A 247,196-nucleotide genomic window follows, 5' to 3' on the forward strand; every position below is an offset into this window, starting at 1 on the left:
TTTTGAAAATCAGTTTCCCAAAGTTTAGTTGTCTGTCCTTAGTAGGCTACAAGTCATCTGGGATTCCTGTCATTTACATCAGAATGTGTACAGTGAACTTAACAGCAATATTTGAAATCCTTGGATAAAAGACTGCGTAAAGTGCTTGAGATAGGTATATGTCCTCTCCTTTGCACATTTGCACCTCCCCAAGAGAACATGCATACACAATCCAGCCCCTGGAGACTAGAGAAAGGGAAACTATATCTTTGTGTATAGTGTATAATTTTATGAGATGTACTGATTCCATGGGGATGGACACATTGTAATAGAAATTAACCTTCCAATATTGTGGTCTGGATTTCTCCATGAGCTGTCCCCTGCATGCTTGTAAAGAGTCTCCTGAAATCACAATGTGAATCAGTTCGTTGAATATATTGATTCTGAAGTATGGTCATATTCATTTCCTGGCCTGGACAGGACATTAATCTCCATCTAGTGTTATCACATTGGAGTTGTGAAAGAGGTACTAATTGCATGGAAAAGAAAAATGTCCTTTTTCATTCCCTGACAGCCATGGTAGTTCTGGTTGTCTGGAATGGCCAACGTGCGGAATTCCTTCTTTTGTATGATTTTTTTTTTTTTTACCTTTTGTATCGTCCGCTCCTGTGTTGCATGTCTCCTGGGCCAGTTAACACTGTCAGCAGTGGAGTCTGCCTTTTGAAAATGTACGAACCTAAATAGCTGAGTTTTATAGATGGGGAATCTGAGGCAGAGAGAGACTAATGGTGGGCCAAAAAAAGCTGGCAACAGAATCCAGTCTCCTTAGTCCGATGCTCTAACAACAAGACAGTATTTCCTCTCTTCTCACTCTTTGGTCAAATATAGACTTTTAGGCTAGGATTGTGAAGAGTTTAAGGGAATTTAAGTTTAAGGTGCCCAAGTCCCATTACAATTCAAATGGAATTGGGTGCCTAGCTCCCTTCAATTATACTTCATAAAACAGTGCAGTTCACCCACATCACCTGCAGTAAAGTGAATTTGTTGGCTCGCTGGCTGATTAGGGACAATGACATGGATCTTTAGGAGGCTATTGTTACAAGCTGAAGATTGATTTCTTTTCATGGTTCTGTGTAGATTCTAGTATTAAATATAAAAAAAGGATTTTAGAATCCTACAAATGAGAATTCAGCTACATGAATATCTGATAAATTTTTATTCTTCATACTTGACAAAATTGTAAAGTCTCAATTCATTTTGTATGCACTGTCACAATACTATGTGAGAACAGCAGCATTTAATAAGACAGGAAGGCATTTGAAAGTGAACAAGTTGTTTTCAAATAGATACATATTCTATGCTGCAATCAGATGGTATTTATGACTTTTTTTCTCAGTGACTATATATTCAAAATAAACATAGTGAGAAGGAGGAAGATGGCAGGTTAGGCCCTAGAGGGAGGTGAGGGCCATCTTAATTAGCAAACTATGGGCCTGATTCTTCTTCATACTGATGTAACTTCATTGGTTTGTGTGAATCACTCCCAATTCACATCAGTGGAAGTCACAGGTGAATCAGGCCCATTGTTTCATTGTACTTATGCATTCATAAAGCTGTAGCAATGCACCTTCATGTGCTCAATATTTCTGTGCATGATTTTCTAATGTTAACAGGTCACTAATCTGTGCTAGACCAGCCTTGTGATGAGCCAGCTGAGGATCCTAAAACTAGCTTTGTCCCCATTCAGTCTTGTGCTGAGCACAGTTTGGCCAGACCAGAGAGTCTGACTTATGTAGATTTACTTACTGTAGCTTTTAATATAGAGCACTGATTTAAAAAATCAAAATAAAAATATCATTGCCACTGTTAACATGTGACACTTATCTTTTGAAAGGCATTAAGTATAACATTCACTATTAGAATGAATCCGCAAAAAGAACAGGAGTAGTTGTGGCACCTTAGAGACTAACAAATGTATTAGTCTCTAAGATGCCACAAGTACTTCTGTTCTGGTGCCACAAGTGTGCCTGTTCTTTTTATTAGAATGAAGTTAAATGTCCCATTCTAATGACCAGTGTAGTAACTCTAGTGCTATTTGTAATAGAAACTAACGTCCCAGTATCATCATCTGGATTTCTCAATGAGCTGTTCCCTACATGCTTGTAAAGAGTCTCCTGAAATCACAATGTGAATCAGCTTGTTGAATATATTGACTCTAAAGTATGGTGATATTCATTTCCTGGACTAGGCAGGACATTAATCTCCATCTAGTGTTATCACACCGGAGTTGTGAAAGAGGTACTGATTACATGGAAAAGAAAAATGCCCCTTTTCACTCCTTGACAACCACGGCTGTTCTGTTTGTCCGGAATGGCCAAACATGGGGGATTTCCTCTTTTGTATGATTTTTCTACCTTTTTATAGTCCACTCCTGTGTTGCATGCCTACTAGGCCAGTAAACATTTTAAACAGTAGATTCTACCTTATGAAAATGTAAACATTAGTCGAACTAGTTACTGTACTATCTTAACTGACTTATAAATGTTGATGATGAGCTGGTGTGTAATGGGGGACATATGTGGATATCTATTTTATTCTGAAGGTCAGAGTATGTCTCTTTTTACCTTCTATATTCCTAATGCTTACATATTCTGCGATAGAAGGAATGCTTCAGTTATGTAGATTCTAATACAGGGTTGGGCAACATTGGGGTTGCAAAACTATATGGAGGGCCGGGTAGGCACAGCCTTCCCAAACAGCCTACCCCCTATCTGACCTCTCCCACTTCCTGCCCCCTGACTGCCCCTTTCAGAACTCCCAACCCATCAAACCCCACTTGCTCCTTGTCCCCTGACTGCCCCCTCCCGTGACCCCTGCTCCTATCCAACCCCCCCCCCCCCGCTCCCTGTCCCCAGACTGCCCCAACCCCTATCCACGCCACCGCCTCTTACATTGCCGCTCAGAGCAGCATGTCTGGCAGCCATGCCGCCCGGCCAGAACCAGACACGCTGCCATGCTGTCCTGCAGGAGCGTGCAGCCCTGCCTCCCAGAGCACTGCCCGCATGGCGGCATGGCTGCGGGGGAGGAGGGCCAGCGGGGGAGGGTCCAGGGTCTAGCTTTCTGGGCCAGGAGCTCGGGCTGGGCAGGATGGTCCCTCGGGCCGGATGTGTCCCGTGGGTCGTAGTTTGCCCACCTCTGTTTGTTTGTAACAACTAAAAGTTCATGTCCCTTACGTTACTAAAACACTCTCCTTGATCCCTAATAAAACCTAACTTATTAAAAGACCTCAGTTAGTGATTTTGTTTTTACTGATCACATAGGGTAGTTTAAAGGCTAATCACAATGGTTTGAGCCAGTCACTCTGTTCATGCTTTCTACAGCTCTGCCAAAACTCCTCCAGCCTAACATACAAAATATCTTATGCGTGTTCTCGTCCTGTACTGGCCAGATTTCAGTACTTATGCCAATCCATGGCCTTGTTGCTTATATATCTTCTTTACTGTTTGCACTACAGAAACATCTTTCCTTTTTTGGAACCTTGTCATGTTCCTTAAAAAAAGGTACGTTTTCATGAATAATTCATACATAGAAGCTGGACTCATTTGAAAATCGCTTACAAGTGTGTATTCTTGATTTATTTATGTGTGTGGATTTATGTATTCAATAAACATAAAACTTTGTAAAGATTATGGTCCAGCAAGCTTTAAATTCTATTAATCTTGCAAGACAGGAAATCTCCTGTAGGATAAATAGCACATTCTAAACTTGTTTTTTACAAAGCCAACTTTAAATTAGAAGTCTTCCTACTTGAAATATATTATAACAAGCTATAATACTTGAAATGCACCCACTTTCTTCCTAGTTCCAAACATCCAAATGAAAACTTTTGGGGATACTTGTCAGATTTGATTACCAGTGGTTAATTTAAGGGCCTGATCCAAAGGGAGACTTCCATTGACTTTAGTGGACTTTGGATCAGTCCCTAATGTACTTGCTAATCTATAATAATTTCACCCTTTACACCTCCTGGAAACTTTTGAAATTTTGAGTAACCTTCCTAGCATTTCAAATATCTTGAAAACATTGGGCTAGATTCATGAAAGGACTTTGGCACCTACTTCGGCTAGATTCATAAAAGGACTTTGGCACATACCTGTCACTTTAGGCACCTAAATCCCAGAATGAAGCCCAACTAGGATTCACAAAGCCCCCCACTCAACTGCCACAAATCCTGTAGGTGCTTAAACTCATTTAGTGCCTAATATTTTGTAGCAGAAGTTCCCTGTGTACCTATGTTTCTGCTTCTAAGCATATGCACTCTAGCCCAATGCCGGGACGCCTTGGCCCCAAAGTGATAAGGGAAAAGATAGGCGTTTCTCTGTCCAAATTGTCTGCAGGGCCCAATCTGATTAAACAAGCTCTGAGCCTGCTTAATGGGGTTTGGGGCCCAGTAGGTGAGCTTACACAAAACAGCTGGCTGGGTGGGGAAGAACCTCCCAGCCCAGTCATTAGGGTAATTACCTGGGATGTGGGAGTCCTCCCACTTCAAGTCCCCTTCTGTCTAAGAGGGTGAGTGTTTGGACAAGGATCTGCCAACTCTCAAATGAGCACCCTAACTACTAGGCTTTGGAATGTTCTGATATAGGAGTTGCTCTGGGTGAAGTTCTTTCACTGTGGATAAATAATGACTGACTCATTAGGCCAGAGAGAAACAGAGTACATAAGAAAGAGAATGACTCTAGCCTGGTGGGTATGGCTGTACCAGGGAGTTGGGAGACCCAGGATCCAGTCCCCTGCTTCAATGACTTTTTAAAAATTATTTAGCCACAGCAGAACAGCTTCAACAGGAGAGTGTGAGGGAGCCCTGCATCAACTATCCTACAGCGCTGTGGCTAGGGCACTGATTTGAGAGGTGTCAGCTCCTTGTTCAATTCTTTCTCCCCCTTAAGAGGAGAGAGGGGACTTAAACTGGGGGTCTTCCACATCATCAGTGCCAAAATAGGTGAAAAGTGGCCAGGCCTGTCCACTTGCCCCTACAGGCCCCCCGCCTCTCTTCTTCCCCCAGGGAGCTCAGGCAGCAGATGGAAGCAGATGGCTCCCCCACCCTGGGCAAGTGGAGGATCCTTGAGAGCAGTCCCCAGCCCGTGTCCCCACCCCAGGCCCCCAGGGCAGGTGGACGGTCCATGGCTCCTCACAGCTGCCTGGCTGCCCAGCTCTTACCAGGGCCGGGTTGCAGCTCCGAGGCCCTGGCCGGAGCCAGGTTAGGGTAAGAGCTGCACAGGCAGCGGTTGGAAGCCATGAACCCTCCACCTGCCCTGTGCAGGGGGTCCATGGGGTGGGGACACAAGCCTGGGGCTGCTCTCAACCCCCCCATCCCGGGCAGGTGGAATGTCCATGACTCTTGGCCCTCTCCAGCTTCTTTCTTGGCCAGAAGCGGGGCCTTGAGTGGAAACGGTGAGTCAGGGCCACAAAGGGGGTGGGGGCCCCTGCTCCCTCCCCACCCACAGACTTTTGGGAAGGCTCCGCCAGGGCTGTTCCACATCCCAGATGAGTACCCTCATCATTGGACTAAAAGTTATGAGGGAGCTCCTCCTCAGCCCTCTCCCAAAAACGGTGTCAGTTCCCCTCTCCAAAAGAGGGTTTACAGCTGAAAACCCCAACAGAGGGAGGCGCTCCCTGCAGCCTGAATTTAGGCACTGAACTTCCTGAGAGAAGTGAACTTGGGACCCTTCCCTCACCTTGGCACCTCTTATTGTCTAACTTAGGTGGAGAGCTATCTAGGGTCCTGGCTTTTGTGAATCCCATTCTTAGGCACCTTCAGTCACTACATAGGGACCCTGAGCACCTAACTCAAGTTTTGTGAATTCTGGTGATTTTTTAGGTGCCTAAATTTCTTTGTGAAGTTAGCCCTCAATTTCTATTCGTGATCATAGAATCATAAGAATATCAGGGTTGGAAGAGACCTCACGAGGTCATCTAGTCCAACCCCCTACTCAAAGCAGGACCAATCCCCAATTAAATCATCCCAGCCAGGGCTTTGTCAAGCCTGACCTTAAACTTCTAAGGAAGTAGATTCCACCACCTCCCTAGGTAACCCCTTCCAGTGTTTCACCACCCTCCTAGTGAAAAAGTTTTTCCTAATATACAACCTAAACCTCCCCCATTGCAACTTGAGACCATTACTCCTCATTCTGTCATCCGCTACCACTGAGAACAGTCTAGATCCATCCTCTTCATCAAGTTGCAATGGGGGAGGTTTAGATTGGATATTAGGAAAAACTTTTTCACTAAGAGGGTGGTGAAACACTGGAATGCGTTACCTAGGGAGGTGGTAGAATCTCCTTCCTTAGAGGTTTTTAAGGTCAGGCTTGACAAAGCCCTGGCTGGGATGATTTAACTGGGACTTGGTCCTGCTTTGAGCAGGGGGTTGGACTAGATGACCTTCTGGGGTCCCTTCCAACCCTGATATTCTATGATTCTATGATTCTTTGGAACCCTCCTTCAGGTAGCTGAAAGCAGCTATCAAATCCCCCGTCATTCTTCTCTTCCGCAGACTAAACAATCCCAGTTCCCTCAGCCTCTCCTCATAAGTCATGTCTTCCAGTCCCCTAATCATTTTTGTTGCCTTCCACTGGACGTTTTCTAATTTTTCCACATCCTTCTTGTAGTGTGAGGCCCAAAACTGGACACAGTACTCCAGATGAGGCCTCACCAATGTCGAATAGAGGGGAACGATCACATCCCTCGATCTGCTGGCAATGCCCCTACTTATACATCCCAAAATGCCATTGGCCTTCTTGACAACAAGGGCACACTGTTGACTCATATCCAGCTTTTTGTCCACTGTAACCCCTAGGTCCTTTTCTGCAGAACTGCTGCCTAGCCATTCGGTCCCTAGTCTGTAGTGGTGCATGGGATTCTTCAGTCCTAAGTGCAGGACTCTGCACTTGTCCTTGTTGAATCTCATCAGATTTCTTTTGGCCCAATCCTCTAATTTGTCTAGGGCCCTCTGTATCCTATCCATACCCTCCAGTGTATCTACCTCTCCTCCCAGTTTAGTGTCATCTGCAAACTTGCTGAGGGTGCAATCCACACCATCCTCCAGATCATTAATGAATATATTGAATAAAACCGGCCCAAGGACCAACCCTTGGGGCACTCCACTTGATACCGGCTGCCAACTAGACATGGAGCCATTGATCACTACCGGTTGAGCCTGACAATCTAGCCAGCTTTCTATCCACCTTATCGTCCATTCATCCAGCCCATACTTTTTTAACTTACTGGCAAGAATACTGTGGGAGACCATGTCAAAAGCTTTGCTAAAGTCAAAGAACAACATGTCCACTGCTTTCCCCTCATCCACAGAGCCAGTTATCTCATCATAGAAGGCAATTAGATTAGTCAGGCATGACTTTCCCTTCGTGAATCCATGCTGACTGTTCCTGATCACTTTCCTCTCATCTAAGTGCTTCAGAATTGATTCCTTGAGGACCTGCTCCATGATTTTTCCAGGGACTGAGGTGATGCTGACTGGCCTATAGTTCCCAGGATCATCCTCCTTCCCTTTTTTAAAGATGGGCACTACATTCGCCTTTTTCCAGTCATCTGGGACCTCCCTCGATCACCATGAGTTTTCAAAGATAATGGCCAATGGCTCTGCAATCACATCCACCAACTCCTTTAGCACTCTCGGATGCAGCGCATCTGGCCCCATGGACTTATGCTTGTCCAGCTTTTCTAAATAGTCTTGAACCACTTCTTTCTTCACCTCCTCCCCATGCTGTGCTGCCCAGTGCAATAGTCTGGGAGCTGACCATGTTCATGAAGACAGAGGCAAAAAAAGCATTGAGTATTAATAGATGTATGTCTCAATCCTGTCATCTAATATATGACTTTACACAATGCCTGGCCCTATAAAACATGTGCTCACCTTTTCCCAGGGCACTACACCCATGTGTAAAATTCAGCACATTGATGTTTGCAATATCAGGGCCATAGTTTGGTACAAACAGCTACTTGTTTATGAATGGATGTCAAAGTAACTGGTTTTGCAAGGTACTGTACACAGTTAAGCACAGCCCAACATCAGATGGCATGATATGAGCCCTTATGGTTAAAATTTCTACTTGGAGCACAGAAGACCAGTTTGGAATCGATTTAATGACCATAGGTTTTCTCCATTTAAATAACCTCCAAATTTTGTGAAACAAAACTTCATAGAATCCAACCATACTAGTTCATCTGTATGAATCCATTACATTTATTTTTTTCCTGCTTATGCATGTATGCTGCTCTCTGGGGAGTTTGCTAACAAAAATGTTCACAATGCAGATTCATTTTCTTAGCAGCCATAATATGCAAAGCGACCAGCTGGTAGTAGTGGTCATGCCTTCATGCACAAAATCAATCTTTATGGAATTAACTATCCAACCTAAAGCTTTGAGAATACACTTAAACCTTTGAAATTAAAACTAAGCCCACGTCTTGTGTGGAGAATAGGGTGTACTGGACCAAACCTGCAGCATGTAAAAATCAATCTTAATTCAAAACACCATATACTACCAAAAGCAGTGGAAATCACTCATAATCAATGTACTCCAAACACAGCATCTTATTGATCAAGTATTTGCACAGTTACATTGGATTTCTGCCACTTTGTAATAGACACATTTTTTGCAAGGTGAGGGCTATATGCTATTAATTTTTTTTAAACATATATTGGATGAGAAACAAAATCCAGCTCAGTTGGGCTTAAACAGTTTATTTTTTGCCTTCGCTATGTACATTTTAAGACAATTCTATTATCTGTGAATTAACTATACATTCAAAAAACAGACAAGGCAAGAAAAGAAAATGGCCAAATTTACTCTTCCTGGGGACATGGCAACGCTTTTCAAATCTCTGGTTTCTGTTTTGTTTGGCTGTGTTTTTTCCCCCTATTTCTTCTCCACTTTCTTCTTATTATCTATCTTTTATTCCCTATTCCGTAACTTTGTGCAGACTCAGTTTACCAAATTATCTCATCTGTGTACTTATCCATCCATATGTATTCCATTCTAAACCCCTAATTAAAACATTCTCGTGCATCAATCACAAGAACGAACATAAATTAATACACTTCTGACTTTTATCTGTCCAGTTCCCAGCATATCTTTTCCTTGCTGTTTCTTTTTCATCCAGCTGTTCTAGTCTTACAACAGTTGTTGTTCTTCTTACTCACCTGTTTTTGTGGCCTTGCATTTTAACCTGTTAGCTAGCTCTTTGGCTAATTAATATATCTTTTCTTTATTTAGATTACACCTGGCCATTACTTACTGGAGAAAAAGCTCCCTCTTGACTCTCTGTCTCCCAGGTATCTGCACAGACCAAGAATTTTACAGCTAAGAAACAGAAATCAGTTTTCAAATGTACACAACCTTAAAACTATCTCAGCAAAGTCTGGAAAGCTGTGTCAGCAGAAACACATACAGCAAGCTAAAGTTCCTTTATGTTTTCTTATAGTATATGTAATATTCATTTCTCTAACATTATTTACTATGTATTTGACTAACACAATTCATTACACATTCTTTAATTCATATAACTATACGTATGAATTATGCATAATAGTTGAAAAACATGCTCATATTACTGCCACCCCATCCCCATTTTCCTTCCTTCTTCACATCTGTTTCTTTCATCACCTGTTATGTCTTGTTATAATCTAAGACTGTAAACTCTTTGGGGCAGAGGTCTGACATTTTTCTGTATGTCTGTAAAGCGCCTAGCACCATGGGGTCCGTACATAGTTTGGGCCTGTAGGTGCTATTGTAAGTAAATAATACTAACAATTAAATATTAGAGAGAGATTGATTGATTGTGACAGAAAGTGAAGTCCTCTTTTTCCTGTAGATAACAAATAGGTCTTGACTATGATCTCGAGGAAAAGCCTTTAGAAATCAGAAGCTAGTTCAATCTGCTCTTCCAGTTAATCTTCAGCTTCTATGCTAAGGGAGCCAATTCTGATGGTTTTAGGGTAGTGGGTACTGGTCCACGAAGAGCTAGACTGAGACAGCCAACTCAGATCAGCAGGTCAGAAATGCATGGTAGCACAAAAGGTTATTTATCAAGATGGGGTTCAGTCGATCAAAGGAAAATGGTATCTTTGAGAAACAATGTAATGAAACAGGGACTATTAGGATCCAGAGCATGAACAAGTATAATTATTGCTATGGGCCAAGATTTCCAAACCTAAAGTCAGGCTCCTAACTCCATATTTAAGAACATCAATAAAAGTTAGGCTGATCTTCACAGTTGCTGAGCACCAGCAGTTCCCATGGCATTGAGTGGGATTTGAGAGTGTTCACTGCCTCTGACAATCAGGTCACTTTTATTTAAGTGCCTAAATGTGCGCTTAGGAGCTTAACTTGGGGCACCAAGGCTTGGAGGCTTTGACCATTGTTCTCATAGTGTGGGCTATGAACTCTACCAAATGACAGGCTCTTATAACCAGGAAGTGGTGAACAGGGAGCTGGACTTTACTGTTATGAAAGGCCACAGAATTAAATTGAAAGCCCATACTACTGGGCTTTATGTCAATGAAATCGCCAAAAGGAAGGCTGAATTGGTGATAGTTCGGACATTTCAGGGCCAAATCATGGCTTTCCTGTATGGCATGCCTGAGGAGGAGTGGGTGTTTCCTCTTAGTACATACATACACAGCATAGCCGTAAATTCTCTGGAGAATGCTGGACGGCACCAGGAAGAAGAGGAGACTCTGACTAGCACATGAGACATGTCTCGGTTGGTCTATGACCGTTGCCTGTGGGTACAGAGTGACATTGAACAGCAAGTAAGCTCTCTCGTCTTTCAACCCCACCTGGAATTAAAATACCTCCTGGGAAGCCCTTGTGTGAGTTGGTTTGTTCTTCCCAGTGCCGCTCACACAGGCAGAGCCCTAATAGCACCCTTCTGCCTGTAAAACCTTTCCAGTACACTTAAGGGTATGTCTACACTACAAAATTAGGTTGATTTTATAGAAGTCGATCTTTAGAAAGCAATTTTATACATTCAATTGTGTATGTCCCCACTAAGCGCAGTAGGTCAGCAGAGTGCATGCTCAATACCATGGCTAGCATCGACTCACAGAGTGGTGCACTGTGGGTAGCTATCCCACAGTCCCCACTGTCCATTGGAATTCTGGGTTAAGCTCCTAATGCCTGATGGGAGAAAAAAGTTGTTGCAGGTAGTTTTGGGTACATGTCGTCAGTCTCCTCTCCCATCCTCCCTTCCTCCTTGAAAGCAATAGCAAACAATCATTTCGCGCCTTTTTTCCTGGGTTACCCATGCAGATGCCATAGCATGGCAAGCATGGAGCCCGCTCAGCTCCGTGCTGCTGTTGTGAGCATTGTAAACATCTTGCACATTATCCTGCAGTATGTGCAGAACCTGGCTAGGAGACACCAGCACAAGGACGATTGCAAGGAGGACATAGACACAGACGTTCCTGAAAGCATGGGATTTGGCAATTGGGATATCATGGTGGCAGTGGTGCAGGTTGATACAGTGGAACGCCAATTCTGGGCCCGGCAAACAAGCACAGACTGGTGGGTCCGCATAGTGTTGCAGGTCTGGGATGATTCCCAGTGGCTGCGAAACTTTCGCATGTGTAAGGCCACATTCATGGAACTTTGTGAGTTGCTTTCCCCTGCCCTGAAGCACAGGAATACCAAGATGAGACCTGCTCTGACAGTTGAGATGTGAGTGGCGACAGTCCTGTGGAAGCTTGCAACGCCTGACTGCTACGGGTCAGTCGGGAATCAATTCAGAGTGGGCAAATCTACTGTGGGGGCTGCTGTGATCCAAGTAGCCAAGGCAATCAGTGACCTGCTAACAATGGTAGTGACTCTGGGAAATGTGCAGGTCATAGTGGATGGCTTTGCTGCAATGGGGTTCCCTAGCTGTGGTGGGGTGATAGACGGAACGCATCCCTATCTTGGCACCGGATCACCTTGCCAACCAGTACATAAACTGCAAGGGGTACTTCTCAATGGTGCTGCAAGCACTGGTGGATCACAAGGGACATTTCACCAACATCAACGAGGGATGGCCGGGAAGGTGCATGACACTCACATCTTTAGGAACTCCAAGCTGTTCGAACAGCTGCAAGAAGGGACTTACTTCCCAGATCAGAAAATTACTGTTGGGGATGTTGAAATGCCAATAGTTATCCTTGGGGACCCAGCCTACCCCTTTCTCCCATGGCTCACAAAGCCATACACAGGCAGCCTGGACAGTAGTCAGGAGCTGTTCAACTATAGACTGAGCAAGGGAAGCATGGTGGTAGAATGTGCCTTTGGACATTTAAAAGCTCACTGGCGCTGTTTGCTGACTAGGTCAGACCTCAGTGCAACCAATATTCCCATTGTTATTGCTGGTTGCTATGTGCTCCATAATATCTTTGAGAGTAAGGGGGAGACGTTTATGGTGGGGTGGCCAATTTTGAACAGCCAGATACCAGGGCAATTAGAAGAGCACAGTTAGGTGCACTGCGCATCAGAGAGGCTTTGGATAACAGTTACATGACTGGCCAGGCTACAGTGTGACAGTTGTGTGTGTTTCTCCTTGATGCAAAACCACCCCCTTTGTTGAATTTACTTCCCTGTAAGCCAATCCCCCTCTGCACTTTGACCACAGCTGGCAAAGGAAATAACGTCACTATTGTTTTGAATCCATGCATTCTTTATTTATTTTAAAAAAAAAAAGGGGGAGATCACTGATAAGGTAGCCTGGGTGGAGGAGGGAAGGACAAGGCCACATTGCATATTGTATCCACGCTACAAATCAAAGCTGTTTGAAGACAGCCTTCTGTTGGTTGGGCTGGGAGCAGAGTGTGTGTGTGTGGGGGGGGGGGTGGAGTGGGCATCTGGAGTGGAGTGGTTGGGTGCCCAGAGCCTCTCCCTGCGTTCTTGGGTGTCTGGGTGAGGAGAATATGGAACTTGGCAAGGAGGGCAGGCGATATACAATGGATGCAGCAGTGGTGTGTGCTCTTGTTGCCTTTCCTGCAGCTCCACCAGATGCCTGATCATGGCTGTTTGCTCCCCTATTAGCCTCAGCATCTCCTCGTGCGTGTTCTGATCGCACTCACTGAATGCTTTCCTGGCCTCTGCCACTGAATGCCTCCATGCATTAAGCTGCGCCCTATCAGTGTGGGAGGACTGCATGAGCTTGGAAAACATGTCATCGCGAGTGCAGGGGTTTTGTGTTTTTGATTTGCCTTCTAATCTGCAATAACCTCAGGGATGGAGTTGATACGGGGAGCATAGAAACATTTGCACCTGCAGGGGGGATAAAAAGGGAGAGTAAAATTTAAGAAGATATATTTCTGAGAATAAAAGGGAGACTCTTTCACAGTTAATCAAGCAATTCACAGCAGACAGCACACGTGCTTTAGGTGCAAGGTCGCATTTTGCCTTTTATATTGAGCACCTGACTGTATGGTGATACATCACACACAGCTGGGCAACAGAATTCGGTTTCCAGGCAGCCATGGTAAGCCAAAGGATATGCGGAGTTGGCTTCTTCCGCCTTCATAACATGTGGGAATGGTTTCAAACTGCAGCACCCTCCTTTCCCATAGCAATCAATGCCGGTTGGGTTTGTCATTTAAAAGTAGGGGCTGCAGTTTTGGATTGGATGTGCAGCACACCCCTCCCCCCACCGTGTGGCTATTCTCCGGGATGATCCCTTTTACCAAGTGCAAATAGCCCAGGATGAATGGGGTCCTTTTACTGTTCCCTTACAAAAATTCCCCTATTTCAACCAGGTGACCATGAATGATATCACTCTCCTGAGGCTGACACAGGAAGATAAAGACCGAATGTTGCAAGAATGCGACCAAAACCCTGGACCATTTGCTGCCATGCTTTGTGCTGCAATGATTCCAGACTACTTGGTATTGGCTTGGCAAGGCAAAGTGTCCTACCGAGGAGGACGAAATAAGGCAGCCCACGTCCCCAGAAACCTTCTGCAAAGGCTTTCAGAGTACCTCCAGGGGAGCTTCATGGAGATGTTCCTGGAGGATTCCTTCTCCATCCCCAGATACGTTAACAGACTTTTATCCAATAGCTGTAATGGCCGCAAATGCATCCCAATTCTTCAGGGCAATTGCTTTTAATCCTGTAGTGTAGTTACAAATGTTCACTCACCAGAGGTGCCGTCTCCGCCTTCAAGGTCCGGGAGCCCACCTTGGGAGGGTATTGGCTCCAGGGTGATGAAAAGGTCCTGGCTGTCAGAAAGAACGGATTCTCCACTTGCCTGCTGCACATTCTCCTCCTCATCATCATCAACCACAAAATCCTCCTCCATGTTGCATGAGACTCCCCCCTTGCACATATCCATGGACAGTGGTGGGGTAGAGGTAGGGTCCCCCCTTAGAATGGCATGCAGCTTATCATAGAAACGTTATATATGGGGCTGTGACCGGGAGCGACCGTTTGCCTCCTTTGTCTTGTAGTAGGCTTACCTGAGCTCCTTAACTTTCACGCAGCACTGCTGTGTGTCCCTGTTGTAGCCTCTCTCCACCATGCCCTGTGCGATTTTGGCATATATAGTCGCATTTCTTCTTTTTGATCGGAGTTCTGCCTGCACAGATTCTTCTCCCCATACAACAATCAGATCCAATGTCTCCCATTCACTCCATGCTGGAGTTTGCGATTCTGGGACTGCATGGTCACCTGTGTTGCTGAGCTCACCACGCTGACCAAACAGGAAATGAAATTCAAAATTTCCTGGGGCTTTTCTTGTGGACCAGGAAGTGCATTGAAGTTGAAAGTGCTGTCCAGAGCAGTCACATTGGAGCACTCTGGGATAGCTCCCGGAGGCCAATACCATCAAATTGCACAATGCTGCATCTGTGCTACCCCAAATTCGACCCAAGAAGGTCAATTTTAGCACTAGATTCATAGATACTAAGGTCAGAAGGGACCATTTTGATCATCTAGTCCGACCTCCTGCACAGCGCAGGCCACAGAATCTCACCCACCCACTCCTACAAAAAACCTCACCTATGTCTGAGCTATTGAAGTCCTTAAATCATGGTTTAAAGACTTCAAGGAGCAGAGAAGCCTCCCTCAAGTCACTCATGCCCCATGCTACAGAGGAAGGTGAAAAACCTACAGGGCCTCTCCAATCTTCCCTGGAGGAAAATTCCTTCCCGACCCCAAATATGGCAATCAGCTAAACCCTGAGCATATGGGCAAGATTCACCAGCCAGATACTACAGAAAATTCTTTCCTGGGTAACTCAGATCCCATCCATCTAATATCCCATCTCGGGATTAGTCCTATTTACCCTGAATATTTAAAGATCAATTACTTACCAAAATCACATTATACCATCTCCTCCATAAACTTATCGAGTAGAATCTTAAAACCAGATAGATCTTTTGCCCCCACTGCTTCCCTTGGAAGGCTATTCCAAAACTTCACTCCTCTGATGGTTAGAAACCTTCATCTGATTTCAAGTCTAAACTTCCTGGTGGCCAGTTTATACCCATTTGTTCTTGTGTCCACATTGGTGCTGAGCTGAAATAATTCCTCTCCCTCTCCTGTATTTATCCCTCTGATATATTTATAGAGAGCAATCATACCTCCCCTCAACCTTCTTTTAGTTAGGCTAAACAAGACAAGCTCCTTAAGTCTCCTTTCATAAGACAAGTTTTCCATTCCTCGGATCATCCTAGTAGCCCTTCTCTGTACCTGCTCCAGTTTGAATTCATCCTTTTTAAACATGGGAGACCAGAACTGCACACAGTAGTCTAGGTGAGGTCTCACCAGTGCCTTGTATAATGGTACTAAAACCTCCTTATCCCTACTGGAAATGCCTCTCCTGATGCATCCCAAAACCGCATTAGCTTTTTTCACAGCCATATCACATTGGCAGCTCATAGTCATCCTATGATCAACAATACTCCAATACTTCTTCTCCTCTTCTGTTACTTCTAATTGATTCGTCCCCAATTTATAACTAAAATTCTTGTTATTAATCCCTAAATGCATAACCTTACACTTCTCACTATTAAATTTCATCCTATTGCTATTACTCCAGTTTACAAGGTCATCCAGATCCTCCTGTATAATATCCCGATCCTTCTCTGAATTGGCAATACCTCCCAGCTTTGTATCATCTGCAAACTTTATTAGCACACTCCCACTTTTTGTGCCAAGGTCAGTAATAAAAAGATTAAATAAGATTGGTCCCAAAACCGATCCCTGAGGAACTCCACTGGTAACCTCCCTCCAACCTGACAGTTCGCCTTTCAGTAGGACCCGTTGCAGTCTCCCCTTTAACCAATTCCTTATCCACCTTTTGATGTTCATATTGATCCCCATCTTCTCCAATTTAACCAATAATTCCCCATGTGGCACGGTATCAAATGCCTTACTGAAATCTAGGTAAATTAGATCCACTGCATTTCCTTTATCTAAAAAATCTGTTACTTTTTCAAAAAAGGAGATTAGGTTGGTTTGGCACGATCTACCTTTTGTAAAACCATGTTGTATTTTGTCCCATTTACCATTGACTTCAATGTCCTTAACGAATTTCTCCTTCAAAATTTTTTCCAGGACCTTGCATACTACAGATGTCAAACTAACTGGCCTGTAGTTACCCGGATCACTTTTTTTTCCCTTTCTTAAAAATAGGAACTATATTAGCAATTCTCCAATCATTCGGTACTACTCCTGAGTTTACAGATTCATTAAAAATTCTTGCTAATGGGCTTGCAATTTCAGATGCCAATTCCTTTAATATTCTTGGATGAAGATTATCTGGGCCCCCCGATTTAGTCCCATTAAGCTGTTTGAGTTTCGCTTCTACCTCTGATATGGTAATATCTACCTCCATATCCTCATTCCCATTTGTCATGCTACCATTATCCCTAAGATCCTCTTTAGCCTTATTAAAGACTGAGGCAAAGTACTCATCGGGGAGGAGTACTGTAGTCAATTTTAAGAGCCCTTTAGGTTAACGGAACGGGGTTGGTTGTGTAGCCACATTGCTTATAAAATCAACCTAATGCAGCTAAATTCAACCTAACCTCGTAGTCTAGACCAGGGCTTAGTAAATCAGACATAAGCTTAGAGCCAGCTCTAGCTTCCTGGATTGCAATAATACTTAGGCAACACAAAGTCACATTGCATACTTCGTAGGATAGGGAAGGAGCTGTAGAATCCAGATATCTATTACATGCCCTGATTAAGAGTATGACCCCAGATAAACTCCATTCATTTTCTTAGCAACTCATATGTCAATCTTTAAAATCAATATGTAACACTGAATTCAGAGTAAGTTTGGGAAATATTGATATCACTGCCAGACTTTTGGTGCCACAGTATTAATGTGAGCTCTGAATCTAATTAAAGACATACACAGCAGAAAAGACAAGGTTAAAGTATTACCTGATGCCTCTACAGAGGAATTGGGTGATGTGCTTTGGATTCCTGATCTAATACTCTCTGGGTAATTTAAAGAATGCAATTATGAAATAAATTAGTAAAATTTGATCTTTATTTGAAGAAAATGGGAACTAGCATATTCTGAAGCGTCTACCATATTATCAGAACAAAAATGTACATTACAAGGTAATAGCACCCTCTTGTCTAGAAGTAAAAATTATTTGTACTTATTAAATTTGTCTTCTTTTTTCCCTATTAAGTTATCCAGTTCATTCTATCAGTTGAAGCTTTCATTTGCTGTCACCTTATTCATCCCTTCTTCAATCCTCCCCAGTATCTGCTTTCCTTTTTTTCAACGCCATCCTTACTCCTCCTGTTTGTATACTCTCCTTTACTTTCATACCCACTATACTTACTGCATATATTTTAAATTCTTCTTTTAAAATTTACTTAGTTACCCCAGATATCCGCCACTTTAAATTCATGGGAGCAGAATTTGGCTCAATGTCCCTTCACTTTAAATAATTCTTAACATAAGTAAATAACAAGCTATTATTTTACTTGGTAATTTTAATTGCAGATTCAAAGTGGTTTTTCTCTGGGGGTAGAATTACTGGTACAACATAGTACCAAATCCTACCAGCTGGGTAGGGCTCTGGTGCCCTGAAGGAAACAAAGCTGTAAGGAGATACTGTATATTATCTAGAGCATGAATACCTTATGCTGTTACAGTAAGTGGGGTATGAGGAAATTCAGTTATAAATGGACACTTGTTTTTTTTCATTGACCATAATAAAGACATTTGTGATAAAACCAGTGGTATAACCAAACATGTATGTCCAAAAAAACCTGTTAGTGCCTAACACGTGGCAGACAATGGGGCAAATTCATCCCTGCAGTAAGCAGCCTTCAGTCAAAGGAGTTACTTCAACAAAGGCTCTGAGCTATTATTCAAGCATAGGCATCTTTACATTAAGTAACGATCACTCTTGTAATGTTTCCCAAGGTCAATGTGCCTTTGCCTTATCAGCCATATTGATATGAGTCACATAAGCTACTGCAGCTTGGGGAGAGCTTTGACTACCTTTTCTGCTCTGCTATTTTAAGGATTTGCACACCTCTTCCTTCTGCTGCTGCAAAAATTCAAATAGAAATGTTGATAAAAGAGCAGTCATGATAGAATTAGAACCCAAGAGGCCAAATTTCTTCTTCAGTTACATATGCACAACCCCCATGACTTCAGTGGGTTTGCATTTATGTATCTGAGGTTCAGTTTTTCCCACTAGGAAACATAGGTTGCTTCTACATTGCAATTAGACACCCATGCCAGCTGACTCAGGCTCACAGAGGGTCTGTTTAATTGTTGTGTAGACATTTGGGCTCAGGCTTCAGCCCAAGGTCTGAGGCCCTCCCACCTCACAGAGTCCTAGATCCTGGCCTCCACTCCGAGCCTGAACATCTACACCTCAATTAAACAGCGCCACAAGCCCGAGTCGGCTGGCATGGGCCAGCTGTGGGTTTTTAATTGCAGTGTAGACCTACCCACAACCTTCCCCCCTTCCCCCCGCACACAACCACTCAGTGGTATATGCAAGGTTGAATTAGCCACAACTGAGTTTTTCTTATTCCCTGAATGGAATAAAAATAAAACACCATATTCTGGACCTACTGGCCACTGTATTAAGGTGCCTGGGAGAGCTACACAGCTCGGTAGTTGCAGAGGCTTCTGCATATCCTGAAGGGAGTCAGTAGCCCTCAAAGCAGCCATGTAGCTATTACAGACCTGCTTAATGCTGGCCTGTTCCAAAAAGCAGATTTCATGATGCTTCTCCATGATAACCGCTTCATCACTGGAGCAGATCTTTTTGGGTTGCTAGATCTATGGATCACCCTCTACCTTGCAACAGGAATACCCTGTTTTCTTCAATAGCCATATGTAGATTTGCACATTTCCATATAAATGTCTTAAATTCCATAATACAACAGCCCCCACTATTCATCTGGCAGACAATTCTCCAGGCTAGTTACCCCTTCTGTACTTATGCTCATTTATATATGGTAATAAAATCCTCTCAAGTGCCCTTTTCTAGATCATCTTTTGACACTTATATTAACCCCTTTAGGTTCAGGAAATATTACTGTACATTTTGGGTGAAATTGTACTCACCCCACCTTTGCAATGCCCATTGATTTCAGTGGACCATGCATTCATGCAGCCAAAAGCAGAATTTGGCACTGTATGTTTTGCTGCACCACTGAAAACTACAGGGTCTTATTGTGTAAGGCAATATAGTATGCTGTCCTCCTAAAGAACTGTGGGCCTTGCCTTTTAAAGGGGGCTTTGAGCTCATCTTTTTTTTTTTTTGCAGCTGTAATTAATTGTGGCCACACCCTTCTAGGTAGCCATTCAACTACCGGATTTAACAATATTATCTGATACTTGGACATCTGTATGGTAGGGTTTGTGTTCTCAGGTAATTAGAGGTCCAATTATGCATCTGAAGAAAAAGGTTAGTCCTACAAACATGGCCTTGTATAGACAAAGTTCTTGCTATGGGATGATACTAATATGAAAACAGAGTTAGGATGTATTTTATTCATCACAAAGGCTGCTGTGCTACAATAGTGCCAGACTATAGTAGATGGGCTGTCACCAATGAAAGAGGAAAAGAGCAGCAGGCCTGACAAAAAAACATTTTGTAGTTTGTCAGGATTTAATAAAAGAACAAGGGAAAACAATTCCCTACACCCACATGGGTCACATTTCCCATGTTAAAACACAAGTATTAAGCCAGATTCCCTCTCTGTGGCTGAAATCCTAGTCTGATTGACATTAATGGCAACCCCCCTGTTACCTTCAATAGGACCAGGATTTCTCCCTAGATGTTTAACTTGACACCGTTTCTCTAGTTTCAGACATTTTAGATTAGAATTTGCCACCATTCCCACTAAAATTCTTTCTCTTTGTTTTATTTCATACCATTGCCATAGACTATGATCATGACTCACTATAGCAATACCTTACTTGAACAGGGCCTCAACTCTGTTAAAGGAAATTATATAGTCTCCATGTTAAACATCAGCCTCTACAGTAATAGAGATGGTAGATTTCTAGTGTGTTCCATTTCTTTTCTCTGCTACAGAATACGATGAATGACAAGCTACATGACAGTCACTTTCATGGCCATGGAATCATTAAAAAGCCATACTCCTTGGTTTTATGGACAGTGCTTTTGGTATTTTATAGCTGGCAGTATATTAAGAGACTGGAGAATGGCAGATGGTTACCTTACTGCTCATTGCAGATACAGAATTTTCTTTATGTTGTAGAAATAGGCTCTTTAAATCCAGAAATCCATATCATTCGTGAAAGGATCAGAGGAAATGATTTGACAGTCATGGTGGGTGTACAATTGTTACATAGCATGTATATTCTCTGTCTGTGTGTGTTCACATTGTATATTTATCTGAAATTTGATCAAATAGTTTGAAAAATTGCCTCTGAAATGTATCCAAACTCCATGGCAAAGGGCTATGAAATTATCTTCATTGCTCAAGCAGGCAACTCTGGTGTGGTTATTACTGAGTTCACACCACAGATGGGCAGGCTTGTTACATAGGACAAATAGGAATTGTCTTCATTCCAATCATTTAATTGGCCATCCACAGGTAGTACCAGTTAGGGCAAGACATATTTCTACATAATAAATATTGAGTCAGGAGAATGATTAACAGGCTTTCTACATGTTTTTCTTTCCTCTAAAAATTGACTGGTCTCATTGGAATGTGTTCCTTTCCCCTTATCCTCTATCTCTTCAAAGAGAAAAATTTTCCCCTTCTTCCCCTCTTGCAGTGAGTAGTAATGCACCTTGATCAGGGTTTGGAAGATAACCATGTGGGGTAAATACATTTTGATGCTATTGACAGGGGATTCTGCAGAATGTCTGAGTGCAGAATAAGTCCAAGAGGTCAGAATCAGAGTTCTGCAATCTAATCAAAGGTAGGATTTCTCCCCAGCCCTTTATAAGAGGAGTGCCCATTCCCTTTTATCTTCTTTTATTTATTAAAATGGTTTCCTTAAATGTAATAGAATGATTATTCCCTTCTCCTTCTATGTGAGCCAGGTTCTTGACTATAGTTGAGAGGATGGGCGGAAGCATGTAATGACTGGGAGATTGAAAAGCCATGTTTTGAAATGCAGTGTTTTGAAATGCAGCAAGCCAAATTCTGCTCTGTTACACAATTGCAAGATTCATTGTTTTCAATGAAAGCAGATTCTTCTCATTGACTTTTGATCTTCGATGGTCTCAATGTCTGAAAAGGAACAAACAGCAGGGGAGGGGGAGACAGGAACACAAACTATAGTTCTTCTCTCTGATACTTGAGTTCAAGACCCACTGAACTCCACAGGAATTACATCCATGTGACGGAGCAGAAATAAGCCCTCAGTCATTAATTTCCTTTGGAAAAGCAGAGGAAATAATGGATTATCACTGCCCGCACACACTGTACCATAAAGCTTGTTCTCTTACCCCGCTGATCTCTGCTGTCCCTCTCATCTGTGTCAGGTGTATGATAATCAGGACTCACCCTTTCAAGCACAGACTCATTTTTTCATTTTGATTTCATTTCATTTCTTTTGGAATGAATGTGTAATTAACAATGGGTGTTCCTGGGCAGGCGCATGCTACCATCCCCATTACTTGTTATTGCTGAACACTGGAGTGCAGCGGAGGTAGAATTAACCTACAACATTACAAATTATCCACATTGCAACTAAGAGTAAAATTACACTACTCTTATGCACCCTGGCAGCAGACGGTGCAGTAGAGCTGCAAACCATCATCATCGAACAACCGAACGACCGCTTCCGCTGCCACTCTGCTCTCCTGCTCTCCTGCCAGTACATAAACTGAAAGGGGTACTTTTCAATGGTGCTGCAAGCACTGGTGGATCACAAGGGACATTTCACCAACATCAACGTGGGATGGCCGGGAAAGGTACATGATGCTCGCATCTTCAGGAACTCTGGTCTGTTTGAATGGCTGCAGCAAGGGACTTACTTCCCAGACCAGAAAATAATCGCTGGGGATGTTGAAATGCCTATAGTTATCCTTGGGGACCCAGCCTACCCCTTAATGCCCTGGCTCATGAAGCCATACACAGGAACCCTGGACAGTAGTCAGGAGCTGTTCAGCTATAGGCTGGGCAAGTGCAGAATGGTGGTAGAATGTGCATTTGGATGTTTAAAAGCGTGCTGGCGTAGTTTAATGACTCGGTTAGACCTCAGCGAAACCAATATTCCCATTGTTATTACTGCTTGCCGTGTGCTCCACAATATCTGTGAGAGTAAGGGGAAGACGTTTATGGCAAGGTGGGAGGTTGAGGAAAATCGCCTGGCCACTGATTATGCACAGCCCAATACCAGGGGGGTTAAAAAAGCACAGCAGGGCATGCTACGCATCAGAGAAGCTTTGAAAAACAGTTTCATGACTGGCCAGGCTACAGTGTGAAAGTTGTTTTTCTCCTTGATGAAAACTTGCAACCTTGGTTCACTCTACTTCCCTGTAAGCCAGCCACCCCGCCTCCCCTCCCCACTTCGATCACCACTTGCAGAGGCAATAAAGTCATTTTTGTTTCATATTCATGCATTCTTTATTAATTCGTCACACAAATAGGGGGATAACTGCCAAGGTAGACTGGGTAGGGTGGTGGGGAGGAGGGAAGGACAATGCTATACTGCACTTCAAAACTTATTGATTGCCAGCCTTCTGTTGCTTGTGAAGTCCTCTGGGGTGGAGTGGTTGGGTCCCTGGAGTGACCCCCTCCCCCCATTTTTGGGCATCTGGGTGAGGAGGCTATGGAACTTGGGGAGGAGGGCGGTTGGTTACACAGGGGCTGCAGTGTCAGTCTGTGCTCCTGCTTCCTTTCCTGCACCTCAACCATACACTGGAGCATATCAGTTTGATCCTCCAGTAGCCTCAGCATTGCATCCTACCTCCTATCATCACACTGCCGCCACCGCTTCTCTTGCTCCAGCCATCTATCCTCTCGAACGTCCCTCCTGTCCTTGCATTCATTTTGTACTTTCCTGGACTCTGACATTGTCTGCCTCCACACATTCTGCTGGGCTCTTTCAGTGCAGGAGGACTGCATGAGCTCAGAGAACATTTCATCGTGAGTGCATTTTTTTGCCTTCTTATCTGTGCTAGCCTCTGGGATGGAGATGATGGGGGAGCGTTGAAACATTTGCAGCTGCAGGAGGAAAAAAGGAAGAGTAGTGGAAATGGTTTCAAACAGCAGTGCTCTCATTTCACATACCAAGCACCCATTGGGTTGGCCATTTAAAATGGGTTGGCCATTTAAAAGGAGGGGCTGTGGTTTTCAGGTTAACATGCAGCACAAACCCAACTAACCCCCCCCACACACAGCCAATTCTCTGGGATAATCGCTTGACCCCTCCCCCCACCACGTGGCTAACAGTGGGGATGATTTCTTTTCAGCCACAGGCACACAGCCCAGCAGGATCGGCCATCTCTGAATGTTCCCTTAAGAAAAGCACCCTATTTCAACCAGGTGACCATGAATGATATCACTCTCCTGAGGATAACACAGAGAGATAAAGAACGGATGTTGCTTGAATGCCAGCAAACACTGGGAAAGCTGCCATGCTTTCTTATGCAATGATTCCAGACTACCACACCAGGCCAGTAGCACGTAAAGTGTCCTACCATGGAGGAGGCAATAAGGCTGCCCTCCCCAGGAACCTTTTGCAAAGGCTTTGGGAGTATCTCCAGGAGAGCTTCATGGAGATGTCCCTGGAGGATTTCCGCTCCATCCCCAGACACGTTAACAGACTTTTCCAGTAGCTGTAATGGCCATGACTGCATCCCAAGTCTTCAGGGCAAATTAATCATTAAACACGCTTGCTTTTAAACCGTGTATTATATTTACAAAGGTACACTCACCAGAGGTGCCTACTCTGCCTTCAAGGTCTGGGAGCCCGGGTTGGGAGGGTATTGTTTCCAGGGTGATAAACAGTTCCTGGCTGTCGGGCAGAACGGTTTCTCCACCTGCCTGCTGTGTGCCATCTTCAACCTCCTCCTCATCATTATCTTCTTCATCCCCAAAATCCTCATCCCTGTTGTGTGAGACTCCTTTGCAGGAGTCCACATACAGGGGTGGGTAGTTGTAGGGGCACCCCCTAGAATTGCATGCAGCTCATCATAGTAGTAGCATGTCTGGGGTTCTGACCCGGAGCAGCCATTTGCCTCTTTGGTTTTTGGTTTTTTGGTAGGCTTGTCTGAGTCTTAAGGCTTGTCTTAAGTTTCACGTGGCACTGCTGTTGTTCCCTGTTACAGCCTCTGTCCTTCATGCCCTTGGAGATTTTTTCAAATATTTTGGCATTTCATCTTTTGGAACGGAGTTCTGATAGCATGGATTCTTCTCCCCATACAGCAATCAGATCCAGTACCTCCTGTTCGGTCCATGCTGGAGCTCCTTTGTGATTCTGGGACTCCGTGGTCACCTTGCTGATGAGCTCTGCATGGTCACCTGTGCTTATCAGCTTGCCACGCTGGCCAAACAAGAAATGAAATTCAAAAGTTTGCGGGCCTTTTTTCCTGTCTACCTGGCCAGTGAATCTGAGTTAAGAGTGCTGTCCAGAACGGTCATGATGGAGCACTCTGAGATAGCTCCTGGAGGCCAATACCGTTGAATTGCATCCACACCACCCCCAAATTCGACCCAGCGATGTCGATTTTAGCACTAATCCCCTTGTTGGGGAGGAGTACAGAAATCAATTTTAAGAGCCCTCTTAGTCAACAAAAATGGCTTCATCTTGTGGACGGGTGCAGGGTTAAATCAATCTAACGCTGCTAAATTTGACCTAAACTCATAGTGTAGACCAGGGCTAAGGAGCAAGGGACAAGGAGGAACCCTAAACAGCAAGTCTCTTGATAAACTGTCGTCCTAAATTCAGTCCTTAATTACATCCGTGCAAGCAATCTGGCCCTGGCTTACTACACAGGTAGGAAGAGCCTCAGCTGCTAAAGTATTTTGTGTATAAGAGCTCCAAGGTTACTTCTGCTGGTTCATTTTATCAGAAGCAATCATTTCTGTAGCAGTGACCTTCATTATTACTAGCTAGCCTAAACAATAGAGCTATCATTTTGGTGGGATGGGGGCATGTTTCTTCCCTTCTATGTTGATTTCAGTGTTGTTGGTTATTCCTCCCTAGATTTGTTTCTTAAATACATCTATGGCCACAAACATAAGGGAATAGTGTCTGCAGAAAGTAGCACGAGTTTAAGATAATACCTGCTGATACTTCCATTGGTATTCCCCAAATTGCACAATATTACATGTATGAGCAGAGATATTCCCCAGAGAGAAACATACCAATACCCTAATCCTTAAAAACACTACAAAGTTCAAACAGTGAAAGGCAAATTTTGGCAACCTCTAGAATTTTTTTTTTTTTTTGCAATAGCAGCTGGAACAGCAGGAAGATAATCTTTATACTGAAATAAAACGATAGGCAATTAGGAACATAGAAAAGGAAATATTACTGTTTCTTTCTCAATGTTCTTCTCAGTTTAACTATACATACCAGAAATTTAGTACGGGTATGTCTGTGTACAGTGCGTATAAGTATATATATGTGATAATTGTTGCTGGTAAATTCTCTCCTTGTTTCAGCTATTAATATGTTGAGCATGATGGAGATTCCCTCTAGTGTTAATAGACTGTCACTGTTTTTGAAAACGAAACTCCAGTATGCTTCGGTCTTTTCTTCGGTCATACTGAAGATCCACATGCAGAGCTTTTTTGTGAGCCTTAAGTCCATATTAGTTATTATTTATTATGATTATTGTTTATATACATTTAAAAAGCCCTCACCGCTGTAGTGCCTGGGAACAAATTATATAAATCAGGGCAAAGATCCATTTGCCTTACCTTTCATTTTTACTTTCTTGAATATCTTAGAAATCTATCATCTGTTTAGTGAAATAAAGTCTTATAAAGAAGCAGGCTGAAATCCTGGCTCCACTGAAGTATCGGACAAAATTTCCATTGAAGTCAGTGGAACCATGGTTTCACGCCTAGACCTTTTCTGCTATTGAAAAATGCAAGATAGGGAGTTACATGGTGCTGTTTTCAAAAACATTCCTTATGCCAGGGGTTCTTAAACTGGCGGTCATAACCCTTCAGAGGGTCGCAAGGTTATTACATGGGGGGTCGCGAGCTGTCAGCTTCCTCCCCAAACTCCACTTCACCACCATCACTTATGATAGTGTTAAATTAAAATCACTTTTTTATACTTATAAGGGGGTCACAATCAGAGGCTTGCTATGTGAAAGGGGGTCACCAATACAAAAGTTTAAGAACCACTGCCTTTTGCTCTTTATTTTGCTGTGTTTTCTGTCTATCTACTTATGCGGTTTCCATCACAGTAGAATATTGGCTTTCAATCTCAGGGGAATAGATGTCTCATAGACTTTAAGGCCAGAAAGGACCATCATGGTCATCTAGTGTGACCTGCTGCACATCGCAGGCCACAGAACCTCACACACCCATTCCTGTAATTGACCCCTAACCTCTGGCTAAGTTACTGAAGTCCCCAAATCATGATTTAAAAACTTCAAGTTACAGAGAATCCATCATTTACACTCATTTAAACCTGCAAGTGACCTGTGCCCCATGCTGCAGAGGAAGGTGAAATACCTCCAGGGTCTCTGCCAGTCTGACCAGTGGGAAAATACTTCCTGACCCCAAATAAGGCCATCAGTTGAACGTTGAGAGTGTTGGCAAGACCCACCAGCCAGACACCTGGGAAAGAATTCTTTGTAGTAACTCAGAGCCATCCCCATCTAATGCCCTATCTGTGGCTGTGGGGGATTTTAGTCACAGATTGCCTACAATGGCATGTGGCCTATCTCATCATACAATCCCCTCCATAAATTTATCAAGATCAGTCTTGAAACCAGTTAGATTTTTTGCTCCCACTAGTCTCATTGGAAGACTGTTCCAGAATTTCACTTCTCTGATGATTAGAAACCTTTGCCTAATTTCAAGCCTAAACTTGTTGATGGCCAATTTATATCCATTTGTTCTTGTTTCACCATAGGCTCTTAACTTAAATAACTCCTCTTCTTCCTGGTATTTATCCCTCTGATGTATTTATAGAGAGTAACCATATCTCCCCTCATCCTTCATTTGGTTAGGCTAAACAAGCTAAGCTCCTTGAGTCTCCTCTCATAAGGTAGGTTTTCCATTCCTCTGATCATCCTAGTAGCCCTTCTCTGCATATGTTCCAGTTAGAATTAAACTTTCTTAAACATGGGAGACCAGAATTGCACACAGTATTCCAAATGAGGTCTCACCAGTGCCATACTTCCCTATCTGTGCTGGAAATACCTCACCTGATGTATCCTAGAATTGAGTTAACCATTTTCATGGCCACATCACATTAGTCATCCTATGATCAACCAATACGCCCAGGTCTCTCTCCTCCTCTGTTGCTTCCAACTGATTCGTCTCCAGCTTATAGTAAAATTCCTTGTTGTTAGTCACTAAGTGCATGATCTTGCACTTTGCACTATTAAATTTCATCCCAGTTCTATTACTCCAGTTTTCAAGGTCTCCAGATCTTGTATAATATTCTGGTCCTCCTTCATATTGGCAATTCCTGTCAACTTTATGTCATCCGCAAATTTTATTTGCACACTCCCACTTTTTGTGCTAAGGTCATGAAAGAAAATGATAAGTAAGATTGGTCCCAAGACTGATAACAAAGGAACTCCACTAGTAACCTCCTTCTAGCTTGACAGTTCACCTTTCAGAATGATCCATTGTAGTGTCCCCTTTAACCAGTTCCTTATCCATCTTTCAATTCTCATATTAATCCCCATCTTCTCCAATTTACAGATAAATTCTTATGTGGAACTACATCAGATGTCTTGCTGAAATCCAGGTAGATTAGATCTACTGCATTTCCTTTGTCTAAAAAATCAGTTATCTTCTCAAAGACAGAAATCAGGTTGGTCTGGCACAATCTACCTATTGTAAAAACATTGTATTTTATCCCACTTACTACTTCTATGTCCTTAACTACTTTCTCTTTCAAAATTTTGTTCCAAGACATTGCATACAATTGAGGTCAAACTAACAGGCCTGTAGTTTCCTGGATCACGTTTTTTCCTTTCTTTCTTACAAATAGGTACTATCTTAGCAATTCTCCAGTTATAGGGTACAACCCCTGAGTTTATAGATTCATTAAAAGTGATTCATCATTTCTCTGATGTTCCCAATTAATTAAATGGGAGGAAGGTTCCATCTAGCGCTGGGCAGAATTTTTCAGATAAATAATTTATTTGCTCAAAATTGCAGTTTCTGTCAACTCAAAACTATTAACAAATTTGACCCAATTATGTTCAGCTGGAAAAATCATTTTTTCTGGGGAAGCTTCAGGAAACATGTTGGGGTCTGTCCCTTTAGTCCAGTGGTTGGGTATCGGCCTGGGATGTGAGAGCCCCAACTTTGAAGCCCTATTTTGGAACAGAGACTTGGACTCCAGTCTCTCCCCTCACAGTTGAGCATCTTAACTACCCAGCTATAGGCTATTCTGTGGGAGGCTGCTCTTACTTTTTTCTGTTGAAGAGGTTTCATTTTGTGTAAATACTTAAATACTCATTGGGGCAGGGAGGGACAGAGAATGACGCTCTAGCCTGATGTTGGAGGCACTCCCCTGGGAATGGGAGATATAGTTTGAGATGGCGAGCAGAATAGCTCATAGCGTGGTGGTTAGGGTACTCCCCTGGTGAGGGGAGACCTGAGTTCAAGTCTCTGGCACACTGACTACTTAAATAATTTGTACAAGGAGGAACAGCTTCAACAGGTGCGTCTGAGAGCAATCTACCTCAGAATAGCCTATTGCACAGTGGCTAGTATGCTCCCTGAAGAGAGGGGAGAGCTGAGTTCAAGGGAGCATCCTGCATTACCGTGATTTTTGCTTACATAATGTCCATTGTCAGTATGCAAGATTTGTGTATTCAATTCCTATGCAAAAATGTACTCTTGAGAGTGTTCAGTGAAAATAAAACTTGTTGAGCTGCTTTACTCTGACCCAGTTTTAAGCTTTATGATCAGTGCAGATGATGAATGACTTTCCAAATGTCAGCAGCTGAGATGCTGCAGCTGCAATGAGCCGTTAAAAAAGACAAACCAACTTTTCTTCTCTAAAGATGCCCTATTGATTGCATTCCTTACACTTGGGTCTCAGTCCTCCATGGTGAGACAGGACAGAACTTCCCTAGCGCTCGAAGTCTGGGGTCCTTTGAGAAACAGAGAATTAAGCCCGGTCACGAGGTAGTCATACCTCCAAATATTTCAGGCAAGGAAAGGGTTAATTCTTTTGAAAGGTAACCAGGCAGAGGGCCTTTCCCACAATAGAGAAGCTACTTAGGCTGCTGGCTGGGAATGATTCACACCTGGGTTCATCAAGGTAGCTGTGTAAGCAGGAAGGAGAAGTAGCCTAGGAAGGAAGGAAGGTATCCTTCCCCCGTCCCCAAATCCAAGTAGAGAAAGCTGGACAGCATGAAGATCCTGGGAAACTGAGTCCTCAGCCACAGCCCAAGTCTGTACCTTTTCTTTTCCTCCCACACTTCAAAGGAATATTTGACCCAGACATAGAAACACAGTGGTTATGGGAAACGGGATGTTTTATTCCCCTCCAAAGGCCTGTGCATCTTGCCAGAGACTCTTAAGGTAAGACTGTTTATGTTCGCTTTCTAATTTGGTTTCCCCTGGGTGATGTGAAACTGCGGGGTTTGGCAGTGGACTTTTCCCTTAACCAAGCTGAGGAGAGCCCTGCTCCTGACTGACCTAGCCACATCTGAGAGAGACTCACTGCTTTCAGAAGAGCATTGAAGAGACAATGTTTGGTTACGGTTTTCCCCCACTGGGGCTGCTGGTTTCCTACACTGCAGTCCCAAGCTATCCTCAAACAAACCCCATTCTGACAATGATGTCAGTACCTCAATCCCTCCTGCCCTGAACGTTCCAGGCCAATTCCTTTCAGACCTTGCTCTGGTAAAGAGATCTTCTAGATTCTTTTGCAAGAATCTGCTCTGGGACCTGACTATATGCAAACCTAACTGTCCTCCAGTACAGCCCTTATATTGTCTCAGTGAGAGCACCTTGTAGCCCTGCCTCTGGCTCGTAACAGCCTGTAAAGTATTTTCCCCAAACCTCCCAGAACCTGTGTGTATATAGATTTGAAAAGTCTCGAGTACATTACCATGCCTCTTTTGTTACTCCATGATCAAAAAATTTGAGCTTGTGAAGACTCCGCTCCAATTCTTCAGTCTAAGTAGGAAATCAGTCCTTCTGGTACACTAGAAGAAAAGAAGAATATTTACCTTCAACTACTATTTTGAGGACACTGTTAGACTGGATTTCTGCACATCTGCTCCCCTTCCTGGAGAGCTAGGAAGAGGAGTAATATTTTTTCAATGATTTTTTTCCCCCCCTGGTGATCTCATCCTCCAATATTCTTTGGGTGTCTGTTGCATTGCGAATTTGCTGAGCTCTGTTTCTTGCTCATCCAGGAAACCAAATAGGAGGCACTAACAGTTGGTCTCTGAATGAGGTTGAATTACCAGTGTCTCAGAGTGTTAAAAATCAGAGGACCCCTAGCACGGGGAAGAGCCCAGCTGACGCTTCCCATTTCCCATCATGTAATATAACACACAAGCAGGAAATGCAGGAAGCAGCATGTTACAGTGCTTTACAAGTGAGGTAGGATAAACAGTTTAATCTACTTGAATGAAATGAGCTGCGATTTCAGTTTGTCTGTACTTAGGTATAGATAATGCCAAATCATTATAAGATATGTTGATTGGAGAATACTATATATAGCAGAGGTGGCCAAACTTACTGATCCTCTGAGCTGCATACACAATCTTCAGAAGTTCGAGAGCCTGGGGGCCCCTGCCGGGGCTCGGAGCTTCAGCCACACAGGTGGCTTCAGCCCCTGCACCCCCATCCCCACTGGGCAAGCAGAAGCGATGTGTGTAGGGGCACATGGACACGCCCCCCCCACCCCAGATTTTTCTCAGAGTTTGCGGCCCTGCTCAGTCACATGATGCGCGGCCAGGCCTCCTCCCTGCACGGCAGCTGCTGGAGCCAGCAAGCTTGGAGCTGCGACCCTGGGAAAAGGCAGTGGCTAACAGTTGGGACCTGCAGGGGAAACCACTGCTTTTGATGCTGCCTCTCCCCATGGAGCTAAAGCAGCAGCCCCTCCTTGCAGCTCCCAGCTGTTTGCCATTGGCTCTCCAAGCAGAGCTAACACCTGGGAGCTGCAGTGAGGGGCCGCTGAGGGTAAGAAGGGGAGCATGCCTGGGAGGGCATGACTCAAGCTGTTTGGGGGGCACACCTTTAAATTGTGCACCCCACTCAATAGGCACCAGTTGTCTCTGGCAGAAGCCTCTAGCCCTACCACCCTGCCGCAGGGCAGAAGCCCCAGCTCCCTCCCCCCCCAGTCTGCTAGGCAGAGAATGGGGAGGTGGGGGGGGGCTCTGCGGGCCTCACTTTAACTGTATAAGAGCCACATGTGGCTTGCGAGCTGTGGTTTTGCCACCCCTGATATACAGTGTCTGTTACTGCCGAATGTTTTTAAATAGCTGAACAGACAGAAAAGCCTAGGCAACAAAAGGGCATATACATTTAAACATATGTCCCTTGATGGTTTCAGAATGCATATTTGTCATTATTTCAAATATTCAAAAATACATGGGGCAGAAGGGAGGAAAAACAAGTATGGACAGAATGCAAATTAAAGCTCATGCTGTGGATATAGAAAACTACTGATATTGTGTCGTCTGAAAGCTTAGCAATGAAATATAGATGTATCTGAGAAATGTGGGGTTTATTTCTCCTTCCTAGCCCATGAATACTATTGTGACTATATCAGTAAGTTGTCTGTGTTCCCTTCTTTCTAAACCTGTGTTTGAGTAAAGGAAATAAGAACATAAGTATATCACTCTTCAAGAAGGTTCCATGTTTGTTTGGAATCTGGTACAATCATGTATAATCTGTCTATTTAGCTGCATTTTGTCTGGAACTCTAGAAACAATTCTCTTGGGAGATGGTAATACATAGACTTTCTGTCCTCAAAATCCCATCCAGTTTCCCAGCCTGTATGAGAAACAATATCAAATGTAGAACTCTATACTGTGTCATCATACATAGGAGACTTGTCTAAAGTCATCACTCAAGGAGGGATGGTCAGGGAATGAATATTTCCTAGGGTTGTAATAATTACTTGTTTCCAGAGTACCTTGAACTGTGTCTTTGCTAATTTTTTGGCTTGTACTGGTATAGCTGATACCCTGATTTGAAACTGGGGATCACTGATGTGCCGCTTTACATCAGTGCAGCACTTCTACATGTCTATTGTCTGCATTCATTTACACTAGTGGAAGAATTTTATACCCGCTTTTCTCCAATGCAAGCTACTATGCAAGGTGTAGGACAATGGAGCATCAGGTCTAGCATTTGTGTAGGGGATGTGTATGGAAAATGGCTGCTATTGAACAGCACAGGAATATATCTGCCCTAACCTTTCCCCCTGCAAAAAGCAACACAGAAAAATAAAACAATTACTTACCTGAAAATGAAGCTGCAGATCCAAAGAACTCTTTTCTTGCTTGTTTGCATTTGTCAGCCATGACAAAGCGATTGTTTCAAATGAACTCTTGGAATATCAAGTTTCTTTCAGGAAACTTCCATTGAATTTGCTGTGTTCATGGGTGAGGGGAAGGGAAAGAGGATGGAGAAAGTAGCTTTTCTTTTTAAAACAGTAAGATCTTAGCATGGTTCCTTGGTTTAAAACCATAAACTAATTAGTAGGTAGGACTTTGGGCTTCACTTCTGCGTTAGGAGGGGTTGGAGTGGGTGGTCGGGGCAGGGAGTTAAGCAGATACACATACAGTATTTTTATGCAAGATGAATTTAGGCTATACCTCAAAGAATCACTACATTGACTCCCGCTAAAATCTTAATCACTGTGGACAAGAATCTCTTCCATTTAGAGAAAGACAATAAACAAGGAAAACAAAAAAATAAGAGCCCAAAACCAAAGCAAAACAAAATTAGAAGGAAAACTTAAATAGTAACAAACAAAAGTAAGGGAAAATGCACAGAAAAGGAGGAACTAATAACTATGTATCCTTGCTCGTTGTAGTAATACAGAACAAAAGAATAAAATGACTCATTGTTCTATGTTACTATCACCAACAAGTGGTATACAGTTACTAAAGTTTCCTATCTCACAGTATTTAATTCATACCAATTTTCAGAACAGTATAGAATAAATCTTAAATTAGACAAATATGTTTATATACGTTTAAATATGTTTTTAAAAAATCCTACACACCTGTCTTCCTTCCTTTTCCTTGCACATGAGACAGGGATAATTGCTTACTAAGTACAAGTTTCAGAGTAGCAGCCGTGTTAGTCTGTATTCGCAAAAAGAAAAGGAGTATTTGTGGCACCGTAGAGACTATTGTTAGTCTCTAAGGTGCCACAAGTACTCCTTTTCTTTTTACTAAGTACAGTTCCCAGCACAAAGAGCATGGCCTTTAGACACTGCCATAGTCTAAGTTAATGCCAGTACAAACATAGCTAAGGAGAAACATACAGATAAACCTCCTATTTTATTTGAGGACATTTAATATTTTAGAACAAGAAAACAAACAAACATACGTTACCTCTTCAAGCTACTGAAGTTGAGTGTCAATGCTGGTATAGTGTCTAAAGCAATGAAAATGTGTCATCTTCAAAATATTTTCTCTAAACCTAGTCCATAAAAATATACAAAAAAGTATGTATTTTATATCAGTTTGAATGAACTAAAGATGTGCCCCAGTGCTAGATTAGTTTGTGGTATGTTTTATTTTGATTTTTGGAAATGTATTGTTTTCTAAATCCACATATAAAATACCAGCATTGTTGGGATCTTCATGACTTCTCTGGTATTTGGTTTATAATGTTTCCTTGTATAGTCATTCATTGGTTTGGCTGGAGTGCTAATGTTTGTTTTTTCCTGTTCTTAAAGTCAATTTACTCATTTTTGGTTCTCCATTTTCTCGTAACTCAAGGCTTTATGGCAAACAAAGGCAGACAGAGGTTATGGGCCTATTACAGGAAGGGTGGGTGAGGTTCTCTGGCCTGCAATGTGCGGGAGGTCAGACTAGATGATCTTGATGGTCCCTTCAGGCCTTAAAGTCTATGAATCTATATATAAGGAGAGTGAGAAAAACCTCAGGTCTTCATTTGATTATGTTCTGCCTTTTCATAAGAGAATATTTTTGTTACTCGAGGCCACTGTTTTTCCAATGCCAGTTCTGTGCTGGTCACATGAACAACCCTTTCTGTTTCCAAGGAGACAGGCAGGCCTTGAAGGAAAACAAAGGCAAGTTGTCCTTTTCCATCTGTTCAGTCCATCTACGCTTGTACTGGCTAAAGCTTCTGCAGGCCCTTTCAGCTTTCTCTGAGAAAATAGAGCAGTCTGGGCTCTCCTCAAGCTATAAACATGTAAATATGTTTTCATTTGGAACCCCCTTGTTGGCTTAATTCAGAATTCATGGCAGACCAACTCCATGAAAAAGAAAGTAAGAAAATGACATGCCTTGCTCTGCTCACCTGCTCAGCAAGAATTGAACTGATTACAGTTTGCGTTACCCAAGGGTACTATAGGTCAGAGCCATTGCTTCCATTTATCTTAAAACAGTGCTTTGGAACAGTCAACAGAATAATCACCTTGTTTTATTCGTGTAAGCTATGATTTTTCTATTAACTCACTTGAGTCATCCGCAATGATAACATCTTATTTGCATTATAAGAGTGCCTAGAAGTTCCACCTGATATTGGGGCCCCAGGGTGCTAGATATTGTACACTTAGACGAGAGAAACAGGAGGTAGTAGTAGACACTTTTCCCAGATGGGGAAATGAGACATAAATAAAATGTCTTGCCTAAGGTCAAAGACAGGAGACCTAGGTTCCGACCACAGATTAAGTCCCAGTCTGATGTCTTAAACACACAACTATCCTTTTTCTCTAAATCGCTGCTGGAATCTAGCTCTCTCACACAATGGAGGGTATTTCTCAGTAGCCTATTAGATGACTTCAAAGATCATCTTCCTTCATAGTTACTTTAAACTATGAGCAGAAGACAAAACAGAGCTGCTGAAACAAAATTCAAAAGATCTGCACGTTGGGAAAGTATGAACTAATTGGGCTGTTTAAGGACAAGGACTGCAAAGACCTTGTTGACTTTGCAAAATAGATTCTATCAACTCTTTATAAGCAATTATTTCAAAGGATGACTTCAGAGAGGCTATATTCAGTCACAGGGCTTTGATCCTAGAATGCAGCAGGAAAGATAAAATAATCTCAAAGATCTTTTAAATACAGGAATAGTGTTTGTATATAGCTATCTTGTGCAGAATGTCTCTGGAGTCTTAAGAAATACCCTTATTTGACTATAGCGCTCAACTGCTAGTGCTGCTTACATATGCTGCAGGTGTCTGTTGTAGACATAAAAGGCAGCATACAACAAAATGTGTCCATCAGTGGATGAGTAATAAACTGATAGATTAAACTTGCTGCTATCACCCTAGTGATTTTTTTTTTTGAAGCAACCTACAGGCTCAAAAAGTCATAATGGAAATGCAGTTCTTTGTCACTCCAAGTAAATCATTTATATCTTCCTCTCACAACCTGTTCTGTGTCCTAAATACAATCCACTCAACATGTGGCTGCACTTTGTAGGTCAGACAAAAAAATCTGAGAATGGAGTTTCACCCAAAACACTCGTAATTTAAGTCATGTTGGAACTTCTAGACCAAGACGAGGGAGTATACAAAATCCTAATTTGGCCCAAAATAGATCCCACTACATGTCTTGTCTCTTATGTGGGCCACTTGAGAAGATGGTACATTTGCTATTAGCTGACCTTTGTTGGAGTCTCTCATATTGTCAGTGACTGACTGAGCAGACAGTGTCTTGTCTTAAAAGACTGTGAACAGCCCATGATGCTGGCAGACCAGTTGCCTGATCATGCCACAATTGAACACTGACATATGTAGCAGGAATCAGATAAAAATAGGTATTAGGGTTCTAAGAATGTGTTTAGACGTTAGCATAGGCGTGCGCAGCACATTTCATTAGTGCATCCAGGGAGCCCTGCCCTAGCCCCGCCCCCACCCTGCCCCCATCCACTCCCTCCCACTTCCCGCCCCCTGACTGCCCCCCTCAGAACCCCCAATCCTCCCCCTGCTTCTTGTCTCCTGATTGCCACCTCCTGGGACCCTGCCCCTAACTGCTCCCCAGGACCCCACCCCCTATCTAAGCCTCCCTGCTCCTTGTCCCCTGACTGCCCCCTCCTGAAACTCTCCTCCCCACTGTAACTGCCTCCCTAGGACCCTACCTGTCCCCTGACTGCCCCTACCCTTATCTACACCCCCGCCCCCAGACAGACCCCCCGGGACTCCCACACCTAATTAACCGCTCCCCACCCCCTGACAGGACCCCCAGAACTCCCAACCTATCCAACTCCCCCTGCTCCCTGCCTGCCCCGACCCCTCTCTACTCCCCCGACCCATCCAACCCTCCCCTGCTCCTTGTCCCCTGACCACCCCTCCAGAGACCACCCCACCCCCTAATCACCTCCCAGGACTCCACCAACTATCCAACCCCACTGTCCCGACTGCCCTGCCCCCTAGCCACACTCCTGCCCCTTGACAGGCCCCCTGGGACTCCCATGCCCTATCCAACACCCCCATTCCCCATCCCCTGACTGCCCCTGAGACCCTCTGGCCCATATCCAACCCTCCCGGCCCAGCCCCCTTACCACACTGCCACTCAGAACAGAGTCCCCACCAAATCCCACCTTGTCAGGGTTCCCTCCCCACTCTGATCTCTAGGGTACAGATGTGGGGACCCCCTAAACTTATTTTACCAGCTTAGGTTAAAAACTCCTCAGGCACAGATTCTCCCTTGTACCTTGGGTTTAAGTAATGCTGCCACTACCAAGTGATTTTAACAAAGAACCAGGGAAAAGAACCACTTGGAGTTCCTCTTCCCCCAGCAATCCCTCGAAGCCCTTACATCCCCTTTCCTGGGGAGGCTTGAGAATAATATCCTAACCAATTGGTTACAAAATGATCGAAGACCCAAACCCCTGGGTCTTGGAACAATGGAAAAATCAGTCAGGTTCTTAAAAGAACAATTTTATTTAAAGAAAAGGTAAAAGAATCACCTCTATAAAATCAGAATGGTAAATACTTTACATGATAATCAGATTCAAAACGCAGAGGATTCCCCTCTAGGCAAAACTTTAAAGTTACAAAAAACCGTGATAAACCTCCCTCTAGCAAAGGAAAAATTCACAAGTTGAAAACAAAAGGTAATCTAACGCCTCTTGCCTTGTTTACTTACTCTTCTTGTAATATCAGAGACTTGTACAGGATGGTTTATAGGAGAAGGAGTTTTTTTGACCTGATGCTCCTCTGCTTTCCCCAGAGAATACCCCACAAAGCCTTCCCCCTCCCCCCAAGATTTGAAAGTATCTTCTTTCCCCATTAGTCCCTTTGGTCAGGTGCCAACCAGGTTATTTGAGCTTCTTAACCCCTTACAGGTAAGGAGGAATTCTAGGCTACCCTTAGCTGTATGGTTATGACACACCCCCCTAGACATCCCCTTGACCAATGATAGGATGGCACTTACGGGGCGGGTACAAAGAGCGCCAATCAAGCTGGAGACCAGGGGTGGAAGAGCGCTATGACTGATGTAAGTCAACAAAGGTCACATGTAGCGCAGGGGAGGCGAGGGGTGGCAGGTTTGTAGTAATTTTGGTGGTGCCCAGAACCTGCCCCCACCCAAACTCCGTCCCCCACCTGCCCAAGGCTCTGAGAGGGAGTTTGGGTGGGGGAGGTCTGGAATGCAGGTCCTAGGCTGGGTCAGGGGATTGGGGTGCAGGCCCTGGGAGGGAGTTTGGGGATGGGAGGGGGTGCAGAGATGTGGGATGTGGCTGCAGATGAGGGGTTTGGGTGTGGGAGGGGCTCAGGGTGAGAGTAGGGGTGTGGGGGTGAGGGGTGTTAGAGGTTCAGGGCTGGGGCAGAGGGTTGGAGTGTGGGGGATGAGGGCTCTGGTTGGGATTGGGGATGAGGGGTTTGTGGCATTGGAGGGGCTGAGGATTGGGGTGTGGGAGGATGAGGGCTCTGCTGAAGATGAGGGGGTTGTGGTGTTGGAGGGGGCTCAGGGCTGGGGCAGAAGGTTAGGGTGTGGGGGGCTGAGGGCTCTGGCTGAGACTGGAGATGAGAGGTTTAGAGTGTTGGAGGGGCTCAGGGCTAGGGTAGAGGGTTGAGGGTGCGGTGGTGGGGTGAAAGTTCTGGCTGGGGGTGTGGGCTCTGGGGTGGGGCAGAGCTGGGGATGAGTTTGGGGTGCAGGCAGGCTGCTTCAGGACAGGGGCCAGAGAGGAGGACTCCTCCCAGCTCTTTCCCTGCTGGCAGCAGCAAGCTCTGGGGGAGGAGGCCCCCTTTCTCGCCCCCCCAGCAGCCCACTCACCCCCACCACTATCACTGCATGTGCTCCTAGGGCCCCTCTCAGGTCCAGGAATCTCCCTCACCTCCCCTGTGGTGGGTGGCAGCGGGTGCTGCATGCGCCTTCTCCCCTGCTGTTGCCCCTGATGGTAGCCTCACTGGGGGTGAGGGATGGGGCTGCCTCCTTGTCCAGAGTGGGGCAGGAGCGGTGACTGCAGGTGGGGGGGCCACCTCTGCTGGTGGTGGGTCCTGCCGGAAAAGGGAAGGGTCTGAGGTGGAAGGGCAGGCTCAGAGTCAGTGAGCCCTGGCAGTTGAGCTGCGGCAGCAGTTGCTGCAGGGAGGCAGCATGGAGCTGCTCGGAAGAGGCAGAGACGCTCTGCTCCAGGGCCCGGGGAGGTGTGTGGGGGCAGCAAGAGGGGGCGGGGGGCGGCAGGGGGGGTTCGGCGGGGGGACACCCGGCCCCAAATATTGGTGGAGCTGGGCCCCTGGGCCAACTCCACTCACCCCACGCCACTGGGGGCAGCAGCGATGTAAACATGGCTCCGCCGCCATCGCTGCCTGCAACTGCTGCAGCCTCCTCCTCTTCCTTCTCCCCACCCCCCAAGCCTCCAGTGCAGGAGGGGGAGAAGCATCATTAGGAGCTCAGGGCATTAGGGTGTGCCTGGGCACACCCGGCACACCCTGTGTGCACGCCTGTGGACATTACTGAATGCTTGTGAGTTGCTGCATGCATCTCCCTTGCTTCCAACATCTTAATCCCATATTGTAAGGTAATATTTAAGCATCTGTATTGTGACTGTGAAAATTACCAGACAGGAGAGAGACATTAACTAGTGTAAAGTGTGGGTCTCCAACAGAAGGTGTTATATCCCATCCAACAAGGAATGCCCATAGGCACTAGATGGACTATTTTGGCACACTGAAGAGAACCAACAGACTTTGTTCCACTCCTCCTCCTCTCCTTCTCCTCCCCTCCCCCGCAATGAAAAGGAGTCATGCCAGTGAATTCCTCCCATCAGCTGAGTTCACAGTTCAGAGCATATGGGGCAGGGGGGGAAAAATCCCTAACAAGAAATAACTATATCTCTATGCTGTTGGACTTTGGGAGAAGGCAAAATTTTCTCGACATAAGCAAGAGAACCCCAGCTGCTTAGCCTGGGTTAGTGCTAAAAGACATCTAGAACTAACTTATTATAAAAGCTTCTACCACCTTTTGAAACCTAAGATTGTAACTTATTTGGGTTTGTATATTTTCTGGCTTTAGCCTTGTAAATAACTCTCATTTCCTTTTCCTATTAATAAATCTGTAACAGTTTATCATAGGATTGGCTACAAGCATTGTCTTTGAGATTTTAAAGTGCAATTGATTTGGGGTAAGTGACTGGTCCCTTGGGACTGGGAGCAACCTGAATATCGCTGTCATATCTCATGTAAGGGACCACCTATCACAAAGGTAGGTTTACCTGGGTGATGAGACAGACTGGATTACCCAAGGGGACTGTCTGTGACTCCATGTTAAGGCTGTTATAGTGCCAGAGAAGTTTGCACTTGATAGTTGGGTGGTGAAAACTAAGTATAGAACTCACAACCAATTAGGGGTTTGTGCCCTGCTTCCTAACAGTTGGCTCTGAGGTTGCTACTCATACTCTTGAGCTATGGCAGGACTGCTTGACAACAACCTAAACTTATTTAGGACAAATTCATGCTCCTACATACACAATCTTTATGAATGTTTAGCACTTAGGGAAGGGTTAGTTTTACACTCTTAGCTCAAAAACATACCGGGGTGTTTAAAGAGCTCGAAGTGAGGGATCTCTTGAGTTGGTTCCATGCTGGAGGATATGTTAGGGTTACTGGTTCTAAGACAGAGTGGCTGATTAACTGCTTTGCTTAATCTAAAGCAGTTAAGGCACTCACTTCCCCTTATGTGTATTCAATTATAACATCCCCCACCACTTCCTGTATTACGGCATATTGAATGTAAGCAAAGAGAGTAGAGTTTCTGGTTCATCGCTGAGCTTTATATACAGAGTACTAATTCCCATGCTCATAATAATGAGAACAAAATGGGGATTCTGTCTGGAATTCACACTTTCTTCTAAGGGGGCTCTTCCTAAAAATGTAGTACAAATTCCCTCAACGCAGGTGCCAGTTATCAGAAATGTAAAACATGGCAGCTTTGTAATCAACAGATGTGATTACCATAGTGAGTTCTTAATTTTTACTCCTGTTAGCAATTCAGAGCCAACAAAATGGTGAGAGATTGAGCTGGATTCTATTCTACCTAGTTCAAGAACATTGTATTCATTCACAGTTGCACCTATGGAACCACAGTCAAAGGTGGAGAGGAACCAGATTTTGCCTTCACACCTATACAACTCTACAGATTTAATTGAAGGCAGAATTTGGCTCTCAATCTTTTTATTACTGGCAGTAATATACAAGCAGAAAAAAACCCAGCTTTGCCATCAGATGCCAAGTCGAAAAATGAATACAACCAAATAACTTCTGATCTACAGTCACTGAGAGACAAATACTGAATCCAACAGTGGCATTTCTACATTCACTTTTCAGTGGAACCACATTTTAAAATCAGCATTGTGAGGGCATAAATGTGTCTCTGCTATTTGGCCTGTGAAACAGGAATTGTGGTCCTTGATGGAATATGAGAAAAGTGATGGGAAAGATTATAATTATATCAAGTATTTTGTTCAGTAGGAATTGCAAATTCTGCCACTGTGCGTGGGACTTAGGGGATTCCAGACCTATTTAGCTATTTGACTCTTTTGAACAGCAGGATGAACTGCACGTGGTAATTTTAAAAGCAAAAACTGCACATTGTCTTAGAACTTCTGGGGGTTTTTTATTTTTAAATAAAATAAAATCTCAATGAAAAGTCATTTTGAATGGAAAAATCGAAACGTTTCATTTAAAAAGTCAAACATTTTGCGATTTGTTTGTTTTTTTTCCAAAAAATATTAAGGCTTTTGGCAAAGTCTACATGAATTCAGGAAACGTTTTGGTGTTGCCCAGTCTGCATGTTTTGCTGAATGAAGTCTTGGGCAAAAAATTTCACTTAGCTCTATTCCTGTGTGACCTTAGACAAGTGACTTAATCTGTCTATGTCTCAGTTCCCCATCTATAAAATAGTGATGCTACTTGTGACGGGTTCAGTCACAGAGACCCCCTTGGGACTGTCACCTGATGTGCTGAAGTTACATCTGAGCCCATTTTCCCTGCCAGCTTGGGACTTCCAGAACCCTGCCTTGTTGAGCCAGACATGCTAGCCTGCTGCACACAAACCCAGATCTGGTCCATGCCCCCAAAGTTGCAGACTTTAATGAAAAACTGCTCATCAGGTCACCTATCTCCAGCACCCAGACACCCAGTTCTCAATGGGATCCAAACCCATTAAATCCAGTTTACTCTATATAAAGCTTATACAGGGTAAACTCATAAATTGTTTACCCTCTATAACTGATAGAGAGATATGCACAGCTGTTTGCTCCCCCAGGTATTAATCACTTACTCTGGGTTAATTAATAAACAAATGTGACTTTATTAAGTATAAAAAAGGATTTAAGTGGTTTCAAATAATAACAGACAGAACAAAGTAAGTTACCAAGCAAAAACATGCAAGTCTAAGCCTAAAAATTAAGAAACTGATTACACATAATATCTCACCCTGAGATGTTCCAATAAGCTTCTTTCACAGACTAGGCTCCTTCCTAGTCTGGGCCCAATCCTTTCCCCGGTATAGTCCTTGTTAGTTCCAGCAGACATCTTAGGTGGAAAACAGGGGTTTTCTCATGACTGGCCCCTTTTGTTCTGTTCCATCCCCTTTTATAGCTTTGGCACAAGGTTGGATTCTTTTGTCTCTCTAGGTCCCCACCCCTCCTTCTAAATGGAAAAGTACCAGATTTAAGATGGATTCCGGTATCTTGTGACATGGTCATATGTCCTGTGAGACCTCATTCTTCCTAGCCCACACATACACAGGAAGGCTTACAGGTAAATAAACCCATTCACAACCAATTCCTAGTCAATGGGAGCCATCAAGATTCTAAGCCAATATTAATGGCCCACACTTTGCATAATTACAATTGGACCTCAGAGTTATACTTCATATTTCTAGCTTCAGATACAAAAATGATACATGCATACAAATAGGATGAACACACTCAGTGGATTATAAACTTTGTAATGACACCTTACAAGAGACCTTTTGCATAAAGCATATTCCGGTTACATCATATTCACATTTAGAAGCATATTTTCATAAAGCATATGGAGTGCAATGTCACAATACTTTTCCATTTAGACTGTAAACTCTTCAGGGCAAGAACTGTCTCTTACTATGTATTTGTACAGCACCTAGTGCAATGAGTTCTGATTTTAAAAACTGGGAACTCCATAGGTGCTACTGTAACACAAATAGCAAATTAAAACTGTGCTCTAACCCTTTATTCTGGCTTCCTTGGTTGACCTGAGCCTGTTTGGATTTGGCTGTGGACTCCCCTCTTTGGACTGAGTTGAGGAAGGCTCCATTCTGAAAGAAACGTGCGTTAAAGAGAAAGGGATTGATCCAACAATATTGAAGGCAATGGAGTTATGACAATTTACACAGCTGAGAAACTGCTCCAAAGATTTTTCTCTTGTGTTTTACCATCTCTTTTTGGTGATACAGCCCAGATCACTTTTGTGAATCATTGAAATAACTGACTGCCTCACAGTCCACTCTATATGCATAGGAGAGAGAATCATCTTGAATTCTTACCACCAAAAAAGCACAATTTTCTAATTTTAATATTCTCATTAGAAAGATGTATTTCTTTCCTTTAAACACGTGCAGTTAACAAAAAAGCTTCTCTCTTGCTCAAGTGTGTGTGTGTGTGTGTGTGTGTGTGTGCTTGGGATTTTTTTGATACCCAAAAGATCAAAGAAACCATGTACAAAGCCAGAAACAAGTGAATGCCCCCAACTTTCACTTCTGAAGACCTGGGTTTATACTAAAGGGTTAGGAAAGTTTTCATTTGTAGCAGTTTTCTGGCGACTGAGCATTTTCCTTCAGGAAACCAATGACTGAAATTCTGGCATAGGTAACAAGTGAAAATAAATCTGATGGTATCAACTTAGTCACTTTCTTGACATTAATCCAGTCAAGATAAAATCATGTCCTGTTTCTAAAAGGGTGTCATTAACAGGGAGGAAAGGAGTACTTGTGGCACCTTAGAGACTAACAAATTTATTAGAGCATAAGCTTTCGTGAGCTACAGCTCACTTCATCGGAATGCATCCGATGAAGTGAGCTGTAGCTCATGAAAGCTTATGCTCTAATAAATTTGTTAGTCTCTAAGGTGCCACAAGTACTCCTTTTCTTTTTGTGAATACAGACTAACACGGCTGCTACTCTGAAACCTATTAACAGGGAGGGTTTGAGATTTTTTTTAAATCAAAACTGAAGAAACACCTTGTAAGATGAAGAAACAGCTTGACAGTGTCCTTTTTAAACAACCTTCAGAACTGAGAGAACCATTTCTGAAAGTCTATTTAAATTCTTGTAAGCATCTGAGCAACCCAGGGAAGAGCATGCTGAGGGATGGATGATAAAAATCAATGCAGGCTTAAAATAAAGGACAATATCAAAAGGGGGAGAAAAGAGGGGGAAATGGGGCTACAGTAATTGCTGTAACTCTGGTAATATTTTGTCATTTTCACCTGGCTCAGTTTGCTGTTTTTCCCCTGTGATGAAAATCCTACTTAGGGAGATATTTAAGCCTTTTCCAACAAAGGGATAGTGATGAGTGGAAAATGGAATTGGATAATGATAAGAAATTGGTCTGTTCTTTCTTGTAAAATAATTGAGAATAATGGCATTAAACTGGTTACATGCTTATACTTATTACGTGACCACATGTCCCGATATTAGGGGCTTTGACATATTTAGGCAACCATCTTTTCTTTCCCCCCTAGCCAGGAAAAAAAGTGTCCCGATGTTTCACACTTGCTATCTGATCACCCTAGTAGTGCTGAACAATATCTAACAGAAATCTGAATGAGGGATCTGGCTGTGCATAACCATTGTCCTGAGATATGCAGGAGAGTAGTTGGGCTACCTTATAAAAGTATATTTATCTTGTGTGAAGTGGCAAGCATATTAACATTTCAGAAACTGACTATGGTGCCCATAGCAAGCTACCCCACTGTCAATAATAATAATAATAGATCTAGCACTTATATTGTACCTTTCTCATCCATGCATCTGAAAGTACTTTACAAAGGAGGTCAGTATCATTACAATAATTATCTAAGCAAATACCAAACAAGCAGTTTTTTTAATTAAATTTTACAGTTACCCAGGAATGGGATCACCCTAAATGTCTGCAACCAATCACTGCATTCAAAGGCATGGCAGCAAAAAGGATGAGAGTGGGAACTAGGCATGAATAAAATAGACTTGGCAAAGAGAATGGGAAGGCCTGTGTATTTATTAGCTCAGCTCTGTAGAGCATATGGAGCACAAAAAGCTGTGGTTAACAGAGAATACTAAAAGTTAGAGATTGAACAGACTTATGAGGTTATCCAGAGAAGACCATTCTCCGCCAGTGCAGGATTGCTCCCTACACTGTGTTCTCCAGCTCTTTGTTCAGTCTGATTTTTAAATAGTCGAGTGTTTAGTTACTAGGTAACTACTCTACAATCTCATAGATCTTTGCTGTTAGGACAATTTTTCTGATATTCAGTCTAAATTTTCCTTTGCTTAGCTTCACCCCATTGCTTCTAGCTATATCTTTTTGGCCCGTGTTAGGCAGCAGCTGTCCTTCCTTTTGATGCTTAAATCCTTCAGATATTTTAGGGCACAGTCCAGCAAAATGCTGAGTGCCTTTTGTTCCACCCTGCATGATGGAATCTAAAGTGACTCGGGGGATAAAGAACATTCCATTTTCTTCTTAGGAAAAGGACAGATGTTCCAAAGACAAAATCTTTCTTGTTTGTAGTCCTATAGACTTCAGGCCAGCTGCTGTCCCATTTATTTCTCCTCCCCATTCTCCTGTTGCAATACTGTATGTGCCTGATCTGTGTGGGTGCAAACCCTGAGGGTATGTTTATATGACATTCCCCAGGAAGCAACCTGAACTGCTGTGTCCCCTTAGCTCTCTAGTCTGGGATACCTTTTATACTGCTTCGCTAGTGAACAACAAACCCCTCCAGGCTCTGTTCACTCACAGCCAGCAGCATACAAAGTCACTCCCAGCCGAGTACATGAATAGATACAGGGTGATGCCTGCATATCCCTCAATCTCAGCCTTGCCCCCCAGAAATGTGCATCTTATACCGTTCAGTAGCCCATTAGCCCATACAAGCTCATAAATTAGTCCATCATTCCAACAAAGGGTAACGAATATGCACCAGCCTTGTTGTCTCAAGAGGAGGCTTCCCAAACACTTCAGCCAACCACACTGGTTTAAATAAAACAATAATTAAGTTTATTAACTAGAGAGAGAGATTTTAAGTGATTTAAAAGTGGTAAGACATAAAAGTCAGAGTTGGTTACAAAAGAAATAAAAAGATAAACACACAAGCTAATTCCTAAACTTTACCAAGGCTAATAAGTTTAAAAGCAAAAGTTTCTCACCCCAAATTTTTCAATAGTCTGTACTGGATGGAAAACCTCCAGGCCAGGACCACTATTCCCAGTGCAATGATGCATGTATGTCTTTCAAGTGATCTTGCTGCCATGAGTAGAGATGAGGAGGAGAGGTGATGAGGAGGTCACTGTCTCTCCTTTTTATACTCTGATCCTTTGTACTGGAAAAATCTTTGCTGGGTCATGGGGTCAGGCAGTTCCCTGGTGTATGTGGGTTGCCAATTGTCCTTCAGGTGAATTGTAAATTTCTTGTTTACAGCTCACCTGCTGGTGAATCTCTGATTAAGCAAGTAATGTCCTTTTAGCACCTAGCTGGAGTGCTAGTTCTGGGTAACAATCCTATAGTAAAACCTCATAGCTCCATATACAATGTTGATACACACATTATAACATGACAATGATGTTCAGTAGATTATGAGTTTTCAAATGATACCTTACAAGGCATACTTTGTATGAAATACATCATAACCATATAAAAGTGATGAACATGGGGTACAGGATGTCGTGGGTACAGGATGTCACAGTTTACACTACAGTGCTGCAGCTACGCTGTTGTAGCACCTCAGTACAGATGCTTCCTACATTGATGGACAGGGGCTTTCCATTAATGTGGGTAATCCACCTTTCCGAGAGGTGATAGCTAGTGTGAAGGAAGAATTCTTCTGTCGACCAAGGCACATCTAGACTGGGGGGGTTAGGTTGATCTAACTACTGTGCTGAGGGTGTGAAATCTGTTTGCAGTCCTGAGCCATGTAGCTAGGTCATTTTTAAGTGTAGACCAGGCCTCTGCTATCATGTATCCGGATGTCTACCTATGTGAGATGGATGTGCACAAAATTGCACCATGAAAATCTGGCCCCATATGAATAAGATGATCCGGCTTTGGCCTCTGATGCTTACTGAAACTGTTTATTAGAGTCTTATGTATTCATAGATATAATGGGCTAGATCCTTGGGTGCAGCCAAACTGCACTTGGTGCAATACCCAAGGAGAGGGGCAAAGGTTGTATTATGCCATTTTGACACTCCCCCAACCCTGGGAACAACTGGGGCCTGGTTTAACCTCAGAGATAGTTAGAGCAATCCTGAGGCACTTCTAACTTGTTCAGGCACCAAGGTGCTGTGTGTTCTGGCCATGCCCTCTCTCTCCCCTGCAGTGCTCTCCACACTGGGAGTAGGGAGGAGACCAGGAGCAGGTGGGGTAGGATTAACTATGTTTTAGTTATTTCATTTATCATTCCTTTTTTTTTCTTCCAAAGTGGAACAAAGTGGGGACAGCAGCAATAACTGTCTCTTTCTGTGTTTTCTCTTCTCTAAACCAGCATTTCTTGAATATGGCCGCATGTGGCCACAAGGGGCTTTTCTTGCAGCCACAGCCTCCTGGGCAGTGATGGGGGGTGGGGCAAAGCAGTGGTCTCTCCCCCAGGGCCACCAGCAGGGGTTGGACCCTGCCCGCCTCCGGAGACACAAATGCGGGAGGAGCAGGCAGCTAGTGAGTTCCCCACCTTCCTGGGGATGCTAGGGTCGGGCTGTAGCCCTGGGGTGGTGGGCAGCAAGCTCTGGCTACACAGAATTCACACCCCCATCACCCTTGGTTCCTGCTGCCTCTGCTGGCCTATCATGCATTCCCCGCATCCCCTATTTCCCCTGTACTGACCTCCCCATCTAAGGCTTAATTTGTCCCTGGGCTTGCCAGGACTGAGTAAGTCTGCTGCTGTGAAAATTGATATTTGTATGTTTGTTAATATCACTTTTCACAGCAGCAGATTTACTAGCTAGCAAGTCAAAAAAAAAAAAGCAACCAAAAAAGCAACGAAACAACAACAAAAAAGAGAAGAACCTACAGAGCACCTTATTTGTGTTTCTATTCTGTTTAGGTCCAGTAAAGAATAGAGACAACTGTACATTATTTTTATTATTGAGTCTGCAAAAAGATTCAATAAATGACAATGATTTGAACATGTGTGTGTGCATATTTATTTGTTTTTCCTAAAGTTAATTAAGTATCTTAAGAAAAATTTGTCAGCACGGCCACCAGCAAGAGTTGGTGGCCGCACTTTGAGGCCACCAAAAAATTTGTTGAGAACCCCTGCTCTAGATGGTGAATATTCATTTCCCTTCTTCTAGGTCATTTAATCTCTGTGGCAATGCTTTGGAATCTTTCTACTTTATCAGTACCCGCTTAAATTCAGTAATCTAGCATCGTCCTTGCTAGTGCTTACCTGCCTAACACTAACTGGCTCCCTTATTTCACATATAACCCGTTGGCTTTTTGCACTGATGTTTGTGAGTGGTAAAGTGTACAGATATAGCTTTCTCGCACCCAGCAGTAGATTAAAACACAATATTAACCCATAAAGCATGTGTGGTCTCCAGGGGAAAGAATTTTGCCAGTGTGTTCAACAAGAAAGCACGGTCATTCCATTAATTATTCAATGTCCTAATATCCTGCCTCCCAAGGAGCTTAGGATACTATGGTGTTATCAGAGCTGTATGGTGGATTTCTCAAATATGGCTTAATATGATCATTTATGACCACTAAGCAGTTTAGCAGAAAAGGTTCAGGTGTATGACATCTTGCAAAAGCAATCTCAAAAGCCCTGCATGTGTGGACTGTGGGAAGGGGGGAATAAAGGGATAGGGATCAGACCAAGGGATAATGCCTAAATCATAAAAAGGTGCACCATGTGATTCATAATGGCCAGAAAAAATTGATTCAAATTGCTAGTAACTCTTTGTCACCTTTTTACCACACATTTTCCTGATTTAATATGGATGGAAAGAATGGTTCTACTTGAGTACCTTTTTTCATGTATATCAAATGCTTTTTGCCTTCATCTTCTAATATTTTCAGTTTCTAGTAATGGAAGGGTTTCCTGTGTTTTAGCTCTCTGTATATAAATGCTCCTACCATGGGAGATAAAGTGTAATGAGTTATTTCACAATAAGTTTGTAATATCCATAGCCTCAGAAAAACATTCCATTGACAGCAGCAAATATAACCACAAATGACTAGTCTATGAATCAGCTTCTGTATGCCTTAGACTGAAATTCCCTTCTTTTTTAAAAAGAACGAGGTGAGCTGTTAACCAAGGACACATCCAGTCATGGTAAACAAACCAATTAGCTGTGCCCAGTAGATCAGTTGTAATAGACAATTGACATTTTGATGCTAAGCTGCCAATTCAGAAGTCTATCAGTTGACCTTCTTAAAATATTAAATTGTCAGTGCATGTGTGAACTATCCCAATTTTTAAAGTACTTTAGGTCAAGTCCCTTTCTTTCAATCGCCACATCTTCTCGTTAACTACAATACAAAACTGTTAAAAACAATTACGTGGAAAGTGTCAGAATGAAGAGCCAGTTGCCGATGCTGCAATGGCCAGAGCCGAGACATCAGTAGATGTTGCAGTGGTAGCAATAGAGACTGGGGAATATGTGTGCTATTGTTATGACAATAACTATTGTAGCCGCTGCATCTCCTTTGCTCACTTGAACCCCTGGTGTAGAAAAGCCCTTACATATGTGCACAGTCCCACTGACTGTAAGGTGCTGAGGATCCTGAACTCTCACTAAAGTCAGGGAGTGCTGAGGGCTCCTAGCACCTCCCAGGAGGCACACAGCCCTTTGCAGGATTAGGTCTCAATAGAGCAGTCAACCTTTCTACCCAGAGAAGGACAAATCATTTTTTTTTGTTCCTGTCAGGTCACTCACTCAATTGCAGTCAGAAAACTTACTCTTTCAATCATGCCATAGAGGTATTTTTGTATTGTTTTTGTTTTCATGAGCAACTGCTACATTTCTACATCTATATTTTAAAGCAACAATCCTCACTACTGGTCATCACCAAGAATAGAAACTATGATCTTCAGCATAAAAAATACAGATCTCTGCCACTTATGGAATCACTCCATTAACTGGTAGCAATAGCAAGCTCTTACCCTCTGTGGGCCAGGCATGTCTAGAGAAAGACACAATCACATCTGCTTAGCCAGCATGTTACATAGAATTCAAAGCAGATTTATTCCAACCAAGCACATATGGAGCACTGGAGAGGCATAAATGGACTTGGAAGCAGAAGGAAACACAGGGGTCTGACTACCCCATCTGGTGCTCAACATACTTTTGCCAAAATAGGTAGAAATTACATTAAATTATCCCAAAGTATAAATTGCATCAAAGAAGTTGGTCCCTTAGTGGAGCCAGGATGGGCATAATGTGGTGCATATGATTTCTTTTCTTTTTTGGGGGAGCTGTAAGTACAGTGTATATGGCCTTCCAAATGGTAGCCAAGCTCAAATCTTATTTCCTGTAATCCCTTCCAAAAGCTGCATAAAAATGATGAAATTACCGCGACACAAGGTTTCTTTAATTTTCCCCTCTGCTACTCTGCATGTGAGACTGCAAGCAGATTTTGGTGCCAATGTGATTTCCTGAGAGGACTTGGAATATTTGCCAGATATACCGGTGATTGATGTAATATAACTTATTCTGTCATGGAGCAGACATGCCAAACCTGTCCCCCCCAAACAAAATGCAGAAATTTGGCTTGTTTTTGGCTTGTTTGGCTCCAGGCAAGCAAGGGCAAGGGGGGGAGAGAGTCGGGATGCACAGCGGGCCCACTACAGTCCCAGCGGGGGATCTAGTCACATAGAGTATTGCGGTTGTTAGGGATGGGCTTGTTTTGGCCTTGTTTTGAAATGGCATTAGCTTGATTTTTGGCTTATTGTGAAAGTCAGGGTGCTTATTTACCATGTGAAAATTCGCAACTGTGTCATGGAGATATATTAATATGGCAGTGATATGCTGTGATGTTTTAGGGATCAACCAGACCAGTCAGGGATTCTGTCACTGCTTTTATGCTGTGCTGCTATTGTTCAATTCCCTGACATCAACAGCCTGCCCACAAGAACAAGGTCTCACCTTGGCTTTCACCAGCCTAGTTACTCCTTGCAGGGTGACACCAACAGCCCTTCTAGTCCTGAGTTTCCCAAAATCTGTCTTTCCTGAGTTCTCAAGTACCAGATACTCTGACTGTTCCCTTTTGGTTTGTCACCTCCAAAGGCACGAAACCAGCTCCACAGATCAGTTCACTTTGACACACACACACACACACACACACACACACTCCATGCAATTTGCACTACTGAGACCTGTTTTGGGTAAAAATAAACAAAGGGTTTAGTTAATAGGAAAAAACACAGATTCCGAGACAAAACTAGTAAGGGAGAGCAAACATAGACAAGTTACTCAGAAAATAAACATAAACATAGAGACAACCTCAGGCATTACAATTTCATAATAGATATCACTTTTCTAATACAAATTAGTGATTTTCTTTTGAATAGTGTTCCACCATATCCCTTAGCTCAGTGGTTCTCAACTCTGGTCCACCGCTTGTTCAGGGAGGCCCTTCCCACAGCCCCCATTGGCCTGGAGTGGTGAACCGCAGCCAGTGAGAGCCGCGATAGGCCAAACCTGCGGACATGGCAGGTAAACAAACCGGACTGGCACGCCAGGGGCTTTCCCTGAACAAGTGGTGGACTAGAATTGAGAACCACTGCCTTAGCTACAGGGTGGTGGGGTCCAGCATCCATGGAGAGCTTCCTGCCCAGAGACAGCGCCTTGGTTTCTGAACAGATTTCCCTTAAATCCCTTCCATTTAAAATGGGTTTGCAGGTTTGACTTTTTTTCCATCCTTCAGTCACTATAGATATTCAATGTGGGGAAAGTCCCAGTTGCCTCAATATCTTTCCATTTAACTCTAATGGTCCATCTGGGTTGGACAAGGAATCATTAGTTTAGTCTGATTTTGGGTAAACACCTGGTTTAAGAAGTGCCTCTCGCTCACTGTGCTGGTGTGAGGTCGAACCGAAGTTTATGAGCACAGTTCTACATCTATATAAATTCATACCTATAGCCTGCGTACATATCTCATACTGATTATTAAGTTTAGAACATTACAGGCTTTAATAAAAGACCTTGACTTGGTTCAACTGCTCTTTCATGGGGCCTAAACCTTCTGTTCTCCGCTTGGGGTGTCTGGATCCTGATTGTCACCCATGCATATAGGAGAGCCTGCCTGCTGTGGGAGGCATGCCATTCAGGTGTATCAAACTGAGAGTGAAAGCACTGTCTCCATTACAGAGTAATCTCTGAATTAGGGTTTGTCTACACTACACGTTATGCCAATATAATTTATGTCGCTCAGGGGTGTGAATAAGCCACACCCCTGAACAACGTAAATTATTCTGATCTAAGCACCAGTGTGGACTGCCGTGCTATGTTGGTGGGAATTTCTCCTGCCGACAGAGCTACCGCCTCACTGGGAGGTGGTTTTATTATGCCAACGGGCGAGCTCTCTCCCATCAGCAGAGAGAATCCTCCCCAGACACGCTACAATGGCACAGCTGCATCGGTACAGCTGTTCACTGTGATCCCTGTTCACTTCACTATGTTGCTAAATTAAATTAATTAATTGAAACCCTATGCTGCATCTCCAGCATCAATAAAAACCCATTCCAGATCTGGCAGGCATGTACAGACACAGTTACAACAATATAATACCTACAGTACTACTACAAATGGAATACACTGGTAAATGAATATGGATTCCACAGGATCAGCGGAGCACTTCTCCTCATAAACTGCTGCTGTTATGAGTAGTTGCATGTTCAGATTTAATAAGGCATGATGGCCAAATTACTAATTCTGTGTGTCCTAAATAAAACTTCAGCTATCAAATAATATGGCACTATACAGAAAGGAAACATACATTTCAACTCTTTAGTACCCAGAAGTCACCTACTACAGGACAGGCCCAACAAAGAAAACAACAGAACGCCACTAGCCATCACCTTCAGCCCCCAACTAAAACCTCTCCAACGCATCATCAAGGATCTACAACCTATCCTGAAGGACGAGCCATCGCTCTCTCAGATCTTGGGAGATAGACCAGTCCTTGCTTACAGACAGCCCCCCAATCTGAAGCAAATACTCACCAGCAACCACACACCACACAACAGAACCACTAACCCAGGAACCTATCCTTGCAACAAAGCCCGTTGCCAACTCTGTCCACATATCTATTCAGGGGATACCATCATAGGGCCTAATCACATCAGCCACACTATCAGAGGCTCGTTCACCTGCGCATCTACCAATGTGATATATGCCATCATGTGCCAGCAATGCCCCTCTGCCATGTACATTGGCCAAACTGGACAGTCTCTACGTAAAAGAATGAATGGACACAAATCAGACATCAAGAATTATAACATTCAAAAACCAGTTGGAGAACACTTCAATCTCTCTGGTCACTCGATCACAGACCTAAGAGTGGCTATACTTCAACAAAAAAGCTTCAAAAACAGACTCCAACGAGAGACTGCTGAATTGGAATTAATTTGCAAACTGGATACAATTAACTTAGGCTTGACTAGAGACTGGGAATGGATGAGTCATTACACAAAGTAAAACTATTTCCCCATGGTATTTCTCCCCCCCACCCCACCCCCCACTGTTCCTCTGATATTCTTGTTAACTGCTGGAATTAGCCTACCTGCTTGTCACCATGGAAGGTTTTCCTCCTTTCCCCCCCCTGCTGTGGGTGATGGCTTATCTTAAGTGATCACTCTCCTTACAGTGTGTATGATAAACCCATTGTTTCATGTTCTCTGTGTGTGTGTATATAAATCTCTCCTCTGTTTTTTCCACCAAATGCATCCGATGAAGTGAGCTGTAGCTCACGAAAGCTTATGCTCTAATAAATTTGTTAGTCTCTAAGGTGCCACAAGTACTCCTTTTCTTTTTGCGAACTCTTTGTAAGCAGTCTGAATGAGCTCTCCCCTGACATCTAGTGGTGAGCTGTGGAAAAGGAGCTGATCTCGTTTGCATGGGCACACCCACCCTGCCTAGGTGCTCAGGATAATGGGATTGCTTGCACAAATGGTCACTTGTGGCTGGGTTGGATCCCCGTCTCCTTGTTATTCAGGAAGGAGTAATAAAGGGTTGTTATGCTTGTTGTGTGAATCAAGGGCAACAGAACTGTACCTGACATACCCCAATGGAGGGACTTTTATCCTCAACTGAATGGCACTTGTTAGGCAGGGGACATGGGTTCCAAAGCCCAATGAGTTGAGGGTGGGTGGGCCTTGTTTAAGGTTCCTAGACACTATTTGACCCTTCTTCTCTCTATGGTCTATTAAAAGAGCTAATTTAGACTCAATTGGGAGTCTTATTACACACTGCAAACCTGAAATCACTGATACCTAGGTCTAAGTATTAGACCTACTTTGGCACGTTGTCTCTGATGCAAGAGACTGCCTAGTGTGCACCAACAGTGAGGCCCCCCCCACTAACAGCTGAAATCATGGAGAGCTGAAATCATTGACAACTGTGTTAAGTGGTGGGCCCTGAAGACATCTCAGTGAGTGGCCAGCTAGCTGGCGGAGAGGTGCAGCAAGCCGGGCAGCTGGCAGAGAAGAGCAGAGCCCCGCAGAGAGGAGCAGAGCCCCACAGAGAGGCATGGCAATAGGCCGGTGGGGCAGCAATCGAGTGCCCGAGCAGCGGCTCATATAAGGTGCCTCCTTACCGCCCCCCCCTCCACCCAGGATGGGAGGGGAACTCTGTGGATGAACCTCTGAACTTTGGGTCTGCACAGACCAAGGACAGCAACTGTGAGTAGGTTGCAGAGGAGGAATGGGCACATTAAAGGAACTTTTGGGTTGCTGGTCTTAAGAACCTGAGGGGAAAAGGACACTGCCCAACTTATTTGGGATGGGTCTTTTGCTCATGGTTTATGTTTATGAACCTTAGTTGTGGTGTTTTCCCAAATTAATGCTGAGTTACTTCCCTCCTTTTATTAAATGTTTTTGCTACACTCAGACTTTGTGCTTGCGAGAGGGAAAGTATTGCCTCTTAGAAGTGCCCAGGGGGTGGAGTGTAATTGTCCCAGGTCACTGGGTGAGGACTTGAGCTGGTTTTGTGTTGTATTGTTGAAAAGGAACCTCTAGAACCCTGAAGCCGGCCCTTGTTGCTGCCAGCTCTGACTGGCAGAAAGGCTACATCTTAAACTGGAGACATGAGGGCAGCTTTACTTGTAATTAACTTTCTAAACCTCACTTCTCATATACTTGTTTAGAAGAAACAAAAATCCTTTCTCATGCTTGATTTTATTTTGAATAATAAGCCAATAACACTAAGTCAGCATCACTGGGACCATCTGTGGCTACAATTAGGTCTCAATGCTCATACATTCATGGTTTGCTGTTACATTGATTATAGAACATATTTGCAATACCAAATGTTCCTTGTCCATTTAGTCAATTACTAATCTTCTCATTATAGATAATGCATTTAGAAGTATCCCTTATCATTTACACCATTTTTGTCCATTACAGCCATCATCTAGAGTAACAAGCATCTCTTTATGTTCTGCACATATTTACAGAAAAGAGACCAAGGAAATGACCTATTTACTATGACTACTTTTCATGGTATCTGGTTTACCCAATTGATTGAGCAGATATCTTTAGCTTATCATCCACTATATTTTCAATTATAAAACATATCTATAACCAAGTCATTATGACAGAAATCACCTGTTAAAGTAATGTCTGATAAGCTAAAAGCATCTTTTCGTAGATTATTATTGTATTGATCATAGAAAACAGCTACCCCAAATCAGTTATAAGCAGTTCCTTTTTGGGCCTCTGGACACATTTCCCTAAAGGTCAAGGGTTAGAGTAAAAAGGCACACAATCCATTATTTAATAACATTCTAAGGTTCAGCTAACATTCATGTTATCAATAACATTCCTCATGTCTCAGTTAAAGCTCAGGGTAAAAACAGAGCGGATAATTGGATACAGGCCTGCTCTGATTAGACATTCATTAGTCCTAAACAAAACACTCTTTAGCATTTAGAGTTTAGCTAACTCAGAGAGGATTTTGGTATTTTTGGCCGAGGAATCATGAATTTAATACACAAACGAATCACAAAAGATTAATATTTACTAACAGGGCTATTGTCTCTCCTGGGATTCAGAACTACATTCTCAATATACAGGAGCAGAGTACATGCATCTTTCTAACTGATTAAGCCCAAGTAAAGAGGAGTCAAAGTCCTGGGAATAGAGAGGTGGTCGGATCAAACAAAGAAAACAAAGTCAAATCAGGGAATTCAGTATTGAGAATGTCAAGCAGAGAGGATGTGAGTAATCACCACTTTATTTGTTTGTTTCAGATTCATTCCAAGTTTGCTTAACTTTGTACTCACATGTAGCTGACAATGTGTTGACTAATTTGACTTTAAGATCAATGCCATAATAGGCAAGTGTTTCCAGTCTTGTTCCCAGTAGCCATTTCGTCTGATTTGTGAATGTTTTGTCTGGAGTGTAACAAATAACAGGTGGGGACCTGAGGATATCATCATGATCCAAGATGGCCCTCACTTAGTGGAACTCGCCAGATGAGGCCCAGGGAAATACCTCATTTTCTACTTTTTTGTAAAAATTTCCCCCCCCAAAGAGAATCAGTACCCAAGAGCTGGCCCAACTAATGAAGGGAAAAAAGATGTTTTATAATATCTACCATATGGATAAGAATAGGTACAAGTCAGTAATCTGTCTTTGTATTCATTCTGTTCTAGTACGCAGGCTGGAGGAGGAGGTGGAGGTAATTTTACTGGTAGGCTATATTTGTACAGTAATATGACTCAAGACAAAGGCAGTCTTTGTTTGTCTATTGTTTCCTTTGATTTGCATTCCAAAGGTACCAAATATGAAAACATTATTCATTGGGACTTGAAATCAGTCATAGTGACCTTTATTTGCTGCTTCAAATCCTGACTGTGACTATTTAAAATACTGCCTCCTATTCTTGCAATAACCTCCCTCTTTGCTTCAAAAAGACCACATAATCCACTAAAACATTGGCATGCATAGTATTCATAAGTCACAGCTCCTTTTTGCATTGCCAAGTTCTCTATGCCCATCATCTGTTTTCAAAAGTGAAAGATTGAATCTACTTAAGCATAAATACAAACCAGAGCAAGAGATTTGAAAGGGTCAGATCTTGGTAGACACTTCTGGGAGATAATCTGTGAAATATTCATCCTTTACATTGCTACATCATACACTTCTTGTCTTCTGAGGTTTAAAATATTTCCACTAACCTCTCTTCTGACTATAATAATCCTCCCCGTCCAAATACATTGTGCTGTCCACCAGCAAAGCTGCACGTATGTCTTCAGGAAAGTAATGATAGCTGATGGATCCATCTCTTTAACCAAGCCTGTTATATAACTCAGTATTGCACTGTTTCCTCTGGGATATCTGTGACTTTGCATTATCTGTTCAGCATTCAGGAGTGTGAAGGGAGTCAAGGATGCTTCCACATGAGCCAGTTCATCAATGTCAGCCCCAGAAATCCATTTCCTTTTTCTTTCCTAAATGTGTCCTACGTAAAATAGACTGGTGGCCTCAGTTGCCATCTGATTCCTAGCATTCACACATCAGAAAACAGTGCCAGTGTTGGCAGTCTGAGCAGACAGCCAAAAGAAGGAACAGGGATAGGGAATGAACTATTTTCTGTTCCCTAGGGCTGTGTTTACAATGAGAAATTTAGGATTTTGCCACAATTGCAACTTCACTTGGTTTGCACCTCTGCTAATGGTAGTAACATGGAGATTGCTGTGTAGACAGCATCTAGATGTTTTAGCATCATGTTTCCTCACTCTGAGGAGGATTACCATGTCTGCAGCTGCAATAGTAGACCTAAATTTTCAAGTGGAGATGTGGCCTAGAAATTAAATGTTAATTGTTTGCAGACGGGAGAGAAGTTAAATGTTAGGTGATAGTAAAGATTTTATGCCACATAGGGGAAAATAAAAATTCCTTTCCAATTGATCATTAGGTTCTTGATGGGACATAATACAGAGCAATGCTGCTTTAGTCTTACGGTCTCTTTCAGGAGCAATCTGTAAAGTGAAGCAAATTTGGTGGAGATCACTTCTGGAAGAAGATTGAAAAGTCATTCTTAGCTTTATTTCCTAATTTCCCCCAAAGTGCCCAGAAAGTATGCGGCAATCCACCTCTACCCCATTCTTGGATTCTGTGGCTGCCTTTTAGAACACTTGACACAGCAACTCTGGTTTCAGAGTAGCAGCCGTGTTAGTCTGTATTCGCAAAAAGAAAAGGAGTACCCGTGGCACCTGAGAGACGAACAAATTTATTAGAGCATAAGCTTTCGTGAGCTACAGCTCACATCCGATGAAGTGAGCTGTAGCTCACGAAAGCTTATGCTCTAATAAATTTGTTAGTCTCTAAGGTGCCACGGGTACTCCTTTTCTTTTAGCAACTCTGGTGATGGTCCTGGTTACTATGTGCCTTCATTTAGCAGTGTAGAATGAGCCATTACTATTTCCTCCCAAACCGAGCTAAGGCCTTGTTTATCTTGGATAGCCAAAGCTTTAACATAGCTGGAGAAATAATTAATGTCCCATTTACACTACAAAATGGAACCATATTGTAGGCCCAGGTTTCCTGGTGTGGCTGTAGTGTAAACGAGGCCTTAGTGTGTTGGAAGTAGCAGGATAGTTCCCATAAGTATGCCACCTGATGATTTCTCTCATTTATTTTTATAGAACTGAGTTGAAAGGCCTGCTCTGATTGACATTCGTTAGTCCAGAAATGTATTGTTCTGTAACTTGAATTATAACTCTTACCTGTGTGATCCATCGTCCGATAACTCTCTCTGTCTTACAATTTGTGGGACCTTTAGCTTCCAAAGAGGGGAATTCAGGCCAAGAGCAGCCTATCCTTCTGGCCCTGTTACTAGAAGTGGGGATCTGATGGTTGTCCTTATTTTGTTCCATTGCTGGAGGGAAAAGTAGAGCCAGCCCGTGAATTCAGAAGTTTGAAACTGTGGGTATGTCTACACTACAATTAAACACCCATGGCTGGCCCATGTCAGCTGACTTGGGCTTGGGCTAAGGGGCTGTTTAATTGCAATGCAAACATTGTGGAGTGGGCTGGAGCCCAGGCTCTAGGAATCTGTGAGCTGGGAGGGTTCCAGAGCTCAGGCTGCGGCCTTGACTTGAACATTTACAACGCAGTTAAACAGCTCCTGAGCCAGAGCGCAAGTCAGTTCACTGTGGGTTTTTAATTGCAGTGTAGACATACCCGATGGGTCACTAAGTGGCTACTTGCTTGTGCTTAAGGCTGGCCTGGGTAAGCTGTAATTAGAAGATGAGTATCTCCTGATTGCTTGTGATTCTGGCTATTGATTTATACAATGCCTTTAAATTAGTACCTAATATGGAATTATCACACAGTGATACATACAATGTATAATTTATGTCTTATTAACTGAGAGATTCATGGCAAGAAAAAGTAGTAATGTCAGTAAACGGGTGAGAATATTCTGGTGAAATGACCCCTTTTGAAGAGGCAAACAGTTCTTAAAAGGCTGGTTGTGCTTTGCTAGCGGGCATTTAAGGGCAGTGGATATCTCATTTTTCTGCTGGATGCTTCAAGCTTATCAGATAACAGACTGGCTAAGAGCCATCTGAACTGTTCCCTTCTGTGCACCACACAATTATGGGCACTTCCCATACAGCATTACTGTAGGTACTCTTTTGACACTGCTCCTCACAAAATGGGTTGTGTTATACTCTGCAGGCTGACACCTTTTGGTGGGAAAGGAGGGGTGTATGTGAATAACTTGTCTGTGTCGTGCTCTGCTGGCTTGACTTGTTTGTTATTGTGATGTCCTGTTGTGTGTTGGCCTTGAAACAGAATGCCTGAAGTCAGAGTGCTCTCATATTAAATACAGAGATACCTCAAGGATTCTTAATGGGTTTCCTGGGCCCTAGCTGCAATTCATCCCCTCTATTGGCCTTCGGCCAAGCCTATAAACTGCATGTCTTCCTTTCCTCTTTCGTTGTGCTGTTCGTTTTGTCACATACTCTGTGTCCACAGATGTCAAGTGTAAAATGGCGTGTGGTGTTAATGCTTTAGTGCTGGCACAGACTTACTTCCGGAAGAAGATAAGCCCCAGCCGTGTTGTCTTGCAGGCTACACATCTAAATTTATCATGGCATGGTTATTCAAACAGGGCAAAAGCCTGTGATCTGGCATGATGCCATCCAAAGAGATCAGTCAACAGACCATCTAGGAGTATCAAGTGTGGCTGTTAAAAGACAGGAATCCCAACCAGGAATGTCTGCACTCCTGTGTCTGTGGAGGTTGGGTTCTTGGCTGGAGGATTACTCATAACTCTCCTTGTAATGTCACTATGTATGTGCTATTTTTCTATGAAATATAGAAATGAGATCTCTCGCAAGGCTGTGTCTATACCTTTCCTCATAAAATGTTATTTTTCAGGGAATATATATGCAGTTACATTACATTTCCTAATGATCTACAAAGTGATCCAGAACAAACAATGATCTACAAAGTGCTAAAATTATTTTGGTGCAAACCTGAAGAAAAAGGGAAAAATTAATTTCCATTCAGTTTGTTGGTGCTGTACTTTGTTAATGGTAGATCTGGTCCATTTATATTTTTGGCCAAAAATTTATTTCTGGGCAATGTTTTTATTGAAAATGTTATCTATTTTTATTTTGAAATTTTTCATTTATACATGTCTTCAAAATAGGACATTTTCGTATGACTTTTTAAAAAAGTTTATTTTTCCAAAATACCTATCATGTGGTCATCTTAGTAGCAGGAGGGATTTAAAAAATTGGAATTCAAAATGTTTGCAGATGAAAACTGCAAGATTTGGTCTGTAATTTACAAAATTTTATCTGTGCTAATCCTGGGATTTCAAACTGCATTTTTATGAATCAAACTGTTGCAGTGCAAATCTGTGTGCTAATTATAGTGTAATGATTGATTGTGTATTATCTGACTTAGTAAATAGCTCTGATCAAACATGTTTATTTGCTAAAGTATTAAATCATACAAAAATAAATACTTGACCATAGTATTTAAATTGTGTAGCTAATCACATGTCAAATAGTGTAGGCACATCCTTGGCACTTCCCAGTCATTTCTAATAGTGTTTTGAGTCCCAGTTGGCTAATGAGTTGTCTTCTAATGCACCATTTTTTGCTGTCTGATTAGTGTTCTTGTCTCTCCAGTGGAATTTTTGCTACATGAAAATCCAATAAGCTAAAACATACTTATGGGGCTGCTCCATTTACATCTGGCAACTTTCCATTCTCTTTTTACAGATGTCTGGGTCTCTATGTATTGTCAGTCATCATGTTTGAAAAGTTCAAGGGTATAATATTTTTGTTTTATCAAATGTTCACAGGCAAACTTAGGCCTATTCCTATTTAACTACTTCCCCACATTTAATTATTTTAATCATGATCACTGAATTCATTCCTAGAAAAAGGGTTCCTCATAACTCTCCTTGTAATGTCATTATATATGTGCTATTTTTCTATAAATATAGAAATGAATTCAAGTACCACCAGAACTTTAAAAAAAGTTCAAAATTAACAACATATGGGGATTTCTTTCTTTTTTTTTTTAAATTTCTCAGCATCAAAACATTTACTTGTTACTCATAGTTCAGACTAGAAGTCCAGCTCCAGATGGACTTCTTTAAAATGCTTAAATCTTCAGAAGAATTCATCTGTATGCTTGTCTCTGCTTCCAGACTTCTGCTTTACTGTCCATAATTATGCATAGTTGGTCACTCTGGAAACTCAGTATTAAATTGGTTTTACAATAGGAAAAATTCGCTCTGCGTTCATGGGGGAGTTAATTACAAATAGGGCTTTCAAGCGATTAAAAAAATTAATCATGATTAATTGCATTGTTAAACAATAATAGAACACCATTTATTTAAATATTTTTGTATATTTTCTACATTTTCAAATATATTGATTTCAATTACCACACAGAATACAAAGCATACAGTGCTCACTTTATATTTATTTTTTATTATAAATATTTGCACTGTAAAAACAAAATAAATAGTATTTTTTAATTCACCTGATACAAGTACTGTAGTGCAATCTATTTATCATGAAATTTGAACTTACAAACCTAAAATAATTTGTATTTTAAACAAAAAAAACTGCATTCAAAAATAAAATAATCTAAAACTTTAGAGCCTACAAGTCCACTCAGTCCTACTTCTTGTTCAGCCAATTGATAAGACAAACAAGTTTGTTTACATTTGCAGGAGATAATGCTGCCCGCTTTTTGTTTACAGTATCACCTGAAAGTGAGAACAGGCGTTCGCATGACACTGTTGTAGCCGGTGTCATAAGATATTTATGTGCGAGATGCACTAAAGATTCATATGTCCCTTCATGCTTCAACTACCATTCCAGAGGACATGTGTCCATTCTGATAATGGGTTCTGATCAATAACCATCCAAACCAGTGCAGACCGCCATATGTTCATTTTCATCATCTGAGTCAGAAGGTTGATTTTCTTTTTTGGTGGGTCAGGTTCTGTAATATCCACGGAGTGTTGCTCTTTTAAGACTTCTGAAAGCATGCTCCACATCTCATCCCACTCAGATTTTGGAAGCACTTCAGATTCTTAAACCTTGGGTCAAGTGATGTAGCTATCTTTAGAAATCTCACATTGGTATCTTCTTTGTGGGTAATCATTTGAGACTGCTATAACACAAAATATATGGCAGAATGTGAGTAAAACAGAGTAGGAGACCTACAATTCTCCCCCAAGGAGTTCAGTCACAAATTTAATTAACACATTTTTTTTAATGAGCACCATCAGCATGGAAGCATGTCCTCTGGAATGGTGGCCAACTCATGAAGGGATATATGAATGTTTAGCATAACTGGCATGTAAATACCTTGCAATGCCAGCTACAAAAATGCCATGTGAATGCCTGTTCTCACTTTCAGGTGACATTGTAAATAAGAAGCAGGCAGCTCCGTAAATGTAAACCAGCTTGTTTGTCTTAGCAATTGGCTAAACAATAGGTAGGACTGAGTGGACTTGTGTGCTCTAAAGTTTTACATTGTTTTATTTTCAAATGCAGTTATGTGACAAAAAATCTACATTTGTAAGCTGCACTTACATGATAAAGTCATTTCACTATTTGTATGAGGTGGATTGAAAAATTTGTATATTTTTGGCCATTTTTACAGTGCAAATATTTGTAATAAAAATAATATAAAGTGAGCCCTGTCAACTTTGTATACAATGTTGTAATTGAAATCAATATTTTTGAAAATGCAGAAAAAATCCAAAAATATTTAGTAAATTTCAATTGGTATTCAGTTGTTTAACAGTGCAATTAAAACTGCTATTAATTGCAATTTTTTAAAATCACGATTAGGATTTTTTTTAGTAAATTGCAAGTTAACTGCGATTAATCAACAGCCCTAATTACAATTTTTAAAAGTTCTGTTCTTAGGAGGCAGAAGTCACTTGAGAGAAACAGGAACTGCTTTGAATAATGAAAGAAATTATCACACTCTGGAGGACCAAATCTCCTCACAGATATGTATGCAATTCCCATTGATTTCAAATGGAGTTGCACATGTATCCAATGTTGTCCCTCATAGCTTACAATCTAAAAATACACACAGCAAACATAAAGAAAATGAAAATGCTGCGCCTCCATGGTTACACTCTCTTCGGCTTTAACTAAGAAGAAAATATAGCACAAGCATAGGTAGTATATACCAAAATGACAGAAAGAGAGCGAAGTCAGTTTTGATTAGACGGCGTTTATGTATAGGTTTCTGCTGTTGCTTCTTGTTTGTACCGCTGTAATCCTTTGTTAATTTATTTCTGAAAAATTGGCCATAGTTCTGATTTTTTTTAAGTGCCTCAGTTTTTGGATTATCAACTTGTGATATCTTGGGTTTGCTTTTTTCAGACCTGTTCAGTACTCATGCCAGCTGTAGTCAATGAGAATTATGAACTTGCAGAACCTCTTCTAATCAGACTAAAACTGTCTCAGGTTGGACAGTTAGGTTACGTATACACTGCAGCTGGGATGGTGCTCCTCAACGCAGGTGGACAAACCAGCACTAGTTCTGCTCTAGCCAGCACACTAAACATAGAAGTGTAGTAGTGGCAGCACAGGATGCAGGTCAGGCTAGCCACCCAATTACATACCCAGGGGATCAGGCATGAATGTACTGGGGCAGCTAGCCCAAGCCGCTGCCCATCCCGCCATGACTACACTGATGTTCTTAGAGCACTAGAGTAGTGCATAGTTCTGTGCCTATGCTGGGAAGCACCCTGCAAGCTGCAGTGGAGACATACCCCTAAAAATAGCTTAAGGGTTTGTCTACAGTCACTGCTCCTGGGGGAATACTGCACCAAAAAAATTAAATTCTGTGCACAATATTTTAAAATTCTGCAAAAGTCTGCATATTTTATTTGTCAAAATGACACAAAATAATCACACCAGTTTCAATTATTTCCGTAATTTATTTCAAGATACTTGTCAGCAAATATGTCAAAAACACAGACAATGAAAAAGATTCCCTCAGGAGTAGAGAGTTAAAGAAACTCTTACTACAACCCAGTTCCAGTTGGGGGGAGGGGTGTGCTAGAGAGGGCTGTGCAGGGACTGCCCTCCCCCAGAGCCCAGAAACAGGATCCCCTGGCCCCACAAAGTCCAGCTGTGCCCCCCTGGCCACACATGTGCCCCCCCCCCACTTCTCCCTAGAGCCCAGCCATATAATCCGCTCTGCTCAGCTTTGTCCGACTGATGGACATGGTGAAGCCCTGCCTCACCCTTTGCCAGAGCTGGGTCTCCTGGGCTCACTCCCATCCCTGGGCAGATAAGGATCAAGCCTTGCAGCCAGAGCATACAGAGCCTCCATCGCCACTGGGACGGGCACTCAGCTCACTGCAAGCTGGAGAACTGGGCTCTGCAGAGTCCAGCAGCCCCAGTTGGCAGCCAGCAGCTCTGCAGCCCCAGTTCTGTGAGGAAAACATGAAATTCTGTGCAGAACATTAATTCTGCGCAAATTCTGCATTGCACAATGATGCAGAATTACCCCCAGCAATAAAGACTTACAGAGATGCAGCGGCACAGCTGAACTGGCGGAGCTGCACTGCTGTGGTGCTCAGTAAAGACGTTGCCTATCCCAGCGGGAGAGCTTCTCCTGTTGGTGTAGATACTCCACCTCCCTGATAGGCGATAGCTATGTTGATAGGATAGGTCCCCACATCAACACAGTGCTGTCTACACCAGGAGTTCGGTTATTATAATTACATAGCTCAGAGGTGTGGATTTTCCACACTCCTGAGAGACATAGTTATAATGACATATGTTGGTAGTGCAGACCTAAGCTCAGACTCTTAATGCCTCTATTTGTGAAAACCTTAGCCTCTACACAGACAATAATCCGTAAGAGTGCTATTGACAAAGATCAGAAATGTTCATCCCCTTCTACAGCATGGAGGCGACCAAAGGAGCAGAAAATGCCCATATATAAGAGGAGTAAAGGGAATGAAGCCTAAGTTCCCAGGTTCCCCATCTTCCCCTAAACACACAGAAACACAAACTAGTACCATATGGCTGGCGTTTCATGAGTATTCAATGCAGAGAGGGTATCCCAGAGAGGAAGCTCAAATGGGAAGCAGCCCCTTCACCCAGCATGCTTTCCTGACAGAGAGGCTTAAAATCTATGACTAGCTGACACAGAGGAGATGGTTGCTTTATTTATATAGCTGCCAAAAATATATTGGGTATTTCCTAGTCTGACCAGCACTGACTCCCCACAAAGAGAGTTGGAATGTGCAGCTGTGGTGAAGGAGCTGATCCCTTAGGAACTGCCCTGACAAAGGGGAGAGGAATCTTAAAGAGCGTCCCTCCTTATGGATGTCTACAGGGCTGGGATTAGACTTGTATGTAGATTCTTGGGCTCTGTGGAGGTTGGGAGCTATGTGCCCTTAATTGCTGCCTGTGTGAGGAGCGGCTGCAAACTTCTCCCCGCAGAGGGGAGTATGAATCAGTAGTTCTGAAAGACTCAACCTCCGTGTCCTGACTCCTTTTTGATTCCTGAGGATTTTTCTACAGTGGGGTGTAAGGATAAGGCCTTTTCCTGTAGCCATATTGTAAGGTCTGAGGCCTTTGTCTGTGGCCATATTAGGAGAGCAGCAGCCATGAGCTAAAAGCAGAAAGTCATATCCTCACATTCCATCTAAATTACATTAAAACAATGTAATATTGGGCTGTTAAGAAGGCGATCCTGTCCTAAGAGTACTCACCATCATCAGATAAAGAAACAGATCTTAAGATTGTTAGAATGCAATCAAACAAAGTTTTATTTATCTGGCAAGAAATCACTTATCAATAGTTGGAGTTGTGAAATCCTCATTTCTTTATTGTTTTGTCTTTATGGTCCCCACTTCCCTATTGTTTATCTGAATGGTCTCTGTCTGGTTCTTTGATTGTTTCTGTCTGTTACATAACTAATTTTGTGAGGTGTAAATCAATTAAGGTGGTAGGGTATAGTTGGTTAAAGGATTGTTTTACAATATGTTAGGATTGGTTAGAAAATTGATCAGTAATATTTTAGTAAAATGATTGGGTAAGGTACAGCTAAGCAAGACTCCAGTTTCACTATATAAACTGGGGTCCAAAAGGAAGTTCTTTGGAACCAACTCCAGGACACAGCCCCAAGATCAGAGCTGCCAGACCTCAACACTCTGCCAAACACATTGTGCAGAAGCTGAAGTCCCCCAGATGACCTGATCCTGATTAGCCATCAAGAAAAGTTCATCTGCCTTATTGGGAGTGGAGAGCATTGTATGTGCGTGTGCATTCTGTTTTGATGATTGATTGTTAATAAATACAGGTTAAGTAGGATATTATTGTGTAAGGCTCTTTCACTGGTAAAAGACCCCACAAACCCGCAGAGTGTAAGGTTACGTCCTGAGCTCACGGAAGGGTGAGAGTGGGTGCCTAAATTAAGAGTTACGCCTGAGCCCTAGGTACACGGTAAGGGTGGGTGTCCCTAAAGCAGTGGTGGGCAACCTGTGGTCTGCAGGCCGCACGTGGCCCATCAGGGCAATCCGTTGGTGGGCCACCAGACAGTTTGTTTACATTTGCATGGCCACACGCAGCTCCCCGTGGCAGCAGTTCGCCATTCCTGGCCAATGGGAGCTGCGAGAAGCCGAGCAGGCTACAAGGATGTGCTGGCCACTGCTTCCTGCAGCTCCCATTGGCCAGGAAGGGCAAACAGCGGCTACTGGGAGCTGTGGGCGGCCGTGCAAGTATAAACAAACTTTCTGGCAGCCCGCCAGCAGATTACCCTGACGTGCCACGTGCAGCCCGCAGGCCACAGGTTGCCCACCACTGCCCTACAATGTGTGAGTAACAGAGAATTTGGTATGGTTAACAAGGAAAGCATTTAGATCATTGTCTTTTAAATGTTCTGTGGATTTAAGGGTTATTTATAGCAACACTTATTGTATGAAATAGTATACTGTCATTTATAGCATATACTCTCTGTGGCCTGAGCAGTGCAGGATCATGTAATCTCTGTCTCTGTGTTTGCATTGTTTCCTTTTCTTGTCCTAGGATGTTTTCTTTGTCAGAAGATACTCACTGGGGAGTCATAAATGTTTCTGAATTTGTAAAAGCTTGTGTGTGGCATGGGGTCAATGAGAGGTGAACAAAACCATTTTCCTTTCGGCTCTAGTTCTTTCATAAATGTGTCTGTGAACAGTGTTGCAGTCGATGGGGTGGAAGTGCCAGGAATATCAGATATGCTTCTTTGCCAACAAAATGAACATAGTGTCAGGCTATCTGGTCTGGAGTGGCTCACAACAGTGAGTGCCTGCCTCACTGCAGATTGTCAGTAGACAAGGGCAGGAACCCCTGTCACCGTGCCTCCGTGGGTCACATCTAAGAATACCAGATTCAGAATAAACTGCTGAGAAATAGGGCAGACTCACCCAAACTTGTGGTTATTCTATCATTAGATTATACCAGGCTAGTAACAAAAGTGAACTTCTGTGTCACCACACTAGTTAACAAGAAGTCGGAGATGCAGTCTCCTTAGGCATTCCAGCCCTTGTCTTACCACCCAGACACTGGACTCTATGATGAGTGGTTACTGAAAACCAGTTTCGTCATACAAAGGGTCCTCAAGAGATCAGCCACATAGCCAAGTCAATATATAATTCAGATCTTACCCAGAACCATGCTGCCGCCAATCCTTTAGTAGCTAAAATCTAAAAGTTTATTAAGAAAAGAGTTAATAATGGTTAATAGATTATATACAAACAAATAATTGCAAAGTCCTTGTATCAGGTTTATACCAGTGATGGAATAAATTGCAGGCTTGTAAATTCTCTGGTAACTTCCAAAAGATTGGAAGGTCCTCAGCCCATAGTTCAAAATGTTCCTTTTTGTTGTAAGTCCATAGTCTAGAGAATCAGGGCAGGAAAGAGGCAAAATGGAGATATCTTTGGGGTCTTTTATACCCTTTGCCATATGCCTGGAAATTTACTGGCTCAGACAAAGATCACAGCCAGGTGACTGGCCCAAGAAGGAGTCCAGAGTCACATGAGCATATCACATGTCCTTACATGCTTTAATAACTCACAGGGACAGCCATTGCCCATATTCTACAGGAAGAGCTATCTGGAGAGTTGATTTTTCTTAATGGCCCATCAAACTTTTAATAGTCCATTCACAATGGACTGGTGAGACTGGATGTAAGCTATCTGTTGGGTGTTACCCCAGGAACAACAGATACAGATATCTAGCCAATATTCAGATACAGTGATGATACATGGATTTAACAAGGATAATCATACTTGATTGTAAGTTTCTCATTGACCCCTTACATGATACACTTCATATAAGATTTGTTGCAATTGTAGAACAGTGGTCGCAACAATTATACATATGGTTGTTCTCAGTCAGACAGTATCACAACCCCACACTGGTGGTACATTCTGCAATTAGATTTCACCATGACAGTCACAAATATGAACTCATGGATCACTATACCAGTCTTACCATGGAGAGAGACACAGTCCCCTTAGACACTCCAGCCTATCTTGCTACTCAGTCAAACTGGACTTTGTGATAAAGTCACACAAACCCCAAATCACATCACATCAGGTTTCTCCCAGTCCCAAGAGACCAGTCACTTACCCCAGATCAACTGGTACTACAGATCTTACACCAAAGACAAGACTGGCAGCCAATTCTACAATAAGCTTATTAAAGGTTTATTAGCTAAGAAAAAGAATGGGAGTTATTGAAAGGTTAATGCAGGTAAGAGATATGTACAGGTGAATCACAGTTTATAACTCCAAATAGTGGCATGATGTAATAAACTGATAGTTCCCTAAAAGTCTCTTCAGGATACCCAGATTGTCTGGGGATCTCTGCTTTGCATTTGGTATACTTCCCTGTAAGAGTCCAAACAGTTCAAAAATGAAGGATCTTTCTTTGAATCCCTTCTTATATCTTCTTCTCACAAAAGACAAGCTGACAGCCTTTCTACCCATGTAGTTTTTCCTTTGATGATGATGATGATGAGTTAGGAATGCACTTAGTCTTTTGACCTCTGACCATCATCCATAATGGCCATTTGCTTTGAAATTAGCATTTTCTGTTAAAGTCCTTCATTAGCATTTCATAAGATTTTTTGATGAGTTATTTAGTTAGGTATGCACAATGTAAATGTTTACCATTACATTGTATCAGGAGAAGATAAATGAAAACAATACAAATAACATTCCACTAGTTTTCATGAAGTTTAAACATCTGAATACACACGTATACATTTAAAACTATACTAACATACAAGAAAATTGGTCTGTGACCCTGACCTGACCTGATTTGCCAGCATCATACATAGCATCATTCATTGAACAAAGAATATTTCCAGTACCTGAAAGACTAATGCAATATGTAAGTACTCAGTGAACTTTACTCCAGTACGCACTTAACCGTCTCATGAGTGATGATTTTAAGACCTTCCATGGTAGTTATCTGAGATGGGTGTCTGAGCTGAGCTGGTAGTGAGCTGACAACTTCCGAAGTAGGGACAAAAAATCCTCCCATAATTTAGTAGCAAAGCATGTGAACTCTCTGACTTGACTTTCATCTCCTCAGGTGCTATTTGAAGGAATATCCCTACAAGCTGGGATCTGTGCCTAATGAGATGATATTTTACTCTTGTTTAAATGAGTTATTTTTGAAGTTTATAAGGAATTTAGTCTCCATTGAAATATCTGGGATAATATGGCTTTTGTTGCTATCCCTTTTTAAGTAGAAGTCACAGATTATATTAAGAATGTGTGAAATTTATTCAAGCTCTTTTCAACCATTTTCTGAAAGATACATTGAAGGGAGAAAATTAACTTCCACAATGCACGAATTCAATTCATGCTGTGGTTGCAAGAGCAACTGGCAGTAAGTGAGAGTGAATGTAGTAATGACTAGGGCATATCCTCTGGAGCTACAGCTCAAGTCCAATCTTAATCCTAAATCCTGGTGGAATCTATACATCTATATATATCTATAGATCTATACATTTCAACTTCCAGTTTTCCCTGGGGGTGTTCCACCTCTGTTCCACTCCGAGGCCCTACTCCCCATTTCATATATTCCCACCTCTCCCTCTCCCTGCAGCCCCCACCCACCCCCCACTCATCGAGGCATTGCCAAACAACTGATCTGTGGCAGCGCTGCCAACAGCTGTGGCTGGTGAGTGCTGAGCACCCACAATTTTTTTTCAATGGGTGCTCCAGCCCTGGAGCACCCACAGAGTTGGCGCCTATGGATTTCAAGGCCAGAAAGGACCATTATGATAACTAAGTCTGACCTCCAAAAGTAAAAATACCAGAAATTTCACCTCTGCCATCAGGACTCCCAAGACGAATCCAGCCTCCCTGGCACAATAAGTGGGGGAAATCCAATCTACTCCATGGCCACAAAGTCACTTGACGAATATCCAGTGACAGGTGCCAAAAGCATCCCAGGAGAAGATTTCAGTATCTCCCAGATGCGAGTGCCTGAAACACTGATGGCACACACACTGTGATTCTAAGATGTCTCATTCTGTTGATTTCCCTTCTTTTGGCAGTACTGCCAACTCCTAAAACATGATCTCTGGAAGAAAGAGGTGGTAAGGTGGTGCCCATGCCATTTTACTACCTTTGCATTTCTTATTTCAAGGCTTTATCCTGCAATTTGAAAAACAGTTAGGATTGCTGATATAACCTTCTCCAACATCAATCTCCTTTACCTGACCCAATCTTATTTAGATACTGGATCATTCATTCCACTATGCCAGCTAGGTGAAATATGATGGAGACAGGAAGCTGGGTATCATCCGCATACTAAAGATGCCACTCATTGTCTTGGTCTCCTAGTGGCCGCATATAGGGGCTGGAAGAAGACTCCTCTTACAAAACATTTGGGGAAGAAAAACAATTGCCCATGATGACTCTGGGTCCTCTTGCAAAAGGAGCAGGGCCACTTAAATGACACCAGCCACTTTGCCAACCATTTCCTTTGTCAAAGGCATATGATAGATGCAAAATACTCAATATATCTGACAATGTGGGGCTGCTTGGAAATGAGTACCCCAAAATATGCTTTATTTTGTATTTTACTTCTGAGATGGCATGTTTGTCTGCTCCTCTCTGGCATTCCATTTCAATACACTCCCTGAGAGGTAGGTACAGTCCTGAGACTGATTGCTTCATTGTTCAGGCAGTTAGACCAATTCAGCCTTAATGGCCGGCCAACTGGGGAAAAAAACAGTCTGAGGCAAAAGTCATGGGCCTTGTAATACTCCCTTGGTGACATAGCTTTACCAGCCAAACCCCAGTGTGGCTGCAACTATGCCAGCAGAAGAACGACTGATGTCATTCAGGGAGGTCATGTATGCAGGCCTCCACTAGAGGGCTCTGCTGGCATAGGTCTATCAGCCAAGACTCTACAGTCTAGACCAGGGGTTCTCAAACTGGGGGTCAGGACCCCTCAGGGGGTCATGAGGTTATTATATGGGGGGGTCGCGAGCTGTCAGCCTCCACCCCAAACCCCATTTTGCCTCCAGAATTTATAATGGTGTTAAATATATTTTAAAGTTTTTTTAATTTATAAGGGGGGTCGCACTCAGAGGCTTGCTATGTGAAAGGGGTCACCAGTACAAAAGTTTGAGAACCACTGGTCTAGGCAAGCCCAGACTCTGAGACAAAGTGGAACCAGGCTGGGTCCCAAGAGCTCCTTGGCTTCCTAACCGAATGTAAGTTGATTCTGTTCTGGTCCTGTAACACAAGAGGGAAGACCATCTAACTTGGTTTGTAGTGAAACATAAAGATTAGATGAGGTTCAATATGTATGTAGGCTCTTTGTTTAGTGAAATCTTTCTCTAAAGCTTTGTTCCTACAGCTGAATAAAACACTTGAGTTTAAGAAGATTGTTGGTCAATGGCACTGGTCACAGGTCCCCAAAGATCAGATCCAGCAGGTGCTCAAACCCTGTCAGTCCTGCAGGATAATAAGTGGTTGGCATAGATGGGGTGTTTGTGACCCAAGGACCCTGTGATGTCCACTGGCAGAGGGCACAGAGGGGTGGATAGGATTTTACATGGATCTCTGAGCTCAAAAAGATGCATGTGAGGTCTCTACTGAGAGCCAGTACCCTACTGGGTGTCATAATCATTGCAAAATATATGTAGCGGTAATATCTACAGTGCTATTGATCAGTACTTAAAATTATGTTCTTAATGTCTTGGAGTTAAGGCTGGTCGTCAGGAGGTGATGTACCTTGGAAATATTCCCTTCAGGCAGGAGGTAACAGACACTTATCTCCTTGTCTGACTGTTTGTATACTGTATGCCTCACACTGTGTGCCTATTGGCACACTGAGCCAGGTGCAAATGGAGAGGTTGCAAAATCTATAAGAGCAGAAATCCACAGAAAGAAACAAACTACAGAGGGGTGCTCTGTTAATGGTGAAAAACAAAGGACTGGTCTGTAGTGCAAAGAACTCCCACACAATCCTTCATGTAGCAGGCAAACTGACAATGTGCCTGTCTCTTGAAAGGAGGGTCACAGTCAGCCTGGTTGTAAAGCATTGCACAATTCTGGGGGGAGAAGTACTTTATTAGACATGAGAGTATCTTGTCATGTAAGATTAGGCTCTAGAATACACGTTTATAAAATAAAATCATATGTGACCATTTGTTTCCAATGCTTCTACTTGCTGCTACTTCAATCTCGGTGCTTTGTTAAAGAAACTTACACTTGATTTCACCATAAACAAATCTAAGTGCTGCAAGTTAAGCAGAGTGATGATCTGAGGAGGAACTGGTAAGCTGGGGTGCACTGTTTCTTTGGAAGCCGTGAATTTGTGAATACTGGCAGTGGACTGGAAGCTAGACACTGTAAGGAGATGCTTGGAGGGTTTGAGGATTGGGGTGTGCCAATTGCTAACTTGTAGAGTGACAGTGGGGCCTGTGAGGCCTAGAGGGGAGTGCTTGTGTTGCCTGTGGCTAGTGGAGTTGGGGGAGCTCACCCCCCAGCAGGCACAGACAGGCTTCCTCACAAAAAGGGCAAGTGGTAGTGAGGTGCCTCACAACCTTGGCTACACCCATGAAGCATCACAGAGTCTTTCCAAGATTCTGGTCTGAATGTGAGAATTAAAAGATCACCCTGAGACAGATATGGGCAAAGAGGCCCAAGACCTGAGCTCCGTGCTGTCAGAGAGATCAGAAAGGGGACAGGGATATAGCTAGCCCTGTAATCTTGACAATATCTACTGCTATATGGGATCACAAGGCTGTACATTTTCTGACCCCAGCCCTAGGCTGAAAGCTAACTGTATTGGAACAAAGAAAACTCAGCTATGACAGTTGACCAGTCACAACTTTCTTCAACAATTATCCAAAAAAGTGAGATTGGATACAATTTGATAGTTAGCAAGATCTTAATTGTTAAGTCAGCTTCTTTAAACAACTGGAATCACTCCTTATTTATTCCCCTTTCTGAAAAGAAGACCTTGATCATCTTAAATAATGGGTCCACTATCTCCCCACTCATAGGCACCAACTTCTAGTTTTCCCTGAGGGTGATCCACCCCCACTTCACCCCATGGCCCTGCCCCTGATCCATCCCCTTCTCCCATGGCCCTGCCTTCACTCTGCCTCTTTCTGCCCTCATTCCACTCCCTCCCCTGAGGCCCTGCGGCCGGTCAGCTGTTTGGTGGCACCCCCAATTAGTTCATTGGGGGTGCTGCTGAACAGCTGATCGATAGCGGCCCCTTCAGATAGCTGTGGCCGATGGTGCTGAGCACCCACTATTTTTTTTTTCTGTGGGTGCTTCAGCCCCGGAGCACTTATGTCCCCACTGGCCTTCACCAGCCAGGCAAGATCTGAACCCAATTCATAGGCTGTAACCTGTAGCATTTCCAGAACTTCAGAACCTTAGAGAGTGACAATGACTGGCTGAAATTTAAGCAGTCCAAGCATGTGTGTATAAAGAAGATGAACACCCTGTTACAGAGAGACATATTAGTCCAGATCCAAGCAATGATTTATTTTTCCATTAAAACTCCTAATGGTGAGAGAGAGCCAGTTCTGTAACTGAGCAGAGGTAGCCTGCATTAGCTGGTTTGACTGCAACATGGAATAGGTCTGTTTGCAGATTCTGAAGTGGCAGCAAGAAACATTTCTTTCCCTCTGGCCTTGAATAGTATAAAGACTTCAAAACTTCTTGTGACACTATTGGTCTGACTTGGGATGAAATTTCTGCCACCTGTGCTTTTGCCAACTCCCCACCTGCTTCATCTTAATTATGGTGACTGATGAGAGTAAAGCCAGGTACTGTCTGAGTGCACAATTATAAATTCTTACCAGGCCATGGAGTAGTGGCCTGCCAAAGGAATGATATTTTCCCTCTGACTTCTGGAAATTTTGAAGGCTCCATTTGACCTACTTTGAGGGTGGATCCTTTAGGGGTTAATTGCCCTGATGGAAAAGTTGCCTCCCCCCCCACACACACACACAAATTGAAGAGTAATAGTCAGCCCGTGAAAAGGGAATGCATTTCACCTCCTTAGTTCCATCTCAAGCACCTGATCCAGAATGTGACCCATCCGCTATGAGGTTAGCAAAAACTGAAATGGTTGAGATTTAAATGTTCACGGTAGGGTCCTGAAGAAGATTTTAAATGGTCAAAGCCATATGCTCTCCGGATTTTGCTGGGTAGAAATATATTGGTGCTCTACTTCTCTAAGATGTGATGGCTGTGAAATATTTACAGGGAAAATCTGAAGAGTATAGGAAAACTTTATTGCTGCTCCCTCTTCCCATGCTACAGGAATAAATGATTCTGGATTCTGCTGTCAGGATCCTCATTCCGAGCAGAGATATCACTGCTCATCACCACCAACACAAGCTTTCGTGAATGCTAAAGAAGGGAGTTTAGCTCTGATTGATTGGGTGGGGAAAGAGTGATAGGAGCAACAGAAGGAACTGATGCCACTTTGTGGTATTTAACACAAAACAAAAGAAATCTATTTCTGGTGGTTCCATTTAAAGCTGTGTGGAACATGCTGACTCTAGTTCACACTTATCTGATCCCATTATTTTCCAATTTTGTTTAAAGACTGGCTCTGCTATATGCAGAGACCAGCCTGACCTTCCCCTCCTTCTTCCTTTACATGCAGCAAAATATTTGGGCTGGTAAAGTAAATTTAAAGCTTTAAATTGGGAGACGGCAGGATATTGCTGGTTGTCAGCAAACTACTGGAGAACTAGCCATGGTGTTTGCATCCCCTTGACTTTTAAGTTTGAATGACAGCCAGACTGTAGTATGTTGCCTGGTTTCCACCTAAAACCATGATTTTGGCCCCAGTTTTCTCGAAATTCAACTTTGGATCACTGAAAGGGCAACAAGCTTGTGACAAGATCTGAGTTGGTAATAAAACCTGAAATCAGGGGATCTTTGTTTAATTTGGAATTTCTTTGTGAAAGTTCTAGAGGACTCGTACTAGTAAGCAGTGTTATCTTCTGTCTAACTGGAAAAAAGTCTTAAACATAACTTTCTTTTTGTTTGCAAGCAGAAGAGATGCCACTGATACATCCTGGAATACAGACTGCAAAACCAAAGATGAACTGTTAGTGTCGCTAAAACAGGGGGAAGAGTCACTTTTTTCCCAACATTGTAAGGAAGTTCCCCTTGTTCAAATAATGTAACCATATTATCCCTAGAGCAACTCAATGCCTGTCTCTCCACAGCAGAACTTCTTCCTACAGCCTTCCCCTACCTTCTTCCTGTCTGACTTTCTGCTAATTTATAGAAAGCATACACAAACATTTTCACATCTTTCTCCCCATCTCATCTTTTTCTGTATAAATCATATTTAATTCTTTGTTAAATATTCTTGTTATAGATGGAGTTACTCGCTTCACCACTCATCCAGCTCGGGTCATATTCTGGCCTTCAGGAGAGTTTCATCCAGTTGATTCATGTGGATTATTAAATTCCAAAGACGTATATTCTTATTAAATCAGTTTAGGGCTCTTCTCATCAGAACTACGATCCTTTTCAACAGGTTTATCTCCTTCTTTTACTGAGGCTACAAGAATTACAGCAGTTAAGTGGAACAAGATAAAGATGCTGCCTGTTTCGTCTGTACCTTGATCTTCCTCAACCATGCAAAATCTCAAATTACAGCTACATCCACTGAAAACAGCTGGTGATATCCAGTCTTTTTCCTTGTCCAGTTTTATCAGGACTGGGTCTCCTGCTGTTATTCTTGTGAAAGTTCGTCTGTGTTCTGACAGCTAAAGTAGCCTGGAGACTTAGAGCAGGCATATAAGAAGAGGGCCACTTAGGATGAGATTTACCTCCATAGCTGGCAGCATTATTCTATCTGTCAACTCATAAGCAGCTGAGCTAAACTTACTCTGGTGACCAATGTGCCCAGAAAATTCTTAATTCTTAAAATTGCTCATTTGACCTATGCTGTGTCTGTTGCTGACTTCTATTATTTCCTGTCTCCTGCATTAAAGAAACTCATGGGTGCTGGAAAAGAAATGCTTAAACACAGTGATTAAGGTGGATATTTTCAATTCTACTTGAAGTTTTCACAGTGCAATTTTCAGTAATGTTAATAGCCTTGTGGGGAAAGGTCTATAAATAATGTTGATATTCATATACTTTAAGATCAGGAAGAACCATTAGATCATCTAATCTGACCTCCTGCATCATAGGTCATTCTCTATCACTGACTAAAGCATATCTCCCAGAAAGCATACAGACTTGATCTGAAGAAATCAGGGGAGAGAGAGAGAGAATTCATCACTTCGCTTGCTAGTTTGTTCTAATGGTTTATCACCCTCACTATTAAAAATGTGTGCCTTATTTTGAATTTGTCTGGCTTCAGCTTCCAGTCATTGGTTCTTATTATGCCTTTCTCTGATACATTAAAGCCCCCTTTAATGCTTTGTATATTATCCCCATTAAGGTACTTAGACACTGTAATCAAGTAATCTCTCAAATTTCTTTTTGATAAGTTAAACAGTTTTAAATATCCCACTGTAAGGCATTTACTCTAGTCATTGAATCATTTTTGTGGTTTTTCTGCATCTTCTCTAAAATGTGAACACCAGTGCTGTACACAGTATATCAGCTTCGGTCTCATCATTACCATACACAGAGGTATAATCACCTCCCTGCTCCTATTCACTAGTCCCTTCCTTACATATCCACAGATCACATTAGCCCTTTTGTACACGGTATTGCACCGGGGGCTCATGTTGAGTTGTTTATCCAATATGATCCTTAAGTCCTTTTCAGAGTCATTGCTTTCCAGGATACAGTCCCTGTTCTGTAGTTATGACCTGTATTCCTTGTTGCTAGATGTATGACCTTGCAACTGGCTATTTTAAAATGCATTTTATTTGAATGGGCCCAGTTTACCAAGTGATCCAGATCACTCTGTATGACTACCCTGTCATCATTACTTACCCCATGCCAATATTTGTGCAAATTTTATCAGCAGTAATTTTATATTTACCTCCAAATAATTGATAAAAATATCGAACAGCACTGGGTCAAGTACTGATCCCCGCAGCACCACAATGGGAGAAAACCTATTTGACAATTCTGATTTACCATTCACAACTACTTTTTGAGATTTGTCAGTTAATCAGCTCTTAATCCATTTAATATTTGCTTTAATAATACCGTAGTGCTAATTTATAATATTGTATAGTACTAAGTCAAATGCCTTACGAAAGTCTAAGTATGATACATCTACACAGTTACATTTATCAGCCAAACTTTTAATCTCCTCAAAGAATGACATCAGATCTGTGTCACAATACAGTACCTATTTTCCATAAAACTATGCTGGCTGGCATTAGTTATATTCTCATTATTTAATTCTTAATTGAAGCCTATAGCATCTTTTCCATTATTGTGCATGGAATTCATGTCAAGATAACCAGCCTATAATTACCCAGGTCATCCTGCTTGTCCTTTTTTAATATTGGCACAACATTAGCATTCTTCCAGTCTTCTGGAATTTCCCTGTTATTCAAAAATTTATTAAAATTATCAGTGGACCAAAGATTTCCTCAGCCAACTATTTTAGGATTTATAGGTACAAGTTATCTGGGCCTGCTGATTTCAAAATGATTATCCCTAGTAGATATTGACTAACATTTTCCTTAGTTACCAATGGATTGGAAAGTTTGCTATCATCCTCATGTGATGAGTACATTACCCTGTTTCTTTTCAAATACAAAACAAAAATATTTATTGAACACTTCTGAGTTTTCTGCATAAACAGTTTTACCATCTCCATCTACTAGAGGGTTTATACAATCTTTATTTTATTCCCAATTTATTTAAACTACTTATTGTACTTGAACATTATATCCTCATATATGATTGGAAAACACACATCTCCAGCATCCATCAGTGTAATTTGTCAGTAGGGCCTGTCCTTTCTTGCCTGTCTGGAAATTGTCTGTCCAACATATTATATGTGCTACCGTGAACAAATTAATAACATGAACTTGTATATTTTTCTTCTGAAGCAAAGCTAAGAGCAGAGGTTTTTGCTATAAGAAGATGCAGGCTAAGTTTAGAGATTTTCAGAGCTTTATGCTACTTTTCAAACCTGCCCAGACTTTGTGGCTTCTAAAACAGCCTTTTGAAATATCCACAAATGTTTTCTCATTACCCATTCCAGTATTTAAAACTTGATCTCAGTGATAAAATGCCTGTCTTGGTCTTTTTTAATTAATTATTGTCAGATGTTAAATTTAGGAAACAAACTGTTTTGCACCACTGAGCTTTACTGCTCAAAGGCATATAATTGTGGAAACTCCTCACAGTCCTTTCAGGTTCTTACTGAAAGCAACCTGTGTGGGAGGGAGAGGAAGAGGCTTTTACTGTCAATGGGATTCCAGCTGCTTTGTGTACAAAGTCTTTTCAGGACACAAGAAAAGCCTTATTCACAAATTGAATATAATATTCTAAATTAAACCAATTATTTGGTTGCCATTCCACCCTGCTGAGGTAAAGGATAATGGTGTGTTTGTCTGCTAGGGAAAACACATGCATCCCTTCAACAATAAGCAGGCCAATGATACCCCAAGCCAGGCTCAGCAATGTACTGTACCTGTTTCTTGAGTAGTCTTGTGGCTGTTAATTATGAGCCAACCAATGAGAATACTTTGGCATAATTTCCTGGTAATAACCATAATTTGATGTTGTTATTTTGCGTAAATTTAGATATATTTAGGCTCAACTCAACTATGGTTTGGCTTTTTTCTTCAACTATTCTAATTTTCCAAGCTCTCTGCTTTGATGAACAATGTGAAATGCTTGAAGGACAGAAGTTTTTTTCCTTATTCAAAATTATATGAAACTTAAGCTATAAAACTTGATCTAAAATGGTTCTTTTAATAGCTCCTTTACTACCCATCAGGTCATTGCATTCCTCTTTAGATAATGTGACTTTTTAAAGACAAACCAGCACTGGACAATTTTTATTTATTTGTAATACAGTAGCAATGCCAGACCCCAGCCAAGATCAGAGCCCCATTGTGCTAAGCATTGTAAAGACATATAGTAGGAGAGAGTCCCTGCTCCAAAGAATTTACAATATAAATAGTCAAGAAAGGTGGGATGAGAAACAGGGCTAAAGGGACTTGCCCAAGTTCACGCAGTAGGTTAGTAGCAAAGCTGGGGATAAAACTTAAATCTCCTGTCTCCCAGCTCATTGCCCTATCCACTAGACCAGTGATACTCAATTAGATCTACCCATGGACCAATTTGAGAATTTTATGACAAGGGGTGGGCCATTTGTTCAGAAAGCTGACAAAATTAAAAAATTAAACTTCAGCTGCCAGTAAATAAAGACCTTGATTACAACATAAGTATTAGTGTTTCTATCTTTTAACAAAGTTTATAAATCAACATTATTATCTTCAGTGCTTAATTTATAATGAAAGATGTGCCAGGGCTCAGCACTGACAAGCTCTGGCACAAATTAAGCACTGGCAAAAGTGTGTTTTTATGTCACCTTTGCACGACTCACTTCTTGAATTGCACTGAGCACTCCTTAGCCATAGCTGAAGACTTGGGCTAGAATGTACCAAAGCAGTATAAAATACACTGAAGATTAAAAGAAAAACAATTAAGTCAAAACCCAAAGCAAATCAGACTCTATAAAGTCTGTGAAGTAAAGTTTGTTAGATGTTGGTTTTAAAACCCACTATTACATATTTAAGCAAAATTTGAATGACCATATAGAATGTAACAAGTTAAATTATAAACCACATTATGATTAGCTGCCTTGTGTTTGTGAGTAACCAGCTGTTACTTTGGCAAGTTAGCACAGAATTTTCCACTGACCAGGCTCCCTGTTGTTTTTCTTTGACCCAAGTATGGAGGAAGGGGATCATCATATGAGATTCTGTGGGACAAATTCGCCAATCTGCCAAGTTCACTTCATGCCACATGAACTTAAACTGACCAAAGACCGATCTTGGAGAACTTTCCCTGTATGAGGGGAAACTCCACAGGCATTAGGCTGGTGGAGACAATACATCTGCCTCTCATGCCAGCTGCCCCTCTCTTGGCATAAGGGGTTGGAGGAGATGTGTCAAGGGTGTGTTATAGAGAATAAAGTTCTACTATATTAGATCCTCTGCTGGCATTTGCTTCATTTGTGTTTGAGTTTATGCCAGTGGCAGAAGTTAGAGTAGGACTCTTACTACTTTAGTTACCACTAGGGTCAGGCGACTGCCACTGTTCATCCACTACATACAAATGCAGCTCAAATGTAGTGCGGCATTGGGGCCTTACATGCCTTCTGGTACAACAAGCACTGAAGAGTTCAGGAAGGAGATGAGAGAGTTCTCTTCAGATTGTTCTAGACTACAAGTGCCTATGGCCTGCTTCTGCTCCTAGAATATTGTGTCATATTCTGTCCCTTTTATTCACTTAAAGTTAGACATTTACTCCATGAATGGTCCCCCTAATGACATCAGTGGGCTTGCTCACTAGGGCCTGGTCTACACTACATGGTTAGGTCAACATAAGCTGCCTTGCATCCACCTGGTTGTGCAAGTATTCACTTAAATGTGGTAACCCGCCGACATAAGTACTTAGTAACACCACCTCCCTGAGCGGCATAGAGTCACAGTCAATATAATTAGATCGATGCAATGTCAGTGTAGACCCTGTGTTGCTTATATTGACTGTTACTGACTTCTGGGAGCCATCCCATAATGCCTCACATATTACCAAAGGAATTGGGACCCTGTCCCATACAGGCCCATTCCCTTAAATTACTATCTATCACCTATGGTAACCCCAGGATTTACACTAGTCACTGTTAAGGGATAACACAAAATAGGATTTATTAACAAAACACTCGGTGGTTTAACACCCAAAGCTGGCAAAGAACTAAAGCAAATGTGGATTACAAATATCATCTACTTTACTCAGTCTTGCACAGGAGACAACCAAAACCAGGAGTCCCAGGAAACTGAACAGGAGCAGCGGACCAGGAACGCAAACCAGGAACCAGGGGACCAGGAACTTTATGGAAGCATATGACACAGCGGAACTGAGAACAGGTAGGTGTCAGGAACAGGTAAGTATCTGTCTTTCTTCTTCTACCACAAACAGACACAGACTGCCAGTAGAGTGGAAAGCATCTCGTATACTGTGCTGAGCCCTTATATACTGTGCTGAGCCCTTATATAACCCGGCAGATTTTCCCCCAAGGGCAGGTGATCTTTCCTGCCTTTCCTAAGTTTTCCCGCCATTGATCCTCTTACTAGGTAGAACTCTTCTAGGCTTGCCCAATCAGAGGTAAGGGATAGCAAAAGAGTGCCAAACAGAGCAACAAGAAAGTGAACCAATATGGAGGTTGACAAACAACAAAACAAAAATGGTGGATAATCCCTAACACGCACTGACAATACAATTCATACAAGCTCTGCTATTGAGGACGTGCACCACTAACGCAAAGAACCAAGTGCATGCGCACGCAACGTAATCACTGCGGTGGCTGTATGCTGACGTAAGTTAGGTCAACATAATTTCATAGTGGAGACATGGCGAAAGTTACGTACTGCTCAATGTGAGAAGGAGTGGCAAGATTTGGCCTTATGTTGTTATGTATTTCAAAATTAATTTGTGAGTGATTCCACTGACGCTTTCTGATTGCACTGCTGTCCCAGTAAAATAAAGGGCATATTAAAAATCAATTTCGCTCGCTCACTCTCCCACAGATAACAGACAAAAGAACTATTGCTAATTAAAATGTTTTATCTATTGAAAAGCTGAAGCCGTTCATCGGAGCAACTGAATTATACTGATGATGCAGAAAACTCAAATGAAGGGGAAATGACTTCATTATAAAATCCTAGAACAATGTGTCAAATCAAACTTTGTTCCCTAAAATCCTTCAAAGAAAAGACTTCTCAGTTAGTCACAGAACATAATATGGATACTCCTGAAATGTCTTCTGTTTAATGAGCAGCTGTTATTGGCTAACCTCATTTTAAATAAGAGAGAATTAATGCCAGCTGCAAAATTCATTCACTGGATAGTTAAACTTGCAGTTGGTATTATGCTTGCTATAAATATTTTTAATTAAAAATTGTTTTCTGTCTCTTGAATTGGTATAATAGTAATGATGCTTAGTGAGAGTTATCAAAGTTCTAATGGGATTCTTCTTAATGTATAGCCAGGGCTATTTATTCTGCCATAATTTTGCTATAGTAGACATCTACACAAGATGCTTGAGAAAAAGATATGGGTTGTAAGCAGATGTGTTTCAGGCAAATTTTCACAGGCATTATCCTGAATTCTTTAAAAATTATAAGCTTTCATGGGCTAAAACCCATTTCATCAGATGCATGGAGTGAAAAATAAAGTCTTTTTCACTCCATGCATCTGATGAAGTGGGTTTTAGCCCATGAAAGCTTATGCCCAAATAAATGTGTTAGTATCTAAGGTGCCACAAGGACTCCTCATTCTTTTTACTGATACAGACTAACATGGCTACCACTCTTAAAAATTATATGGTCAGAGTCAGGTTATTTAGGTCTGACTTTGAAATCCAGAAAATAGATTATCATTTTTAAATATCTCTGGTATATTATATCCTACCATTGTCAATATAATTTTTAAAAAGGAAACAGTTTTGTGGGATCTAAAATATTTTGTGCTTTGTTACTATAGAAAGAAGAGAATGAATATGGGAAATAACTTACTCTGGTTGTTAAACTGTACTACATAGTGCCACCTTTCCCCATGCTGAGTAGTAATTTATTCTGTATTAAGATGCTACCTAATAGGGACTGCTCATTATGTTAATGTATCACTTGACATGAATAAGGGTGACAGAATCTGGCTCATAAAGAGTGCTGACCTACAAGGAATTAAATGAAGCAGGACCATGCAGACCTGACCACCAAAGGGAATAAATTGGAGGTCAGTGGAAAAGGACAATGTGGTATAAAAAAGAGTGCTCATAAATCAAATACAATTGAATGACTGAAAACAGCTCTTCAGCTACTTACCATGGTAACTAAGCAAATGCACTGATTTTTCTTTTTAAATCGGTGGGCCCAATTTTCCAATGGAATTACACTAGTATAAAACTGGAGAAACAGTGGTGAATTAAGCCCAGTGTTTAAAAACAAGATATTGATCTTCTCGGACTTTTTTTTTTTTTACTTTTTAAATTAATTTCATGCATTTATCGTACCTGTTTTACCTGTCAAATTGTAAGTGAATCTGATCTAGCCTGTTATACACAACACAAATCGCTAATGGGTGCTGTGATTCTGAGGGGTGGGTTAGGGGTGCCTCAGGGGTATTTGTCCCTCCTTTTTTAGGCTTTGTCTACACTACACAGCTTTTAGACACATGGCTGTTTCGTCACAGATGTGCCGCTAAAAGTCATGCAGTGTAGCTGCTGTTTATCGACTCTCCTGCTGACAGAAAACTTCCCCACCCAACAAGCGGCATTTGTGTTGTCTGGCACTTGTTGCGGCAACATTTTTGTCATTTGGGTGGGGGTGGGCGTTAACACCTATGAAAGACAAAAGTTTTGTCGTTCAATTGCCAGTGTAGACATAGCCTTATAGTTTTAGTCCCCACTTTGAGAAGCATTGCCAGCAATGTGACAGACAGTCTAGTGAAGAAAGGAAACTCAATGCTGTTGTTTATTTGCTAAAATGTAGATTTTTTTGTCCCTGCCCTCTTCCTTGCCAAAGAATGGCCACTTAGCAGCTAACGGTCCATCAGCCTTCTTGACACCTGGCTGAGGTGTCAGTTTGCCCTGTGTCTCTGAGGAACTGGTTTTGACATTCCCCAGACTTATCTGGAAAACATACTTGTCATGATTTCAGCTTATGTTCATAACTTTACACATAATGTTGCTATGTGCATTTTGCCATGATATTAATGATCAGCAACGTATGAGTTTTTTTAAATGATATCTCACAAGGCATACCTTGTACAAACATTATTACAAAACTGTGTAGGGTGTGAACACGGGTGTATTCTGCCACTGATTCCCAGCCCAAGGAGACATAATCATGGTACCTCTCATCAAGCTAGTGCAATAAAAATAGAGTATAGCTGTGGCAGCATGAGCTATAGGATGGGCTAGTCACCCCAAGTACATACCCACCCAAGATCCTAGGTGTGTGAGAGACAGCCTTTGCCCTAAAGAGCTTGTGATCTAAACCTACTGTCTTGATATCTTCATCACTAATTCCCTCTGGATGGACCTCTTTCAGTTTGGTTTCATTTCTTTCACTCCACCAAAATTGCTGTTGCCAACGACCTTTTCCTGGCCAATGCTCTCATTATCTATATCTACTGCTTCCTCCTAAACTTTGTACTACTTCAACAATTTTTTGCTCTCCTAGTTCTTTGGATGTTTTGTGGGTATTCTTCCTCTTTATTTCCCAGTCTATCAGCATGTTTCAAGGTTCAGCCTTTGGTCTCTCCTTTTTTTCTCTCTACGCTCGGTTTTCTAGGGGAACTTGCTCAATCTCATAAATTCAGCTATCTTCTTTATGTTGCTAATTACCAAAGCTATGTTTCTTATTTTGTTCAGACTTTCATCTCAAACTGTCTTTCTGATGCCTCCACCTAGAAATGCCATGCCACCTCAACCTCAGTATGGCCAAGACTAAGTTTCTCACTTTTCCTTGCACAATCTTGTCTCTTCCTCCCTTCGCTATCAGTGTTGATAATCCCATCATCCTCCAAGTCATGTAGGCTCACAACCTCAATGGTAAATAGACCCTTCTTTACATGAACAATAATTTCTAATGTTTAAGTTGGGTTAGTAGCGAGAAGTAACATGAATTATTTGTATATAATTATTATTATTGGTGGGTGATTGGTCTCCATTTCCATTTTTTGTAGGACAACAAGTAATTGGTTTAATTTGCAGCAAGGAAGCTATAGGTTAGATATTCTGAAAATCTTTTTAACTATATAAGGATAGATAAGCATTAGAATATCCTTCTGTGGGAGGTTGTAAAATCTCCATCATTTGAGGTTTTTAAGAATAGGTTATGCAAACACCTGTCATGGATAGTCTGGTGCACGTGGTCCTGCCTAGCACAGATGCTAGACTAGAAGGCTTCTTGAGATCTCTTCCAGCCCAACTTTTCTATCATTCTGTTTGTGGTGAAACACAATCTGCTAACAATGACAAAATGGCAAAGATAATGGGGAATAATGTGTGATCCTATAATAGAGCAAATCTTCCCATAATGTGACAGCCTCACATTATTTGCTTATCCTAAACCTATCCTATACAGTACTGTATGTTTTTAGACATTTCAATAGCTTGGCATTTCAACAGCTTTTCTTTTGGAATGCAGCAATGCTGACAGCATCATGCTGGAGCAATACGGTGTGCTCCTTGCTTGACTGAGTTTGCAATGAGTACTATTATCTTCACCTACTGACATCTTGACAGATCACTGGATTCTAGCAACAAAGGTAGAAATTTGAAGAAGTCAAAGTAGTCTGTACTGGAACAAAATAAGAGAAAAGAAAAATGTAATAGATTACTTTAACATCTGTTTGAAAGAGTTGAGGGTATGTTCCCAGAATGATAGAGGGATAGAAAGAAGTTTTCTTTGTAGATGGATGGCGGGCAGGCAGAGTTCCTGTCTGATTGTTTTAATACATTTTAGGGCACTCAGGCCCAGATCCTCAAAGATTAAGCACCTAATCCAGTGGTGGGCAACCTGAGGCCCGCAGGTAGCACACAACCCGTCAGGGTAATCTACTGGCAGGCCGTGAGACAGTGTTTACATTGACCATCTGCAGGTATGGCTGCCCGCAGCTCCCAGTGGCCACGATTCACTGCTCCCAGCCAATGGAACTGTGGGAATCGGCGCGGGCCTCAGGGACATGCTGGCCATTGCTTCCTGCAGCTCCCATTGGCTGTGAACAGCAAACCATGGCCACTGGGAGCTGCGGGCGGCTGTGCCTGTGGATGGTCAACGTAAACACTTCTCATGGCCCGCTAGCTGATTACCCTGATGGGCTACGTGTGGCCCACGGGCCACAGGTTGCCCACCATTGACATAATCCCATTGAAATAAATGGGAGTTAAGCACCTAAATACCTTTGAGGATCTGGGCCCCAGAGATCTTTATAGGTGGTTTATTGTTTGAATCAAAACAAATAAACTTAAACTGACAAGAGTATTATATGAATTTTCAGACTGAGAGATTATTTCCAGTGTGCAACTGTTCTATTTAACATTCCTTTATAGTCAGAAGAATATTAATGGTTCTAAATGGTATTTAGACAACCTTTGATTGCCATTTTATAAAATAAGTGAAAATTATAGGAGCCAGCAGATTTAAAGTGGCTATTATTTGCTCATGCTGTTGATTTCCCTTCCACTGTAAATTAGAAGAACTGAGCATAGCCGTAGCCAAGATAAAGTTGCAGAATTTTTCATCAACTATATGAATCAAAAGATAATATTGATTGTTTAATTATGTAGTAATGATCCAGGTGCAGAACACTTTATGGGGATTAATGACCATAAAGATGCAGTTAATGGCCTACCCCTTGAGCCATCAACACAAGTCACTTATTAATCCTGAGAAAGTGTCTTGCACCACAATCATAACCTGCTGTTAAAAGCTAAAAATTGATTAAATCACAGGCATATGGATTTTTTTTTTTACTGGTGATAAGATTGAATGGGACTTGCATGGCATTTCTGGAGGATGAATGCCATGTACATTAGCTCATTTGATTGCTTGAATTATCTCAAAAACCCAAACTGTTCTTTTGAATCTGAAAATGTGATATGGGGAAGTGCCAAGTCGCTGTAGAGTTCTGTCTACAGATTAGGAAATAATTACTGCACTGCAGAGTAAATTGGTACCAATAGCAATGGTCTGCTCTCTCTCTTTCTCATCACATACTCTGAATTGCATCTAAAGAAGGTTGCGCTGCATAAAAAAGAAAATATACATATAGGGCAGCTAAGGCCCTAATCCAACATATCATTTTAAGCAGATGTATGGATTCCTGTATGTGGATTTTTTTGGAGGTCTATATTACTAAAATAAATAACTTTAAAAAGGGGATATCATTTTAAAAACTGTCCCTAATGAGATACTGGACCATTCTGACCATTAAAATAGTATAAATACTCAAGAAAAATATATTATACAATATTAAACATGTACCTAAGTTTATAAGAAAAATTATGCATGATGGACTATATCTCTCCTTGCTTTCAAGAACTTAGGTTGTAATTGTGATAGGCAAATACATTGTTGTCACTTAGCAACCTTTCCTGACTATTGAAATGAAGGTATTTTTTTCTATTGTTTTTGGAGATGTTAACTGCTTATTGTGACACTGCAACCCATATTCTTCACAGTGAGGAACAAAGACTGAACTTGGGGAAGTGCTGGACCCAGGCGAAAGGGATTTTTAGCCTGTGAATGGAACACCTGGGGATTCCAAGCTGTAAAGCAAGTGCAGCTTGCCCCTTAAGAATTTGCAGCCTGCTTGTATCATTTCTTAGGGTGAGAATCTGCTATTCATATCCGATCCATGTCATATATTAAGTTTAGTTTGCATTTTTTGTTTATTTCGTAGGTAATCAGCTTTGATCTGTTTGCTATCACTTATAATCACTTAAAATCTATCGTTTGTAGTTAATAAACTTGGTTTTGCTTTATCTAAACCCGTGTGTGGGAATCATAACTCAGGGGCAAAAGGCTGTTGCATATTCCTCTCCACATTGAGGGAGGGGGCGAATTTTATAAGCTTACACTATACAGTTCTCTGTGCAGCGTAAGATGGTATAATTTTGGGTTTATACTCCAGAGGGGGTGCGTGCCTGAGGAACTGTGAGTAGCTTTTCCGTGCAGGGGCTGGTCAGAGAGCCTGCTTGTAACTGCAGTTGGGTGTGTCCCTACCTGTATGTATGCTGGTGAATGTGCAAGCTAGAGGGCTCTGTAGCTTGTCACAGCATTACAGTGTGAGAGGGAGCCCAGGCTGGTGGGTCAGGGGGCTCAGTGTACCCCAGTTTCAGGGGTACCCCGGGGAGAACCCATCAGACTTCCTCTGTATAGTTAAACTAAGATATAATCTTTTTTTTAAATGGAAGGGAGGATCACCAGATTATTACATTAACATGGGCAGCTTCCTAACTAGGCTTAGAAGAATTTGCTGCCTGGTTTTAGTTTTTGTTTATAATTTCAGTTGATAATATCTGTTTTTACTTCTAAGCATTTTTTCTAATTTTTATAGATTTTAAATTTTCACAGTAGCAGAAAACTTTAGGGGAGCAGAGAATGTCCAGACAATAATTACTTATCGATGGCAGATGTTGAGATTCAAAAAGTTAAAGCTTTATAACCATTACAACACAAATTGTCAGAGAAAGCATCACAATAACATATCAAAATATACAAATACCCTCGCTTAAATCAAACTTTAATACGTTCTCAAGCAGCATTTCTCTTACTTTCCTGTTCTGTAAATTTCAATTATTATTGATAGAAATGTGTTTTCATCAGTTTGTGTGTGTATGATAAAATCTGTACATTTACCCATAAAAATTAATCCTTTAAAGTCTATTCATAACTATAATAAGGGATCCTAAAAACCCTGTAACATCCAACAAGCTCCAAACGCTCACCACGTAGCCAAGTTAGCCAAGCATAGATGCATAACACAGCTTACCTTCACTACCAGTTCTGGCGGTCAGTATTTAAAAAATCTTAGGAAAGTGTCAAACACACAATAAAACCTCAGGAGTTAAATCCTCAACTGTGCTGAGCTCATCCTCAGTGCGGTTGGTGGTAAAGGTGACCTTTTCTGCTCCCCTAGTGCTAAGGGCACTCCTTAGCATGTTAAGTTATGCCAGTTGAGGCTTGGCCACAGTGTTGTGTGCTAAAATCCTGGGGGCAGTTTCGGCAGGGGGTGCGGAGCTGCTACCTCAGTATTAATCCATCCAAGGATTCCCTATAATTGGAAAATTCTTGTCTCCCCCTGTAGAGCAACAATCCCGTTGCCACCGAAAGCAGCCAGAACAAGGGCCAGGCATGTGTCTCCAGGTTCCTTGGTGCCACAGTCAATGCCCAACTCACTTAATTATAGTTCTTTCTCTACCCCACACTGTGCCAAGTCATTCAACCTCTTTGTGCTTTAGTTACTTCCTCTAAAACGTGGCTAATATATTGCCTTTAACACACATAGTGCTCTTTCATTTGTAGATCCTGGAACACTTTACAAAGGTGGGGTAAATTAATTAATAGTAAGGTGAGTGTCCGTGAGGATATCCTGTGGTATCTGAAGAAAGAGGGAAGAGATTTCCTGCTAGCAGGAAGGCACTCCAATACTATGTTAGTAGGTGCAGAGAAATTCCTATCTCCCTCAGACAATCTAGCAGGGGTGAGGTAAGACGCTTCCCAATCTATTAAGAACACAATTATCATGCATTTCTAATCACTTATTGCAGACCTTCAGAATTGGACAAAAGCGTGTTTCAAGCAATAGTGTGGAAATATTAAAATCTGTCTGAACCTTACATAGGAGAGCTCTCTGGGGGCAGTCAAGGAAGAGCAGGGACTGTTCCCGAGGGGGTACAAGTACTCCAAAAGGACTTGGAGGAGGTGAGAACTTGACCCCATACACTCAATCCCACCTTGTACACACTGCGCAACAGCTCTGGACAGCGATGCAGTGTGGAGGTAAGTAAGCAATACCCTACTACAGACTCCAGTAAATGAGCAGTCTGTTTTCCCCAGGAGCTCAATGAGGCAAAATACCTCCTGGTGCTCATTCTGGAGCACTGCACCTTTCTGTGGGCTTTGCAATTTTCACAATCTAGCCCAAAATGAGTGGGGACAGTGTGTACAACATCTCTATATAAATGCTTGCGCCCCATCACCCCAAACCTCTCAACCTTACAAAACTGTTCAATTTTGGTTGTGTGTAGGAGCAGTTGCTGTTTATATGGAGCATCAACAAAGGGAATTGAGTGATTACTGCCACCTAATGGTAGAGAGGAAAAATAAATAACTTTTGATAGACAAAGCACATTAAACTGCAAGAAAAACCCTTTCTGGGGCCCCCTTACTTTCCACTTTCTCCCTCACCAAACATCAGCCTAACTTGATCTGGCAGGTGACAGCTAGATTTAGTTCCCTTTGAAGCGTCTCCATGCCACACGTGGATTCATCCTTAGAGAGAATGTTTCACAGCAAGGCATTATAGCCCAGGGCACAGCTATGCTGCCTGTGTAGCACTTCCATTCTCTAACAATGCATTGAATTTGCATTTGTATGTAGTCTTGGGCTAGATCCACAAAGGGGACTTAAAGAAAAGGAGTACTTGTGGCACCTTAGAGACTAACAAATTTATTAGAGCATAAGCTTTCGTGAGCTACAGCTCACTTCATCGGATGCAACAAAGGGGACTTAGTCACCATACACATTGACTGCAGATGGGCAAGACAAACAAGGCTAGGTTTGCGGTGGGGTAGAGAACAGCTAACTACACTCAAGCCAGCCGCTGGCCTCTGTGTCAGCAGAGTATAGCTTGAAAAGAACTCCAGAGACACCACCAAGAAAAGAATGACCATCCAGCATGTATGCAGCATCCTTCACAGCTGCACAGTGGGCAGTCCTGGATGCCCCAGGCCTGGCTAGTTTTAGCACAATGAACCACTCCACACCTGAAGCTGTTAAACTGGCTCCAGAGGCAGCATGGAAGCCCAAAACCAGAAAGTTCCTGGAAGAGGCAGTGGCTCTCTCCCAGTCTGCTCACCACAGCGAGCTGATGTTGTCAGCGGGATGCAAAGTGTGCAGCACTGTCCAGACAGGATTTCTATTATGCAGTATGTGGCAGGGTACAACCTATATATCCAGTGGCAAGTGTGGCATTTGCTGTACCCTGGTGATCAGTTTATTGGCTGCACTCAGATGCCAAATGTTAAGAGGAGGAATATTGGCTAGGACTAGTGAGCGTATAAGATTGGGGTGTGTCTGCCCTATTTCTCAGCAGTTTGTCCTGAATTTGGTATTCTCAGTTGTGACCCACGGAGGCACGGTGACAACACACATAGAAAAACTTCACATAGAATGATAGCACATACAATCTAACAGGATATTAATGTTCAACAGATCAAGACTTTTAAAATGATACCTCACAAGGCATATTTTGGACGAAACATATCATAATCTTATCACCATGGGGCTTCCAGGGTGCTACTTTGAGGTACAAAGTGTCACAGAGAATTTGAACCCAGGTCTCCCACTACTTAGGTGAGACCCTCTAACCACTGGGAAAATGGTTATAAAGGGGGGAGGGCAGCATCAGCTGTGTTTTGAGTGGGGCCCAATGTGGTGTTAGGCAATCTCTGAGGTCTGTTCTACATTAAATCGTAGGTTGACCTAGCTAAATGGCTCAGGGTGGAGGGGATGTGTGTGAAAAATTCATATCCTGAGAGATGTAGTTAAGCCAACCTAAGCCCCAGTGTAGACACAACTAAATTGATGGAGGAATTCTTCCTTGACCTAGTTACCACCTCTCAGAGGGGTAGAGTAACTACAGTGATGGAATAACCCCTTCTGTCAATGTGGCAAGTGTCTACGCTACAGCAGCACATTTGCAGCACCATATATGTAGCATCTGTAATGTAGACACAGCCTAAGAACGCCTATCGGATCAGGTCCCGCAGACAACATAGGCAGGGGAACTCCTAGTTTGAGGTCCCTACTGCAGCTTAGATGTAAGATAGGTGCCAGCTGTCAAGACTTAGGCGGTGGTGCATGTGCTCTCTGGCAGATTTTTAGGCACCTGGGGACTTCATGAATGGAAACTTAGGTGCCTGGAGAATTTAGGTGCCCACAGTGTTAGGCAGCAACTGAGTGGAAGTTTTGAGGATCTGAATTTTCAACATAGGCACCTAAAGTGGCAGTTAGATGCCTAAATCCCTTTATGGATCGAGCACTATTAATTTTTTTCCCATCTGCATGTCTCAAATCACTGTTGTAAAGGTGAATACGCATCATCATTCCTATTTCACAGATAGGGAAACTGAGACATGAAGGTTAAAGTGACTTGCCTTAGGCCATGCATGAAGATAATGGGAGAACTGGAAACAAAACTGATTCCTACCCTGGTGCCCCATCCTTTGTCTGTTGTAGGAGACAATGCTAACCATTGAACTAACCATTTTTAATTACAGTACTGAATTTGCAACACAGCCATATTTATTTTTTATCTCAAAGTAATTTTTAAAATACAATTAATGTAATGTCTAAAACATTTTAACTGAATAATTTGGTGCTGAATATTTGTTTGCAGTCCCTCTTGTCACAAAGGATAAAATGAACATAATGGGTGAAGATGGCTGATTGCTTTTCAGTAGAGTTCAAGCTACTGATGTATTCTACATGCAAATAAAGGACTGCTGTGTATCTGTTCAATATGCATAAAATAATTCACCACCCAGGATTAGCAGGATCTGTATATTTTATCTTTACAGATGCAACTGAATATTCATACATGTATTTAAATATTACTATAGTGGAAGGTAATACAATGGAGCTGTAGATTTTTCTCATTCAGGAAGATGTTAATTTGTTTTAAAAATTGTTTAAGAGAAATTTCTGTTCCACATATTTGATTTACTTAAAAGGAAATTGTAATAGTGCAGAATATAGGCAAGCTCACATAACCGAAGTATACTGGCAAAGAAACCTCATTCACTGTGCTTCAGGTAATTGAGTTTTGCAGTATAACCTACAATAGGAATATGATCACCTGACCCATGAAATATTTTAAATTTCTTTTCATGTATAACCAGTTTGTAATCCTTACAAAGAACATTATTTTTAACAATATAAGTTTCCTGTGGATATATACTCTCTATAAACAACCACATAATGGAGAATAACAGACATGTTCTTGCTTTTTTCTTTCTTTCAGAAAACTGACCAATTGTAGATGCAGAATTCAAATGACAGAGGCAGATGTTAGGAGAGTCTTTGCTATGTATTATCTAAAGAACAGAAAAATATTCATCTGGTGAATCTTAAATTGCATTATTCAACTGAAAAATTGCATCCCTTCAAGAACCCATTATAATTTCTTAGATACAAGCACTACCAAAATACCTCAATTCTAATTTTGGGGGTTGGAGGGGTTCCCTTCATGCTGCATAACAGTAAGCCCGCCTTCAATGTTCCAAAACATGGACAGAAAACCTGCTGCACCAAAAAAAAAAAAAGGAGAAAAGAGGGGTTATCTTGCATATTCCTCTCTCACCTCAGTATTCAAGTTTAAATTTCTTGGAGTTACCCTGGCTCCAATCACAAAGGAACTTAGATGCCTAAGACCCAGTTCTAGGCTCCACGGTGATCCACAAAACTCCTGCCGAACATTGTAGGCACCTAATCTCACTCTGCACCTAAGTTTCTGCCTGTGGGCATGCACATGGTCTCTAGACTCTAGGCATCCAGTCAGCTTCCTCCAGCTTAAGCCCCAGAACAATTCATGAAGCAGGGAGGATATGTTCAGAAGCCTAAGTAGCATGTGGGGCCTGATCCGGTAATCATGTTCAGAGGTTGCCTATCACCTCAGATCCAGTTCAAAATGTGGCTGCTGGAAGAGGAGGACGTGCTGCTACCACCCACCTTATAACTTTTAGTCCTGTGATTAAAGCACTCATCTGGGATATGGGAGAGCCAGGTTCAATTCCTTAAATAGTCATTGGGCCAGAGAGAGAGAATGAGAATGATTATGTAGACCCAGTGGTTGGGGCACCTAGCTGGGACACCTAGGGTCCAGTCCTTCTGCTCCAATCATTCTTCTGTTATTTATCCACAGTGGAACAGCTAAGGGAGCATTACATTAGAATATCCTATAGCTCAGTGGTTAGAGCGCTCTCTGAAGAGATGGGAGATCCCTCTTCAAGTCCTTTCTCCCCTTCTGGCAGAGCAGGGGAAGTGAACCTACATCTCAGGTGAGTGCTCTAACCACTGGGATAAAAGTTATAAGATGGGGGGGCGGCACCATCTCCTCTGGCTATTTTGTGAGGAAGCAAGGCAAGCACCTAACTCAGTCCCTCAAGAAATAGTTGACCCAGGCTCTGAGACTTGCTGCCACTGGGACTTGTGCCTGCATTTCACATTGATTTTACTATTCCTCCCCTCCCCTACACACATTTCACTGTCAGGAACATTTGTACTTGTAGGCATGCATTTCAGGTCAAAAAATCTGCTTTCTAGTAAATTCAGAAAATCTGAATGAACCAGTTGGGAACCTTTCTGATCACTTATTTTCCAACCTCTCTAGGTTAATAGTGTGGGAGGGGGCAGTAAAGAGGCATAAAAAACAAGATGAGGAAGAGAAAAAGTGTGTGCACATTAAAAAAAAAAAGAGAATTTTCCACTTCACAGACATTGTGATACTGCTGTATCTCCTATTCCATGCTTAGGAAGATATTATGGTTACTGCATGGGATGTTTCAGAGTAGCAGCCGTGTTAGTCTGTATTCGCAAAAAGAAAAGGAGTACTTGTGGCACCTTAGAGACTAACAAATTTATTTGAGCATAAGCTTTCGTGAGCTACAGCTCACTTCATTGGATGCATTCAGCGAATGTTAAGTTCTACACCTGTCCATTTTATGTGATTAGTGTGGCATATGTAGTCATGAAACTGTGATACTCTTCTGTTTCCTCTGTACTGCACCTTTATGTTTCTAAGTTCTCTCCCTGGATGCACAGTTTAGCAAACATTTTGTTGTCAGAGTTCAGATTGTCTGAAAAGTCCTGGTCTGTGCTCTCACATAGAGACTTCGTTCTTGTTGGTTCTTGTTTTGCTGGTTGGTTCTCAATCTAAAATAAAGGTCATTCTGATTAAAATGATGTTTTTCCATTCACAGAGAGTGAGCAGATATTTTTGGTCTGTCATGCATCCTGAATTATCAAGCACCAGACTACATGTATTGTAGTTTTAATAATGAGGTCAACATTGTTCTCTGTCATTTTGAAACACAGCAATATATCAGTGCATGTTTGCATTACCTTTATTTCACCTTTGTTTCTGGAGAAGGACAACTTCATGGGAAAATGTCTGCTACTGTGTATCCAAATTACAAAGTCACTTTCAAAGATCAGCAAAAACAACGAGGAGTCCTTGTGGCACCTTAGGGACTAACAAATTTATTTGGGCATAAGCTTCCATGGGCTAGAACCCACTTCATCAGATGTATGGAGCGGAAAATACAGGAGCAGGTATAAATACATGAAAAGATGGAAGTTGGCTTACCAAGTGCGAGGTCAGTCTAACGAGACAATTCAATTAACAGCAGGATACCAAGGAAGGAATTAATTAAGGTGGAAGTTAATTGAATTGGCCTCGTTAGCACTGACCCCCCACTTGGTAAGGCAACTCCCATCTTTTCATATACTGTACTATTTATACTGCTTACTATATTTTTCACTCCATGCATCTGATGAAGTGGGTTTTAGCCCACAAAAGCTTATGCCCAAATAAATTTGTTAGTCTCTAAGGTGCCACAAGGACTTCTTGTTAAAATAAAGTTGCCGTTTTGACAACACTTCATACTGTAGTCCTCTGTCTTCAGAAGAGACACAGCACAGGCAACAGCTATGCTGGCTTGATCATACTACCCTGCGGAAGTGCGTCAACCATGATGACTCTGATCATTTGGCTGCAATACCCACATCCTGCAATCCTGCCGCAGTCAGTCATGCTATTAGTCAGCAGCAATCCACTTGGTGGCGCTGCTGTCTTTTTCCATTTGTTTAGCTACACATACACAGGCATCAAAACCTGGGACTATATTATGATGATAAGGAGTACTTGTGGCACCTTAGAGACTAACAAATTTATTAGAGCATAAGCTTTCGTGAGCTACAGCTCACTTCATCGGATGCATTTGGTGGAAAAAAAAAACACTTTTTTTTTTCCACCAAATGCATCCGATGAAGTGAGCTGTAGCTCACGAAAGCTTATGCTCTAATAAATTTGTTAGTCTCTAAGGTGCCACAAGTATTCCTTTTCTTTTTGCGAATACAGACTAATACGGCTGCTACTCTGAAACCTGTTATTATGATGATAGTATACTGATGGCAATTTATAACATGTATATTACTTTTACGGACTTAAATCTAAATCTGAAGATTATATCCTACCCTGTTGGGTGCTATTTCAAATGGTTTACTACAGAATATAGTGCATTGTGTACAGTAAGCATGTTACCAGCATGTGTAATTTAATTATAACTGTGTCAAAGACTAAGGTTATATCTACACTACAGTCTATGTCGACAAAACGTACGTCGCTCAGCAGTGTGAATATTCCATCCCCGAGCGTAAGTTACATTAACATAAGCATTCATGTGCACAGAGCTATGTCAGCGGGAGGTGGGTTTTTTATGCTGATGGAAGACCTCTCTCCTGTTGGCACAGAGCTTCTTCACTAGACACGCTGCAGCAGCCCAGCTATATCAGTATAGCTGTGCCGCTGCATCGCTGTACATATAAATATACCCTAAGTGGAGTACTAGAATAGTTTAATCACATTTGGCAGTCCACCAGTCCCCACAGTTTTCCAGTCTTTCAGGAAAGCAGAGTACATGAAGAGGTGTCATTTCGTTAATTAACTTTTATAGAGATAACTGAATTTTCTTTTCTTTTTTAATAGAAAATACCTTTACCAAAAAACCCCCACATTTTTGCCAGAAAACTTTCAATTATGTTAAAATCCTAAAATCCCTTTGGTTTATGTTTCTTCATTATTTTCCTCTCCTTTTTTAAAAGTAAAATTTTATCAATTTTTCTCATCAAAAACTAATTTTGATTTTTAAGTTTCAGGGTGGGGGAAAACACCCTTTTTTTTTAAGCGCTCCTGCTCTTTTATTTTCATGGTTTGTAGCCTAGTAGAGTATTCACAGTGCAAAAGGTTTCTATCCCCCGGAACAATAACTATTGCAAGTGTGGGTTCATTTGCTTTACTCTTCCGATGAAGCCTTCAGAGGTTCCCAGAAAAGATACACATGGACGTCAACAACTTCAGGATTAAATGCAAGTTTGTCTTCAATTCCTTGACTTCGTAGGGTTACCAGCCCTCCAGGACTGTCCTGGAGTCCCAGAGAATTAAAAACTAATCTTTGATTAAAGATTATGTCATGTGATGCAATCCCAGGGATACGTGTAACCAAAGTTGGCAACCCTTGTAATTTCTTCTCTGGCGCTCAGCTCAGCAACCTTTCTGCAGCATTCTGGGTCCAGGGAAAGAGAGACAGACAGACTGTGGTTCCTTGGCAGGGCTTGGATAGTACAGTGCTGGGGACTCAATAATTAACACCGGGCTGCCCTGGAGGGAACCTCCATGTGCAAAGCAACAAAGGGGAGGGATAGCTCAGTGGCCTGCTAAACCCAGCGTTGTGAGTTCAATCCTTCAGGGGCCATTTAGGGATCTGGGGCAAAAATTGGGGATTGATCCTCCTGAGGTCCCGTCCAACCCGGGTATTCTATGAAAGGCTGGGCTGGGCGGATGGATCCGGCGCTGTAGCCAGGGCGCCCGCAGAAGCCCACCAAGGCGCAAGGGCGCGGCGGTCCCGCGGCTGCAGCGCGCGAGGCCCTAGCCGGCCCGACTCCCGAGGCGGCAGTTGCCAAGCCTGCGCGCCGCGCGGGGGCGACTACAGGCCCCAGCATGCAACGCGACGGGGCCGGCCGCAGGATCCTCGCGACCACGCTCCTTCGGGGAGGCGCCAGGGCCGCGCGGAGCGTCCCTTCGTGCGTCGGGTGAGAGGTCAGAGCGGTGGCGGCAACATGGCGGCCGCCACGAAAGCAAAGGGCGGCCCGGTGGCTCCGGTGTCCAAGGACCGGAGCAGCAGGAAAGCAGGTAAAGGGGGGGGGGCGGCTCGCGGCGGGCCGGTTAGACGACTCGGCCCGGGCCCCGCGCGCCGGCCTCGGACCCCCCCCCTCTGCGCGCGCCCGCCCGCCCCTGAGTGGGGAGCGCGTTGCCGCCGCCGCCGCCTCGTTCTGGGGGCCAGGGCGCGTGCTCGCCCCCGTGGGCTGCGGGGAGGGCTGAGCTCGCGCTCATCGCTGTGTGCCGGGCGGGGGTGAGCGGCAGCCTGCTGGAAGGCAGTTGGGGTGAGCTGCACGTGGAGACCTGAAAACTAACAGCCCCAGCCCGTGAGGTGCAACCCGGATCCCCCGTCTCAGCCAGCCCTGCCCGTCCCCGGCCCCCCCGCACCTGGCGCGGGCGGGGGGAGGTGCCTGGGACGTGCAACGGGCACCCCCGGCCTGCGCTGCTCTGGGACCTCTCCTGAGCATCGGCGGGGAGCTGCCGCGTGTTGTGCCTGCCCGTGGCACGCCGGCACAGGTGCGAGGGGCGGGGGCAGTGCAGTAGGCGCTTACATTTCGGTGCTCTTCTGTTACGTTGCCCCTAAGCGGCGGTTGCGGTTAAGGGGCATCTTGTCTGACCAGAGCCGCCTGAAGGGTTAAGGGTGTTTCACCCTGGCGGGTGTGGGAACCCCAAGTCTTGGGCGGAATGGGGCAGGGGAGCCCCTAGGCAGCAAAACGGCTGAGCGAGCCCGGCTGCTGGGGACAAGCTGCGGATGCTGGCAGCTTCATGCTCCACCCTGGCATGGGGACGGCGCTGTGTGTAGCCTGCAATAGGGGGGAGAGGGAAAGAGGTGGCCCCTAGCATGGACAGCAGAGAGGCCCCCCAGGGTAATGCCCTGGGAAGGGGGTCACCTGATACTCCCCAGGGCAATATAGCAACCCTGCAGTGCAAAACAGTGCACCCACACCGCACCACTGGCAATCGAAATGGAGGAGAGAGTTCAGTGCACCGGGGGGTCCCTGATACTCCCCGATACCCCCACTGCAGTATAGCAGCCCTCTGCTGCTCTCAAGCCAGATGCTGAGGAAGGGAGGAGGAAACGTTCCAGCCGCATCTCTGTGCTCCTCTGGTCCCAGTCTCCCTCCATCCCCCCAAAATTCCTCTCTTTCAGACCTTCCCCCCTACACATGCTCTCCATGCAGGCTCTGTCAGGCAGGGCAAGTGGACAGGGCTGTGTGCCCTGGAGCTGTGCTGAAGGGCCAGGGTGAGTCGGGGAGTGGAAAGATGCAGTTTTGTGGGGCAACACCCCTACATGCCTCCACCCCTGAATGTGACATCACAATGGCACAAATAGAAAAGGAGTACTTGTGGCACCTTAGAGACTAACAAATTTATTAGTCTCTAAGGTGCCACAAGTACTCCTTTTCTTTTTGCGAATACAGACTAACACGGCTGCTACTCTGAAACCAATGGCACAAATGTTGCTCTTGTGTGGCAGTTATGTTGGTGTTACCAACTGGACAATTCACAGTGGGGAAAGTGTTCCCAGGGGAAATGTTGCTTGTAAGCAGTAGTTGCTCTTACAAGGTGTTCGTACAAACAAGTGTCTACTGTACATCAATTTGGGGCAAGTGTAAGCCAGAGTCACAGTGGCACTACACTTCTGTAGTCGTGCCAGGAATGGGACATGACATAAAATCAGTGTGCACAGTACTTTACCAGTAGTTGGTGTGGTCATGATACAGGGCTATAACTGGTCCAGGGTTGGTGGCCAGTAGGGGTGCTCAGTGTAGGGTGGGCATGGATGGCTTCCTCTTTCTGTTCTTTCAAAAAATTATAAACAGAATAAAATCAAAATGTGCAGCTGAATCCCATCACCCCAATGGCTTCTCACGCAGACATCCCCAGATAACATTTATAGTGACTGACCTTTGTCTGGGGTCAGGCCCCGGGGGTGTATCACAGACTATGTCTACATTTACACAGACTATGTTTACGTTTATCTCTACCTATGTAGCTCCATATAGGGTTTCCAGATGTACTAACTGGACACCAAAAGTCTGGTACTGTGGGTGGGAGGGAGGGTGCCAGGTCATGAACCCATGCCGTCCGCTGCTCAGCCAGGGCTGCCTCCTATGTGCATGTCATGGGCGGGCAGGCAGCAGGATCCACGTCAGGCTGCTGGTCCCATCCCAGCCCCAGAGCAGAGGGGGTTCAGCTGGTGGAAGAGGAAGGGAGGTGGAGAGCCTTGAGCAACAGTGAGGAGGGGAGAGGAGTGAGCAGAAGGCAGGGCCTTGGGGGGGAAGGGGTGTGGCCTTAGGGGAGAGCCCAGACAAGGGGGGGATGGTCTGATTTTCAAAAATTAGAAAGTTGGGAACCCTAGCTACACGCTGCAGTGAAAGGCTCTGCCGGGGGAAGCAGGGCTGCCTCTCCCCTGCCAGAGCCTTTCACTGTGGTGGGTAAAGGCTCTGGCAGCAAGGAGGTGACAGGACTCTACACAGATAAGAATAGCAGTGTAGACATGGGATGCACTGTTGGGGCACATAGAGAGCCATGTAGAGGGTTAGATACACTGAGTTCAGGCATATAGGGCATTCTACATTCTACAGAGGCTGAAGCTGTGCCTCACCATCTCCCCTGCTATTTATACCCATGCTAGCTGGATATGCTGTGTCTGTATTCTACACACCTCTGTAAGTGTAGCTATACCTTCAGATCATATGACCCCAATGGTTGGTTACAGAGAAAGGAAGCAGGGTTGGCACATGGAGACTAATGGATTTTCTGTCTTTCAAATAATTCCTTGTTACTTGTAAGCAAATAATGCCAAGAATTTCAGACATAAATGGGCCAAGAATTATCCAGTCCTCTGTAAAGTAAATGTTAGGGGTGAAGGGCTGTCTTTAATTATTTTGCATTACTGTGTGCTTTCTGTTTTCATTTTAAAAATAATCTTTTCTCCCTCATTTATACCAATTATTTACCACCACCACACCACAGTGGGAGCGGGAATCATCTTTGCCAAGCATTTGGGAATACAGTTTGTTTTAAAACACTACAGAAATAAGTGCCTAGTTTTGCAAACTTAGGGCGGGTCTACGCTAGAAGCACTACATCAGCATAGTTGCAGCACATCTGGTGAAGATGTTCTATGCTGACCGGAGAGCAGTCTCCTGTCAGCACAATTACTCCACCCCTGCGAGAGACAGAAGCTATGTCAGTGGGAGAGCATCTCCTGTTGAGGTAGCACAGGTGTGGACAGCACTTAGGTTTCTGTAACTTGCATCGCTCACGGGGGTTTCTTTTACAGCCCCCTGAGTGACACAAATTAGATCGACTTTAGTAGTGTAGACCTACCCATAGTCATATACATAGTATTTATGCAAGTAGTCTCATTGCCAACAAAGGTAACAGGTTTGACTGCTAGAGTTCTATTGCACCATAATTGCTCCAAATATGAGGAACTTCTGATAATGTTGGTATGAATTATTTTGTAACATTAAAGTGAGGTGCTTAAAGGCAGATTGTCCTTTCCACCTGCCTCTCTAAACCACTCCAGATAATAAAGAGATGTTAAGTTACTCAGTTTGAATAACACTAAATAGCTCTACTCCCAACTAAATAATTTTATTGTGGATTCCCACTCCTCAGAGCTCACCCTAATGACTAAATAAAAATTAGACCATACATGTCTGTCACCAAATCTTATTTTCTTGTTTCCTGCACAGAAAAATGTCTGATAACAACACACTGTCATTAAACTTGTCCGCCTGGTAATCATTTGTTTTTATTATAATGTCTGCTAAGCATAACAAATATAATCATCTGTGCAAATAAAATGAAACAATTTGAATCTTTCATAATATTTTTATTAGAATTAATTATTATGGAAGTTGGATGGCTCAAGTGATTGGTAATGGTATGTGACATTTCTCTGCTCAGGCTCCAATTCAGCAAGCAGTACCACCTGAAAGCTGAAAGTTGTTTGGTGTCTTATATTAAATGAATTATTAGGTTCAGTCCATTTTCTAAAGAGCAGGTTTCCACATCAATAGAATCCCCATCAGGGTTTATTAGTGCCCATGTCGGCCTCCATTCTGAGACTACCATATCCATGGGTCTGCATTGCTGCTGACCTTCCTTATCTGCTCCTTGAATAAATAGAGGAATTTAAGATCTGCCTTTCAGTATTCTTGTACATCTTATACTCAGCATTCCTCTAAAATCAGACCCACCCACCCCAAGATTTAGGAATGTTAATCTAGTTCCATTTGTAATCATTAAATGGGAAAAAAGTCATTGTTGCAGAGAAAAGCACTCTAATGCAAGTGAATTTTTATTTGTAACAGTAAATGAGTCAGAACTTCTCACTGTTCCTGATGGATGGAAAGAACCAGCCTTTACAAGAGAAGATAATCCTAGAGGGCTTCTGGAAGAAAGCAGCTTTGCAACTCTGTTCCCGAAATACAGAGAAGCTTACTTGAAAGAATGTTGGCCACTGGTGCAAAAAGCCTTGAATGAACATGTATGAATAATTTCTACATATACATTAAGTAAACTTATTTTATACCATTTCAAAGATTTATTACACATAATAAAATTTAAAGTGCATTTCCTGTAAGATTTTGCTATTTTCACAATAGTTTAAGTATATTTTTTTAATAGGCTAACTCATATTTTAAGAATTTAGAATAGAATCCTGCACTCTTATTTTAATTTATTAAGTTGGAAGTCAGTTTAGAAATCAAACCTGCACACAGCGTAAAAATAGTAATATTTTATTCTGACAATTGGCTACGTGTGATTGACCATTATTTTTAATTTCTTTATAAATATTGCAGCATGTGAATGCGACGTTGGACTTAATTGAAGGTAGTATAACTGTCACAACAACTAAGAAGACTTTTGATCCATATATGATCATCAGGGCAAGAGACTTAATAAAGCTTTTAGCAAGAAGTGTTCCATTTGAACAGGTTTGTAGCTAAAGCCACTAATTTATATCAGCTATTTAGTAGGTCAATTTTAATATTGCATTTCTCTATATTAAATTATGTTAATTTTACGTTCTTATTTTGATTTTCAAGTAAAGTCAGTTGGGGAGAATAAAATACAACTTTCAAAAGAAAAAATACATCTGAGAATACTGAAACTGTGCTTAAACCAGAGTGATAGACTACATTGTTCCGTTGACTTTCATTTAATAATAAGTAATGAGTTTGTGCTTTGATTAGTTTTATCACAATGACACAGTGCTGGTGGTAGTGCTGATTGCCTATGTGTTTGCTCTTCTCTTTTATTTTGAACATAGCTTTGATTTTCCTTTTTAGGCAGTACGCATCCTTCAGGATGACACTGCATGTGACATCATTAAAGTAGGGTCTCTAGTGAGAAACAGAGAGAGATTTATAAAAAGAAGACAAAGACTCATTGGGCCAAAAGGATCCACTCTGAAGGTACATCTTACAAGTGTAATTATCAAGATCTTAATTATGTGAAGTCGTTTATCTAAGCACCAATTTATACTTATTTATTCCCTTTTTTGTGTAGGCTCTGGAACTGTTAACAAACTGTTATATCATGGTTCAGGGGAACACTGTTTCAGCTCTGGGACCTTTTAATGGGCTAAAAGAGGTGAGAGAGAGAGAGAGAGAACTCACTAGCTTTTTTAATAGACCCCTAACACCAGCCCCGCCCCGCCCCACCCCCACTAACCTTCCAGCTAGGATCCAGCTCCTACCAACCCCCAGCACCTAGCTAGCATGTAGATACTTCCCAGACAACTCCCCATCCCAACAACCTCGGTGTTCTTTAAACCCTCCAGCACCCACCCACTTACCGACCAATCCAAGCATCCCTAGATAGCCTCCATCTGACCTACCCCAGGACTCCCTCACCTTCCATGTGCTATCCCTGCCATTACTTGGGGCACAGTGTGTTCAACCACCAGGTGAAGTTGATAGTTATATTCAAATTATTTGTTGGCATGCACATTAACTCATTGAATAATTTGCATGACTGTCACACATGGATCAGCACTAAACTTGACCCCTTCGTGCTTTTAGTGGTCTGATTGCAGGAAAGATAAGTGGGTCAACCTACATCATATGCAGTAGGAGCAGAAACAATGCAGAAATACATGAGTTTCGTGAGGATGGAAATATTGCTCTAAGACATTTGCTTATCAAGCTGACCAACACAGTCTCATTGTTTCCTTGTATTTCCCTGTCTTTTTGTCTGTCTGCATCCATTTATTGTCTCTTACTTTAGTGTGTGAGCAACTTGGGGCCATCCTTTTGTTCTGTGTTTGTTCAGCACCGTGCACTCCTGGTCCCTGGCAGGGGCTGCTAGAGGCTACAGTAATACAGTGGATAATAATCAATATAAGTGTATATGGGTAACAGTATTTTTAGCGTCAGTGAAATTGGTTTCACTGTCAGATTGAGTGCTGTTTTGAGCTGCAAACTTTGCAGGAGAATGTTATAAGCAGTTGTTTTCACTGGAATTATAACACAATTCCTTGGAAACCTTTCTGTTGGTTATGGTATTGTGAACCATTTGTTATATAAAAATCTAAATTTGGTGGTAAATTTGACTTGATTGTGCCTTTTTAAATTGAAGATACCACTTAAAAATTTAAAAATCGTATTTCTAACTGAAACTCTTTTTTACTTTTGTTATGGGGAACTAATAAGTAATTAGTTTTACGATAACTAATTCAAAAAGGTTTAGAAAAAATATTTCTCTAAAGGTCCACTTGTGTAAAGGAGTTTGAAGAAATCATTGAATATTTAGCAAAAAGAAAAGGAGTACTTGTGGCACCTTAGAGACTAACAAATTTATTAGAGCATAAGCTTTCGTGAGCTACAGCTCACTTCACGAAAGCTTATGCTCTAATAAATTTGTTAGTCTCTAAGGTGCCACAAGTACTCCTTTTCTTTTTGCGAATACAGACTAACACGGCTGCTACTCTGAAACATTGAATATTTAGGACTTTCATTTATGATAATTTAGAATAGTGATTGTTTTCCCTTCCCCTTGATTTTTTTTTTTTTTTAAACCTAGGTTAGAAAAGTGGTCCTGGACACTATGAAGAATATTCATCCCATATATAACATAAAGGTGGGTGTGGTCCAGTGTATTACATTAAGGCTAGTACATTACTGTGCATTTTGTATGGGGTTACATCTTTGCCTATTTTTCTGTATTAAGGTATGTTCCTTGTCACAAGCCACCTTAATTTATAAAAGGCTATATGAATTAAGTATTCCTGTGATACTTTATTTTGAGGGTTTCTCCTATAATGCAATTTGTTAAAGAAACTTTTACAGTATATTGCTTTGAATATACTTCGGTGTATTCGGGTACACAATCAATGTAATCATAACAGTACCTGACAAGGCACCAAAGGAAAAGTGCATATTCATTTACATGTCTCCATGATTAGCAGCTTGATACTCATTAATATAATATCAAGGCAGCTTCCCTGGTACTGTTAATGTCTCTGAGCCCCTGTAGAACGAACTCCTTGAGACATAATTACCTCACATGTTTGACTGCTCCTGCTTAAACCACCCAGTTTCCCTGTGAGGGTAGGTGATTCACTATACATTTAAATAACTGGACTGAGGAAGTATGTCAATTATATGTTTTAACTAATATTTCTTTTTAATATTTTGAAATGATTGAAGACTCTCATGATTAAACGGGAGCTGTCAAAGGACCCTGAACTGAGAACACAAAGTTGGGAACGATTTTTGCCTCAGTTCAAACACAAGAACTTGAACAAACGCAAGGAGCCAAAGAAGAAAAATGAGAAGAAGGAGTACACGCCTTTCCCACCTCCGCAACCAGAAAGCCAGGTCAGTCTAAGCCTCATATAATTCTGTAGGAAAGATAAAAGGTCCTGAAATTTTGCTCGTAAGTAATTGGGAGCATTAATCAGTTGATGCCAGATGCTTTCCTCAGTATCCATCTCTCACAAATAGCTAAAGACTCTCAGGAATCATAAATGTGTTTTTTACAGGTTGATAAAGAATTGGCAAGTGGTGAATACTTCTTGAAAGAAAGCCAGAAAAAACGAAAGAGGGTGGAAGAGATAAAGGTAAGGCAGTTCTGATTTGTTTCAGTCTTCAGCAAAATGAAAATGGGTTGGGGTTTTTTTTGTTTTCAGTATGATTCTCATTTTTTCTAATGTGACTGGTAAGTCAAGTGTTTGACCTTTTTGTTTGTAATTTTAGGCAAAACAAGCAGAAGCCATTAGTAGGAGACAAGAGGAAAGAAATAAAGCTTTTATCCCTCCCAAGGAAAAGCTTGTTGTAAAACCTAAAAAAGGTAATGTTTGTTTCCTGTCTTTAGAATCCTTTCTACTGTTTGTTTTGTTTTTTAAAGCTACTGTTCCTTTGGTTGGTGGCTATTTAGCCAACCAAAGTGTATGGAGCATTAAGTATGAAATTCACCTTGTGGGTGAGGAGGTTCAGTGCAAGGACCCCTCGCTATTTAAGTCCATCAGTAGAGCTGCATGGGGCAACGGAATAGGTGAAGCAGCCCACAGCAGTGCTGCCTTTGAATGTTTTTAGTGTAACAGTGTGTGGACTCTAGAGAGTGACATTGGGAGAAAAGCCAGAGAGGGCCTACTGGATCATCAGGTATGCAGAAGGTGTGTTTGCTACTTCAGGCTGTGGACTAGAATAGGAGCTGTGAAGGTCTGTTGATTTTTCCACTTTAACAGATTCTTTAAATTTAAAGAAAAGATGAACTTGCTAATCATACATGATTGATGTTTGAGACATAAAGACACTACTTAGAGGGGGAAACTGAGATGCTGAAAAAGTATCCCATCCTGACATGAAATTAAAGGTCTCACACACTACCATTTTTTGCGAATCAACAGTCTGGGGGGGGAAAAAAAATTTTGTTGAGATCAATCGAAATGTTTGTTTCAATATTTTTGAAACTTACATTTCAGCCTTCTTTATTTTTAATATTTTACTATGATGACTTCGATTGCTAAACAAAATTGTTTTTGACTGAAAATCAGAATTTTTTACTTAGAAAATGTTGAAATGGGACACTTGGCAACTTTGAAACTTTTTCCAACAAAAAATGTAGAAACAAGAATTTCATCAAAACCAACCCTGTTGTACAGTTTGGTTTTGACAAATGGGCATTGTTCTCATGAAAAAATTTTGTCAAAAAAATTCTTGACCAGCTCTACTTTTACCTATTGTATATACTTTAATGTAAATCTCTCAGCCTTCCAAAATAAATTACAAAAACATTTTTGAAGCTAAAGAGAAGAACTGAGATCCAAAAATGTAAGCTCAATCCTATGCTCTAGTACAACGGTGGGCAAACTTTTTGGCCCGAGGGCCACATCGGGGTTGCGAAACTGTATGGAGAGCCGAGTAGGGAATGCTGTGCCTCCCCAAACAGCCTGGCCCCCACCCCATATCCCACCTATCCAACCTTCCCTGCTCCTTGTTCCTTGACTGCCCCCTCCTGGGACTCCCCACCCCCTGGGACCATACTCCCTAGCCAACGCCCACTGCTCCCTGTCCCCTGACTACCCTTTCCCAGGACCCACCACCCTCTCTCCGCCCCCCCGTCTCCTGACTGCCCTGACCCCTATCCAACCACCTCCCCGTCTTCTGACTGCCCCTCCGAGCCTCTGCCCCATCCAACAGCCCCCTGCTCCCTGTCTCCTGACTGCCCCTTATCCAGTCCCCCTGCCCCCTTACCATGCCACTCAGAGCGGCAGGACTGGCAGCCGTGCTGTCCACGTGGCGGCACACCTACGGAGGGGGGACAGCACGGGAGGGGCCAGGAGCTAGCATCCCGAGCCAGAAGCTCAAGGGCTGGGCAGGACAGTCCCGCAAGCCGGAGTTTGCCCACCTCTGCTCTAATAGGAAGTAGCTTATGTGTGATAACACTTGATCCTATCTCATGATTTCTGCCCAAGAGGGAGGTGGGGGCAGGAAATCCCAAGGTCCTGGTTTATATGTGATATTAAAATCACTGCTTGCAAAGGCCACTGGCTGGGGAAGACAAAAACACACACACATGCCAACCTGCCCTCCCCCCATGTCTCTCTTTCTATGTCCACTGTTAGATATAGCTCATTGTGTATAAACCTGGAATCGTTTTGTAGACCTATTTCCAGTAGATACTGGGGAAAAAAAATCAAAAGGGATGTTTCTCATATTTGTATGTTTTTTATTGTATAGCTTCTACTGAAACAAAAATTGATATAGAAGCAATCAAGGAAAAGGTGAAGAAAGCAAAGAAAAAGAAGCTGGGAGCACTTCCAGTGGAAGAAGTTAAATTAAAAATTGCAGCAGATGAAAAGAAAAAGAAGAAAAAGAAATGATTTGTCAGCTGGAACACTTGCATTTCTTTTACACTTGCAAAGGAACTGTTTTCGTACTTTGAAGATTTAAGACTTGGGGTTATCAGCATTGCCATACTGCCAGTGAACACTGATGAAAAGATTAAAAAACATGTTCGTGACAAAGAGAATATGTTGTGGATTTGTGGACCTAAATAAGCAATGTAAAATCTTTGGAGCTTGAAAGGAAAATAATTTGGTATCCTCTGTCACATCCTAAAAAACTGAGAACGTACAATAGTATCTTTTCACCATTCACATCATATGTCAGAGTGATTAGGAGTTTTAAACTTTACGTGAAGGTTTTCAGTATTGCATAATACAAAACGCATATTGGGGAACGGGGGTTGGCCATAAGAATTTGACGGGAATATATTAGGGGAAGGGGATTGTTTGTTTGAGGGGTTTTTGAAGAAATGTTTCTCTTAACAGACTGGCACTGTATAACAAGCTTCAGATATGGAGATGTTAGATCTGATTACTTTTGTAAAAGCAACCAGTTGTATTTTTATATATTATATGTCATTCTGTTTATCAGAGCTAATATTTATTTTTATATAGGTGTGGTGTGTATTTCTTCACTATTTGTCTTCTACACATTATTATGTGACTGGAACGTGTGACATTGTTTCCATGTCGAGTATGCAGGTACCTATCATAAGACACTTGTTTAATTTCTTCAGTTTATGGAAGCAGTTTTGAAACAAACTAAGCATTATGAAAGAATGCAGATTTCAGTGCGTGACACTGACATTTGATACCCTAACTCTGGGCCAAGGGAATAAAATATTGAAGGAGAAGTAACTGCTTGAGAAACATACTAACAAAAAAACAGGTGGCCTGGATGATGGTCTATCATCCAGTATTTGCCATATGTAATTATTTATAAAATGGCAGTAGGAAACAAGCTTTAACAAATACAACTAAGTCAGAAAAGGAGTGGTGATGTGGCGGTACTTTTTACATTTTCAAGTTGCATATAAAGTTGAAATTAAAAATTTTAAACTTCACTCACTAAGGCGAAGTCTGCACTAGAAACTTGCCAGTGTAGTAATGCTGATTAGCGCTGTGTTTTGTTTTGTTTTTTTTTCTTTTTCTTCAACATGGGTATAATGTCAAAAGTCAAAGTGTAGTTACATCTACATGATGGCATACAGTTGTTTTCCTGGTATAACTGATTCCAGTGGTATAAGTAGGGTCTATGCTAGGTCAGTTTGTTGGAATAGCTGTCCTGGCAAATTGTTTCTAATGTAGACCTAGCCTAAGTGTAGGCCCTCTAATGAGCTCTGTGCAAGTGGATTACTTCCACGGAAAGGCCCCCCTTTGGTTTCAACTGGCAAGCCCACATGAATAATAGAAGTACTTGTGTATATGTCACAGTTCCTTCCCATTCTGGGATACGGATGTGGGGACCCGCATGAAAGACCCCTTAAGTTTATTTCTACCAGCTTAGGTTAAAAACTTCCCCAAAGCACAAAATCTTTGCTAGGGTATGCTGCCACCACCAAGCGCTTTAACAAAGAACCAGGGAAAAAGACCACTTGGAGTTCCTCTTCCCCAAGCAATCCTCCCAAGCCCTTATACCCCCTTTCCTGGGAAGGCTTGAGAAAACAAGTTGAGCACAGACCAGCTTGGGTTTCTTAGGACCCTAGAAACCCAATTAGATTCTTTAAAAACAGAAGTTTATTAGAAGAACAAAACAAAGATAAAAGAAACACTCTGTAAGATTAGAATGGAAGATAATCACACAGGCAGTCAGATTCCAAACATAGAGAATCCCTCTAGGCAAAACCTTAAGTTATAAAAAGACACACAAACAGGAATACACATTCCCTCCAGCACAGTGAATTTACAAGCCAAAACAGAAAACCTAACGCATTTTCTAGCTAGATTACTTACTAACTTTACAGGAGTTAGAGGGCTTGCATCCTTGATCTGTTCCAAGCAAAGATGTCACACAAAGGTGTCACAAAAGACTCCGCCTCCCCCCCTCCAGATTTGAAAGTATCTTGTCCCCTCGGTCATTTTGGGTCAGGTGCCAGCGAGGTTACCTTAGCTTCTTAACCCTTTACAGGTGAAAGAGTTTTGCTTCTGGCCAGGAGGGATTTTATAGCACTCTATACAGAAAGGTGCGCTTGTGGCACCTTAGAGACTAACAAATTTATTTGAGCATAAGCTTTTGTGAGCTACAGCTCACGAAAGCTTATGCTCAAGTAAATTTATTAGTCTCTAAGGTGCAACAAGTACTCCTTTTTTGCAAATACAGCCTAACACGGCTGCTACTCTGAATACAGAAAAGTGGTTACCTTCCCTTTATATTTATGACAGTATATATTTCTCCATAAAAAAGAATTTTGGAACAGTTATTAAGCCAATCAAAGTTGAACAAGGAATGGCAGTATCAAAGCAGTGTGCAACTAAAATTTAGTTCTCACCCTTCTAATTAACTCGTGAAAATTATTGGTTACCATTTAACTTATTGTCTTAAGAATAACATATCTACATCATACACAACTGAGGCATGATGCAGAGATTTGCCCTTTGGAGTTCATTGCAAGATAAGTACCTAACTTTTGAGCCCTGGTTGTAGAGGGTAATATATAAAGTATCTCTTAACTTTCCTTTTTAAGCAATTTTACTCCAGTTTTTGCTATTTCTAAGGGACATAATCATACTTGGTACATTTTCTTTGACTGGATGTAGGTCTTTCTCTTAATTAAACCTTTTGTTTTGTAAACATGTTTAGGATCTTTTTATTTTATTTCAGTAAATAGAGATTAAATTGAAATAAAACTCCAGGAGTAACCAACTAGCTGGCATTCAGTTCATGCTCTTGAGATTCATAGATTTTAAAGCCAGAAGTGAACGTCATTTAGCGATCATTTAGTCTGGCCACCTACATAACACAGACAATAGACCTCATAAAGTACATTCTCCCATATCTGTGAAAGATTAGCTGGGATTTGAACCCATGATTACTTGCATAGAAAGCAAGAACTATTCCACTGGACCAATGCTGCTCAACTTCTTTAGCTTGGTGACCCCTTATTTGAAATTGAACATTTTCACAACTCCCTTACATTTATTTTAAAAGTAATTAAAAAAATCAGTCATAATGATAAGCCTAAGTTAGTTGCGTGTGTTTTGAGCTATCAGAATACCTGACATTGAAGGGCAAGGATGCGGTAAGTACAATGGAGACATTCTGGGATGCAATCCAGACCAGTGAGGGATTTTCACCACCTGCTGTGCAACTTGGGGTGCCTCAGTGCTTTGCTGCTGTAGCTCCCACAGTGGGTCCCTTACAAGCAGCCAAACAGCATGGAGATCACACTGAGTGTCTGTGTATAGCTTGCAGGATGACCCCAACACACTCCGAGACCTGAGTTTTCCCCCAGAGTATGTATTCTGCACTGTCCAGCCCTTTCCTGGACAATTGAGGTATGTTAGGTCCATTGCCCCTGTAAGGGAACAATAGCCAACAGTTTGCTACTTTAAATGGAGTTACCGAAATGATTCAGTTGGAATGCCACACTGGATTAGTTTTGATTAAAGAATAAAACAAGTTTATTTAAGTATAAAGAGAGGGAGAGAGTTTAAATGAGTCAAGTACAAAGCATTACAGTCAGAAATGGTTACAAGAAAAATAAAGATAAAATGCTTTCTTGTGCTAAAACTTCACAAACTAGAGTTGGGTCAAGAGAAAATTCTTACAACATGTTCCCAGTAACAAGACTGACCAAATTTCAGGTTGGGCTCTCTCCCAAAGTCAAATGGCTGCTGCTTGTGTCATCTTAGGAGAAAGAGAAAGAGGGAGAAATACCTTGGGGTGTTTTTGTCCCTCACTTTTATAGTCCAGTCAATCTTTGAAATGCATTTTCCTGAGGGTTACCCCTAGATAAAGTTCATTCCTGCTGTGAGATTGGAAGTCATGGGGTCTTGTGGCAAAAGAGATTCCATGCTGCTGTTTGCTAAAATGTACATCGATCTGTTTTTGCCCTTTTCTTTGCCAAGAAATGGCCACTTGACAGGTGATTGCCCATCAACTTTGATGACACCTGGCTAGAGGCCTCAGCTTGTCCTTTGTCTTTGAGAAACAGGTTTATCCATTCCCCAGATTTGACTGGTAGAAACATTTCAGTCATCATTTCATTTTATGTTGATAATGTTACATACAATGTTGCTACACTAGTTTCACCATGATATTATTAACCAATAACTTACGAGTTTTCAAATGATACCCCACAAGGCCTACTTTGTATAAAGATTAATACTGTGTAGTGTGTGACTACATGGTGCATTCAGTCACACCTGTCACTCCCAGAGATTGTGACAAAGTGGTTGAAACACATTGCACTATACTATCTAGCTACTGCATGATCTGTCCATTAACATAAAGAAATTTTAATCACCTTCAAGGTTAATCTAATTTTAAAAAAGTCATCTAGAAAGACTCCCTAAGTAAGAGTATGGTTACTTTAAGCTCAATATGAAAATTACCTTAAAAATAGGTCCTATCTATAGTGAGTCATTAGGATCTGTAGAACCAGCCACACCTACCCACCATGAAAATCAAATTGAAGAGGGAGGCTTAATGGCAGTCAATGTAGGTTTAATGGGCACCACTGATATAGACAAGTTATTTAATAATGGTAAGAACCACCTGTGAGTTGCATACTGCTTGTTATTGTATACTTATACTGCATACTGTTCTTGTTGTATCCTTGTTAATGTTTGATTGGCTTATATCAAATTGATTGCTTTAAAAAAACATATTATTTTTCTCTTAAAATATATATTTCAGTGTGTTAATCAAGTCTTGGATTGCTTACTCTGTGGAATGTGAACGTATAAGGGTCATCCAAACTTTGGCACAGTGAAATTGACTCTCCTAGAGTAAAGACAGTACGTGGATACCCAGAGCTGAATAGTATCATTTTATACTCACTTTGCACAGTTGCAAAGGAATACATAGTATTACTCCTGGGGCAATTCTGTGCCACTGCGCACATGCATATTTTCTGTGCCGCACATATTTTTAATTTTGTTTGCATAAAAATTGCTGCCGTTCTGCTTTTTGCCCACCAGAGGGTGTGTGGCATTAGAACAAAGCAGCTACACCTGGCCAGACCCAGCTATGATAGGGAAAAGAAAGAGCTTGCCTTCTTCACAGCACCTGTCGGGTCAGGTCATGAGACGGGGTTGGGGAGACAGACGCTATGAGGCTGCTGGAAAGTCAGATAGGGGCTCATAAGGACTAGTGGGGGAGGACAGACTGGGATGGGCTCAGTGGGAGTGGAGGCTCAGGGACAAAGGGTGGGAGGGTGGTGCAGGGTCACATGGGTAGAGGGGGAGGGGTGCAGAGTTACAGGGGGGAAGGGAGATGGCTAAGTAGGGGCATAGAGACATAGGGACATGGGGTTGGGAAATAGGGACACATGGGGACAGAGGGCAGCTGGGGGGCACAGAGACAGATGGGAGAAGGGGTGCAGAGCACATGGGGATAGGGAGAGTGGGTATCTGTGTGGGGGTGGAGGGACACATGGGGACAGAGGGAGATGTGCCTGACTGAATGGGAGAGACTAGGGGTCAGCCAGGGTCTGCATCGGGGAAGCTCCCTAAGAATCCCTCCCTGCTCCCCTCCTCCCCACCCCCCAAAAAAACTGTTCTATACTTTTCCCACCCATACCCAACAACCCTTCAAGTTCACACCCAGGCTCCTTCGTAGAAATTACTTTCCTCTCCCTCAGCTCCTCCGTTACCCCTGACTCCCCAAAGCCTTTGCACTGCTTCTGAGGGGTGCGGGAAATATATTTCTGTATTGTAGTTTAAATGAATTATTATTCATTATTCAGAGTTCTGTATTAATTATGCAGAAGGAATCTATTTGTCAAAAAACATTTCCTGAATCTTTTATTGTCTGTTTTGTTACAGACATACTTGCTGACAGGTGTTTTGAAATAAATTACCAAAATAATTGAAACTGGTATGATTCTATTGTGTTATTTTGACAAGTAAAATATGCAGAATTTTAAGATATTGTGTGTAGGATTTTTAATTTTTTGGTGCAGCATTCACCCAGGAGTAACGTAGGTTGCAAACTGTGGAGAATCAGGCTAGCTAAATGCAGGACTAGACCAGCTGAAATGAATTATTAAGTAATGTGTTCTGAGCAATTAGTGTCAGCAATTAACAGACAGCTCTTTCCTGTGGGGAAAGGACATTGCTAATTTATAAAGGTCTCTTCAAATGTTGCTGGTCTAAAACTATTATTTTTTTTATTATGTTTACTTAAAAATCAGCCTTTTTGATCTTTGTTTAAGATCCTGCAAAGGGGTAAGATTGTCTATTTGTTTTCAATGGCTTCTGTAAAGTCTGCAAATGCTTGCTAATTAGACCTCAAAATACTCTGGTATTGATAGTCTGGTATCTGATTGTTTTGCCTGACTGGGGTTATAAAATAGCACTGTGTAATACTTGAATCTTTGCATGTTTTAGTCTCTGAGCTACACCTGCAATTTGTGCTCTCACAGGTTACAGTCTGAGGTAACATTTCTGTTTGATTTTTCTCTAATGAGTCATGTGGCTGCAACTGTTCAGTGACTTGAAACTTTTATTCCTACAAGTCTTGCAATGCACTTATTTAGCTGTTCTTAATAAGATGCTTTTAATTTAATCTTTCTTTCCTAATCCTGTCACTAACCTTACAGATTTCACATATATGTAGAGAAGCCACTTTGGGCTTGTCTCCATTTATAGTCCGAAGTATTTGAAGCAACTGGGATAGTTCTCTTCTCAATCTTAGTTTGCTGTATGACAGATGCAACACTGGAACTAGTCAATCGCATACAAAAAACCTTTCTATCTTCTAATAATAGAAACAAGAGTAAAAAGAATAAATTACCAAGAACATATTCAAGGGACCCTGCCAACATGAAATCTAGTAAATTAAAATACGAGTTCAAAAAGTAGCCTGAGGTACAGCACCTGTTCCTTGGCATCCCTACTGACTTCTGTGGTTTTACACTGCACTTTCCCAGTTGTTAAACATACTTTCTTTTTAACTTGTAAGTGTTTGAAAGACCCACTAAACAACAGTAAAAACTAACTAAAGCCCTAATAGTCCAAATACTTATATATATGAACAACTTTTATATGTGAGAGTAGCCCCATTAATTTCAAATTGTAACTCAGGTGGGTCATTTTGTGCACTGAATTTGATGGGACTACTACCTAGCCTGGAGTAAAGTTACTCACATATATGTATACTGAATTGGTCTTTATTTACCTATACAGGGGAACAATGAAACTAACTAGGCATAAAATGCTGACAGATGCATTCACTAAAAAAAAAAAATCTGAATAGTTGTAACAACAGTAGGTTCGGAGGTGGAGGGGGACTTTGACGGAGTTGTGCAGGGTTTTTTTGTTAAGCTGATGGTGTTCCTTTTTCCTTTGTGCTGAAATTTGGCTTTAGATATGACTACATTTTATTCAGAATGTTACTATCCCCAGAGAAACTTTTGATAGGTGAGATTTAAAAAAAAAATAGTACATATATGTAAGAGAAAACCAAGAAATGCAAAATTAAGGTTCAAGTAAAAAGGAAAAAAATAAAGAAAAAGCCTTATTGATCTTAGGGTTTTATACTGCCATCCATCACTGTAGTATGCAAGCACCTGCCAAATAAAATCACTAGCAATAACTAAGTCCCTAGTGAACTTCATGGAATCTCTGTTGCTTCTGTTTCAGAGTAAGAACTCTGTTTGGGGAAGCGTTATGTATTTTTAATTTTTTTTTTATGGTTGGCTTGTTCAGGGGTTTTGGGGTAGAAAGGTAATATACTGGAAAATCAAGAAATGCCTAACTGTTTCTGAAAACAATCTAAACTGATGCATATGCCCACCCAGTGTTCATTCCTGACTTATAACTGGTTACATATAATCATTCTTAGTGAATTTTGTGTCTAATTTCAAGAGAGGATGTGAGTATATAGCTCTAATGGTGTGCTATAAGGAGTTGAAAAGGGCAGATATAGTGATTTTTTTCCCAGCAACAATCTACAGTGGTTTGGGCTGTCTGGTTTCTAACTGAATGGATTATTATGTTTATGGGCTAGAAATACAGAGTAGCTGAAGCAGAAAAGGGTTTGTGTTTAAGGCTGATGGCCTGTATGTAATTTGCACTTATCATATAGAAGGTGAGGATTTGTAGTTCATAATGAAAATGTGGATGAGTTATGGTGACTTACTGGGATGACTGGAAATAGTGTCTGGGTTTTTTGTGGCCATTGAATGGGTGTTGTCGGGTCAGAGTTTGTTTATTGATCCTTAACTTTTAAATTTCTTGGCTTTCAATCATTTGATAAATATTGTGTTTGGGGTCTTGTATCTAAAGTTTATGATTTACAACCATCTTAATGAAGCTTTTTTTATGGGAATTTCCACAGGGATGTTTGAGTGTGTTGAAATGTTGTGTGAATGTTCTGAACTTTTTAAACTCTTCCCTGGAGAATAAGGAAGTGTAGTAAAATAGAGCACAAGGTAAGCTATGTCAGGGAGGAGAAATCTTATTGTGTTTAACTTCACTTCCCACAAAGCAGCAGCAGACTGTGTGCTCCTCTTTTATAGTAGTAGGAGCTGGGCTGTATATAATTAAATCAGTTCAAAAAGGACACATCTGCATGTGATTTCACTCAAGCGGACACCTGCACCAGGCTCCTTATGGGTTCAGGGGTCCATCCATGTAAAGTCACTTGTAGGATCAGAGCCAAAGGCCTGAATCTGGCTAGTTGGGTTCTGGAGTCCAAAGATGTGTTGACTGATGCTAAAAAGCCCTGCTGAGATCTCAGTCAGTTCTCAGATGTTCATACGACCACAGAGAGTGACTCCAAAAATAAAACCCCACAACTTTCCATAGAGATTGAAAGGAGGATAGTGTCCAATTTTTAGCAGAAGCTACACTTGCGATTTTTGAGACGTATCCTTTGATTTTCTCTCTCAAAGGGAACACATTGTGTCCGTAAATTCTCTTATCTCAAACACCTCATCCAATTAACTGCAATCCTGGGTTTAAAAAACAAAGCAAACCAAAACCTTTATTTCACTATTTCAGTATTCTCAGTCAAGATCAATTTTGGATCTGAGTGAAGGGCCTTTGACTTGGAATGGACTTATGCTGCGCTTCCTCACAAAGCCTTAGTGGAACTCCCCCTGCTGGGCACTCAACACACTGCCATCCTTGGACCCACATGCTGGGCCCGTGTGTTCTTATGCTCCCTTTACTCTAGGCAGGCGTCAGTCACAGGGATGCCTCTTGTCTGATTTTTATACCACACAGTCCTTTTGGAGAGGTTTGTGCCTGTCTGGTTCTGGGACAAAACCAGATGTAGTTTTGCCCATTATCAGACGGGACACAATTTTAAACAATGTGCTGCATTGCTCCATGACCTCCATGCTGCCTGTCAGGTCAAGCTGGCATAGGCAGGGTAGTGTGCTCTTGAAAATGGTGCCCCCACCCCATACGGCATTACCTCACATGCTCCATGCTTATGGGGTCATACTGGTGTGGGGGGGGGGAAGGTCACACCGGTTGGGGCAAGCCCATGGTGTTTCTGGAAGTGCCAGAATGTCTGATGTTCTGGGAATGTAGCTACCCTATTCAGTCACCATCCTTCTTTGATTTCACTGGCATGCTTCCTGGCATAGACTCTCTGTCTGACACCCCTTCTGGAAGTGAGTGTGCACATCATGGTTCAGCTGCCCTAGGCCCCCAGCACTGGTGCTGATCCCTCGTAGCTTAAGCACAATCTTTCCCCAGGCTCCAGATATGCGGGCATTCTGGTTTATAGTTTACCCCTTCAGGGACTTGTGATATTGAAGACAATACAGACATTTTACAGTAGGATTTCTAAAAATAATTCCTCTTTTTACTTTACTTTAGACAGCACGAGAGCCATACAGATCTAGGCAAAAAAATAAACACCTATATGCCATTCCCTGCCTCAATTTCCTCACCACTGTTGAGGGTTCTTTGGAATTTGGTCAGGGTCTTCTACGGTGTCCATGATCCTCCTCCTTCTCCTACCTCCTGCACATGACTTCTTCAGAACATGAAGTGTCTCTGTCTGTCTGTCTCTCTCTCTATATCTCTCTCTCTGACCCCACCAATCAATGTCCTCCAGCTCCTGGCCTGACCAGCAGTCAAAAAGGCCCATCAGAGTCTCATTCAAAGACAGAGTCAGGCACCCTTCCCTTTGTGTTTAGCACAAGGAGTATGTAGTAAGAATACAGTTTAAAATAATTGTAAGGGCTTACAGAGGGTGAATAACGCCAAACAGTTTGTAGGTTGCACATAGATTCCCCAAATCATCGCACAGTCTTGCTGTCTTTGACAGAGCCCCAAGATTTGTCACAGGGGATGTTGCAAATCCTTCTTACTCGGCCAAATGTTTTGGAAGAGATGAGATGAGCAAGTGAGGGCATTGTCTTTTATTTTGGGGGAGTCTCAGAGGAGTGGCTAGGGCCCAGGCCTGCAAACACTTAATGCATATAAGTAACCTCATTCTCACAAGTAGTCAGTTAAATTAATGACAGGTTTCAGAGTAGCAGCCGTGTTAGTCTGTATCCAGAAAAAGAACAGGAGTACTTGCAGCACCCTAGAGACTAACAAATTTATTTGAGCACAGCCTACTTCATCAGATGCCTAGAATGGAACATATAGTAAAAAGATATATAGACATACAGAGAACATGAAAAGGTGGAAGTTGCCATACCAACTGTAAGAGGTTAATTAATTAAGATGAGCTATTATCAGCAAGAGGGGAAAAAAAAAACCTTTTGTAGTGATAATCAAGATGGCCCATTTCAGACAGTTGACAAGAAGGTGTGAGGATACTTAACATGGGGAAATAGAATCAATTCGTGCAATGGCCCAGCCACTCCCAGTCTCTATTCAAGCCCAAGTTAACGGTATCTGTTTGCAAATTAATTCCGGTTCAGAAGTTTCTCATTGGAGTCTGTTTTTGAAGCTTTTCTGTTGCAAAATTGCTATCTTTAAGTCTGTTGTTGAGTGGCCAGAGCGGTTGAAGTGTTCTCCTACTGGTTTTTGAATGTTATGATTCCTGATGTCAGATTTGTGTCCATTTATTCTTTTCCATAGTTAAACTAATGGGTTTGTTCACATAGGCAAAGCTACTCACATGCCTGAGTGTTTGCAGGATTGGGCCCCTTGTAGGTAAACATTGTTTAGGCTATGTAACTATTGAATTATGATGCACATTGTATAAAGTGAAATAGGTAATTTTTAATACAAGTTTGAAGTATTTTCTTCTATTTGACCTGCTTTTAGACTTCATTAAACTCTAAGAAGCATGAGTTTATTGTTTTTTTTTATGTTCTGATAATCCCCACAACATGCTAGGTGCTTTCCACCCAACCATAAAGACACAGTCCCTGTCTCAAAGAGCTCACAATCTAATCAAAAGATCTAAGTGAAGAAAATCTAATCAGTAGTTTTCAGGTTACAAAAGTTTACACTTTGCATGCTCTGTGAGGGAATGCACATTTCAATAACTGCGCAGGTATATCTGGTGCTCAGTCCACAGTACGAACAAACACTAGTTGCCTGTCACTAACTGATGCCTGTCAAGAAATGCACATATGACTGAGGTGCAGGAGGATGAGGATGGGCACCAGATTGCCTGTGGTTGGATTGAGGGTGCCTGCCAGCTAAGGAACTTGTGACTCTTCTCTTCATCCCCTCAAACATTTAAACAAAAAACAAACACCTACAGTGTCAAATGCAAAAGGTTACAGGCCAAATCTTGCTTCATTTACTCACATAGGTAATCTAATTGACTTCTATTCGACTATTCTTGTGGGTAAGGACAGCAGTAATTAGCTGTATGTTAATATGTCCTCAAGCTTCTGCAGTTAGGTCCTCAAATATCAGGGCACGTAAAAGAGAAGGGTGAATTCATGCCCTTAACTCTGGCCCTCAACCAAGTGACTTGCAGTGAGCCTTCACCTATATTCAGATAGTTACCTTGGATTAAGGGTTGTGGGTGGCTTTTTTTGCATTTATCTATTTTCAAATCACGTGCAATTTATCATTAATAGAATAGGCCTCATTCTACAGATCATTGTGTTAGATTCCCCCCCTCCCCCCCACACACTCACTAATAATGGGAAAATCTACACATGGAATAGGAAAAGAATAGCCCAAAGTGTTCCTGCAATCTTTCAGATGCATATTAGTCACTTACAGATATTTGGGGATAATGCTTCTGTAGAAACCAGACAGCTCCAAAAGTCAGTACAATTAGTGATGGCCTTAAAACTAGAACAGTGATGCAGTACTGGTCACACATGGCTTTATCCTGGTCTGGATACTTGTCCCAGTCTGGATACCACCCAGAGTTACCTATAAACAAAACAAGAGGAATTATTTTCCAGCATAACTGTACTTAAGGTAACAAATTCAAGAAACAATATCTGATTGTGATACATACTTATGATTTTCTCACGCTCTGGATTTTCTGGCAAGAGAAGAGAAAGGAACATAAACATGTTTACCAGTTAGAAACCATTTTAATTAAAAAAATGAAAAATAATTGAGAACTTGGGTACATAATGAGAAGCTCTGGGATCTGTGCTTTTCTCAGCTGGGTGTAATACAAATATGTCTATTTCACTTTAATAAAATATAGAAAAAAATTCCCAAAAGAGGAAATCTGAGAATAACTTATTTCCACAATGATACTTCCAGGCCTCGCTGAGACAGAACTTCTCATAACCACCTGCTTCTTTTAGCCCCTACTGGCTGAAATAGCGGAAGTGGGATTTGATCACTGCAACTAATGCTACCGCTATTTACTTAGGCCTGGAGCCACAAAGGGACATAGGAGCAACAATGCTGAATATCACAACACTTAACTTTTAGGCCTCTAGAAAATCACAGAACAAACACTGATCCACAGAGTCTCATTTAGGCCTCTATACAATGAATGGGGAGAGAATAGTGCTTATTAATGCATTCCACAAAAGCCAATACGCTAGAGGGGGAGCAGCCTAAGATAGCCAATGGGAGATACTGATGAGAGGGTCCTTTGTCCTTTGCCCCACTCCCTCTGAGATAGCCCCGTCTCCCTGCAGCCTGGACTTAGGCACCTCTCTCTGCTTAATGATTCATGAATGGGAATCCACAGTGTGGAATCGGGCAGTTTAGGCACCTCTTGCAGGAATGAGTTAGGTGCCTGCCTTGCTCCATCCAAAACAGCCAGAGGAGGAAGTGATGCTGGTGCTGCCACCCACCTTATAACTGTTAGCCCAGTGGTTATGGTGTTCTTCTGGGATGTAGGAGAGTCAGGTTCAATTCCCCACTCTCCCTCTCTGAGGGGAGGGGAAGGGAAGGATTTCAACAGGGATCTCCCTTCCCCAGGAGCAGGTTCTAACCCCTGAGCTTTGGGATATTCTGATGTCAGGGCTCCCTCAGTTTCTTCTATTGAAGCTGTTCTACTGTGGATAAATAAAAAAAGAGAGATTGGAGCAGGGGGACTGGACCCTGGTCTTCCACCTCCCAGATGGATTGTAATGTTGCGTTCTCTGTCTCTGGCCCAATGACTATTAAGTAGTTATCCACAGTGGTACAGTCACTGAGCTGAACATTTTCTGAAAACTTTTCCAGCTGGGTTGCTTCATGTTCCTTTTGAAAAACCAGCATATTGCCTCTCTGCATCCCCACCCCAAGCACGTGCTGGGGAGCAAATCATACGCTTACAGAAGGTTGGGCCTAGCTGTGATCCCAGGCTGGTTAGCCACTCCCTTGTGGTTTTGTTGCACTGGTGGGGGTATTAACCTGGCTCCCTCCTAATGCTCACCAGTGTGCTAAGAGTGTCTCTTGCTACCTGGGGTGGAAAAGGGGTTCTTCATATTTTCTTTTCCTCCTCCATGTGGATCCCCATCATACTTGGCTTTTGGATGTCGTTTCTCATACGTACTTGAGAGCAAGCAACCATTGTCTTGTTACAATGGTCCATTGATATTCTGTCTTATTTATGGGTCTTTCCATATGATATCATTCAGTGAGAAACTTTCCTTTGTACTTACCACATAGCTTATCCACACATTTGTCACTGTTGCATTTGCTGCATGCTGCTCCTGTGTTATAAGGCTGTGTCGGATAATTCCCACTGCAAAGAGGGACAACTTTGTTCTGATATTGACCTCCTTGGGAAGAATTTTACTATCTTTTGTTCATGTTTTGTTGCAGTTATTTTATCATGAGAAAATACTACAGCAAAGTCCCTTGCACAAAGAACATGCAGTGAAATGGAAGAGAGCAGGAATGACTGGACCTCATGTTTAGGAACTCCATTTTAATGAAGTTTTGTCTAACATGGCCAAATTTCAACTTCCAGATGCTGAGAACTTTGAAAGCGTAGTATTTAGCTATGCTACTGAAAGAGTTACTACACATTGTGCGCACTGCACCTTTTAATATAGAGGAATCCCTGCCAGGCTGGCTGGGAATCTGTAAGGGAGCTATTTTATTTCAGTTTATATGCAGATTGTTACAGGCAGCGGTTGTTTCTCCCTCTTTCTCTCTTTCCGCACCCTCCTTCCTTTCTAGGGACTTTCTGGGTGAAATTGTAGCCCAGCTGAACTCAATGGGGCCAGAATTTCACCCCATATTTGTTTGTTTATATAATCTCAAGTAAACCCTCTTGAGGACAAAGCACTCAAACTAAGGATTAAGTGGAATTTAAGTGGTCCATAGCTTTTGTGCTCTTCCCCCTGCACAGGTTGAATGTCACTAAATCAAAAGGCACACTCGTGGAACTAATGCCCAAAGGAAGTATAGTTTGATTTGGTTAGCTCACATGCTAAAGGATAGAATTTGGGTGTACAAGAAACACAGTATATAGAGTTTCAATCCACTATTCAGCAGCGGTAAAAGACACCAATAGGATGCTGACTCGCACAGTACCAAGAGATGTATTAGAAGTCCAAGGATACTGCATTACACTTTATAAAGCACTGGTTTGACGTATTTGCAAGTACAGTCTTGTCTTCTAGTCAATCTTGGTTACCCTAGGGTATGTCTGCACTGCAATTGGGGGTGGGGGAGGGAGGGAGGGATGATTGCATCGTATAAACTAGCTAGCCTGAAAATTGAGAACAGTGAAGTCACATCAGCATGGGTTTCAATGTGAGGCTGTACAAGCCTGCCCAAGACCCTGGGTAATTACTTGGCCTGCGAATGTGGAACCCTAAGTACTTACTTGGGTGGCAAACCTAGGCTGGACTTCTTGCTGCTGCGGCTTTACTGCTGTTAGTCCTTGCTCTAGTTAGATTAAAGCTAGCTCAGGTAAATCCACCCAAGCTACCATCACACATCCAATTGCAGTATAGACATAGTTAAATTGGAGAACTACTCCCCTCCCCACAAAGGGCCACTGAATAGATAAAAGGAGTGGCGAGGTTTACACAGATAAAGGCTCTGTGTTTAAGGGCTAAATCCCCTGAATTTAAATTTCAAAATTAGGGTTGAATCCCTGCCAAAAGTCTTAAATTTCCATGTATGCTCAGAAGTAACATCAAGTGTATGGTTTGCCAGTGATACACCAGTCAGAAGATCAGTTGCTCAAATATTCAACGCAGTCCATCTTCCAGCGTCTCCCCTATTTTACCTTTGGCCCCTTTATTGACTCCAGTGGGTAGCCCTCTCCCCGAGCAAAGAGAATTGGGCATGGCTTCAAGCATTATCCACATGAGTTTACCAGAAAGTAACGAGTCACTCCTCCCCCTCACCACAGCCTTGTACAATAATTGTAATGAGAGGACTTACGCTGGCCCATAGTTGCAAATAAAATGTGCTGCCTTCGATCCATGAAACCCTGTTACTGTAGGGCAAAAGTGAACAGCGCAGCCAACTTTGTAACTTGTTGCCCAAACAATCTGAAAAGAAGTGGACCATAAGCTACAATCAAATACCCGATTTAACGTTCGTGGGACTACAGAGAGACTGCTACTGTACTTGTGACACACGCACACAATTGCTGAACTAAGAAAAATGTACCCTAGGGACTCTTTACTTGTCCAGGCCTGGCTTGACATGAGTAATTAGACACGGGTGAGGCCTTGTTTCTGGGGAGATAGGACTAGGGAGGTAAATGGATCAGCAGACTGGAAACAGAATGTCTGTACCAGCTAAGAAAAGGTGGAACATCCAGGGCACTGTTTACAATGGATAAGTCAGGAACATAAAGATGAGGTACAATGTGAAGCCATGTCTATTAATTAATTAATTAATTAATTAAATCGCCTCCAATGAGTGGTAGTAGCTATGTCGGCGGGAGAGCATCTCCTGCTGACATAGCGCTGTCCACACTGGTGCTTCTGTTGGTGTAACTTACGTCACTCGGGACTGTGTGTTTTTCACACCCCTGCGCAACATAAGTTGTACCAACAAGTGCCAATGTAGACATAGCCTAAGTCAGGTGTGGACAGAGAATGCTGTACAGGGACTGGCTTCTGTAAAAAGTAACCAAGCCAGTCCCAAAATATGTAATGTGTAAATGCATATAAAGAAGGAGACATTAAATTATTGAAAACTCTGGCAAACGGGAATTCTTTCCACTGATGCATTTTTGTATGTTGATCTTGTGTGACTAGGAAAATAACTTTGGCAGGTAGTTGACTTCTTCTAGCAAACGTGAAGGTTAGGTGTGTTGAATCGGTCTCATTGACTTCATTGTAGTCCACTGACCCGCACTATTTTTCTATCTGGAAAAGTGTTAACAGGTCAAAGACATGACGTGCAATAAAGGCCCAATTCAGCTCATCTCTCACTCAGCTCAATTTCCCCATATGCTGAAGTCAGTTAGGTTATGTACATTTATCTAAGAGTACAGTTTGACTCAAAGTACGTTTATCCAATGAGAATGAAAGGCTCTCAGCTAGATTCCTGCCTCTCAGCATCCCAGGAATGTGACTTTCTGCTCTATAACCATTCCTCCACCCTATTTTAAACTTGCTATAAAAAGTTTTAGTGAATTTATTGCTCACAAAAAATGCTGGTATGATGCTCCCAGAAACTGAAATCCTCTTTTTGTCTATAGGCAAAGCTCAACTGCTCAGCCTTCATGTCCACATGATCCTTAGCTTCTTTTTGGTGAGACTGCCCACAGGAGACATGAACCTTATCTGCTATGAACTGAACTGATGCCACAATTTCATTTAACATATAAGCCACTGTGCAGTCAGAAGGCAGTTTTTAATGGGACTCTTTATAAAAGCGAGAGCTATATATATGTTAGAATATGTAGACAGTTAATATAAAGCAAACCTCCTACTTGCACATAAAAATGGTGCATATATTTCATAAATATAGAATGAACAAAGTTGTGCATTGCAAATAGCTTCTTGATTACACAGCTGATAACAGTAATAATGATTTTTTTTACTCATTACCAATCTGAGCCTGATTTTTTTGAATTGCTGACCTAAAACTGAAAGACCCTGTAGCCAATTTCCAGTCTTGCCCCATTCTGATTTTGAGCCAATTCTGAACTCTTAAATAACCTGTACTGCTACTACTAGCATGAGGGTCTGTATCTGATTCCCTGAAAAAGACTCTCTGCTAGCAAGGAAACACAAATAAGATTAAATTTAAAAGATTAAAAAAAATTCTCTTTATTTCAAGGGCCCTTTCTAAAACCGTGAAATAAAAAGTGCATGTGCACAGTGTGATTACAGGACTTAGAAAATAGTTTATTGAATTGGAATAAGAATCTCCCATTTTAAATTACAATTGACAAAAATAATTCTGAAGTTCAGATGGAGAAATGTAGCAAATGACTTACCTGAGTGTAATGGCCACACATGTTGATGCAAGTGTTAGTGCCATAGGTGTAGTCTTTGAATTCACTGTACCAACTAGTGAGGGCTGCAGTCACAGAAAAAATGTGGAGAGACCCAGTCCAGATGTTTTCTCCAACAGAAGTAAAGGTAGGGTGGGCCTTCCCGTGTATCTTGAGATAGATATTATGTTTAAATTGACATGTCTTTGCCCATGCTCTGGCTGTCTTTGCCAAATCTGGGTCCCAGCTCTGCCAAATGTAAAGACCGACACAAACCATTTTCAGTTACATTGGCATAACAGTAATGCAAAAGGAATTTCCTAGGGAGGCCATTCATAGATGTGAAAATTTCATATGTTCTGCATATCTATTCATTCCTGGCCTCCTTGGAGATTTCCAAGAAAGGGCTCTGGAGTGTTATAGAACCAGTTGATAAATGAGTACACAGGACTGTTTTTGATAAGTTTAACCACTCATTCAGACAGGCACATCAAAGTTCTGTTTTTGCTGGACTCCTGGGTTTATAAGACAAACACTAAACTTGTTTGGAAAATAAATGTAGGCATTTAAGCTCTTTTTAGTCAAAAATGGGGATTCATTGCTCTGTTAAAGAACTAATTCTCAAGAGCGCCATAGGTATTTCAGAGCAAATTTGTGTTGCCATCTGTCCAGTTTTATGGGCTGAGGATAATCCAAAATGTTCCAATTTTTTGCACAATCCTAGAGCAAATCCTGTCTCTGTGTGTGGTTAACATTAAAGTCAATGAGAGCTTAATATGCATGCCCATTGGCAGAGCCCCTTGACTTTCTAATCAAATCATATACATACCATGAGCCAAACTTTTAACGTGGTTTAAACTCTACCTATAAATTTGTACTCACAAGTTCTTTGAGTGCAAATGCTGGCTCCAAATCCATATTTGCATAAACAAACATGAATTTGCCTATGCAAATCAGACAGTCAAATTGCTGTCTATGAAATTTGTGTACTCAAATGCCTATTTGCACAAGTGTTGGTTTGATTTTGATTTTGCTTTTTCTTTGTGCACACAAAGCCTCCTGGGACAAACGTAGAGTTATGTCCTTCTGAAAACTCAGCCCTGGGATCTTACATCTGTATCTTTAAAAAGACCCCTTTTTATTGTGAAAATTCAGTGACCCAGTCAATTCCATGCTTGCATGAGGTATTTTGGTTTTTTTTAGAAAAATTTTAACTTGTGGAATTTCTGTTGCATCTCCTGACTGCCTAAATTTTCTTTCTTTCTTCTTTTCAAATTAATTAGCAATACGAACTGCTCTGTCAAGGACTAAATGATCACTAGACATGTAAAACTAACACAATGAGACTTTAAATTTTATGAAATGTAGCTTATAACATTTATCTAAGTACAGTATTTGAAATATGCTGACAACTGTATTATGTTACAGTAGTATTCTAAACACATTTTAGAGATATATTTTATAACCCACTGCAAATATATATTTCTTCCCTTTCTTTTTGTAGCTAAGACTGTAAAAGTGAATTGTGCATAAATCAACAAAAGCTACGATATTTTCATCTGACATTTTAGTCACTAACTCAAGTTGAGGTGATTTCCTTTCAGAACAGGTGAGTTATAATGTCAGCTTTTATGGTTTAAATCTTTGACTTTGCTTGGGTTTGTCTCACAAAATCGATATAAAAACAACTTTCTCCGACAAAATATTCGTGAAGTTTGTTTTTTCGAATTTACTGGTTTATCAAGCTTTTGTCAGTAATTTAGACAAACTGTTACTTGATATTTCCTTAATTTTTAAAGAGAACAAATACAATAGATCTGCTTGAATGAATATTTAAAAGAGACTGCTTTCCAATTTCAGCCTTAATATTACAAGTTAAGAGTAATGCGCCTGTTTACATCTGTGCAACTCCTATGAGTTATAAGAAAAAGACCCAGTCAATAGTGAAGGCACTACAAACACTGTCAGCAGTCTCTTCTTGTATTTTTGTTGCTTGCATGAAGAGAAACAGTAAATGCTTCTCGCATCCATTTTAAAAAGGCTATTCTCAAAAAGGTGGAATGTCTTGAGTTCATTCTCTTGTGTCTCTAGATAGAATCGTGAGCATGATCTGAGGACTGGTCTATACTACAGAGTTAGATCAACATAAGGCAGCTTACATTGACCTAATTCTTTGTAAATGTCCACAATAATATGTAGCTCTCACCGATGTAAGTTGCCCTCTACACTGACTTATTCACTCGACCTCTGAGAGAGATGTAGCATTTAAGTCGATGTAGTTAGGTCGCCACAGTGTCAGTGTAGACATGCTTTGCTTATACTGACTATTGCTGCCTTTCAGAAACTGTCCCACAATGCCCCATGCTAGCAATTAAATCAGTGCAAACGCTCCTGGTGAGGATGCACACCACCGACACAAGGAGTAGTGTGGACGTGTAAAATTGATTCAGTTCTGTGGTGGCTATATATCAGTGTAACGTAGGTCAACTTAATTGAGTTTCAGAGTAGCAGCCGTGTTAGTCTGTATTCGCAAAAAGAAAAGGAGTACTTGTGGCACCTTAAAGACTAACAAATTTATTAGAGCATAAGCTTTCGTGAGCTACAGCTCACTTCATCGGATGCATCCGATGAAGTGAGCTGTAGCTCACGAAAGCTTATGCTCTAATAAATTTGTTAGTCTTTAAGGTGCCACAAGTACTCCTTTTCTTTTAACTTAATTGAGTGTAATTCTTCAGATTTTGTGTCTAATTTAAAACAAAGAAATTTTGCACTTCATTGCTGTAACCCTAATATACAACCCTAGTGCTCTTTCAATAAGACGTACAAGACTCAGGATGGTGATAGGCACCAGTAAAAGAACCTTGAGGGGGATAGGCAGACAGGACCCAGGTAGAACCTAGTGAGAGGGCCAGCTTCATCTGGAAGCTTTGAACCAGCAGGTACAGTAACTCCTCACTTAACGTTGTAGTTATGTTCCTGAAAAATGCTACTTTAAGTGAAACTATGTTAAGCAAATCCAATTTTCCCCATAAGAATTAATGTAAATAGAGGGGGTTGGGTTCCAAAGAAATTTTTTCACCTGAGAAAAGGCTAGATTTTTTGTGTGTGTGTGTGTGTGTGTGTGTGTGTGTGTGCATACCCCCACACAGCTACACAGTATAAAAATTTTAAACAAACAATTTAATACTGTACACAGCAATTATGATTGTGAAGCTTGGTTGAGGTGGTGGAGTAAGAGGGAGGGATATTTCCCAGGAAATGCCTTAGTGCTAAATGATGAACTAGCACTCCGTTGTGCCCTCAGGGGTAACACATTGTTAATGTAGCTTCATACTCTTCAAGACAGCATGAATGGAGGGAGGACACACAGCATGGCAGAGAGACACCAAGACATATACCATGAGTGTGAGAGATGTGCATTGCCCCTTTAAGTACACTGACCCCACTCTAAGTACATTGCCTTTTAAGTAGATCAGCAAGTTGAGACAGCAGCTGCTGCCAGCAAGCTCCCTCCATCCCTGTCCTCTCCTCCCCCTCCCCTCCACTCTGTGGAGATGGGGGGAGGGGGACACTCAGACATTAGCCCCCCTATTCCCCCCCCACAGCATGCAAGAGGCTCCTGGGAGCAGCTTCAAGACAGAGGGCAGGAGCAGCACACGGCAGTGGGGTGGAGGGACAGCTGAACTGCCCAGCAATTGATAACCTGCACAGGGAACTTAGGAAAGCTGATAGGGCAGCTGCCGGTCCACCCTGGTTCCAAGCCCCCATCAGCTAGCTCCAACACAAGCAGTGGACAAAGCAGGCAGCTGCCAAACAACATTATAAGGGAGCATTACGCAACTTTAAACGAGCTGTTCCCTAATTGGTCAGCAAAATAATAACAAAACAACGTTAACCGGGACATTAAGTGAGGAGTTACTGTAACAAACACACACTCTTCTCATAACTGTAAAGAAAAAAAACATTTTCCAACTTCCAATCTGTGGTGTTTATCCAGGAAAAAAAAATTGCCTCTCCAGTAGTTGTCTCAGCAAAGTTACTCATGGTTTGTGCGTACATAGGGTCCGCTGCTTAGCGGCCACCTCTTTCCTGGTGGTGGATTCACAGTTGCTGGTCATTCCAATTGTCATATATGCAAATGAGTTTATTAGAATGTTGGCAGGGATCTTGCTGAGCATGGACACAGTACATCTTATGTGGTGGCAGATTTTTCCTTAGAGTATATTTGGCCACAGCACCAATACATCTTGATTTCCCGGTCTTAAAGTTCAGTAATGGAGATTTCTCCAACAAGAAGATGCAGGAAGCATCACAGCCTAAATATTACCCATCTTAACAAGAAAGGGAACTAGGTAGGGTGGGATGTTTTCCCAGGACTTTGAAAAAAGAAAAGGAGGACTTGAGGCACCTTAGAGACTATAAAATTTATTTGAGCATAAGCTTTCGTGAGCTACAGCTCACTTCATCAGATGCATTCAGTGGAAAATACAGTGGGGAGACTTATATACACAGAGAACATGAAACAATGGGTGTTACCATACACACTGTAATGAGAGTGATCAGGTAAGGTGAGCTATTACCAGCAGGAGAGCAGGGGGTGGGGGACCTTTTTGTAGTGATAACCAAGGTAGGCCATTTCCAGCAGTTGACAAGAATGTCTGAGGAACAGCGGGGGGATAAACATGGGGAAATAGTTTTACTTTGTGTAATGACCCATCCACTCCTAGTCTCCGTTCAAGCCTAAATTAATTGTATCCAGTTTGCAAATTAATTCCAGTTCAGCAGTCTCTCCTTGGAATCTGTTTTTGAAGTTTTTTTGTTGAAGAATTGCCACTTTTAGGTCTGTAATCGAGTGACCAAAGAGATTGAAGTGTTCTCCGATTGGTTTTTGATTGTTATATTCTTATGTTATGTTTGTTATTGCTTTCTGCCCAGGGCAATTCAAACCAGATAAAGTTAATATCTATTTACCTTCTAAACTAAGTAAGAGATTATAAACCAAGTAAGAGATGGACTATTAATCTCTTTTAAGCATTCTAAACATCACTACATATGTAATAAACAGCATGGTCTAGTAGATTGGGCACAAGACTGAAACTCAGAGTTGTATTCCATTTTCAGTTCTGCCACTGCCCTACTGGGTGATTTGTGGACAAATCATTTAATCCTTTTGTATCCCCTTCTGTCTTATATCTGGCTTTTATATTTGTCTTTTCTTACTACAGGTTTGTACAATGCCTAGCACAAGGTGACCCTGAGCTTGGCTGAGGCCCTCTAGGTGATGCTATAATATACATTCACAATAAAAAATTACAAGGGACTGGTCCACCTTGATTATCACTACAAAAGGTGTGTCCCCCCGCTCTCCTGCTTCATTCCCATTGTTTCATGTTCTCCACTGTATTTTCCACTGAATGCATCCAATGAAGTGAGCTGTAGTTCATGAAAGCTTATGCTCATATAAATTTGTTAGTCTCTAAGGTGTCACAAATACTCCTGTTTTTTTTGAGGATTCAGACTAACACGGCTGCTACTCTGAAACAGGACTTTGAAGAAACCCTCCCAAGGATTTGTCCCTCTGAACAGAACAGCAGGGTTTCTTTTACATATTTATAACACATTTATCAATGTAGTTTGCGAGTCCCTTGAACTAGGAAAAGAGAATCACTGTTGCAGTTGACAAAATGGGAGTTCTCCCTTTAAGAGGATTTTGTATATTTTTACCAGAAGGCTGGATCTGTCTGTATCCAAGCATGGGATGGGTAGACACTGCACTCCCAACAGTAATAATCAGGTGAATGGGGAATCTGAATGGTCCTAGAACTGACAGCCAGGGACTTCGTTCCTGGTTAGATTTGGTTTAGTTTCTTTTGGGCCTCTGCTGCCGCCCCAGCACCTCCAGGTTATAGGACCAAAATAGGGGCAAAAATTGGGGATTGGTCCTGTTTTGAGCAGGGGATTGGACTAGATGACCTCCTGAGGTCCCTTCCAACCTGGATATTCTATAATTCTATGACCACCATCAGCTGTGAATAATCCTCTGTTGGATGAAGTCCTGAGACAGCATAGCAGGTAACCAAACTGCTTTAAAATCTACAAAGTGACTTGATGACAGCATCCTCTTCCAGCATAGATTTATAGCACACAACACTGAAGAGAGCCAGGAGGGAGTGGAAACCAACTAGTGGGCATATTTAGTGTCACATAAATCACACGGGCTGCTGAGCTGTGACAGTTTAAAACAAGGAGGATTTTCATACCATAAAGCTCAAGCATAAGAGTGAGGTTTGAAAAATCCATCTGAACCCAGGGAGAGGCACTGAGCAGGTATGTGTCCAGCTGTGCTAACTGGAGTCTGACTGAAGTGGTTTGAGGGTGTGAGTTTTATTTTTTAGACTATGATTCAAGGAGGGTTGGCGGAGCTGAAAAGCTGAAAAGCTTTTGTAAGCAGTTACAAAAGTAAATCTTCCCGAGAACTGTTAACAACATTGCAACATTCACCATCTGTGTGCAAGTGAGGAGTAAAATTGTGTAATATTGTTGAAGGTCACCTTACCATGTGAAGCATGTTGCTAGCTGCTGGATTCACCCGGGACCGAAAACTGTTATGAGCCGTCACACACTCCTCAATAAACTGTTTGTCTCTTGTATCAGGTAAAGTACTTGGCTCATAAGAGTAGCAGCAAACTGAGAGAGCCAATACTACAATCACAGGAAGGGACAGCATGATTTTCATGTCTCTCTGACCTTCCAATTTTGAAAGTAAAATATTTTAGCTATATAAGGTGCTCTTAGCTCTCCGGATGGTGTTTTGGCTGGAAGGCTGTTTTATCCTCAAATTTCAACTGCTTAATAGGGTACTAGTAACAGGAAACTAATCAGCTTCAGCAGCCTCAAAAAAAAAAAAAAAGAGGAAATTATGGTAAATAAATTTTGCACTGAAGCTGTAAAGTTTCTGTTTTAGTGAGCATTTTTATTGGCTGGGCAAAGAATAGGCCAGGGAGGGAAGTGGGGAGAGGAGCATGTGATGTTGCTCCTGGCTGCTGCTGGGGGAGCGCACAGGGACTCTGCAGACCACTGTGGAGGGGGCCTTCAGGCTGAGTAACTTCTGAACTGTGCTCCTGTGGTGGGGGTTTTGACTGTGTTTGTGGGGACACAAGGGGTGTGGCGTGGAGCCTGTCCCCCAGTCCATCTGTGTGTCCCCCCAACCCCCTCCACCACCAGCACCACCACTACCACCGTCGTCGTCACTGCCCCCTCCACTACCCCCAGTGGTTCCAGATTACCTCAAGCTCCTGCCTCTGGGACTCCGCTGCTTGCTGGGCCTGCCGCACCCTTTCCCCACCTTTTGGACCTGAGGCAGCAGCCAGCCGGCACTGACTCTTTGACAGCGCACATGGGTGCACGTGCCCCCCCACCCCCCTGTACTGGACCCCTTTAGTGAGCCCCTAGCTTTGTCCCTTGTAACCTGCCCCATTTTGCCCCTTGCAGCCTTTTTGCCCTCCCCTTTACCCCAGCACCTCGCTGGCTTCAGTTTTGTTTGCCTGCCCCGCCCTCTTCCCTCTGCAGCTTTTGTTTGTTTGCCCAGCCTGTTTCTCCCCCCTCCCCATGTGGTGCCCCTTGCTCAGTGCGCCCATGCCCCCGCCCATGCACTTGTGCTCTTCCCGTTTGAGTTTGCCCCATCTCACTGCACCCCCCGCAACGTTGTTATGACCTCCCTCCCCTAGTGCAGCTAGAGGAGCCGGATTCCTATCCTGAGTCGGTGACTGTCCCCTACGAGCCCTTGATACCTCCCTGTCCAGCCCCCCCCTTTTGACGCCCTCCTCCCCTGCCTGCAGCCTAGCGGGGAGGAGTGGTCGACCTGCTTCCCTCTCCCCCCAGTGTTTCCCCTCCCTCCCTGCTTATTATGGCAAGGGACATGATGGGTGGGGCCCCTCCAGTAGCCCCAGATACCCCTCCCCGCCTGCCCCTACGTCACCCTCCCCCCCCAAGCCTCTACCTTGACAGCCGCTGCCAAACCAGCTGCCACCGCCCCCACCGGGGCACCAGCAGCGGCGGGTACCGGGGTAACCTCCGCTGCTGCCACGTCCCTCGGCTTCTGGCGGAGCCCCCCCCAGCCGGCGGGAAGGGCCAGGGGAAGAAGAAGGGGAAGGGCTCCACTAAAAAGAACAGGGCCTCCATGGCAGGGGCTGCCCCCACTGCCATGGCCCCGCCACCGGTCGCAGCGTCTCTACCCGCTGCTCCCTCCACCAGCTCGGCAGGTGTCCCTCCCCTGGCCCCCAGGCTGTACGCCCAGGTGGCGGCAGCCCCCCCGCCTGCTGCTACATCATCTCTCCCGCCTCCGCTACCAGCTATAGTGGTCGGGGCCCCTTTCCCACCATGACCAGGGGGCACGGCGTCCGTTGCCTCCTGGTACCCGCCTCACCCCACGTGGAGATATACGTGCGGGCTTTGGCGAGGGTAGTGGGGCCCACGGCCATTGTAGCAGCCTCCAAAATGTACAGAAAGGTCGTCGTCTTTTTAGTATCAGAGGCCGCCGCCCAGGAGGCAGTGGACACAGGCCTGGCAGTGGGGGGCATGTTCGTTCCTCTGGGGCCGCTGGACGACCTGGGTGTCCGTCTCATCCTGACCTCTGTCCCTCCCTTCCTTCCCAATGCCGCCCTATTACCTGCCCTTTCAACCCTGGGGAAGACCATTTCCATCCTGAGCCCTCTCTCACTGCGCTGCAAGGACCCCACCCTCCATCTTGTCTTCTCGTTCTGCCGGCAGCAGAACTGCCGCTGGTGGCATGTGATGGAAAGGTGCTTGAGGGGTCCTTTTTGGTCCCCTACCAGGGGGTCCATTACCAGGTGCACTGTTCTACAGGGAAGGCCTGGTGCTACCTCTGCTGAGGGACTGCCCCTTGGCCCGGCAAGGACGGGCATCCGGGACCCCCAAACCCCGGCGGGGCGCTGGCCCCATCATCACCGGTGCCTCTGGTTACTCGGCGCTCAGAGCCGCCCCTCCTCTCACTCAGTCCACCACTGCTCCCGTTCAGGCCCAAGGGGCGCTCCCCCCAGCATGCACAGACGGGCGGGAGAACCCCGCCTCTGCTGCCTGCGGTCCAGCGGGGCATCTAGAGGAGGGTGCGGCAGGGATACCACCAAGCGTGGGAGAGGACTCTCCCCAGGGGGATTTTTCCCTCCTTCATGCCGCCCCACCGTTGCCTCCCACGGTCCTTGAGCCATCGCCCCTGCCTCCCGACCCGACCTCTGTTAGCCAGCCCCCTGATGATGCCATGGAGGGCTGGGCCCTAGTCCAGGGGAAGCGGGGCAAGCAGAAGGCTCGAGCTCTGCTCCCTTCCACCGATGTGGAAGCCCCCAGGAAGACCAGAAAAGGGGGCACCGAGGCTGAGCCCTCTGCCTTGCCCATGGGCGCGTTCCATCCCCGGTGCCGGCTGAGGAAGACGTGGCAGCACGGGAGGGCAGTACCGTCCCTCCGATGGAGTCCCTCCTGCCCCATTACCATACGGACCCCCTGTGAGCCCAGAAGCGAGCATCACTTTGGGCATTGGCGGGGAGACCTCCAGGGTGGTGGAAGGGGAGTTCCCCTCCATCTACGAGGAGATCGAGGCCCTGGATCTGACCCCGGGTACCCAGGGGAAGGACGACCTTCTGCCAACGGGCCTCGATCTGAGTAACCTCACCCTGGCCCCCCTTCTCCATGCTCCCCCCCAATTGCTGCTTTTGCTCCTGCCTCCGAGGGTTGCCTGGGCTCCTCCATCTGCCCAGCCGCGGGTGGCACCCTGCTCTTGGCCGCCGAGCCCATTGAGGCGATGGCCAGTGCCGTGGGGCTGGGACCCAGGCCCCACGGGCTGTCCCTTGTGGGCATGGGACAACCGACCTCCTTTCCGGGTGGGGACCCCACTGAAGATACTGTGGCTACTCCGCCGGCCGTGGTGCCAGAGCCCAGCATCATGGAGGGCCCCCTTCCCACCCCCAAGTCCCTTGAGCTCAACCAAGGGGGGCCAATCTCTAGCTGCGTGGCTCCTGGAGCCCAGGATCCTGCCTTTGCCCCTCTCCCTGTCTCTGCTTCCGACCCCTGTCTTGCTCCTACTCTGGATCCCTGCCTTGCCCTTAATGTCAACCCCGTCCCTGCCCCCTCCACCTCCCGTGATATCATTGCCATCCCTGGGGCCACCATCTCCCTGCTCCCAGAGGATAGCTCCCAGAGAGTGGCCTCTGTATTTCCCAGTCCCGACTCACCAGGGGCTGCTATCTTCCCTCCGCCGCCCCCAATTCAGCTGGGGTTTGAGGGAGGCCATGTGGTGCCAGCCCAACAGGCTCCACGTCGGGGGTCTGCCCCTTGTCTGCCCATCTTGGTGGGCCATGGGGCTGTGTCGGTGGTCCCTCCAGAGCAAAGCCGGGGGCTATTGACCCCAGCCCCCCATACGCTGCGAGAGGAGCTGCGGGAGTTCCTTGAGTATGTCCGTGGCTCCTGTAACAAGGTGCAGCTCGCTCTCCAGCGATGGGGGGACTTCCATCAAATCCTCCGGGCTGCGAGGGCCCTCATGGGGGAGGGTAAAAGGACCGGGAAGCAGGGTGCCGCAGCCTACCAGCGGGTCCGCCTCTTCCGTTACTCCTTACTCACCTACAGGGTAGGTCACGGACTGTTGCGCAACCCGTTGGGAGCCACGAGCGTCCCTGCCGGCGAGGATCCCCCCCAGCCCTCCTCGTGACACCTGTTACCATCGCAACGTTGAACACCCGCGGCTGTAGGATGGGTCTCTGCAGGTCCCAGGTGCTCTCCTTCCTTTGGGAGCAGGGTACTCTGTGGTTTTCCTGCAGGAGCCGAAGACAGCTGGCAGCTGGATTGGGGGGACAGGGTCTACTTTAGCCATCTCACAGTTCATACGGCTGGAGTGGTGACCCTGTTCTCCCCCGACCTACGGCCCGAGGTCCTGGGGGTTGCCGAGGCTGTGCTGGGCTACCTGCTGCACCTCCGGGCCCATACAGAGGGGCTCGTGGTCAATCTTGTCAACGTCTATGCCCCGACAGCAGGCCCGGAGTGGCTGCGTTTCTTTCAGCAGGCATCCGCCTTCCTCGGCACCTTGGATCCTCGCGAGTGCCTGGTCCTGGGCAGGGACTTTAATACGACCCTCGAGGAGCGGGACTGCTCGGGGACCGAGCAGTGCCCAGCCGCCGCAGATGTCCTCCGGGAGATAGTCGACCATCACTCCCTGGTGGACATCTGGCGTGACCACCACCCGGACGATGTCTCGATGTTCACCTTTGTCCGGGTGGAGGTCCATCGGTCGCCACTCCCGGTTGGACCGCATCTACTTATCATGTTTCCACCTTTCACGGGCCCACTCCTCCAGCATTCGGCCGGCCCTGTTCTCCAATCACCATTTAGCCACCATGACGGTCTCTCTCTGCGCAGAGAGGCCGGGGCCAGCCTATTGGCATTTTAACAACAGCTTGTTGGAGGATGTGGGCTTCGTGGCATCCTTCCAGGAGTTCTGGCTGGTCTGGCGAGGGCAGCAGCATGCCTTTCCCTTGGCGCAGCGGTGGTGAGACCTGGAGAAGGTGCACGCCCGGCTCTTCTGCCATGACTACATCTGGAGTGCCAGCCGATAGAGGGATGTGGACATAGGGCAGTTGGAACGGGAGGTCTTAGAGTTGGAGAGGAGTTTGGCCACCAGCCCCAAGGATCCATCCCTCTGCGGGGCATGCCAGGAGAAGTGGCAGGAGCTCCAGGCGCTTGAGGACCATCCGGCCTGGGGTGCCTTTGTTCGATCCCACATCCGCCTCCTTTGGAAGATGGATTTCGGCTCCCACTTCTTCTACGCCTTGGAGAAAAACAGGGGGGCTAAGAAGCATGTCACCTGCCTCCTCGCGGAGGATAGCACCCCCCTCACGGATCCGATGGAGATGTGCGGGAGGGCCAGGGCCTTCTATGCACGCCTTTTTTCCCTGGATCCGACCAATCCTAACACTTGCAGAGTGCTCTGGGATGGACTCCATACGGTCAGCGCGGGCAACCGAGACTGGCTAGAACTGCCTCTCACTTTGGCCGAGTTCTCGGAAGCCCTCCGCCGCATGCCCACTAATAAATCTCCGGGCATGGACGGGCTGACTGTGGAGTTCTACCGCGTGTTCTGGGACGTCCTCGGCCCAGACCTAGTCACCATCTGGGTTGAGTCTTTGCAGAGCGGGGTCCTCCCTCTTTCGTGCAGGCGAGCCGTGCTCTCCTTATTGCCAAAGAAGGGGGACCTCCGCGATTTACGGAATTGGTGTCCTGTCTCGCTCCTCAGCACGGACTACAAGGTCATAGCGAAAGCCATCTCGCTGCGGCTAGGGTCCGTGCTGGCGGACATGATCCACCCAGACCAGACCTACACCGTCCTGGGCTGCACCATCTTTGACAACCTGTATCTGGTCCTGGACCTTTTGGAACTCGGGTGTAGGGATGGTCTGTCGTTTGCACTCCTGTCCCTGGATCAGGAGAAGGCATTCGACAGGGTGGATCATGGGTATCTCCTGAGCACTCTGCAAGCATTTGGCTTCGGACCCCAGTTTGTGGGTTTTCTCCAGGTGCTGTACGCCTCCGCAGAGTGTTTAGTCAGGCTCAACTGGACCCTGACCGAACCGGTCAGCTTCGGGCGAGGAGTACGGCAGGGGTGCCCCCTCTCGGGCCAGCTGTACGCTCTGGTGATCGAGCCCTTCTTCTGTCTCCTCCGTAGGAGGTTGACTGGGTTGGCACTGCGGGAGCTGGAGCTGCGGCTGGTCCTGTTGGCGTACACCGACGTGGTGCTCCTCGTGGTCCAGGACCCGGGCGACTTGGCACAGGTGGAGGCTTGCCAGGCCGTTTACTCGGCAGCCTCCTCCGCCCGGGTCAACTGGGTCAAGAGCTCTGGCTTGGTGGTAGGGGACTGGTGGCAGGCGAGCTCCCTCCCACCCACGCTTCAGGCTATCCGGTGGAGCACGGGTCCGCTGCTCTATCTCGGCGTTTACCTTTCTGCCACGCATCCGTCTCCACCGGAGAACTGGCATGGTTTAGAGGGCAGGGTGGTAGAGCGGCTCCAGAGATGGACAGGACTACTCCGGGGGAGGGCACTGGTGCTTAATCAACTAGTCCTGTCCATGCTCAACACCTTGGTCACGGCCCCGGATTTCCTGGCCAACCTCCGGATGTTGATTCTGGAGTTCTTCTGGTCAGGACTGCACTGGGTCTCTGCAGGGGTCCTCCATCTAGCCCTGGAGGAGGGAGGGCAGGGCCTGAAGTGTCTTTGCACTCAGGTCCATGTCTTCTGCCTCCAGGCCCTGCAAAGGCTCCTTTATGGTGCAGGTAGTCCGGCGTGGAGCATATTGGTGCACGTCTTCCTGCACCGCCTCCGGGGGCTCTGATATGACCGGCAGCTCCTTTATCTCCATCCGAGAGGTCTTCCGCGAGACTTCTCTGGGCTGCTGGTCTTCTACCAGGACCTCCTCCGGACCTGGAAACTGATCACAGTGACCAGGTCCGTGGCGGCCTCCGTGGGGGAAGATCTCTTTGTGGAGCCCCTGCTACGCAACCCCCAGCTCCGTGTGCAGGTGGTGGAGTCCCACGCGGTGCGCCGGAGGTTGGTCCTGGCAGAGTCACCAGAGTCGGAGACCTCCTGGACCAAGACCGGGGAGGCTGGCTGGATCCCCAGATGCTTGCTCAGCACATGGGGCTCTCCAGACCTTGAACTCCCCTCTGTGTACTTCAGGAGGTGAGCCGCTTTGCCGCCCGTTGCTCGGGTTTACTTCAACTGGGTCCTCAGGGAGGGTGTGCCCTCCCCACCCTCTATGCCAGGCCCTCCGGATCTTTTCATCGGGCCCCTGCTCTATGGACCCAACTGGGCCCCCTGCCCCTTTGCCATGAGCCAGCTACAAGAGCTGCAGCTGGTCTGTTTCCAGACCGCGCCAAGGAAACATCTATACACCCTCGTGCTCCACACCCTTCATGTCCTCACCCTCGCATCCCGCCCTGATACAAAGTGACGGGACCTCCTGCCACCCCTAGAGGGTGAGGAGCTCTGGTGGGCCGGCCTCTATTCCATCTCGGTCCTGAGGCCTGCCGGGGATATCAGTTGGCGGTTCCTTCACGGGGCCGTGAGCACAGGTGTGTACTTAGTGCGGTTCACCCCAATCCCGGACACCCGCCCCTTTTGCAGCGTGAGGTAAACCCTGGCGCACATCTACCTAGAGTGCCCCAGGCTGCAGCCCCTATTCCGGCTCCTCACAAATATTTTGTTAAGATTTTGGTTGCACTTTTCCCCTTTCTTATCTATGCACTCCCTGTCCGTGGCCCCACCAAGTCACGGGACCTCCTGGTCAACCTCCTCTTGGCCCTGGCTAAAGTAGCCATCTATAAAACCAGGGTGAGGAGGTTGACCGATGCAGTCTCCTGTGACTGTGGGGCCTATTTCCGATCCTCCGTCTGTTCACGCCTCCGGGCAGAGTTCCTCTGGGCGGCGTCCGCTGATTCCCTTGACACCTTCGAGAAGCAGTGGGCGCTGTCCAGGGTTCTCTGCTCAGTGTCCCCATATGATTCCCTTCGTTTGACCCTTTGACCGCACCCCTGTCCCTGTTGTTCATTAGTTGCCCCTCGTAATTATTTGGCTTTCCAGGTCCTGTGGACCCCCTCTTAGGCTGGGGGGGGATCCTTTAGCAGTGGACGGGCTTTGCCCGCCCACTTCCTGGATCCCAATACGACCAGACTACTGTATCCCACTGGCCTTGGTCTAATATATATAATATAGCAATGACTAGTGATGAGCTGCCAAAATCTTAACAATCGGATCCCTATAAAAAGTTCTGATTTAAGGGATGTGCCCTAATATATTTTTTTTTAACCTTTTTCCATAAGAAGTGGCAATGCATTGAGTCATTGGGAGTCGTACTTAACAATTAAAAAAATAAAAAACATTTTTACATGTTTATTACAATAGAAACAAACTATTGCTTTCTTAGATGAATTTAAAATACATTTGAAAAGAAGAAAATAAGATGTATGAGTAATCAAACTATAATATTTAAGAATGAAATGCCTATTCTTGTATTTTAAAATATTACATGTGAACTACTTAAGTTATTAAAAATAAAAAGTATAATATATTCATGTTGAAGTATACAATGCAACAAGCAATATTTTAAAGAATATTTAAGTACATTATTTATTACTAATTAGGTAGTAATTTCCAAATGGCTTCTTGATCTTCTCCATAATCTTTGGTGTTGGATACACAAACTCTGGTATTTGAACACGGATCGATGACTTCTCAACCATGCTTTAACATATGGTATTGGGTTCCAGGAACTTAGTGGTTTTCCCAACAAATTGATGGTCATAAAGCTTGAGATATGTGTAATTGTTACATTCATCTTTTTATCACTACAAATAATATTCATCAACAAAAAAGCTCCTTCTTCTTCAGAACTAACTGCAATTGTGTTCATAATTTGCTTTGCTTTCCTTTCCGGATCAGGAAGATGTTTTGATTGAATGTTTGTTCTCTACATAGTCACAAAATCCATTTAAATCGACTACAAATTTTATGAATTTGTTTAATTCATACACTTTTTCTTCTCCTGATTTCCAAGGTAACCTGACTTCTTCAATATTCCACAAAGTGGGATCCATAACATTGAATAATTCAACTGTTTTAGGTGTATTACTAGAGTGACCTAAATGATCTTCTTTATATTTAATGTGATTTTCGTTTAATAATCTTGCCTTCATTTTTTCAATAATACACTTTATTACTTTGTCTCGTGGCAGTGATTTAAACCTTACATTGTCTTCAAACTCTATATGCATTTAAAAGCATCACTTTCTATCGTTTCATTAACTTTATTTTCATGTATACCAAAACTATCTTTTAATTATATGAAAAAAATCAATTCTTCGTTTGATTAGCTTATCTGCCTTTGTTAAACTCAATTGTCTCGCTTGCAGTGCATTTGATAATAATGCAAGTTCATCCAAAATGTCAATCATTAATGCCATGTCTTTTAAAAATTCTTTGTTTGTTTTTCAATCTTTTTTTCCATGCCAGAACATTTCTTATTTTTGGAAAAATAAATATAAAGAGCTGGATAAGCTCTCCAGACCGCTTTGACAGCTCTCAAGGCTACAAGCCCATAGTGGACCAAAAACACATCCTATTTTGATTATTTCAATATATAGTTCTTCAGAAACTTGTTTAAGTTCAAACTGACTTTTATTTGACTGATGAAAAATTGCATAAATCTTGAAATGGCTTATTTCATTGATGTAATTTATAGCATCATCTAAAGTCAGTTGTAGCTGCTGATTCAAACAATGCCAAATTGTAATTTTGGAAAATCTTGAATGAGTCTTGTAGCAACTTCAGATTTATGTCCAAGCATGGTGCTTGCGCCATCAGAACAAAATCCGATCCCATTTTTTCTTTAAATATTCTGTGTCAAATCCTGTATCGGTTAACATATTTCTCAAAGCATTGTAAATATTTTCTGCTTTTGTTGATTCTAATTCCACTAAATTGAGAAAAATTGTTGGTGAAGAATCTTGTAATTCACATTTTATAAGAATTACAAGCACAGTTCTACTTTAAATTGTAGAAGCTTCATCAATAATACAAATCTTTGAATTGTTTTCAATGATTTTACTAAAAATTTATTATTAATTCAGCAATATGCTCTACGAGTCTGATGGCCGAAAATCAAGAATGTAGGCAGTTCCCTAAATCGGTTTCATTCTTAATTTGTAGCTTTACTTCATCCTCCATATCTGAAATTGGTCAGTTTTTTTTTACTAAGCTGTAAACCATGTTGAAAATTTTGTTGGTTATTGCAATATTTTTTCAGTAACTTTATCAATCACTGTAGTGAGAAGTTCTTTCTTAAATTCATTTAAAATATTTACAACTCTCAAATAAGAGCTTGATTCGAAATGTTCCTTCTTTCTTTTTGTTAATGAAGCTTGCTGAACTTTTATCAGTTCCAGATGCTTTAATAGTACACTTTTTTGCCATTCTGAAGAAATGTGTAAAGATTGTCCTCCAAGGACCCCCAAATGTGACATATTTGCACAGTGGGAACAGCCAAGTTTTTTGCCTTCAATTATCAAGCCATTATATTTCTTTAAAAAATATTGTGCCTGCTCGAAAGTCCAACAATCGGGTACTACATTTTCACAATCATGTAAATCCTCTTCCGTTGCGGACACATTTTCAGATAATTCAACATTTAAGATATTTTCATCACCAAAATTATTGTCATTGGCATTTTCAGTATTTAAATCATTATTTTCATTACTAGAACTACTGACTAATGATTTTGTCATTTTAGTGGAAAACCAGTCACTAATGCTTTTCTGGCAATTTCATTATGAAGGGTAAATAATATTGAATAGAAAACTTTGATCTTCGAATAACAGTCCAGTTAGTATTACACACCAAAATATCACACGCAATTTACTAGAAACAAACAGACCGACTATGACTCACTGGTCATGTTTAATTGTATAGAAAACAGTTGAGCAAGTGCACGAACGAGGCAAATGCAACCCCTGTTAGTAAAATAATAAACGAGACATTTGTCTTGCGTCAGGATGAACTTGGATGCGACTGAGTCGCAGCCTGCGACTTTACATGCACACGCGCATAGCAACATAAATTTTGAACTATCCGTTGTAGAAAAGGCTCTTTAACTGCTAGAATTCCGCGTCCCTTTGCATTTATTTTGTACAGCGTATTACAAGTCTTCATTAATTTAAGGTTTCCTGTGCCAGTTATAAATTTTATATTTACCTGAGCCCCCCATGGAACCCGAAATGACAGCAGGCTAAGCTGGGCTGATGGCCAGAACCCCGGCTGGCAGAAGCCGGCGGCCGGAACCCCAGACTCTGTCCGTCACCGTGCTCAGCCCACTGCTGGACTGGAGTTCTGGCTGCTGGCCCCTTGCCAGCTGGGGTCCCAGCCATTGGCCCCTCTCAGTCCGCTGCCTGGCTGGGACCCCAGCTGGCAAGGGGCCAGCAGCCAGCAGCCAGAACTCCAGTCAGGCAGCGGGCTGAGCAGGGTGGCGGACAGACCTCCAAACCGGCAGCAGCTCACCTGCTGCTGGTCTGGGGTTCCAGCTGCTGGCCCCTGCCAGCTGGAGTCCCCTGCCAGCCGGGGTACTGGCCGCCGGCCCCGCTCAGTTCTGTTCACCCAGGCAGGCAGTGGGCTGAGTGGGGCCAATGGCTAAGACCCCAGCTAGCAAGGGGCCAGCAGCTGGAACCCCAGACTGTCCGTGGGGTGGCGGACAGAACCCCAGACCGGCAGCGGCTCACCCGCCACCGCTCTGGGGTTCCATCCCCTGGCTCCTGCCAACTGGGGTCCCGGCCGCAGGCCCCACTCAGTTCCGTTCACCCAGGCAGACAGCGGGCTGAGTGGGGCCAGTGGACCCCGGCTGGCAGCAGCGTGCTAGTGAAAATCAGCTCGCCTGCCACCTTTGGCAGGCATGCCACAGGTTGCCAACCCCTGCCCTATTATTTTCTACACCATTTTATAAGATTAAGATTATTTGTTTTAAGATCATTTTGTTTTGTTTTCCTAACAATTTTTAACATCCGGTTCTAAAACTGCTTCAAAATTTAGCAACCAGTTCCCGGGAACAGATGCGAACCGGCTCCAGCTTACCACTGGCAATGACCCTCCTTTAACTGCAGAACCCTTTAGGGAAGGTATCTGGGGTGATTCTCATGATGTGTTTATGGGAGATCATTACTTGACAATGGTGACTGTTTGGAGAAGGCAGTTATAGTGAAATGTCTAAAGCTGTCACCTTCTGGCCTTATGTTCTAAGGTGCTTCTTAGGGAAAAGAATGGACAACAAAGAGGTATGCCTGGGGTGCAGAGACGTACAAAATGTCTAGTTTTCACTGAATAGTTAACATACCTTCCTCCTCTTTCTCCTTGTCCCAAACAACCATGAGCAGCCCAGGAAAACTGGCATCTGCTGAAGTGAGCTGTAGCTCACGAAAGCTTATGCTCAAATAAATTTGTGAGTCTCTAAGGTGCCACAAGTACTCCTTTTCTTTTTGTGAATACAGACTAACATGGCTGCTACTCTGAAACCTGGCTGGTACTAATGCTTATGTACACTGACAATAGGAGGCAAATGGAGATTACTCGTATATAAACATCTGGGGATACTGCCATTGTACTAGTAAGACAGCACCAAAAATCAGTAACACAAACAGTAGCCTTACTACTAAAACAGTAATACAGTACTGGTCACATGAGGACCGTGAAGGGTTGGGTTGTGGAGTGGTGTCCCAGTCTGGATACCAACTGGAGTAACCTAGAAAACAAAAAGGAGATAATTTATTTATCAAGCCATGTGACATGTAGAAGACTGTAAGTAATTCAGGTAACAATATACGATTGTGATACATACTTTTCAATTTCTCACGTTCTGGATTTTCTGGTGAGAGATGAGAGAGAAATGTAAATATGGCTGTCATTCAGCTTTATTTATTAATGAAAAATGGATAGCCCATTGGTGCTGATGATATTTCGAATAACTGTCTAGGATTTGTTTTCTCCCTGCCTGGACAGCAGCTAATACTTAAGGATCCCCCTTAATTTTATAAGAGTGTTAAAGTACTAAGATCAACAATTGCAGATTTTTACAGAGGCTTGTTGAGTTAGAATTTGGTCATCACCCACTTTCAGCCAAAATGGCAGAGACTTGAGCCAGATCACTCAGCAAATCATATAAAGCAACCCATGACGTGAAAGGCACAAGAGCTGGAAGTAGCAAACATCATTTAGATGACTAACTCACTGACTGCACTCACACCCCAGGTAGATTTCCAAATGTCCTACAAAAATGACCTGTGTCAACAATTTGACCCATGTCAACAAAACTGTACCCCTAGCTGAGGGGTATCTAAAAGTTTGGCTCTGACTGTGAACTGATAATAAAAAATGGTGGAAGATGCAGTAAATAAAACTGGTATCACTGAGATGAGGGAAACCGCAAATATAAAAGGTGGGATTTATTGTTTTTAAAATTTGATAGATTTACATAACTTTAAAAAGTGCAATAAGTCATTTGTGCTGAAATACAATTTTCATTAATGGCTGAATCCTGCAAGTGAATCTGCCTGGGCGTACCCCATGGAAGTCAGTCATACTCCATATCAGAACAGTGCAGGTGGATATATTTGCAGGATCTAGCATTAAACGTTTGAAAATTCTTTTTAACTCCCTCTGTGAAATGTTTCTGGTAATCCCTTGATGCATCAGTCTGTGATATCAGATGCCATGGACTGCAAAATATGCCAGCAGGATTTCACAGCCAGGAACCAAAAAACTAAAGGTTTGGGTATTTGTATGGTTGGAGCACCCCTGAGCCTGGTTATTGGGGATATTCATTCTAAAAACAGATATTTTCATTTTATGTATTGGAGTTTGTCCTTTAAGCGACTCTGCATCTCCTGAAAATATCACTGATGTTAAAGATGGTTCCTGACTTCATTGGGATGTTACATAGCAGTAAGGGGTCTGTGTTGCAGACCCCTTTGCAGGATTAGGCTTTGTTGCTATTTTTCAGAAATCACAGAGGTTCTTCATTGTTGGCTTTTCTGTTCCATGTCACTTCTGAATTCAGATGTAAATAATCTAGGAAAAGTACTCCAGCTGATGAAATAATGTCAATAACTTGTTTAACCTGGTACAGCTTGAATACCTGCCACATTTTCCCTGACAATTATGCGACTTTGCTTTCCATGAACACCCTTAGCAGATTCCCTTGCACTTACCACAGAGCTGGTCCACACACTTTTCACCATTGCAGTCACTACATGCTGCTCCTGTTTTATAAGGCTGTGTCGGATAATTCCCACTGCAAAGCAGAAAAATGTTTTGTTTAATCCGTTGGGGGAAGAATTTAAATACATCATGTGATTTGAACTGTTACAATTACATAAGAGTATTAAAAACAAAACCTTAACCCAGAAATATGTAGCTTTTAAAAATCAATTGTCTTGGAAATTTCTTTTGGTCCAGACTATGAACCTCTCACTTACATCAGGGAGCAGCTACTCACATGACTCATCCTATTTAAATGAATGGGACTTCCTAGAGACCAATGTGCTATTCAGGGTCTGGGAATCTGGCTCAGCATTATTGAAACCTGTTTTATTTAAAGAATTTATACCACAGTTCTGGAAGACAGTAACTTGAGGGTATTTCTTTAATGGAAATTATCTTTTTTTTTTGGGGGGGGGGAGTTTGAATTTACAGTAGCTGCAAAGTTTGAGTGGGCTGTAGCAGGATTGCACTGCTAGCCTGGTGGAGAACTGCATCTTTTCCCCCAATTTTGGCTGGTTTTGGGTTACAATTCACTTTTGTATTAAATGCAGGGGCAATGAAACATGTTATCCTTATTGTATGAGTAAAGGGCATCAGCATTGTACTTTGCATGCCCTGATTGACTGGGTCACCTTACACTGATCCTCACTTGCTAAGAAGTGGGTAAGGATGTCAAATCCCAGTGAAAATGAGAGGCACAATGACAAATGTTCTCAGCTGATGATGTGCACTCTACCCAAAGGGTCTTACACACCATTTGGCCCTCCCCTCCCCTCTCCAGTGTTTAAAGACAGAAATGACCAGACTCAATTGAAAGTCCTTGTTATTGGGGCATATGGGGGTTACAACGGCTAACATCATTGATGAGCTGGTCTAGTGGCTTAGTCTTGTATCTGGTGTGGCAACAGTGTTCTGGGGAAAGACAACTGAGGCAGCCGCTGAGAGGTTCCCCGCTACCTAGAGACATCACTAAGAGGGGGGTTGGCCCTCAGAATGCAGCATCACAGAAGTGGCAGTGAGACACAAACGAGCAGCAAGCGGCAGCAGAGGTGAGCAGTGGTGGAGATAACAGAGGCAGCAGCAGCAGACTGCACCGGCAGAGATGACCGCATTGGCAGAGGTGGTAGCAGCAGGCTCCCTTTTCAGGGGTGGGGTATGTGAAAGCACCTCTGAATTCTGGGTCCTCTAAGGACCCCCTCCTATGAGTGGGATGAGACTAAAAACTGAGTGATTTTAAGATGGTAAGACTATTTAGTCCATTTAAAACTCTTGCTTTTCCCTTGTCTGTTTTTTTTTCAACACCTAGTTAATATCAATGTCTAAAATAGCTGGGAGAAAGGAGAACTGTGTTGAAGACTCAATGCTCCCGCTCATTCATAGGTATGAGAGAGCTTCCAATATACAGCTGAGATCTCCAACAAATCTTCCAGCAAAATCAAAGAAGCACAAATGTGACATTCCTGAGATTTGAGTTGAAGCAGAAGCTGCTCTCCCCACACCTTTTCAATTAAACATGCAAAACTCTGTAACTTTGTTACATTATCAAGACGCTAAAAGAGGCACAAACCCCATTTTAAAAAAATCCCTTGCAGGTTACCTTTAAGCTACTAACTTTTTTGCATTAAAAATGCTATTTGTGAAGGGCCCCCTTTTGTACACATTTTAGCATGTTGACAGCAATGAGACTTACATATTTGTGCAGATCTGGGTACAACTGGAACTTCATTAGGCACGTGTTACAGAAATAGAGAGCTAGTATGGAAGAAATAAGAATTTTCCCAGGAAGTGAGCATTTGTTGGCTGTTAGCAGATTTTTTAAGGAGCTTTAAGAACTGTATCTGTTTTGGTGTACTAGTAATGGGTGAACCTAAAATGGTTTTGTGGGGAAGTAACTTTTTTTTTTAAATTGGTTCTTCAGTGGTTTTAACCAGAAGTACAATAGAATAGTCAGACTGAAGCAACGACAAAAAAACATAATTACTTGGTTGCTAGCCAATACGTACTAAAGTGAGAGGCAGTATCTATCTCTTGCCTTCCTGTAATAAAGACCCAATAAATAACCAAACTGGAAATACTGAATAGCCACAGAACTTGCTGTGCCTCTGTTTTGCTTGAGGACCTAGTTAAATAAAAGATATCTCTCCTCAGTGGATTCATTTCATGCCCAGCATAGGTGTGATTGGGTGGTATGTTTTTATTAGAAAATAGACACGCTTACCCCTTGTCAGAAAAACTATAACACTGGCTAGTTTGCAATTTGTTGTACTAAAATGAATGCACAGTCTGACCCTGGGTTTCCTCACAGAGAGGGACACAGTGAAGCTTTAGTTGGCAATTTGGTTTATTTCCTCCCTCTTCCCCGGGGGGGGGGGGTTACAGTTTTTATGCCTTCTGCATCTGCATAACCTCTAATCAGTTTTTTTGAAAGGGCTATTCTGCAGACTGTGAGCAGAGAAGGAGATGATGGGCATATCCTTTCATACCTCCATACCAAAGGATCACGGCAACTGTTCTTCAGGTCAAAGAAACCTGGGTGCAACTCTCTGGCTGGACCACTCCAAACATCAGCCAGAGTGGAATTCATCACCTGCTCTGGGATCTTTTAAAATAACATCAATCAACTTACGCTGGTCCATAGTTGCAAACAAAATGTGCTCCATTGGTGAGTCCTTTGAACCCTGTAACGCTAGGACAGAACTGAACTGCACAGCCAACTTTGTAACTTGTAGCCCAAACAACCTAAAAGGAAAACCAAAATACATTAAACTTTTCCAGGACTACCCAGAGACTGCTGCAGTTATGATATCCAACAAGGAACAACCAGCTGAGGGGGCATGTTTTGTAACAGCAACCACAGAAGCATTAGTTCCAGCCTAGGGAGCCATTTAGATGAACAATTCTTGTATTTACTATTTGGTTTGTGATTGTGTAATATTGGAATCTTTCTTAGACTCAAATCATCCCCCTCCTGCAGAAAAATCCCCCAGGGCTTGTGAGGATAGGGGAGAAAAATCTAAATATCCTCTCACTGAGTTCTCCCTAGACCAGAGCATGCTTCCTTCCTGCTCCATGGCAGGTTCAAGGCCAGAACCAGCCATCTCATGGATCTCTCCCAGAGAGGCACAGGAATATCTGCATGGAGGTGCTGTGTCTCTGCACCTAAACCAAGGCCAGTGGGTCTCTTGCTGCACAGCACCCTCCTGACTCTGTCCCTTTTTCTTTTTTAGCACAAAGTTCTCCTAACCCACACTTTGTAAATCACAATTTTGTAAGTGATTTAGACTACAATTTATAACACATCGAAGGCAAAGTGTGTGTGTATGTGTCTTTTTCTCTTCAAAGACCACAACTCAATTGAAATTAAGATAGAGAAACAAAAGAATCACCTGGGTGTAATGGCCACACATTCTTGTACAATAGTGGGTCTCAAAATCGTAGTCTGTGACTTCATTATACCACTTGCTGATAGCTGCACTCACAGAGAAAAGAGAGAGAGAGCCAGTCCAGATGTTTTCTCCAACTGGAGTAAAGTTAGGGTGCACTTTTCCACGTACTTTAAGGTAGACATTATGATCAAAGTGGCATCGCTTTGCCCATGCTTTGGCACTCTTAGCTAAAGCAGAGTCCCAGGACTACAGAATGAAAAAGACATGAAAATTACTTAAAATGCAATGACTTGCAGAAACTCAAACATCTTTAGCAGAAACTTTTCTCTTAATCCTTCCTGCCTCCCAGGCCTGCAAACTTGGACTCTTCTCTGCTTGTCTCCCTGCCCCACTTCCAGTCTTTCCTAAAATCCTGTCACTTGTTCCCTTTCATTACAAAATCCACTCTTTCCTGCCTGTCCCTCCATATCTTGAAAGACATTTAATATTGTGCAGTCATCTCTGATGTGCTGTCAAGCTATGACGATCTGAATGGGAGAAATTCTAAGTGTTTTATTGAAACACTCTGTAAAATCTGCCCTCTATAACTGAACTAATTTAAGGAAGCTTTTAAACAGTGAGAGTTCAGTCAGGAGCTCAGCTGTGCACCTGCACAGGGAGTAGGGGGCATAAGAAGTGCCTTTACTTTCCCAAGCTACCCACTCATCACACTGTGTGTGTGGCTCTAACAGGACAGTAGCTTCTGTCACCAGGAGGAGGAGTGGCTGGGCAGGGGCAAGAAGTGGGAAGAGCCTTAATTTTGACACTTCAACATGCTGTCCAGTAGACCTGAGTAAAGTAAAGTAAACTGTGCCGGTATTACAAGGGCACTCAAAGTCTATTTGGTCTCTGTCTTTCTCCTGAAGCAGCACAGCAATGCACTGCCCTCCTGACTCAGGCAGGACTACAAATTGGCAATCCAGTCTTAAATGAAGGGCTCTCCTTCCAAATGAGGAAGACTGAACAAGTCTGTACCCAGCTGTAATCATTAATTGCCTTTTTTGTTTTTACTATAAACTACTAACAACTGGAGTAGCTAAAATATTCACAGAACTGGTGAGAAAAGTACAAGGCAAATGTGTTAATTCAACAGCACAATCCAATTTCCATTACAAATAGATGGTGAAGGTCTCCTTACCATGTGAAACATGTTGCTGGCTGGTGGATTCACCTTGGACCGAAAGTTGTTATGAGCATTCACGCACTTCTTAATAAACTGTGTATCTTCTATATCAGGCAAAATATTTGGCTTATAAGAATAACAGGAACTTAAAAGATTTAGTAATAGCAGAACACCAAAGAATAATCTGACTTTCATGATTCTCAACTGTTTTTGATTTCTCTCTTTGTAAGAAGAATCTCTTAGGAGGCTCTGGTGCTGTTTACTTCCTGCATAGCACTCTGGGAGGTGCGGTTTCAAACTGGGTTCTCTCTTTCGCTTTTGTTAATTTCCTAAGAAGGAGTCATGCTGATTCTTGCCCATGTGATAAAGGGAAATGAATTACTTCAGCAGTTTCAACGTAAGGAAACTGGTTTGTCACTTCAATGTTGCTTAATTTAAAAAAAAATCAAATTGCCCTCTGTGGAAGATGCCTTCTTACCTTTACGAGACCACAGTTCAATCCCCTCCTGATTTCTAGGTCAGCTAATCTTTGGAAATCAAGGAGGCACCACCTCTCCTCCAGGAGCTTTGTGTTGCCCACTCTGATTTACAGAAGAATCCCATGGGAAGTGAAAACCTTGAAAACAAAAAGATCTAATGGTCCTCATTACTGTAGTATCTACACACCTCACAGTCTTTAATGTATTTATTCTTACTACACCTCTGTGAGGTAGAACAGTATTATTACTACATTGTAAAGGTGCAGGGGGACTGAGACACAGAGAGACTAAGTGGCTTGCTTAAGATTACACACATCTGTGGCATTCAAATTTTGCCAGCCCTAGACTAGCACCCTAACCACTTTACTCTCCTTCCTCTCTAAACTAAATATAATTTACATTAAAAATGTCCTTGATTATGAGACTGGATTATGTCTTTTTTAAAAAACAACAACATAAAATATGTGTTTAACTCTTTTAGAAGTTTTCCAAGAAGAAAATAACTTTTTCTATCACTTCATAGCTTTAAAGCATTGTACAACTGAACTCACTATTTAGTTGTTAAAGGAGCCTCATAATTCTTTAGCTTATTGTTGAGCCTTGTTATTGTTTGGATGCCTAGATGAAAGCAAAAATGTGCTCACCACAACTATATGTGGTGGGGCCTTCCTTTGGCTGGCTGGCTGGAAGAAAAGGGGTTGTTATTCCATATGAGCGTGCTCTGAAATAGGAGATGGAAGGGAATGCTTTTCTGGATGGGGCAAGAAAGAATATGGCCAGGCTGGCGGGGAGGAGGGCACTACCCTTCCAGGTAACTGGAGGAGGGGCACATATTTACACCAGGCAGTTCTGGAGAAGCCCCTCTCACTGTGATTGGGAGGGCATAATATCGTGCATTTGGCCCACAGGTTCACTGCAAGGCCTCAGCACAGAGGCAGCACGGAGGCTGTGTTGACTTTATTCCCCAGAAATGGTATGGTTGGCTACTGTGTATATAATGGTCTGGTTGGAGCAGCACCCCATTCTGAACTGTCAGGGAGCCCCAACATGGCCACAGGTCTCCTGGGAAGGGAAGAACTCTCTATCTCCAGTGCAAACAATATTTGCAAACTCATGGATGACAGGAGAGGTCCTAGAAGACTCTCTCTTCTCCTTCCCAAAGGCTTTGGCTGCAGGCTCCTTTTGGGGACTACACAGCTCCTCCCACAACACCTGCCTGGGACCTTTCCCTCAATGACGGGCTATTCAGCACCTTCTTCCTCTCACAACAACCGTCTCTTTCTACCCTCCCCCTTCCACACTTCAGATGCTCCTCAAAGTCACGCCATCACAAACTCAGCCAAGGCCCCTTTGGCTTTAGAAGCGCCTCTTGAGGGTTGCAACTTCTCAGGCCCGCAGATCCTTCTTTTCAATGTGCTGTGGCTGGACATTCAAAACACAGCCATTTCCAGGATGGAATATGTTGCTTCCGGACATTGACGCTCAGGAAGAATTCCTGTAACTCTTTTTCTGATTGATTTACCAGCTTGACTTTCCTTTACCAAGCAGAAACTAGGAACCAACTTCTGTCTCTCTTTGCAAATGGATGCTATCAGGATGAGCCACTAGGTGCGTGTCAGGAGATCCCCCACCAAAAAGCAAGGCCGTGACTTGGATTTGAGCCGAGGTTGCTGCGGCCACAGCACAGAGTACTAACCAGCATACGATCATGGCCAGCTGCCAAGTTACATAGCAGCTGAGCGGAAAATGCTCAGGTCTGCGCTTTCGGGGCAGCCACCTACCTCACCAATGGCCACAGGTATTTCTCAAGTCTCCCCATTACAGTTAAAATCATAACAAAAGGAAAAAAGACAGGAGGCCAGTCTGCTGCCTGTCCACTTTTGTCTTTTCCTTGCCCCTTGACCAGCTGCCCCCGTTTGGCTGGGTGATTGTCCTCATGCCCTTTGTCACAGTATTTCTCTTTGCCACTCTGAAACGTGCCTGATGACATGCAGATCTTGAAGCTGGGCCCAGTGGTGGAAGGCAAAGTAGAGGCTTTCACTAGGACAGGTAGGCAGAGGTGTCAATTGTCTTGCAGGAGGTGAAAATCAACATTGCAGGCTGTGAATGGAAGTTGCCATAGAAGCAGAAAATGAGGACTGTGCTGGCCAGACAAGGTATTTTTCTTCCCATTTGAAAGGTGTCATTCTCCCCACTGGGGAATTGAACCCCAGTCTCCTGTAGGGCATGCAGGGATACTCACCATTACACTAACAAGGCAGGGCCTTGTACTGCTCAGAACTCCAAGAGACCAACTATGGCCAGTTTACACCACACCACATCCCCTACCAGGCAACACCACTTCTTGCTCTCTTCTTCCTAAAGGCTTTGGCTGCAGCACAGCCCTGGGAAAAGCCCTGTCTCTCCTCACATATGGTTGCCTCTCACTTTCATCTGAAGAAGCTTTTGATATGCCCCATGCAGGTTCTGGGACTGCTAAGGAGGTGGTATTTGCTACTCACCTTCCTGAGTCTGTCCATAATCTCCCTGGAGTCCAGAGAGACTACTGAAGAACCCAGGAAGCTGAATAGCCCATACCGCTTCCTCAGCTGCTTCAGAACCTGCATGGGGCATAATAAAGCAAAAACTTCCCCCAGTATCCCGCAACCAGGAGTCCAGTGGCAGTGCCGGGGAGGCAGAGCCTTCCCTGGCCTATTATACCCACCGCCCATGGCACTGACGATGGAGAGCAGTGCCGAGAGTCCCCTGCCAGAGTGATCTTCTTCAGCACTGGGGTTGACTGATGGTGCCAGTAGTCCCAAGAAGTGGGACACAGAAGTGTCTTTTTTTGGCCCTGGAGATGTAGAACAGCGCTGAGTATCACTAATAGAAGCCAGGGCACTTCTTACTGAGGCTGAAGTACTCAGTGCTGAGTCAGAGTGACTAGGCTCCAAGGGAGGGCCAAGCGTTGCCTCCGTGAGGAGGAACCTAAGCCTGGTGCAGGGCCTGAAGTTTCTGCAGATTTTGCAGTGCTCCCACACGTGAGCTTCCCCCGGACACTTAAGGGAACTGCAATGGGGGTCATTGACAGGCGTAGGCTTGTGGCATTAAGCACATTGTTTAAACCCCTGAGACCTAGGCATGCCTCAGAGGGGCTCGCTAATCTAACTACCTAACTTAACAACCAAAACTTAACTACTACGAATAAAGTAACTATGCACAATCGAAGAATCAAACTCCACTGTGAGGAGTACTTGCGGAAAACGCATGGACAAGCTGAAGTTCCAGCGACCATCACGGGCGGTAAGAAGGAACTGAGGGGGCTGCGGGTCAGTAGGACCCTTTATATCTGCACTATATGTGTACAACTCTAGGGGCACCAGAGCCAACCCAATGGATACAACTGAGGGAAATACTTTCCAGTGATGGTGCTCAGGGCGAGCACACACATGCATTGGAATGGACATGAGCAAGCACTCTAAGAAGAACAGAAGGTTAAAACAAATTCTGAAGACAATTGAGGCTACCAGATTCAAGTTAAAGTGAGAAAAATCTGTGCTACAGCAAATTACAGTAGGGCACATATCCAGAAAAATTCAAACTATAGTTTAAATTCTACTGAAAAATGTATCAGAACTGCTTGATTCCCCACTATAACAACATGTCAAAGGAAATTCATGCATCTGTTTCCCCTTCCTTCATATTTTAATCCAAAATACAATCAACACAGGTACATTATCGAAGAGGCTCATATGGAACTGCAGCCTAATTATGGGGGTAATATTTCTAGGAGAAATCTGTTGAACAAAACGAAGCACACTGCTGATGCTTTACAAATAATTAATGCTTTAAAATACAATCAAAATCACATACACTGCAAGAGTGTCACTTTTTTCAATTACAGGTTTCAGAGAAGCAGCCGTGTTAGTCTGTATTCACAAAAAGAAAAGGAGTACTTGTGGCACCTTAGAGACTAACAAATTTATTTGAGTATGAGCTAAGGTGCCACAAGTACTCCTTTATTTTTCAATTAATTACTGCAAGTGTCATTCTTTCTTAGGTGACTACAATGGACACACAGACTATGGTAAAATAAAATGCAGTCCGTGAAGGTGAAAAGAATTTATTTGAAACAAACATGGAAATAAAGTTGTCATCTACAGCAAATAAAACATTTGTTGGCTTATATAATTTTAGATATTAACAAACATACAAATAGCGGAAAGGTTGGGATAAAAATTCAGGACTCTTAGTTCATCTCTCTTATCTTTTGAGATGGCATGTGAAGGGCTCAGAAGATGTGGAGGCCTTTTTAGGTGAGTGTCTTTGGCCATCCATCTCAAATTTTTCATGCTCACAAAGGTGCAATGCTACCTGGAGTACACATTCCCATTCTGTATGAGATTTGAACTGAACATGGAATGATTGTCACAAAATGGTACGTCTCCCATTCAGAAAAAGCTTTGTTAGCTGACAACCATGCATTGTGTAAAGCACATTAATCATATCCTAATCCCCATTTTGATAAACCTGTAGGCATCTTCCAATCTCACTCTTTATCTTCACTAACAAAGAAACAGCTAAGTTGAAAACAGCTAAAGAACAATTACATGCTAGGCTCAGCATCTGAGATGTGAAAAATAAGCTTCACGCATACAGAAAACTTTCCCACTGAAAAAGGAATTGATGGTAAAGTAATTGTCTCCTAATAGGTAGGCACCACTATCTGATAGTTAAGCAGTTGTATGACTCACATGTTTTCGTTTAGGACTTTGTAACTAGAGCTCTCCAAAAAATGCAGAGCAAACCTCAAACCCACTTAACTGTGCCTTGAGTTTAAGGTTTACAAGCCTCAAACCATGCTGGCAGAAGTCTGGCCAATATGTGCTGAAGGTGTTCACACAAACTTCGAAGACAACAGATCTCCTCCCTCCCTCCTTTGCTCTCAAACTAGTTTCTTTTGTTTTCAGAGAGACATATGAGATAATTTGAATTCTCAAATTTTGTTACAAGGGGAGCTACTAAGTGATGATGGAGTTCTCCCTGGTGGTTTGAGTAGGTATAATTGTATTATCTTCCATAACTATATTATCTTCCACAACTAGGAAATCCTATGTTGAGTAATGTTTGAATATTACTAGATTTTTGTTGTTGCTTGCAAGAAAGGTAGTGCCTTAAAGTTATGGAATAACATTAAACAGGAAGCTTAAAACTTTAAAAAGCTTTATTACAAATATAAACCATATGTATGTTAGGGATTAAGGACTTTTTTTTTTTCCTTTCTCCAAATCCAGATACCTACAATTAGGCTCTTTAAGCCATATTTAGGCACCTAAATAAGTAAACTCATTTTCAAAGGTGTGAGCATCTGAAACTCATTGAAGTCATTGGGAGTTACAGATGTTGCGCAACTTTGAATATTGGGCAACTTTTATTTAGGTCCCTAAGTATGGCTTTGCCTGCCCAATTTTAGGCACCCATTTGTGAAAAATTTTGCCCAAGTTAAAAAAATTAGCAACCCTCTTGGTAACTTTAGTTTTGAAATAGGTACATTCTAAATGTTTAGAAATGTAAAAGCATTTATGTCCAATAACTGTTTTTAAATAAGTTTTTATGAACAGATTCATTTTTACTCTGGGATACTTTATAAAATGAATCAATACAATTCTGAATATAGTATTATAGGACAAGTATAATGTTTTAGAACTACAATGGAATATATAAAGGTATTATCGGCCAACTGTTCCCTAAAATGAACATGTGGGAATGTCCTATTAACTTCATCCTGAGCTCTGGGCATGAAAACATGGCAGGATTTGACCCTGTGCTTTAAAAATACAAACAAACAAAAAACTATCAATAAAGCTTTTGAACTAATAAAGATTTCTGAGACAATACACATTTTGTAAAAAGTTACATATTTACCATGTAGACTAGAATTGCTTTAAGCAATCTCAGTGCTTGTCTACCCAAACACTTTAGATTGCAGTGAGCTGGGGTGTAAATCTATCCTGTGCTAACCTGCTGCACACTGTGTCTGTGTGGACTTTGCTGCTGTGCACTAAAAATTCTGTAGTGCACTTTAATCTATTCCCATTGCAAAGCAGAGAAGATTAAAGCACACTACAGAACTTCTAGTGTGTGGCAGCATGATCCTCATGGACATTTAGTGTGCAGCAGGCTACTGCTGGGTAGATTTACACCCCAGTTCGCTGCAAACTAAGTGTTTTTGTGTAGACAAGCCCTCACTAAATATTAGACATATTGGACCAATCTTTGCTTTAGAATTTACTACATAGCAAAAGAAAAATACTTTAACATCCCTGAGTCAATACATATGCTCTTTTCAGCAATTCAGGTTAAAATATATCTAAAAAGGATACCTTTAATGCCTTTAAAGTCTCTTGGATAAAATACAGGTACACATATTTATCAGAGGGTTTGGAATGGTTCTCAGATAAAATTCTGTATTTGTTTTACATTGAAAAACAGATAAGGTATCCATATTTAAATAACAATGGTTGTGACAGCAAACCAGGAACTACAAGAAAAGTCTAAATTGGAGCATTTTACTCACTGTATATATTTTTCCTAAGTTCAAAATAAGTTAGGAACAAATTAATTGAAGGATAATTTTTAATAGTTGAAACCTTAAAGAATAGCTACCATTTACAAATGTATCTAAATTTTCTAGAGCTATACTAGTACTATTGAATATTTATAAAATGCTTTCTTTTTATAGAAGTGATATCTGATTCTGTTCCCATTTTACTTGGAGTTTTGACTTGACTCCAGAAAAGTAGGATTAGGTCCATAACAGTATGATTCTGTAGACAGACATCTAAATTAAGCAGTCTCCACTTCAAATATTTATATAGTGGAAACTACAAATACTATAAAGTGGAAAGTTTGTTTTAATTTACTTACTGAATTTCAGATGCCAGGTGTTCCTCTTTATTTGTAAAATTTCATCATGAAAAAACCATTTACTAGATATCCCTCTGATGACTCTTGCCAGACTGTCACCTTTAACTTAAAATTTTGCCTTTTTTATTATTTTCACATCTTTAATACAATATATTTATCTATATTTATAAATACCATAAGTAAGGGCTTAGGGCAAAAATAAGTTACTCTTTATAACCCATTAAACATCCATAGCACTTTATAATATGTTTTAAATGATCAAATTCACTGTAAAAATATCAATCAAGAGAATTCTCTTAACAGGTGGGTGTGACCTATTAATCTTTTAAAGGCTTGTTGTAACTTTTCACGAAATATATATTTCAAATAGATTATTTAGATATACTCATATTTGAATAACGCTTCTGCATAAGAAAAACAATTAGAAAAGCCATTAACATCAGTGATGGTCTTAAAACCACAACAGCAATACAGGACTCATCACATACGATCCTATTCTCCCAGGGTGGATACCATCTTGTATAACCTATAAACAAGCATACAAACACAAATTCTTATTGGGCACAACATGCTTATAAAGAACTAAACTTCAAGTAATAGTGTAGAATTGTAATACATACGTATAATTTTATCACGTTTTGGATTTCCTAGGGGGGAAAAAAGAAATAAATAGTTTAATCAGCTAGGAGCAAATAGTTACTTACCATACAGTAACTGTGATTCTTTGAGATGATTCATGTGGATCTCACTCTTGCTGCACATGCTCTACATGCACAAGAATTCAGAATTAATTGACCAGCAGTGTCCATTGGTGTTGCCCTCTCCTTTGTGCTCCCCCACTCAAGGGCAGAAAGGGCATAGGGACACCAATTGCTATTTAGGTGTTTCACCACCCAGAATCCAAATGAAAGATTCCAAGCTACAGAGAAGGAGAACAGGTCATGGGATCCACATGTACAGAACATCTCAAAGAATCAGCTACTGTAAAGTAGCAATTCTTTCCTCTTTGAGAGTCTGAATGTGCGTATCCCAATCCTGGTCATGAGCTAGCAGTTAAGTTCCTATCTCCTGCTTCCTAAAGGAGTTATCTAAGGGCTTGTCTACACCGCACGGTGTCGATCTAAGATACGCAACTTCAGCTACGTGAATAGCGTAGCTGAAGTTGATGTACTTAGATCTACTGACCATGGTGTCTTCACTGCGGTAAGTCGACAGCTGACGCTCTCCTGTCAACTCTGCTTGCGCTCCTCATTCTGGTGGAGTACCGGAGTCAACGGGAGAGCGCTCGGCGGTCTATTTTATCACATTTTTACGAGATACGATAAATCGACCCCCGCTGGATCGATCGCTGCCCGCTGATCCATTGGGTAGTGCAGACAAGCCCTAAATAATGACTGCAGTATAATCCAACCAAATTTGGCATCACATCTGACACCAGACATCAATGAATAGTGGCTGGTGAATATATGAACTTAGCTCCAAGTAGTTGTCCAACAGATCTCAGCTATGGGAGCACTACTAAGATAAGCTGCTGAGGTTGCCTGTGCTCTGGTAGAATGATATCTAACATGAGACAGAGAAGTCAACTTGCTAATGTTACAGGCTGTTCTAATAAAGTTTGATAATTATTTCAAAAATCTTTGAGATGAGAGTTCTTCCTTTAGATTTGCTTCCATGTGCCACAAATAATCTTGTTGATTTGCGAACGAGTTTTTTGTGTGTAGGTAATAGCTCCCTTTACATCTACGGTGTGTAATCTTGTCTCACCTGGAGATGAATGAGGTTTTAGAAAGAACACTGGTAAACATATCTAACGGTTGGTCTGAAAGTCTGAGACTACTTTTGGAATAAATTTGGGTACTTCTTGTCAATACTGTAGATACTGATGTGAGAGATGGTATCATAATCATCCGTACTGACAGCTATTCAGAAGAGAATGGTTTTGGGACTGATGTTGAGGGTGGTACTGGTTTTGCTACAGAGTCATCTAGAATAACAACTCTGGATTCCTCTTGGCCAGTACCAGAGATGAGAAGCGATGCTCCTTTCTCCCACAGACAGCAGTGGTAACTGACTCCTCTGAGGTGTCTGAGCCCTGGTCTACACTACGAGTTTAGGTCGAATTTAGCAGCATTGGGTCAATTTAACCCTGCACCCGTCCACATGACCAAGCCTGTTTTGTCGACTTAAAGGGCTCTTAAAATCGATTTCTGTACTCCTCCCCGGCGAGGGGTTTAGTGCTAAAATCTACCTCGCTTGGTCGAATTTGGGGTAGCGTGGACGCAATTCAACGGCATGAGCCTCCAGGAGCTATCCCACAGTGCTCCATTGTGACTACTCTGGACAGCACTCTCAACTCAGATTCACTGGCCAGGTAGACAGAAAAAGCCCCAGGAACTTTTAAATTTCATTTCTTGTTTGGCCAGCATGGAGAGCTGATCAGCACAGGTGACCATGCAGAGCTCATTAGCACAGGTGACCATGGAGTCCCAGAATTGCAAAAGAGCTCCAGCATGGACTGAATGGGAGGTACTGGATCTGATCGCTGTCTGGGGAGAAGAATCTATGCAGGCAGAACTCCGTTCCAAAAGTCGAAATGCCAATATATTTGCCGAAATCTCCAAGGGCATGATGGACAGAGCCTACAACAGGGACACACAGCTTCCTGGCACAGCGGAAAGGAGCATGCACCCACGTTTGTTGCTATAGAACATTGCTATTGCGTTGTCCATCAGGACTTATACACACTGTCTCGTTAAGTATGCCCAGAAGGTCTGGCATGCTAAGCACACCGCTCTCACCTCTCAGGCGGACCTCTGCACATCAACATCAGAGACCAGACACCTTGAGTCCTGTGGTCTCCTAGATATGCTCCCCAGCCCAAGTCTGATGCATCCATCACTAGAGAAAAAGATGGTTATGAACTGACTATGGGGACCCCTGAGCATACCCTCTGAGGGTTGAGCTACCACAGGAGGGAGTTGAGGACCGGGCGAGGCAGGGTCACTATCCTGTCCACGCTGTCCCGGGCTGGGTGATACGCTGACGCGAGCCACGACTGAAGAGGTCAAAGCCTGAGTCTGACGTACTATACCACATAGGTACAGGCAGCCATGTGTCCCAGAAGCTTCAGGCAGTTTCTTGCTGTGGTGGTGAGAAACTGTCTGAGGCCTCGAATGATGTTGGCCAGGGCCTGAAACCAAGCTTCTAGCAGATATGCCCTGGCTTGGGTTGAGTCCTGTACTGCCCCTATAAATGCTATCCTCTAGATGGGACAGAATCAATTTTGCTTCGTTTAGAAGGAGACCCAGGCTGTTGAAGGTGGCTCTGATGAATCTGACATGAGGTTCCACTTGGGTCCTGGAGCAGCCCTTGATCAGCCAGTCGTTGAGGTACGGAAACACCTGTACCTGGTGCCTACGCAGGAATGTGGCGATGACTGCCATGCACTTGGTGAAGACTCGAGGTACTGCTGACAGGTCGAATGGAAGGACTGTGAATTGGTAGTGGGTATTGTTCACTGCAAACCTGAGGTACTTTCTGTGGGGCTGAGTGATTGCAAAACAAAAATATGCATCCTTCCAAGTCGAGGGCAGCATACCAGTTTGCTGGATCCAGTGAGGGGATGATGGAGGCCAAAGAGACCTTGCGGAACTTGAATTTCTTCATGAACTTGTTGAGTTATCACAGATCCAAGATGGGCCTGAGGCTGCCTTTGGCTTTCAGTATTAGGAAATACCAGGAATAGAAGCCCTTATCGTTCTGCTCCTGAGGAACCTCTTCCACTGCCCCTAGCAATAGGAGTGAGTGCACCTCCTGTATAAGGAGTTTCTCATGAGAGGGGTCCCTGAAGAGGGACGGGGAAGGGAGCTGGAAGGGCAGGAGGGCACAGAATTGGATGTAGTATCCCCTCTCTACCCTGTGGAGCACCCAGTGGTCTGAAATAATATGGGACTGTGCTTGATAGAAAGAGATAGTCAGGACGAAAAGGTAAGGTGTGGTGGATCCAGATCTTGCTCTGGTACGTTGTCCTTGACTGCACCTTCACAAGGCCAGTTTGACCCCTGAACATTGCTTGGATTGTCCCAGGCCTTGGCCAGAGGTTGACAAGACCTTCTCCTGTCACTCTGATTTCTCCTTCTGGAGCCATCTTGGTGGTTCTGATGATCAAACCGCTGAGGAGGCTGCGGATGGAAGTGTCTCTGCTGCGTTGAAGGTGTATAGAGGCCCAGGGACCTGTGGGTGGCTCTGGAGTCTTTAAGGCTGTTTAGCCTTTTGTCAGTCTTCTCTGAGAAGAGAGTCTCACACTTGAAAGGCAAGTCCTGAATGGTTTGCTGTACCTTGGAGGGGAGGCCAGAAACCTGGAGCCATGAGCCCCTTCTCATAGACACTCCTGTGGCCATAACCCTTGTGGCCACATCTGCCCTGTCAAGTGCCGCCTGAAGGGATGCCCTTGAGATCAGTCTCCCTTCCTCAACCAATGCTGAAAACTCAGCACAGAAGTCCGAGGGGAGCAACTCCGTGAATTAAGAATTTCTGATGACTATGACCTGCTGGTTGGATATTTGGAGTTGTAATCCCCAATGGAGTAAACCTTTCGTCCGAAGAGATCTAATTTTTTGCATCCCTGTTCTTGGGGGAAGGGCCTTGGAAGCCTTGCCTCTCCCACTGATTAGCAGCATCCACCACCAGAAAATCAGGCTGGGGGTGGGAAAAGAGATGTTTGTAGCCCTTGGAGGGCACAAAGTATCGGCGCTCATTATGCTTTGCAGTAGGTGGCAGTGAGGCCGGGGTCTGCCACAAGGTCTTATTCATATTCTTAATTGTTTTGATTAATGGCAAGGCGATATGGGAAGCGCCAGAGGGGGCCAGGATGTTGACCATAGGGTCTGCATCGTCTACAACTTCCTCCACCTTAATGCCCAACCCCTGCAACCCAGCACAACAGCTGTTGCAACACCCTGGAGTCTTCCAGAGCTGGGGTTACTGAAGTGCCCGCCAGGGCCTGATCAGGTGAGGAGGGGGAAGAGGCCAGCAGGGGAGGTGGTTGCTCCCTACCATCCCCACCTGAGGGATCTCATGAACCTTGGGGGGACTGCTATAGGCCTGCCTGGTCCCCGTGCTGCGAGAGGCGTGGTGGCTGGTACCGGTATTGGGCCCCACACCAGTGCTGCTGTTGTACATGCACTGGGATTGTTGTAGGTGCCATTGCAGCCAGCGCCAATAACGGAAGCAATGCCAGTGCTGTCGTTGGTGCCAAAGGCACATCGTACACCAAAGCCGCAGTCTGGGTTGCTGACGCCTCCGGTGCTGAAGGTGTGGTCGAGGTGGGCGCCGTGGGTCAGTGTCGATACCGAGGATGGCACCGCAGCTGTTGGCGTTGGTGCCATTGCTGATTGTGGCAGAACGAATGTCGCGGACGCCACTGATGCTACTCCTGAGCGGGACTCATGCTTCCGACCCTGGGCTTGATGAAAGGCCCACTGAGTCCAAAAGGGCCACTGCGACAGATTTTGCCAATAAGGGGGCCACAGTATCGGTTATCCTATGGTGCCAAGAGGTGGATCTTCTTCTCCTACTATCGTTGGAGCGGTATGAGTCTGACTTGGAATAGGAGGATCAGGGTGGCGCAGCTCCTTTCAATGTAGAACGTCAAGAACCAGGGGACTGACTGTGCTGCTTTGATGGAGGCGCTGGCATGGAGGGGTGCCGAGGTGATGGGGAACGACATGCCATCATCACCAGCTTTCCCTTAGACTGTTCAGGGTGCCAGGATGGAGCCTGCGGTACTGGCACGTCCTCCTATCTCGGTGGTGAGAACAGTGCCATGAGTCTGAGCAGGTCCTGCGCAGCTACAAAAGCCTCTGGGGTGGACAGGAGTGGCAGTGACAGGAGTGGCAGGTGCTCTGATGGGTTCGGTGAGCAAGACGGGTCCGGACTCAACTGCCTCACCTGGGCAGGAGTCAATGTGGCCCCATTCTGAGCCTTGGAGCTGTGGCCCAACTGAGGTGCCACTGGTGGCTGGTCCCTGGGTCTAACTACCCCCATAACTGAAATTTATAGAACTACTACTAGACTATACTAACTTATTAAACTGGAAACTAACTATGTATAGCGTAAGTAAAGAACTGCTGAGCCACTTGCCAAAGTAAGAGCAAGGGGAAGTACCAGCTACTGGCACTGGCGCTAAGAAGGAACTGAGGGGGTGGCAGATCGGCCAGGCTCTATATTGAGCACCATGAAGGTGTGACTCCAGGGGGCACCTAAGCCAGCCCATAGATGCTGCTAATGGAAAAATTATCCGGCTACTGTGCACGTGCACATACACACACTTGATTGGAATTGACACTCGAAGAAGTACTGTAGCTAACGTGTTTCAAGCTGGTCACTTAAAAATTCAGATTCAAAGGATTAGTGACTGATTCTGAAAATAAAGCTAATCTGATATCTTTCTGTCCCCTGAGCAAAGGAAGACAGAAGGCATAAGATTTTGGAAGTGAATCACTGCCTAAATAAGTGATGTAGCATGGAGGGCTTGGGTTTTATGGAGCACTAATCCATCTTCCATAGGGAGAAGGGGTTATATAGGTTGGATGGCTTCTACCTCAGTAGAAAGGAGACCAATCTCCTTGGAGATAGGCTGACTAGAGTAGTTAGGAGGGTGTTAAATTAATAGCAACAGGGGAGGGTAAAAAAAAAAAGAGGGAAAATATGAGAACTCAGCACAAAATCGAGATGTTGAGAACAAAATTAACCAAGGAACCAAAGAACATCAAGAAATTCTTTAACTGCATATACACTAATGCTAGAAGCTTGGGTAACACACAAGAGGAATTGGAATTGCTAATTTATTAGCATCAATTTAATCTAGTTGGTACTACTGAAACCTGTTAGAATGAGTCCACAATTGGAATGTTAAAAATCAATGGTTTTAACTTATTTATGAAGGATCACATGGCAAAAGGGGAAGAGGAGTGGCACTTTGTCAAAAAGGCATTACCTGTCTAAGTCACTGATAGCTTGAAAGAAAATGTTTTTGAATCATGGATCAATGTCTTAACAGATAAAGCACAAGATGAGATACTAGTCAGTGTCTGCTACAGACCACCAAATCACACTAGGGAACAAGATAACTGCCTCCTTACGCACCCTCTATAATGTGTAGGTGGGGGTGGGGGGCAAAAAACCAACATAATATTAGGTGATCATGTGAGAATTTCAACTTGAGTGACACACACTGGAGGTCTTATTCTGCCAGTACTAAAGCATCCTTAGAATTTCTAAACATTATAGATGACAATTTTCTAACTCAAAAAATGTTGCAACAAACACAAGGGAATTCTATATTAGATATTGTCCTAACTGATAAAGAGGAACTGACTACAAAACTAAAAGTTAGTGTCAGCTTAGATACAAGTGACAATCACTTGACCATATCTACAATGTGCATGCAAAATAAAGTCCAGACCAGTAATAATATATATATATACATACACATACATACACACACACACACACACACACGGTGCTTTTAATAGATCTACTTTCACAAAGCTGAAAACAATTATGAGCCACTTCAACAGAGAAAGAATTTAATCAGAAATATGTGATATTTGGGAACCATTTAAGAACACCGTACTAGATACTGCAGTGCCACAACTGAGGAAGAAGACTGCTAATTTTAAAAAAAAACAACCCTGGTTGAGAGGGGACGTGAAGGCAGCTGTAAACAATAAATATATAATTAACAGAATAATGGGGAAATTAATAATAATTAATATAAATCAGAAGTTAGGAATTTTAGAAAGTTAAGGGAACCCAAGGGATGTACAGAGAACTCTCTGGACCGCACAGTTAAGGACAATAATATATGAGGAACAAAAAGAATCCTGACAATAGTATTGGTCAATTACTAGGCAGAAGAGGTAGAATTATCAATAATAATGAAGAAATAGCAGAAGTGTTCAATTAATATTTATTCTTTATTTGGGGAAAAAAGATAGTGTTATCACCATATGATGAGACTGTCTTTCCATTCCACTAATGTCTTTGGGGTGTTAAACAGAAGCTACTAAACATTTTTTAAATCAGCAAGTCCAGATAACTTGCATCCAAGAGTTTTAAAAGAGCTGATAAAGGAGTCTGCTGGACCATTCATGTTTATTTTCAATAAGTCTTGGAACACTGGGGAAGTTCCAGAAGACTAGAAGAAAGCTAATGTGCCAATTTTTTAAAAAGATTAAACTGGGTGACGTGGGTAATTATAGGCGTGTGAGCCTGACACCGATCCTGGCAAGATAAAGGAGCAGCTGATATGGTACTTGATTAATAAAGAACTCGAGGGTAATGTAATTAATGCAAAACAACATGGCTTATGGAAAACAGAGCCTGTTAAACTAACTTGATTTTTTAATGAAATTACACAGTTGGTTGATAAAGATAATAAATACTTAAATAATAATAATAGTTTGATATACTATATGTAGACTTCTGTAAAGCCTTTGACTTGGTACCACATGACATTTTGATTTAAAAATTTTATATAGTTCTAGGTTAACATGACGCACATTAAATGGATTAAAAACTGGCCAAGTGATAGGTCTCAAAATGTAATTGTAAATGGGGACTCAACATTGAGCAGATGTGTTCCCAGCAGGCTCCTGCTGTTCTTCACCCTACCTTATTTAACATTGTGATGGGTGCCTACCCCACAACAGGCCTGAGTAGAAAGAAAGGGCCAATTAAGCCTGCAACAGGCTGCACCTGGGGGAGAGTCAGGGCTGATAAGCTTTTAATTGATGAGGAAGTGCAGCTGGGCAATGGTTAGGCTGAGCTGTGATAAAACCAGGAAGTGGAGCATAAGAAGGGGGTTGCAGCAGAAAAGATCTGCAGTCAGTCTCTGGGCTTAAAGAGGAAACCTGGGGGACAATAAAAGCCCTGGGACCCTGGCCCTGAGAGAAGGGTGGAGAAGGCACCTGATCAAGGCTAAATAGAAAGCAGCCCAGGGAAACAGCAATGATGTTTGGGACAGTACAGCTTTTGGCTGTGGGTTGTAGTGTCCCTGGCTGGAATCCAGAGTAATGGCTAGGCAGAGGTTTCCATAACAACCACTGGAGAAATGGCACTGACTGGGCAGTGGTGTTTAAGCCTGCCTGAGATGGTTTGTCCAGTAGGACTTTGATACCCCAGAGGGGGAGGGTTATAGTGACCTAGCTGCAGGGCCAAGCGCTGAGGAGAGAGCACCCTGAGCAAGGGAGAGGAAATAATTTCACTCCAGAAAGAGTGAGTGTGAGACAATGGGGCAAGAAACTGAAGGTGAGGAAGTTAGACTAGTAGTATGCTAATCCCAAGGTGGCGCCACAGTGGTCAGCAGCAAACTCCAGGCCAAAGCCTTTATCAATGACCTGGCAGAAAACATAAAATCATCACTGAGGAAGTTTGCAGATGACACAAGATTTGGGGGCATGGTAAGCAATGAAGAGGACAAGTTACTGATTCAGAGCAATCTGTATCGCTTGATACATACTGTTTGCTTGTATCCAGTTTATGTTAATATTGCTAAATGTTAATGTACACATCTGAGAACACAGAATATAGGCCATACTTACACAAAGGGGGACTCTATTCTGGGAAGTAGTGACTGACAAAGATTTGGAGGTCATGGTGGATAAATAGCTGAACGTGAACTCCTAGTGTGATGCTGTGGCCAAAAGAGCTAGTACGATCTTAGGATGCATAAACAGGGAAATCTTGAATAGGAGTAGAGAGTTTATTGTATTTCTATATTTGACACTGGTGCAACTGCTACTGAAATACTGTGTCCGGTTCTGATGCCCACAATTCAAGAAGGATGTTGATAAAGTGAGAGAGTTCAGAGAAAAGCCACAAGAATGATGAAAGGATTAGAAAACAGGCCTTGTAGCTCGAGTCTATCAATCTATTTAGCATAACAAAGAGAAGGCTAACAGGTGACTTGATTACAGTCTATAAGGATCTACATAGAAAACAAATATTTAATGATGTTCTCTTCTGGATTAAAGAGACGGGTATAACATGATCCAATGGCTGGAAGTTGAAACTAAACAAATTTTAGACTGGAAATAAGGTAAATTTTAAACAGTGAGAATAATTGACCATTGGATGGATTCTCCCTCACTGATAATTTTCAAATCAAGAAGGGGGGAGTTTCCTAAAAGATATTCTCTAGAAATTATGTTGGGGAAGTTTTCCTGCCTGTGCTATTAGGAAGGTAATATTGGATGATTACAATGGTTCCTTCTGGCCTTAGACTATGAATCTATATGTAACTTAAGCAAGGCAATAAGCAATTGTCAAAGAGAACCCAGGCCTTTCCTAGTGCCCAGTCTTGATTACAGTCTGTACCTCTCAACTGAAACTGAAAATAAGTGTCCTAACTAGAGCTCGGTAAATAACTAGTTTGGCTCACTGGCAATTCTGAAAAATAAGATACAAAAGTATGTTTGGGTTGAATGGAACATTTTGGTTTAGGTATTTAAGAAAGGCAAAGGAAATGACTGGATAGATTCACAAAACATCCTTAACCTTTAGCTCAGTGGTGAGGGTACTCACATGGGAGGGGAAAAACTCAGGTTCAAATCCCCTCTTGGGAGTAAGCTTAAACCCAGATGTGTCCCCCAACTCCCAGGTGAGCACCCTAATCACCAGGCTATAGGGTATTCTGGATGGGTTGTTTTTTCAATCACTCCTGTTGAGGATGTTCCACTCTGTATAAATCCTTAAATATTTAGTGGAGTAGGGACTAGAACAGCGGTCGGCAAACTTCGGCACACGGTCCATCAGGTTAATCCATTGGCAGGCTGCAAGACATTTTGTTTAAGTTGACCGTCTGCAGGCATGGCCACCTGCAGCTCCCAGTGGCTGTGGTTTGCCGTTCCTGGTCAATGGGAGCTGTAGGAAGCGGCACGGGCCGCAGGGATGTGCAGGCTGCCGCCGCTTCCTGCAGCTCCTATTGGCTGGAAACGGTGAACTGCAGCCATTGGGAGCTGCGGGATTCCGTACCTGCGGATGGTCAACATAAACAAAATGTCTCGCAGCCCACCAGCGGATAACCCTGATGGGCCATGTGCTGAAGGTTGCTGACCCTTGGACTAGAACTTGGGTGGTGATTGGAGCACTCACTGAAGTGGGGGGAGAAGAGACCTGGGTTCAAATCCCTGCTCCAGTGTAGGGACTCAAACCTAGGCTTCCCAAGAGGAATGCCCTAACCACTGTGCTAAAGGTTACTCGGGGAGGGGTGGTGGCAGGACTACATAGAGCTTTGTATGAGGCCTGGGGAAAAATCTGAAACTGAGGGTCACCCCCTTCCAAGGGTGGAAAAAACCCCTAAAGGGAGGCCTCAGGGTGGGGTGGAGGGTTGGAGAGTGAGTCTGCCCTGCATTCACCCTGCAGCAATGGCTCCTGTCCCACAGGGACAAGCCTGGCTCCCCACACCAGGCATTGAGGCCTGGCACACAGGGTCACAAGCACCCCTGAAGTTTAGCACTGACTGGCACTGCAACTCTGTGCACCAGATCGCAACACCACGCACTCAAAGGGCTTGAGAACCTTCTGGAATAGAGAACTAGGACAAACTGCTCCTTTTGCTCCTGGACAGTGGGGGGGCACCACCCCCTCCACCAATGATTTTTGTACTTAAATTCCTTTGTGAGTCTAGCTGTTTCATTAATGTCAAAATAGTTCATTTTAACAATTTTCAAAATTTCTTTCTTTTGGTCAAAATAACTACTGAAATCAACACCAATTCACAAAATGCTTCAGTCAACCCGAATCTGCATTTTCTTGGTTGAAAAAGAAAATGTAGCCAAAAATGTTGCCAAGCTCAAGTCCTCAATTTATTTTGACATCTATGCAGCATCGGGAAGCCTCTAGTTTGTGGCCTTTAGCATTGTCATTCTTTTGCATATTTGTAAGAGCTTTTTGAAATAAGATATATTCTAACCTAATTGCCTTCTATGATGAGATAACTGGCTCTGTAGATGAGGGGAAAGTGTGCACATGCTATTCCTTGACTTTAGCAAAAGCTTTTGATACGGTCTCCCACAGTATTCTTGCCAGCGAGTTAAAGTATGGGCTGGATGAATGGACTATAAAGTGGATAGAAAGCTGGCTAGATCATTGGGCTCAACAAGTAGTGAACAATGGCTCCATGTCTAGTGCTATCAAGCAGAGTGCCCCAAAGGTTTGTCCTGGGGCAAGTTTTTTGTTCAATATCTTCACTAATAATCTGGAGGATGGCATGGATTGTACCCTCAGCAAGTTTGCAGATAACACTAAATTGGGAGGAGTGGCAGATACTCTGGAGGGTAGGGATGGGGTACAAAGGGACCTAGACAAATTAGAGGATTGGGCCAAAAGAAATCTGAGGTTCAACAAGGACAAGTGCAGAGTCCTGCACTTAGGAAGGAAGACTCCCATGCACCGCTACAGGCTGGAGACCGACTGGCTAGACAGCAGTTCTGCAGAAAAGAACCTAGGGGTTATAGTGGACGAAAAGCTGGATTATGAGTCAACAGTGTGCCCTTGTTGCCAAGAAGGCTAACATCGTTTTGGGCTGTATAAGTAGGAGCATTGACAGCAGATGGAGGGATGTGATCGTTCCCCTCTATTTGGCATTGGTGAGGCCTCATCTGGAGTACTGTGTCCAGTTTTGGGCCCCACACTACAAGAAGGATGTGGGAAAGTTGAAGAGAGTCCAGCGGAGAACAACAAAAATGATTACGGGGCTGGAGCATGTGATTTATGAGAAGAGGCTGAGGGAACTAGGATTATTTAGTCTGCAGAAGAGAAGAATGAGGGGGGATTTGATAGCTGCTTTCACCTACGTGAACGGGGGTTCCAAAGAGGATGGATCTAGACTGTTCTCAGTGGTAGGAAGTGACAGAACAAGGATTAATAGTCTCAAGTTGCAGTGGGGGAGGTTTAGGTTGGATATTAGGAAAAACTTTTTCACTAGGAGGGTGGTGAATCACTGGAATGGGTTACCTAGGAAGGTGGTGGAATCTCCTTCCTTAGAGATTTTTAAGGTCAGGCTTGACAAAGCCCTGGCTGGGATGATTTAGTTGGGATTGGTCCTGCTTTGAGCAGGGGGTTGGACTAGATGACCTCCTGAGGTCCCTTCCAACCCTGATATTCTATGTAGGTTTTTATCCTGCACTCATCACCATAGTATCTGAGTGCCTTAATAGATTGGATTCCAGGGTTTCTGCTTCTGATGTACTTAAACACAAAATTATGCTGTTAGTTTGTGGCTTTTGCAAGTTGCTCTTCAAATTTTTTGGCCTACCTGATTATACTTTTATACTTGCCAGAATTTATGCTCCTTTTTATCTTTCTCTGTAGGATTTGACTTCCAAGTTTAAAAATATATTTTGCCTTTAACCACCTCTTTTACTTTGTTTAGTCATGGTTACATTTTTTTGGGCCCTCATCCTGTGGTATGGGCTTTTTTATTTATTTATTTTTTATTTGGGTATACATTTAGTTTGAGCCTCTATTATGGTGGTTTTTAAAAGATTTCCATGCAGCTTGTGAGCATTTCACACTACTGACAGTTTCTTTTAATTTCTGTTTAACTAGCCTTCTCATTTTTATACAGTTCCCCCTTTTGAAGTTAACTGCTACTCTGTTGGGTTTCTTTGGTATTTCCACCCCTGCAAGGATGTTAAATTTATATGAAACAGCCCTGTGAAGAATGGCACGCTCCTATAGATTAATTGTCTGCAGGCTGCACATCTGAAGGGATAAGTCACTCTCTTTTACATCTCCGGCATGAATTAGTCACAACCGTTTCCCAAAAGTGACTGGATGCTAGTGAACAAGTAAATGTCAGGTTTCAGAGTAGCAGCCGTGTTAGTCTGTATTCGCAAAAAGAAAAGGAGTACTTGTGGCACCTTAGAGACTAACAAATTTATTAGAGCAAAGTGAGCTGTAGCTCACGAAAGCTTATGCTCTAATAAATTTGTTAGTCTCTAAGGTGCCACAAGTACTCCTTTTCTTTTTAAGTAAATGTCAGATATATGGTAAGCTGCCCAAAGAGTGCTTAGCTGGAACTTTACTTTCTTGGATCAGTGATTTTTAAATTGCTTATTAGCCTTTAACAGAAAGTCAGTGATTGATAGCATCTTGTCCCAATGACAGTAATAACTGGCTAAAACTAATCTGGTAGTTGTCAATCCTTATTGAGATACTAATTCAGAAAGACATGAAGTACTTGATTAGGTGCTTTACTAAATAGGAATGGACTTTAGTATACACTAAAGTGCTTTGTTGAATTGCGGCCTGACAGAGTGCTGAGATGGCATAAAGAATATAAGGAACAGTTTATCAATAGGGTGGATATTGTTTGACTCTTCTTAGACTCTAATAAATTCATTTTTACTTACTACACAGATTATCCACACAGGTGTCCTCTTTTGAGCACTGACTACATGATGCTCCTGCTTTATAAGGTTTTCTTGGGTAATTGCCACTACAAAGGCAGAAGAAAATTCTGTTAGATGAATTTCACTGTGTACAATTTTAATAAGATCATACATTTAAGGTATTAAACACATTCAGGGCCGGCCTCAAGGAAAATGGCACCTTGGGCAAACTTGTATTTTGGTGCCCATGGGCATGGTGCCCCCCATTGCCCCTGGTCCCCCATGGGCTCCCCACCCGCCCTTCCCCCAACCCGTGCACTGTGCCACCTTCACCCCTAATCCCTGCACTCCCCTCCTGTGCCCCCTAATCCCTACACCCCTTCACTCCTATCCTGTGCCCCTAACCCCTGCACTGTGCCTCCTTCACTTCTCCCTTCTCCCTCCTGAGCCCCCCTTCCCTGCATCCCCCTCTTGTACCCACGAGGAGAAACTGACCCACCAGGATGCACAAAGCAGCTGGCATTGCTGCTCACTCCCCCACTGGACTGCTGCTCCTCTGCCCGATACACCCCCCGGGGCTGCCTACGGAGAGGGCAGGAGAGTAGCAGCTGCTGATGCCTCAGCACAGCCCACGTGGGGAAGTGACCTGAATGCAGGGAGCTCTGGTGTTGTGTGTGTTGAGGGGAGTGTGTGTGTGTGCCTAAGTATAAGAGTGTGCTGTCTCTTTAAAAAAGCATTCAAGGTCAGGATCCTGAAGGCTTGTGTTCAGATACAAGCAGCAGCCAGGAGCTCTGGACACAGAGAGGCAGCAGCAGGGACACAGATTCCCCCTGTCCTGTCACCCCAGCTCAGTGAAAATCGGGTGCATAGGTGTGTGTTTGGGGGGGGGACACCCTGACATCAGCCCCCACCGCCCCACTGCAGACAGGTAGGTGCTCCCAGTCTGGAGTGGCCAGGGAGGCAGGGACAGCAGAGGCTGCACAGGTGGAGCAGTGGGGAGGAGGGGCAATGGAGCATGGTGCGAGGACATCAGTCCCCAGAGCAAGGGCCCAGCCAGGGGCAATGACGTGTGGCATGGCAGAAGTGGCCCCGCTCTGCCCAGCCCAGTGCAAGGGCACTATTTACAAACCGGCAGTATCCAGACGCACAGTGCCCCGCCTGGCCTTGTGCTGCCAGCGTGCTCCTTCCCCTCGAGGCTGGGGCCAGGCCCATGCCATGCCATACAGCCCCCCCAACCCAACAGCCCATAGGCGCCAACTCTGTGGGTGGTTCGGAGCTGGAACACCTACAGGAAAAAAAATAGTGTGCACTGAGCACTCACCAGCAGCCCTGCCAATCAGCTCCTCCCCCTTGCCCACAGCACCTCCTGTGCACTACTGATCAGCAGTGGGCAGGAGGCACTGGGGGGAGGGGGAGGAGCAGGGGCAGGGGCAAGAAGAGTCGGAGTGAAGGCAGGGGGGCACTCGGGAGAGAGTGTGGGATGGGGCAGAAAGAGGCAGGACAGGGGTGGAGCGGGGGCAGGAAGAGGTGGGGATCGGGCCTTGGGGGAAAAGGTAGAGTGGGGGGTGGAGCTTAGGGTGGAGCAGGGTTCAAGCACCCTCAGGGAAATCAGAAAGTCAGCACCTCTGCAACAGCCCCCCCCCCGTGGACCCGCTATACCGTGCCTCCCCCAAACCCCCCCATAAATGTACAGTGCCCTACACAACACCACCCTGCCCAGCACCTCCCTGCCCACAGCCCCACCACAACTGTCCAGCACCCCACATAGAACCCCCACTCCCTAGTGCCCCAACACACACAGATCTTCCCCACCCTCTTGCAGCCCAGTACGCCCCCAGGCCCCACTGAGACCCACTCCCCAATGCCTTGCCTCCCAGCTGCACTCACCTGCCCTGCTGGGAGGCGATTGTCTGCCAGGCTGAGCTGGCAGCACAACCAGGGGTGGTCATTGCTCCAGCCCCTCGGGAGTAGCGTGATCTGGGCTCCCTCAGGAGCCACTTGCCTGGAGGAACCCAGTCAAGCCCCCAACACTGTCTCCCCACAACTGGCCAGGTTTCTCCACCAGACCCAGGCAGCTCAGCTCTAGGGAGGCAGGCAGAGCCCCACAGGGGGTGGGAAGCAGAGACTGCCTGGAACTGGAGGTGCACTGGGGTCTGGCCAGGGGGCCGAGAGGAGCAAGTGGTGGGTGGGGGGGAGCCAGTGGGCTGGTTGAGTCTTAGGGCACAGTACAAGCGGAGCATGCCGGGGCCCCATCTGAGCATGGGCCCGGCTCCATGGCACCACTGGCGCTATTGTAAACCCAGCACTGAAGAGGACGCCATGCACAGGGTTTGGATTTCCACCTGGCCTGCCAGAGCCAGCTGGGCTGACAGAGGTGGCAGGCAGTCAGATGAGCAGCAGTGTTGCAGAGGGGGCGGGGGGGGGGGAACCTGAGCTGCAGGGGGCAGTTGGACAACCAGCCCTCTGAGCCAGATGTTTGTGGGCCCACAAATATGTTTGACGCTAGGCCCACAAAAGGTTAATCCAGCCCTGGCTCTCTTTGGTGGGCTGCCCTGGGCAGGGGTCTGGACAGCCAAAGGCCGGCTCTGAATACATTAATATAAACTTCTCAGCATATTTTAACAACTGGTAAAACCTCGTGGAAAACAAACATTCTTGAAACCATTCTTTGTGTTCACTGTTCTCCTTCCTCTATTAAAAACAACTGCATTAAAATGCTATCTTTTTCTCCAAATAGAAAAAGCTAATGATTTATAAATCAAACCCTGCATAAGTGTACAAATTTCTTTAAAATGAATATCTAGCAGTAGAGTTTGGCAGCAACTAAGGTAAATATAATTGCGAATTTTCTGTAGGCAGAAAACTCAATACACTCCCAAAATAACTTTCAGCAAATAGATTTGCATGCTCTTTACAACTGATTTAAATTTCTGAGATAAAGCTTTGATTCACTAAAATATTTAAGAACTTGCTTAACTTGAAGCATGCGAGTAATCCTACTGCAGTCAATGGGACTTAAAGTTAGAATATGCTTAAGTGCCTTGCTTAATTGGGACCGAAGTGTTTAATAAAAAAAGACCAAACCAACAGCACTGACTTCTCTCAGATCAGTGCAGACTGAGTTGAAAATTAGGATATCATCCTAACTCTTGATGAAAGATTTATATGAAGGCTGTGTAACTGAAGTATGCTGGATCTGATAAATTCATCTGCCTGTAAGATTAATGCCTGAATATCACTCTGGAAGGCAAAGTGGAAGTAATTTCATACAAAGCAGATATCCCAATAAGTGAAGTGGTGAAATGGAGAGGAAAACTCAGATGGTAAAAATCTAATGTATTATGAAAGCTTGTCACAAATAAAAAAAACCTCTGAAAGCAACATCCTTCTAGAATAAGGGTAAACTTAAACTCAAATTTGATTGCAAAATGATTTGTTGGGGGATACCGATGAAAGACATCCACACACCTTCCTATTAATGGAATAATTCCAGGCTAATTTCCTAGTCTTTTATTTTAAAGATCTAATGTATACTGTAAAATGCTGTAGAATCCCTATGTAAAACCCAGGTCCAACATGCCTTCAAATTCCTGATTTAATAGGACCTTCTCTCCCCCTTCATATTCTTTGCAAGCCAGTAGGCCATGTCACAGTTATGCTTCTCAAACTCTTTCAGTCTAGTGACATGTTGGCTAGATTATTTTCTGGTGAAAATAAAGCAGCAACGTCCTGAACTGTAATATTTGTGCCCCTTGCTGCTTGTAGATGTTATTCCCCACTGCCTCCAGTGGTTGGAAACCTAGAGTCCCAGACACTTCCACACAACTGGAGATGAAATATTATCTTTGTTTTCCAGGTGTATACCTTTATATATTCTGGGACAAAAGAAACAAACTGCATAAAAATGTCTTCCTTCCCAGATACACTGCAAAGACAGGAACATTGGCTAAATGAAAGCATTTGAACTTTTGAAATTCACCAGAGAGGTTTTTACATGTGGATAATTGGTGAGTCCTGAATTACTGCTTTTTGGTCAGAGACTGGGCTTAAGGTGTCTTTTTTCTGTCTGCTAAAAATTAAAAATAAAACAAAACTGTGGCACCTCTGGGTGTCGATATGGAAACTATTAGGACCCAACTCCTAGCATTATGCTGTTGGGAAGTCTTTTGGGGCCAAGATACTTGCTTGTTTTCAGTTCACTGACAGTTGTAACACTTCCAATCTCTGAGTCCAAGTGCCTCCCCTCTTGTCCTCTCCCCTTTTGCAGATACCTTTCCTTTTTAGAGTTCTATAGCTAGGCCCAGGAGTTCAATAGCTTCACATTCTTTAATGAAAATGTTTCCCTTGTTTAGGTTACTTCTGGTCACAGAAAATGGGGAAACTGCCCAGCAATTTTTTTAAATGATCCAATTTTACCCTAGTGACAGGGGTATGTGACAGGGTCGGGCCAGATGGCTATAGGATAGTAATAGAAGGCAGATATATTAGCCCCAGGCTAAGTAGGTCCCTTTTCCCTGGGTAAGGGAAGGTTCCAGAACAATCAGGAACCTTCTGGAGACAATTAAGACAGGCTGATTAGAATACCTGCAGCCAATCAAGAAGCTGCTAGAATCAATTAAGGCAGGCCAATCAGGGCACCTGGGTTTTAAAAAGGAGCTCACTTCAGTTTGTGGTGTGCATGTGAGGAGTTGGGAGCAAGAGGTACTAGGAGCTGAGAGTGAGAATGTGGACTGTTGGAGGACTGAGGTGTACAAGCATTATCAGACACCAGGAGGAAGATCCTATGGTGAGGATAAAGAAGGTGTTGGGAGAAGGCCATAGGGAAGTAGCCCAGGGAGTTGTAACTGTCACACAGCTGTTCCAGGAGGCACTCTAGACAGCTGCATTCCACAGGGCCCTGGGCTGGAACCCGGAGTAGAAGGTGGGTCTGGGTTCCCCCCAGATCTTCCCAACTCCTGGTCAGACACAGGAGGAGTTGACCTGGACTGTGGGTTCAGAAAAACGGCCAAGCTGAGGGCTGCCGTGAAGCTCCAAGGCGAGCAAATCCACCAATAAGCGCAAGACCCACCAAGGTAGAGCAGGAACTTTGTCACACTTAATAGAGCAGTATTTTAATAAGCCATACAGGATGTGGGGTATTCTCATAGTGAAGTATGTTTTAACAGTCCCTCCCATCCCCCCCCAGAGACTTTCATTATGCATGTTCTTATAGATGTTGCCTTTTCTCAGGTTTGACATAGTTAAGGCACCCAAACAACCTTAACTCTGCCATATACTGATACCATGGGAGGGGAGGAGGGTGGATAGAAAAAGAAATCATGAAATTTAATCTAGGACTACAAACACTAAAAATGCATTAATCATAACTATATGGTTATTGCATGGTGTTCCTACAGGACAGAGTTAAGGCTATTTGGGTGCCTTAACTGTGCATTTCTGTGACTCAAGATGTTTGCATTTATTTTCAAATTAACCTTAACTTTGAATTTCCTGGTTTTAAAATGCTTATTTTGGGGTAATCACAATTCCCCATTACTCTAAATGGTTGATATCTATATTCTCAGTCTGAATTCTTTTCATGTAGTTTGTGTCGAGGAATATAAGTAAAATGCTAATTTCAGATACAGTACAGAGGGTATGTTATCTTACATTTTGTACATGAAGTCAGCTAAATCCTTCAAATACAAATAGGTAGTACACAGACACAGGAGTTAGGAACCAGAAGGTCCTACTAACTTAAAACCATGCATTTCAAATTTATACAGTGGCCTGCATCCCTCCATGTGGCTTGAAGCCTTCAGAGGTATGAGATGAAAATTTGAATTAAGTGTGGATATTTACAATTTTTAGAACTACAAACCATCCTCAGACAAAGCATAAGAAATATGGATGAACATTTCTTCCTCCACCACTAGATGACACCCTGTTACAAAATTCACACTCAGACAACAGATCCTGTCTACAATTTTTCCAAACTCTTATGTTCCCCTACATATGTTGCACTGTCTTTTATTATTTTTACATGATCCTTATATATTTGTTACATAGAACAAAATAAAGACGATGGCCAAAATGTCCCTGTAATTTGGGAGCCTACTTTGGATAGTATTCTGTGGCAATAAAGACCCAGGATATCAGAAAGAACCCCAATAGTAGGTCAAGGAATGCAAAAACTAGAAGCAATTAAATCAGACATTAGAAATGGAGAATTACGATGCAGGTGTTCTCCTGGTCAATGCTGGAGTGTTCAGTACAGTTTGTAGTATTTTGTCCTGTTCACTTTAAAGTGTCCCAAGTTGTCTTTGAACATCTTAATAGATCTTATTACCAGGAAAGATTTTTCCTGATATTCACCTTAAGTTTTCACTTTTTACCCTGCCTAGTCATAGCCCCTCGCACCTCCGTAAATAATTCCTCTGCCTTGCTTTAATGTCTGAACACTTCAAGCATTTGTAGACTTTTTTGATGTCCACATCCGTTAGTAGTTTTAAGCTGTATAATTTGTCAATCTAGTCTCCAAATAACTGTTGTTGCTCTCCCTGTTTGTCAAACATCTCGCTGGTAATGTGGCGCTAAGAAATGAATGGAATATTCTGATACTGTTGCACCAATACCATATTAAATAATCTATTATCTCTACTACTTAACCTGTGTGTATGCAGCCAAATATTGCATTGACCTTATGGAGTTTTTTGCTACATTATCACATCGCAAACTCAGGTCTAATTTGTTGTCCACTATTGCCACTCTCACAGCTTTACTTATTTGCAGGATTCTCTCTTCCATTGCATATCTATGGGTTTTAGATTACTTTCAAAAACACAAGTATCCTCAGCAAATTTAATTTATGTGCAGGCAGCCTTTTTTACCAGTAATGAAGATACTAAATAAGATGACCTACACTGATCCCTGCAGTCCCCCACTCTACACCTTCCCAATTTCTTATCTTTTTTTACTTACAATCCTTCAGCCAGTTTCCAATTTGCAACAGAATGGAATGGAGAATGGAAGGATATTAAGGACAAAAGGGAAAGAAGCATGAGTGTGGGGGGGGAATACTTGCAGAAATGAGAGCAGAGGGGGAAAAGGGATGAGTACTTGAAGGAAAAAGTAATCCAGTAAGAGGGAAAGAAGAAAACACTAGAAAGGAGAAGAAAAACAAAGTAAATAGTTTGGAAATGAGGAAGCAGCTGAGAGGGAGGGAAGGAAAATTAAACAAAAGAGCAAAACCAGTTTAAATTTAGTAAGCTAGATTTTATTTAGACATTTGTTTTATTCTAAAGGTCATCCAAGGCTAAGGGGGAAAAAAGGGGAAAAGAAAGGTTGCTCACCTCGTGCTCTAACTGAAGTTCTCAGAGATGTGTGTGGGTACTCCACTTCAGGTGCACTTGCACCCTGTGCCTTTTGACTGAAGCTCTTTGGTAGCGGTGATCGTTCAGCCCATACATGTGCCCTATGCATATTCATGCCCCCTACTGAGGCTATACAGGGCTGTGTGAGTGAACCGCCCACCGTTTCTTCTCAACTGCCTTCAGCCAGAGATGCAGTTTAGTGTGTGCCTGTTTTCTCTTTAGAGTTAGAATATAGTATATAGTGTTAGTTCTTTAGTTAGTTTATAGTATTAGTATTTTTATAATTGTTGGAATTGTTGCTCCTGTTTTTCTTAGAAAAAAAATTGCTTTACCCCTTATTAAAGGACCAAATTTTCTCTTATATGTGATGCTGGCCTCCCCAAGTCTGGAGTACAGAAGGAACAGAAAAAGTCCCACAGAGAGAACACCGAAGCAGAGAGGAAGGTGGAAAATTGAGCAGGATGGGATCTTTGTGCTGATTGAGACCTGCTGAATTTCCTTTTCTTTCCAGGTGTGTATATCCCCAGGGATCTAAATGTAGCTGTAGAGTACTTTAGGGCATGAAGTGAGTTGTCTGAGTCCACAAAGAGCTGATGGCCATTAAATGGTGAGTGCTTAATAGTCAACTGTACCTCCCAGGTTAAAAAGACAACTGAAGCAACAAAGCTCAGGACAGGCCCAACAAAGAAAGTAACAGAATGCCATTAGGCCTCACCTACAGCCCCCAACTAAAACCTCTCCAGCGCATCATCAAGGTTCTACAACCTATCTTGAAGGACAATCCCTCACTCTCACAGACCTTGGGAGACAGGCCAGTCCTCACTTACAGACAGCCCCCCAACCTGAAGCAAATACTCACCAGCAACTGCACACCACACAACAAAAACACTAACCCAGGAACCAATCCCTGCAACAAACCCTGTTGCCAACTCTGTCCACATATCTATTCAAGGGACACCATTATAAGACCTAACCATCAGGGGCTCATTCACCTGCACATCTACCAATGTGATATGCCATCATGTGCCAGCAATGCCCCTCTGCCATGTACATTCGCCAAAGCGGACAGTCTCTATGCAAAAGAATAAATGGACACAAATCTGACATCAAGAATTGTAACATTCAAAAACCAGTAGGAGAGCACTTCAATCTCCCTGGACACTCAATAACATACTTAAGTGGCAATTCAACAAAAAAACCTTCAAAATCAGACTTCAACGAGAAACTGCAGAACTGGAATTAATTTGCAAACTGGACACTATCCAATTAGGCCTGAATAAAGACTGGGAGTGGATGGGTCACTACAAAATAATTTTCCCTCTGCTGATACTCACACCTTCTTGTCAACTGTTGTAAATGGGTGACGTCCACCTTGATTGCATTGGCCTCATTAGCACTGACCCACCACTAGGTAAAGCAACTCCCATCTTTTCGTGTGTGTGTGTGTGTATATATGTATATATACACACACACACTGCTTACTGTATTTTTCACTCCATGCATCTGATGAAGTGGGTTTTAGCCCACAAAAGCTTATTCCCAAATAAATTTGTTAGTCTCTAAGGTGCCACAAGGACTCCTCATTGTTTTTGCTGATACAGACTAACACGGCTACTACTCTGAAAGCTCATCTCATCACTATCGTGGTTGAAATAGACCTAGCTGCACTGTCGCTGCATCAAGCATGTAGGGATTCCCTCGGAGACCTCTTTCTACTCAGCTTCCCAAGAACTCCGTTTGACTCTAGACTTCATCAGTCATGTATCTTTATTTAGCATACAGCAATGCTACACTGAGCTGATTAGACTCAAATCAGTCATGGGGCAAGGTGGATTCAGGTTAATTTATAATTTCAAAGTTACACAGAAATACTCTCCCTTTATATACATTACATCACACAGTGGCTTGGTTACTTTGCAGGACCAAGTCCCTGTGCAGCATGCTCTATCTATGCATTGTTTGTCTTCTATATACTTTTCACCCTTTCGCTAAATTGGACAGAATAAGTTAGTATTGTTCTTCGTAAATGGTTCGCTGAATGTTCCTTCTTATCTTAGCTGACTCAGACAGTGTCTTCTAGCTTACTGACCCATTTACTTGTTAGCACAAACATTCCATTTTCAGCCTACTGACCTAGTCACCTCTCTAATCCTGTCTTCCAAGAAATGAGGCCTCCCCCAAGTTTAGTCATGTCAAGCCAGGCCTACAAAGTGAAGCCTGCAAAGATGTCTTGGCCAAGAGCTGACCCTCCTTTATTTCGGCACTAAAACGGATCTCCATGTTCCTGTTTGCCAGATGGTCTTGGCTGGCTCCAGGAGAGCTTCATTAATTGGTAGTTGCTATCCCTGCTGAAGTGAAAGCATGCAATATGTCCAGGAGCTTATGATGGTAACTTGTCCCAGGAGAATCTGAAGTGTCTGCAACCCATTTCTTCAGGTCCTAGAACTGCCAAAAGTCATCAGCTAATGATGGTGGCAGTGGCGGCAGCAGCATTACTGTCTCATCAGGCAATGAAGACATTTGTAAAGGTCTTGCTCCTCAAAATGTCTCCTCTATTGATTCAGAGGAGGGATGGAAAGTACCAGAGAACTAGTTTTTCTACGTTCCTTGTGAGAATAGTGGGGCCTGGTGAAACTGCTGGAGGTACACTGCCCATGGGTTCTAATAAGGCCAATGAGAAGGACCATAAGGCAAGGGGGAGGTGCCATCATTCATTGACCCAAGTATTGATAGGCACAGGTCTTGTATCTGCAGAGGAGAACAACATTTGAATAAGCTTGAGAGCTTTGAACAGAAAGCTCTGAGTCAGAATGCCCTCCCACATATTGTAAGGGAGGTGACAATACCTCTTCTTGAACGTTAGATGTTGAGAAGTAGTGAGTCTCAATTGAACATGTGCAGTTGGTGACCAACCAGATATCAGTATCGAGAGGTGTCTGGAAGTTGCAACGAGGGGAGACTCGGGCTCATTAGGTACCAAGAGGTCCATGGGTGCAGCTTCCCCTTGAGGAGGCTAGCTCTGTGCCCCACTACTTACAGCAGAGGCTATGCCCCTCTTGCTGCTCTCAGCCCCTCCCCCTTCATGTCCCCAGCTGGGGGAGGGAGGCTCAGAGCTTGACACCCCCCCCATGGCCCCAGGCGAGGGGGTAGGGTTAGATGATGCTGTCTGAGGTGCTGCTGATGGTACCACAGATTCTAATGAGGCTACTCTATTTACCATCATGGGTACTGATGGTAGCCATAATAGTAGTCTTCAGTATCATGCTCTTTACTGCCAAGGTATGGGACTTAGATGAAGTCTTATAGTGCATCATGTTAGCCAAGAGACTCAGAGCTTCATAGCACTCCTCTCTGGGCCTGAGGTCTCCAGTGACCAAGACTTCTTTGAGGAGGAACTCTGTTCTGTTCTTCTTATCCCCCTTCTTAATGGGAAACCGTCAGTAACAAATTCAATAGGTCTCAGTCAGTACTTAAAGCATGCTGGAGCCCAGGGTTTTGATGCTGCCTTCACCTTGGAAGCTCTGTGACTTATCTTGCTGTAGACTGGCACTAACAGAATTACAGGCTCCTGGTTTGGGGGTAGGGGAGATTCTCTGTACCTGGTCTGAAGCTGGACTTAAGGCTTGCTCCATCATTAGTCGTCTATACTTCATTTTCCTGTTTTTATGGCACCTTCCCTTAAATGTAAATCTTGCACTTTCTGGAGATATGAGTCTCTCAAGCAACAAATACACTGAAAATGCCAGTTGCTGATGGGAATCACTTCTTGACAGAATAGGCACATTTTAAAACTCAGGGAGCCCGGCATCCCCTTTGACCCATTGATAAGGGGCTAAATAGCTTTTATTTTTCTAAGAAAACAGGAACAATAGTTCCAATAACTATACAAGTTGTAAGAATCCTATAAACTAACACTGTATAGTATATTCTAACTCTAAAGAAAAAAACAGGCACACAAATTCCATCTCTGGGCAAAGGAAATGAGGGCAGTTCGCTCGCACAGCCCTATACAGCCTCAGTATGGAGCATGAGGATGTGTTGGTGCCCGTTCAGCTCACCACATGCACCCACTACCAAAAATCTGTGATCAAAGGTGCAGGTGCATGCACGCCTAAAGTGGAGCACTCACAGGAACATTGCTCAAAGAATTTACACATTCATGGAAAATGTACAAAATGATCATGCAGATTAGGTATGGTCTTCAAGTTTCTCAACAGCTGTCAATGGGGCCATTGGTACCACTACATTTGGGTATCCCTTTTTTAAGGTGTCATCACCTGCCCCTTTCTGGGCACACAGTTTGTTCTACATTGGTGCCTTTGGGTCACTAGTACAGCCCTTTTACCCCTCTGATCTTCCTCTCAAGACACTTGCTTATAAATATTAGGCAATCCTGGCTGCTTTTCCTAACTCTGTCTCAAGGGACCTGCAGCTCTCTTCAAAACTTTACCCACTGATTACTAAACTTTTGTTTAACTAGATTACTATAATAGTACATAATAGCTTTCAGTAACCCTCTACTACTTATTCCACAAGGAAAAGCCTGATTTATAAGAGCCTAACAACGATTCCCTTCCTGATCACAGTCTAGGTCCCCAGTCCCCTCTATGATCATATTCTCTCCCCTCAAGAGAGAAACAATGATCGTTCACATTCGACACCCACAAAATTCTAAAAAGGCAATCTGACTGCAGCTTCCATCCAGGAGTGCAAGCCTCTAGGTACCCAGCAACTTCTGTTTTTTGGTTTTCATCCCACAACATACCCCATCATACATTTTTGCTTAACACTTATCTTAACATCTCAGGTGCAAAATCAAATTAAAATAGTCCATTATCTACAAAAGGATATTGTAGTTACCAAGCATACTGGCAGCTGGGTTTGTGAGACCCTAACATTTTCATCAATAGGCATCAGCTCTTGCAAGCATGGTAGATAACTTTGGAAAAAACTAAGGAATCCCAATTGGTAGCTGAGAAGATGGTGGATAGAAGAAAGATTTAAGTCTGCTAGGCTCTGGTGAACTCTGAAGTGAAAGATGATCAATGCTGACCAAAAAGACGATTGATGCTGTAAGCATAAGAGATCCAGGTTGGTTATAGAAAGTTTTAGGTTTGGGGAAGACATGTTAAACTAGGAGTTTGTGGGAAATAGGTGAAGGTGACTACAGTTCAAGAGAAGTCAAAAGGAAGTATTCAGTTTCCAAGGATTTTACCAAGAAATTTCCAAGAAAATTATTCAGTTTAAAATGTGATGTTATGTGCCTATTCGGTTTATGCTTTACCCTGACTCTGCTCGTGGCTATTTCAAAAGCCCAGTGAGGTGGGCCATGTCAGAGGAGTAGATTGGAGCACAGCACATTATCTAGGTTTGGTTTTGGGGTAACTGATTTGACTAACAGTTTGCAAATGAACTGAGGATTTTCTGTTATAACCAAATTAATATCTTCTCAGTCAGATAACAAAAGGCTTAAAAACAGATTTACAAGTTTTCTATGAGGTTTAGGAAAGTAAATATTCAAGGTTTAATAATGTGGTTTGAGGAGGTAAGATGGAACACAAATACCAATCGACTGATCCACAAACTATAGCATAGCTTAATCGCTTGTCTAGATTACCAAAATAACTCTTTTTTTTTAATATGATTGTGTAACAAGATTGTAGCCCTGCTTACCTGCTGGATTACAACATGAGGCTTTTTCTCTGTGCACAGAAAAACTGACCGTTTTAAGAGACCATATTTTAACCTAAGCAATGTGCCAGGGTTAAAACACAATTCTCTACTATAGTTAAAACATTTTAGGGTTTTTTTTGTTTATATAAAAATAGTTAACATGACTGAGCTACACATTATCCATTTCAGATGGGCCTAAATTGCTCAGACAGAAGGTGTATTAAGGCACCGCAGTAGCTTCGAGTGGTTCCTGCCTGTCAGCCTCTGAGGGAGGCCACTCCGCCTCGCTACACCATCTAGTAACTGATATCCTGCTAAACGTGTCCATTGGCTAAGTGTCAGCAAAGAGTCTAGGGCCCTGGTACACTGGGGCAGGGCAGGGCAGGGCAATTAGTCTTCAACCCAGCTCCTGGGCTGAAGCAGACAGCAAACAGTCAGGCTCAAGCCCTCTGGACATGATAGTGTAGTAGTGGTCTCCGGCCCAGCTCCGTGGCTGGGGCAGATATCAAGCAAATGCAGGGCATCCAGCCTAAGATGGATAGGCTGCCACCTTGGGGGGGGAGGGGTTGGCAGCAGGAGGTAGCGGTCCACCCTACTCTACCAGATTCTAGTCCAGGTCCTTAACAATGATGCAGAATCCCATCACTGAGTCAGCGGGAAGCCTACCGAAACACACAAACTGTGGTTTCAGCAACGCAACAAGATTAATGTCTGGTTTCTCTGGGCTACTTCCTACCCCTGTCTGTAGGGCTCTGTTGCTCATGAGTTCTCAGTCTTCTCAGGGTCCTCCTCCAGGGGTAGGGTTGGTACAGCTCAGTCTCTGGTGCAGGGGCCAGCAGCAAGGCAGAGGTGTCCAGCTCCTGCTTTAGCTCAGCGGAGCTGGAAGCCCCTCCTTTTATACTTCCTGTTCCGCACCTCTACTTCTGGCGTGAGGGGTGGGCCCAGCCTGGCTCTGCCCATCAGACAGCAGAGAGTGGTTCCTCCCTGTCAGTCTTGGAAGGAGGCCACTCCATCTTGCTACAGGCACTGAAACACCCATCTACCTTTGAACCAATTATCTGGTTCATGCATTTAGAAATTACTCCACAGAGAGAGTCTACAATGTAAGGCCTCTCCTAGTGCAGAAGTTCCCTCCTTTGTTAGAAGGTGTAAGATTTACTAACAAAGCTCACAAAATTAAAACTACTGACAGGTGGTATTATATGGGGCCTTTTTCCCTTGGCACCCCTTTGTGGCAAGATGGGAAGCTACACCAGCTGACACCATCCCCCTTAAGCCATCACACCCAAGTATTCATCTTCCAGCCCTCTGCACAAGTTTTTAATAGTCTCTGTCCCCTTCAAGATAATGGGGAGTTGGAAGTTCTATGGTTCAAGTGGTGGCTAAACAGCCCTAAGTCTTCTGGGTTTAGAGCCTTCTTCTTCAAAGTTCTTGGCTGGAGTAAGTAGGGGAAGCCAAGGCCCACCCACTCCATTGGGTTCCAGCTCAGGCTCTCTGTTTGGAACAGCCAGAACCAATCCTTCTCAGTCCCTGGCCACTCCTTGAGCTATGTCTCCTCCTCTGTAGGCTTCCGAAGCCTCTCACCCTTCTTCTCCCTCTTTGGAGTGTTGCTTCTCAGGCAGTTTTTCACTAGGCTGTTGGAGGGGTCCTTTTTCTGGAAACTGCCTTTCTCCTCAGGAGTTCCTCCTTTGAGGTCCTTAACCTTTTATCATGCCTAGGTGCTTCCCTGTCTAATTAACTACCTCCTGTTACTCAATCAGTTAACTACTCCCAGGTGAACCTGAGCTACCCCATTCTCCCTTGTGGAGCCTGTCAGAGGTAGGCTGGTCCTTTGACCAGTTTAGAGGGTCAGCCAACCTCTGCCAGGCACCATTAATCAGAGTTCATGGGTCTTTAGATGCCTGAATTAACTGAGTGATGAATCATTTCCCTGATTCCACACGCTAAACTACTGATGTGTATGGATTCCAATTTATTTTTAGAGGATTAAATATTATGAATACTCTCTTTTAAAATGTTTTAAAAATAACTTACCTTGGTACATAGTTGCATATAAAATGTGCTGCATTACTTACTCCCGCAGCCATACGACAAAAAACAACAGCACAGCCCACCTTATGAGAATTATCCCAAACAACCTAGAAGAAATAAGAATTTTTTCTTTTACAAAATAAAGCTTAAACTGTGCTCACTGTGAGCTATTCTAATAGCCAGGAGAATCTCAGTTCTCATGAGAGTTCTTTGATTTATTTGCTTTGTACAGCCACCTGTTACAGTACCCAGAAAAATAAAAATGACTTACCAGTTATTGGAGTTCTTTAGGATGAGCTTCTGCAGATTTGCACTTGTCGGATCAAGGAATGTGTACCAGAAGTTTCCAGAATCTTCTACGCAGCAGTGTCAGTAGGTCACTCGCTCTCTGTTTCCCCCTCCCCTTATGTAGGGTTCCCATAGTAAAAAGGGGAAAGTACTACTCCTCAATTCCTTCCACTAATTTTAGGAATTCTTAATCCAAGACTCTGGGAAAGTGGGTGAGAGGTTTAAATGTACACAAGCTCATCCTGAAAAACTCGTTACTGGTAAATAACCATTTCTTCTTCAAATGGCCTTTGCACATTCCCACTTATGGGAGTTTAGCGAGTAGTACAATCACTGGGAATATGACTTGAAGAGTTCTAGGTGACAAACACAGCAGAACTGCCAAAACAAGCATCAGCTCTGGATCCCAGGTCAAGGGTGTACTAGAAGTGACAGCATCTCTCACTCTCCTAAATGAAGCTTCAGCTGCCAAAAAGAGCTACCTGATGCATGTATAGAATTTTGCTTAACATCCTTGCAAATTTTTATGATGACGACAATGTGAGGGAAAGCTATGGAACCTGCCTGAGATCTAGTTGAATACACTTTGATATCTCCAAGTAGTTGAATATATGCTAAGTCATAAGAATTGTGATTCATAGTGCACCTGGCCAGTCTCTGAGCTGTGATGGACTGATCCCTGATTTCATCCCCCTAATAGTGTAGGGAACTTGTGGCTAGGTTTGTTGTGTAGGGGAATGCCAGGATTGGGTGAGGGGCCCCAGGTCCCAACCATAAATCTCTGCACAAACACCAACCCTCCCTCTTAGGGGATCAGAGTTAACCACTGGAACAAGTACCACACTTAACAATAGAACAGCCCTTTTACTTAACCCAGGCAAAGCCAAGAACAGGCCCAGGTCAGGATCTATAGCAGGGGCTACATAGACTCCTTTGCCCCCAATACAGTATACAGCACACAGACACACACACACCCCATACCAGCTAGACACATACTGACTGTCTGCTCTGCTCCATTAAAAATCTCCCCCCCCCCCAAACTGTTTGTGCACTTTGATGCTGGCATGCATTGTGAGGGTGAGTCTTGCTGCGTGGTCTCAACTGTCCTGTTGGCTTCAAGCTGTAAGAGTCCTATTTTGCAAGCCCCAGGGCAGCAGCTGGCTCTCCTCCAAGCAGCTCCTAGTTCAGGCTCTGCACTCCGTCTCTGCCCCAGCTCGAGTTGCTGCTTATGTTTTCTTCTTTCTTTCTTCTCTTTCTAAATCTTTCCAGGCTTGTTCCCTGTCCTGCCTCTCCCTAACCATCTCTTCACAGGCTCAAACCCTCTCAGGTGGTCTGTACTTAATTCGGCCTTGTTTGGAACGGCACTCCCTCTAGCCAATCAGATCTGTGCAGAATAGTGGAGGGGGGGAAGGGGAAAAAGGAAGGGAAAGGGGGAAGTGGCTCTATCCAGTCCCCCAGGTTGGTTCCAGATGGATAACTTAAGGACCTTTGGACATTCAAGTTATGGTGCCTACCTCCCTGGATGTGAATGAATCTTGATGAAATAAAGAGGCTAGTAACCTGAAAGCAACTGAAATCAGACACCTTTTTAGATATCAGTTAGGATGATGATGCAAATAAGATCGCATTTTCCATATAGAATATGGCATATGCAGGGCTAGCCACCTTTTGCTTTTGGATCAAAGTAAAGCATTATTTGCGCGTGTGAAGTTCCAAGGACTAGAAGAACCTGCACACTTTCTTGAGGGCCAAAGTCTGGATATAGATTTGGATGTCCTGACAGCTGAGAAAAAATAGTTATGTCAGTCTGGCAATTGGTGAAAACTCTTGGTGCCGTATAAAGGCCAAAGTGTAGGATACAGCTTCATTGATAGAGGTCTCCTAATATGCAAACCAGAGTACATTCACTGGAACAGACAGATTAAGATATAAAAATAGATGTTTTTTGAGGGTGTCTCATCACGTGCTGCTTTTTAGCTCAATGTGATTGATGGGCAGACACCATTGGCAGAAGAAATATTTCTGATTGGAAATAATCAAGAAGTCTATTTCTGGCACCCACAGAAAAGTGACATTGTCTTGAATCAGCTCCTTGAGAGATGACATGACAAGGTAATGCATCCTGAGATGAGGAAGTCATATAGCCAACTCTGCTTTATAGCAGGCAATTCTCACCTGCAGAGAGGGGTGCGGGGGCAAGGAATATACCCTACAGACCAATAAGCCTGGGTAACTGGTGTCTTTAGCCCTAAGTGTGAATCCAAGAGTTCCAGCCTACTGTTTTTTCCCATTGGCCAAAGTCACTACCTAAGTTCAGGTGAGTGTAAAAATACTCATCACTTCTCAGGGTCCAAAAACAGAATAGCTGCCACCTCCAAGATGGGAGGATTCAAAGCTGAAGTAAGAGACCCTCTCAAATGTGATGCTTGTTTACTCCTCACATCCAAAGAAGGGCTCAGTGAAGACCCAGGATGAGAGTTCTTTGGTGTCTGTAGCACCAAGGCAGGGCTCAGCAACACACGAAACAGCACTGATGGTAGTAGCCGGTACCAGATACTAGGTATTCTATTCTATATAGTTCCTTGTATCAATCTTATCACGTAGTGTTTGAACCTCTTCCAGTAATGCATCAGGCAACATGGCTAACATCTGTCACATGTACTACATTTCCTCTCTTGTCCTCTCTTCAGGGGGGAAACTGTTTGTGGAGTGGTCAATCTCTCGGAGTTCAAGGATGATTGTCTTCCATAAAATGATAGCTACTTATTACTGGTGGATCTTCAGATGGCTAATGAGACCAATCCACAGATCTTGTCATAGTTGGGGTAGACATTTCCCGATGGAAGGGTAGATCTGGATTGTTGAGTCAGGCTGTGGTGCATTCTTTCCTCCTTTCCCATTTCTCCATTTTCTGTTGTCTCCGTTGGATCTCAAAATACTCGGATCCTTGCTAAAAGGTCCTTTTCCATTTTGGTCGATTGAGGGCTTGCGTTTCCCATGAGTTTACATCAATGTTGAACTTCTTCATGTTAACTTTGAGAGTGCCTTTGAAGTGCTTTTTTTTTTTGCCCACCCCTCATCCGTTGGCCATTGCTCCATTGTGAGAACTTGCTTAGGGAGTAGATTCTCTGGCATTCAAAGCATGTGACCATCCCTATGGAGTTGGTGGCAGATGATCACAGCTTCAATGCTGGAGGTTTTGGCTTGGGACAAAACACTGATGATGGTGCATTGGTCATCCCACTTGATTCAGAAGATCTTGCGGATGCATTGTTGATGGTATTGTTCAAGAACTTTGAGATGTCTACTGTACGGTCCTAAAACCTCGATCATGTACAAAAGAGCATGGATAACAATGGCCTGGTGCATGAGAAGCTTGGTTTGATTCTTGAGGTCACAATTTTCAGACACTCATTTTCTCATTTCTGAAAACTGCATTGGCGCATTGAAGGCGGTGTCGAATTCTCTTGTCAATGTCGGCTTTCTGCGACAGATAGCTGCCAAGGTAAAAGTGCTCCATGTTCTCCAGGGTCCCTTTATTGATCTGAATTATGGGAGCAGGATCCTTGTGATTCGGAGCCTGCTGGTTGAGTACTTACATTTTCTTGGTGTTGAGTGTGATGCCAAGTTGGTTGTAGGCTTCAGAGGAAATGTCAGATATTTTTTGAAGATCTTCTTCTTACTAAGCACACAGGGCACAGTCATACACATACTGGAGTTCAATGACTGTTAGCATCAATGAATTACTCATGACCCTCCACCTTAAACATGCCAAGAACCAGCATGCAACACTCAACAGTGCATACGATCCAACCTTGATGCTGACAATGAAACCAAAAAAGGACACTACACCAACCTTGACCAAATTCTCTCCGCCATCTGCAAAGAAGACAAGCTCATACTCCTTAGTGATTTTAACACAAAAGTTGGATGTGACTCAGACCTTTGGAATGGCACAATTGGAAATAAAGGAGTGGGCAAGACCAATTCCAACAGAATTCTTCTCCTGACCATATGCACAGAACATGACCTAATTTTCACGAACACCACATTCTGCCAAAATAACAAGTACAAGACATTGTGGGAACACCCGTGATCTAAGTATTGGCATCTGATTGACTATGTCATTGTCCGTGCTCGTAACTGTGAAGACTTTACATCAACAAAGTGCTGACTTGTTCAATAATTGTTGGACAGAACATCACCTTATCTGCTCCATTATTTCCATCAAACTCACATTGAAACAAAAAATGCAGAAGAAATCAGCCAGACAGAAGATCAATGTCGAGAGTCCTAAGGACGCAACTATACTATGACCTTTTCCAGCAGTGCCTCACCAAGAAACTGATGAATATCAAAACCAAGATGGAGAACCCCAAAGATCACTGGAAAATGCTCCAATTGGCTGTCCAATTGTTGTGTTTGTGTGTGAGGGAACACTGGGCTTCTCAAACAGGAAGCACCAAGACCGGTTTGACAAGAACAATCAGGAAATCCAAGATCTGATCAAACATAAGGTGATGTTAATGATTGGAGAATTGCTAATATAGTTCCTATTTTTAAGAAAGGAAAAAAAAGTGATCCAGGTAACTACAGGCCAGTTAGTTTGACATCTGCAGTATGCAAGGTCCTGGAAAAAATTTTGAAGGAGAAATTAGTTAAGGACATTGAAGTCAATGGTAAATGGGACAAAATACAGCATGGTTTTACAAAAGGTAGATCGTGCCAAACCAACCTAATCTCCTTTTTTGAAAAAGTAACAGATTTTTTAGATAAAGGAAATGCAGTGGATCTCATTTACCTAGATTTCAGTAAGGCATTTGATACCGTGCCACATGGGGAATTATTAGTTAAATTGGAGAAGATGGGGATCAATATGAACATCAAAAGGTGGATAAGGAATTGGTTAAAGGGGAGACTGCAATGGGTTCTACTGAAAGGCGAACTGTCAGGTTGGAGGGAGGTTACCAGTGGAGTTCCTCAGGGATCGGTTTTGGGACCAATCTTATTTAATCTTTTTATTACTGACCTTGGCACAAAAAGTGGGAGTGTGCTAATAAAGTTTGCAGATGATACAAAGCTGGGAGGTATTGCCAATTCAGAGAAGGATCGGGAAATTATACAGGAGGATCTGGATGACCTTGTAAACTGGAGTAATAGTAATAGGATGAAATTTAATAGTGAGAAGTGTAAGGTTATGCATTTAGGGATTAATAACAAGAATTTTAGTTATAAGTTGGGGATGCATCAATTAGAAGTAACAGAAGAGGAGAAGGACCTTGGAGTATTGGTTGATCATAGGATGACTATGAGCTGCCAATGTGATATGGCTGTGAAAAAAGCTAATGCGGTTTTGGGATGCATCAGGAGAGGCATTTCCAGTAGGGATAAGGAGGTTTTAGTACCGTTATACAAGGCACTGGTGAGACCTCACCTAGAATACTGTGTGCAGTTTGGTCTCCCATGTTTAAAAAGGATGAATTCAAACTGGAGCAGGTACAGAGAAGGGCTACTAGGATGATCCGAGGAATGGAAAACTTTTCTTATGAAAGGAGACTTAAGGAGCTTGGCTTGTTTAGCCTAACTAAAAGAAGGTTGAGGGGAGATATGATTGCTCTCTATAAATATATCAGAGGGATAAATACAGGAGAGGGAGAGGAATTATTTCAGCTCAGCACCAATGTGGACACAAGAACAAATGGGTATAAACTGGCCACCAGGAAGTTTAGACTTGAAATCAGACGAAGGTTTTTAACCATCAGAGGAGTGAAGTTTTGGAATAGCCTTCCAAGGGAAGCAGTGGGGGCAAAAGATCTATCTGGTTTTAAGATTCTACTTGATAAGTTTATGGAGGAGATGGTATGATGGGATAATGGGATTTTGGTAAGTAATTGATCTTTAAATATTCAGGGTAAATAGGCCAAATCCCCTGAGATGGGATATTAGATGGATGGGATCTGAGTTACTATAGAAAATTCTTTCCTGGGTATCTGGCTGGTGAATCTTGCCCATATGCTCAGGGTTTAGCTGATTGCCATATTTGGGGTCGGGAAGGAATTTTCCTCCAGGGCAGATTGGAGAGGCCCTGGAGGTTTTTTGCCTTCCTCTGTAGCATGGGGCATGGTTGACTTGAGGGAGGCTTCTCTGCTCCTTGAAGTCTTTAAACCATGATTTAAGGACTTCCATAGCTCAGACATAGGTGAGATTTTTCATAGGAGTGAGTGGGTGAGATTCTGTGGCCTGCGTTGTGCAGGAGGTCGGACTAGATGATCAGAATGGTCCCTTCTGACCTTAGTATCTATGAATCTATAAATATAAGGCCTTCTGTGCTTGGCAGAATTGCATCAATTCCAACCAGAAGCAATACATCCACCATCAACTGAAAGCTGAGGTTCAAAGGAAATGAAGAACAGGTGGTGGGAGAACAATGCGAAGGAGATCCAACAACTCATCAACACCCAGGAAATGAGTGGATTCTTCAATGCCATCAAAGCCCTCTTTTGACCCAAGGGCTAACCCCCTCTCAGATCCAGGGATGGAGCCAACCTCCTTAGGACAATGAATCAATCAATGCATGATGGAAGGAATACTTCGAAGACCTCCTGAATCACGACTCCAATGCTGATGAAAGCATCATTGCCTTAATCCCTTAATATCCTATCAAGGATGACCTCAGAACCCCACCAATATTCGTTGAGGTAAAAAAAGCCATCAAACAGATGAAGAACAATAAGGCATCTGGACCTGATGGAAGAAGGGGCAGAAGAACTGGCTTACCAGCTTCACATCTTAATCCTCAAGAATCATAGAATCATAGAATATCAGGGTTGGAAGGGACCCCAGAAGGTCATCTAGTCCAACCCCCTGCTCAAAGCAGGACCAAGTCCCAGTTAAATCATCCCAGCCAGGGCTTTGTCAAGCCTGACCTTAAAAACCTCTAAGGAAGGAGATTCTACCACCTCCCTAGGTAACGCATTCCAGTGTTTCACCACCCTCTTAGTGAAAAAGTTTTTCCTAATATCCAATCTAAACCTCCCCCATTGCAACTTGAGACCATTACTCCTCGTTCTGTCATCTGCTACCATTGAGAACAGTCTAGAGCCATCCTCTTTGAAACCCCCTTTCAGGTAGTTGAAAGCAGCTATCAAATCCCCCCTCATTCTTCTCTTCTGCAGACTAAACAATCCCAGCTCCCTCAGCCTCTCCTCATAAGTCATGTGCTCTAGACCCCTAATCATTTTTGTTGCCCTTCGCTGTACTCTTTCCAATTTATCCACATCCTTCCTGTAGTGTGGGGCCCAAAACTGGACACAGTACTCCAGATGAGGCCTCACCAGTGTCGAATAGAGGGGAACGATCACGTCCCTCGATCTGCTCGCTATGCCCCTACTTATACATCCCAAAATGCCATTGGCCTTCTTGGCAACAAGGGCACACTGCTGACTCATATCCAGCTTCTCGTCCACTGTCACCCCTAGGTCCTTTTCCGCAGAACTGCTGCCGAGCCATTCGGTCCCTAGTCTGTAGCGATGCATTGGATTCTTCCATCCTAAGTGCAGGACCCTGCATTTATCCTTATTGAATCTCATTAGATTTCTTTTGGCCCAATCCTCCAATTTGTCTAGGTCCTTCTGTATCCTATCCCTCCCCTCCAGCGTATCTACCACTCCTCCCAGTTTAGTATCATCCGCAAATTTGCTGAGAGTGCAATCCACACCATCCTCCAGATCATTTATGAAGATATTGAACAAAACGGGCCCCAGGACCGACCCCTGGGGCACTCCACTTGACACCGGCTGCCAACTAGACATGGAGCCATTGATCACTACCCGTTGAGCCCGACAATCTAGCCAGCTTTCTACCCACCTTATAGTGCATTCATCCAGCCCATACTTCCTTAACTTGCTGACAAGAATGCTGTGGGAGACCGTGTCAAAAGCTTTGCTAAAGTCAAGAAACAATACATCCACTGCTTTCCCTTCATCCACAGAACCAGTAATCTCATCATAAAAGGCGATTAGATTAGTCAGGCATGACCTTCCCTTGGTGAATCCATGCTGACTGTTCCTGATCACTTTCCTCCCCTCTAAGTGCTTCAGGATTGATTCTTTGAGGACCTGCTCCATGATTTTTCCAGGGACTGAGGTGAGGCTGACCGGCCTGTAGTTCCCAGGATCCTCCTTCTTCCCTTTTTTAAAGATGGGCACTACATTAGCCTTTTTCCAGTCATCCGGGACTTCCCCCGTTCGCCACGAGTTTTCAAAGATAATGGCCAAGGGCTCTGCAATCACAGCCGCCAATTCCTTCAGCACTCTCGGATGCAATTCGTCCGGCCCCATGGACTTGTGCACGTCCAGCTTTTCTAAATAGTCCCTAACCACCTCTATCTCTACAGAGGGCTGGCCATCTCTTCCCCATTTTGTGTTGCCCAGCACAGCAGTCTGGGAGCTGACCTTGTTAGTGAAAACAGAGGCAAAAAAAGCATTGAGTACATTAGCTTTTTCCACATCCTCTGTCACTAGCTTGCCTCCCTCATTCAGTAAGGGGCCCACACTTTCCTTGGCTTTCTTCTTGTTGCCAACATACCTGAAGAAACCCTTCTTGTTACTCTTGACATCTCTTGCTAGCTGCAGCTCCAGGTGCGATTTGGCCCTCCTGATATCTTTCCTACATGCCCGAGCAATATTTTTATACTCTTCCCTGGTCATATGTCCAACCTTCCACTTCTTGTAAGCTTCTTTTTTATGTTTAAGATCCGCTAGGATTTCACCATTAAGCCAAGCTGGTCGCCTGCCATATTTACTATTCTTTCGACTCATCGGGATGGTTTGTCCCTGTAACCTCAACAGGGATTCCTTGAAATACAGCCAGCTCTCCTGGACTCCCTTCCCTTTCATGTTAGTCCCCCAGGGGATCCTGGCCATCTGTTCCCTGAGGGAGTCAAAGTCTGCTTTCCTGAAGTCCAGGGTCCGTATCCTGCTGCTTACCTTTCCTCCCTGCGTCAGGATCCTGAACTCAACCAACTCATGGTCACTGCCTCCCAGATTCCCATCCACTTTTGCTTCCCCCACTAATTCTACCCGGTTTGTGAGCAGCAGGTCAAGAAAAGCGCTCCCCCTAGTTGGCTCCCCTAGCACTTGCACCAGGAAATTGTCCCCTACGCTTTCCAAAAACTTCCTGGATTGTCTATGCACCGCTGTATTGCTCTCCCAGCAGATATCAGGAAAATTGAAGTCACCCATGAGAATCAGGGCATGCGATCTAGTAGCTTCCGTGAGTTGCCGGAAGAAAGCCTCATCCACCTCATCCCCCTGGTCCGGTGGTCTATAGCAGACTCCCACCATGACATCACTCTTGTTGCACACACTTCTAAACTTAATCCAGAGACACTCAGGTTTTTCCACAGTTTCGTACCGGATTTGGAATTCAGAAGAAATCCCAGTTGATTTTAGGGATGTTATGATCATGACCATTTTCAAGAAAGGAGACAAATCAGATTGTGCAAACTATCCAGGAATTGCCCTGTTGTTCATTTCCGGAAAGATTTTTGCCAGAATTCTCCTCAATCAGCTGCTTCCCTTGGCAGAAGAAATCCTCCCAAGATCACAATGTGGATTCAGGCCACCTTGAGGTACCACTGACATAATCTGCACTGCCTGCCAACTTCAGGAAAAGTGCCATGAGCAACATCAACCTCTGTACATAGCTTTCATTGACTTCAAGAAAGCATTTGACTCCATCAATCATGAGGCTATGTAGAGAATTCTCCTTAGATTTGGATGCCCACCAAAATTTGTTGCCGTCCTCCAACTCCTCCACACCAACAATAGATACAAAACAGACCCCTTCCTAGTCAAGACAGGAGTAAAGAAAGGCTATGTCATCGCTCCAACCCCTCTGTCTTCATTGCTGTCATCCTCCTTCTCATCGCTGACAAGCTCCCCTCTGTACTTCACATCTAATACAGAATGGACGGCAAGCTCTTCAACCTCAATCGCCGCTGATCCAAGACAAAGACTATCACTAAACCAGTCACTAAACTCCAGTATTGTGGAGTGGAGTATTTTGGTAAGTGTTTTTTCTTTTAAATAAATATGTACACACTGCTATATATTTATAGGCAAGGTTAAAGAAATGCACTTTGAGTCCTTGACCAGCTTCTGAGAAAGCTCTGTGTCCTTGTGATGGGGCTTAAAGCCCCCACACTAAGATTAAAAGGAGTGGTGGAGCAGTATTGGACTAAGAAGGTCCTGCCCCCAGCAGCTGCCAGGTATGCTTCCTATGGAGGACCTGCTTAAAAGGAAGATCTGGCAGTCAAGCGCAGGGGGATAGCGGATGAGAGACTGGCTGCAAGAAGGCAGATGCTGTAGCAGCTGAGACAGAGTGAATTACAGGGGAAAGACCAGGACTATGAGTAAGACTTGACTGGGAGATGGGGGACCTGACCCTGCTGTTCTAGGATAAAACCCAAGTTGTGGTCTGACCCAGGAGAGTTAGGATGAAAGTCAGATCACTGAGAAACCCCAACACAGACCTCCAAGTCCATCCAGATATGGAGCCATAATACTGAGCAGCTCTTTGCAAAGCTTGACCATAAGCACCAGACTCCGTCAACCTACTCAGGTCCACAGATTTCAGTACCATTTATGGCACATACAGTCAAGGGAACCGAGGCCTTTGTAACGACCAGAGCATGAGCAGTTTGATCTAGTGGTCAGAGCAGGCATTGGGAGTCGGGAGTCAAGCCAGGTCAGATACTAGGACGGAGTTCAAGGCAAGCTAAAGGGCAAAACTGAGAGTCAGGTGTCAGGAGGCAGGCAGGATCAGGTTACCAGGAGATCAGTGGCAAGTAGCAAGAACAGGTATTGCAGTGGAAGCAGTCCTAAGCAGGGAGATTCTAGTTGCAAGGACAACTTCCTGTTCCTGAGCTGGATTTATATAGAAGCTGTGAACCAATCAGGTCCCTCAGCATTCTGCCAATTACATTCCAGGACTGTAAACCTCTGTTGGGGTTCAGCTTCAATTCTGGAAACTGTTAGTAGGTCACTGGATGGCAGGCTGGAATGTACAAGCTCCTAATAGCCCTGTGGTCTTTGATGACATCACACCTCCCCAAGGGGCACTCTCAGGGTGATGTGAAACCAGGCTTTTCAGGATGAATCCTGTGGAACACCCACACAAGTGTGGTAGCATGTACATTTTCTGCAGATTCCGAGGTGTGCTCCTCAGGCCTGCACCCCTCCCAGTCAACAAGATACCAGAGTCCGACATGTTTACATTTAGAGTCCAGGATCTCATTAGATAAATAATTCTTTTGGCCCTGTACCTGTACTGATGGAGGAGGCGGCTGGGTCCTGTGAGGGAAAGGGTTTCCCTGTGGGATTTCAAAAGTGATACGTGAATCACCGGATGAATCTTCAGAGAGCGGGGTAGCTGGAGTTCAAAAGTGATTGGATTAACTGGATTAAAAGTGACTGGACCATGGAACCAAAGTAAGCACTGAGGATATTGAGTTTGATCTGGCAATTAGATGATCTGGCACCCTTTGCAATTAGAAGAAACAGGCAGTTGGGACTAACTCCCCCTTTTATAACCTCAGAACTCTACATGAGGGAAGGGAAGAGGTGAGTGGCCCCCACTGACACTGCTCTGTAAAAGATTCTGGAAGCTCACAATACAGCTGCCTTGGTCCCATAAGTGCAGAAGCCACTTGAACTGGTAGTCACTCTGGTGGCTGTTAATAGGTTTCACTGCATGAAAAAATGCAAGATCAACATATAAGCATAACTCACAATCTAGTGTTTCATAATTAAAAATAAAGGATGAAGTCTTTCTTTTAAATACCCACTTCTATTGGCTGTTAGCTAACAATCTGAGCCTGACAAAATTAACTACTGCTTCAGAGAGGTAAAATGTGACTACATCTGCAATACTGGTAAACAATTCTGTTTCAAAGTTCATGTGGATTCACAATCATTTAAGATTTTCATAAAGCTTATTTACCTTTTCGATACAAATAAAAGAGAGTTATATTTCTGTCAAATAACCAGTTATATCTTTTCTTCCCCCCTGTGATGGGGCGTCTGCCCCACACTGGCCTGTAAGGGGTTAATAGAGCCCTAGGGAGGCTGAGAGAGAAGCAGCCAATTGGAGAGGGGCTGCAAGGAGCAGCCAATCAGGGCCTGGCAGGCACATATAAGAAGACAGCAGGGCAGAGTGGATTCAGTAGCTGCCTGGAGTTCACGGAGGGAAAAACAGGCTCCTAGTCAGGCAGAAAGAAGCTAGCACCCTAGACAAAGCAGTGCTGATAGCAGGGACCAGGAGAGCTAGAGAGAGCTTCTGGCTGGCAGCTGGGATTTGCAGGCTCAGGCTCTGAGGCAAGGTCGAAGAGGGTCCTGGGGCCACAGGAAAGTGGTCCAGGGAAAGATACTGATGAGCTGGAGGGGATGCAGCACGTGGCTGCCATCTACAGGGTCCCTGTGCCGGGACACGGAGTAATGGGTGGGTCCAGGTCCCCCTACCCTCCCCCATCACAACTGTAGAAGTGCTGGAACAGTTAAGTTGCGGTACTGACCCCTGGAAGGGGGGAGCACAGATACAGCTGGAGCGCTGAGTCATGAGGAAGACGCTGCAGTCCTTGGAGTGACATGGGTCCGGGAGCAAAAGTGACGGCAGACAAGGCACCACTGGGAGTGGGCATACTGACCTACGGAGCTATTCCCAAGACGGCCAGCAGGAGTCACCAGTGTGATGAGTGGAGCCCCGTCATACTCCCCATTTTCTGCTACAGAATTTTTTTTATTTCTTATAAGATTGAAAAACTTAGAAAAGAGGAGCGAGGTGCTTTGGCTAGATTGAACACCAAGTTAGAGAAAATTTCTGTTTACAACAGTTAACATAATCACAGCATTAGCTAGGAAGTCTTTCACAGTTGTTGTGCAACCCAGGGTGATCGTTTTCAAACTGTATCTTAAGAGTTAGCAGACAGTATGATGATGGAGGCTGTACAAGTATCTAAATGAAACATTGAAAGAAAGTCGGGTATGGGTCACTCATTATTTGCTATTTGCCACTAACTGGTAATTATTTATTGTCTCCACCAATTCTAATTCTTGGGATTGTGCTTTGAGCTGTGTAAACTGTTTTAGCAATGAAAATTGTTACCTGAGTATAATGACCACATGTTTTAGTACACTTGTGAGTCTGAAGATCGTAGTGCTGGACTTCATCGGTCCATAATTTGATGGCTTCAGGGACACCAAATAACTTGTAATGTCCAGTCCAGATATTTTCTCCAACATGCCCATAATGAGGATGGGACATAAATTTTTTTGTTAAATATGGACTATGTTTAAAAAGGCATTTTTTTGCCCATGCCCTGGCAGTCCGTGCTAAAGCTGCATCCCAAGTCTGCAAAACAGTAAAGTTGAAGAAACTATGCAGAGAGTTAATTTACAATGGCATTTGATCCATCAGACAAATTAAAGTAAAAAATGAATAGCTATAAATTGAATTTGACTAAAATTGTCTGTAAATTCTGTAAAACTATACAATACAAATATGTTGTTCCCCTTCTGTCATCGAGTCAAGCACTCCAAAATCCTCCCTTTAATTTACCAGTGAACTTTAGGGTAGCTGTATAGAAATGTAAACTGAGTTACTCATAGAAGAGTGACAAGGTGGATGATTATTGAATCAACTTCTGCTGGTGAAAGAGACAAGCTTTTGAGCCTACATAGAGCTATTTGTTAGGTCAGGGAAAGGTATTCGGAGGGTATGACTACGCAGCAACTAGATGCCTGCATCTGGTTCATGCCAACTGACTCGGTCTTGCAGGGCTCAGGCCACAGGGTTGTTTCATTGCTGTGTAGACTTTCGGGTTCGAGCTCCAGCACAAGCTCTCGCTCACAGTCCTAGAGCCTGGGCACCAGCCAGAGCCTAGAATGAAACATTCCCACAGCCTGAGCCCCGTGAGCCTGAGCTGGATGGCATGGGCCAGCCATAAGTGTCAGTTGCTAAGTAGACATATCCAGAGTGTGTCAGCTAAATACAAAGAGGAACAGATTGTTGTAAGAGACCATTCAAACTGAAGTGGGCAGTTAACACTTCTGCAGACGTAGAACAAAAGACAGTTGTTGTCACCTTCTATGACTCATTGCAACATTTTCTTTTTTTTTCTTGTGTTGCTGTAGAAAACTTAGGTCTGGTTTACATTACAAAGTTAGGTCAACACAAGGAAGCTTATGTTGACCTTACATTGACCTAGTCATGACTCTACACTTAAATTTGGTTCCCACCAACATAATAGCCCCGTTATGCTGACTTAATAACGCCATGTTCCCAAGTGACATAGAACCAAGGTTGATGTACTTAGGTCAATGCAGTGTGAGTATAGATATTGCATTACTTAAGTCGACCTTTATTGTCCCCCAGCAGCTGTTCCACAATGCCCAGTGCTGACCGCTCTGGTCATCATTGTGAACTCCGCTGCCAAAGGTCACAGAGACTGGAAGCCCCTCCCTCCCTTTAAAGCCCTGTTAATTTTTGAAATTCCTTTTCCAGATTGCCTGACTTGGCGAGGACATCTAGCAGCTCTCCACTGTTGAGTGCAACTGCCAAGCTGACCATGCCAGCTACATGCTCCGCCTCCAGATACGCAGACAGGAAGTATCTCCAGTCATAGAATGGTGGATATCTATGAGCAGATTGCTTGGGGAATCAGGACAAGGGCTACAACAGGACCAGCAATGCTGCGTGAAAGCCAAGGAGCTTTGGTAGGCATACCAGAAGGCTAGGGAGGCCAAAATCGGTCTGCAGATCTGCCCACTTTTACAAAGAGATGCATGCCCTACTTGGCAGAGACTCCACTACCACTCCTACAACATTGTGGATACCTCCAAAGAGCCCGAGTCACAGGTCCCTGCTGTGAATAGGGAGGAGGAGGTGTATGGAAGACAGGCAGCCGGGGAACCAGCTGCACAGTGAGCCAGGATCTGTTTTTGACCCCACTGCAGTCCAGCCAGTCCCACCAGTGAGCCCAATGCAGGGGAAGGAACCTTGGGTAAGTGTGTGTAAACCCCCACCTCTTTCTTCCCTGGGTTACTTGGGAGCAGGCAACACTCACCTGTGTGCCTGGGCACCTGATGTTGTTGACATTAAAAGAGATCCTGAGTATCCCAGTGGTGGCAACTTTTTTTAATCAGTGCATAAAATTTTAAAAATGCATTTTTATCTTTAAGTAAGAAATGCCATAATTTACATTACTTTACACACACAACTTTTTTTTGTTTTTGGTTTTATTTTTGGTCAAGTAGTTTATTTGGGAGTTTTAGTGTTTACATATCAATCAAGGAAATGTCAAATTGCATACATAACATAGTTTCAGTTCTGTGTGTATTACTTCTTAAACACATTTTCTGAAACAGAGCTTATGGAAACAGATAAATACACATAAAATCCTCCAGCCAGTGGCATATTATCACATGGGCTAACGGGCACTGTGCCTAGGGGCCCCGGCCAATTAGGGGGCCCTGCAGGAGCACTAGAACCAGGCCCCAGCCCCTGCTCCTCCTCTCTAACTGGTGCCCCACTGCCCTGTTCCTCTTCTTCTCTCTGAGACCCCACCCTGTGGCTGGGCTGGAAGATGGAGCCTGTGATAGGATGAGCATATTGACCCCTTGTGTGGAGCTGCTCACCCAAGCCCCGCACAGAGCTGGCCGAGGGGTCCCCCTTCCCCCGTGTGATGTGGAGCTGGCCTGAGGGGCCCCGCCATGTGGCACACACCTGGTCTGAGGGGGCCCCCATTTCCCCATGCGGCGCAGCACTAGCCCAAACCCCTCTCCCCTGCCTTTATGTGGGACTGGCTTGAACCACTCACCCAAGCCACCCTCCTCCCTCACACAGGGCTGGTCCAAGCCCCCCCAGTCCTCCCCCACGAGCCCTGCTGCTCACCCCCCCCCAAAGCCTCTTTTTGGCAAAACTGGGCATTTGTCCCGTTTACTCTTGCCAACTGATTACCAGTTTTGCCAAAAAGTTGGGACATCTGGGGCCAAAACGAGACGTACGGTCACCCCATGCCAGGGGTCCCCTAATTTTTTCACTTGCGCCCCCTCTTACCAGTCCACATCCCGCCCCCAGGATCCGAGGGCCGTGGTCAGGGGCCAGGAGTGGAGCCACGCCTGGGAATGGGGTTGGAGCTGCGGCTGCAGCTGGGAGCAGAGCCACAGCCAGGGCTGAGGTGGGACTGGAACATAGCAGAGGTCAGAGCAGGGTTGGGCCCCATTATCCCCCCCCCTCCCCCGAATGTTTCTCCATGCTGCTCTTGGGGGGCATGCCCCACAGTTTGGGGACCATCACCCATGGAAAGGAAGATAACTGTAGAAACAAGCTTCTCTTCACTGCACTCCCCCACCACTATATTGGCTACTCTAATCCTTTGTTTCTTGGAGAATAAGGATTGGCTTGTTTGTGTAGTCTTACTGTGAAGAAAACTATCTTAAATGAATGCAGTCCATTAGTTGTAACTGAAACCATGAAAATACCAGGAAATTGTGGCCAGAATATCCTGCTATCTGTTTAATGGGATAAATGTTGTTGATTAAGGCACATTCAGAACTGACTCCACCACAAGTGACTGACTCTGGTTGGGATAATTCTCACAGTGGAATATTAATGTTAGCTGAGCCCTCACCAATGCACATCTCCTTGAACACTAGGTTTCTCTCCTGTGTTGCCAGATATGCATTAAAGGGAGAGGACATTTTCCTCTCCATGCCCCATGTTACCAAGACCGTGAGAAGAGGGATTAGGTTCCTGAAATTCCTTACTATTCAGCACTTGTCCGTACGGAATGAGGGATTCGTGGGGGATTTTTGTGGGCCATCTGTGTGAAATCACATATACAACAATAGTTTTCTTAAAAAACAGATTTATTCATAGAGAGAAAACAGTAAGTTGTAAAACAAAAGAAACAGTTTGCATATCTGAAGGAGCATGCCATCACACTGGTATGGAGGAGGCTAATGAGCTCTTCTGGGCTTGTTCTGTAAGGATAAGGCCTTTGTCTGCAACTATGTTGTAAGGCCTAAGGCAGTAGTGGGCAACCTGCGGCCCATCAGGTTAATCCACTGACGGGCCGCGAGACAGTTTGTTTACATTGACCGTCCGCAGGCACAGCCGGCTGCCGCTTCCCGCAGCTCCCATTGGCCGGGAACAACAAACCACGGCCACTGGGAGCTGCAGGCGGCCGTGCCTGCGGAGGGTCAATGTAAACAAACTGTCTCGTGGCCTGCCAGCGGATTGTCCTGACGGGCCGCAGGTTGCCCACCACTGGCCTAAGGCCTTCATCTGCGGCCAGATTAAAAGAGCAGCTGAGCAGCAGCCATTAGCTGAGAAGGAGGAAGTCACATCCTCACATTCCATCTAAACTACATTAAAACAATGTAGTATCGGGCTGGTAAGGAGACCCTCTCTTATTAGCACCCACTATCACCAGATAAAGAAACAAATCTTAAGATAGTTAAACAAAACTTAGTTTGATAACATTCTGTCTGTCAAGAAATTACTTATCAATAGTTGTGGCTGTGAAATCCTCATTTCTTTATTGTTTTGTCATTATGGTCCCCACTTCCCTATTGTTTATCTATATGGTCTCTGTCTGGGTCTTTAATTGTTTCTGTCTGTTACATAATTAATTTTGCTAAATATAAATTAATTAAGTTGGTGGGGTAGGTTAGAGAATGTTGTTACACTATGTTAGAATTGGTTAGTAAAATTTTAGAATAATGATTGCTTAAGGTATAGCTAAAAAGGATTCAAATTACACTATGTAAACTGGGGTCCAAAAGGGAGTTCTTTGGGAACCAACTCCAGGACACAGCCTCAAATAGACCTGCCACACCTCAACACTCTGCCAATGACACCGTGCAGGAGCTGGAGTCCCCCACATGAACCTGATCCTGACTGGCCATCAAGAAAAGTTCATCTGTCTTATTGGGAGTGGTGAGCATTGTATGTGTAGTGTGTGCATTCTGCTTTTGGTGATTGTTAATAAATAGAGAATAAGGATATTAGTGTGTAAGGCTCTTTCACCGGTGAAAGACCCTGCAAACCCGCAGAGTGTAAGGTTACGCTTGAGCCCACAGAAGGGTGAGGGTGGGTGCCTAAATTGACAGGGTTATGCCTGAGCCCCAGAAACAGGGTAAGGGTGGGTGCCCTAAAGTGTAAGGCTATGCTTGAGCCCTAGGAACGGGGTAAGGATGGGTGCCTCAATTAAGAGGGTTACGCCTTGAGCCCTAGGAAATGAGTAAAGGTGGGTGCCCCTAGAGAGCGTGAGTAACAGAGAATTTTGTGCAGGTAAGACTTCCACACTAACAAGATGTACCTACAAGCCTTGTTCAGCCTGGAGGAGGAGACCTTAAAAGGGGGAAACTTACCACAGGAAGGAGTGATGAACAGGAAGAAGGCTGCTCCATACAGAGATTGCTGGTAACAGAGGTAGTCCAGCTGAGGAGAAGACAGTTGCAAGATGCACCACTCCCAGCAGTGACTGACTGATAGTGAGGCAATACACCCCAGGAAGAGGGGTAGAAGGTAAACGCTGCAAAGAGGCAATAGACTCTGGGAGCCTACGCCCTTAGAACTGAATATCCTGGGGATGTCTGGCCCTCTTTCCAGGCAGATCCTTATCCCTTGCAAGGGGAAGGGAAGAGGAGGAGCCTGACCCTCTGCCTGTGTGCAGTTGCCACAGAGTCATAGAGCTCCCCCCAAGTGCTGCCAATGGGGGGAGGAGGAAGCAAGGATAAACAATGGACAGCGGAACCTGGGGAGGGTCTGGGAGCCCCACTCCCCCCACAGCATAACATACCTCACCTGAATACTTTGCAATACTTGGCTTTCCTTAGCTTTGAGCTTGTCCACATTCAGTTTTTGCACTAATTTAACTATCGGATTAGAAACAGTTATGGTTAAATCAGTGCAATCCTCTAGTGTGGATGCAATTCTACTGCTCTAATAATGCTTATATTGGTATTGTTATTTCTGAAAATTTACTATACAGGTTTACCAATATAAGCACCTCTATATAATTGTGGCCATGCTAGCAGGTTGCACTGATTTAACTATGGCGTCTTCTAAACCAGTCTAGAAAAATCAGTACAAAAACCGTAGCCATGTCTACGCTATATAGAATCATAGAAGTATAGGACAAGAAAGGACCTCAAGAGGTCATCTAGTCCAGTCCACTGCATTCAAGACAGGACTAAATATTAACTAGACCATTACTGACAGATGTTGTCTAATCTGTTTTTAAAAACCTCTAATGATGGAGATTCCATAACCTCCCTGGAAATTTGTTCCAGTGCTTAACTACCCTGACAGTTAGGAATTTTTTCTTAATGTCCAACCTAAACCTCCCTTGCTGCAATTTAAGCCCATTGCTTCTTGTCCATAGGTTAATGACAACATTTTTTTGCCCTCCTCCTTCTAACAGCCTTTTAAAGTAAATGCTTTTTTATACAGCATGTTGGGGAAATGGGGGGTGCTGGTAAGTGAAAAATTCCGGTTAACTAAGAGGGGGGGAGTTTGAGTATGGGAAGGAGTGCAGGGCTGGGGGTTGGGGTTCAGGAGGGAGTGTGGGGTGTGGGCTCTGGGACAGAGTTGGGTGCAGGAGGGGGCTCTGCGCGCTGCCCCCACCCTGCCCCGAGCTCTGGCTCTTCAGTTCCCGTTGGCCAGGAACCGCAACCAATGGGAGCTGGGGAGGTGGCGCCTGCAGGCAGAGACAGCACGCAGAGCTGCCTGCCACACCTCTGCCTAGGAGCAGCAGGGACAGGTCGCTGCAACCCCCTCTCCCAAGCCTCCTCCCACACCCAAACTCCCTCCCAGAGCCCGTGCCCCGCACCCCTCCCACACCCCAACTCGCAGCCCCGCACCCCTTCCTGTACTCCAAACTCCTCGTGGCCGTTCCTCGGCTTAGGAGCAGCAGGGACATGTCGCTGCTTCCAGGGAGCCACGCGGAGCCAGACAGGTAGCCTGCTGGCCTCGCACCAACCATACTATAAACCAGACTTTCTATGAAGATTAGAAATGCCAGTTTATAAAGCTTTCCAGTTAGTAAAGGGCCATATAACTTTTACTGTATGTACTTGAAAATTGTTATCATGTCCAACCTCAGTCTTCAATTCTCCAGACTAAACAAACCCATTTTTTTCAATCTGTCCTCATGGGTCATGATTTCTAGACCTTTAATCAATTTTTGTTGCTCTCCTCTGGACTTTCTCCACTTTGTCCGCATCTTTCCTGAAATGTGGCACCCAGAACTGGATCCAATACTCCTAACTGAGGCCTTATCAGCATGAAGTAGAGTGGAAGAATTACTTCTCATGTCTTGCTTACAATATTCTTGCTAATATATCCCAAAATGATGTTTGCTTTTTTAAATTTTTTTTTTTTTTTTTTTTTTGCAACGTTACACTGGTGACTCATAGTTAGCTTGTGATCCACTATAATCCAGATCCCTTTCTGCAGTACTCCTTTCTAGGCAGTCATTTCCCATTTTGTATGTGTGCAACTGATAGTTCCTCCCTAAGTGGAGTATTTTGCATTTATTCTATTGAATTTGATTCTATTTACTTCAGATAATTTTTCCAGTTTGTTCAGATCATTTTGACTGTTAATCCTATCCTCCAAAGTACTGGCAACCCCTCTCAGCTTGGTATTGCCTGCACTATCTAAATAATTTCTAAAGATATTGAACAGAACCGATCCCTTTGGGACCCCACTTGATATGAACTTCTGGCTTGTGAACCACTGATAACTACTCTCTGGGAACAGTTTTACAACCAGTTATGCACCCAGCTTATAGCAACTTCATCTAGGTTGTATTTCCCTAGTTTGTTTATGAGAAGGTCATGGAAGATTGCATCAAAAGCCTTACTAAAGTCAAGATATACCACATCTACCACTTCCCCCCATCCACAAGGATTGTTCCCCTGTCAAAGAAAGCTATTAGGTTACTTTGACATGATATGTTCTTGACAAATCCATGTTGACTGTTACTTATCACATTATTTTTTAAGTGTTTGCAAATTGTTTATTTGCTCCATTATCTTTCTGGGTACTGATGTTAAGCTAACTGGTCTATAATTCCCCGGGTTGTCCTTATTCCCCTTTTTATAAATTGACCATTTGCCCTCTTCCAATCCTCTGGAGTCTCTCCCGTCTTCAGTTTCCCTATAATTTTTCCCACCCATGTGCAGAATGAATATGTCCACCAATATGGAAGTGATGCGTGACACCTTCATATCGATGCACATAACAAAATTCATGTGGTGGGAGTGGGGCCAAGGGGTTTGGAATGTGGGAGTGGGCTCAGAGCTGGGGTAGAGGGTTGGGGTTCAGGGGTATGAGGGCTCCGGGGGTGTAGGCTCTGGGGGAACACGGAGGATGACGTTGTTAGGTTCAGGAGGGTGCTCCGGGGCTGTGGCAGGGAGAGAGGACTCCCCCCAGCTCTCTCTCCCCGCAGCAACACCTGGGCTGGGGGGGAGAGGCACCTCCCCCTGCCATGACCGCTCCAGGGCTGGGGCCGCAGGATAGTCACCCTTCCCCCCCGGCCCCCGTGGTCCAGACGGGGCTGGGTTCAGGGAGGGGCACCCCACGACAGGTACGAGCTGGGCCACAGTGGCTAGGGCCACCCAGGTTCAGGCCGCGCTGTGCCAGCTGCAGTTGGCTCCAGGCCGGAGTTGGAGCACCCCAGTCGTGGCAGGTCCAAGCCGCAGCATAGTTGGAGCTGGGGGTTGCCCCGGCCGCAGCAGGTCCAGGCTGTGGCATAGTTGGGGTTTGGGGGCTGCCATGGCAGATTGGGGGCTGGCCTATGTTGGGGCTGGAGGAGAGGTGCCCCTTCCCCTACAGGTCCCTGGACGGGTTCCCTGAGTGCCTGCACGGCACTTAATAGGCTGCTGCATGTCCACACAGCTTACAGGGAACTTAGCCCATTTTCCATGAGTTTTTAAAGATAACTGCTAATGGCTCATTTCAGAGTAGCAGCCGTGTTAGTCTGTATTCGCAAAAAGAAAAGGAGTACCCGTGGCACCTTAGAGACTAACAAATTTATTAGAGCATAAGATTTCGTGAGCTACAGCTCATGCATCGGATGAAGTGAGCTGTAGCTCACGAAAGCTTATGCTCTAATAAATTTGTTAGTCTCTAAGGTGCCACGGGTACTCCTTTTCTTTTTGCTAATGGCTCAGGATATCTCTGCAGTCAGTTCCTTCAGTATTCTAGGATGTATTTCATCAAGCCCTGCTGACTAGACATCTAACTTGTCTAAATAATCTTTAACTTGTTCTTTCCCTATTTTAGCCTGAGATCCTACCTCATTTTCACTGGCATTCACTATGTTAGTCATCCAATCACTACTTAACTTTTTTGCTTAAAACTGACATTTCCACATTTTTTGTTATTGTCTTCTCCCCCCCACCACACTGAACAAAGGGTCTCCTCCCGTCCTTGGTCTTCTGATTGCTTCTAATGTATTTGTAGAATGTTTTCTTGTTACCCTTTATGTCTCTAGCTAGCTTAATCTTGTTTTGTGCTTTGGCCTTTCTAATTTTGTCCCTATACGTGTGGTGTTTGTTTATATTCATCCTTTGTAATTTGACCTAGTGGTAACTGGCCACTTCACTTTGAGTAGTCCCTTGAAATTTGTCTTAACTACTTATACTAAACAATCTGTTCCACCTTGTACTTAGCTGTGATGCTGGGAGTACCTTTCCCAGACCTGAAGTCTTAACAGCTCTGTGTCAGCTTGCCCTGAAAGCATGTCTTTCCCACCAACAGAAGCTGGTCCAATAAAAGATATTATCTCACCCACCTAATATGCTGGGACCAACATGGCTCTAGTAACAGTGCACAGTTTGATCCCTAAACATTTCTCCCCAGTTAAGTTGCTTGACTTTTTATTTTCACATCCATTGTTCGCCATGATAGGATCCTGCCCTCATGTTGGATTTATCTAGTTTCTATCTTGCTGGCCACAGCTGTTCCCAGGCCAGCCTGTGCTGTGAGGAGGGCAAGGAACTGATCACCTGGGGGGAGGGACGGGGGGGGTCCAGCCTTGATCTCTCATAGGCGCTATGGGGCAGCGCCCCCTCCAACGTCCCCCGGGGGACAGCGCCCCCTCCGACCCGTCCTCCTCTTGTCTCCCACGGGGCTGCAGCCCGCCCCGCGGCTCCCTCCCTTTCTCACCCGCGCCCAGCGGCCCCTCCCTACCATGTAGAGCATGTTGGCGGCCGCGGGCCGGACGGCGGTGCGGTGCTTGTTGTGCTCCCGCACGCAGGCGCCGATGAACGTTTGGTTGGTGATGGTCGGCAGGACCGGCCTGGCGCTCCTGCCCTGCGCGCGGCCGACATCCGCCAGCACTCCCAGCCCCAGCACGGCCAGCAGCCAGAGCCGCATGGCGCCGCCGGACCGAGCGAGGCTGCGGTCGCAGACGGCCTCTACCCGGCCCCGGGAGTCAAGTTCTCAAACGGCTCCCCGGGCGCGCTCGCGCTGTGACTGCAACGGTCGCAGGGAAGAATCTCCCGCCTCCAGGCGAGCCCGACCCCCCGCTCTGACTGAGCCGCTCCGGCTCCGGGGACCCGTCCACGCACACAGCGCTGCCTGTGCCCCCTCACAACACTCATGCATTGACAGTCTCCCACTAAGTCGGCCCCGCCACCCGTCCACAGTATAGATTCTACTCCGCATCAGGATTCCTCTCCAGCAGCATTTTCTGTACCCCCCCCCCTCCAAAAGAGTAATCGGGAAGCACTTAACATAGCCCCCTTTCCCTCCCATTGACATCGAGCTACAGCACGCTTGACACCTGCATATTTCCAAAAAGAAAAGGAGTACTTGTGGCACCTTAGAGACTAACCAATTTATTAGAGCATAAGCTTTCGTGAGCTACAGCTCACTTCATTGGACTCACGAAAGCTTATGCTTTAATAAATTGGTTAGTCTCTAAGGTGCCACAAGTCCTCCTTTTCTTTTTGCGAATACAGACTAACACGGCTGCTACTCTGAAACCTGCATATTTCCTGGAACTCGCACATAATAGCATCACTAACTCTACTTCTCTCCCTGAAAACCATCCCTTCCTCCAACCTGATATTAATTGCCAGGCTCTGCAGCAGCAAAGAGCCCCGTCCCCTGTGCCTTTGTCACCCCCTGGTTGCCACCAAGTCTGTAGACATATGAATGAGAATATACTTTGCCTCCTTGGAATGCATAGATACCTCCTGCATCTTGGTAAAAACATATAGCTCCTGACAAACAGATGTCAGGATGAGGAGTTAAATTTGCTGGTGGCTTTAAAATCAGAGAGGGCTTAGGCTCTGGAGATCTTTCTTGGAAAACGTTTGAAACAGGTCCAAGCTGGAAACATTTCATAGCCTCCAAAAATGTGTCAAGTCCACTCCAGCATTCCCCATATACTTCTTATAGCGCAGAGGTTTCCCAGCCCCATTCTTTCTAACTACCTGAACAGTTCGAGTTCTTGTCTAATTATATTTTCCACTGTTGAGTAATAAGGACATGTGCTGAATTAAAAGTGTGTGTGTGCGTGCAGAGAGAGAGGGAGGGGGGGAGTGTGTAGAGAGAGAGGACATATTTTGAAATTGTAAATATTTCCCATTACGTAATGAAATTTCTCGTCTATTCAGCTACAATAGTCCAATACATAATAATAATTATTATTATTTTATTTATTAAAGACTTCATCGATCTCAGTCTAAAACACCCATGGGGAAAGGCATTTGGCATTACTAAATCTTGGTTTTTGTGGACGAGGCGTATTTATGATGTCTTAATTTTTATTTTATTCATGAAACATTTTTATTTGTATTCATTAAAGAATGTGCGTTTATTATAATTGTACTGCACGGAAAGGCTCAGTATTGTGGTGTTTCTGTGTGACCTGACTGGAGCATTCAGCAGCTCCTATAGTGGTGTCACAGTGGTGGGTGTAACAGGACTGTACTGCAGCACGTGGGCTTCCTGCGGTGGGTGTGTTAGGAGGACTGTAAGGCGCTAATTGGCTCTGTGCAGGGGTGTTTTGCAATGAGGGAGCGGGACTCCCCGTCTCTATTATCCCATGACAGGGCTTGGGGACAGTCTATGACGGCGGCGCCGTGTGAACCAGATCCCGCTGCTAGCCAAGGAGAGGCTGGAGCCCGCAGGGGGGCGATACCGACAGGGGAGGAGGAGCCACAGCACGGCTGGGGCCGCCTCTCATCCCGGGCTCCCTGGCGGCTCCTCGGCAGGCCCGACTCCTTCTTCCTCCTGAAGGGACAGCAGGCCAGGGCTTCGCAGCGGGCTTCTGGGCGCGCGCGCGCGCGCGGCTCAGCCATGGCGGGCTCTGCGCTGCAGCGGGGCATGGTCTCTGTCGTGCTGCTGCTCTGCCTCTTCGTGGCGGTGCCCAGGCTGTTCGGGGGCGGAGGAGGAGGAGCGGGCAGAGCCTTGCGGGGGGGCAAGGCTGGCCCCGGTCGCTACGGTCCCTATCCGCCCCCCACAGGTACAGACCGCCCCCTCCCGCCGAGCGCTGCGACTTGTCTCCGGGGAAGCCGCCGCCCGAGCCTCCCTTCTGTCCCGGCAGCAGGGGAGACTGGCGGCGCAACTTGTTGTTAAGCGTCCTCCTTAGGCCGCTGGGCCGGCTTTGGGTAACAGGCTGAACCCCGTTCCCCTAGCTGGAGGAGAGGAGGTGGGAGAAAGGGTAACAGGCTGCGATTCCTTTTATACTATTCTCCTCCCCGCGGGGGGGTTAGCTTGTGGGTGTGAGAGATGGCGCAGTCTGCGACCCTGGTCTCAAATCAGGAGGGTTTGTGAAATAGGGTGAAGCCACAGCCTTTTTAGGCCATGTCTACCCAACACAATTATGTCGTCCTAACTTATGTTGGCATACAGCCACCGCAGTTATGCTCGCTCCTGTGTTCTTGTGCAGGCTTGGCTCCTTGTGTTGGTGGTGTGGGTCCTCTACACCACCAGGAGCGCTTCTACCAATTTTATCGGCATTGTGGGGCGGCTCCTGAAAGCATCTAGTAGTTGATGTAAGCAACTCAGTGTTTACACGGATGCTGACCTAATTACATTGACCCTGATTCTAGGCTGCTTGGGGAGGTGATGTTGCTAAATTGGTGTAGTGAGGCACTCATGTCAGCTGGAGTCAAATTTAAGTGACGACTTCCAGAACTAGGTGATGTAAGACAGCTTGTGTCAACGCAACCCTATAGTGTAGACCAGGCTTTGGCCTTTGCCTCCCTCTCTGTAAATACTTGTATGTGGCCAATAGTTGGAATTCCTTTGTGTTCTCATGTTGTTTAGAGCTACAAATTGGAGGCTAGCTTGAAAAGAGTTTTGTGACAATCAACTCTGGATAAGTCAAACTAACGTCCTACACTCACCCAGTGTTCTGGTGCATAAAATAAACATAACTATTTGCAGTCAACGGCGTGAAGTCATTGTAAAGGAATCACGAGGTAGAGACAATGCTAAGACACATTTTGTCTCATTTAATAGAGAGGAAGTAACTGGGAGCATTTCCCCCTCTCCTAAAAGTGTAGATGATGCTCTGTTCTCAAAAGCACACATTTTATTCGGCTAACGAGGTATTGCTTGTAACCAAATGCTGTTCTTAGTCTTTTTTTTATTCCAAATAAATGGTAAAAACAGGATGCAGGGAAGTGTGAAAAAGCTGAGTGTTACAATCTCAATAACAGGTTTCAGAGTAGCAGCTGTGTTAGTCTATATTCACAAAAAGAAAACTTGTGACACCTTAGACTAACAAATTTATTTGAGCATAAGCTTTCGTGAGCTACAGCTCACTTCATTGGATGCATTTCGTGGAAAATACAGTGGGGAGATTTATATACACACACAGAGAACATGAAACAATGGGTTTTATCATACACACTGTAAGGAGAGTGATCGCTTAAGATGAGCCATCACCAGCAGCGGGGTGGGGGAGGAAAACCTTTCATGGTGACAAGCAAGGTAGGCTATTTCCAGCAGTTAACAAGAACATCTGAGGAACAGTGGGGGGTGGGGTGGGGGGGAGAAATAACATGGGGAAATAGTTTTACTTTGTGTAATGACTCATCCATTCTAGTCTCTATTCAAGCCTAAGTTAATTGTATCCAGTTTGCAAATTAATTCCAATTCAGCAGTCTCTCCTTGGAGTCTGTTTTTGAAGCTTTTTTGTTGAAGGATAGCCGCTCTTAGGTCTGTAATCAAGTGACCGGTGAGATTGAAGTGTTCTCCGACTGGTATTTGACTGTTATAATTCTTGACGTCTGATTTGTGTCCATTTATTCTTTTACGTAGAAACTGTCCAGTTTGACCAATGTACATGGCAGAGGGGCATTGCTGGCACATGATGGCATATATCACATTGGTAGATGCGCAGGTGAACGAGCCTCTGATAGTGTGGCTGATGTGATTAGGCCTTATGATGGTGTCTCCTGAATAGAGATGTGGATAGAGTTGGCAACGGGCTTTGTTGCAAGGATAGGTTCCTGGGTTAGTGGTTCTGTTGTGTGATGTGTGGTTGCTGGTGAGTATTTGCTTCAGATTGGGGGGCTGTCTGTAAGCAAGGACTGGCCTGTCTCCCAAGATCTGTGAGAGTGATGGGTCGTCCTTCAGGATAGGCTGTAGATCCTTGATGATGCGTTGGAGAGGTTTTAGTTGGGGGCTGAAGGTGATGGCTAGTGGCGTTCTGTTGTTTTCTTTGTTGGGCCTGTCCTGTAGTAGGTGACTTCTGGGTACTCTTCTGGCTCTGTCATTCTGTCTCTTCACTTCAGCAGGTGGGTATTGTAGTTGTAAGAATGCATGATAGAGATCTTGTAGGTATTTGAGGGGATGGAGCAAATGCGGTTATATCGTAGAGCTTGGCTGTAGACAATGGATCGTGTTGTATGATCTGGATGAAAGCTAGAGGCATGTAGGTAGGAATAGCGGTCAGTAGGTTTCCGATATAGGGTGGTGTTTATGTGACCATCGCTTATTAGCACCATAGTGTCCAGGAAGTGGATCTCTTGTGTGGACTGGTCCAGGCTGAGGTTGATGGTGGGATGGAAATTGTTGAAATCATGGTGGAATTTCTCAAGGGCTTCTTTTCCATGGGTACAGATGAAGAAGATGTCATCAATGTAGCGCAAGTAGAGTAGGGGCATTAGGAGACGAGAGCTGAGGAAGCGTTGTTCTAAGTCAGCCATAAAAATGTTGGCATACTGTAGGGCCATGTGGGTACCCATTGCAGTGCCGCTGATTTGAAGGTATACATTGTCCCCAAATGTGAAATAGTTATGGGTCAGGACAAAGTCACAAAGTTCAGCCACCAGGTTAGCCGTGACATTATCGGGGATACTGTTCCTGATGGCTTGTAGTCCATCTTTGTGTGGAATGTTGGTGTAGAGGGCTTCTACATCCATAGTGGCTAGGATGGTGTTTTTAGGAAGATCGCTAATGGACTGTAGTTTCCTCAGGAAGTCAGTGGTGTCTCGAAGATAGCTGGGAGTGCTGGTAACGTAGGGCCTGAGGAGGGAGTCTACATAGCCAGACAATCCTGCTGTCAGGGTGCCAATGCCTGAGATGATGGGGCATCTGGGAGTGCTGGTAACGTAGGGCCTGAGGAGGGAGTCTACATAGCCAGACAATCTCAATAAGGAAATTAAATAATGTTGATTGGTGCGTAATGTGCTAGTATTTACTTCTGCAAACTGGCATTGGGGATGACGTTTGTTTAAAACTAATAATCTTCATCTGTGCTGAGATTGGAGCTGTTCACTAAATCCAAATCCTTGTCTGGTCTAAATTGGTATGGAACTGTGCTAATTTATGCCAGCCAAGGATTTGGCCCTATATATCTAAAGGCAAGTGCTCCATTTTAATATTTGCAATTAATTAGATCAATTGAACTTCGAGACAGCTTTAGGATTTGATAAATTGAAGGCAGTTGTAAACCAGGAGAAATAACAAGACTACTTCTGCTCCTGCTTTCCTGCCCTGTCAGCTTAGGACTTCAGTGCCCTGCCTGGTTTGAGCCAGACTTGCTAGCCTGCTGCAAACCCAGACCCAGGTCTGAACCATGTCCCCTAACAGCTGTAGGCTTAACTGAAAGCAGTTTACAGAAGTGTTCCTGTCCTTGACACTCAGATGCCCAACTCCTGGTGGGGCCCAAACCCTGAATAAGTCTTATACAGGGTAAACTCATAAATTGTTTGCCCTCTAGAACACTGATGGAGAGATATGCACAGCTGTTTGCCCCCCAAGTATTAATACATACTCTGGGTTAATTAATAAGTAAAAAGTGATTTTATTAAATACAGAAAATAGGATTTAAGTGTTTCCAAGTAGTAACAGACAGAACAAAGTGAATTACTAAGCAAAATAAAATAAAACCCATAAGTCTATGTCTAATAAAACTGAATACAGACCAAACCTCACCAGTTCCAGTAAGCTTCCTTTTACAGACTGATCTCCTTCTAGTCCGGGTCCAGCAATCACTCACACCCCCTGTATTTATTGCCCTTCATTCCAGTTTCTTTCTTGGGAGTGAAGAGGCTATCTTTTTAGCCAGCTGAAGATAAAATGGAAGGGGTCTCCCAAGGGCTTAAATAGACTCTCTTGTGGGTGGAAACCCCCGCCTCCCTCCTATGCAAAGTCCAGCTCCAAGATGGAGTTCTGGAGTCACCTGGGCAAGTCACATGTCCATGTGTGACTCACAGTTTTTACAGGCAGAAGTCATTGCCCACATGGTATCTTGAATGTCTCCAGGAAGACTTCTTATGTGGATTGGAGCATTCCAAGATGCATTGTTCTTTAAGTGCTTCTTGATTGGGCACTTAACTTACAAGTTCTTTTCTCCAGGAACTGACCAAATGCTCTACTAAGGTTATTTAGAAATCAAGCCAGTACAAGGCCAATATTCATAACTTCCAACACAAAAATGATACATGCATACAAATAGGATTAATAGATGCAGTAGATCATAACCTTTGCATAGATATGTTACATGGCATATGTAGAATAGAACATATTCCAGTTTTGTCATATATATGCATAAGTGTATTTCCATAAAGCCTTATGGTGGGCACCGTCACAGGGGTTTCTACAAGAGATCCCTTCTGTATCTGAGGTTTCAGAGTAGCAGCCGTGTTAGTCTGTATTCGCAAAAAGAAAAGGAGTACTTGTGGCACCTTAGAGACTAACAAATTTATTAGAGCATAAGCTTTCGTGAGCTACAGCTCACTTCATCGGATGCATTTGGTGGAAAAAACAGAGGAGAGATTTATATACACACACACAGAGAACATGAAACAATGGGTTTATCATACACACTGTAAGGAGAGTGATCACTTAAGATAAGCCATCACCAACAGCAGGGGGGGGAAGGAGGAAAACCTTTCATGGTGACAAGCAGGTAGGCTAATTCCAGCAGTTAACAAGAATATCAGAGGAACAGTGGGGGGTGGGGTGGGAGGGAGAAATACCATGGGGAAATAGTTTTACTTTGTGTAATGACTCATCCGTTCCCAGTCTCTATTCAAGCCTAAGTTAATTGTATCCAGTTTGCAAATTAATTCCAATTCAGCAGTCTCTCGTTGGAGTCTGTTTTTGAAGCTTTTTTGTTGAAGTATAGCCACTCTTAGGTCTGTGATCGAGTGACCAGAGAGATTGAAGTGTTCTCCAACTGGTTTTTGAATGTTATAATTCTTGACGTCTGATTTGTGTCCATTCATTCTTTTACGTAGAGACTGTCCAGTTTGGCCGATGTACATGGCAGAGGGGCATTGCTGGCACATGATGGCATATATCACATTGGTAGATGCGCAGGTGAACGAGCCTCTGATAGTGTGGCTGATGTGATTAGGCCCTATGATGGTATCCCCTGAATAGATATGTGGACAGAATTGGCAACGGGCTTTGTTCAAGGATAGGTTCCTGGGTTAGTGGTTCTGTTGGGTGGTGTGTGGTTGCTGGTGAGTATTTGCTTCAGATTGGGGGGCTGTCTGTAAGCAAGGACTGGTCTGTCTCCCAAGATCTGAGAGAGCGATGGCTCGTCCTTCAGGATAGGTTGTAGATCCTTGATGATGCGTTGGAGAGGTTTTAGTTGGGGGCTGAAGGTGATGGCTAGTGGCGTTCTGTTGTTTTCTTTGTTGGGCCTGTCCTGTAGTAGGTGACTTCTGGGTACTCTTCTGGCTCTGTCAATCTGTTTCTTCACTTCAGCACAAGAACAAATCCGCACAGACACACCACTGGAGCCCCGACCTGGGGTATTCTATCTGCTACCCAAGATCCATAAACCTGGAAATCCTGGACGCCCTATCATCTCAGGCATTGGCACCCTGACAGCAGGATTGTCTGGCTATGTAGACTCCCTGCTCAGGCCCTTCGTTACCAGCACTCCCAGCTATTTTCGAGACACCACCGATTTCCTGAGGAAACTACAGTCCATTGGTGATCTTCCTAAAAACACCATCCTAGCCACTATGGATGTAGAAGCCCTCTACACCAACATTCCACACAAAGATGGACTACAAGCCGTCAGGAACAGTATCCCCGATACTGTCACGGCTAACCTGGTGGCAGAACTTTGTGACTTTGTCCTGACCCATAACTATTTCACATTTGGGGACAATGTATACCTTCAAATCAGCGGCACTGCGATGGGTACCCGCATGGCCCCACAGTATGCCAACATTTTTATGGCTGACTTAGAACAACGCTTCCTCAGCTCTCGTCCCCTAATGCCCCTACTCTACTTGCGCTACATTGATGACATCTTCATCATCTGGACCCATGGAAAAGAAGCTCTTGAGGAATTCCACCATGATTTCAACAATTTCCATCCCACCATCAACCTCAGCCTGGACCAGTCCACACAAGAGATCCACTTCCTGGACACTACGGTGCTAATAAGCGATGGTCACATAAACACCACCCTATATCGGAAACCTACTGACCGCTATTCCTACCTACATGCCTCTAGCTTTCATCCAGATCATACCACTCGATCCATTGTCTACAGCCAAGCGCTACGATATAACCGCATTTGCTCCAACCCTTCAGACAGAGACAAACACCTACAAGATCTCTATCATGCATTCCTACAACTACAATACCCACCTGCTGAAGTGAAGAAACAGATTGACAGAGCCAGAAGAGAACCCAGAAGTCACCTACTACAGGACAGGCCCAACAAAGAAAACAACAGAACGCCACTAGCCATCACCTTCAGCCCCCAACTAAAACCTCTCCAACGCATCATCAAGGATCTACAACCTATCCTGAAGGACAAGCCATCGCTCTCTCAGATCTTGGGAGACAGACCAGTCCTTGCTTACAGACAGCCCCCCAATCTGAAGCAAATACTCACCAGCAACCACACACCACCCAACAGAACCACTAACCCAGGAACCTATCCTTGCAACAAAGCCCGTTGCCAACTCTGTCCACATATCTATTCAGGGGATACCATCATAGGGCCTAATCACATCAGCCACACTATCAGAGGCTCGTTCACCTGCGCATCTACCAATGTGATATATGCCATCATGTGCCAGCAATGCCCCTCTGCCATGTACATTGGCCAAACTGGACAGTCTCTACGTAAAAGAATGAATGGACACAAATCAGACGTCAAGAATTATAACATTCAAAAACCAGTTGGAGAACACTTCAATCTCTCTGGTCACTCGATCACAGACCTAAGAGTGGCTATACTTCAACAAAAAAGCTTCAAAAACAGACTCCAACGAGAGACTGCTGAATTGGAATTAATTTGCAAACTGGATACAATTAACTTAGGCTTGAATAGAGACTGGGAATGGATGAGTCATTACACAAAGTAAAACTATTTCCCCATGGTATTTCTCCCTCCCACCCCACCCCCCACTGTTCCTCTGATATTCTTGTTAACTGCTGGAATTAGCCTACCTGCTTGTCACCATGAAAGGTTTTCCTCCTTCCCCCCCCTGCTGTTGGTGATGGCTTATCTTAAGTGATCACTCTCCTTACAGTGTGTATGATAAACCCATTGTTTCATGTTCTCTGTGTGTGTGTGTGTGTATATAAATCTCTCCTCTGTTTTTTCCACCAAATGCATCCGATGAAGTGAGCTGTAGCTCACGAAAGCTTATGCTCTAATAAATTTGTTAGTCTCTAAGGTGCCACAAGTACTCCTTTTCTTTCTTCTGTATCTGAGTATGTTCCATGCCTATTACTGAAGATGAGTTGGCTGCAGGGTGGATAAAAATTAATACTTTTAAAAATGGATTTTTAAAATTTAAATTACATTTTAAAAAAACTATTCAAAATTTAAATTTGAGATTGACAACCTATGTTAAGACATTAATTTACTATAATCTATTTAAAACCAATTAAATTAAATATTCAAGCAGCACATATTTGCTGGTAAAATTTAAAGAGTCATGTTGCTGAAATGTTGAAAGTCACTGGCTAAGCACCTGGAATTAGAGTTTGCTGAAGCGCTAAACTACCTTTTGATAGCAGTAGTCTCTTCAGGTGTAGACAACACACTCCATTTCTGTTTGTTCATGCATTTCATTTCAGTGACTAATCCATTTAAAACTGAGATGCTGATTGGCAGCTGAAAGAGCAGGAAAGCTTGCTTTTTCTCTTCCAATCTATGAATAAAATCGGGATGTGATGTACTAGTTTTAAAATCTTGAAGAACATGAAGACCAGAAACAATTGGAACTATAGCTAATACTTCCTTTTTATTTAATAAATATTTTAGTTTTAAATATAAAATATATCTTGATAAACTTTTTTTTCTTGCCTATCCAGTGAATTTAAGATGGGTTTTATTTAACGAAAACCACAAAACCCCGCCATTTTAAAGTTATCTTTAATTCTAATTTTCCATCTACATGCAGCTGGAAAAACATCACACGCAACATATGAATCATTTAGTAAATAAGATGCCAGAGACCATTTTTAACATAATAAATATAAGAATCTGAATAAACGTCTTAAGCTATATAATTAAATAGATATAGCATTTCCTCCTTATTAGCAAAAAGTACCACCAGACTTAGAGTAAAGGCTATATTTAATTAAAAATCAATATATTTACCAACCAATGAGATTCAACTTTTCATTAGAAGGACTAAAAAGTGCAAATGCAAAATGAGATTAAAATTCTTTATTTAAATATTTCCTGCTTGCTGATTTAAATCATGATCAAAATCAATGAGTTAAAACAATTCATCCTATTTGACTGGAGGCCAGCATTTGGCCCACATTCCTGTGCATTACCTGCTGGAGCCAGTGTTTTGGTATGGTAACAAAGTAAAATAAACTCTTTAGCTGGCTGTGCAGTTCCCACATATTCAGTTCCCTATGCCAATTCAGAAGATATCCAGACTCTGACCCATACATTAGGTAAGACCCTTGCACGTCTTGGATGTTTGGTCAGTAAATCATGCTGCCTATTTTCCCTTTGGTTATTTATGCAAAAGAAAGAAGACCGAAGAAAGTGCTTTAACTTGTCCATGTGCTTCTCAAAGGTCACAGAAGTCACGGGTTTTGTGACTTCTGCAGCAGCCAGTGTGGCTGACCTCAGGACGGCTCAGGCAGCTGGCTCCAGGACCAGCTGCTCAGATGGCTCTGGGGACAGCCACACCAGCAGTTGCTGGACCAGCTCTGCACCCAGCTGCTCGGGCGGCCCCGCAGCTCGGTGCACTGGCTGCTGCTGGAGTGGTGTTCCCCCTGAGCAGCAGCCCCCCCCCCCCCGCACCCCAGCATCAGTGTCTCTCCTCCCCCCTACCCCCCATTTAGTCATGGATATTTTTAGTAAAAGCCTTAGACAGGTCACTGGCCATGAATTTTTGTTTATTGCCTATGACCTGTTCATGACTTTTACTAAAAATACCCATGACTAAATCATAGCCTTAGTCATGAAGACTATACAAGATGATTGAGCTAAACAAAGTTTAAGCATGTAGAAATGTTTACATAAATGGCTTAAAAAAAGAGAGAGATTACAGTAACTTAAATGTTTCGAAAACAAACTGGATATAGGTACAAACGGCTATGACTGAGCACAAGTTAAAACAACAGAAAGTAAAGACTAACTATTAATGTGCAAAATAACTAGGTGAAGGAAAATGTATATCTTAAAAATAATTGCATACTATTTCTTCAATGTCACTTTATCCTTTTTGGTTTGTTAAGACTGTAAATTCTTGTCATCCATATGTTAGGAAAGAATCTAGTGACTTTTGGACACTATATTAAAAATACTGTGGCTCTATAAAAAGCAGGCTTTCTAATTTTGAGTACCGATCCCTTAATCAGAGCTATGCCAAAAGTTTGATATGAACCTTAAACCCAAAATCTACCTGGGTTTGAGTTAATACACAATGGCCTAATGACTTAACTGTTTTATTCAAACATTGTTTGCTACCTGTCAGTGTCATTTTAAACTCTTTAGCTCTGTCTGGATATCCATGAACTCGATTGAGGTAGCTGTTTGTGCTGTCTTGAGTTCTGTCTGCATTAGTCGGAGTAGCTCATGTGATATCTTAATATGGCTACCCGGCTCTACTTCATGTTCCAAGGAACAACAATTGGATATGTAAAACTTGCTCAAATTTCAGATGCTGCAAACTGATTAAATATGACAGAACTTGAAGGGTGGTTGAGAACCGCTCCACTGAAGAGCTGATATTAATCTCAACTATAATTCCAATTCAACATTAGAGGTCTGAATGTTTTTTGGGGAGGGCTTTGGCATTTTAAGATAATTCTAAAACCCCTAAGAATTATTCTCACATTAGACATTTTATTCTAGATTTACAAAATATCATGATTTGGGGTCGTCTCCCTGCATCTAAATTCATATTTTCACTTCTTGACCCCAAAAAAAAAATCTGTATCAAAACCATTTCTCCACCTAGAGGAATCTATTTTAGTAATCTTTCTCCTTTGACTGTGACAAAATTGCAATGTCTATTTTTGTTTAAGGCTTGAATCCTACTTGTTGTACATTCACTGGACACTGCTATCTTGATGTAAGATAGTATCAGGGAGTGTGGGTTTTGTTTTTTTTTTCCAAGTACAGTATCACCTTCTTGTGAAGTGGTGTTGAATGAAACAAGGCTCACATCTCTGGAAACTTTAAGGCACATCGTTCAATAGGCAGCAGAATATGGCCATAGGCTAGCAACTATTGGCAGAAGTAGTAAGCTTACTATGATTCACATGAAAACTGTCTGTAATTATGTTCTTTGTTATTCTCACTAGAAATCCTCAGGTGTGTTGGTGTTCTGAAGGATATTAGAAGTTGTGACTGGGAGGTGACACTTGAGCTAAGAATGCATTTGTTACTTATTTCTGGGGGGAGAATTACACTGTAGTCTGAAACTTCATGCTTCTTTTCAGCTTAAGGGTATATATTTGTTAGCTATGTAAAGGTTGCGAAAATTTCATTTGCCATTTTCTAGATCATATTGGTATGTGGGAGGCAGACTTTTCATGCTTCAATACTATTCTTGCTCTCCTCAATTCAAATTTCAAAGATACTAATTTTGAAACTTCAGACTCCTTGTTGATTCAGTTGTCAATAGGCTATCTTAATAAGACACATTGAAAGCCTTTTTAGAAATAGAGTTAAGTGTTTGGAAAATGTGTACTGCATATGTGTAATACCATATATTTAACTCTACTGAGATATTACACTCCTATACATGTGTAAGAGCAGTCACAATAACACTGAACTTAGAACTAAAACCTGTATTTTACATATGCTAATCTGGTTATTTCAGTGAATGTCTCTTGCTCATACAGGGAAACATTAAATTTCTGTTTCTATAGATAATACTGAAATCAAAGCTCTTTTTTGTGGGAAAAATTAGTAAAAGTTTGATGCTAATAATAAAAATCAGTTCCAGTAGGTTTAAGTTCAATGCCAGATTGCTATTTGCATTTTCATTTTAATGTCAGTGTATTACTGGTTATATCTAACTTAACTGCAGTTTGCAATTACTTTGCCAAATTATTTCCATTGGTAAGAAAGAAATCACCTAGTAACTTGTACTGTGTTTTTATTTAGTAGTTTTGAAGAAAGAGAGTATTTTACTTTGAGAATTTTTTAAAGATACCCTTTACTGTGCATATGTGAAAGGGTGGTCTAGTGTAGCCTTGTAGGTGGCTGTTCTATAATAGGTTTCAGTTGACACAATATTAAAGAAATGGTGGATGTACAAGGAGGAAAATTTCAGAACAGTCTCATTTTGAAATTAACTACAAGGCTGAACTTTTTCTTCTAAAATATTTCATTTTGCAGGTGCCTCTGAGAGAGTTCATCAGTCTCATCTGAATTCAGGAAGTTCTGAAAGTAAAACATACCAAAGCTTTCAGCAGATGAGGCATGTAAAGGAAAAGGACAGGAAGAGTGAGAGAACTAGAGGAAGTGGCAAAGACTTAGCTTTTACCCTCATGCCCTTGTATGCTATTGGTGTGGGGGTGTTTGCAGCATACAAATTCCTAAAGGTAAATCTTAAATATAAATATCTTAACCATAGAAGTGAGAGATTGTAAAGACTTAACAGGTCATTTGTTCCTGTGTCCATGCAGATTGTTCTTTAAAATACTCCTATTTTGGTTTTTGCCCAGTGTGGTTTCAAAGGTGAGGTGCAAAGTAAAAAACTGTGCTGCTTACTGCTTTTTGTGTGTGTGTGTGTGTGTGTGTGTGTGTGTGTGGACTTTTTTAACTCTCCATTTTTCCTCTTGTCTTTTACATTTCAAATCTAAGATCCTAACTTCCCTCTCTGGGTCTTGGGCAAGACTTTGGAGATGCAGCCTCATATGATAGTACTATTCATAATCTAAGCAGCAGCTCAAACTCTCTCTCTCTTTCCACATAGAAATGTGTCCCCCTGCATATTCTCTTTGCTTCCCCACAGAAAAATGGTTTCTGTGGGGAAGCAAAGAGCAGCTGTACCAGTGCTCACACCCTGGCAGTGCAGGTGCATCTGTCCAGGCACCTGAAGCAGCTTGGGGATAGATAAGTCTCACTGCTGGAGGGAAAGGGGCTGGAGGTGTCTTTGGATGCCCTGGCTGCACAGGGACGTTAGTCCCAGCTGGGCAGGGAGGGGGAAGGAGGACGATGTGGAGATGGAGTTCCCCCTCCCCCAAATGGAGCAAGGGTTGGGTCAGATCAACCCCCCAGAAACCTCCCGCCAGCTGCAGGAAGCTCTGAATGGCTGAGGGGTCTGGGTGCAGAGGGTGAGGCTCAGTGGTAAGGAGTTCTGCATGTGGGAGAGTGAGGCTCAGTTAGGGGTTTGGGTGTGTGGGGTGAGTCCAGATGCATGGGGCTTGGTCAGATGGGGAAGCAGCTCCCCATATAGTGACCCATCCCCCCCACTTCTTAGCCCCACTGTTCCTTCTCCACGAGGAGAGGGGTCACTGTAAGGGGAGCTATTCCCCCTGTCTACCCAACCTTTGTGCATTTGGACCAGTCCCAGCACCCCCACCCCCCCCTCGAATTCCCACCCTCAGACTTCCCTGCACCCAGAACCCTCCACCCCCTCAAACCTCACCCACTGTCCCAGCATCTGGACCCCCTGCACTGAGCCCTAACCATCTTCACCTGGACTCCCCTGCACCCAGAACCCCACAACGAGTCCCTGTGCATACAGATCCCCCCCTGCACCTCGATTTCCCGCAGAGATGCCTGCATCTAAATTGCACCACACAGAACCCTGGTACTCTTGAGGGAATTCTGCACCTAAAATTAAAAATTCTGTGCCTGAAAACTTTAATTTCTGCAAAATGCTGCCTATTTTATTTGTCAAAATAGCACAGTAACACAATAACAAAATTACCAAAATAACTGAAAATGGTATGGTTATATTTTTCAAAAGACTTGTCAGCAAATAATGGAAAATGGTGTGGTGGTTTGACAAATAAAATGGGTAGAATTTTTAATTTTTTTGGTGTAAAATTCTCTCAGGAGCAAATCTACCTGCTCTGTCTCAGTACATGCTAGTATGGTCTAAAGGTACCTAATTCATGTAACTAGGTACCTTCTAGAGCATGCTAGGAGCACTGTATAGACACGCCCTGAAATCTTTAGCGGTAAAAGTCTAGATTTTTTTTTCCCCCCCATCAGTTATGTAGCAACGATGGGGAATTTTGTTTAAAAAACAGAACACCATATGTATTTTTAGTGCCAAAAGAGAGGTGGTAATCCAGTTTTCTAGTGAAGTGAGGACCTGATATTTATTTGCATTGTGGTAGCTACTAAGATCTCCAGTCCTAGAACTGGAGAAAACCATTCTGGGCACTATACAAACACATAATAAAATGACGACAGTTGCTTTTCTGAAATGATTACAGTCTAAATGAGACCAGAGACTACAGGTGGGTAGAACAAACAAAGAGCATAAGGTAATAAGTCAGAACTGGTCAGCATGAAAAGTAGTTGTCACGTTTAATGGCAGTCAGGCAGCTGGTGTAAGCTCTCATGATGTCCACAAAAGGAAAAGAGAGTTTTAAGGAGGCTGATCAGTTGGCCTTGTGGGTGTTTATGGGGAACCTCCTCCCATGCATGAGGAGCAATATGGGAGGGAGTGTGAAGATGCTTGTTTGTAACACCTTTGTTAAATTTACAAAGGCTGGTGTCATTATCAAAGCGGATGCTGCTGAAGTTGACATCTTCATGTGTATAGGAGATAATGGAGGACAGGCCTCGAAGGTACTTCTGGGGAATTCTGCACCACTGCACATGTGGAGAATTCATGTCCCCCCCAGTTTTTTGTTTTTTTTTCCTTGCAGAAAATAGAATTCTGCTTCAGAGGTGCTGTGGTTACACCTTTTACCCACCAGGGGCTGCTGTGATGCCAGAACAGAGAGCAGCTGGCTCAGGCTGGAGCAGCCAGCTGCAGATAGGGAGGAGGGGAGAGACTGCATTCTTTACAGTGCCCTGCCAACAGGGCCAGGTGAGGGGACTCCGGATATGGAGGAATGGCCAGAGCAGGGCACACAGGGCTGCTGGGGGTCACATAGACTGGGGTTTAAAAGGGTGTGGGGGACAGACTGGGGTGGGGGCACAGAAGCTAGTGGGGGGCACAGACAGCATTGAGCTAGGGGCTGACTAGGACAGGAGGTGCAGGGTGAGGAGGGGGACCCCAGGGAACATGGGGGTGCAGGGTGATAGGGAAGGCAGGGCATATGGGGGGTAGCGGCTGAGTGAGGAGGGTGTTGTAGGACCCCAGGGGGCATGGGAGGGTGGCTGAGTGAGGGGGAGAGGCTAGGGGTCAGCTAGGGTCAGTGTGGGGGATGCTCCCAAACTGCCTAACAATCCACCCCCCTCAAAACAAACACAAACCCTGTTCCATGCTTCTCCAACCCACACCCAACAACCCTCCAGGTTCACTCCCAGGCTCCTTTCCAGCAATTATTACAGACATACTTGCTGTATTGCCAAAATAATTGACATAAGCATGATTATATTGTGTTGTTTTGACAAAATATGCAGAATTTTTTGTCAGAATTCCTGCAGAAGTATCATGGAGGGCCTTAAAAGCAAAGATGAGTAGTGTGTTTGCTGTGGGGAGAGGGAAGAATGCAAAGGGGGCTGACCTAGTCAAAGTGGTGAGCCATGAAAACTATTTTTGCAGCAATATAAGCAGGGCAGACTGCATTTCTCAAAACTGGAGAAGAAAAGGTAGTGGTAATTGAGATTCAGGATGAGGGCCTGTGCTACAAGAGGCTTAACTGTATGGTTGGAGAGAAAAGGTCATTGCTAGAGGTTGCTTATCCAGTATAAAAAGCAAAATCTCCCCCCTTTGCCTTTTAAATGCCCCAGATATTATATAATATATATATTTGTTTTTTCCTTGACAAGACCTTTCAGGCCTGGAATTTTTCCCAAGAAAAATAGTGGAAGCCCTAGATATAGATAGGGCTTCCACCACTTTTCTTGGGGGAGAATTCCAAAAGGCCTTATCAAGAAAATTTTCCTGACATTCAGCATAACTTTTTTTTTTTTTTTTTTTTTAAATAAAGGTATCATTCCCAATGAGATTTCTCCCTACCACCCTGTCTGCTGGTATTCCTCAGCATTCTTGGTGTTTATAGTCTTCACATACTTGGAGATTTATTAACATACTGTAGTTGAGGCAGTTAGCATACATTGATCAGAAATGGAGTCTTAATTGTCTTGCATAATTATATGGTCTAGGAGGTTAAATTTCTGAAGATTTTTGTGGTTAAATGTAAATTGAAGGTGTTGATGTGTCTGCTAAAACAAATGCCCCTTAATAAATTTGAGACCAGTTTGTGTATTTGCACAATTGAATAGCCGTATAGCAATTTTCATGCATTGTTCATATAGTGACTAGAAATTCTGTAAACCCTTTTGACTATAAGGTGACAGTGTAAATCTGTGGGGGTTTTTTCTATGTGCTTACAATGACATATTTGAGGTAGAAGTCAAAATATTTTGGGGTCGATGAACATATGTAAGATCTTGAACATAGTTTTATAAGCACATTTTTGTTATCCTTGGCTTGTTTTCTGGCAGCTTCTGAAATAAATTGTTTGATTCTGATGTGGGTACTTCTGGTGAGATAATCTGAAACAAATAAAATTGTTATGTTTTTTTTTATATAATGCATCTGCTGAAAGCAACAGGACACCTACTATACTAGCAAAACTAGAGTGATTTGGACAAACATTTTATGGACATTATTTAACAAATGTTAAAATGCCCCTTTAGCAAAAAGCTTTGGATAGTTTCAGTGAGAGCTTTGCTGCGTTTGAGGAGTGGGGGGATCAAGGGTGAATGAAAATATCATAAAGTAAATAGTAATTGAGACTTTTAATGGGTTTAGATGCTTAAATAAGGTTTCTATATTCTAAGTTTAACTTCACTTTTTTTTTTTTTAGATGAAATCTCAAGAAGGAAGTTCTTCCAAGAAACAGAAAAATGCAGAAGATAAGGCAAAAGAAACAGGCAAGACATCAGTTCAGAACATGCATAATTGCAAAATGCATAGTTTTCCTTCTAAAATAAAACCATATGCATTCACTGATATGTTGCAGAACAAAACCCAATTGCTTAGTTTATTAAAATGCTTTGAAGAACATTAGCAAGACTGTTATTTTAAATTAGGTGCTTGGGTATGTGATAGGCATAGAGCAATGCACAGTAATGGCATTCTTAGAATCAGAGAAATGTGGGGCTGGAAGGGACAGAGCAGCTTTCTAGCCCACCCACTGTGCTGAGGCAGCACCAAGTATACCTAGATCATACCTGACAGGTGTTTGTCCAACCTGTTCCTAAAAGCCTCCAATGGTAGGAATTTCACAACCTTCTTTGGAAGCCTAGTCCAGAGCTTACCTATTGTTTTAGTGAGTGTTTTTCTTAATATCCAACCTAAATCTCCGTTGCTGCAGATTAAACAATTTATTTCTTGTCCTGCCTTGAGTGTACATGGAGAACAATTCATCACTGTCCTCTTTCTTTATAACAGTCCTTAAAATATTTGAAGACTGAAGTCCTCCCTCAGCTTTCTTTTCTCAAGACTAGATATGTCCCATTGTTTTACCTTTCCTGATGGTTCAGGTTTTCTAAACTTCTTATCCTTTTTGTTGCTTTCCCCAGGACTCTCTAACTTGTCCACATATTTCTTAAAGTGTGGTGCCCAAAACTGGACACACAACTTTAGTGAGGCCTACCATTGCTATCTAGAGTGGGACAATTACCTCCTGTGTTTTATACAACCCTACTTAATGCGTCCCAGAATGACATTCGACTTTCTTGAAACTGATTCACATTTTTGGCTCATATTCAATTTATGATCCACGATAATGCCCTTATCCTTTTCTGCAATACTACTGCCTAGCAAGTTATTTCCCAATTTGTGTTCACACTTTTGATTTTTTTTTTCCTTCCAAAGTGCAGTAGTTTGTTCTTGTCTTCATCTTGTTGATTCCAGACCAGTTCTTCAGTTTTGTTTTTAATTCTAATGCTGTCCTTCAAAGTGTTGGAAACCCCTCCCAGCTTGATGTCCTCCTCAGATTTTACAAGCATATTCTCCACTTCATTCCAAGTTATTAATGGAAATAATGGATAGTAATAGACCCTGGACTGACCCCTGAGAGGCCCTGTTAGATACACCCTTCCAGTTTGACAGTGAACCGTTGATTACTATTTGAGAATGGTCTTTCAACCAGCTGTGCATCCACCCTATAGTAACTTTTTCTAGACTACATTTCCCTAGTTTGCTTAATAGACTGTCATGTGGGACTGTGTCAAAAGCTTTACTAACATCAAGATCTATCACACATGCTGCTTCCACCCCAGCCAGTGGGCCAGTAACCCTATCAAAGAAGGGGCCTGTCAGGATTTATTTTTGATGAATCCATGTGGACTATTACATGAAACCCTATTATCCTGTAGGCACTTACAAACTGATTCTTTTAATAACTTGTTCCAGTATTTTTACAAGTATCAAAGTTAGGCTGACTGGTCTCTAATTAGCTGAGTCCTTTGTTCCCCTTTTTAAAGATATGTACTATGTTTGCTGTTTTCCAGGCTTCTGAGACCGTAACCGTCCTCCATGAATTTTTGAAGATAATTCCCAATGATTCTGAGATTGCTATGTCTAATTCCTTGAGTTCCTTAGGGTAAACTTTGTCAGGCCCTGTCATCTTGAATGCATCTAATTTATCTAAATATTCTCTAACTTGTTCCTTCCCTCTTATTGTTAATATTGTGGTAAGCATTTGGTCACAGATAACCTTTTTATGGAAGACTTAAGCAAAACGGGCATTAAACACCTCAGCCTTCTTGATGTCACGTGTTATTAGTTCTCCTTCTCCAGCTAAGCTGTGGTCCAGTACTTTCTCTTCCTCCTAATGTATTTCTAGAACCTCTTCATATTGCCTTTTGTTTCTTGCTAGACATAACACATTTTGTCTTGGGCGTTCTGATTTTTGTCTCTACGTGCTTGTGCTGTTCTTGTCTGTCCATCCTTAGCAATTTGTCTGTTTCTACATTTATAGAATTCCTTTTTTCATTTTTCAGGTTAAGGAGCTATTTGTGAGCCTTTGGTTTCAAAATGCTAAGGGCATGGCTTTTGTTTATTGATTGGCTTGTTCTTTTTGGCAATGAGGACACAATATACATTTAGAATAATTTGCTGTAACAGGACATTCTTGGTTGATAAATGCAAAGTAATGCACACTGGAAAACCTAATCCCAATTGTACATACAAGACAATGGGATCTAAATTAGCTATTACCACTTAAGAGATCTTGGAGTCATTGTGGATAGTTCTGTGAAAACGTCCACTCAATGCACACTGGCAGTCCAAAAAGCTAACTAAATGTTAGGAATAATTAGGAAAAGGATAGAAGATAAGATAGTAAATATCATAATGCCATTCTATAAATCCATGGTATGCTATAAATCCTTGAATACTATGTCTAGTTCTGGTCACCCCAACTCAAAGATCTATTAGAATTAGAAAAAGTACAGAGAAGGTCAACAAAAATTATTAGGGGTATAGAACAATTTCCATATGAGGCGAGTCTAATAAGACTGTGTGACTTTTCAGTTTGGAAAAGAGATGATGATGAAGGGGGAATATGATCGTGACTGGTGTGGAGAAAGTAAATAAGTGGTATTTACTCCTTCACATAACACTAGAAGCAGGGGTCACATAATGAAATTAATAGGCAGTAGGTTTAAAACAAACAAATGGAAGTACTTCTTCACGCAGTGCACAGCCAACCTGTGCAACTCATTGTCAGGGGATGTTGTGAAGGCCAAAAGTATAACTCAATTCAAAAATGAAATCAATAAGTTCATGGAGGATAGGTACATCAGTGGGTATTAGCCAAGATGGTCAGGGATGCAATTCTATGCTCTAGGTGTCCCTGGCCTCTGACTATGAGAGACTGGGAGTGGACGTCAGGGGATGAATCACTTATTTGCCCCATTTTGTTCATTCCTTCTGAAGCACCTGACATTGGCCACTGTTGGAAGACAGGATACGGGTCTAGATGGACCATTGGTCTGACCCACGATGGCCATTCTTATGGTTCAGGGGTGTACAAACTTTTTGGCCCGAGGGCCACATCTGAGTATGGAAATTGTATGGCAGGCCATGATTGCTCATGAAATTGGGGATTGGGGTGTGGGAGGGGGTGAGGGCTCCAGCTGGGGGTGCAGGCTCTGGGGTGGGGCCAGAAATGGTGACTTCAGGGTGCTGAAGGGAGCTCTGGCTGGGGTTGCGGGCCCTGGGATGGGGTTAGGGGTGCAAGAGTTCTCTGGGCTGGGACCAAGGGGTTTGGAGGGAAGGAGGGGGATCAGGCTAGGGGTATGAGGTTGGGGTGCGGGAGGGGGTCGGGGTGCAGGCTGTGGGCAGTGTTTACCTCAAGCAGATCCTGGAAGCAGGGGTGTGTCGTCCCCCCCCCCCCCGGCTCCCACACTGAGGAGTGGCTAGGCGGCTCTGCGCGCCGCCCTGTCTGCAGGTGCCACCCCTGCAGCTCCTATTGGCCGCGTAGGATCCGGAGCGGGGGGACATGTTGCTGCTGCTTTCGGGAGCCATGGCACATGTGGAGTGGGGCAAGCCCCTGACCTTGCTCCTTCTGGGAGCTCAAGGGCCAGATTAAAACATCTGAAGGGCTGGATGTGGTCCCCAGGCCATGGTTTGCCCACCCCTGTTATGGCTGGTTGAATGTTCTCCAATAAAGTAATTTTGAGGATGGGAGTTTGGCAGTTTAGGTAAATTACAATCTGTTTTATTGGGTCTCGCAATCTAGAGCAGAAGATCAATATGTACTAATGTGTCATTTTTTTAGAGTAGGTCAGACTGGGCATGTCAAACTTTAGTGTATTTAAAAATCATAAATGCTTTATAGAAGAGATGTAGTGAAGAGCAATGGAGTAATCAATTACCACTGCATATTAATAAAGGATTGTTCCCCACAACACACTTTCTAGTGTCTTTTTGAGCCTAGTCTAAATGCCAAGTAATGTGGTTTCTGTTACGCCCTTTGGGGAATCTGCAATAGATCTTAATATTTACTCTCAGGATGTTTTGCCTTTGTAGTCATGATTTCCCCTTTATTGCTCCTACTTACATTGCTTTTTATTTACTACCCTCCTGTGCCTTTGCTGGTGTTTACATCCTTCAAATCCCTATAACCTATTAGGATGTCTTTCCCATCATGCTTAGAAAAATATTTGTGTCAATTTTTTTCCGCATTTGTCTGATAACTGGAGTTACTTTTTCTGAACTTCAGTTCCTCCTCTTTTGGTAGGGTAGTGCCAAGAGCTGAGCAACTTTTAGACACAGTCACTCCAAAGTTTTACAGAGAAGGGGTTACTTTATTTCTTTTTGATGATGTATACCGAACCAGAAACGTGATTGGCTTTTATTTCTTTGCTGCCATTTTGCAGTGCAAACACATGTCTAATACACTATCTTTTCTTTTAGAACATCAGCTTTTGGAACTGGAGCAGCATCTAGCACAGACAGAGAAAATTTTAAATTCTTTATTGACTCAGTTAGACCCACTGTCAAACTGGTGAGTAATTCCAGGATAAGGAATACAGGTTATGCCTTAAATAAAGTTATATTAATTGACTTCTAACTTTTTTAGGGAGTTACATCTCAAAAGATCATCTTATTTATGATGTGAAAGGTACTGAGAAACCTTGTTTGTAATGTAGCATTTGTATAATGCTATACAGACAGTAGCCAACTCTTCAGATTTAAACAGGCATTCCTACAGACAGCTCCCTTGTTGACATACAAATGTAAGCTGCATGGTAACAGGATGATGATACTGCAAAGTGGTATTTTCATGTGTTGCCCATTCAAAACACCCATATGAAACATGTTCACCAATTTTGCTTCAGTTCTTCAGAAACAATATTATTTTAAGTACTAAGTAAAATTCCTGGTTTCTCAAATGATTTTTTAATAAAGATTGTCTTCAAAATTATGGAAAGCCCAGTTGTAGAAAAACTGATCTTAATTGAAACTTAATACAGATTCTGAGGAAGGAGAAATAAGTATAGTTTAGTGAAATCTCTTCTCAATACAAAGTAAACTTAAATAGCATTTGAAATTCTTTGCTGGGGATTGGATATCTCATGACTTAACATAATATGGAGTTTCTTCCCCTTCCAGATCATGGGTAGTGACCAAAAGTAACTGCTATTTGATAGCTACCATATTTGGCCTTTATGAACTTATCTTATTTGGTTTAGGTGGCCGTGAATGTATATCAGAGGGAATTATCATAATTTCTGATCCAATGGTAGTCTCAGTAGAAAACTAAGTAGCTCACGTTAGTTATTCCCTATACTGCTAGAAAAGTACCTCCCCTGAAGTAGGGTTGAGGCACGCTAATTGGGAGTGCTGTACATCAGCAATCTAGAGTCCCTATCTGCATGTGAACAAGTTGTCTAGAATAGCTTTCATAGTTAATTCCATGTTTCAGTGGGCACTTAAACTGGAACACCCATCATAAAAATTCAGTAATGAAATCAGCCAGTCGCTATATTTCAGCTTTGCTTTTTTCCCTCCTCAATCTTCAGAGGAAATGTAATGATGGTTGCCAACAAGTTTTCAAACTGTTTTTAGTCACTCCAACCATGATAGTAGTAATTCACCTCGAAAAAATAATTCGATCTATTCTGGAGTCAGAATAATATTTTGATGCAATTTTGACAAGTGTTCATTTCCAGTTGTAGCTCAGGTGAACCTTCAGCTTCTTGTGTCTCTTCATTTCAGTGTTAATGCTTTGGCTTGTGAACAGAAAGATGAAATAATGACACAGCTCCAGTCCATTAGACAGCTGATGAAGGAAAGTGGATTGGATAAATCAGAAATGAAACTAAAAGGTATTTCTAGTTTTCAGTCAATGTTGTAGATCAGGGCTCTTAAACTCAAATTACCAGGAGGGCCGCATGAAGACTAATACATTGGCCTGATGGCCGCATCACTGACACTGCCCCTGGCCCTGGCCCCACCCCGCCCCTTCCCCAAATCCCTGCCCTGCCTCTTCTCTGCCTCCTCCCCTGAGCACGCAGCTTCCCGCTCCCGCCACCCCTCCTGGAAACCACTAAGTGCTGCCAAACAGTTGTTTGGCGGTTGGGCGGTAGGGGAGGGGAACTTGGCAGCTGCAGGAAATAACTGGGAGGGGTACGGAGAACTTGGTGGGCCACAGCAAATAACTCTGCGGACCACATGTTTGAGACCCCATTGTAGATCCTTATTACAGTAAAATCAGTATTTAGCTTAAATTGTAAATAATTGAATGATCAGTTCATACATCTTGGATGCAATATGGTTCTTACTTCCAGACTGCTGGATATTATCAGACAGTATTTTAAAATCTTATTTTTTGCCATTTGTTGTAGTGTATATAAAAGTAGCAGCTCACTTCTTACCTGTGGGGTACCTAGTTACAAATTGAGATGTTGGATCTTTAGAGGTGGGAACACAGTTCAATCCTACCAGAATATACTGCTGCATTTAGAGCCAAGAGTCCTCTGCTGCTTTATTAGTGAGACTGGAATTGTCTGAATGCATCATGAGTTCTCAGCCTCAATAGGTCTCTAATGCATTAGTCAGACTTTTTGGAGGAATTCAAACTGAAACTTCTAAGAATGACTTCTGAAACTGAAAACCCTATCACTAATCTTAAATCTCCATTTTCTTTTTTTGTAAACTAAGATGTTAATCACACGTGTAATGAGAAACTTGAAGATCTCATTCAGTCGTTTGGCAGACACACTCAGGAAAAAGCAGATGACAACGAAGATCATAGTATTGAAGATGTGCTTGAAGATGCCGATGGTTGTTACAAAAAGGAAGAGCACGAACTGGGTGATGATGAAGTCACACTTAGTCAGCTGATTGAGCCAAAGGTGATAGCAGTTCAAGAAATAATGAATAGAGAGATACTAGAACCAGAAGAGACTGAATTAAGGAGGCGTAATAGATGTGAATTAAATATGCTTATATAAAATGTTCAAAATTAAAGAATTGTTGCACATAAAGTATGCACTTTTTAAAATATTCTGTCACTGCTATATGCTTTTAAAAGTAGAGGTGAAATCCTGCCCCACTGAAGTCAATGGGAGTTCTGCAGTTGACTTCAATGGGTGGCAGGCTTTCACCCAGAATGTTTACACACATACTTCTGTTTATTTTTCCTATAGAAAATATTTCTGTACTATCTGTATATAATACACTGAAATTACACATGGTGCTTCACTAAAGCATCAAGGTTTCTTAATACAATATTTGTTTTCATACCTAATTAAAACTAAGAGGAAAAGATAACTCAGTGATTATTTTAAATATAGAAATCTTAGAGTAATTTACAGGTCTTTTTCTGGAGTTGCACATGCAAACTGAAGGAAATAGACTGCCTGGGGATTCTCTATACCCACAGAAATCCTGTAGAATTCCTGGGCTTCGCTGCAGAAAACAGCAGGGAAGCAAAGAGAAGCCATGCCGGAGGAAGGGGGTGGTGTGACCATGGCTGCAGTTTTTTGGGGGGGATTGCCCCCTCCAAACAGAGTGAGGTGCAGGGGAGACGCACAGGATTCCATGCCACTGCCCACCCTCATTTTTGCAAGCACACAGCTACCCAGCTGAAGGAGGCTGCTTTCTGCTCTGCTGTCTCTGCAGCTGAACACTGCCTCCAGAGTCCTAATGGTAGTTGTGCTCCCTTTGTGTGCTGGGAGCTTTCCTGTTTTCTGTGCAACAGTGAGTGCCTGTGGTAGGGCTGGGTAAGTGGGGGAAGAGGCAGTGAGGAAAGAAAGGGTGGAATAGTAGAGCAGGGGGAGGGGAATGTGGGAGTGAGGGGAGAGGGATAGAGAAGAAAGGGGATAGGGGAATTGTGGGGAGAAGCAAGAGTCTGGCATGCAGTATCCCCTTGGCAGCAGCTGGGGCTCCCCCGTTAAGCAGGCCCATCAAACCCTCACCCTGACAAGCCCTATTGCCATGCACCTGGACCCCTCTGAGCCCCCTCCACCCCACTAATCCCCAACCTATTAAGCCCCACTATCCCAGCACCTGAACCTCCCCATTGAGCCCCCACACCTGGACCTCCCTGCTGAGCTCCAACCACCTTCACCTGGATCCTCTGAGTCCCATTGCCCCTGCACCTAGGAACAGCACCCCGTTCTCCCTCTGAGCCCTGTGCATCCAGATCTCAAAGGTGAGAGACGAGTATGATAATCAACAGATGGCTCAGGCAGTGGTGCTATAAGGAGGGTTTTGGAGTGTTTGACTACTGGGAAGTATTCGTGGACAGAGGACTGTTCTCCTGGGACAGACTCCACCTGAGTAGGGAGGGAAATAGACGTCTGGGTTGGAGGTTGGCACAACTGATTAAAAGAGCTTTAAACTAGGAACTCAGAGGAGATGGTTGGGAGATGATCATGTAATCTTCATGTCTGATTCTAATGTTGATGGAGGAAAATCAAGAGAATGGAGAAAGGAACAGCAATGGGTAGAAGAATGAACGTTAAGAGGAAAGAGTGCTCATATCAATTAAGCTAACAGGTAGGTGACACTGGCAGTAGAATGGCTGTACCCAATTGGGTGAGGAATCTGGGCAAAGCCAAGCAGAAACAACTGAAATGTTTGTATACCAATGCAAGGAGCCTGGATAACAAAATGGAGGAACTAGAACTACTCGTGCAAGAAGTGAAACCAGGTTTTGTAAGGATAACAAATGTGGTAGAATAGTAGTCATGACTGGAGTACAGGTATTGAAGGTTATGTGCTGTTCAAGAAAGACAGAAATAAATGTAAAGGTGGTGGTGTAGTATATTAATGACAAGGTAGACTGTAAAAAGAAGTGATGGATAAGACAGTCTGTTTTGGATCAAAATCACTGAGGAAGAACTACCAGAGGTTCCCCAGGGCTAGCGCTTGGGGTATGCTAGAGACATCCCCTCCCCCCCGATCCAATTTGGATATGGATAGAGACTTTTTGAATGAAACAAATACTGGGAATTATCTGGGAAGTTAGTCTCCCATAATCACACACAGATTGGAGGACAGGTGTTACTACTAATAGTAGGGCCCAGATTTTCCTGGGTGTGAATCACTGCACCAACAAGAGGTGATGCCATTTTAAATTTGGTATTGGTGAGTCGTAAGGACCTTATAGAAGAGCTGATTGTAGGGGACAACCTTAGTTCAAGTCATCATGAGCTAATTAAGTTTAAACTAAATGGAAGGATAAACAAAAATAGATCGGCATCTAGGGTCCTTGATTTTCAAAAGAGCAAACTAAAAATTAAGGGAATTTGTTGAGGAAGTGGACTGGACTGAACTGAACTCAAGGTTTTGAATGTGGTGGAGGCTTGGAATTACTTTGTCACCATTGCAAAAACTGTCTGAAGCCTGTATCGCAAGCAAGGGGAAAACATTTGTAGGGAAGGGTTACAAACCAAGCTGAATGGGTAAGCGTCTCAAAGTGCTTATTAAGAGAAAGCAGAATGGGCTAGATCAGCAAGGAAAGATGATTCCTCTTGGAGGTCAGAAAAGTGAGAGCTGCCAAAAGCCAAGCAGAGTTGGACCTTGCAAAGTAAAAGGTTCTGTAGCCATATAAGTAGAAAGAAACTAAGGAAAGAAGTGGGACTGCTGAGCACTGAGGATGGGGTGGAGATTAAAGATAATCTAGACATGACAACACTTAAACCTGAGGCAAAGTGTCTTTAATAAGTGGTAATAAGGTTCTTCAGGATAGTGGAAAGGTGGCTAATGGGAATGAGGATATGGAAGTGGAAATTTCCACATCTGAGGTGGAAGTCAAACAGCTTAATGGGACTAAATCAGGGGGCTGGATAATCTCCATCCAAGAATATTAAAGGAACTGGCACATGAAATTGCAAGCCCAATAGCAAGGATTTTTAATGAATCTGTGAACTCGGGTTGTACCCTATGACCAGAAAATTGCTAATATGGTATATATTTTTAAGAGTGATCTGGGAAACTGCAGGCCCATTAGTTTGACCTCATTTGTATGTAAGGTCTTGGAACAAATTTTGAAAGAGGAAGGACATGGAGGTAGATGGTAATTGGGATAGAATATAACATGGTTTTACAAAAGGTAGATTGTGTCAGACCAATGTGATCTCATTCTTTAAGATAACTGATTTTTGTAGACAAAGAACATGCAGATCACATATACCTGGATTTTAGTAAGGCATTTGATCCAGTTCCACATGGGAAATTATTAAATTACAGAAGATGGGGGGATTACTATGTTGGCAGAAAGTTAAGTGAGGAACTGGTTAAAGGGGAGACTACAAGGAGTCATACTAAAAGGTGAACTGTCAGGTTGGAGGGAGGTTACGAGTGGAGTTCCTCAGGATTGGTTTTGGGACCTATTTTAACTTCATTAATGATTTTGGCACAAAAACTGGGAGTATGCTAATAAAATCCATGGATGACATGAAGTTCAGAAGAATTGCCAATATGGAAGAGGACCGTAATATCATACAAGAAGGTCTGGATGACCTTGAAAACTGGAATAGAAATGGGATCGAACATAATAATGAAGAGTACAATGTCATACACTTAAGGACTAACAACAAGAATTTTTGCTATAAGCTGGGGATTTATCAGTGGGAAGCAACAGGAAGAGGAGAAAGACCTGGGTGAATTGGTTGATCACAGGATGACTAAGCGGTGAAAAGGCTAATGCAGTCCAAAAATGCATCGGGCAGGGTATTTTCAGTAAAGATAGGGAAGTGTTAGTACCAGGGTACAAGGTATCGCTGAGACCTCATCTGGAATACTGTGTGCAGTTCTGGTCTGCCATGTTTAAGAAAGATTTAATTCAAATGGGATCAGGTGCAGAGAAGGGCTACTAGAATAATCCTAAGGAATGGAAAACTTACCTTATGAGAGGAGATTCAAAAACCTTGGCTTGTTTAGCCTAACTAAATGAAGGCTGAGGGGAGATATGGTTGCTCTCTTCCACCCTGGTATTTCTCTTTGATGTATTTACAGAGGAGTTACTTAAGTTAAACGCCAATGTAGACATGAGAACAAATGGATATAAACTGGCCATCAACAAGTTTTGAAACTAGACAAAGGTTTCTAACCATCAGAGGAGTGAAGTTCTGGAGTAGTCTACCAAGGGGGGTGTCATAAATATAAAGGGAGGGGTAAACACCTTTAAAATCCCTCCTGGCCAGAGGAAAAACCCCTTTCACCTGTAAAGGGTTAAGAAGCTAGGATAACCTCCCTGGCACCTGACCAAAATGACCAATGAGGAGACAAGATACTTTCAAAGCTGGAGGGGGGGAGAAACAAAGACTCTCTGTCTGTGTTGCTTTTGCTGGGAACAGAAAAGGAATGGAGTCTTAAAACTTAGTAAGTAAGCTAGCTAGATAGGCATTAGATTCTGATTTGTTTAAACGACTGATAAAAATAAGCTGTGCTGAATGGAATGTTTGTTCCTGTTTTTGTGTCTTTTTGTAACTTAAGGTTTTGCCTAGAGGGGTTCTCTATGTTTTGAATCTGATTACCCTGTAAGGTATTTATCATCCTGATTTTACAGAGATGATTCTTTTACATTTTTTCTTCAATTAAAATTCTTCTTTTAAGAACCTGATTGCTTTTTCATTGTTCTTAAGATCCAAGGGTTTGGATCTGTGTTCACCTATGCAAATTGGTGAGGATTTTTATCAAGCCTTCCCCAGGAAAGGGGGTGTAGAGTTTGGGGAGGATTTTGGGGGAAAGATGTTTCCAAGCAGGCTCTTTCCCTGTTATATATTTGTTATTGGTGGTTGCAGCAATAAAGTCCAAGGGCAAAAGTTAAAATAGTTTGTACCTTGGGGAAGTTTTAACCTAAATTGGTAAAAATAATCTTAGGGGGGTTTCATGCAGGTCCCTACATCTGTACCCTAGAGTTCAGAGTGGGGAAGGAACCTTGACGGGGGCAAAAAAAATCTAACTGGCTTCAAGATGGAGCTTGATAAATTTATGGAGGGGATGGTATGATGATTGCCTACAATAGCGTGTAGCTGATCTGTGACTGCTAAATATCTCCAATGGCTGGTGATGGAACACTACATAGAATTCTTTCCCAGGTGTCTGGTGTTGGGTCTTGCCCACATGCTCATGGTCTAACTGATGGTCATATTTGGGGTTGGGAAGGAATTTTCTCCCAGGTCAGATTGGCAGAGATCCTGGGGGGTTTTCATCTTCCTCTGCAACATGGGGCACGAGTCACTTGCAGGTTTAAACTAGTGTAAATAGTGGATTCTCTGTAACTTGAAGTCTTTAAATCAATGTTTGAGACTTCAGTAACTCAGCTAGAAGTTGTAGGTCTTTTACGGGAGTGGGTAGATAAGCTTCTGTGGCCTACGATATGCAGGAGATCAGACTAGATCATCATGATGGTCCCTTATGGCCTTAAAATCTACAATCTTATAGGTTCCCCTCCTTAGGAAAATTAAGATAGATGTTGTGCAGTACTAACCTAAATATCTTTTGAAGTATGACAGGAATAGGCCTCTGAAGCAAAGATACCAAATAGGAACCAAAAAATGGGAGAACAATTGTATGTTAAAGGAGCCAGATTAGCAGTTAAAATACCCAAATTGATAGTTTGCCTTTCGTTTCTCACTGTGTAAGACATAGTTGTAATATCTTTATCACAATTCAGCTTCACATTCAAAACCAGTAACCTCTCTAAATTGGCTGCAAAGATCCAGCTGGAGAATAACAGTCTACATTGTGGCAAGTTTTCAAACTTCTGTTGCCATCATTAGGCCTCTAAGTGGTGTGACTTCCAGAAACACTTAACCTCCCCTAAGCCCGTTAAAGTTAATGGTAGTTTCAGGTGGTCGGCACATCTGGAAATACACACTCCTACATAAGTGCCTTAACTGTTAGAAATCAAGTTTTAAAACTTTACAGATGTTGTGTTTTTTACTGCCATAATATATTTCCTGTTACACTGACCTAACAGAAACACAGAATTCTGTACCAGGCTAGTCTCCAAGTTTTGAATCCAGTTGCAATTCAATAGCTGTTTCTTCCAGTCTCTGCTTTTTTCTGGGTACAATATAAGTTTGAGTATTACAATAGGCTTGAAGCTTTGAGGTCTTCCTTATGGGAAACTTCATACTGGATAGCCACAGTGATAATCCTAGCCAGCATACAAGAATCTACACTGTATACATCAACCCTCAAAGTATTATATAATGTAAAACTGGTTCTACTAGATAGACTTTAAATGATTGGCTGTTCTTCCTCTAGCTTTCTGGAATAAGGTGATTACCAGGTGCAATCAGGAATAAATTTGCATGAAGATTATTAAATAGTTGAAGGACCCAGTTTTCCTTCCTTTGTTGTATCTGGGTAATGTGACTTAATGGTAGAAGAAGGATACTTTCCTGATATAGTAATTTCTGTGAAGAAAGACAATCTGCATACATTTTTGTCATGTAAAATAAATATAGTAGGGAAAATACAAAAACACTTCTATGTTAACAAATATACGTTGTGGCATTACACTCCATATTCTTTATGGAAATATGCTTATAATATGGATATGACAACTGATATATTATGCAAGATGGGTCTTGTAAGGATCATTGGAAAGACTGATTTATTGAATGTGATTATCCAATGTGTATGCATGTATCATTTCTGTATCTAATGTTATGAATATGGACTACATTACAGTTACAACTGGGTGTGTATTGGGAAGACACCCACCAGATGACAGGCCATCACATTTGATGGATCATCAGGAAGGAACAACAAGACCATGAAGATACTAATCTCTGTCCCTTCTGGAAGGTGTCTGGGGACCTAACTGTGACACTACTTGGTCAGGTGGTCTTGTCAACTGATAATTATTATCTGGGACTTCTTGTAACTTTGCATTGAAACGGAAGGGGAGTTAAGTTTGGGAAACAAAGGATTCCCGCCTCATCTAAATCTAATTTAAGGGTGGGGAGGAAGGCAAATGGGACTCCTCCTCTCCATGGCCTGTCTGCCCAAGAAGAAAGACTGCTAAAGACACCTGAAGGGAAGGCAAAGGGGGAGTCCAGACTGAGACAGGGATCCAGTCTGAAAAGAAATATAACTGGAACTCTAAACCACAGAGACTTTGCAACCTGCCTAAAATAACACTTAGGGTAAGAAATTACATTTTGTAACCTGTTTCTTAAGTATATTGAGCTTAGCTTCCATATTTTGTTTTGTTTGTTCAGTAATCGGCTTTGTTCTGTCTGTTGCTTATATTCACATCAAATGCACCTTTTTATAGTTGTTTTGCTTACAATATAACCCTGTGCGTACAATTAATAATTGGGAGCAGGGAAAGAGGCTGTGCATACCTTCCTCCACATTGAGGGAGGAGGCAGATTTCATAATATACCTTTGGGTCTGAACCTCAAGGAAAGTGGACACCAGAGTGCTGAGGGCAAGTCCCTTACACAGCCTTCCCAGAACTGATCTCAGTGTCTGTTTTGTTCTGCAGTCGGGTATGGCCTTGCTTGTGTGTGTGCTGGAAGAGGCTTAATAGCTTGGCTCAGCAAGACAATAAAAAGGCTTAACAAGCAGGCTCAGTGTTCTCAGCACATCAGGAGACACCTTAAGGGGTCCAAACCGTCACATACATGTTTGGCAAAGAAATTGTTAAATATTAATATTGTACTATAGACAATACGCAAAAACACCTGGATTTCTTTAAGTCTGATAAAGGTCCATCTAGCATATTTCTAAAAATGGTTGAGCTATAGCAAAAATGTCATTTAAAACAAACTTTCAAGAAATCCAGAA

General features: G+C 43.4%; 5 protein-coding genes and 2 long non-coding RNA genes across 7 annotated transcripts; 3 read left to right on the plus strand and 4 right to left on the minus strand.

Annotated features, from left to right (window-relative positions):
* Positions 1–33,169: 33,169 nt before the first annotated feature.
* On the minus strand, positions 33,170–57,758 carry LOC122457811. Its single transcript, XR_006277484.1, has 3 exons — positions 57,719–57,758; positions 34,190–34,232; positions 33,170–33,217 (listed from the first exon to the last, which is right to left on the minus strand). It is a non-coding gene; the product is annotated as an uncharacterized LOC122457811 (long non-coding RNA).
* Positions 57,759–99,338: 41,580 nt separating this feature from the next.
* KRR1 (KRR1 small subunit processome component homolog) lies at positions 99,339–110,499 on the plus strand. The gene is made up of 10 exons (XM_038387045.2): positions 99,339–99,612; positions 103,908–104,083; positions 104,400–104,534; positions 104,889–105,014; positions 105,109–105,192; positions 106,624–106,680; positions 107,250–107,420; positions 107,585–107,662; positions 107,799–107,892; positions 109,785–110,499. Exons 1-10 carry the CDS (start codon positions 99,540–99,542, stop codon positions 109,925–109,927), a joined length of 1,137 nt encoding a protein of 378 aa, XP_038242973.1. The 5' UTR covers positions 99,339–99,539; the 3' UTR covers positions 109,928–110,499.
* A 9,934-nt stretch (positions 110,500–120,433) lies between these two features.
* LOC119846411 (glioma pathogenesis-related protein 1-like) lies at positions 120,434–134,768 on the minus strand. The gene is made up of 6 exons (XM_038380058.2): positions 134,365–134,768; positions 127,812–128,057; positions 125,795–125,904; positions 124,054–124,136; positions 122,457–122,483; positions 120,434–122,368 (listed from the first exon to the last, which is right to left on the minus strand). Exons 1-6 carry the CDS (start codon positions 134,542–134,544, stop codon positions 122,199–122,201), a joined length of 816 nt encoding a protein of 271 aa, XP_038235986.1. The 5' UTR covers positions 134,545–134,768; the 3' UTR covers positions 120,434–122,198.
* A 7,971-nt stretch (positions 134,769–142,739) lies between these two features.
* Positions 142,740–153,709, minus strand: LOC119846403 (glioma pathogenesis-related protein 1-like). The gene is made up of 6 exons (XM_038380047.2): positions 153,223–153,709; positions 152,046–152,291; positions 151,286–151,398; positions 148,608–148,690; positions 147,239–147,265; positions 142,740–147,142 (listed from the first exon to the last, which is right to left on the minus strand). Exons 1-6 carry the CDS (start codon positions 153,400–153,402, stop codon positions 146,967–146,969), a joined length of 825 nt encoding a protein of 274 aa, XP_038235975.1. The 5' UTR covers positions 153,403–153,709; the 3' UTR covers positions 142,740–146,966.
* Positions 153,710–157,772: 4,063 nt separating this feature from the next.
* Positions 157,773–213,894, minus strand: LOC119842147 (glioma pathogenesis-related protein 1-like). Its single transcript, XM_038370067.2, has 6 exons — positions 213,604–213,894; positions 203,503–203,748; positions 190,054–190,157; positions 175,016–175,101; positions 161,213–161,239; positions 157,773–161,118 (listed from the first exon to the last, which is right to left on the minus strand). The coding sequence occupies exons 1-6, from the start codon at positions 213,787–213,789 to the stop codon at positions 160,964–160,966; spliced, it is 804 nt and encodes a 267-aa protein (XP_038225995.1). The 5' UTR covers positions 213,790–213,894; the 3' UTR covers positions 157,773–160,963.
* A 1,581-nt stretch (positions 213,895–215,475) lies between these two features.
* LOC122455960 lies at positions 215,476–239,711 on the plus strand. The gene is made up of 6 exons (XM_043493148.1): positions 215,476–215,887; positions 227,681–227,886; positions 232,288–232,354; positions 236,850–236,940; positions 238,155–238,264; positions 239,100–239,711. The coding sequence occupies exons 1-6, from the start codon at positions 215,491–215,493 to the stop codon at positions 239,390–239,392; spliced, it is 1,164 nt and encodes a 387-aa protein (XP_043349083.1). The 5' UTR covers positions 215,476–215,490; the 3' UTR covers positions 239,393–239,711.
* Positions 220,309–226,251, plus strand: LOC122455961. The gene is made up of 2 exons (XR_006274504.1): positions 220,309–220,504; positions 223,574–226,251. It is a non-coding gene; the product is annotated as an uncharacterized LOC122455961 (long non-coding RNA).
* Positions 239,712–247,196: the final 7,485 nt, after the last annotated feature.

Source organism: Dermochelys coriacea, chromosome 1 (assembly GCF_009764565.3).
Source record: "Dermochelys coriacea isolate rDerCor1 chromosome 1, rDerCor1.pri.v4, whole genome shotgun sequence".
Taxonomy (NCBI): Eukaryota; Metazoa; Chordata; order Testudines; family Dermochelyidae; genus Dermochelys; species Dermochelys coriacea.

Coding starts and splice junctions, on each gene's coding strand:
- KRR1 (XM_038387045.2), top strand. CDS start 99,540: ATGGCGGCCGCCACGAAAGCAAAGGGCGGCCCGGTGGCTCCGGTGTCC. Junction 104,084..104,399: donor AAAAAGCCTTGAATGAACAT/GTATGAATAATT, acceptor TAAATATTGCAG/CATGTGAATGCGACGTTGGA. Junction 105,193..106,623: donor CTTTTAATGGGCTAAAAGAG/GTGAGAGAGAGA, acceptor TTTTAAACCTAG/GTTAGAAAAGTGGTCCTGGA.
- LOC119846411 (XM_038380058.2), bottom strand. CDS start 134,544: ATGAAAATCATGCTGTCCCTTCCTGTGATTGTAGTATTGGCTCTCTCA. Junction 124,137..125,794: donor ATTTGCAACTATGGGCCAGC/GTAAGTCCTCTC, acceptor CCCTCTTTGCAG/TGGGAATTATCCGACACAGC. Junction 122,484..124,053: donor ATGTGTGGATAAGCTATGTG/GTAAGTACAAAG, acceptor TTCTCTTGCCAG/AAAATCCAGAGCGTGAGAAA.
- LOC119846403 (XM_038380047.2), bottom strand. CDS start 153,402: ATGAAAGTCAGATTATTCTTTGGTGTTCTGCTATTACTAAATCTTTTA. Junction 151,399..152,045: donor TGTGTGGCCATTACACCCAG/GTGATTCTTTTG, acceptor TTTTCCTTTTAG/GTTGTTTGGGCTACAAGTTA. Junction 147,266..148,607: donor GTGTGTGGACCAGCTCTGTG/GTAAGTGCAAGG, acceptor ATCTCTCACCAG/AAAATCCAGAACGTGAGAAA.
- LOC119842147 (XM_038370067.2), bottom strand. CDS start 213,789: ATGCGGCTCTGGCTGCTGGCCGTGCTGGGGCTGGGAGTGCTGGCGGAT. Junction 190,158..203,502: donor CATGTGGTCATTATACTCAG/GTAACAATTTTC, acceptor TATTTCTTCTAG/GTTGTTTGGGATAATTCTCA. Junction 161,119..161,212: donor AAAACGTGATAAAATTATAC/GTATGTATTACA, acceptor GCTTGTTTATAG/GTTATACAAGATGGTATCCA.
- LOC122455960 (XM_043493148.1), top strand. CDS start 215,491: ATGACGGCGGCGCCGTGTGAACCAGATCCCGCTGCTAGCCAAGGAGAG. Junction 215,888..227,680: donor TCCCTATCCGCCCCCCACAG/GTACAGACCGCC, acceptor TTCATTTTGCAG/GTGCCTCTGAGAGAGTTCAT. Junction 227,887..232,287: donor CAGCATACAAATTCCTAAAG/GTAAATCTTAAA, acceptor TTTTTTTTTTAG/ATGAAATCTCAAGAAGGAAG.